Source organism: Tachyglossus aculeatus, chromosome Y3 (assembly GCF_015852505.1).
Source record: "Tachyglossus aculeatus isolate mTacAcu1 chromosome Y3, mTacAcu1.pri, whole genome shotgun sequence".
Taxonomy (NCBI): domain Eukaryota; kingdom Metazoa; phylum Chordata; class Mammalia; order Monotremata; family Tachyglossidae; genus Tachyglossus; species Tachyglossus aculeatus.
In genome coordinates, this window is record NC_052095.1 from 458969 (window position 1) to 709095 (window position 250127).

General features: G+C 44.9%; 5 protein-coding genes across 10 annotated transcripts; 3 read left to right on the top strand and 2 right to left on the bottom strand.

The window, feature by feature from the left end:
* The first annotated feature begins 25058 nt into the window (after positions 1–25058).
* Positions 25059–27217, top strand: LOC119946731 (transcription factor jun-D-like). Its single transcript, XM_038768150.1, is given in 2 exon segments — positions 25059–25544; positions 25547–27217. Coding segments are annotated over 2 exon segments (1044 nt in total). The 5' UTR covers positions 25059–25474; the 3' UTR covers positions 26521–27217.
* A 9099-nt stretch (positions 27218–36316) lies between these two features.
* Positions 36317–135830, bottom strand: LOC119946736 (transcriptional repressor CTCF-like). Of its 6 annotated transcripts, XM_038768166.1 has the most exons (14): positions 135668–135830; positions 135143–135268; positions 133805–133857; positions 128872–128935; positions 116359–117148; positions 115907–116077; positions 114457–114590; positions 114072–114192; positions 103508–103657; positions 102749–102909; positions 100888–101070; positions 83490–83625; positions 42046–42210; positions 36317–37867 (listed from the first exon to the last, which is right to left on the bottom strand). In XM_038768166.1, the coding sequence occupies exons 5-14, from the start codon at positions 117137–117139 to the stop codon at positions 37686–37688; spliced, it is 2184 nt and encodes a 727-aa protein (XP_038624094.1). In that variant the 5' UTR covers positions 117140–117148; positions 128872–128935; positions 133805–133857; positions 135143–135268; positions 135668–135830; the 3' UTR covers positions 36317–37685. The 6 variants fall into 6 exon arrangements, with proteins under 6 accessions (XP_038624094.1, XP_038624093.1, XP_038624096.1 ...); XM_038768165.1 differs by lacking the exon at positions 128872–128935; XM_038768168.1 differs by lacking the exons at positions 128872–128935; positions 135143–135268.
* A 1444-nt stretch (positions 135831–137274) lies between these two features.
* On the top strand, positions 137275–169779 carry LOC119946738 (MAU2 chromatid cohesion factor homolog). The gene is made up of 10 exons (XM_038768170.1): positions 137275–137298; positions 141138–141215; positions 142072–142137; positions 151462–151545; positions 153099–153148; positions 153520–153597; positions 154098–154209; positions 166860–166950; positions 168893–169020; positions 169168–169779. Exons 3-10 carry the CDS (start codon positions 142099–142101, stop codon positions 169240–169242), a joined length of 657 nt encoding a protein of 218 aa, XP_038624098.1. The 5' UTR covers positions 137275–137298; positions 141138–141215; positions 142072–142098; the 3' UTR covers positions 169243–169779.
* Positions 169780–219453: 49674 nt separating this feature from the next.
* On the bottom strand, positions 219454–231168 carry LOC119946749 (MAU2 chromatid cohesion factor homolog). Its single transcript, XM_038768187.1, has 4 exons — positions 231103–231168; positions 222284–222374; positions 220213–220340; positions 219454–220065 (listed from the first exon to the last, which is right to left on the bottom strand). The coding sequence occupies exons 2-4, from the start codon at positions 222360–222362 to the stop codon at positions 219991–219993; spliced, it is 282 nt and encodes a 93-aa protein (XP_038624115.1). The 5' UTR covers positions 222363–222374; positions 231103–231168; the 3' UTR covers positions 219454–219990.
* A 134-nt stretch (positions 231169–231302) lies between these two features.
* LOC119946742 (THAP domain-containing protein 11-like) lies at positions 231303–232991 on the top strand. Its single transcript, XM_038768178.1, has 2 exons — positions 231303–232273; positions 232720–232991. The coding sequence occupies exon 1, from the start codon at positions 231430–231432 to the stop codon at positions 232267–232269; it is 840 nt and encodes a 279-aa protein (XP_038624106.1). The 5' UTR covers positions 231303–231429; the 3' UTR covers positions 232270–232273; positions 232720–232991.
* Positions 232992–250127: the final 17136 nt, after the last annotated feature.

Here is a 250127-nt window from a genome sequence, read left to right on the forward strand (position 1 = left end):
TCCGTAATTAAAATTAAGACTGTGAACCCCGTGTGGGACAACCTCATCACCTTGTATCCTCCCCAGTGCATAGAACAGTGCTTTGCACATAGTAAGTGCTTAACAAATGCTATCATTATTATTATTATCTGTCTATCCCAGACCACCACTCTCTCCACCTTCAAAGCATGATTAAGGTCAAATCTTCTCCAAGAGGCCATCCTGGATTAAGCCCTCTTTTTCCTGGCTCACTCTCTCTTCAGTGTTGTTTATGTACTTGCATCTATAATCTCTGGACATTGGATATCCACCCCAACTCCACAGCACTTACATGTATATCTTCAAATAATATATTATAAATTACTTATCTATTCATATGGCAGTCTACTTCCCCCTCTAGACTGTAAGCACGGAAACTATCTGATAATTCTGTTGTATTGTAACAATAAATCAATCAGTGCTAGTTATTGAGTGCTTACTCTGTGCAGGGAACTTTCCTAAGTGCTTGGGGAAGTACAATACAACAGAATTATTGTACTCTCCCAGGCAATTAACACAGTAATAACACTAAAAGTTAGTGCTCAGTAAATTCAATTGACTGAATTACTACTATTACTACTACCTTCTACTACTACTACCTTCTACTACTACAATAAAGTAATAATAATAATTGTGATGTTTGTTAAGCACTTACAATGTGCCAGGCATTGTACTAAGCTCTGGGGTGGATACAAGCAAATTGTGTGGGACAAATTGTGTGGTACACAGTCTCTGTCCCACACGAGGCTCACAATATTAATTCCCAAATTACAGAAGAGGTAACTGAGGCACCACAAATTTAAGTGACTTGCCCAAGGTCACACAGGAGACAAGTGTGTCCCTTTCTAACTCCCATCATCATCATCATCATCAATCGTATTTATTGAGCGCTTACTATGTGCAGAGCACTGTACTAAGCGCTTAGGAAGTACAAATTGGCAACATATAGAGACAGTCCCTACCCAACAGTGGGCTCACAGTCTAGAAGGGGGAGACAGAGAACAAAACCAAACATATTAACAAAATAAAATAAATAGAATAGATATGTACAAGTAAAATAAATAGATTATGCCTTCTGAATTTTTATAAATTTAAAATTTATGTTTAAATTAAAACTGTGAATCAAGACCATACTTTGGATTATTTATGGATGCAAATACGTGAGTAAACCTGGCTTCTAGGTAGATTCTAATATCAATCCAAAACTTCACAGTTTTTGTCAGGGCTTAATATTGGAGAAAAAAGATGACAGGATGTAATTTTCAAGAAAATCCATTTTGGGGACTAGGGAAGGGACAATCTCTCCAAAAACAGACTGTGATGCATCCAAAAATCTTCAGGCCTTCTAGATGCTGCATCATCATCATCAATCGTATTTATTGAGTGCTTACTATGTGCAGAGCACTGTACTAAGCGCTTGGGAAGTACAAATTGGCAACATTTAGAGACAGTCCCTACCCAACAGTGGGCTCACAGTCTAAAAGGGGAAGACAGAGAACAAAACCAAACAAACTAACAAAATAAAATAAATAGAATAGATATGTACAAGTAAAATAAATAAATAAATAAATAGAGTAATAAATATGTACAAACATACATACATATATACAGGTGCTGTGGGGAAGGGAAGGAGGTAAGATGGGGGGATGGAGAGGGGGACGAGGGGGAGAGGAAGGAAGGGGCTCAGTCTGGGAAGGCCTCCTGGAGGAGGTGAGGAAGAGAACTAGCTTTGCAGATGGGCAGAGGGAGGGCATTCCAGGCCCGGGGGATGACGTGGGCCAGAGGTCGATGGCGGGACAGGCGAGAACGAGGTACGGTAAGGAGATTAGTGGCGGAGGAGCGGAGGGTGCGGGCTGGGCTGTAGAAGGAGAGAAGGGAGGTGAGGTAGGAGGGGGCGAGGTGATGGAAAGCCTTGAAGCCCAGGGTGAGGAGTTTCTGCCTGATGTGCAGATAGATTGGTAGCCACTGGAGATTTTTGAGGAGGGGAGTAATATGCCTAGAACGTTTCTGGACAAAGATAATCCAGGCAGCAGCATGAAGTGTGGATTGAAGTGGAGAGAGACACGAGGATGGGAGATCAGAGAGAAGGCTGATGCAGTAGTCCAGACGGGATAGGATGAGAGCTTGAATGAGCAGGGTAGCGGTATGGATGGAGAGAAAAGGGCAGATCTTGGCAATGTAAAGGCACCCCCAGGTCCATGCTCAATCCAGGAGACCACACTGCTTCTCGACAGTACTCTTCACTTTCAATCATATTTATTGAGCACTTACTTTGTGCAAAACACTGTACTAAGTGCTTGAAAGAGTACAATATAATGACAGACATATTCCTGCCCGTAATTCCTGCCCCCTTTTAGGCTGTGAGCCCATTGTTGGGTAGGGTTCATCTCTATCTGTTGCAGAATTGTATTTTCCAAGCACTTAGTATGATGCTCTGCACATAGTAAGTGTTCATTGAATTTGATTGAATGAATGAATAAATGAATGAATGAACGAGCTCACAGTCGAGGAGACAGACATCAGTATAAATAATAGATATTTAACTTCTCTGTGCCTCAGTTGTCTCATCTGTATAATGGAGATTAAGACTGTGAGCCCCACGTAGGACAACATGATTACCATGTATCTACCCCAGTGCTTAGTACAGTGCTTGGCACATAGTAATTATTATATATATATAGATATACACATATATGCTGTGCGAATGAATGACCAAGTAAAAGCAGCATAAAAGGGAGTGGGGCAAGAGAAGAGAAGGGCTTAGTCAGGGAAGGTTTCTAGGAGGAGATGAGCCCTCAATATGGTTTGGAAGTTGGGGAGAGCAATTATCTGTCTGATATGGGGGAAGGGGGAGTTCCAGACCTGAGGTAGAATGTGGACTACAGGTCAGTGGCAAGATAGATAAGATCGAGGTACAGTGAGAAGGTTATCATTAGATGAATGAAGTGTGCAGGCTGGGTTGTAGTGGGAGAGTAGAAGGCTGAGGTAGGAGGGGTCAAGGTGATTAAGTGCTTTAAAGCCAATGGTGAGGAGTTCTTGTTTGATGCAGAGGTGGTTGGGCAACTCTGGAGTTTCTTGAGGAATGAGGAAACATGGTCTGAACATTTTTGAAGGAAAATGATTCAGGCAGCAGAATGGAGTATGGACTGGAGTGCAAAGAGATAGGAGGCACGGAGGTCAGCAGGGATGCTGATACAATAAGATAGGATAGGATAAATGCTTGAATGAATGTGGTAGCAGTTTGGATAGAGAGGAAGGAGTGGATTTGGGCAATGTTGTGAAGGTAGAACTGGTAGGATTTAGTAATGGCTTGACTATGTAGATGGAATGAAAGGAAGTAGTCAAGGATAATGCCAAGGTTATAGGCTTATGAGACAGGAAGGATGGTGGTGTCATCAACAGTAATGGCAAAGTGAGCCAGAAGGTAGGATTTGGGTGGGAAGATAAGAAGTTCAGTTTTACCCATATCAGTTTGAGGTGACTGGGGGACATCCAAGTAGAGATGTACTGAAGAAATGTGAGACTGCACAGAGAGAGATCAGGGCTGGAGATGTGGATTTGACACATAGATTTACAGATAGTAAGTGCTCAGGAAATATCACTGACTGAATGACTATCTACCTTAGGACTTAGTAAACTTCTTGGCAAACAGTAAAAATTTAATAAAAAATTCATGACCACTTGTATATATGGAAGGAGCCATGTAAGAGTAAGTCTTTGTAGATGGTGGGCAGGGATGAGAAAAGAGAGGGGGCAATAAGTTTCTATAAGTAACCTGGGGGAGGAATCTGAAGCACAGATTGAGGAAGGATTATATGAAGGGCAGGGGGTACCCTCTCCTTGAGATAAGGATGGGAAGTATAAGAGAATTGTTGACAGTTGTTCCAAGAGAAGGGTGGAAGCAGAAAAGTCAGGGCAGGTTTTAGAGAGTTCACGCCAGAATGGTTTTGATTTTGTCAATGAAATAGATGGCCAAGTTACCAGAGGCAAATAATTAGGGGACCTAGTGGTGTAGAGACTTTAAAGAAGGGTTGTGGTGGGAATGGGTTTGAGATAGACAAGGTTGGTTCGATATTTGGTGAACTCATTTGCTCCCATGGCTTCTACTATCATCTCTACATGGATGATACCCAAATCTATGTCTCCTACTCTGTTCTCTCTCCCTCCCTCCAGGCTCGTGTCTCCTCCTGCCTTGAGGACATCTCCACCTGGATGTCCTCCAGCCACCTAAAACTCAAAATGTCCAAGACTGAACTCCTTATCTTCCCTCCCAAACCCTGTCCTCTCCCTGACTTTCCTGTCACTGTGGATGGCACTACCATCCTTCCCATCTCACAAGCCTGCAACCAGGGTGTTATCCTAGACTCCACTCTCTCCACACCACAATTCCAAACCGTCACAAAAACCTGCTGGTTTCACCTTCACAACATTGCCCAGATCCACCCTTTCTCTCCATACAAAATGCTACCTTCTTGGTACAATCTCTCATCATGTCCCAACTGGCTTACCGCAATCAGTCTTCTTTCTTACCTCCCAACCTCCTGTCTCTCCCCACATCAGTCTATACTTCACTCTGCTGCCCAGATTTTCTTTCTACAGAAATGCTCTGGGCATGTCACCCTCCTCCTCAAAAATCTCCAGTGGTTGCCTATCAACCTTCGCAAGAAGCAAAAACATCTCACTATTGGCTTTAAAGCTCTCCATCCTCTTGCCCCCTCCTATCTCACCTCCCTTCTCTCCTTCTACAGCTCATCCCACAAACTCCACTCCTCTGCCATTAACCTCCTCATTGGGCTTCATTTTCGCCTGTCCCGCCGTCGACTCCTGGCTTATGTCCTAACGCTGGCCTGGAATTCTCTCCCTCCTCACAGCTGCCAAATTAGCTCACTTCCCCACTTCAAAGCCCTACAGAAAGCTCTCCTCCTCCAGGAGGCCTTCCCAGACTAAGCCCCCTTTTCCACTGCTCCTCCTCCCATCCCCATCACCCCTACTCCCTCTTTCTGCTCTACCCCTCTCCCCACCACAAAGCATTAGTGTATATGTACATATTCATTACTTTATTATTCTATTTATTTTATTAATGATATGTATATATCTATAATTCTACTTATTTATATTGATGCTTCTGATGCCTGTCTACTTGTTTTGTTTTGTTTTGTTTTGTTGTCTGTCTTCCCCTCTAGACTGTGAGCCTGTTGTTGGGTAGGGATTGTCTCTGTTTGTTGCTGAATTGTTTCCAAATGTTTAGCAGTGTTCTGCACACAGTAATCGCTCAATAAATATGACTGACTGAATGAATGAATGTTTGGGAAGTAGAATATGAACTGGTATTAATTAACCATGGATGATTTCCTGGAAGAACTGGGATTTTAAGAGAGCTTTGAACTTGAAGAGTGATGAGGTTGAGGAAATTTAGTGAGAAGGGAGAGTTTCAGACTGGAACAATAACATGAGCAAGTGGTCTTTTTGAATAGGCTATTAAGTAATGTATAAAAATGAATCTGCATGAGTGATCAGGTATGTATATTACAAAACAGTTTCCTTGGCTTCAAGATTTCTTCAAGATTCGAACTCCCACAAAATAATAATGATGGCATTTTTTAAACACTTACTTTGTGCCAGACACTGTTCTAAGGTAATCAGATTGTCCCATATGGGGCTCACAGTTTTAATCCCCATTTTCCAGATGAGGGAACTGAAGCACAGAGAAGTTAAGTGACTTGTCCAATATCACACAGCTGACAAGTGGTGGAGCTGGGATTAGAAGCCACGTCCTCTGACTCCCAAGGCTTTCCTCTGAGTCACTCTGCTTCCCCAATGAGAGCAAAGATTGCAATCTTATCTGACTATGAAATGGTGTACCTCAAACACCCACCAGTGTTCAAGTGTTCTGAGGGGGCATTCAGCATGTAAGCATAGAAAGATCCACTAGGGTAACAGTCTTAGCTTTTTTTGCCAATAATATGATATTACTAGGATCACACAACTGTTAAATTTTTTTTCATTAAAATGAAATGGTAATGGACATAATGGGTAGCAAAATTATTAGCCTGTCTGCTGGAATTTAATATTTCATAAGGATGATTTAATAGTTATGTATTGGGTTCCCATAAAGTTTCATAAAATGTCCTGGTACATTGGTGCAAGGAAATAAGTGGGGGAGGCAAAATAGCCTTGAAAATGAAGAGGTATTAAAAGCTTAGCAAACTCTCCTCAGCAACTAATGAGCTAATTATCAAACTATTCTCAAAAACTCATAGAGTGAACTAAATGTGAATCTAATGAGCCCCACCAAGATAATTATAAACAGCCAGTCACTCAGGGATTTAGGAAAAGGTGTGTAAATTATAAAAAAGAGGCAAGCATTGTACTAACAGCTGGGATGGATACAAGATAACTGCGTTGTTTACTTAGCAGACCAATATGGAGCTCTCAGTACGTGAGGGAGGAAGAACAGATGAAATATTTGATAATATCAAAGTTACAGGCTTGTGAGTCAGAAAGTACTCACTTTCTTTAAGTGAGTAGTTGTCTACAGTGATGCAACTGTTTTTGGAGGGCATAATCATCGTAATGTGGTACTTTTTATTATTATTGTTATTATTATCATTATTATTAGGTGCCATTGAGTCATTTCCAATTCATAGCGACTCTATGGATCAACTTTCTCTGGAACATCCTGTCCTCTGCTATAATCTGCAACCTTTCTAATGGTTCTTCCATTGTTGTCATGGCCTCTATCTATCTAGCTGCCAGGCTGCCTTTTCCAAGTTTTCCCTCAATTTTTCCTAGTATTAGTGTCTTCTCCAGAGAATAAGTCCTTCTGATTATGTGTCCAAAATATGCTAATCTAAGTTGAGTCATTTAGCCTTCCAAAGACCACTTCATTTAGCCTTCCAAAGACCACTTTGGTTTAATGTGCTCCCAATCCATTTGTTTGTTTTTCGGGTAGTCCATGATATTCACAAAATCCTTCTCCAACACCACATTTCAAAAGAGTCAATGTTTTTTCTATCCTGTTTTTTTCACTTTCCAGCTTTTAGATCCATACATTGTCATTGGAAACACCATAGATTTGATAATTTGTATTTCTTTGGCAATTGTTACATCACCACATTTCATGACTTTTTCAATTATTATGTGCCAAGCACTGTTTTAAGCACTAGGGTATATACAAGTAATCAGTAAGGACACAGCCCCTGTCCCACAGGGTTAATCCCCATTTTACAAATGAGGTAACTGAATCCCAGGCCCGAATATAAGGAGCTATATTTTGGACATGTTAAGTTTCAGGTGTCAGCAGGACATCCAAGTAGAGATGTCTTGAAGGCAGGAGGAAACGCAACACTGCAGAGAAGATATATCAGGGCTGAAGATGTAGATTTAGGAATTATCTGTATAGAGATAGTAGTTGAAGCCATGGGAGTGAATGAGTTCTTTAGGTGATTGAATGTAGATGGAATGTAGATAGAAGCAGTCCCAGAACTGAATCTTGAGGAACTTCCAAAATTAGGAAATGTGAGATAAAAGAGGAGCCCTCAAAACACATTGAGACTGAATGGGCAGAAAGATAGAAGGAGAACCAGGAGAGGACAGTGTCAGTAAAGCTGCGGTTGGATAATGTTTCCAGGATAAGAGAGTTGACACTGTCTACGGAAGTTGAGAGGTTGGGTAGAATTAGGATGAAACAGAGGTCTAAGGTAAACCTATTTTTACATTAAAAAAAATCTTGCCTCCAAAGGTGTCTCTTTTCTATCAAAAACTGCTATTCTTGTTGTGAGGAACATCAAAGCCTTGAAGCAGAGGAAATGGGACTAGGCAGGAAGCCATCTACCTTTCCCAACTTGCTCCAGTCTTGACTTGGTCCCACTGTTTCCTTGTTCAGTGGCATTCCAGGCAAACAACAAAAGGCACACATCTCTTAAGAACAGAAAGTCTCAAAGTGAGAAGATTTTAAAAAAAGATATGCTGGGTGATTGAGAGCTATTGTGTGTGAGGTGAGAACAGGAAACTCAGGGGAGCCATATGAACTTGAAAGAATAAAACCATGGAGAATACACTACTCCACGTTGAATCCAGTGTTGAGAAAGTGAGTGGGAGGATAAGGTTTGGGTGGGAAGATAAGAAGTTCAGTTTTAGCCATATTACGTTTAAGGTGACGGACTTCTAAGTAGAGATGTCTTGAAGTCAGGAGGAAATGCAAGACCTCAGAGAGGAGAGAGTGAGATTAGGGCTGGAGATGGGTGTCATCAGCATACAGGTGATAGTTGAAACCATTTGAGTGAATGAGTTTTCTAAGGAACTGCGTGTAGATGGAGAATAGAAGGGGACCCAGAAATTAACCTGAAGGACACCCACAGTTAGGGGATGGGAGGCAAAGGAGGAGCCTGAGAAAGAGACTGAGAATAAGCAGACCAGAGAAATAGGAGGAGAACCAGGAAAGGACAGTGCCAATGAAGTCATGGTTGGAATAAAGTTTCCAAGAGAAAGGGGTGATACAGTGTCAAAGGCAGCTGAAAGGTCAAAGAGAGGCCATTGGATTTGGCAAGGAGGAGATTATTGGTGACCCTTGAAAGGGTGGTTTCTGTGGAGTGAAGAAGATGGAAGCCAGATTGGAGGCAGTCAAGGAGAGAACTGGAGGAGAGGAATTTGAGAGAGTGATCAGAGGGTTAGAGGTCAGTGGCATTAATGAAGTGAAAAACGTAGGCTGAGTTATAGTACAAAATCAAGGAGATAAGGTAGGAGGGACCAAGGAGATTGGGAGCTTTAAAGCCTATGATATTAAATTTCTATTGATGCAGAGGTGGACGGGTAATGACTGAAAGTACTTAAGGAATGGGGAAACATGGACGGAACAGTTTTGTGGAAAAATGATCTGTTTGGCAGAATGAAGTATGCATTGAAGCAGGAAGAGACATAAGGTAGGAAGGTTAGCAAGGAGGCTGATGCAGTAATCAAGGCAGGAAAGGCTGTGCCTGCATTAAGGAAGTAGCAGTTTGGATGAAAGAAAAGGGAGGATTTTAGCAATGTTGTGAAGGTCGAACCAAGAAGATTTAGTGAATACTGACTTTTTGGCTTAAATGAAATGATAATACCAAGGTTGGGCTTGTGAGACAGAGAAAGGTGGTGCTTTCTAGTGATGGGATAGACAGAGATAGAATGGGCTCTGAGTGAGAAGATAAGGAGTTCTGTTTTGGACATGTTAAGTTTGAGGTAATAATAATATAATAATAATAATGATGGCATTTATTAAGTGCTTACTATATGCAAAGCACTGTTCTAAGCGCTGTTACAAGGTGATCAGGTTGTTCCCCGGGGGGCTCACAGTCTTAATCCCCGTTTTACAGATGAGGTAACTGAGGCACAGAGAAATGAAGTGACTTGCCCAAAGTCACTCAGCTGACAATTGGCGGAGCTGGAATTTGAACCCATGACCTCTGACTCCACAGCCCGTGCTCTTTCCACTGAGCCACACTGCTTCTCTAATAGCATTTGTTATGTGCTTACTATGTGCAAAGCACTATTCTAAGCACTGGGGAGGATACAAGGTGATCAGATTGTCCCACGTGGGGTCACGGTCTTCATCCCCATTTTACAGATGGGGGAACTGAGGCTCAGAGAAGTTAGGTGACTTGCGTAAGATCACACAGCAGATATTCACTCATTCATTCATTCAATTTTATTTATTGAGCGCTTACTGTGTGCAGAGCACTCTACTAAGTGCTTGGGAAGTACAAGTTGGCAACATATAGAGACAGTCCCTACCCAACAGTGGGCCCACAGTCTAGAAGGGGGAGACAGACAACAAAACAAAACATATTAACAAAATAAGATATGTGGCAGAGTTGGCTTTAGAACCCATGACCTCTGACTCCCAAGCCCAGGAGCTATTTGGTGAGACATCCAAATAACAATGTTCTGAAGGCAGGAGGAAATTTGGGACTGCAGAAAAGGAGAGAGATCAGTACTGGAGATGAGATTTGGGTATCATCCGAATAGAGGTGATTGTTGAAGTCATGGGAGTGCATAAGATCTGCCCTTCCCTCTCCATCCAAACCGGTACCATGTTAATACAATCACTCATCATATCCCGACTGGATTACTGCATTAGCATCCTCTATGATTTACCAACCCTCTGTCTCTTCCCACTTCAGTCTATACTTCACTCTGCTGCTGGATTATCTTTTGACAGAAACGCACTTGGCATGTCACCCTGCCTGCTCAAAAATCTCCAGTGGTTGCCTATCAACCTCCTTCCATATCAAGCAAAAACTCCTCACTATTGGCTTCAAAGCTTTCCATCACCTTACCCCCTTCTACCTCATCTCCCTTCTCTCCTTCTACAGCCCAGCCCACACACTCTGCTCCTCTGGTGCTAACCTTCTCACTGTGCCTCGTTCTTGCCTGTCCCACCATCGACCCTGGTCCATGCCCCACCTCTGTCTTGGAATGTCCTCGCTCCTCAATTCTGTCAACTAGCACACTTCTTCCCCTTCAAAGCCTTACTGAGAGCTCACCTCCTCCAGGAGGCCTTCCCAGACTAAGCCCCTCTTTTCGTCTGCTCCTCCTCCCCTCCCCATAGCTCCTATGCCTTCCTTCTGCTCTACCCGCTTCCGACCCCACAGTACTTGTGTATATATGCATATTTATTATTCCATTTATTTTATTAATGATGTGTATATATCTATAATTCTATTTATTTATATTGATGTCTGTTAATTTTTTGATGTGTGTCTTCCCACTTGTAGACTGTGAGCCCATTGTTGGGTAGGGATTGTCTCTCTTTATTGCTGAATTATACTTTACAAGTTCTTAGTCAGTGCTCAGCACACAGTAAGCGCTAAATAAATACAACTGAATTAATGAATAAGTGAGTTCTCCAAGGGAGTATGTAGATGTAGAATAGAAGGGGACCTGGAATTGAGCCTCAAGGGACTCCATAGTTGGGGATGGGAGGCAGAGGAGAAAGCAGAAGGGGAAGCAGGGAGGCAGAATTGAGAAGCAGTGTATCTCAGTTGAGAGATCAAGGACCTAGGAGTCAAAAGCACCTGGGTTCTAGTTCTCGTTCTGCAACTGTGACCTTGCGCAAGTCACTTCATTTTTCTGTGCCTCAATTACCTCAAACATAAAATGGGGAAACAAACTGTGACCCCCATGTAAAACATGGATTGTGTCCAACCTTATTGCCTTGTACCTACCATAGCACTTAGAAAAGTGCCTGGCACACACATACCACTTAAAAAAAAAGAGGAGCCTGCTAAAGAGATTGAGAATGAGTGGCATATTCAGGATTAGAAGAAGCATAGCTTAGTGGATAGAGCACAGGCCTGGGAGTCAGAAGGTCATAGGTTCTAATCCCAACTCTGATACTTGTCTGCTGTATGATCTTGGGCAAGGCACTTCACTTCTCTGGGCCTCAGTTCCCTCATCTGTAAAATGGGGTTTGAAACTTGTGAGGCCCATTTGGGACAGGAATTGTATCCAACCCAATTTACTTGTATCCACCCCAGTGCTTAGTATAGTGCCTGTCACATAGTAAGCATTTAACAAATACCATAATAATAATAATTATTCTTATTATTAAAGCCCAGGTTTTCTGACTCCAGACCTGGCTATTTCCACTATGCTCTCCTGCTTCCTCAATTCACAATTCTGTACACATTGACATTTATATCTTACTTTTATGTTACTACCTAAGATCTTATATTGATGTCCAGGTTTCCTTTTTGTTCCCATCTGTAAGTTATATTACCTTCTTATTAATAATAATAATTGTTAAAATTTGTTAAGCACATACAATGTGCCAGGCTGGGTGTCCAACTACCTGGTTGGGCAAGCCACTTACCTTCTTTGTGCTTCAGTTCCCTCACCTGTAAAATGGGGATTAAGACTCTGAGCCCCAAGAGGGACAACCTGATTACCTTGTATCTACCCCAGGGCTTGGCACATAGTAAGCGCTAACAAATACCGTCATTATTATTATTATTTAATGGCGGTCAGTAGGGGCAAGGTGCTTATTGGAGTATCGTGAAAGCAGCAGAAACTGCACCCTGAGGAAATAACTGGGTTGATTGGTCAAGCATGGCAAGACCAAAAGTGTGATACGGAACAGCTGCGATTCAAATGTACCTGTTTTGAAAGCACAGAGCTATTGGGTGCACCAGAGTGGGAAGTATTATGGGTAATAATAATAATAACAGTGGTATTTGTTGAGCAGTTACTACGTGCCAAGCACTGTGCTACATGCTGGGATAGATACAAGGGAATTGGGATGGACACAGTCCCTGTCCCAGATGGGACAGCCTTAATTCCCATTTTACAGATACAGTGAGGCCCAGAGAAAATAAAGTGACTTGCCCGGGATCACACAGCAGACTGGGATTAGAACCTCTGACTTCCAGGCCTGTGCTCTAACCTCTAAGCAACACAGCTTCCTCTAAAGAATTAAAAAAGAAGAAGTCAACAAACTGGCAGTCAGGAGACCTGGGTTCTAATCCGTCTCTAGATGTGGCCAACTTGTACTTCCCAAGCGCTTAGTACAGTGCTCTGCACACAGTAAGTGCTCAATAAAAACGATTGAATGAATGAATGAATTCATTCCACTCATTCATTCATTAATTCCACTTCACCCCTTGCCTGCTGTTGTGACCTTGGGAAAGTCAGTTGGTTGGACCACCTGTCTACTTGCTTTGTTTTGTTGTCTGTCACCCCCTTCTAGACTGTGAGCCCATTGTTGGGAAAGGACCATCTCTATATGTTGCCAATTTGTACTTCCCAAGCGCTTACTACACAGCTCTGCACACAGTAATCACTCAATAAATATGATTGAATGAATGAATTAATTAATTAATACAAGCAAATTGGGTTAGACGCAGTCCCTGTTCCACATGGAGTTCACAGTCTTAGTCTCCATTTTACAGACTAGGTAACTGGAAGCCCAGAGAAGTTAAATGACTTGCCCAAGGCCACAGAGCAGACAAGAGGCAGAGCTGGGATTAGAACCTATGCCCTTCTAACTTCCAGGCCCATGCGCTATCCATTAAACCATGCTGCTTCCTTTCTCTCTTTTTTTCCATTCTTGAGAAGCAGAGAGCTTTCAGTTAGCTTGCCCCATACTAAATCATCTCACTAATCTCCTGTTGTAGCCCAACCAGCATTCAGCTCCTCTAATGCCAGCTTAACCACTGGGCTCTCATCTTGTCTGTTTCACTGCTGACCTCTTTCCCACATCCTCCCCCTAACCTAGAACTCCCTCCACCTTCATATACGCCACACCATCACTTTCTCCATGCTCAAAACATTATTAATAAATTAATTCAATCATTCAATTGTATTTATTGAGTGCTGAAAGCAATAAATACAATTAAATGAGAGTACAATACAGCAGTCAAAAAAATCCCTGCCCACAGCAAGCTCAAAGTCTGGAGGACGGGCCGGGGGAGACAGATATCAATACAACTAAACAGTCATCAATATAAATAATTAGAATTACAGATATATACATATATACAAAAGTGCTATTGGGTAGAGACGGAGGGAAGAGCAAAGGCAGCTAGTTGAGGTGTCACGGAAAGGAGGGGGAGCTGAGGAAAGGGGGGGCTTAGTCTGGGAAGGCCACTTGGAGGAGGTGTGCCTTCAGTAGGGCTTTGAAGCTGGGGAAGAGTGATTGTTTTGCAGATTTGGGTGGGAAGTGAGGAGTTCCAGGCCAGAGGTAAAACGTGGGACAGCGGTCAGCGAGACAAGTGAGATCAAGGCACAATAATAATAATAATGGCATTTATTAAGCGCTTACTATGTGCAAAGCACCGTTTCAAGCACTGGAGAGGTTACAAGATGATCAGGTTGTCCCATGGGAGGCTCATAGTCAATCCCCATTTTACAGATGAGGTAACTGAGGCACTGAGAAGTGAAGTGACTTGCCCAAAGTCACACAGCTGACAATTGGCGGAGCTGGGATGAGAAGGTTAGCACCAGAGGAGCAGAGTATGCTGGCTGGGTTATAGAAGGAGAGAAGGAAGGTGAGGTAGGAAGGGACAAGGTGAAGGAGAGCTTTAATGCCAATAGTGAGGGGTGCTTGTTTGATATGGAGGTTCATTAATTCATTCATTCAGTTGTATTTATTGAGCGCTTACTGTGTGCAGAGCACTGTACTAAGCACTTGGGAAGTACAAGACAGCAACAAGGCTGACAGGCAACCCCTGGCGATTTTTGAGGAGGGGATTGACATGCCTGAGAAGCAGCAGAGAGAAGCAGTGTGGCTCAGTGGAAAGAGCACGGGCTTGTAAACCAGAGGTCATGGGTTCTAATCCCAGCTCTGCCACTTGTCAGCTGTGTGACTTTGGGCAAGTCACTTACAGTTACCTCATCTGTAAAATGGGAATTAAGACTTTAAGCCCCACATGGGACAATCTGATTACCTCATTCTCAGCTTCAAGGCTCTCCATTACCTCACCCTCTCCTATCTTACCTCCCTTCTCTCCGTTTACAGCCCATCCCACACCCTCTGCTCCTCTGATGCTAGCCTCCTCACTGGGCCTCGTTCTTACCTGACCCATTGTCGACCCCTGGCGTATATTCTACCTTGGCCTAGAATTCCCTCCCTCCAAACAGCTGCCAAACTAGCTCTCTTCCCTACTGAGCCCTACTGAGAGCTCACCTCGTCCCGGAGGCCTTCCCAGACCGAGCCCCCTTTTTCCTTTCCTCCTCCCCATCCCACCCACCCTACCTTCTCCCCCTCCCCACAGCACATACATATTTACTATTCTATTTATTTTGTTAATGATGTACATAAGCTACAATTCTATTTATTCTGTAGGTTTTGACACTTGTCTACATGTTTTGTTTTGTTCTCTGTCTCCCCTTTCTAGACTGTGAGCCCGTTGTTGGGTAGGGACCATTTCTATATGTTGCCGACTTGTACTTCCCAAGCACTTAGTACAGTGCTATGGACACTGTGAACCCGTTGTTGGGTAGGGACCGTCTCTATATGTTGCCAACTGTACTACCCAAGCACTTAGTACAGTGCTCTGCACACAGTAAGCACTCAATAAATAGAACTGAATGGATGAATGAATGACACAGTAAGCGCTCAATAAATGACTGATTGAATGAATGAATTACCTTGTATCCCCCCAGTGCTTAGAACAGTTCTTGGCACATAGTAATCACCTAACAAATACCATTTTTATTATTAATAATAATAATTATTATTATTATAATAAGTATGACTGAGGTGGGGAGAGGCAGGAGGTTGGGAGGTCCGAAAGGAGGCTGATGCAGTAATCCAGACTGGATAGAATGAATGACTTTACTATGTAGTGGTTTGGATGTAGAGGAAAGGGCTGATCTTCACGATTTTTTGAAGAACAGCAGGATTTAGGACGGACCGGATATTGGTGATGGACTGGATATGTGCGGTAAATGAGAGAGCGGAGTCAAGGATGACACCAAGGTTCATTCTTCATTCATTCAATTGTATTTATTGAGCACACACTGTGTGCAGAGCACTGTACTAAGCACTTGGGAAGTACAAGTCGACAACATATATATACAGACGGTCCCTACCCAACACCGGGCATGACCTCTGGCTCTAGAATGTTACAGGCTTGTGACACAAAGGATGGTTATGCTGTCCATAGTGACGTGAAAGTTCAGGAGAGGACAGGGTTTGGGAGGAATGACAAGGAGCTCTGTCTTGGACATGTTGAGTTTGAGGTGATGGGAGTACATCCAAGCCCTGAAGGCAGGAGGTGATGTGAGCCTGGAGGGAGGGAGAGGAAACAGGGGAGGATGTGTAGACTTGGGTTTCATCCACATAGGGATGAGAGTTGAAGCCATGGAAGAGAATGAGTTCTACTAGGGGGTGAGTGCAGATGGAGAATAGAAGGGGACCAAGAACTGAACCTTGAGGGACTCCTACAGTTAGGGGATGAGAGTGGGAGGAGGAGCCCACAAAGGAGACTCAGAATGAATGGCCAGAAAGATAAGAGGAGAACAAGCAGAGGACAGTCAGTGAAGTCTTCCTTCTCTCCTTCTATAACCCAGCCCTCACACTCTGCTCCTCTGGTACTAACCTCCTCACTGTGCCTCATTCTCACCTCTCCTGCTGCCGACCCCTGGCCCACGTCCTACCTCTAGCTTGGAATGTCCTCCCTCCTCACATCTACCAAACTAGTTGTCTTCCCCCTTCAAAGCCCTATTGAGAGCTCACCTCCTCCAGGAGGTCTTCCCAGACTGAGCCCTTTTCCTCTGCTCTTCCTTTCCTCCCATCACCCCTACTCCCTCCCTCTGCTCTACCCACTTTCCCACCACACAACACTTATGTATATTTGTACATATTTATTATTCTATTTATTTTATTAATGATGTGTATGCATCTAAAAGTCTATTGATCTATTTTGATGCTATTGATGCCTGTCTACTTGTTTTGTTTTGCTGTCTGTCTTACACCTTCTAGACAGTGAGCCCATTGTTGGGTAGGGATTGTCCTAATTTGCTACTTAATTATACTTTCCAAGCACTTAGTACAGTGCTCTGCACACAGCAAGCATTCAATAAATATGATTGAATGAATAAATGAATTAAAGAAGTCAAGGCTGGATAATGTATTGAGGAAAAGTGGATGATCCACAGCGTCAAAGGCAGCTGAGAGGTCGAGGAGGATTAGGATGGAGTAGGATTAGGACGCCTGTCCCGCCGTCGACCCCCAGCCCACGTCATCCCCCTGGCCTAGAATGTCCTCCCTCCCCACATCTGCCAAGGTAGCTCTCTTCCTCCCTTCAAGGCCCTACTGAGAGCTCACCTCCTCCAGGAGGCCTTCCCCCCTCCTCCCCCCTTTATCCCCCCGCCTTAACCTCCTTCCCTTCCCCACAGCACCTGTATATATGTATATATGTTTGTACGTATTTATTATTCAATTTATTTATTAATTTTACTTGTACATATTTATTCTATTTATTTTATTCTGTTAATATGTTTTGTTTTGTTCTCTGTCTCCCCCTTCTAGACTGTGAGCCCACTGTTGGGTAGGGACCATCTCTATATGTTTCCAACTTGTACTTCCCAAGCGCTTAGTACAGTGCTTTGCACACAGTAAGTGCTCAATAAATATGATTGAGTGAATGAATGAATGGAGTAGAAGACATTGGATTTGGAAAGGAGATCATTGGTTACCTTTGAAAGGGCAGTTGCAGTGGAGTGAAGGGGGTGGAAGCCAGATTGAGGTGAGGAATTCAAGGCGGGAGTGTAGATGGAGTTTGGAGAGAAAAGGTAGGAGGGAAATGGGGCTATAACTGGAGGGGGCTGTAGGGTCAAAGGAGGATTTTTTTAGGATGGGGAGACATGGGCATGTTTGAAGGCAGTGGAAAAGAAAGAAGGAGGGAGGGCCAAGAGTTTTTATAAGGTGAGAAAGAATGGGGTATGATGCACATGTGGAGAAGGTGGCACTTAGAAGGCAGGAGATCTCTGGAGATAATGTTGGGAAGGATGGGAAAGTTGAAAAGGAGGCTGAGAGGAGGGGGAATTAAGTAGGCAGAAGGGTGATTTTGTGGAGCTCACATCTGATGATGTTAATTTTCTTGATGAAGTAGATGGTCAGACAGTTGGGAGTGAGGGATGGGGGAGGGAAGGGGCAGGGGGCCTGAGGAGGGAGTTAAATGTCTGAAATAACTGGTAAGGGTAATGGGCATATGTGTCAATTAAGGGAAAAGAAATAGTTTTGCCAGGCGGAGAAGACAGAGTTAAGGCAAGAAAGGACAAACTTGAAGTGGACAAGGTCAGCCTGATGTTCAGATTTCCACCAGCAGAGTTCTACAGCTCAAGCATAAGAGAATCAATCAATCAATCAATCGATCGTATTTATTGAGCGCTTACTATGTGCAGAGCACTGTACTAAGCGCTTGGGAAGTACAAATTGGCAACACATAGAGACAAGACTGAATGATCACCAGTTTCTCCATGACCCTGTGCTCGGCTATTCTCTTCCCTGCGTGGCCCCACAGCACTTACGTACATATCTGTGAATATGGCCCGCACGCCCGCCATCACACCGCGAGGCCTTGCTGCTCCCGGAAGGATCCTCTCCTCAGAGCGCCGCCATAGACGCCCGGGACTCCGTTCCCGAGAGGCCCGCCCGCCCGCCCGCCATCACCCCGCGAGGACTTGCCGCTCCCGGAAGGCTCCTCTCCTCAGAGCGCCGCCATTGACGCCCGTGACTCCGTTCCCGAGAGGCCTGGCCGCCCACCCTCCCGCCATCTCAGCGCCCCCACGGACGCCCCGCCTGCTTCCACCCCCCCCACTTAGGAGGCCTTCCGTAAAGTGCCCCTCATCCCCCCCCCTTCCCGGTCCGGTCCTGACTGACTCTACCCCCGCCCGCCCCCAGGTAAAAAGCCCTTGTTAGCACCTTGTTAGCACCATGTTACATGTTACATTAACGACAACCTCATTCACACCTCCTCAGCCCTCCCATGCTAGTTGACTGTTCGCTCCCCTCCCCAGGTATCTCTGCTCCCTGACCCCCCTTAACTGGCCCACCCTACTCCAGCTCTTAATAGTTTGTATCTGCTCTCTGTGGCATCATTGTTTGCCAATTCTATTATTGCCATAGCATATTGATTGCTCAACTACACCCTGTGATGCCATCGCCTACTTTTATCATTGCTACTGTTTTATTGCTTCTGCATCTCAATTGTTAACCCCCCACTGTACTGTCACTCGCCCTGCTGACCTCACCATGAACTTTCAGTTCCCTTGCTCCCAACTGCCATTCCCATTCCTCACCTTCCCCTTCCCCTCTCCCACCCAGCTGTTTCCCTCCCTCTCACCCACCAAGACCGCTCCCCCTCAACCCCTACCAAGGATTCCTCTGTACCAGCGCAGGTCCTCTGCTTCTCCCTCCCGACCCCCCTCCTCCCCTTCTCCCCGCCCCCCACCCCATCCCAGTTCTCCTTTCCCATCGCCACCCCCCTTCCCACTCTCCCCGCCCAGGCCCCCGCCAACTCATCCCAATCCAAACCCTCCCCACCCCTCGCACCCTTCCCCCTCCCTCCCCACCCTCGACAGCTGATGCCAAGTGTGGCCTCTGGAACCCCCCGCTCCGTTTTAAGTAAGATTCCTTTCATCCTGGACCTTTTCCTTTCCAGTTCTCTACTCCTCCTCGCCCTAACTGAAACATGGCTGTCGTCGGACGACACGGTCTCTTCTGCTGCTCTCTGCAGTGCAGGCCTCTTCTTCTCCCACTCCCCCAGACTCACTGGAAAAGGAGGAGGTGTCGGTTTCCTTCTCGCCCCCCAATGTCGCTTTCGCACTATCCCTCCTCCCCCTTCCCTTTCCCTCCCCTCCTTTGAAGCCCACATTATTCGCCTCTACCACCCCCTCCAGATTCTTGTAGCCGTCATCTACCGCCCTCCGGGCCCCACTTCCAACTTCTTTAACGACTTTGACCCCTTCCTCACATTCCTTCTCTCCTTCTCCATGCCCACTCTGATCCTTGGAGACTTCAATATCCACATGGATATCCCTAACGACTCCTCTGCCGCCCGCCTTCTATCTCTCCTTGACGCTGCCAACCTCTTCCTCCACCCCACCTCACCCACTCACCAACTTGGTCATACCCTCGACCTCATCATCTCCTACCGCTGCACTGTGTCCACCCTCACCAACTCTGTGATCCCTCTCTCTGATCATAATCTTCTCACCTGCCTCCTCACTCACACTCCTTTCCCCTGTAAATCCGTATTACTCCCTCACAGAGATCTCCGCTCTCTGGACCCCACCCATCTTTCGGAACGCCTCACACCCCACCTCGCCGCCCTCTCCTCTCTACCCAGTCTTGATGATCAGATTACTGCTCTCAACTCTACCCTTTCTACTCAGCTAGACTCGCTCGCTCCCCTTTCCCTTCGCCGCTCTCGCACCACTAACCCACAGCCCTGGATCACTGCCACTGTCCGCCTCCTTCGCTCTTATGCTCGAGCTGCCGAACGCTGCTGGCGAAAGTCTAAACACCATGCCAACCTCGTTCACTTCAAGTTTATCCTTTCCTGCCTTAACTCAGCCCTCTCTTCTGCCAGACAAAACTATTTCTCCTCCCTTATTGACACCCATGCCCATCACCCCCGCCAGCTCTTCCGTACATTCAACTCCCTTCTCAGGCCCCCGGTTCCTCCCCCTCCTCCTTCCCTCACCCCCAACGATCTGGCCTCCTACTTCATTAACAAAATTAAATCCATCAGGTCCGACCTCCCCAAAGTCTCTTCCCCCCTTTCTCCAACCCCCCGGCTCTCAACATTCTCTGCTACTCTCCCATCCTTCCCAGTGGTATCCTCAGAGGAACTCTCCTCCCTCCTCTCAAGTGCTACTCCGGCCACCTGTGCTTCTGACCCCATTCCCTCTCATCTTATGAAATCTCTCGCTCCATCCCTTCTCCCCTCCTTAACTTCCATCTTCAACCGCTCACTCTCCACTGGTTCCTTCCCCTCTGCCTTCAAACATGCCCATGTCTCTCCCATCCTAAAAAAACCCTCTCTTGACCCCACCTCACCTTCTAGTTATCGTCCCATATCCCTCCTACCATTCCTTTCCAAACTCCTTGAACGAGTTGTCTACACGCGCTGCCTAGAATTCCTCAACAACAACTCTCTCCTCGACCCCCTCCAGTCTGGCTTCCGTCCCCTTCATTCCACGGAAACTGCGCTCTCAAAGGTCACCAATGACCTCCTGCTTGCCAAATCCAACGGCTCATACTCTGTCCTAATCCTCCTCGACCTCTCAGCTGCCTTTGACACTGTGGACCACCCCCCTTCTCCTCCACACGTTATCTGACCTTGGCTTCACAGACTCCGTCCTCTCCTGGTTCTCCTCTTATCTCTCCGGTCGTTCTTTCTCAGTCTCTTTTGCAGGCTCCTCCTCCCCCTCCCATCCTCTTACTGTGGGAGTTCCCCAAGGTTCAGTGCTTGGTCCCCTTCTGTTCTCAATCTACACTCACTCCCTTGGTGACCTCATTCGCTCCCACGGCTTCAACTATCACCTCTACGCTGATGACACCCAGATCTACATCTCTGCCCCTGCTCTCTCCCCCTCCCTCCAGGCTCGCATCTCCTCCTGCCTTCAGGACATCTCCATCTGGATGTCCGCCCGCCACCTAAAGCTCAACATGTCGAAGACTGAGCTCCTTGTCTTCCCTCCCAAACCTTGTCCTCTCCCTGACTTTCCCATCTCTGTTGACGGCACTACCATCCTTCCCGTCTCACAAGCCCGCAACCTTGGTGTCATCCTCGACTCCGCTCTCTCATTCACCCCTCACATCCAAGCCGTCACCAAAACCTGCCGGTCTCAGCTCCGCAACATTGCCAAGATCCGCCCTTTCCTCTCCATCCAAACCGCTACCCTGCTAATTCAAGCTCTCATCCTATCCCGTCTGGACTACTGCACTAGCCTTCTCTCTGATCTCCCATCCTCGTGTCTCTCTCCACTTCAATCCATACTTCATGCTGCTGCCCGGATTATCTTTGTCCAGAAACGCTCTGGACATATCACTCCCCTCCTCAAAAACCTCCAATGGCTACCGATCAATCTGCGCATCAGGCAGAAACTCCTCACCCTGGGCTTCAAGGCTGTCCATCACCTCGCCCCCTCCTACCTCACCTCCCTTCTCTCCTTCTACTGCCCAGCCCGCACCCTCCGCTCCTCCACCACTAATCTCCTCACTGTACCTCGCTCTCGCCTGTCCCGCCATCGACCCCCCGGCCCACGTCATCCCCCGGGCCTGGAATGCCCTCCCTCTGCCCATCCGCCAAGCTAGCTCTCTTCCTCCCTTCAAGGCCCTCCTGAGAGCTCACCTCCTCCAGGAGGCCTTCCCAGATTGAGCCCCTTCTTTCCTCTCCCCCCTCGTCCCCCTCTCCCTCCCCCCGCCTTACCGCCTTCCCCTCCCCACAGCACCTGTATATATGTATATATGGTTGTACATATTTATTACTCTGTTTATTTATTTATTTATTTATTTTACTTGTACATTTCTATCCTACTTATTTTATTTTGTTGGTATGTTTGGTTCTGTTCTCTGTCTCCCCCTTTTAGACTGTGAGCCCACTATCGGGTAGGGACTGTCTCTATGTGATGCCAATTTGTACTTCCCAAGCGCTTAGTACAGTGCTCTGCACATAGTAAGCGCTCAATAAATACGATTGATTGATTGATTGATTGATTGACAGTCCCTACCCAACAGTGGGCTCACAGTCTAAAAGGGGGAGACAGAGAACAGAACCAAACATACCAACAAAATAAAATAAATAGGATAGAAATGTACAAGTAAAATAAATAAATAAATAAATAAATAAATAAATAAATAGAGTAATAAATATGTACAACCATATATACATATATACAAGGGAAGGAGGTAAGATGGGGGGATGGAGAGGGGGACGAGGGGGAGAGGAAGGAAGGGGCTCAGTCTGGGAAGGCCTCCTGGAGGAGGTGAGCTCTCAGCAGGGCCTTGAAGGGAGGAAGAGAGCTAGCTTGGCGGAGGGGCAGAGGGAGGGCATTCCAGGCCCGGGGGATGACGTGGGCCGGGGGTCGACGGCGGGACAGGCGAGAACGAGGTACAGTGAGGAGATTAGCGGTGGAGGAGCGGAGGTTGTGGGCTGGGCAGTAGAAGGAGAGAAGGGAGGTGAGGTAGGAGGGGGCGAGGTGATGGAGAGCCTTGATCAGGGCTGTGAGATAGTGGTTCAAGAGTGATGAAGGGGTGGGGGGCGAGCAAGTTGAGATGACTAGAGAGGGTGATGCTGAGAGCATCTATTTGGTTATCAAGATTGGTTATATTGGGTATGGAGAGGTTTCAGATATAGTGAGGGTAGAGATAGTGCAGCGGTTAGAGATGATGAGATAGTGTGTATACTTAAGTCGGTGGCGGGGAGAGGTGGGGTGCAGCAGGAGATCAGCAGAGTTGAGGAGAGATAGAAGGTGGCAGCAGAGGTGTCACCGAGTTCATCTATGTGGGTAAGTTCTGACAACTTCAATCAATTGTATTTACTGAGCGCTTACTGTGTGCAGAGCACTGCAGACAACTTGATCTGTCCACATGTTTTGTTTTGGTGTCTGTCTCCCCCTTCTATACTGTGAGCCCGTTACTGAGTAGGGACTGTCTCTATATGTTGCCAATTTGTACTTCCCAAATGCTTAGTACAGTGCTCTGCACACAGTAAGCGCTCAATAAATATGACTGAATGAATGGGTATTGAAGTCTCCAAGGATCACAGTGGGCATGCAGAGAGAGAGAGAAGGAACGGGGTTAAAATGGTTAAAGAAGTTGGAGGTGGGACCTGGGAGGGGGGCGATATATGATAGCTACAAGAATCTGGAGGGTGTGGCAGAGACAGATGATATGGGTTTCAAAGGAAGGGAAAGAAAAGTGGGAGGAGGGATGGCACATAAGCAGCATTGGGGCCCAAGAAGGAAGCTGATACCTCCTTCTTTCCCAGTGAGTCTGGGGGAGTGGGAGAAGAAGCCTCTGCTGGAGAGAGCAGCAGGGAAGACCATGTTGTCAGGTTTCAGTGATGGAGAGGAAGAAGAGCGGACAAGAATGGGTCAAGAATGAAGGAGAGCTTCCCCATGATGGAGCAGGGGTTCCACAGGACACATTTGGCAGCAGTTTTGGAGGGAGGAGAGTTTTGGGGGAGGGCACAAGGGATGGGGAAGGTTTGGATGGGAATGAGTTGGCAGGGGCAGGCACAGGAGGAGAGGGATGAGGGGTGGCGCTGGGACTCGAGGATGGGGTTAATGCTCTGCCGACCTCCTGCTCCATCCCACCTCTCCCATACACTCGATCTTATCTTCTCTAACTGCTGCAATATCTCAGGGATATCACACGGATGGAGCAGAGGCAGGAAGAAGGGGCAGGAAGTGGTTGGATGGGAGCTGATTGCGATGGGCTTGTGCAGGGGCAGTGGGTCAAGGGGTGGCGCTGGGAAAGGGGGGTTCCAGGGAATTGGCAGGGAGGAAGATCACATCTTCTCCAAGAGAACGTCTCTGACTAAGACTTCTTTTCCTTGGCTCACTTTCCATTTTGCATCATCTATCATCTAGAGAAGCAGCATGGTTTAGTGGATAGAGCGCGGGCTTGGGAGTCAGAGGTTGTGGGTTCTAATTTGACTCTGCCACTTGTATGCTGTGACCTTGGGCAAGTCACTTAACTTCTCTGAGCCTCAGTTCCCTCATCTGTAAAATGGAGATAAAGATTGTGAGCCCCATGTGGGACAATTTGATGACTTTGTATCTATTCCAGTGCTTAGAACAGGGTTTGGCACATAGTAAGCACTTAACAAATACCACCATTATTATTATTATCTATGCTTTTGGATCTGTGACATTTGGGCACTGGATATTTGCCCCAGTCCCAAGGCCATAACACTTATTTATATGTCTTTAAATTATACATTATAAATTATTCATATTAACGTCTGCCTCCCCCTCTAGACTATAAACTCGTTATAGGCAGGGAACGGGTCTATCTAATTATGTTGTACTGCACTCTCCCAAGTGCTTAGCAATAATAATAACTGTGGTATTTGTTGAGCACTTACTAGGTGTCAGGCACTGTACTAAGCGCTGGGGCAGTTACAAGGTAATCTGGTTGGACACAGTCCCTGTCCCACATTGTGGCTCATAATCTTAATATCCGTTTTTACCGATGGGGAAACCGAGACACAGAGAAGTAAAATGACTTGCCCAAGATCACACTGCAGATAACATTGGAACTCAGGTCCTCTGACCGGAGTGTTCGCACACAGTAAATGTTCAGTAAGTACGATTGATGGATGAGGCTGGAATGAGGCAGCGAGATGCCTCGCGTGAACATAAATAGGTCTGACCAAATTTGGTCAGAGCTCTGTCGTTTACAGAAAATAGCTTGTGACTTCAAGGCACTGTCCCACCCCTATGACATCAGCCCACAAATCTCCGCGCTGTTGTGCAATATACGATGCGTCGCCTGGGAGACCGGAAGCGGGGAAGTGGGCGGGTCAGACCTATGTAAACAAAGTCTCTGAAGAATACATCACCTTCGTCCAATAAGGTGCAGGTAAAATGAGCTCATCAATCCTGAGAGATTAAGATGCGGAAAAAGGGAGGCTGCAGTCGCATAAAAATGTGTTTACAGGGTCTCATTTTATGTAGTAGTTTAGCAGTGTTTCCCGTCATGCAATTCGCCCTGCCAGGACTCAATCTACTTAGTTTTGGTTAGTAGATTTTAGGGGACAGCACTTGGAAGGGCACAGTCGTAGGGAAATTTTCAAGTCATGCTAGAGAAAAGCACAAGGGAACAAAGCATTCCCTGTTCTTCCTTTCCTGACTCCTCCCTCGGAAGATTGTTTTTCTCTTCCTCTTCCTCCTTTCCTCGCTCGGTCTTTTCAAACTTCCTCTTTCCCCTCCCACCTCCTTCCTGGGGCCATTGCGGGGGAGGAGAATGGAAACACCCGTAATCCCTGACGATCTATTAGGCAGCCTTAACAGTAGTAACAACAGCAGCTCGCTTTACTGGGGCGTCGGTTTCCCTCTGCCGCGTTTTCGCTGAAAGGCAGCCTCAGCAGCATGATGAAAAAAGACGGTCTCACCATAAGCCTTAATGACCGGATAGTGGCCACCCTAAAACCTACGCCCCCTCCACTTCATGGGGATCAAAGTTTGCGAGGTAACGCCATCTGCTCTACCGCCGAAGGGCTGCTCACCTCTCCGGACCTGGGATTGCTCAAACTGGCCTCGCCGGAGCTGGAGCGGCTCATCATCCAGTCCAACGGGCTGGTCACCACCACCCCGACCAGTACCCAGTTCCTCTACCCCAAGGTGACGGCCACGGAGGAGCAGGAGTTCGCCGAAGGCTTCGTCAAGGCCCTGGAGGACTTACACAAACAGAACCAGCTAAGCGGAGGGGCCGGGCCGGCCGGAGCCGCGGGGGGCTGCGCCCAGCCGCCGGGCGGGGCCGGCGTCGACCTCACCCCGGGGCCCCCCGCCGCCGCTTCTCTCGCGCAGCAAGAGCCGCCGGTCTACGCCAACCTCAGCAGCTACACGGGCAACGCGGCCGGCGCGCTGGGCAGCACCACGGTGAACTACTCGACCGACACGGTGCCCTACCCGCCCCCGCCCAGCCTGGGCCAGCCCCAGCCTCACCCCCGGCTCCAGGCGCTCAAGGACGAGCCCCAGATCGTGCCCGACGTGCCCAGCTTCGGCGAGAGCCCCCCGCTGTCCCCCATCGACATGGACACGCAGGAGCGCATCAAGGCCGAGCGCAAGAGGCTGCGGAACCGTATCGCCGCCTCCAAATGCCGCAAAAGGAAGCTGGAGCGGATCTCGCGGCTGGAGGAAAAGGTCAAGAGCCTCAAGAGCCAGAACACGGAGCTGGCGTCCACCGCCAACCTCCTCCGGGAGCAGGTAGCCCAGCTCAAGCAGAAGGTGCTCAGCCATGTCAGCAGCGGCTGCCAGCTGCTGCCTCAGCACCAGGTACCTGTGTACTGAGGGGCCCGGACCGCTTACAGACTGAGGTCCCGCTGTTCCGCCATCTTCCGCCAGCACCTCTCATTTTTTTTAACCCCCTTTCCCTTGGAGTTTTAGAAAGACAGTTGAAGACGGCAGATTTTTTCGTGGAATAATGCATTTTTTTTCGGACAGCAGGCTCGAACCAAGAATAGAGCAGAAATCCCTCCTACCTTCACTCATCTAGGCCTCGAGTTTGGGAACTGTACCGCAAGGATGGTTTAGGAGGACGCAAGCTATGAAGTAAGATATGGGACGAAGAATAAGGCGAGGGCTAAGGGTTAGACAAGGAAGGAAGAAGAAGGATTGAAGGAAATAAGAAAAAGAGAATTGAGAGAATGAGCAAAGGGCCCGCAGTCAAGAAGGGGCGATTGGCGAAATTGATAATACACCTTTTTGTTCACCCCCCACCCACACCATTTTTGAACTGTTCACAGTAGATGATCCGAATGTTTTCGTTTCTACCCTCTCAAAGATAAGTGTTTTGTTTCCTTGTTCAGCCCAACTGAGAACTTTTGCAAAAGGTGAAATGTGACAGTTTTAAGGGTTTTTTTTTGTCTTAAGCGTTCTATTTATGTTAAAATTGGGAACATCGGTTAAAAAAATGCTTTACATTCCTGTATGTAATACTGTACTTAAATACCTTTCTATCAATAAAATATTATTGCATGAGCTCCGATTTCTGTCTGCAGCTTATTCGGTTGGGGAAAGAATTGTGTATAAACCAATATTAATTCAGATGCCCCTCTTCACAAGGCCCTGGGGATGCTGTTTTCTGCATGGTTTGAGAAAAGAGGAGAAAGTGAAAAAGGCACAGGCAGTTATTAAAGACAAATCACGTGCTTGGACTGCTGAACCAAAGCACTCCCTAGGGCACAGCTGCAAACACCTCGTGACTGAAAAACTGCTGAAAACGAGCAATAGAAGGCCTTACTATTGGGTTTAGATGAATGAAGCCATACCAATCACGTTGCTGGCTAAAGTGATATTATTCAATTAGTCAACTTAAAAAATTGATTGACTACTGGGAATTGAACTCCTGTGCCCTCAGTGTTGGATTTCTTCAGATTTGTAGCAGATTAAGGATGATGGTCTGGAGATGTGAGTAAACAAATCAAAACTCACATTGTTTTCCCATTGAAGGTGGTCTCTTCCATTCCAACTTTTCCAAAACTACACCAAAATTCAACCCGTTTTCTCTCTCCAGCCTTCCTATACTTCTTTCATGCTGTTTTCATGCTGTCCTTTGGTTCAGAATAGCCTCATGGTAACAAGAAAGAAGATTTACCTGGGGTAAGTAGCATGGTGTAGTAAAGTGAGAATGGCCCTAGGAGTCAGAAGGACCTGTGCTTTAATCCCGAATCTGCCAAATATTATTTTATAATAAAAGAAAAAAAATTTTAAACTAAATACTTGTCCAAAAAGAAATGACATTTGACCACCACCCAGATGTAGTTAATTTCAAGTGGTTTATCGAATGTAAACACCCTTTTTATTAATGACAAGATAGTACACTAATATCAATCAATTGTATGTAGTGAGTGCTTACTATGCCCTGAGTCCAAGCGCTTAGGAGAGTACAATACAACAAAATTATGAGATAGGTTCCCTGCCCATAATGAGCTTAATATGAGTAACTCAGGAGGAAGAATTCAGTACACAAAGAATTTTGCTAAATTTTCCCAGATATTTTCCAAATGTTTAAAGTAATTCTGCTCAAAGGGATTTCTTTACATCCTAATATTATTATTGAAATAATCACAAATATGAACCAGCATGCATTTACTACATAGAAATGACTAATACTTGTACTTCCATTTAAATTGTCATTCATTTGGTTTAATTTTGAAACTAAGCAACCAACACTAGAAATAACAAATTGCATTTTTGCCCATTTTTCTATATGAAGAAGAAAGTGTGAATATTAAAGGGCAATTATTTGAAGGGAAACTAAAGCACTGAGAGTGAGTAGGGTTTCTGAATCCTCCAATGAACAGTAAACAGGGCAGTGTATTGTAATTGCAGCTGATTGATTCCTCAGGACAAAACAAGGGATGGAGAAATCAAGGAATAAGAGAAAGTGATCAAATGGTTTAGAAAATTGGAGGGTAGGGCTTGCTGCGGTGGGGGGGCGGGGGGCGGCTGTAGATGACTGTGCCTAGTATCTAGAATGGGTGGAGAAGCAGATGATGTGGGCTTCAAAGGAAGTGAGTGTTGGAAGGGTGTGAAAACAGAATTGGAAAGTGAGAAGGAACACAACTCCTCCACAATTCCCAAAGTCTTGGGGGCATGGGAGATGAAGTCCCTTTGGAAGAGAGCATCGGGTGTGACAGTGTCATCTGGGGAGAACCAGGTTTTATTGATGGGCAGGAGAAGCTGTGACTGGGATCAGGCACAAGTCAAGGATGAAGGAAAGCTTGAGAAGCAGCAAGGTCTAGTGGACAGAGCAAGAGGCTGAGAGTCAGAGAAACTGATCCCAGATCTACGACTTGTCTGCTGTGGGCTAGTCACTTAACTTCTCTGTGCATCAGTTACTTCATCTGTAAAATGGATATTGACTGTAAATCCTATATGGGACAATGACTGTGTACAATCCAATTATATCTACCCCACACTTTGGAACAGTGCCTGGCAAAACAGTAAGTGCTTATTAACAAATACCTTAAAAAAAAACACTTTACCTTGTTGGAGTGACACTTGGCAGAGGGAATTGAACTCCTGTGTCCTCAGTTTTGGATTTCTTTAGATTTGTAGCAGTTTCATAGGGGACTGGAGATGGGAAGGCATAATCCCAAACGCTTAGTACAGTGCCCTGCACACAGTAAGCACTCAATAAATACTATTGAATGAATGAATAATGGGGTGAGTGGGGCTGGATGGTATTGAGCAGATAGAAATGGCACGGAAAAGAGAGTTTAGGAGTGGTGCTGAGAGGGAAGGGGGAAGACTGCATGAGGGATGGGAAGGGGTTGGATGGAGCAGAATGAAGGGGCTGCTGGGAAAGACAGGGTTGGGTTGATTAGACTGAGTAGATCCAAGTGACAGAGAAGTTAAGGGATACAGGAGAAGTTGTTAGCAGTAATAACTGTTTACTATGATTGTTTGTAATTAACTGTTGAAATAAATGCAGGCCCTTGGGTCCTTAAGAGCAAAAAGGTGAATCCTCAAGACCAAACACTTGATTTTATAAGTGCTACTAACTATACAATCTCTACCCTCACCAGTTCTGAAATTTCTCTATTGGACCACAACCTCCTCAACTACTCTGTTTCCCATTCACCCATCCACAGCAAATGTCTTTTTCCCCCAAAGACACCTCTGTGATTTTGACTCCTTCTAGTATTCTACAGCCATCCTACTCTATTTCACCTCTATACCCCAAACTACCTTCTCCTGATACACAAATAGACCCACTCAACACCACCCTTTCCATTGAACTGAGCTCCCTTGTTCCCTATTCATTCATTCATTCATTCAATTGTATTTATTGAGCACTTACTGTGTTCACAGCACCGTACTAAGTGTTTGGAAAGTACAATACAGCAATAAAGAGACAATCCTTGCCCACAATGGGCTTACAATCTAAAGTGGGGGAGACAGACATCAACATAAGTAAACAGGCATCAATATAAATAAACAGAATTATAGATATATACTATATACATCTTGTACCACTAACCCAAAAATCTGGATCACTCCACAGTTTGCCTTCTTTGCTCTTGTACCCGAGTTGCAGAACACTTGGAGGAAATCCAAACAACTCTCTGACCTTGCCCATCTTTAAAGTACAGTACTTTGCACACAGAAAGTGCACATTAAGTATGATTGAATGAGTTCATTCCTATCTCCTTCAATTCAGCCTCTCCCCTGCCCAATGATACTTCCTCCTTCCTAGTTCATTCCCATTTCAGCCTCCTGTCCCTTGAGCCCGGGCTTTGGAGTCAGAGGTCAGGGGTTTGTATTTTGACTCTGCCACTTGACAGCTGTGTGACTTTGGGCAAGTCACTACTTCTCTGTGCCTCAGTTACCTCATCTATAAAATGGGGACTAAGACTGAGCCCCAAGTGGGACAACCTGATTATCTTGTATCTACCCCAGTGCTTAGACCAGTGCTTTGCACATAGTAAGCATTTAACAAATAACATCATTATTAGTATTATTACCATCTCTTTCCCCTAATGACCTGGTCACTTCATCAAGAAAATTGAAACAATCAGGTGTAATCCCTAAAATCTCCCTGCGCCCTTCCAACCCCCTACTCCACCCTCTCCGACTGTTTTCTACAGTAACTCGATGAAAGCTCTCAGCTCCTCTTTAAATTTACCCTTCTACCTGTGTTTCTGACCCCATCCCTTCTCACGTTTTTAAAATACTCCCCTTCTCCCTTCCCTCAAATGTTCACTTTCCAATGGCCTCTTCCCAACTGCTTTCAACCATAGATATTCCCAACCTAAAAAAACCCTCCTTGACCTCATGCTCCCTCCAGTTATCATCCCATTTCTAGAGAAGCAGCATGGCCAAGTGGCTAGAGTACAGGACTGGTAGTCAGAAGGACCTTGGGCTAGTCACTTAACTTCTCTGGGCCCTCATCAGTAAAATTGGGATTCAGTCTGGGAGCCCCAAGCTGGACAGGGACCGTGTCCAACCCAATTTCCTGTATCCACACCATCACTTAGTACAGTATGTGGCACACAGTTAAGTGCTTAACTATTTCTCCTCCCTTATTGACACCCATGCCCATCATCCCCACCAGCTCTTCCGTACATTCAACTCCCTTCTCAGGCCCCCGGTTCCTCCCCCTCCTCCTTCCCTCACCCCCAACGATCTGGCCTCCTACTTCATTAACAAAATTAAATCCATCAGGTCCGACCTCCCCAAAGTCACTCCCCCATCTTCTCAAACCCCCCGGCTCTCAACACTCTCTGCTACTCTCCCATCCTTCCCAGCAGTGTCCTCAGAGGAGCTCTCCTCCCTCCTCTCAAGTGCTACTCCGGCCACCTGTGCCTCAGACCCCATTCCCTCTCATCTCATGAAATCTCTCGCTCCATCCCTTCTCCCCTCCTTAACGTCCATCTTTAACTGCTCACTCTCCACTGGTTCCTTCCCCTCGGCCTTCAAACATGCCCATGTCTCTCCCATCCTAAAAAAACCCTCTCGACCCCACCTCACCTTCTAGTTATCGCCCCATATCCCTCCTACCATTCCTTTCCAAACTCCTTGAATGAGTTGTCTACACGCGCTGCCTCGAATTCCTCAACACCAACTCTCTCCTCGACCCCCTCCAGTCTGGCTTCCGTCCCCTACATTCCTCGGAAACTGCCCTCTCAAAGGTCACCAATGACCTCCTGCTTGCCAAATCCAACGGCTCCTACTCTATCCTAATCCTCCTCGACCTCTCAGCTGCCTTCGACACTGTGGACCACCCCCTTCTCCTCAACATGCTATCTGACCTTGGCTTCACAGACTCCGTCCTCTCCTGGTTCTCCTCTTATCTCTCCGGTCATTCATTCCCAGTCTCTTTTGCAGGCTCCTCCTCCCCCTCCCATCCTCTTACTGTGGGGGTTCCCCAAGGTTCAGTGCTTGGTCCCCTTCTGTTCTGCACTCACTCCCTTGGTGACTTCATTTGCTCCCACGGCTTCAACTATCATCTCTACGCTGATGACACCCAGATCTACATCTCTGCCCCTGCTCTCTCCCCCTCCCTCCAGGCTCGCATCTCCTCCTGCCTTCAGGATATCTCCATCTGGATGTCTGCCCACCACCTAAAACTCAACATGTCCAAGACTGAACTCCTTGTCTTCCCTCCCAAACCCTGCCCTCTCCCTGACTTTCCCATCTCTGTTGACGGCACTGCCATCCTTCCCGTCTCACAAGCCCGCAACCTTGGTGTCATCCTCGACTCCACTCTCTCATTCACCCCTCACATCCAGTCTGTCACCAAAACCTGCGGGTCTCAGCTCCGCAACATTGCCAAGATCCGCCCTTTCCTCTCCATCCAAACCGCTACCCTGCTCGTTCAAGCTCTCATCCTATCCTGTCTGGACTACTGCATCAGCCTTCTCTCTGATCTCCCATCCTCGTGTCTCTCCCCACTTCAGTCGATACTTCATGCTGCTGCCCGGATTGTCTGTATCCAGAAACGCTCTGGACATGCATGTTACTCCCCTCCTCAGAAACCTCCAGTGGCTACCAATCAATCTGCGCATTAGGCAGAAACTCTTCACCCTCAGCTTCAAGGCTCTCCATCACCTTGCCCCCTCCTACCTCACCTCCCTTCTCTCCTTCTACAGCCCAGCCTGCACCCTCCGCTCCTCTGCCGCTGATGTCCTCACCGTGCCTCGTTCTCGCCTGTCCCGCCATCGACCCCCGGCCCACGTCATCCCCCGGGCCTGGAATGCCCTCCCTCTGCCCATCTGCCAAGCTAGCTCTCTTCCTCCCTTCAAGGCCCTACTGAGAGCTCACCTCCTCCAAGAGGCCTTTCCAGACTGAGCCCCTTCCTTCCTCTCCCCCTCGTCTCTCTCTCCATCTCCCCCATCTTTCCTCCTTCCCTTCCCCACAGCACCTGTATATATGTATATATGTTTGTACATATTTATTACTCTATTTATCTTGTACATATCTATTCATTTTATTTTGTTAGTATGTTTGGTTTTGTTCTCTGTCTCCCCCTTCTAGACCGTGAGCCCGCTGTTGGGTAGGGACTGTCTCTATGTGTTGCCGACTTGTACTTCCCAAGCGCTTAGTACAGTACTCTGCACACAGTAAGTGCTCAATAAATATGATTGATTGATTGATTGAAATACAAATTTTATTATTGTTTCCACCCTTCTTAAGAGTTGTTTATTTCTGCCACCTCCACTCCCTCTCCTCCAATTAACTCCTAGATCCCCTGCAATCCGGCTTCCTTCCCCTTCAGTCCAGAGAAACTGCCCTCTCAAAGGTCGCAAATGATCTTATGGTACATGATCTTGTTCTTGGCCTCCACTCCACCTTAATCTTCCTTGACCGCTCAGCTGCCTTCAATAGCCAACTACCCTCCTCTCTAGAAAACAGTATCCAACTTTGGCTTCATTGGCTCTGTCCTCTGCTGGTTCTCCTCTTACCTCTGACCATTCATTTTCAGTCTTCTTCAAGGGCTTATTCATTCATTCAATCATATTTATTAAGTGCTGTTTGCAGAGAACTGTACTAAGTGCTTGGGAAGGTACAATACCACAATAAACAGGTGCCTCCCTGCCCACAATGAGCTCATAGTCTAGAGGGGGAGAGACAGACACCAATAGTAAAAAAAAGACATTGATACAAATAAATTTAATTTCAGATAAATACATAAATGCTGTAGGGCTGGAAGTGGGAGGAAGAGCAAAACGAGCAAGTTGGGAGATGCAGAAGGGAGTGGGAGATGATGAAAATTGGGGCTTAGGGAAGGCCTCTTGGAGATGTTTTCAATAAAGCTTTGAATGGGGGGAAGAGTAATGGATTTGAGGAGGGAGGGTATTCCAGGCCAAAGGCAGGACATAGGCAAGGGGTTGGCAATGAGACAGATGAAAAATATGTACATTCATACATAATATATATTTATTAAATATATAAATATGATTAATAAAAACAGGCAGTGGCTGCTGTTCATATGAAAAATTTAATTCAATAATACTTATTGAGCACTTTTTGGAAAAAACATTGTACTAAGCAGAGATGCCTTTGGGGTCACGCAGCCACTACTGTACTCCCCAGTGTACCTAGGCCTGGCTGAAGGCACTCAGGAGCAGGAGAGGTAAAATACAGAAACAGCAGCTTCTTCACAGTTCAGGGGCAAGTTCTGTGCCTTGGCAGTGGTTCTGGCATTAGTGATTATCATTGTGATATTTGGTATGCATGTCTATGTGCAAAGCACTGTGCCTCAGCACTGGGATTGATAAAATTATAAAATTAGGCACAGTTCCTGTCCCACATGGGGCTCATCATCTAAAGGAGGGACAACAGGTATTTTATCCTCATTTTATAGATGAGGAGCCAGAGACGCTGGTACTTGCCCAGAGCCAAAGAACAAGAAGATGGCAGAGCTGGAATTAGAATTCAGGTCCTCTGACTACCAGGCCCATGCTCTTTTCACTAGACTTACCTGTTTTTACTTGAAACTTGGTATGTTGGCTCTACTGGTGCTGCTGCTGGGTGTTTTTAGGTGTGGGTTTATGTTCTTGGGGTCTCTGAATGTCCATGAATAAAATAACATAGTACTTATCAGGAGAGCTGAGGAGGAGCAATTGTTGGGATCCAAGAAGTGTCTAGGAAGTTCCACAGGAAGGAGGTGGGTCGTTTGAAGACTGCTCTCACAGCTTTTCTGGGTCAGTCTTGGTTTCCTCCTCGGAGCACGGCTCTTAAACCAGCTCCACTTAAGAATTTGGTTTCTTCTTACCTGGCCCATTCAAATTTACATTCAAATACAGTTTGGCTAAGATGCCTTTACCCATTTTGAGACTATAGACGCCACAGGATTCTCTTCTGGGTTTGGAAGGAGAAGTATGGCATAGTGGATACAGCATGGTCCTGGGAGTCAGGAGGTCATTCATTCATTCCTTCAATCGTATTTATTGAGTGCTTACTGTGTGCAGAGTAACATATAGTGACGGTCCCTACCCAACAGTGGGCTCACAGTCTAGAAGGGGGAGACAGACAACAAAACAAAACATATTAACAAAATAAAATAAATAGAATAATGAACATGTACAGGTAAAATAAATAGAGTAATAATTATGTACAAACATATATACAGATGCTGTGGGGAGGGGAAGGAGGTAAGGTGGGGGTATGGGGAGGGGGAGGAGGGGGGAGCAAGGGGGGCTCACTCTGGGAAGACCTCCTGGAGGAGGTGAGCTCTCAATAGGACTTTGAAGGGAGGAAGAGAGCTACCTTGGTGGATATGCGCAGGGAGGGCATTCCACTGCCAGGGGGAGGACGTGGGCAGGGGGTCGACGGCGGGACAGGCGAGAGCGAGGCACAGTGAGGAGGTTAGTGGAAGAGGAGTGGAGGGTGCCGCCTGGGCTGGAGAAGGAAAGAAGGGAGGTGAGGTAGGAGGAGGCGAGGTGATGGAGAACCTTGAAGCCGAGAGTGCGTTTTTGCCTAATGCGTAGGTTGATTGGTAGCCACTGGAGATTTTTGAGGTGGGGAGTAACATGCCCAGAGCGTTTCTGCACAAAGATGATCTGGGCAGCAGTGTGAAGTGTAGATTGAAGTGGGGAGAGACAAGGATGGGAGATCAGGGAAGAGGCTGATGCAGTAATCCAGTCAGGATAGGATGAGAGACTGAACCAGCAGGGTAGCGGTTTGGATGGAGAGGAAAGGGCGGGTCTTGGTGATGTTGCAGAGGTGAGACCGGCAGGTTTTGGTGACAGACTGGATGTGAGGGGTGAACGAGAGAGCAGAGTCGAGGATGACACCAAGGTTGCGGGCTTGTGAGATGGAAGGATGGTAGTGTCATCAACAGAGATGGGAAAGTCAGGGAGAGGGCAGGGTTTGGGAGGGAAGATAAGGAGTTCAGTCTTGGACATTGGTTCTCATCCTGGCTCCACCACTTGTCTGCTGTGTGACCTTGGGCAAGTCACTTCATTTCTCTGGGGCACCCGCAAGCAAGTAATTGATCCTCCGTAAACCATCAAACATCCTAAATTACATTTTTAGCAAGTTTCTCAGCATCAAAATCATATGATGGAATTTTTTTGCTCTCTGCCTTCAGAAGAAATAGAGCACCTCAATCACAGAAAAACAGAAAAACAAAACCCGAAAAACACTTGTCCTGGGAGATAGAGAACAATTTTAAAGTAGACTGGAGATGTCAAACAAATTAAGAGAAGCATCAAGGATTTAATCATTTCAAATACAGCAGCCAATAGGAGAACATGTAAATCCAATATTTATTAGCTGTACAGAACTATATTTACCTTTACAATATTTAAATCCTTATTACATATTTTATTACTACTTTTTATAATTGTTTCCTAAAACAAAGTAAAATATCACACAATACTACTGAGATTCCAGGGCTAAACTAATAATTCTCTTAGGCATGATGAAAAACTGGTTTGAAAACAGTAATAATGAATTTCTGCTAGAAAGCTTATATATAGTTAATGTGAGTTTGCTCATTCACAAGCATCATTTGTTTTCTTTTATTTTACACTGATATCCTTTTCAAAATCTAAATAAAAATTACTGACTAGAAAAATTTCATGGCCTAGATTCAGGTCTGCAATGATTGGTATCAGCAATTATCAAATAACCCACTTCCAACCACTTTTTCTGTTTTAACAGAGGATTCATCAAACACAAAATACAGATATAAACTAGAGCAAAGGATGTAGATATGAAATCATAGCTGAAAAGTAATCAGGAAAGTTATAAATGCAGTTTCATGTGCTTATGGATTGAAGATTTCCCACAAGGTTACTGCTATTTAGCAAGTTTGAACCTGGGCACTGTTACTCATCTGTGTGACTGTTACTGATTTATTGGTAAAAATGAAAAAAATTAAAATGCAGAGATTTTTAAACTGAATTGTTCCCAACCTTTTAGTGGATAAAATTAAAATGTGGAAAAAACAAAAGAAAAAACCCAAATAAAAGAAGTTATTTACAAGTTTGATCAATACAGATGCTTTGTCATGAAGCACAGCACTAAGGACAGAAATCAAATTGTAAACTTATGGGAATTGGCTCATCCTAAAGCAGAGAGAATCAAAGTAAAACAAAAATAAGAAATTATAAAGCCTGCATTTGAATATTATAATGAAAATAAAACTTAGGGAATCATGGAGTGACTGATTTTTCCAAACGAAGTGATTCAAAGTTTTTATTTCTGTACTTCCACAACAGAGTTCATGTAAATTCTTTTCTACGGGCTACCTCTCTAACTCCTATCTGAAAAAGACACATGATTGTATGGTTTGTAATGTTTTAACATAAAACAGCAAAATTTGATTAAAATACACTTTCTGACATTATCTTTGAAGTTTTATTTCCCAGTATACTTGGTTAAAGTAATTTAAAATGATGCATATCTCAAAGCCAAGAACAATTACAAAGTAAAGGAACAACTGAACTGTGGAAACACTGCCAAGACCACTCTACTTAGTAAGCAGAGCTGTTTCATCATCATCGGTCCATCATACTGAGAATCATTTCAGGTGTAAGATCTCCATTTGGAGTTCCTACATCAGCTGACTGAGGTTCCTCTTCCACTTCTACAGTTTCGGCATCAGGTTCTTTCTTCACTTCAACTATAATGTTTTCAATTGCCCCAGTGCTCTGGTCTTCGACTTGAATGATTGCTGTGGCTTACCGAGAAAGAGGAAATAAGGAAAAAAAAAAGAAATCTAAATCTTGGATGAATTTAAATTAAGATTCCTTTTCTTCCACTTCTGTCCCAAACCCTTTACCCCCTCAACCATCGGGGATCTGCCACATGTCTGCTGTATGTCCTTCGGTTAGTCACTTTGCATCACTTAACCTCCATTAATAAAATGGAGACACAGACTGTGCAAAAATTGATTAACTTGTACCTACCCCTGTGATTAGAACCAGTGTCTGGAACAGAATAAGCACTTAATAAATTCCATTAAAAACAAAAAACAAAACCAAAATCAATCAAATGTATTTAGCACCTAGTGTGCAGAGGGAGAGAGTGATCATTCAAAAGGACTAGTAGTATGCACAAAGAAGTCTACTACCCAAAAAAGGAAGACAAATTCTTAAATAACTTGCAGGTAGCAGGACATAAAGATAAGTCCAGTATAAAGATAAAAGCATAAATGTAACCAGGGAGTGTGAATACCCAAGTGCTTAGGTAGAGATGAAGTGCTGAAAAAAAGGTAGGTTTGATTTTAGGAGGCTCTGGGATTGGGGAAAGTTGTGGATTGTGAGAGGTCAGGAGTTTCAAGCTGGAGAGAGGGTGACAGAAAGAGACAGCGTACCCTAGTAGATGGAGCACCAGTTTAAGAATCAGAAAGACCTGGATTCTAATTCTGGCTCTGCCACTTGTCAGCTGGGTGACTTTGGACAAGTTACTTAACTTCTCTGCATTGCAGTTACCTCATTTGTAAAATGGGGATTAAGACTGTAAGCCTCATGTGGGACATGGATTGTGTCCAACCTAATTAGCTAGTACTTACCTCAGTTCTTGGTTAAGTGCCTGGCATACAGTAAGGGCTTAACAACTACCATAAAAAAGAGGTGGTAAGAGATAAGAATGATAATGAAGAATGAGAGAAATAAAGAATATGAGTTGAGGTGTAATGGGAGAATAGGAAGAATAAATACAGGGAAGAGAGGGACGACTGAGTATCTTGAAGAGGAGTGTCACGAGTTCTGCTTGGTGTAGAAAGGGATTAGTAAACCCTGGAGGCTTCTGCATTGTGGAGAGATGAGTACAGAAGGTACTTCAGAAAAATGATCAGGGTGGTGGATTGAAAGATGGATTGGAGATTAAAGGACAGGAGGCAGGAAAGTCATATTAGGCACCTGAAGCGGTACGCAAATTGAGATATGACCAGAGATTAGCTGGTTATATGGAGAAGAAATCACTCAACAGAATTTACTGAGTGCTTACCTTGTAGAGATAACTGTACTAAGCTCTTGGGAGACTGTAATACAGCACTGTTTGTAGACATGTTCCTTGCCTTAAATGACATTTGAGTCAGGCAGGGACACATACATTAAATTTAATAATTGATAAGAACATAAATGCTGTGGAAATGAGGAAGGTGTAAATATCTAATCAGTCAATCAATGTTTTTTATTGGGCACTTACTTTTCCCTGTCCACAACAGCAACAGGGAGAGGCAGTAGAGGAAATTAGAGTTTAGTTAGGCAAAGCCTCTTGGAGTAAATGTGATTTTAATGAGGCTTGGAAGGTGGCTTGATGTATACCGCTTCAACTATCATCTCTATGCGTATGATACTCAAATCAGCATCTTCTTCCCTGTTCTCTCTCCCTCCCTCCAGGCTTGCATCTCCTCCTGCCTTCAGGACATCTCCACCTGGATGTTCTCCCACCACCTCAAACTCAAGCTACCCAAAACAGAGTTTCTCATTTTCCTTCCCAAACCCTGTCCTCTCCCTGACTTTCCTGTCAATGTGGATGGCACACTACCACCCTTCTTGTCTCACACGCCCGCAACCAGCTTGTCATCCTTGACTCTGCTCTCTCCACTCCACATATCCAATCTGTCACCAAAACTTGCCAGTCTCACCTTCTTAACATTGCCAAGATCCGCCCTTCCCTCCCCATCTAAAATGCTACCTTGGTAGTACAGTCACTCACCATACCTCACCATACCCCAACTATATTACTGCACCAGCAATCTTTCTGATCTCCCAACCTCCTGTCTCTCCCCACTTCAGTCTGCACGTACCTCACTCTGCTGCCCGGATTACGTTTCTACAGAAGTGCTCTGCACATGTTACCCCACTCCTCAAAAATCTTCAGCGGTTGCCAATCGACCTTCATATCAAGCAAAAACTCCTCACTACTGGCTTCAAAGCTCTCCATCATCTTGCCCCTTCATACCTCACTTCCCTTCTCTCCATCTACAGACCAGCCTGCACACTCCACTCCTCTGGTGCTGCTAACCTCCTCACTGGGCCTCATTCTTGCCTGTCCCACTGCTGACCCCTGGATCATGTCCTATCTCTGGCCTGGAATGCCCTCCCTCCTCATATCCTCCAAACTAGCCCTCTTCCTCCCTTCAAAGCCCTACTGAAAGCTTATCTCCTCCAGGAGGCCTTCCTAGACTGAACCCATTTCCTCTGCTCCTCCTCCCCTCCCCATCACCCCGACTCCCTCCCTCAGCTCTACCCCTCCCCACTCCACAGCACTTGTGTATATATGTACATACTTATTATTCTATTTATTTTACTCATGATGTGAATATATCTATAGTTCTATTTATTTATATTGATGTTATTGATGCCTCTTTACTTGTTTTCTTTGTTTTGTTATCTGTCTCCCACCTTCTAGACTATGTGCCCGTTCTTGGGTAGGAATTGTCTCCATTTGTAGCTGAATTGTACCTTCCAAGTGTTTAGTATGTGCTCTGCACTGTAAGCACTCAATAAATATGACTGAATGAATGAAGTGACTGAATTTCTGTAGAAAGATGATACGGGCAGCAGAGGCAAAGGAGGCGGCTGTGTGGGAATTTGCCGAATTTTACTTTCCAAATATTCAGTCATATTTATTCAGCACTTACTGTGTGCAGAGCACTGTACTAGAATGAATAAATATGACTGGTGGAAGGAGGGATGGGTGGGGGAATTCCAGGGCAGAGGCAGCATAAGGGTAAGGAATCAGTGGGAAGGTAGAAGAGATTGACATGCAGCGAGTAGCTTGGCATTAGAAGACTCAAGTGTGTAGGCTGGGTTGTAGTAGTATAACAGTAAGGTAAAGTAGGAGGGGACAAAGTGATCTAGTACCTAAAGCTAATGGTAGTTATTGAGCATTTACTGGGTTCAGAACACTGTAAAAATGCTTGGGTAGAGTGGGTAGACACATTTCCTGCTAAAAAGACATGGTCTAGTGGATGCAACATGGCCCTGGGAGTAGAATAATCTAGGTTCTAATCTCAGCTCTGCTACTCTTTCTCTTTCCCTCCCTCCCTCCCTCCCTCCCTCCCTTCCTTCCTTCCTTCCTTTTCTAGATTTTACAGATCAGGTAAATGAGCCTCAGAGAAGTTAAACGCCTTGCCCAAGGGCACACAGGAGATATGTGGTAGAGCCGTGATTAGAACGCAGGTTCTTCTCCTAGGCCCATGCTCTATCTACTATGCCAGACAGATGCATCTATCTATGCCATGCTCTATCTATTTCAAGCCTGCTGTGTGACACTGAGTTAGGGTTAGAAGTGTTAGCAATGTTATAATAATAATTATTATGATATCTGTTAAGCACTTACTATGTGCCAGGCACTGTACTAAGCCTTGGAGTGGATAAAAGCAAATCAGGTTGGACAGAGTCCACTGTCACGCACGGGGCTCACAGTCTTAATCCCCATTTTACAGATGCTTTAAAGAAGCAGTGTGGCTCAGTGGAAACAGAACGGGCTTCGGAGTCAGAGGGCATGGGTTCAAATCCCAGCTCCACCAACTGTCAGCTGTGTGACTTTGGGCAAGTCACTTAACTTCTCTGTGCCTCAGTTACCTCATCTGTAAAATGGGGATAAAACCGTGAGCCCCCCCATAGGACAACCAAATCACCTTGTAACCTCCCCAGTGCTTAGAACAGTGCTTTGCACATAGTAAGCACTTAATAAATACCATTATTATTATTATTATTATTATTATGAGGAACGTGAGACACAGGGAAGTGAAGTGGCTTGCCCATGGCCACAGAGTAGATAAATGGCAGCGCTGGGATTAGAACCCTTGACCTTCTGACTCCCAGGCTTGTGCTCTATCCACTACACCAGAAGTCCCAACTGCCTTTATGTAAGGATTCCACACTAGGCACAGCAACTTACGCTGAGGCTGTTTGGATTGGTTGGTCTTGCCAGGTGGTCTTCCTCTCCGCTTCTTTGGAGGGGGCACTGTAGGAGCCACTGGTTCCACTTGTGATTCAACTTCAGGTTCTGCAGTATGCTCCTCCTCTTCTTCATTATCATCCAGATCTGGTTCAGCATTTTCTTCTAAAATGATTGAGTATTTAAAAAGAGAAAACACAAAATAACAATTCACTTAAATGAAATACTGGGAATCTAACTTTAGGGCACAATATATGCAGATACTGAATTAAGCTTTTGGGAGAGTATAATTCAAAAGAGCTGATAGCCCACAAGGAGTTCAAAAGCTAGGTGATCCTTATTGCTCTCTATGACCTCAATAAAATAATCATTACTGATTCTGGTTTGACAGGATGCCCTCTGGAATTGGGTAGATCTATAGCTAATACTATTAAAATTATTCTGACTCTCTGTTCTATGAAATAATGGTTTTCACTTTATTCCAAAATTATTATTTTTTGTGTGGCTAAATTACATTCCGGAGGAACTATAATATAGTTACAGACTAATGAGGAACAAGGGTTTTTATATCACTTGTTTCTAACCTGCCTCTAGATTGTAAGCTTCTCTTGGGCAGGCAACTGTTATATGGCTGTCTCCCAAGCACTTAGTACAGTGTTCTCCATGTAAATGCTCAATAAGTATGAATTACTGACTGTGTGATTCTAACCTGTTTAAGAGGAGCTACTGCCTGCCTGGTGAGGGACACTTTAAGTTTAAATGGGTATACAGGTCCACCCTACTCCAGCACATAATGGTTTGTATCTGCTCTCTGTGACATCATTATCTGCCAATTTTATTATTGCCATAGCATGTTAATCATTTAACTACCTCCTGTGATGCCATCGCCTACTTATATCATTGCTATTGTTTTATCACTTCTGCATCTCAATTGTTAACCTCCCACTGTACTGTCACTCGCCCTGCTGACCTCACCATGAACTTTCAATTCCCTTGCTCCCAACTGCCATTCCCATTCCTCACCTTCCCCTTCCCCTCTCCCACCCAGCTTTTTCCCTCCCTCTCTCCCACCAAGACCACTCCCTCTCACCCCCTACCAAGGATCCCTCTGTACCAGCACCAGTCCAGCCCGCACCATCCGCTCCTCTGCCGCTAATCTCCTCACCGTGCCTCGTTCTCGCCTGTCCCGCCTTCGACCCCCGGCCCACGTCATTCCCGGGCCTGGAATGCCCTCCCTTTGCCCATCCTCCAAGCTAGCTCTCTTCCTCCCTTCAAGGCCCTACTGAGAGCTCACCTCCTCCAGGAGGCCTTCCCAGACTGAGCCCCTTCCTTCCTCTCCCCCTCGCCCCCCTCTCCATCCCCCCATCTTACCTCCTTCCCTTCCCCACAGCACCTGTATATATGTTTGTAACTATTTATTACTCTATTTATCTATTTATTTATCTATTTATTTACTTTTATTTATTTATTTATTTATTTATTTATTTATTTATTTATTTATTTAACTTGTACATATCTATTCTATTTATTTTATTTTGTTGATATGTTTGGTTTTGTTCTCTGTCTCCCCCTTCTAGACTGTGAGCCCACTGTTGGGCAGGGACTGTCTCTATGTGTTGTCAACTTGTACTTCCCAAGCGCTTAGTACAGTGCTCTGCACACAGTAAGCGCCTCAGTAAGTACGATTGATTGATTGATTATACATTTATAATTATACATTTTAACAAGAATACATATTCTTGGACTCCCAAATACTTTTCAGAACCAGAAAGGCAATATCAAAGCATTTGATACAGATACTAAGCAAACATGACTTCCCTGAAGAGTTTATCAAAATCATAAGACTACTTCATTACAGCAAAACTAGTTGGGTCAGAACTGGGGGTACCCTCTCTGATCATTACCTATTATCAGTGGAGTAAAGCAGATATATGTAGTCAGCCTAACTCAACTTCATGCTGGAGGACACAAAAAGAGACCTGGATACAGGTGCTAGCATGCTTATGCACCTCTGGGAAACACCCACCTCAACAGACTTATAGCATGATCTAAAATCTAGAAACTTTTTTTTAATGGAATTTGTTGAGCACTATATGCCAGGCACTGTTCTAAGCACTGGGGTAGATGAAGGTAATTGTGTTGGACACAGTCCCACTCACAATCTGATTCCCATTTTACCTATGAGGTAACAAGTACAGAAGTTCAGTAACTTGCCCAAGATCACACAGGAGGCAAGGAGTAGAATCGGGACTAGAACCCAGATCCTTCTGACTCCCAGATCCATACTCTATCCACTAGGGCATGCTGCCTCTCAGCTGCTTCATTCTACAATCAGGAATGATTCTATATAGATGACTGTGCCATAGAAGAACCACACCCAAGAAGACATGAAAAGAATTGAAGAACTCTAAATAATCAACTAGGTTCTACTGACTGGAGATAAATCCCAAGAAAACTAATGCAGTACTCTTGCATCAGGGAAGCCGTACTCACAACCAAAAAATCATATTGATAACACAGGGCTAAATGCCATAATTGAATTCTGGGCAGCACAACTAAACATGATGCAAGGATAAACAAGGAGAAAAAATGAATCAAGAAAGAAAGACAGCACATGCTGTGGGAGACTGTCAAACAGTGTGGTGGCAGTGTGGTATCAGGTTCCAGATCAAAAAGCAATAGACAGAGTCCAATCTTCTCTACAGCTGTGATACCTAGACCACACAGAGGTACTATGTCTTGCACCCTGGCCAGTTCTGTCAGCATCATTTATGGGTCACAGTCAATATGAAATACCAAAAGAAGACCATGAACAATTAAGTTCTGAAAGTGTTGCGCCGAGAATCAGCGAGTGAGACCCAGGTAGAAATTTAGAAGTGGATTTTATTAGCGCGCGGCTGCAAGGGGCCAGGGACCCAGATCAAGCAGCCCCGATCCCATTCTCTCTGTGTCTTTTATTGAGTTACAGCAACATGGGAGGGAGCATTTAGGAATTTCAGGAATCCAATTAGGACCAACAGGATGCTGTAAATTCTCTGTTTTTACTGCCTTGTAAAGGTTGTTGTTATCTGCCATATGGCCTTGCATAGATAGGTGTGTAAATTCTGTTATCTTCTGTTGTCACTGTCTTGTCAGGATGTCATCTGACCTAGGACCTTACATAGATAAGTGTTACTTGTTTAATGGCCTTGAAGGCATCTGTTGCAGACAATACAAAAAGGAGTTGTTCTCTCAACCTGCACAAAATGGAGTCAGTCATGTCAAGTCCGCTAGTGGACAACAGGGATGGCTTTTGTCAGGCAGGTCAGGGTGGGGGAGGCCTTGGTTAGGCAGGTTTTGTGGCAGGAAGTTTTTGAGGGCATTCTTCTTCCGTGAAGAAGGGTGTACAAAGGGATGGGAGGAAGGGATGGGAAAACAAAATGGATATCAGACAAACCCGATCACAACAAAAGCCCAGAACTGAAGTCACGCTCATCTTAGTAAAGGTGCCATATGGAGAGGTGAAATTGGGAAACCAAAAGCAAGGAGTGGAGATGAAGTGTTTTCAAGAAAGGAAAACAAAACCTTAGACAATCCTGCATCCCATTTCAAAGCTGAGTCAATTACTGAGTATAGATCAGCATCATGTTTTGCTAACAAAGAAAGCAGTATCTCTCTTAAAGTAAATATTTCATGAAGGAAACAGGGTGGGGGGCTAAAGAAGAAAACAGCACCAGGCATTGAAAACATTAAGCAGAACAACACCATAAAATGGCTTTTTTGTATTCAAAATGTGACTGCAGCTACTGGCCCAGCATTGGTCTTTGCTATAACCCACCCACACAAAGGTAAAATTCACTGACGATGATGCTTTCTTCAAATACTACGGCAGTTGTAAATAAACACTTGAGTAACCTCTACCAATAATACTTATATATTTTACGTACTCTATTTCTCAAGTACTAACTAATGTTCATTCCCCAAAATACCACACATTTTCATTCTCCTTCCTTGGCTGGAACTCTCCCACAACACAAAATCCACCAAACTTAAGCCCTTCAAAGTCTTTCAAAACCAAACCTACCAATTAACTCCCCAAACCCCAGGCAATATCAGTCCAACGGCCATGTGCAGTAGTTCTGAATTTCAATCCATACTTTAAACTGAAGTATGAATATATCAATCATATTTATTGAGCATTTACTATATGCAGAGGACTGTACTAAGTATTTGGAAAAGTACAACAGAAGTAGCAGCTGCATTCCCTGCCCATAATGAGCTTACAGTCTATAGACGAGCTTATACTCATCTGTAAATTCAATTATTTGTTCTGATTAATTCTAATACTTTAGCCATCAATCTTCTCAATCGATGGTATTTATTGAGCTCTTACAGTGTACAGAGCACTATACCTACCCATTGCTTATTCTTCTATCTCTACTTATTTGTAACCCCCATTACATTGGGAGACAGACAGAAAACTGTTTGTTTTTTTTTTAAGCCAGGCACTGTACTAAGCACTGCAGTAGAATTAAGCTAATCAGCTAAGACACAGTTAAACATACATTTTTTAATGGCATCTGTTAAGTGCTTCATATGTTCCACGCACTGTACTAAGTTCCGAGGTAGACACAGGGTTGGACACAAGCCATATCCCATATCCCACATTCTTAATCCCCATTTTACAGATATCTGAATCACAGAGAAGTGAAGTGGCTTGCCCAAGGTCACACAGCTGACAAATGACAGAGTTAGAACCCAGGTCCTTCTGACATCCAAGCCCATGTTCTATTCACTAGGCCACGTTGTTTCCCTTAACTTTGGCACTATCCTTTCACTATTCACTCTTTTCCTCTTTCAACTTCCAGTTCTTTCTCATCTAGACTCTTCCCATCTTCATTCTATCCATTAACTAACGATGCTCCAAGCACTTGCCATATCATAACTCAACTACTGCTTCAACCTTCAAGTAGGCCTCCCTTATTTCTAGTCTCTCTCTCTCTAGCCTGCACTTCACAATGCTACCCGGATCATTTTTTTAAAACATAATTTTGTGTATTATCTCCCCACTCCTCAAAACGTTCCAATGGTTTCCAATTACCCTCTCCATCATGCAGAAACTCCTACCTGCTTTAAGACACTCAATCACCTACCCTAACCTACCTACTCTTGATCCAACTAGACCCTAATTCACAAATTTTTCTCCTTTCAAGTCAACCTACACTGTGCCTCAATCTTGTCTCTTAGTACTAGTATCTTCCTTACAATCTTCTGAAATGCCAGTGCCTTGAGGATGACATTACTGATTAATCTTTCACCTAACGATACTATATTCCTCCAAGGCTTACTTTAGAACTTCCATACTAATCAATCAATCAACTGTATTAAATGAATGCTTACTGTGTGCAGAACTATATTAACTGCTTGGGAGAATTCAATAGCAAGAGTTGGTACACATGTTCACTGGCCAAAAGGAGCTTATTGTCTAGAAGGGTAGACTGACATTAAAATAAATTACAGATATGCAAATAAGTGCTGTGGCACTGAGTTTGGGTTGAACAAAGGGCACACATTCAAGTACAATGGTGATAAAGATGGGTGAGGGAGTAGGGTAAATAAGGGTTGTGTAGTGGAAGACCTTAGGCCTGGGGCTCAGCAGGATGTGGTTTGTAATCCTGGCTCTGCCACCTGGATATTCATTCATTCAATTCTATTTATTGAGCGCTTTCTGTGTGCAGAGCACTGTACTAAGCAGTTGGGAAGTACAAGTCGGCAACATATAGAGACGGTCCTTACCCAACAATGGGCTCAGGATATAAAGGAAGGATATAAAGTAAAAGTTCTAGGCCAGAAGTAGGACATGGGTTGACAAGATTGAGGATAGTGAGTAGAGGAAGACTGAACTGTTGGATTGGTAAAGAAAGTCAGTGAGGTAAGAAAGAAAGAAAGAGGGAAACTCATTGAGAGCTTCAAAACCAATTTTAAAGAGTTCTTGTTTGATGTGGAGGTGGATGGGTAACCACTAGGAGGTGGATGGGTAACCTCAGGAGTGGGGAGACAGAATTTTTTTTTGAAAAATGATCTTTGCAGTAGATAGATGGATGGCCTGGAGTGGGGAGCGGCAAGAGGTGAAAAGGACAGTGAGGCGGCTGATATAATAGGAAATGCAGGAAAAGATAAGTGTTTGGATTAATAATAACAATAATGATTACGGTATTTGGAAAGCATTTACTATGTGCCAAGCACTTTTCTAAGCACTGAGGTAGCTACAAGGTAGGCAGGTTGTCCCACGTGGGGCTCATGGTCTTAATTCCCATTTTACAGATGAGGGAACTGAGGCACAGAGAAGTCAAGTGATTTGCCTGATGTCACACAGCAGACAAGTGGCAGAATCGGCATTAGAACCCATGACCACTGACTCCCAAGCCCAGACTCCTTCCACTAAGCCACGCTGCTTCCTACATAGGAGCAGCTTTGATGGCAAGAAATGGGCAGATTTGAGTAATATTGTGAGGGCAGAACTGAAGGGATTTGGTAACAGGGATACTTTAGTTGATAGAGATTCACTGAGGATACTGCCAAAGTTATGAGCTTGTGAATCAAGGTCAATGAGGTGCTCTCTACATTAGTGGTATGAGAAGCACTGTACCTCAGTGTAGCCTGAGGAGTCAGAGGACCTGGTAACCTGGACCTGCCATTTGTATGCTGTGTGATCCTGGGCAAGTTACAATTTACAACTTCTTTGTGCCTCAGTTATCTACTAAGATGGGGAGTAAGACTATGAGTCCCATAAGGACACAAACATATGCACTGACACAGTCCTTCATTGACACTGTCCTCTCGTGGTTCTCCTCTTATCTTACTGGCCATTCACTCTCAGCCTCCTTCTGTACCTCCCATCCCCTAATCATAAAGGTCCCTCAAGGTTCAGTTTTATTCTGGTCCCCTTTTATTCTCCATCTACATCCAATCCCTCAGAGGGTTCACTGATCATTTGCTTCAACTACCACCTCTATGAGGTGATATCCAACTCTAAACTCCAGCCCTAACCTCTCTCCCCCTGCCCAAGCTTGCATCTCCTTCTGCCTTCAAGACACCTCTACTTGGATGTTCTGCCACCACCTCAAACTTAACATGTCCGAAACAGAGATTGTAACCTTCCCTCTACTTGGATTTTCTGAGGACACTAGCAGGGCTCAGCGGCAAGAGCACGGGCTTGGGAGTCAGAGGTCATGGGTTCTAATCCTGCTCTGCCATACGTCTGCTGTGTGACCTTGGGTAAGTCACTTAACTTCTCTGAGCCTCAGTTAACCTCATCTGTAAAATGTGGATTAAGACTGTGAGCCCCAAGTGGGACTACCTGATCACCTTGTATCCCCTGCCAGCATTTAGAACAGTGCTTCACACATAGTAAGCGCTTAACAAATGCCATCATTATTACTATTACTCCCAACCAAACCCAGTCCTCCCCATTGATGGGGGCCCCATGCACCATGGAAAAGTTGCAGATATTGTTTGAAGTACGTGGTCCTGTCCACTGGTTCCTTCCCCTCTGCCTTCAAACATGCCCACGTCTCTCCGTCCTAAAAAAACCCTCTCTTGACCCCTTTCAGTTATCACCCTATCTCCCTCCTACCATTCCTTTCCAAACTTCTTGAACGAGTTATCTACACCCGCTGCCTCGAATTCCTCAATGCCAACTCTTTCCTCGACCCCCTCCAATCTGGCTTCCGTCCCCTACATTCCACAGAAACTGCCCTCTCAAAGGTCACCAATGACCTCCTGCTTGTCAAATCCAACGGCTCCTACTCTATCTTAATCCTCCTCGACCTCTCTGCTGCCTTGGACACTGTGGACCACCCCCTTCTCCTCAACATGCTATCCAACTTTAGCTTCACAGACTGTCCTCTCCTGGTTCTCCTCTTATCTCTCTGGCCGTTCATTCTCAGTCTCTTTTGCAGGCTCTTCTTCCCCCTCCCAACCCCTTACCTTGAGGGGTTCCTCAAGGTTCAGTTCTTGGTCCCCTTCTGTTCTTGATCTACACTCACTCCCTTAGTGACCTCATTCGCTCCCATGGCTTCAACTATCATCTCTACGCTGATGACACCCGAGTCTACATCTGTGCCCCTGCTCTCTCTCCCTCCCTCCAGGCTGGCAACTCCTCCTGCCTTCAGGACATCTCCATCTGGATGTCGGCCCACCACCTACAACTCAAAATGTCCAAGACTGAATTCCTTGTCTTCCCTCCCAAACCCTGCTCTCTCCCTGACTTTCCCATCACTGTTGATGGCACTGCCATCCTTCCCATCTCACAAGCCCGCAACCTGGGTGTCATCCTCGACTCCACTCTCTCATTCACCCCTCACATTCAATCCGTCGCCAAAACCTGCCGGTCTCACCTCTGCAACATTGCCAAGATCCGCCCTGTCCTCTCCATCCAAACTGCTACCCTGCTCGTTCAAGCTCTCATCCGCTCTCATCTCAATCCGCTGCCCGGATTGTCTTTGTCCAGAAACTCTATGGGCATGTTATTCCCTTCCTCAAAAATCTCCAGTGGCTACCAATCAACCTACGCATCAGGCAGAAACTCCTCACCCTCGGCTTCAAGGCTCTCCATCACCTCGCCCCCTCCTACCTCACCTCCTTTCTCTCCTTCTACAGCCCAGCCCACACCTTCCACTCCTCTGCCACTAATCAATCAATCAATCAATCAATCAATCGTATTTATTGAGTGCTTACTGTGTGCAGAGCACTGTACTAAGCGCTTGGGAAGTACAAGTCGGCAACATATAGAGACAGTCCCTCACCAACAGTGGGCTCACATTCTAAAGCCTCACTCTCACCTGTCCTGCCGTCTACCCCCGGCCCATGTCATCCCCCAGCCCATGTCATCTCCCTGGCCTGGAATGCCCTCCCTCTGCACATCTGCCAAGCTAGCTCTCTTCCTCCCTTCAAGGCCGTACTGAGAGCTCACCTCCTCCAGGAGGCCTTCCCAGACTGAGCCCCCTTCTTCTTCTCATCCTCCTTCCCCTCCCCCTCACCTTTTCTCCTTCCCCTCCCCACAGCACCTGTATATATGTATGTAAGTATTTATTACTCTATTTATTTATTTATTTTATTTGTACATATTTATTCTGTTTATTTTATTTTGTTACTATGCTTTGTTTTGTTCTCTGTCTCCCCCTTCTAGACTGTGAGCCCACTGTTGGGTAGGGACCGTCTCTATATGTTGCCAACTTGTACTTCCCAAGTGCTTAGTACAGTGCTCTGCACCCAGTAAGCGCTCAATAAATACGATTGATTGATTGATCATCCTATCCCGTCTGGATTACTGTATCAGCCTCCTCTCTGATCTCCCACCCTCCTGTCTCTCCCTACTTCAATCCATATTTCACGCCGCTGCCCGATTGTCTTTGTCCAGAAACGCTCTGGGCATGTTACTCCCCTCCTCAAAAATCTCCAGTGGCTACCAATCAATCTGTGCATCAGGCATAAACTCCTCACCCTCGGCTTCAAGGCTCTCCATCACCTCGCCCCCTCCTACCTCACCTTCCTTCTCTCCTTCTACAGCCCAGCCTGCACCCTCCACTCCTCTGCCGCTAATCTCCTCACTGTGCCTCGTTCTCGCCTGTCCCGCTGTCGACCCCCAACCCACATCATCCCCCTGGCCTGGAATGCCCTCCCTCTGTACATCTGCCAAGCTAGCTCTCTTTCTCCCTTCAAGGCCCTACTGAGAGCTCACCTCCTCCAGGAGGCCTTCCCAGACTGAGCCCCCTCCTTCCCCTCCCCATTCCCCCCCACCTTTCCTCCTTCCCCTCCCCACAGCACCTGTATATATGTATATATGTACGTATGTATTACTCTATTTATTTATTTATTTATTTTATTTGTACATATTTATTCTACTTCTTTTATTTTGTTAATATGTTTTGTTTTGTTCTCTGTCTCCCCCTTGTAGACTGTGAGCCCACTGTTGGGTAGGGACTGTCTCTATATGTTGCCAACTTGTACTTCCCAAGCGCTCAGTACAGTGCTCTGCACACAGTAAGCGCACAGTAAATACGATTGAATGAATGAATGAATATTTGGTATGGGCTTTAGACCCTGCAGCTCACTGGCTGGGTCCAGGAACCAAACCAAACATGGAGAAAGACTCCGCCCAGCTCTGCACCAATCCAGTCTCCACTGTTTTCATATCTGTACCAATCACTGTCATCAGCAACAGCAGTATAAGCTCAGTGCATCGGGCACTTGGGCACCTTTACCCTTAAGGAAAAGAGCCCTCTGGGTGCATTACCCCCTATTTGGTCTTTGGCCTGACCAATAAAATTTCATTAAAACTTTCAATAGTCACATGCTGTCCAACTAATTCTTTAGTTGCCCGGCAACCTTGGTGGCGATCCAGAACCACCGCCACCATCACCATGGCTTTTCCACCATTGTAGACAGCACCACTATCTTTCCTATTTCACAAGCATCACTTTTGACTCCCCTCTTTCATTCAACTAGCATATTCAATCCATTAAATCCTGTCAGTTCCACCTTCTTTACATCACTAAAATCCGATCTTCCCTCTCCATCCAAACTGCTACCATGTTAATACAATCACTCATCCTATCCCGCTTGGATTACTTCATCAGCCTCCCTGCTGACCTTCCAGCATCTTGTCCCTTCCCTTCCCATTCCAGTCCATATTTCACTCTGCTGCCCAGATCATTTTTCTACAAAAACGTTCAGGAGATAACCCACTCTTCCTCAAAAAACTCCAGTGGTTTCCCATCTACCTCTGCATCGAATTAAAACTCCTCACCATGCACTCCACTACCTTGCCCCCTTCCACCTCAACTCACTTCTCTCCTTCCACAACCCAGCCCACACACTTGGCTCCCCCACTGCTAACCTTCTCACTGTATTTTGATCTACCCTGCCTCTTTGCCTCCTAGCCCACATCGTGCCTCTGGACTGGAACACCCTCCCCCCTCAAATCTGAAAGACGATGACTCTCCACCTCTTCAAAGCCTTACTAATGGCACATTTCCTCCAAGAGGCCTTCTGTGACTAAGCTCCCCTTTCCTCTTCTCCCATTCCCTTCTACACCAAACGGTGCCTCCATTTGTTCATCCCCACTCCCAGCTCCACAGCACTTATGTACATATCTGCAATATATTTATTTATATTAATACCTGTATCCCCCCACTGTGGGCAGTGAACGAGTCTATTTATTGTCATAATGTACTCTCCCAAGTGCTTAGGACAGTGAACTGCATGTAGGAAGTGCTCAATAAATATGACTGAATGAATGAGTGAATTAATGAATTAATGAAACTATGCCCACACTTAGTATAGTGCCTTAAGTACAGTGCCTAAGTGCTTAACAAATACTATTTGACACAAAAGTTGTGGGAGGATAGAATTTTGGTGGGAAGAAGAGGAGTTCTACTATCATTCAATCAATCAATCAATCAATCATATTTATTGAGTGCTTACTGTGTGCAGAGCACTGTACTAAGCGCTTGGGAAGTACAAGTTGGCAACATACAGAGACAGTCCCTACCCAACAGTGGGCTCAGAGTCTAGAAGGGGGAGACAGAGAACAAAACCAAACATACTAACAAAATAAAATAAATAGAATAGATATGTACAAGTAAAATAAATAAATAAATTAATAAATATGTACAAACATATATACAGGTGCTGTGGGGAAGGGAAGGAGGTAAGATGAGGGGATGACGAGGGGAAGAGGAAGGAAGGGCTCAGTCTGAGAAGGCCTCCCGGAGGAGGTGAGCTCTCAGTAGGGCCTTGAAGGGAGGAAGAGAGCTAGCTTGGCGGATGGGCAGAGGGAGGGCATTCCAGGCCCGGGGGATGACGTGGGCCGGGGGTTGATGGCGGGACAGGCGAGAACAAGGCACAGTGAGGACATTAGCGGCAGAGGAGCGGAGGGTGTGGGCTGGGCTGTAGAAGGAGAGAAGGGAGGTGAGGTAGGAGGGGGCGAGGTGATGGAGAGCCTTGAAGCCAAGGGTGAGGAGTTTCTGCCTGATGCGCAGATTGACTGGTAGCCACTGGAGATTTTTGAGGAGGGGAATAACATGCCCAGAGTGCTTCTGGACAAAGACAATCCGGGCAGCTGCATGAAGTATGGATTGAAGTGGGGAGAGACATGAGGATGGGAGATCAGAGAGAAAGCTGATGCAGTAGTCCAGACAGGATAGGATGAGAGCTTGAACAAGTAGGGTAGCAGTTTGGATGGAGAGGAAAGGGCGGATCTTGGCAATGTTGCGGAGTTGAGACCGGCAGGTTTTGGTGACGGCTTGGATGTGAGGGGTGAATGAGAGAGTGGAGTCGAGGATGACACCAAGGTTGCAGGGGAGAGAGCAGGCGCAGAGATGTAGATCTGGGTGTCATCAGCGTAGAGCTGATAGTTGAAGCTGTGGGAGCGAATGAGGTCACCAAGGGAGTGAGTGTAGATCGAGAACAGAAGGGTACCAAGCACTGAACCTTGGGGAACCCCCACAGCAAGGGGATGGGAGGGGGAGGAGGAGCCTGCAAAAGAGACTGAGAATGAACGACCGGAGAGATAAGAGGAGAACCAGGAGAGGACGGAGTCTGTGAAGCCAAGGTCGGATAGTGTGTTAAGGAGAAGGGGGTGGTCCACAGTGTCGAAGGCAGCTGAGAGGTCGAGGAGGATTAGGATAAAGTAGGAGCCGTTGGATTTGGCAAGCAGGAGTTTATTGGTGACCTCTGAGAGGGCAGTTTTCGAGGAATGTAGGGGACGGAAGCCAGACTGGAGGGGGTTGAGGAGAGAGTTGGTGCTGAGTAATTCGAGGCAGCACATGTAGACGACTCGTTCAAGGAGTTTGGAAAGGAATGGTAGGAGGGAGATGGGGTGATCACTAGAAGGAGAGGTGGGGTCAAGTGAGGGTTTTTTTAGGATGGGAGAGACATGGGCATGTTTGAAGGCAGAGGGGAAGGAACCAGTGGAGAGTGAGCAGTTGAAGATGGAAGTTAAGGAGGGGAGAAGGGATGGATATATTATATATACTATGGATATATTAATAACAATAATAATAATGATGGCATTTGTTGAGAGTTTATTATGTGCCAAGCACTGTTCTAAGCACTGGGGTACATACAAGCTAATCAGGTTGTCCCCTGTGGGTCTTACAGTCTTAATCCCCATTTTACAGATGAGGTAACTGAGATACAGATAAACTGACTTGCCTAAAGTCACAGTTGAAAAGTGGCAGAGCCAGGATTGGCACCCACTACCTCTGACTCCCAAGTCCGTGCTTTCCACTAAGCCACGCTGCTGTCCTCAGAAAATCTAAATTGAGATGTATTGAAGAACATTTTTTGGAGAAAATAGATTTCAGAGAGGAAGAGAGATCAGGTCTGGGAATTGTTCTCATTGGTAGTTGAAGCCATGTTTGGGACCTTCCTCCTACCCAAACTATCAATCAGAGTATTTACTAAATGCTTAGTCTTTGCAAAGAGCTGAACCCCAAGTTTTAGAGACTCCAAAACAGAGGTGTGTGGGAAACAGACATTAAATACATTACAAGTACTAGCAAACGATGCTTAAAATATATGTGTTACTGTAAGTGTTATCAGGATTTCAGAGTGGCACTCAAAAATTCTGAGGTGGCTGGAAATAGGGTGGGCAGATAAGAGATGAATAAGGAAATATTTCTAGCAAACTCTGTTATATAACACTTTCCTCAAGCATTTAGTAGAGTGTTCCACACAAAGTATACATTCAGTAAGACTGATGGTATGATCAGAAGAGATTCATTCATTCATATTTATTTAGCGCTTACTGTGTGCAGACTACATTAAGCATTTGAAAACTACCATACAGCAATAAAAAGAGGCAAGAAATATGATTTCAGAGGGTCTTTGGAGATAGGGAGAGGTAGGAAGTGCCAGAAACAGGGTTTAGCTTGAGCCATGGGTTGACCTTAATAATAATAATGGCATTTATTAAGCGCTTACTATGTGCCAAGCACTGTTCTAAGCGCTGGACCTTGAAAGGGACAAGAATAGGGCAGAAAGTTAACTGGCTTAAAAGAAAAGGTGAGAGGATAAGAAGGTGGAAACTTCGGCTTCTTTCAGAGGAGCTGGTGATGAGTAGGGAAGAATAGCTTGGTTAATGGGTATTACAACCCTCTACTTCTCTGCTGCTAATTTCCTCACAGTGCCTTGTTCTCACCTGTCCCGCCATCAACCCGCCATCGACCCCCGGCCCACATCACCCCCCTGGCCTGGAATGCCCTCCCTCCGCACATCTCTTCCTCCCTTCAAAGCCCTACTGAGAGCTCACCTCCTCGAGAAGGCCTTCCCAGACTGAGCCCCCTCCACCCTTTCCCCCGCCCCATTCCCCCCGCCTTACCTCCTTCCCCTCCCTACAGCACCTGTATATACGTATATATGTTTGTATGTATTTATTACTCTATTTATTTTATTTGTACATTTTTATTCTATTTATTTTATTTTGTTAATGTTTTGTTTTGTTCTGTCTCCCCCTTCTAGACTGTGAGCCCACTGTTGGGTAGGGACCGTATCTATATGTTGCCAACTTGTACTTCCCAAGTGCTTAGTATAGTGCTCTCCACACAGTAAGCCTCAATAAATATGGCTGAATGAATGAATTACAAATTGACAGATGCCAGCTTTGTGATTTATACCTTCAAAAGTAGCTGAATGGGGAGAGGGGAGTTAGAAAATAAACAAAATTATTGGCTAATCCATATTCCTGATAGCACAACTCCAGCCACCTAAACAGAGTGAGAACCAGTCAACTGATCAATCAATTATATTTATGCAATTTACTATGAACATAGCACTGTACTAAGTGCTTGAGGAAGCAAAATAATCAAGCAATCAATGGTATTTAATGAGCGCTTATTATGTGGTGAACACTTCATTGTTAGTACAATCACTCATCATACCCCAACTGGATTACTGCATCAGCATCCATCCTCAGCTTCCAACCTCCAATTTCTTCTCAACTCAGTCTATGTGTCACTCAGCTGCGCGGATTATCTCTCTATAGAAACATTTTGGGCATATAACCCTTTCCTCAAAAATCTCCAGTGGTTGCCCGTCAACACTATATCATGCAAAAATCACCATTGGTTTCAAAGCTCTCCCTCAAGTTGCCACTTCTTACCTCACCTTCCTTCTCTCCTTCTGCATCCCAGTCCGCACACTTCGCTCCTCTGGTACTAACCTTCTCACTGCGTCTCATTCTCGACTGTCCTGCCCTCGACCCGTGGCCCAAGTTACTGTATTGGCCTCCTCTCTGACCTCTCATCCTCCTGTCTCTCCTCACTTCAGTCTATACTTTACTCTGCTGCCCGGATTATCTTTGTACAGAAACGCTCTGGGCATGTCATTCCCCTCCTCAAAAATCTCCAATGGTTGCCTGTCAACCACGAGTCAAGCAAACACTCCTCACTCTCGCCTTCAGGGCTCTCCATCACCTCGCTCCCTCTTACCTCACCTTCCTTCTCTCCTTCTCCAGCCCAGCCCGAACCTTCCGATCCTCTGCCAGTAACCTCCTCATTGTGCCTCATTCTCACCTGTCTCACCGTCAACATCTGGCCCACGTCCTTCCCCTGGCCTGGAATGCCCTCCCTCCAAACATCTGCCAAACTAGCTCTCTTTCACCTTTCAAAGCCCTACTGAAAGCTCACCTCCTCCAGGAGTCCTTCGCAAACTGAGGCCCCTTTTTTCTTCTTCTCCTCCCCATCCCGCCTCTGCCCTACCTCCTTCCCCTCCCCACAGCACTTGTATATATTTGTACAGATTTATTACTCTATTTATTTTACTTGTACATATTTACTATTCTATTTGTTTTGTTAATGATGTGCATATAGCTTTAATTCTATTTATTCTGACGGTTTTGACACCTGTCTACATGTTTTGTTTTGTTGTCTGTCTCCCCTTCTAGAATGTGAGCCCGTTGCTGGATAGGGACCATCTCTATATGTTGCCGATCAGTACTTCCCAAGCGCTTGGTTTAGTACAGTGCTCTGCACACAGTAAGCACTCAATAAATACAACTGAATGAATGCAATCCTACTTCTGGCCTGGAATATCCTCAAATCTGCCAAACTAGCACACTTCACCCCTTCAAAGACCTACTGAAAGCTCACCTCCTCCAAGAGGCCTTCCCAGACTAAGCCCCCCTTTCCTCTGCTCCCCCCAACTACCCTGACCTGTTCTCTTTGCTCTACCCTCCCTCCCCGCCCAACAGCACTTGTGTATATATGCTAAGCGCTTGGGAGAGTACAACAGAATTAGCAGACATTTAATTAGCTCTCTGTCTAAAGGGGGAGGCAGACATTAAAATGAATAAATGAGTAATTTATAATAAATAATTTAAAAATTTATACACAAATGCTGTGGGGTTGGGGATGGGGGGAATATCAAATGTCCAAAGGTTACAGATTCAAGTACATAGATGATGCAGATGGGAGAGAGAGCTGGGAAAAGGAGGGCTTTAACAGGGATGGTCTCTGGAGAAGATGTCACCTTAATTGTGCCTTGAAATTATGCTTTGTGCTTCCTCTTTTTTGGAAGAGGAGGGAGTCCTGAGTAGAAGGAGAATGTGGGAAATGGGTCAGCATGGAGAGAGTCATGATTGGGACAGTCAACAGAGAACCAGCGTGGCTCAGTGGAAAAAGCACAGGCTTGGAAGTTAGAGGTTATGGGTTCTAATCCTGGCTCTGCCACTGTTCTGCTGTGTAACTTTGGGCAAATCACTTAACGTCTCTGTACCTCAGTTACCTCATCTGTAAAATGGGGATTAAAACTGTGAACCCTACGCAGGACAACTTGATTACCTTGTATACCTCCCAGTGCTTAGAACAGTGCTTGACACATCATAAATGCTTAATAAATACTATTATTCCACATATCTACCAAACTAGCTCTCTTCCTCCCTTCAAAGCATTACTGAGGGCTCACCTCCTTCAGGAGGCCTTCCCAGACTGAACCCCCTGCCCTTATCCTCTGCTCCTCCTACCCACCCCATCACCCCACTCCCTCTCTCTGCCCTGCCCCCTTCCCCTCCCCACAACACTTGCGTATATTTGTACATATTTATTACTCTATATTTTATTAATGATGTGTATATCTATAATTCTATTTATTTTGATGGTATTGCCACCGGTATACTTGTTCTGTTTTGCTGTCTGTCTCCCCCTTCTAGACTGTGAGGCCATTGTTGGGTAGGGACTATCTCTATATGCTGCTGAATTGTACTTCCGAAGCGCTTAGTACAGTGCTTTGCATACAGTAAGCGCTCAATAAATATGACTGAATGAATGAATGAATAAGCTGGCACTCAAGGAGTGGGCTAAGGTAGGACTTTAGTGAGGTGAGGTACGATGGGGTGAACTGAGAAAGTCACTTAGCCTACCTTCCATTATTTTTTAAAAATTGCATTTGTTAAGTGCTATGTGCCACACATTTTACCTAAGTGCTGAGGCAGATACAAGTTAATTAAGTTGAACACAGTTGCTATCCCACATGATGATGATGATGATGGTGGTATTTGTTAAGTGTTTACTATGTGCGAAGCAGTGTTCTAAGCGCTGGGGTAGATACAAGATTACAAGATTGTCCCACGTGGGGCTCACAATTTTAATCCCCATTTTACAGATAACTGAGGCACAGAGAAGTTAAGGGGCGGGTGCGAGGCCCAGGCCTGGGGAGGTTGAGGCGACGACGGTTGGGGCTGAGGCGGGAGGAGGAGGAGGAAGAGGAGGAAGAAGAGGCGTCTCCCCCACAGCCCCGTAGTCCGATGGAGTGAGGGGAGCCGACCTGAGTGCATGGCGAATGCACTTCCAGACCGGTCACTATGGTGCGGGAACAAAAATGCATATTGTGCCACATCGCCTACGGCTCCAAAAAGCCTGTGAGCCCGCTGTTGGGTATGGACCGTCTCTGGATGTTGCCGACTTGGACTTCCCAAGCGCTTGGTCCAGTGCTCTGCACACAGTCAGCACTCAATCCATGCGACTGAATGAGTGGATCGGTGGTCTCCAGTCAGCAGTGGCCCCCAGTCTCAACCCCCGTGGGAGAAAGGGACCCCAACTTCTCGGTCAAACCTGTTACCAAGGGAGATGGATGAACACATGAGGAGCATGCTGCACCACAGAGAGCTCGAGAACCTGAATGGGAGGGACAGTAACCATGAGTGCCGGGTGTGCCGGGTCACAGTGGTCGGCCTGTCGGCCTACGCCAAGCACATTTCCGGCCAACTGCACAAGGACGGCGTGGACGCCCTGGAACGGGAAGAAGAGGAGCGCAAAGAGGAAGATGAGGATGACGGGGAGGAGGAGGAAGAGTACTTTGACAAGGAGCTCGTTCAGCTAATAAAGCAGTGGAAGGCGCAGAGCCGCCCAGTCCGCACCCTCCGCTCCTCCACCGCTGATCTCCTCACCGTACCTCGCTCTCACCTGTCCCGCCATCAACCCCCGGCCCACGTCATCCCCCGGGCCTGGAATGCCCTCCCTCTGCCCATCCGCCAAGCTAGCTCTCTTCCTCCCTTCAAGGCCCTGCTGAGAGCTCACCTCCTCCAGGAGGCCTTCCCAGACTGAGCCCCTTCCTTCCTCTCCCCCTCGTCCCCCTCTCCATCCCCCCCATCTTACCTCCTTCCCTTCCCCACAGCACCTGTATATATGTATATATGTTTGTACATATTTATTACTCTATTTATTTATCTTGTACATATCTATTCATTTTATTTTATTTTGTTAGTATGTTTGGTTTTGTTCTCTGTCTCCCCCTTTTAGACTGTGAGCCCACTGTTGGGTAGGGACTGTCTCTATATGTTGCCAATTTGTACTTCCCAAGCGCTTAGTACAGTGCTCTGCACATAGTAAGCGCTCAATAAATGCGATTGATGATGATGATGATGATGATGACTTGCCCAAGGTCATACCGCTGACAAGTGGAGGAGCCGGGACTAGAACCCATGGCCTCTGACTTGCAAGCCCGTGCTCTTTCTACTGAGCCACGCTGCAGAGCACTGTACTAAGCGCTTGGGAAGTACAAATCGGCAACATAAAGAAAGGGACAATCCCTGCCCAACAATGGGCTCACAGTCTAGATGGGGGAGACAGACAACAAAACATGTAGACAGGTGGCAAATACTAAGCACTTAAATACCACTATTATTATTATTACTACTTTAAGGGTGGGAGACCAGCGAAGAAAGAGGCAGGAATTGGGTACAATGATGATGATGATGGCATTTATTAAGCGCTTACTATGTGCAAAGCACTGTTCCAAGCACTGGGGAGAGTACAAGGTGATCAGGCTGTCCCACGGAGGGGCCCACAGTCTTAATCCCCATTTTACAGATGAGGAAACTGAGGCCCAGAGAAGTGACGTGCCCAAAATCACACAGCTGCCAACTGGTGGAGCCGGGATTTGAACCCATGACCTCAGACTCCAAAGCCCACACTCTTTCCACTGAGCCATGCTGCTTCTCAAGGAGGACAGCCTGAATGAATGACTTGAAGTGAGAGCACACTTCACCCAGGAGAGAACAACGGGGTCCATTTCTCAGGCCGGTCCTCGTGGGGCCGTTCGACTGAGGAGGGGGCCAGGCCACATCTTGGCCCAACCATGCCCTCGGCCCCCCGAATCCTCCACATATGGCTCACAATCTTAATTCCCACTTTACAGAGGAAGTGCCTGTGTTTCCTTCTTTTCCAAGCATCAAGGACCACTTCCTTGTCCCTGTCAGATTTTTATAGGGGTCGGGGGTAGGAAAGGGAGGTAGAGGGATCCAAAACCATACTACTTTGTTGACTCTGGGAAATGTGATTCTTCTCTAGAACTGCCTGTCTCCTGTCAGTGTAGTGGCAGGGAGCCAAGAGAGCCAAGTGTGGTCCCACACAGCATTTTGGGAATGTTACCTTCACACTCCTCTCCAGATCACCATAACTTGGCAAAGGTGAGAAATGCAAAATGGTTGCTCTCAAACATAATTATAATGCTATTTATTTAGGGCTTATTATGTACAGAGCACTGGGCTAGGTGCTTGAGACAGGTTCTCCCACAAGAAGACTACACTTAGAAAAGGAAGCAAATATTACAGTATATTATGCAACTGCTCATAAGTGTTGTGGGGTTGAGGTTGGTGTAAATATCAAGTGCTCAAAGGGTACAAATTCAAGTGTATAGGCAACTCAAAAGGGAATGGGAGAGAGAAAAATGAGGGCTTTGATGGTGGAGAGAGTGCTGTTCTGTTGAACAGAAAAGAGGAGAAGAGTCCTAGTAGGCCAGAGGGAAATCATGGGCACAGTGTTGGCGGTGAGAAAGATGAGTCTGAAGAACAGCGAGGAGATTGGATTTGAGGCACAGGTGGAGAAGGTAGATTTTGAGAAGAGGCAGGCAAATCTCCTCTTGAGGTTTTGCTGGTAATTAATCAATCAATCAGTAGTATTTATGGAGCACTTAATATGTGCAGAGCACTGCACTATATGCTTCAGAGAGCACATACAACAGAATTAGCAGACATATTCCCTACCCATAACTAGCTTGCAGTCTAGAGGGGCAGACAGACATTAATATGAGTAAATACACAATTTATAATTTAATTTAAAGATTTGTACGCAAGTGCTGTGGAGTTGGGTGTGGGGCAAATATCCAATGTGAAAGACAGGAGAGTTGAAGAGGGTCGAGAAGAGGGAGCTGGGCCTGGAGAGGAGCAGAGAAATTTGGGGTTGAATTGCACCTGACATTTCAAATTTATCAATAAAAAACACAGCCAGGTCATTAGGGGACAAAGATGACGGGGTGTGAGGGTGAGAGAAATGGATGTGAGGAAGGAATAAAAGGTCTAGAAGATCTGGCACAGGTAATGGGTATGGGAGTCAGTAATGTCATAGAAAAATTTGTGCTTGGAGAATTAGGCAGAGTTAAAGAAGGTGAGGAAGAAACCAACATGGTCAGGGTCAACCTGTTGTCTGGACTTCTCCCTGCAGCACTTCACAGTTTGTGAACATGAGTGGAGGAAGTTTACTATGGAGGTGACCCAAGGTCACAGGTAGGTGGCACAAAATTAGGGGAGGGTCAGGAGAACAAGTCAACTGAGGAAAGAGGAGAGGGTGTGGATTTGTGTCAAAAAAGCAGCACAGTCCCACACAATATCCCAATCCCCCAAAGAGACCTCTAACTCTTTGTCCCCCACCTTCCAATTTTCTAAAGTTAAGGGGTTCCATATAGTCTCCATACCTAACCTACCTTCCCTTTTTTTTGTGTGTGTGTGGGAGGGATTTGTTAGAGTTTACTAAATGCCAAGTTCTATATTAAGTGCTTTTTTTAAATGAAATTTGTTAAGAGCTTACAATATGCGAAGTACTGTACTAGGTGCTGGAGTATGTAAAAGGTTCTCACGTTAATGAGGCGCAGCATAGATTAGTGGGAAGAGCACAGGCCTGGTGATCAAAGGATCTGGGTTCTAATCTTGGCTCCACCACTCCTCTGCTATACTCATTCATTCATTCAATCGTATTTATTGAGCACTCACTGTGTGCAGAGCACTGTACAAGCGCTTGGGAAGTACAAGTTGGCAACATATAGAGACAGTTATTTTAACCAATTTTGGCCTTAGTTTCCATCTCGTAAAATGGGGATTAAAATGTGGGACACGGGTTATGCACAGTCTTTTTTTATGGTACTTGTTAAACACTTACGTACTAGGCACTGTACTGTGTTCTGGGGTAGATACAAGATAAACAGGTTGGAAACAGTCCCTGTCCCCCATAGCGTTTACAGTCTTAATCTGTATTTACAGATGAAATTGAGACCAAGAGAAATTAGGGGACTTGCCCAAGGTCACACAACAGAAAACCAACTACTGTACCCAGAACCCAGGTCCTCTGATTACCAAGCCTTTGGCTGTTTCCACTAGGCCATGCTGTTTCTCGGTAGCCAGAGTAACTTGTGTCTACTGGGTTGTGTGAGGTGCGGTAGGAGGGAGCAAGGTGATTGGTATTCATTGGAGTTTTTTGAGGTATGAGGTGACATGTCCTAAATGTTTTTGTAGATATATGATCCGGGCAGCAGAATGAAGGATGGATTGGAGTGGCAAGAGACAGAGCAAGGAGGCTGATGCAGTAATCCAGGTGGGATAGGATGAGTGTTTGTATTAACAAGGTAGCAGTTTGGATGGAGAGGAAAGGGGAGACTTTAGCAATGTTATAAAGGTTGAACTGACAGGATTTAGTGATGGATTGAATACGTGGGTTGGATGAGAGGGAGGAGTCAAGGATAAAAACAAGGTTATAGGCTTGTGGCACAGGAATGTTGGTGGTGACATCTACAGTGATGGGAAAAGTTGGTGGAAGGACAGGGTTTGGGTGTGAAGATAAGGAGTTCTGTTTTGGACATATTAATCTTGAGATAATGGGAGGACATCCAAGTAGAAGTATCTTGAAGGCAAGAGGAAATATGAGACTGCAGAGAAGGAGAGAGCTCAGGGCTAGAGATGAGATGTGGGTTTTATCCACACAGAGGTGGTAGTTGAAGTCATGGGAGTGAATGAGTTCTCCAAAGAAGTGGAGAACGGAAGTGGACTCAGAACTGGGCCTTGAAGGACCCTCACAGTTAGGAGATGGGAGACAGAGGGAGGAGCCCATGAAGGAGATTGAGAATAATGACCAGAGAGACAAGAGGAGAACCAGGAGAGGACAGTGTCAGTGAAGCCAAGGTGGATAGTGTTTCCAGGAGAAGGGGATGGTTAACAGTGTCAAAGGCAGATGAGAGGTCATAATCGTGTAGTGGATAGAGCATGGGCCTAGGAGTCAGAAGGCTGTGGTTTCTAATCTTGTATATATGTATGTACGCATTTATTACTCTATTTATTTATTTATTTTATTTGTACAAATTTATTCTATTTCAATCAATCAATCAATCATATTTATTGAGTGCTTACTATGTGCAGAGCACTGTACTAAGCGCTTAGGAAGTACAAGTTGGCAACATATAGAGACAGTCCCTACCCAACAGTGGGCTCACAGTCTAGAAGGGGGAGACAGAGAACAAACTCAAACATACTAACAAAATAAAATAAATAGAATAGATATGTACAAATAAAATAAATAGAGTAATAAATATGTACAAACATATATACATATACGTACACACACACACACACACACTCAATCATGAAGCAGGAAATCACAGCAAATGAGTTATGCCCTGCTGTTTTCTTTATGATTTTAAAAATCTAGTTACAATACAGTTTGTCTTTAGGGAGGAACCCTTTAGTAGTCAATTATAATTGAAAGTTTTCTTGGAAGAAGTGAGATGAAGGATTGTTGACTGAGCAGAACAGTGGGAAAGATTTTGTTTCAGGATGTAGAAGGCAAAATGGAGAAGAATGCATGGATCCTTAAATAGATCTAACTTAAGCAGGTCTTTAGGACAAGGGAAGAAGAACTGATTTGAAAGAATCAAAAGCCATTTCAGAGGCAACAAGAAAATGAATAATAGCCTAGAAGATCAGAAGTTTGAGCAAGGAGAAGCTGCTTTCATCTGTCCTACTTTCTAGGCCCTGCTCACACTCTTCTCCCTTACTTGAACTCCCTCCCCTTTAAAATCCAATCCACAAGCCCTACTCATCTTCAAAGCCCTTCTTAAAAGGCCAATTTAATGCCATTCCTAGCAAAGTAGTCAACTAGCCAGTAGCCTCTCCCCCTCCACCCCCTCTCTATCCCCCCCCGCCTTACCTCCTTCCCTTCCCCACAGCACATGTATGTATGTATGTTTGTACGTATTTATTACCCTATTTATTTATTTTACTTGTACCTATTCTATTTATTTATTTTATTTTGTTAATATGTTTTGTTTTGTTCTCTGTCTTCCCCTTCTAGCCTGTGAGCCCACTGTTGGGTAGGGACCGTCTCTATATGTTGCCAACTTGTAATTCCCAAGCGCTTAGTACAGTGCTCTGCACACAGTAAGTGCTCAATAAATATGATTGAATGAATGAATGCATATATACATATGTGCTCTCTCAACCACATCCACCTTTCTGAGCGTCTCACACCCCACCTTGCCTCCCTTTCCTCTCTACCCAATCTTGATGATCAGATTACTGTTCTCAACTCTACCCTCTCTACTCGGCTCGACTCACTTGCTCCCCTTTCCTTTCGCCGCTCTCGTACCATTAACTCACAGCCCTGGATCACTGCCACTGTACGCCTCCTTCACTCTTATGCTCGAGCTGCTGAATGCTGCTGGCGAAAGTCTAAACCTCATTCACTTCAGGTTTAATCTTTCCTGCCTTAACTCTGCCCTCTCCTCTGCTAGACAAAACTATTTATCCTCCCTTATTGACACTCATACCCATCATCCTCGTCAGCTCTTCCGTGCATTTAATTCCCTTCTCAGACTCCGTTCCTCCCCTTCCTTCTTCCCTCACCCCCAACGATCTGGCCTCCTACTTCATTAGTAAAACTAACTCCATCAGCTCTGAGCTCCCCAAAGTCACTCCTCCCCCTTCTCCAACCCCCCAGCTCTCAACCCTCTCTGCTACTCTCCCACGCTTCCCAGCAGTATCCTCAGATGAGATCTCCTCCCTCCTCTCAAGTGCTACTCCAGCCACCTGTACTTCTGACTCCATTCCCTCTTATTTTATGAAATCTCTCACCCTGTCCCTCCTCCCCTCAACTTCCATCTTCAACCACTCACTCGCCACTGATTCCTTCCCCTCTGCCTTCAAACATGCCCACATCTTCCCGATCCTAAAAAAAACCCTCTCTTGACCCCACTTCCCCTTCTAGTTATCGCCCTGTCACCCTCCTACCATTCCTTTCCAAACTCCTTGAACGAGTCGTCTGCACCTGCTGCCTCCAATTCCTCAACCCCAACACTCTCCTTGACCCCCTCCAATCTGGCTTCCGTCCCCTACATTCCACTGAAACTGCCCTCTCAAAGGTCACCAGTGACCTCCTGCTTGCCAAATCCAACGGCTCATACTCTATCCTAACTCTCCTCGACCTCTCAGCTGCTTTCGACACTGTGGACCACCCCCTTCTCCTCAACACGATATCCAACCTTGGCTTCACAGACTCTGTCCTCTCCTGGTTCTCCTCTTATCTCTCTGGCCGTTCATTCTCAGTCTCTTTTGTGGGCTCCTCCTCCCCCTCCCTTCCCTTACTCAGATAAGCAGCGTGGCTCAGTGGAAAGAGCACGAGCTTTGGAGTCAGAGGTCATGGGTTCAAATCCCGGCTCCGCCAATTGCCAGCTGTGTGACTTTGGGCAAGTCACTTCACTTCTCTAGGTCTCAGTTACCTCAGCTGTAAAACGGAGATTAAGACTTCGAGCCCCCCGTAGGATAACCTGATCACCTTGTAACTTCCCCAGCACCTAGAACAGTGCTTTGCACAGAGTAAGCGCTTAATAAATGCTATCACTATTATTATTATTATTATTTTTACTGTAGGGGTTCCTCAAGGGTCAGGGGTCAGTTCTTGGTCCCCTTCTCTTCTCTATCTACACTCACTCCCTTGGTGAACTCATTCGCTCCCACGGCTTCAGCTATCATCTCTATGCTAATGACACCCAAATCTACATCTCTGCCCCTGCTCTCTCTCTCCTTCCCTTCAGGCTCATGTCTCCTCCTGCCTTCAAGACATCTCCATCTGGATGTCTGCCCACCATGTGAAACTCAATACGTCCAAGACCGTACTCCTTATCTTCCCTCCCAAACCCCGCCCTCTCCCTGACTTTCCCATCACTGTTGATGGCACTACCATCCTTCCCGTCTCACAAGCCCGCGACCTCGGTGTCATCCTCGACTCTGCTCTGTCGTTCACCCCTCACATCCAATCTATCACCAAAACCTGCCGGTCTCACCTCCGCAACATCGCCAAGATCCGCCCTTTCCTCTCCATCCAAACCGCTACCCTGCTGGTTCAATCTCTCATCCTATCCCGACTGGATTACTGCATCAGCCTCCTCTCTGATCTCCCATCCTCCTGTCCCTTCTCACTTCAATCTATACTTCGCGCTGCTGCCTGGATCATCTTTCTGCAGAAATGCTCTGGCCATGTTACTGCCCTCCTCAAAAATTTCTCCAGTGGCTACCACTCAACCTACGCATCAGGCAAAAACCCCTCACACTTGGATCCAAGGCTCTACATCACTTTGCCCCCTTCTACCTCACCTCCCTTCCTTCCTTATACAGCCCAGCCCGTACCCTCTGCTCCTCTGCTGCTAACCTCCTCACTGTGCCTTGTTCTCGCCTGTCCCGCCGTCGACCCCCAGCCCACGTCCTCCCCCTGGCCTGGAATGCCCTCCCTCCGCACATCCACCAAGCTAGCTCTCCTCCTCCCTTCAAAGCCCTACTGAGAGCTCACCTTCCCCAGGAGGCCTTCCCAGACTGAGCCCCCTCCTTCCTCTCCCCCTCCCTGTCTCCCCGCTCTACCTCCTTCCCCTTCCCACTGCACCTGTATATATGCTTGTACAGATTTATTACTGTTTATTTTACTTGTACATATTTACTGTTCTATTTATTTTATTTTGTTAATATATTTTGTTTTGTTTTCTGTCTCCTCCTTCTAGACTGTGAGCCCGTTGTCAGGTAGGGACCGTCTCTATATGTTGCCAACTTATACTTTCCAAGCGCTTAGTACAGTGCTCTGCACACAGTAAGCACTCAATAAATACGACTGAATGAATGAATGAATGAATTACTTGGCCTGAGAGTGGTAGGGCCAGCACAATCCTACCAGGTCTGTGGTACTGCTATAGTGCTTCTAGGATGAGTATCTGGGTGGATATGTATAAGGTAGGACTCAGCAGCAATAAAGCACCGGTATCCTGTAGGAACGAGTAATGTAGATGTGGCACACTCATCATTGCCAGCTTTCAGGGAGCCAAAGATGGACACCCACAATCTTAGATCCTCACTGGTCCCTTTTGAGTTCTAGGTTGTTGAACAGTTTAGGAAGGTTGCACATCTGACCTCTAGGCATGAGGCTAATGCCTTTGGCCCCATTAAGTGGATGCCTACAAACATGAGAACGACAAGAAAGTTTCTACCCGAATAATACCAAGTACAATTAAATTCACATTATGCTCCTCAAAAGGAATCATGAATCATGGATCGCTATAGCTAGGGCTATGGGATATATTTTTCCACAAACTTTCCTGTTAAAAAGTGGGAATGCCTAAAACGCCCGGGAAAGCAATATGAAATTCTTTTACTCAGAATATTCTATAATGTTGACTATCACTAACATATTGTTTATTTGCTATTAGTACAGTTTAAAGGATAACATCACCAGACAAACTAAATATGACTGAATGAATGAAATAAGGAGTTTCAACTTGATTTTTGAGGGTGCAGGAGGCTGCATAAATTACTATAGTTACAATGCTGACTGAGTATATGTTGTTTTATTCAACCTTCCAAAAGACTGGATCTAGTTTAGGTTGAACAAAAGCTTTCTTCTTTTTTTCACAGAGTACCTTGGAGCATGCCAAGTTCCTCTGCCCACACAACAATTCCTCATTAGGGTGGACTTCTTCAATCACTTTTAAAATTACTTTTTCTTAAAATGCTTGAAACGCTTTTTAATCCTAAAATCTTTGCTGACGGAAGAGCTAAAATTCTAGGCTTAGTGGAATCAATCAACCAATCAGAGAAGCAGCATCACCTAGTAGATAGAGCATGGGCCTGAGCAACAGAAGAATCTGGGTTCTAATCCCAGCTCTGCCACCTGTTTGTTGTGGGATCCTGGGCAAGTCACTTCACTTCTCTGGGACTCAGTAACCTCATCTGTAAAATGGAAATTAAGACTGCTTAACCCATGTGGGACAGGAACTATGATCGATCTGATTAGTTTGTATCTACCCAAGTGCTTAGTACAGTGCCTGGCCCCATAAAGAGGAAAAAAAATCAATCAATGGTACTGATGAGCTTACCTTGAGCAGAGCACTGTGCTAAGTGCTTGGGAAAATACAATAAAATTCAATACAATTAGCAGACAAGATCCTTCCCCAAGGGAGCTTATACTTTAGATGGAGAGTAGATTACACTTATGGAAAATAGTAGAGCATAAGGATGTGAACATAAGTGCTGTGCAGCTAGGATCAGTACCTAAGGGCTTACAGGATACACAGCAAAGCTGACAGCTGAAGCACAGGGGAGGATGGAGAGGGGACTAAAGGGCTTAGTCTGAGAAGGCCTCGTGGAGGAGATGTGATTTTGGGAAGGCTCTGAAGGTGGTGAGAGAACCTCTTTCCCTGCAACATGTTAAGGCTAGAAGTACCAAACTGCAGTGCTTAGTACGGTGCTCTACACACCATAAGCACTCAATACAGATGAATGACTGACAGACAACTGATAGTGTAGTTCAAGAAACTACGGATGTTCCGATCTTTGTGCATGCTACCTCGCCGAGGGTGCAGTCTGCTACTGAAAGATCTGAGGTGGATTTTGCCTATTTCTTCTGATTGGCTGAAATTCCACACTTCTTTCATATGACAAGGAGAAACTGGCCTTCACTTTTGTGTTCAGCAGGATTATGGTAGTTTAAGGAGGGAAGAGGCTGAATACAAGTTTCTTCATTTTCAACAAAAATTAGCAGAACTTACCCTTTTAATATAATAATAATGATGATGATGGAACTTATTGAGCATTTACAGTCTCTGCCACAATCTTAAGCCCCACTTTACAGATGAGGTGACTGAAGCACAGAGAAGTGAAGCGACTTGCCTAAGTTCACACAGCAGACATGTGGAGGAGCTGGGATTGGAACCCAGATCCTTCTGACTCCCTGGCCCATTCTCCATCCATTAAGTCACACTGCTTGCTGTGCTATCTGCTTCCTGACTCTACACCAGAAGCTGGGTTTTTAGCCTGTTGTTGGGGAAGGTGATGGAAGGGGCTGGGAGGGACGAAAGTGTAGGATGGGAATTTAAGTCCCTAGGGAATTATGTAATGTTAGGTGGATTTTCTGATCCTGGACTGCATCAGCAATGTTTTGTTTTTGTTGTCTGTCTCCCCCTTCTCAATTGTGAGCCACCTGTTGGGTAGGGACCGTCTCTATATGTTGCCAACTTGTACTACCCAAGCGCTTAGTACAGTGCTCTGCACACAGTAAGCGCTCAATAAATACGACTGACTGAATGAATGAATAATCCTGGCTCCACCACTTGTCTACCGGGAGACCATGGGCTGGTCACTTCCCTTCTCTGTGCCTCGATTTCCTCATTTGTAAAATGGGGATTAAGACTGTGAAGCCCAGGTGAGACAATCTGATTACCTTATATCGACCCCAGCACTTAAAACAGTGCTTGGCACACAGTAACATTTAACAAATACCATCATTACTATTATCTCTTGCTCAGACCATATATTCCAACTGTCACCACATCCTGATGGCTCAACCTTCACAACATCGCTTAAAATCCACTCCTTCCAAACTACTACTAGGTTGAACCAAGGACTTATCTTATTCTGTCTTATTCTATCTCCAGCCCTGATCTCTCTGCTTCTCTCTGTTCTCGCATCTCCTAATACTTTCAAGGTATCTCTATCTGGAGGTCCTCCCATCACCTCAAGCTTAGCATGTCCATAATAGAACTTACTTAAAACAAACTTATCTTCTCACCTAAACACTATACTCCCTGACTTCCTTCCTTCCACCTTCCCAGACTGAGCCCCCTTTTCCTCTCCTCCTTCCCATCCCCCCGCCCTACCTCCTTCCCCACCCCACAGCACTTGTATATATTTGTACAGACTTATTACTCTACGTATTTTACTTGTACATATTTACTATTCTATTTATTTTGTTAATAATGTGCATATTCTAGACTGTGAGCCCACTGTTGGGTAGGGACTGTCTCTATATGTTGCCAACTTGTACTTCCCAAGCGCTTAGTACAGTGCTCTGCATCATCATCATCATCATCAATCGTATTTATTGAGCACTTGCTATGTGCAGAGCACTGTACTAAGCGCTTGGGAAGTACAAATTGGCAACATATAGAGACAGTCCCTACCCAACAGTGGGCTCACAGTCTAAAAGGGGGAGACAGAGAACAAAACCAAACATACTAACAAAATAAAATAAATAGAATAGATATGCACAAATAAAATAAATAAATAAATAAATAAATAGAGTAATAAATATGTACAAACATATATACATATATACAGGTGCTGTGGGGAAGGGAAGGAGGTAAGATGGGGGGATGGAGAGGGGGCCGAGGGGGAGAGGAAAGAAGGGGCTCAGTCTGGGAAGGCCTCCTGGAGGAGGTGAGCTCTCAGCAGGGCCTTGAAGGAAGGAAGAGAGCTAGCTTGGCGGATGGGCAGAGGGAGGGCATTCCAGGCCCGGGGGATGACATGGGCCGGGGGTCGATGGAGGGACAGGCGAGAGCGAGGTACGGTGAGGAGATTAGCGGTGGAGGAGTGGAGGGTGCGGGCTGGGCAGTAGAAGGAGAGAAGGGAGGTGAGGTAGGAGGGGGCGAGGTGATGAACAGCCTTGAAGCCCAGGGTGAGGAGTTTCTGCCTGATGCGCAGATTGATTGGTAGCCACTGGAGATTTTTGAGGAGGGGAGTGATATGCCCAGAGCGTTTCTGGACAAAGATAATCCGGGTAGCAGCATGAAGTATGGATTGAAGTGGAGAGAGACACGAGGGTGGGAGATCAGAGAGAAGGCTGATGCAATAGTCCAGACGGGATAGGATGAGAGCTTGAATGAGCAGGGTAGCGGTTGGGATGGAGAGGAAAGGGCGGATTGGAAAGGGCTTACTGCACACAGTAAGCGCTCAATAAATACGATTGATTCATTGATATAGCTTTAATTCTATTTGTTCTGACAATTTTGACACCTGTCTATGTTTTGTTTTGTTGTCTGTCTCCCCGTTATAGACTGTGAGCCCACCGTTGGGTATGAATCGTCTCTATATGTTGCCGACTTGTACTTCCCAAGCACTTAGTTCAGTGCTCTGCACACACTAAGAGCTCAATAAATACAACTGAATGAATGAATGAATGAATGCTATTGACTCCTCTCTGTCATTCAATCCACATATTCAATCCATCACTAAATCCTGTCAGTTCCACCTTCACAACATAGCTAAAATCTGCCCTTTCCTCTCCATTCAAAGGGCAATCATGTAAATACAATCACTGTTCCTATCCCACCTTGATTACTGCATCAGCCTCTTTTCTGAAGTCCTGCCTTCTATCCATACATATTAACACTATCAGATCTGAGCTCCCCATAGTCACCCCTCACCCTTCTTCATCCCCAACCCAGCTCTCAACCCACTCCTCTACTTTCCCATACTTCCCAGCAGTATCTTCTGCTCCTCCCTTCTCTCAAATGCCACCCCATCCACCTGTGCTTCGGACTCCATTTCCTCGAACCTTATAAAAACTCTCACACCTCCCATCCTCCCCTCCTTAACTTCCATCGTCAACCACTCACTCTCCACTGGTTCCTTCCCCTCTGCCTTCAGGCATGCCCATGTCTCCCCCATCCTGAAAAAACTCTCTCCTGACCACACTGCCAGTTCTAGTGATCGCCTTATCTCCCTTCTACCCTTCCTTTCCAAACTCCTAGAAAGAGCCATCTACACTTGCTACTTCGAATTCCTCAACATCAACTCTCTCCTAAACCCCCTCCAATCAGGCTTCCATCCCCTAAACTCCAATGAAACTTCCCTCTCAAAGGTCACCAATGACCTCCTTCTTGCCAGATCCAATGGCTCCTACTCTATCCTAATCCTCCTCGACCTCTCAGCTGCCTTTGACACTCCCTTCTCCTCAACACATTATCAAACCTTGGCTTCATGGACTCCGTCCTCTCCTGGTTCTCCTCTTATCTCTCTGGCTGTACATTCTCAGTCTCCTTCGTGGGCTCCTCTTTCCCCTCCCATCCCCTTATTGCAGGCGTTCCTCAAGGGTCAGTTCTTGGTCCATTTCTGTTCTCCATCTATACTCCCTTGGTAAACTCATTCACTCCCATGGCTTCAACTAACATCTCTATGCAGATGACACCCAAATCTACATCTCTTCCCCTGTTTCTCCCTCCCTCCAGGCTCTTATCTCCTCCTGCTTTCAGGACATTTCCACCTGGATGTCTGCCTGCCACCTAAAGCTCAACATGCCCAAAACTGAGCTCCTCTTCTTCACTCCCAAACCCTGACCTCACCCTGACTTTCCCATCACTGTGGACAGCATCTCATCTCACAAGTCTGCAACACTAACCTCCTCACTTTGCCTCGTTCTCACCTGTTCCACCATCAACCCCTGGCCTACGTCCTACCTCTGGCCTGGAATGCCCTTCCTCCACACAAGGCCTTCCAAGACTGAGCTCCCTCTTTCCTCTTCCCTCCCTCCCCCTCCCCACCGCATCTGTATATATGTTTATACATATTTATTACTCTATTTATTTATTTTACTTGTACGTATTTATTCTATTTATTTTATTTTGTTAATATGTTTTGTTTTGTTGTCTGTCTCCCCCTTCTAGACTGTGAGTCTGCTGTTGGGTAGGGACTGTCTTTATATGTTGCCAACTTATACTTCCCAAGTGCTTAGTACAGTGCTCTGCACACAGTAAGCTCTCAATAAATACGATTGAATGAATGAATGAAACTTGGTGTCATCCTTGACTCTGCTCTCTCATTCAATCCTCACGTCCAATCCGTTACCAAAATCTCCCGGTCTCACCTTCACAACGTTGCCAAGATCCACCCTTTCCTCTCCTTCCAAACTGCTATCCTGTTGATTCAATCTCTCACCTCATCTCAATTGGATTACTGCACTGGCCTCCTTTTTGACCTCCTGTCCTCCTGTCTCTCCCTACTTCCATCTATTCACTCTGCTGCCCGGATTATTTTTGAACAGAAATGCTCTGAACATGTCACTCCTCTCCTCAAAAATCTCCAGTGGTTGCCTATCAACCTTTGCTTGAAGTAAAAACTCCTCACTTTTGGCTTCAAAGATTTCCATCACCTCATCCCCTCCCATTTCACCTTCCTCCTTTCCTTCTACAGCCCAGCCTGCACACTACCCTCCTCTGCTGCTATCCTCCTCATTGGGCCTTGTTCTCACTTTACCTATCGTCAACCCCTGGTCCACGTCCTGCTCATGGCCTGGAATGCCCTCCCTCCATACATCTGCCAAACTAGCTCTCTTCCTCCCTTCAAAGCCCTATTGAGAGGTTCACATCCTCCAGAAGGCCTTCCCAGACTGGGCCCCCCGCCTTTTCCTCGGCTCCTCCTCCCCCCACATTGCCCCCACTCCCTCCCTCTGCCCTACCCCCTTCCTGTCCCCATAGCACTTGTATATATTTGTACATATTTATTACTCTTTTTATTAATGATGTGACTATAGCTATAATTCTACTTATTCTGATGGTACTGACACCTATCTACTTGTTTTGTTTTGTTGTCTGTCTCCCCTTTCTAGACTGTGAGCCCTTTGTTGGGTAGGGACCGTCCCTATATGTTGCCAATTTGTACTTCCCAAGCGCTTAGTACAGTGCTCTGCACATGGTAAGCGCTCAATAAACACAATTGAATGAATGAATGAATACTTCACTCTGCTGCCTCTGTCATTTTCTGAAAACATGTTAAGCCCATGTTTCCCAACATATCAAGAAGCCCCAGTGGTTGCTCAACAACCTATGTACTAAACTGAAACTCCTTATCACTGGCTTTAAAGTACTGTAAACTTTATGTACTTCCAAGTATTTTACTTCACTGATTTCCTACTACAATCCAACACACTCACTTAGCCTCCTCCAATGCCAACTTACTACTGTATCTCATCTCATCTATCTTACCTGTTTACCTAACCTAAAAAATGAGGATTAAGACTGTGAACCCCATGTGGGACATAATAATTATGGAATTTGTTAAGCGCTTACTATGTGCCAGGCACTGTACTAAGTGCTTAGGTGGATACAAGCAAGTTGTGTTCGACACAGTCCCTGTCATTCATTCATTCATTCAATCATACTATTTGAGCACTTACTGTGTGCAGAGCACTGTACTAAGCACTTGGGAAGTACAAGTTGGCAACATATAGAGACAGTCCCTAACCAACAACGGGTTCACAGTCTAGACGGGGGAGACAGACAACAAAACAAAACATGTAGACAGGTGTCAAGTCATCAGAATTAACAGAAGTAAAGGTAGATGCACGTCATTAACAAAGTAAATAGAATAGTAAATATGTACAAGTAAAATAAATAGAATAATAAATCTGTACAAATATATATACAGGTGCTGTGGGGAGGGGAAGGAGGTAGGGTGGGGGGATGCAGAGGGGGAGAGGAAAGAGGGGGCTCAGTCTGGGAAGGCCTCCTGGAGGAGGTGAGCTCGCAGTAGGCTTTGAAGGGGGGAAGAGAGCTAGCTTGGCGGATGTGCAGAGGGAGGGCATTCCAGGTCGGGGGAGGACGTGGGCATGGGGTCGACAATGGGACAGGCGACAATGAAGCACAGTGATGAGTTTAGCGGCAGAAGAGCAGAGGGTGCGGGCTGGGCTGTAGAAGGAAAGAAGGGAGGTGGGGTAGGAGGGGGCAAGGTGATGGACAGCCTTGAAGCCGACTGTGAGTTTTTGCCAGATGCGTAGGTTGACTGATAGCCAGTGGAGATTTTTGAGGAGGGAAATAACATACCCAGAGCGTTTCTGCACAAAGATGATCCAGGCAGCAGCATGAAGTATAGACTGAAGTGGGGAGAGACAGGAGGATGGGAGATCAGAGAGGAGGCTGCGGGCTTGTGAGATGGGAAGGATGGTAGTGCCATCTACAGTGATGGGATAGTCAGGGAGAGGGCAGGGTTTGGGAGGGAAGATAAAAAGTTCAGACTTGGACATATTGAGTTTTAGATGGTGGGCAGATATCCAGATATGTCCTGAAGGCAGGAGGAGACATGAGTCTGAAGGAAGGGAGAGAGAGCAGGGGCAGAGATGTACATTTGGGTGTCATCAGTGTAGAGATGATAACTGAAGCCGTGGAAGTGAATTAGTTCACCGAGTGAGTGAGTGTACATAGAGAACATAAAGGGACCAAGAGCTGACCCTTGAGGAACCCCTACAGTAAGGGGATGGGAGGGGGAAGAGGAAACTGCAAAGGAGACTGAGAATGAATGGCCGGAGAGATAAAAGGAGAACCAGGAGAGGACAAAGTTTGTGAAGCCAAGGTTGGATAGCGTGTTGAGCAGAAGGGGGTGTTCCACAGTGTAGAAGGCAGCTGAGAGGTTGAAGAGGATTAGAAAAGAGTAGGAGCCATTGGATTTGGCAAGCAGGAGGTAACTGGTGACCTTTAATAGGGCAGTTTCCATGGAATGCAGGGGACGGAAGCCAGATTGGAGGGGGTCGAGGAGAGAGTAGGCATTGAGGAATTCCAGGAAGTGGGTGTAGACGACTCGTTCAAGTAGTTTGGAAAGGAATGGTAGGAGGGAGCTAGGGCAATAACAAGAATGGGAGGTGGGATCAAGGGAGGGTTTTTTTAGGATGGGGGAGACGTGGGCATGTTTGAAGGTACAGGGGAAGGAACCAGTGGAGAGTGAGTGGCTGAAGATGGAAGTTAAGGAGGAGAGAAGGGAAGGGGTGAGAGATTTCGTAAGATGAGAGGGAATGGGGTCAGAAGCATAGATGGCCAGAGTAGCACTTGAGAGGAGGGAGGAGATCTCATCTGAGGATACTGCTTGGAAGGATGGGAGAATAGCCCAGAGGGTTGAAAGTAGGGGGGTTGGAGAAGGGGGAAGAGTGGCTTTCGGGAGCTCAGACCTGATAGAGTTAATTTTACTAATGAAGTAGGAGGCCAGATCATTAGGGAAGAAGGAGGGGGAGGAACAGGGGGCCTGAGAAGGGAGTTAAATGTACGGAAGAGCTGACGGGGATGATGGGCATGGGTGTCAATACGGGAGCACAGGGCTCACAGTCTCAATCCCCATTTTACAAATGAGATAACTGAGGCACAGAAGTTAAATAATAATAATAATAATGGTGACATTTGTTAAGCAGTTACTATGTGCCAAACACAGTTCTAAGCACTGGGGTAGAGACAAGGTAATCAGTTTGTCCCACGTGGGGCTCATAGTCTTAATCCCCATTTTACAGATGAGGGAACTGTGGCACAGAGAAGTTAAGTGACTTGCCCAAAGTCACAAAGGTGACAAGTGGTGGAGTCAGGATTAGAACCCAACGACCTCTGACTCCCAAGCCCATGGTCTTTCCACTAAGGCACACTGCTTCTCTATCCAATGACCTTCTAACTCCCAGGTCTGTGCTCTTTCCACTATGCTATGTTGCTTTTCCAATGGACTGTATCTAAGGTTTTATATATCGTAGTGCTCACATTCATTGCCTGGCACATAGTAAGCACTTAAGAAATGCCATTAAATAAAAAAAGAGAAAGAAAAAGGATAAAAATCCAAGTGCAAGGATGTTGCAGAAAGGAGACAGAGTAGGAAAATGAGGGCTCATTTGGGGAAGGCCTTTCGGAAGATATACATAATTTTAATAAGGCTTGGAAGATGGGGAGAATGATCAGCCACCAGATATGATAGGGGAGGGGGTTCCAGGCTAAAGCAGGACATGGGCAAAGGGTTGGTGGCAAAATCAACAAAAGATCAAGGTACTGTTAGTAGACTGAAGTTAGGGGACTGAAGCTGTACTAGGAAATCCGCACTGGAACTCCTTGTTGGAAGGGAATGTTTTCCACTTCTGTTATACTGAACTCTCCGGAAGTGCTTAGTACATAGCTCTTTGCACATCGTAAACACTCAATAAATACAACTGACTGACTGAGGGCCTTAAGCTAGCACTTTAAAGTGACCATTGGACCTTTGATATTCACTCTACAGCAACCCTAAAGCATTTTTGTACCTATTTTTAAAGTACACATAGTACATTACCTATTTATTCATATTTGCATCCCTACCTAGACTAGAAACTCATGTGGGCAAGGAAAAAATCTGCTAATCCTGTTGCACTGTGCTCCCCCAAGGGCTTGGTACAGTGCTCTGGACACAATAAGCACTCAATAAGCAATAAACACTACTCACTGATGGTTAGGAGTTTCTGTTTGATGCAGAGGAGGATGGACAACCACTGGAAATTCTTGAGGTGGGGTGAAAAATTTTTATAGAAAAATGATCCTGACAACAAAATGAAGTATGAACTGGACTGGGAGGCACGGAAGCTGATGCAGTAACCTAAGCATGATAAGTCCTTGGATCAATGTAACAGTTCAAATGGAGAAAAAAGGGCAAATTTTACCGATTTTGCAAAGTTAGAACCAAGAGAATTGGTGACTGACTGATTGATGAGAGATGAATGTTGTACAATAACAAGGTTATGGGTTTGAGAGAGAGGTAGGAAGACAGATCTCTCTACAGTGATGGGAAGGTCAGCTGAGGACCATGCTTAAGTGGGAAGATGAGGAGTTCTCTTTTAGAGATGTTAAGTTTGAGGTGTCAGTAGGGCATTCATTCATTCGTATTTATTGAGAGCTTACTGCATGCAGAACACTGTATTAAGCACTTGGGAAGTACAAGTTGACAACATATAGAGACGGTCCCTACTCAACAGCGGGCTCAGTCTAGAAGGGAGAGACAGACAACAAAACAAAACATATTAACAAAATAAAATAACAATAGTAAATATGTACAAGTAAAATAAATAGAGTAATAAATCTGTACAAACTTATATACAGGTGCTGTGGGGAGGGGAAGGGGGTAGGGTTATGGGGATTGGAAGGGGGAGAAGAATGGGGGTCTCCATCTGGGAAGGCCTCCTGGAGGAGGTGAGCTCCTGGAGTAGGGTTTTGAAGGGAGGAAGAGAGCTAGCTTGGCGGATGTGCAGAGGGAGGGCATTCCAGGTCGGGGGAGGACGGGGGCAGGGGGTCAATGGTGGGACAGGCGAGAACAAGGCACAGTAAAGAGGTTAGCAGTAGAAGAGCAGAGGGTGTGGGCTGGGCTGTAGAAGGAAAGAAGGGAGGGGAGGTAGGAGGAGGTGAGGTGACGGAGAACCTTGAAGTCGAGAGTGAGAAGTTTGTGCCTGATGCGTAGGTTGATTGGTAGCCACTGGAGATTTTTGAGGAGGGGAGTAACATGCCCAGAGCATTTCTGAACAAAGATGATCCGGGCAGCAGCATGAAGTATAGATTGAAGTGGGGAGAGACACAAGGATGGGAGATCAGAGAGGAGGCTGATGCAGTAATCCAGTCGGGACAGGATGAGAGATTGAACCAGTAGGCTAGCGGTTTGGATGGAGAGGAAAGGGTGGATCTTGGCGATGTTGGCATCTAAATAGAAAGGTACTTAGGCAAGAGGAAATATGAGACTACAGAGGAGAGATCATGGCTGAAGATGTAGATTTCAGAATCATTTGCAGAGATGGTAGTTGAAGCCAAGGGACAAAATGACTTCTCCAAATGAATGGTGTTAATGGAGAATAGAAAGGGAACCAGAACTGAGTCTTGAGTGCCTAACACAGGGGAAGAGGAAAGAAGGAGCTTGAGGAAAAGACTGAGAATGAGTGGCCAGGAAGACAGGAAGAGAACCAGGAACAGACAGTGTCAGTCATGTCAAGGCTGTATGTCTCCAGGAGAGAAGAAGGTGGTTCACAGTGTGGAAGGAAGTTTGAAAGGTCGAGGAAGATTAGGATGAAAGAGAGGTCACAGGATTTGTCGAGGTCAAAGGTCACAGGATAGTTTCCCATGAAGTGTGATTTTCATGCATTTTCAAAAAAAAATTTGTGAATAAAAGCTCACATGCTATCAAAATTTACTGAATCAAAAGCTTTTTGTGAAGTCTAAGTTCATGTACAGGACTCAGTCCTTCTCTCTGTACACCCAGACAATGGGTATATCTTTGACCTCCATAGGAGTATATACAAAGTACATTCTCTTTGTACATCCAGACAATGGATATATCTTTGAACTCCTGTGGCTGTACTTCCCTTTCAATAATTCATTCATTTATTCGTATTTATTGAGCACTTACTGTGTGAAAAACACTGCACTAAGCACTTGGGAGAGTACAATATAACAATAAACAGACACATTCCCTGGCCACAACTAACTGGTGGATCTTTTCAATTTGCAGCTTGTTCTTATGAGAATTCTGATGGAAATGACTGAAGGAACCTGCTCTATATTCAAGACTGCCTGTCACTGGATAACTGAGAAATCTACTGATATGCTCAGTGTCCTTGACCAATAAATACTACAGTATGATCAGTCAGTAGTTGTGCCCCTTCGAGAAGCAGCATGGTATAGTGGACAGAGCAAGGGCCTGGGAGTCAGGAGGTCATGGATTCTAATCCCAGCTCCACCATTGGTCTGCTATGACCATAGCAAGTCACTTTACTTCTCTGTGTCTCAGTTACCTCATCCATAAAATGGGGATTGAGAGCCCCATGTGGGACAGGTACCGGGTCCAACTCCATTTGCTTGTATCCACCCCAGTGCTTAGTACAGTGCCTGGCACATAGTAAGAGCTTACTAAATATCATTATTATTATCATCAGTAATAATAATCATTTAGGATTAGATAAATATAACTGATCTTCAGTCCATACATTGCAAGGCCTTTGGAAAATGTCTTACTGTTCTCACAGTTGGTTACCTCTTGTAGCTTCTAAATTTCTACCATGCATCGTTCCTCCTTCATCTGGAGCTGCTCTAGAGTTGCTCCAGTTGGGTTTATGCTAGTGCCTGGATTTAAAAAGTTCAGTTATTGACCCAAGTTTGATATAGAGTAACAGGGTCTGTCTCCAGGAGTGGCTTTATTTAACATTATCACCAAACATATATTCATGTTTTCTTTTGGAAGAGTTAAAAATACCTGCACATGTTGACTATGGCACCCTGAATACTACCTATGCAGTTTCAAGGAAAAAACAACTGTTTTGATTTTCATTAACTCACCACGATTAGGAAACTTATGTAACAAAAAAATATTTTATTTTGTAAAAGTCCTTAGGGCTTCTTCTGTTTTTTTCCCCAGGTTCTAACTGCTGTGAAAACCAGTGTAGTGAGTTACTTAAAATGCCAAATAGTTATAAATTCACAGCAAATAAAAAAAATACAATCACAGTTAACTATTTTGATTCTAAAATATCAGTTTAAGAAATTTTACATAGGATGCTGGCTTATAGTATGCTGAATTTCTATGTGAACACAAAAGACTAAATAAAATTATTACTTTTTAGACTACAATTGAAAATTTTCTGTAAAGAATCAGGATCAAACGAGTTTAACTGCAGGATGAGCACCATGTATTAATCAATCAATCAATCAATCGTATTTATTGAGCGCTTACTGTGTGCAGAGCACTGTACTAAGCGCTTGGGAAGTACAAGTTGGCAACATATAGAAACAGTCCCTACCCAACAGTGGGCTCACAGTCTAGAAGGGGGAGACAGAGAACAAAACCAAACATATAACAAAATAAAATAAATAGAATAGATATGTACAAGTAAAATAAATAAATAAATACAGTAATAAATATGTACAAACATATATACATATATACAGGTGCTGTGGGGAAGGGAAGGAGGTAAGATGGGGGGATGGAGAGGGGGACTATGGGGAGGGGAAGGAAGGGGCTCAGTCTGGGAAGGCCTCCTGGAGGAGGTGAGCTCTCAGTAGGGCCTTGAAGGGAGGAAGAGAGCTAGCTTGGCGGATGGGCAAAGGGAGGGCATTCCAGGCCCGGGGGATGACACGGGCCGGGGGTCGATGGCGGGACAGGCAAGAACGAAGCACGATGAGGAGATTGGCGGCAGAGGAGTGGATGGTGCACGGTGGGCTGTAGAAGGAGAGAAGGGAGGTGAGGTAGGAGGGGGCGAGGTGATGGAGAGCCTTGAAGCCCAGGGTGAGGAGTTTCTGCCTGATGCACAGATTGATTGGTAGCCACTGGAGATTTTTGAGGAGGGGAGTAACATGCCCAGAGCGTTTCTGGACAAAGACAATCCAGGCAGCAGCATGAAGTATGGATTGAAGTGGGGAGAGACACGAGGATGGGAGATCAGAGAGAAGGTTGATGCAGTAGTCCAGACGGGACAGGATGACAGCTTGAACGAGCAGGGTAGCGGTTTGGATGGAGAGGAAAGGCAGATCTTGGCAATGTTGCGGAGCTGAGACCGGCAGGTTTTGGTGACGGCTTGGATGTGAGGCGTGAATGAGAAAGCGGAGTCGAGGATGACACCAAGGTTGCAGGCTTGTGAGACGGGAAGGATGGTAGTGCCGTCAACAGAGATGGGAAAGTCAGGGAGAGGGCAGGGCTTGGGAGGGAAGACAAGGAGTTCAGGAGTTCAGGAGTTGAGTTTTAGGTGGTGGGCAGACATCCAGAGCAATTAAGCAATTAAAGACAGCTAATTATTTGCTACTACTTGTTTACTAAGATTAACAAAATACAATATCTACATAGCACTGAAAAACTAATTATGGGAGATTTTTACCACTGTCAGAAGAATCCTCTTTCTTAGACCGCATCTTTCTCTTCCTTCCACGTTTACCCTTCTTGGTTTCTCCTCCATTTGCTCCTTCTACATCATCTGGACCAGTACAATTATCTGCATGTCTAGCCATGGTGTTCTAACCAGAGGAAGAGAAACATATTTTAGCTGCAATAAATTGAGTCTTTGGAAGTTACATACATATGTCAAAGGATCACTTTGATGGTGGATGATCCATAATTGCTGCATTTGCCTTAAAGCTGAGAAGGATTTCCCCCTTGGATAGTGAGCCGCTTGAAATCCTCTTTCCACACTGCAGGGAGGTGAGTTCTTATCCCTTTCAGAATTAGTTACGACTTACTGAAAGAGGTGAAAGATCGGACTGCAGTTATTAAAGTAATGGAGAAAAATGGTTGCATGATTGGCAAAATCCTAGCCAGAGTCTTTCTAACAACCAAACACTTCTGGAGTCACAGTGTAAGTTTCCGATCAGATAATGGGACAGGGAAATTATTTTTATTGCTTAACAGACTTAGAAGAGATGAAGAGACCATTATCAGGACCTCTTCACAGTTTTCACAGACTTTACTGGAGCATAATAATAACAATAATAACTGCGGTATTTGGTAAACATTTCCTATATGCCAGGCATTGCACTAAGCGCTGGAGCCCGTTGGGTAGAGACCGTCTCTATATGTTGCCGACCTGTACTTCCCAAGTACGTAGTACAGTGCTCTGCACACAGTAAGTGCTCAATAAATATGATTGAATGAATGAATGAATGAATGAAGTAGATACAAGCAAATTGGGTTGAAATGGAAGACTAGAGAAGTGAATAGATGGAGGTCACACATCCATAGATGGAGCAGGCAGGTGGTGGAGAAAGGATTATAATTCAGGTCCTCTGACTCCCGGGCCCAGGCTCTTTCAACTAGGCCACACTGCTTCTCATCATCATCATCATCATCAATCATATTTATTGAGCGCTTACTATGTGCAGAGCACTGTACTAAGCGCTTGGGAAGTACAAATTGGCAACATAGAGACAGTCCCTACCCAACAGTGGGCTCACAGTCTAAAAGGGGGAGACAGAGAACAAAACCAAACATACTAACAAAATAAAATAAATAGAATAGATATGTACAAATAAAATAAATAAATAAATAGAGTAAAAAAAAAATATGTACAATGTGAGACCAATAGTAGATCTGGAATGTGGAAATTACTAGGCAAACCTGTTTGATTTATAGTAAAACAGGGATGAAGATTGGGCTTGGTTCTATTCAATCTAGGTTCTGCTATCTGCTATATATCTGCTGCGTGTCCTTGTGCAAGTCACTTAGTTCTTTTGTGCCTCAGGTTTCTTATCTATAAAATGGAGGATACAATATTTGTTCTCCCTTTTCCTTATACTGGGAATATTGTGAAGGACAGGGACTGTACCCAATCTGATTATTCTTTATCTACTTCAGTGTTTACTATGGTGTTTTGTACATAGTAAATGCTAACAAATACTATATGACATCATAATTATAATTACTATTCTAAATAAATAGTTTAGAAGTTACAACCAGATGCCCAGAGGAAGGTGATTGCAGAAGAAGAGATCAAAGGAGCTAAACTTCTACAAAGTACTTTATACAGAAATCTGTTGCTGGCCTACACTGGACAAAATCTTCACTGAAGTGGAAAAACCACCACCATATCTGGCACTAAAATTTTGTTCTATTGCAGAAGCCTCCTTACAAAGACTCAGGAACACATTCAACTTCTCATTTTTTCAATAGTTTGTACACTTTACATTTAACCAAGCTAAGCTAGCTCTCTTCCTCCCTTCAAAGTCCTACTGAGAGCTCACCTCCTCCAAGAGGCCTTCCCAGACTGAGCCTCCTTTTTCTCCTCCTCCCCATCCCCCCTGCCCTACCTCCTTCCCCTTCCCACAGCACCTGTATGCATGTTTGTACATTTATTACTCTACTTATGCTACTTGTACATATTTACTATTCTATTTATTTTGTTAATGATGTGCATCTAGCTTTACTTCTATTTATTCTGACGACTTGACACCTGTCCACATGTTTTGTTTTGTTGTCTGTCTCCCCCTTCTGACTGTTGTTGGGTAGGGACCATCTCTAAATGTTGCCAACTTGTACTCCCTAAGCACTAAGTACAGTGCTCTACACACAGTAAGCACTCAATAAATACGACAATGAATGAGTGAACCATAACTATGCAATGATGATGATGATGGATGGTGGAGCTTCCTGTCAAGAATAACCACAGTATTTGTTAAGCATTTACCATGTTCATTAATTCCTTCATTCAATCATATTTACTGAGTGCTTACTGTGCAGAGCACTGTACTAAGTGCTTGCAAAGTACAATTCAGCAACAATGGGCTCATAGTCTGGAAGGGGGGAATCAATCAATCAATCAATCAATTGTATTTATTGAGCGCTTACTGTGTGCAGAGCACTGTACTAAGCGCTTGGGAAGTACAAGTTGGCAACATATAGAGACAGTCCCTACCCAACAGTGGGCTCACAGTCTAAAAGGGGGAGACAGAGAACAAAACCAAACATACTAACAAAATAAAAGAAATAGAATAGATGTGTACAAGCAAAATAAATAAATAAATAAATAGAGTAATAAATATGTACAAACATATATACATATGTACAGGTGCTGTGGGGAAGGGAAGGAGGTAAGATGGGGGGATGGAGAGGGGGACGAGGGCGAATCGAAGCACTGTAAAAATAATAATAATAGTAATAATAATGTCATTTGTTAAGCGCTTACTATGTGCCAAGCACTGTTCTAAGTGCTGGGGGGATACAAGCTAATCAGGTTGTCCCACATGGGGCTCACAGTCTGATCCCCATTTTACATATGAGACAACACAGGCACAGAGAAGTTGAGTGACTTGCTCAAAGTCACACAGCTGACATGTGGTGGAGTTGGGATTAGAACCCATGACCTCTGACTCCCAAGCCTGTGCTCTTTCCACTGAGCCACCCTGCTTCTCCCATCAGCATACTAAGCACTTAGTACATACTAACTTCCTGTCCCACATGCCACTCTAAGTATGAGGGAACTGAGACACAGACAAGTGACTTGTCTAAGTTCACAGAAGTGGCAAGTGGCAGAGCTGGAATTAGAATTTAGGTACCTTTATTCCCAGGCCTGTGTTCGTTTCACTTGGCCATACTGACTCTACAGTGAAGGACAATTTTCCATTCAAACTGCTACCACTTTAATACAAACATGTATCCTAGCCTGCCTTGACTACTGCATCAGCTTCCTTACTTGCCCTTGGCTATGAAGCTCTCAAGCACCTTGCTCGCTTCTTCCTACCTCTTATATTTTCTATTGCAACTCAGCCCACCCACTTAACTCCTCTAACGCCAACCTACTCACTGTACTTTGTATCTCACGACCAACCTCTCACCCATGTTCTGCCTCTGGCCTGGAATTCTCTCCCCTTTCATATCTGACATTTTCCCCACTTTCAAAGCTTTAAGAATACATCTCCCCTAAAAGGCCTTCCTTGACTAAGCCCTTATTTACGTTCTTCCACTCCCTTCTGCACTGCCCCTGTAACACCACTACTACCAAACAGCCAATCAACCATGAGATTTTTCGAGCTTTTAGTGTGTGCTGAGTACTGCACTAAGCATTTGAGAAGCAGCGTGGCTCAGTGGAAAGAGCACAGACTTTGGAGTTGGGAGGTTCAAATCCTGGCTCCGACACTTGTCAGCTGTGTGACTTCGGGCAAGTCACTTAACTTCTCTGGGCCAAAGTTGCCTCATCTGTAAAATGGGGATGAAGACTGTGAGGCCCCCATGGGACAACCTGATTACCCTGTATCCCCCCAGTGCATAGAACAGTGCTTTGCACATAGTAAGCACTTAATAAATGCCATTATTATTATTATTATTGACAGTACAAGCTTACACTCTAGTGGGGGAGGTAGATATTTCTATCAATGTCTGTCTCTATAAATGAAATGGCTCTCTAAGTGAGATCTCCTGCCTCCTCTCAAAATCCACCCTCTCCTTCGCCCTTGATCCCATTTCTTCACACCTAATAAAAATTTCTGCCCTCTCCCTTCTGCCTTCCCTAACAGCCATCTTCAACTGTTCGCTCTCCCATGGTTTTGTCCCCACTGCTTTAAGCATGTCCATTACAATGATGGAATTTGTTAAGTGCTTACTATGTGCAAAGCACTGTTCTAAGCACTGAGGAGGTTACAAAGTGATCAGGTTTTCCCACGGGGGCCTCACAGTATTCATCCCCATTTTTACAGATGAGGTAACTGAGGCACAGAGAAGATAAGTGACTTGCCCAAAGTCACACAGCTGACAGTTGGTGGGGATTTGAACTCATGACCCGTGACTCCAAAGCCCGTGCTATTTCCATGTCTCCCCCATCCTAAAAAAAACCCTCCCTTGATCTAATGGCTCCATCCAGTTACCACCCCATCTCTCTCCAAACTCCTTGAGCAAGCTTTCTAGCCTGCTGTCTCAAATTCCTCTCCTCCAATTCTCACCTTTACTCCCTCCAATCTAGCTTCTGTCCCCTTCACTGCAGAAAAACTGCCCTTTCAAAGGACACTAATGATCTGCTTCTTGTCAAATCCATTGGCTTCTTCTCCATCCTAATCCTTCTCACCTCTCAGCTGCCTTTAACAGTGTTGACTGTCCCATTCTTCTTGAAACATTAACCAATATTGGCTTGACTGACACTGACCTCTCCTAGTTCTCCTCTAATCTCTCTGGCCATTCATTCTCAGTCTCCTTTGTGGGCTCTCCATCCACCATACCTCCTTCCCCTCCCCAAACACCTGTATATATGTTTGTACAGATTTATTACTCTATTTCACTTGTACACATTTACTATTCTATTTATTTTGTTAATAATTAATCAATCAATCATATTTATTGAGTGCTTACTGTGTGCAGAGCACTGTACTAAGCGCTTGGTAAGTACAATTGGCAACATATAAAGATGGTCCCTAACCAACAGTGAGCTCACAGTCTTTACTTCTATTTATTCTGATGACTTGACATCCATCCACATGTTTTGTTTTGTTGTCTGTTTCCCCCTTCTAGACTGTGAGCCCGTTGTTGGGTAGGGACTGTCTCTATGTGTTGCCAATTTGTACTTTCCATGTGCTTAGTACAGTGCTCTGCACACAGTAAGCACTCAATAAATACGACTGACTGACTGACTGACTGAATGAATGAATGCCACTGTGGCAGTGCCTTGAGGTTCAGTTCTGGGACCGCTTCTATTCTCCATTTGACTCATCTGGATAACTTATTCAACTCTTCGAGGATGATACCCAGATCTACATCTGACCTCTCTTCCTCTCTCCAGTGTTGCATCTCCTCCTGCCTTCAAGACATCTCTTCTTGGATGTCCTTCTATCACCTCAAACTTAACATGGCTAAAACAGAACTCCTTATCTGTGCATCCAAACCCTGTCTTCTCAATAATTTTCCTATCACTGTAGACTGCATCACTATCCTTCACATTATCCTCGACTCCTCTCACTCATTCAATCCACATATTCAATACATCACTAAGTCCTGTTGGTCCCACCTTCACTACATCACTAACATCCGCTCTTTCCTTTCCATCCACAACGCTACCATATTAATATGATCACTCATCTTATCCTGACTGGATTACTGCATCAACCTCCTTGCTGAAAACACTTTGTCTCTCTCCACTTCAATCCATAGGTCACTCTTCTGCCTGTATCATTTTCAACAAAAACATTCAGGACATGACACCCCATTACTCAAAATACTCCAGTGGTTGCTAATCCATCTCCACATCAAAAAAAAAACTCTTTCTCATTGGCTTTAAGGCAGTCAATCACCTTGCTCCCCTTCTACTTCACCTCACTACTTTCCTACTACAACCCAGCCCATACAATTTGCTCCTCTGACTTCTCAATGGGCCTCGATCTCACCTATCTCACCACAGATTATTCACCCACCTCCTGCTCTGGCCTGCAGCACACGCCCCCCTCAAATTCGACAGACAATGACTCTCTCCACCTTCAAAGTCTTTTTCAGGTCACATCTCCTCCAAGAAACCTTCCCTAACTAAGCTTGCCTTTCCTCTTCTCCAACTCCCTCCTGCATCACCCCAACTTTTTCCCTTTGTTCATTCCCACTCCCAGCCCCACAGCACTTATGTACATACCTGTAATTTTTTTTATTTAGTTTAATATCTCTCTCCCTTCCATAAGATTGTAAACTCATTGTGGGCCGGTAATCTGTCTATTGTTGTTTTGTACTCTCCCAAGCACTTAGTACAGTGCTCTACAAACAGTAAGCACTTAACAAATGTTTGAATGAACGAATGAATGAATAACTTAAAGCTATTACAAGTGCTTTGGTGTTGAGAGAGGGTTAATCCCAAATCCAAATGCATAGGTGGCAGTGTGGGGGGGAGGGTATTGGGGGGAGAATCAGGAAAAAACAGGAAAGGCTTTTTGGAACAGATTTAACCTTGGTACCCTTCTGTTCTCTTTCTACACCCACTCCCTTGGTGATCTTTCGCTCCCAAAGCTTCAACTACCATCTCTACACTGATGACACCCACATCTAAATCTCCACTTCAGCTCTCTCTCCCTCTCTCCAGGCTCGTGTCTCCTCCTGCCTTTAGGACATCTCCATCTGGATGTCTGCCCACCATCTAAAACTTAATATGTCCAAGACTGAGCTCCTCATCTTCCCTTCCAAACCCTGGCCTCTACCTGACTTTCCCATCACTGTAGATGGCACTACCATCCTTCCTGTCTCACAAGCCCACAACCTTGGTGTCATCTTAGACTCCACTCTCTTTCACCCACCACAACCAATCCATCACGAAAATCTGCCAGACTCACTTCTACACATCGCCAAGATCTGCCCTTTCCTCTCCATCCAAACCACTACCTTGCTGGTTCAGTCTCTCATCCTATCTGACTGGATTACTGCATCAACCTCCTCTTTGATCTCCCTTCCTTCTGTCTATCCCCGCTTCAGTCTATACTTCACTCTGTTGCCTGGATTATCTTTGTACGGAAATGTCCTGGGCATGTCACTTCCCTCCTCAAAAATTGCTTGCCTGTCAGCCTACGAATCAAGCAAAAACTCCTCACTCTCAGCTTCAAGGCTCTCCACCACCTCACCCCCTTCTACCCACCTCCCTTCTCTCCTTCTACAGCCCAGCCCGCACCTTCCGCTCCTCTGCCACTAACCTCCTCACTGTACCTCGTTCTCGCCTGTCCAGCCATTGACCCCTGGCCCACGTCCTTGGAATATGTCGGTTGCATGAGAGAGATGAGTCAAGGATAATACCTCGATAATAGCCTTTTTTAAACAATTGTATTTGTTAGGCACTTACTATGTGCCGGGCATGTACTAAGCACTGGGGTACATACATGCTAATCAGGTTAGAAAAAGTCCATGTCCAACAGTTTTAATCTTCATTTCACAGATGAGGTATTTGAGGCACAGAGAAGCTAAGTGACTTGCCCGAGGTCACAAAGCAGACAGGTGGCGGAGCCAGGATAAGAACCTTCTGATTAGGTCCTTCTGATTTCCAGGCCCATGCTCTATACTGTAGGCCAAACTGGTACCCAAAGACAAGGAGGATGATGGTGCTGTCTACAGTGATAGGAATGATGTTAGGGATGACATGGTTTGGGAGGGAAAATAAGGAGTTCTGTTTTGGACTTGTTTAATTTGAGACGTTAGGAGGACCTTCAGGAAAAAAATGTTCTAAAGGCAGGAGGAAAAGCGAGACTGCAGAAGGATCAGGACTGGAGAAGTAAATTTGGGAATTACCACATAAAGATGGTATTTGAAGCCATGGGACAGAATGAGTTCTCCAGGGGAGTGGGTAAAAACAGAGAAAAGAAGAGGGCCCAGAACTAAGCCTTGATAAATCCCTACTGTTGGAGGGTGGGAGGCAGAGGAGGAGCCTATGAAAGAGACTGAGAAGGAGTACCCAGAGAGACAGAATGGGAACCAGGATATGACAGTGTCACTGAAGCTAAGGTCAGATGATTCTTCAAAAAGGGAAATACCTCAATCTAGAAGGCAGGATTAGGATGGAGTAAAGGCTAATAGATTTGGCAAGAGGAAGGTCACTGGTGACTTTAGAGAGAGCATTTCCTTGGAGTGAAGGTGGAAACCAGACTGAAGGGGGTCAAGGGGAAAATTGGAGGAGATAAAATAGGGACAGTGGGTAGACAACTCTCTCAAGGCATTTGGAGAAAAATGACTGGAGGGAGATGAGGTGAAACTGTAGGGCGAAGTGGGGCACAGGAAGAGCTTTTTAGGACATCCATTCACTCATTTCATTGTATTTATTGAATGCTTTCTGTGTGCAAAGCACTGTACTAAGCACTTGGAAAGTACAATACAGCAATAAAGAGACAATCCCTGCCCACAATGGGCTTATAATCTAGAGTGGGGGAGACAGGCACCAAAGCAAGTACAAAGGCATCAATATAAACAAATAGAATTATTGATACAAACTTATGTACATAAGTGCTGTGGGGCAGGGAGAGGGGTGAAGAGCAAAGGGAGCGAGTCGAGGTGATGCGGAAGGGAAGGGGAGCTGAGGAGATAAGGCTGGAGATGTAGATTTGGGTATCATGGAGGTTGTAGTTGAAGCCGTGGGCGCAATTGAGTTCTCCAAGGGAGTAAGCATAGATGTTTGAAGGTAGTAGAGAGGAAAAAGATGGCCATCAAGGAGGGAAAAGGAGAGGGGGAGAGTGCTTTAAAAAGGTTTGATGGCATGGTGTCGGAAGCACAGGTAGAGGGAGTAGGTCTTGAGAGGAGCTGAGGGATTCCCTCTTGAAGCACTGCTGGGATAAGCAAAAAGGTCAAAGAAACAAGGGGGTCGAGTTCAGTGGAGAAGACAGTGTTGTGGACATTTGATACCCGATAGCGGATACTGATTTTACAGGAATAACTAACAATAATAATAATGATGGCATCTCTTAAGCGCTTACTATGTGCAAAGCACCATTCTAAGTGCTGGGGAGAATTCAAGGTGATCAGGTTGTCCCACGTGGGGCTTACAGTCTTAATCCCCATTTTACAGATGAGGTAACAGACATGGAGAAGTTAAATGACTTGTACAAAATCACACAGCTGACAAGCGGTATAGCCAGGATATGAATACATGACCTCAGACACCCAAGCCCGTGCTTCTTCCACGGAGCCATGCTGCTTCCCCAAGTAGTGTCCGGAATTACTACAGATATTCTACCATTAAGTTGGTAGCTCTGTCAGAAGAGCAGCATGAAATGAGGTTACTCATTAAAGTAAGCTCTAACTAGAATGACAGGAGTCCAGTCCCAGTTATTCGGCTGGATATTCACAGGACTTCTGAAAACTGCCTTGCCGAAATAATAATACTGTTTCCCTAGAAACCTATGGAAAAGTATAATCATATGATGCCTGGTGAGAGTCATTCATTCATTCATTCTTTCATTCAATCGTATTTATTGAGCGCTTACTGTGTGTAGAGCACTGTACTAAGCGCTTGGGAAGTACAATTTTGCAACATATAGAGACAGTCCCTAGCCAACAGCGGGCTCACAGTCTAGAAGGGGGAGACAGAGACAACAAAACAAAACATATAAACCAAATAAAATAAACAGAATAAACATGTACAAGTAAAATAAATAAATAAATAGAGTAATAAATACGTTCAAACATATATACATATATACAGGTGCTGTGGGGAGGGTAAGGAGGTAAGGCGGGGGATGGGGAGGGGGAGTAGGGTGAAAGGAAGGAGGGGGCTCAGTCTGGGAAGGCCTCCTGGAGGAGGTGACCTCTCAGTAGGGCTTTGAAGGGAGAAAGAGAGCTAGCTTGGCGTATGAGCAAAGGGAGGGCATTCCAGGCCAGGGGGAGGACACAGGCCCGGGGGTCGACGGCGGGACAGGTGAGAACGAGGCACAGTGAAGAGACTGGCGGCAGAAGAGTGGAAGGTGTGGGCTGGGCAGTAGAAGGAGAGAAGGGAGGTGTGGTAGGAGGGGGCGAGGTGATGGAGAGCCTTGAAGCCAAGGGTGAGGAGTTTTTGCCAGATGTGTAGGTTGATTGGTAGCCACTGGAGATTTTTGAGGAGGGGAGTAACATGCTCAGAGCATTTCTGCACGAAGACGAACTGGGCAGTGGCGTGAAGTATGGATTGAAGTGGGGAGAGACAGGAGGATGGGAGATCAGAGAGGAGGATGATGCAGTAATCCAGTTGGGATAGGATGAGAGATTGAACCAGTAGGGTAGTGGTTGGGATGGAGAGAAAAGAGCAGATCTTGGTGACGTTGCGAAGATGAGACTGGCAGGATTTGGTGACGGATTGGATGTGAGGGGTGAACGAGAGAATGGAGTCGAGGATGACACCAAGGTTGCTGGCTTGTGAGACAGGAAGGATGGCAGTGCCATCAACAGTGATGGGAAATTCAGGGAGAGGGCAGGGTTTGGGATGGAAGATAAGGAGTTCAGTCTTGGACATGTTGAGTTTTAGATGACGGGCAGACATCCAGATGGAGATGTCCTGAAGGCAGGAGGAGATACGAGCCTGGAGGAAGGGAGAGAGAGCAGGGGCAGAGATGTAGATCTGGGTGTAATCAGTGTAGAGATAATAGTTGAAGCTGTGGGAGCGAATGAGTTCACCAAGTGTAGATAGAGAACAGAAGGGGACCTAGAACTGACCCATGAGGAACCCCCACAGTAAGGGGATGGGAGGGCAAGGAGGAGCCCACAAAAGAGACTGAGAATGAACGGCTGGAGAGATAAGAGGAGAACCAGGAGAGGACAGAGTCTGTGAAGCCAAGGTTGGATGGCGTGTTGAGGAGATGGGGGTGGTCCACAGTGTCAAAGGCATTTGAGAGGTTGAGAAGGATTAGGATAGCATAGGAGCTGTAGGATTTGGCAAGCAGTAGGTCATTGGTGACCTGTGAGAGGGCAGTTTCCGTGGAATGTACGGGATGGAAGGCAGATTGGAGGGGGTCGAGGAGAGAGTTGGCGTTGAGAAACTCGAGGCGGTGTGTGTAGATGACTCGTTCATGGAGTTTGGAAAGGAATGGTAGGATTGAGATAAGGCGATAACTAGAAGGTGAGGTGGGGTCAAGAGAGGGTTTTTTTAGGATGGGAGAGACGTGGGCATGTTTGAAGGCAGAGGGGAAGGAGCCAGTGGAGAGTGAACGGTTGAAGATTGAAGTTAAGGAGGGGAGAAGGGAAGGAGCGAGAGATTTCATGAGATGAGAGGGAATGGGGTCAGAAGCACAGGTGGCCGGAGTAGCACTTGAGAGGAGGGAGGAGATCTCATCTGAGGATACTGCTGGGAAGGATGGGAGAGTAATGGAGAGGGTTGAGAGCCGGGGGGGCAGGGGGTTGGAGAAGGCGGGGAAGTGACTTTGGGGAGCTCAGACCTGATGGATTTTATTTTATTAATGAAGTAGGAGGCCAGATCGTTGGGGTGAGGTAAGGAGGAGGGGGAGGAACAGGGGTCCTGCGAAGAGAGTTAAATGTACGGAGTCAAGTGAAAGGGAAGAGATGGAAGCATGGAAGCAGTGTGGTTTAGTGGAAAGAGCACAGGATTGGGAGTCAGGTCATGGGTTCTAACCTTGATCCTGCCACTATTCAGCTGTGTGACCTTGGGCAAGTCACTTAACTTCTCTGTGCCTTAGTTACCTCATCTATAAAATAGGGATTAAGACTGTGAAGCCTCACTGGGGACAACCTGATTACCCTGTATCTACCCCAGTGCTTAGAATAGTGCTTGGCACAGAGTAATCGCTTATCAAATAACCATCATTATTATCATTTTATTATTACTGCCTGAAATTCCCAAGGTTTAAAAACCTTTGCCTACTTCAATATCAGTAATCGAAAAAGCTGGTAGTGTCTTTCTTGAGCAGCTGCTACTGCTACTTTCATCCTAATCCTAATCTCTCATCTTAACCCAACTGGATTACAGCATCAGCATCCTTTCTGACCTCCCAATCTCCTGCCTTTCCCCACTTCAGTCCATACTTCACTCCGCTGCCCGGATTACCTTTCCACGAAATGTTCAAGGAATGTCACTCCATCTCCTCGAAAACCTCCAGTAGTTGCCTATCAGTCTCCATATTCATTCACACATTCATTCATTCAATCGTATTTATTGAGTGCTTACTGTGTGCTGAGCACTGTTCTAAGCACTTGGAAAGTACAAGTTGGCAACATATAGAGACGGTCCCTACACAACAACGGGCTCAAAGTCTAGAAGGGGGAGACAGACAATAAAACAAAACGTGGTCAGCTGTCAAGTCATCAGAATAAATAGAAGTAAAGCTAGATGCACATCATTAACAAAATAAATAGAATAGTAAATATGTACAAGTAAAATAAATAGAGTAATACATCTGTACAAACACATATACAGGTGCTGTGGGGAGGGGAAGGAGGTAGGGAGGGGGGAATGGGGAGGTGGGGAGGAAAGAGGGGGCTCAGTCTGGGAAGGCCTCCTGGAAGAGGTGAGCTCTCAGTAGGGCTTTGAAGGGAGAAAGAGAGCTAGCTTGGCAGATGTGGGGAGGCAGGGCATTCCAGGCCGGGGGGGACATGGGCTGGGGGTCGACGGCGGGACAGGCGAGAACGAGGTACAGTGAAGAGGTTAGCGGCAGAAGAGTGGAGGGTGTGGGCAGGGCTGTAGACGGAGAAAAGGGAGGTGAGGTAGGAGGGGGCGAGGTGATGGAGAGTCTTGAAGCCAATGAGGAGTTTTTGCTTGATGCATAGGTTGACTGGTAGCCACTAGAGATTTTTGAGGGCAGTAACATGCCCAGAGTGTTTCTACACAAACATGATCTGCGCAGCAGCATGAAGTATACAGATTGAAGTGGTGAGAGACAGGAGGATGGGAGCTCAGAGAGGAGGCTGATGCAGTAATCCAGTCAGGATAGGATGAGAGATTGGACCAGCAAGGTAGCAGACTGGATGGAGAGGAAAGTGTGAATCTTGGTGATGTTGCAGAGGTGAGACCCTCAGGTTTTAGTGACAGATTGGATGTGAGAGGTGAATGAGACAGCAGAGTCGAGGATGACACCAAGGTTGCAGGCTTGTGAGATGGGAAGGATAATAGTGCTGTCTACAGTGATGGGAAAGTCAGGGAGAGGGCAAGGGCTGGGAAGGAAGATAAGGAGTTCAGTCTTGGATATCTGGAGTTTTAGATAATAATAATAATAATAATGATGGCACTTATTAAGCGCTTACTATGTGCAAAGCACTTTTCTAAGTGCTGGGGAGGTTACAAGGTGATCAGGCTGTTCCACGCAGGGCTCACAGTCTTAATCCCCATTTTACAGATGAGGGAACTGAGGCAGAGAGAATCAATCAATCAATCAATCAATCAATCAATCAATCAATCATATTTATTGAGCGCTTACTGTGTGCAGAGCACTGTACTAAGCGCTTGGGAAGGACAAGCTGGCAACATATAGAGACAGTCCCTACCGAACAGTGGGCTCACAGTCTAGAAGTTAAGTGACTTGTCCAAAGTCACACAGCTGGCAATTGGTGGAGCTGGGGTTTGAACTAATGACCTCTGACTCCAAAGCCCGTGCTCTTTCCACTGAGCCACACTAGCAGGCAGTCATCCAGATGGAAATGTTCTGAAGACAGAAGAAGAACTGAGCCTGAAGGGAGGGAGAGAGAGCAGGGGCAGAGATGTAGATTTGAGTGTCATCCGCATAGAAAGGATGACTCACTCCTACACCAAGGGAGTGAGTGTAGATAGAGAACAGAAGAGGACCAAGAACTAACCCTTGAGGAACCCCTACAGTAAGGGGGTGGGAGGGGGAGGAGGAGCCCACAAAAGAGACTGAGAATGAACGGCCGGAGAGATAAAAGGAGAACGAGAAGAGGACGGAGTCTGTGAAGCCAAGGCTGGATAGTGTGTTGAGGAGAAGGGGGTAGACCACAGTGTTGAAGGCAGCTGAGAGGTCGAGGAGGAGTAGGATAGAGTAGGAGCTGTTAGATTTGTCAAGAAGGAGGTCATTGGTGACCTTTGAGAGGGCAGTTTCGGTAGAGTGCAGGGGACAGAAGCCAGACTGGAGGGAGTCGAGGAGAGAGTTGGCGTTGAGGAATTCGAGGCAGCGGGTATAGCGGGTTCAAGGAGTTTGGAAAGGAATGGTAGGAGGGAGATAGGGCGATAGCTAGAAGGGGAGGTGGGGTCAAGAGAGGGTTTTTTTTAGGATGGGGGAGAAAAGCTCCTCACTATTGGCTTTAAAACTCTCCATCACCTTGCCACCTCCTAGCTTACCTCCCTTCTCTCCTGCATCCCAGCCTGCAAACTCCTCTCCTCTGGTGCTAACCTCATTTGTCTCGTTCTCACCTGTCGCACCGCCAACCTCTGGCCAATGTTTTACTTCTGGCCTAGAACACCCTCCTTCCTCAAATCTGCCAAACTAGCAAGTGTCCCCCCTTCAAAGCCCTCCTCCAAGAGGACTTCCCTAAGTCCCCTTTTCCTCAATCCCCCCCAATTCCACGTCAACTCGATTCACTCCCTCTGCTCTCCCACCCCCTCCACTCCACAGTACTTATGTACATATGCATATGTCTATAATTCTATTTTTTATACTGGTACTTGTTTATTTGTTTTGATGGCTGTCTCCCTCCAGACTGTAAGCCCTTTGCAGTCATAAACTGCCTCTCCTTATCTCTGAATTGTACTTTCCAAGTGCTTAGTACAGTGCTCTGCACACAGTAAGCATTCACTAAATTCAACTGAATGAATGAATGCTTTTGCCACTGCCAGTACTTCAGTATCCTGTCAATTCATTAAGTTCTTTTTCTTTACTTTCCCAAAAATGTACTTTAATAACTGTGATATTTCTTAAATTATGCATAATGCCTAATAAGTATAATGATTCTTTATAATAATTCTTCTATCTACCAAGAACTAAGAAAAAAGATGATCATATAAATCTCTTGGGAAAGGACAAGGACCCAAATGATTCTTCCAGAAAGATTTTAGGAGGAAAAAGCCTAATAGGTGACTTCATATGTAAGAGACAAAATGATAATTACTTATTCGCTTATGAAAGACTGCTGCCTCTTAGAGTACTATTTTTTGTTTTTTTTTTTTTTAGCTTCTGGTGAGGTCTAACAGTAAGAGAAAATAACACAGTCCTAAAGCATGCAAAATTTGTCTCCAGAGAATCTGATTTCAGTAGGTTTTCTTTTTTGAAATAGGAGCACAAGGAGCATACATAGCTTGGAGGATTCGGATGGAAAGGAAATGATATGGGTAAGAGGACACTTTATCAGATATTCACTTGCCCCACAAAGCATACTACTCAGAGAATAAAAACTAATAAGTGGTAGTTGTTAAGTGCTTGCTATGTGCTAGGCACTGTGCTAAGTACTGGAGTAGATATGAGACAATCAGGTTCCCAATGGGATTCACAGCCTAAGTAGGAGGCACAGAGAATTTAAGTTATTTGTCTAATGTCACACGGCAGTTAACTGGCGATCTGACAAAACACCAGGACTTCAGGAAGAGGGAAATACATTTCTGTATGGGGAGGATGAGGGAAAGAGACAGATTCCCAGAGTAAAGGAATGTCTAAACATATTGAGGCCTTATGAGACCTAGAAGGTGGGGCTACACACTTATAACAACTAAAATTTTTCCTGAGCAAAAGGAGAAATAGAACATTCATATCCAATCTTGCAAAGGAGACAGACTAAGAACCTGTTCCTTAATCACCAATGAATTATGGTGGAGAGTAGTAGTAATGTATTTATTACTTTATTTATTATTTTTTTACCATCCTTCCCATCTCACAAGCCCGCAACCTTGGTGTCATCCTCAACTCCGCTCTCTCGTTCACCCCTCACATCCAAGCCGTCACCAAAACCTGCCAGTCTCAGCTCCGCAACATTGCCAATATCCGCCCTTTCCTCTCCATCCAAACCGCTACCCTGCTTGTTCAAGATCTCATCCTATCCCATCTGGATTACTGTATCAGCCTCCTCTCCGATCTCCCATCCTCCTGTCTCTCCTCACTTCAATCCATACTTCATGCTGCTGCCCAAATTGTTTTTGTCCAGAAACCCTCTGGGCATGTTACTCCCCTCCTCAAAAATCTCCAGTGGCTACCAATCAATCAATCAATCGTATTTATTGAGCGCTGTGTGCAGAGCACTGTACTAAGCACTTGGGAAATACAAGTTGGCAACATATAGAGACAGTCCCTACCCAACAACCCACGCATCAGGGAGAAACTCCTCACCCTGGGCTTCAAGGCTCTCCATCACCTCGCCCCCTCCTACCTCACCTCCCTTCTCTCCTTCTACAGCCCAGCCCGCACCCTCCGCTCCTCTGCCGCTAATCTCCTCACTGTCCCTCGTTCTTGCCTGTTCCGCCGTTGAGTCCCGGCCCACGTCATCCCCCGGGCCTGGAATGCCCTTCCTCCCCACATCCGCCAAGCTAGCTCTCTTCCTCCCTTCTAGGCCCTACTGAGAGCTCACCTCCTCCAGGACGCCTTCCCAGACTGAGCCCCCTGCTTCCTCTCCCCTTCCTCCCCCTCTCCATGCCCCCGCCTTACCTCCTTCCTTTCCCAACAGCACCTGTATATACGTATCTATGTTTGTACATATTTATTACTCTATTTATTTTATTCTGTTAATATGTTTTGTTTTGTTCTCTGTCTCCCCCTTCTAGACTGTAAGCCCACTGTTGGGTAGGGACTGTCTCTATATGTTGCCAACTTGTATTTCCCAAGCGCTTAGTACAGTGCTCTGCACACAGTAAGCGCTCAATAAATACAATTGAATGAATGTATGAATTTATTGATTGTGCGCACACACACACGCATGCACGCACAAAATAATATATGTTAGAAAAAGGAAAACAGAACTATGGGGGAGCACAGGGGTATGTTTCTGAGGTCTTTGTGGACAAGCGACTGGAAAGGAATGGGAGGGCTGTTTCCCAGTGCTCTGAATGAATGCTGGGAAACATTCAGTGCTCATACGACTGACTGAATGAATGGGAGGGACATGACCTCATATCTTCATTTGGTTTGGCAGGTTAGGTTTGGAAGACCTTCAAGTTTTTCAAGTCCCAAAATTACCTGGAGGGATTATCATGGTAATCAGTTACAGTATTCCTTATCAATACTTGGTATACCTGACTACTTTTTTAAATTTAAAACTTTAAAAGTCTTATGCATATTTAATGATGAGAGGAATTCTACTATTAACCAACACAACTGAAAAAACCCTATAAAAACTAAATTAACTCATGTAATGAGTTCTTTTTTAAACATACCATTAAAGCAAATAAAAAAATGCTACAATAGGTGAGATGTATTTCGAGGTGAGACCTTGGCACTTACTCTGCGAGTGAATGTTTTACCACACTTAGAACAGACAAAAGCAGCAGGGACAAAGTTGGGATCATGGTATCGCTTGAAGTGCATATCAAGTAGTTGTTTCTGGCGGAAGGTTTTATCACAATGACTACAAGCATATGGCTTCTCTCCAGTATGGGTCCGTTTATGCATGATCATGTGCCGTTCCTAAAAGCAGGTATAAAATAGTTTCAGTAATTTATCTGGGCAACCAAAACAATACTTTATATTGAAGTAGGACTTTCATTTTCCAAAATCTCCACTTTCACAAAATATACATTTTTTATTTTGCTTAGATATCTGCCTCTGAGAACACTGTTTACCCTTAAATAAAATGTAAAAACTTTGCAATTGATGTAACCATTAAGTCTTTCCCACTTCTTCCATCCCAAATATAATTTCCCTGACCAGCTCTTTATTCAAAATTCTGCAGGAGAGCCTTTCAAATTATACTCCTAGCACAGATTTAAGTTTGGGTTTATGTAAAAAAGGCCAGTAGGTACTGTGCTGAATGAACATAAATTACCAACCATCCTAAACAGGATTCTTTGGGCAAATAGAAGGGACTTGTATGTAGTGCATTTTAAGACCACCCGGTCTTGTCCTTCCTTCATGTTTCCTTGTTTCCCTGCTACTGCCTCATCCCTGCCTGCTCTTTTATTTTTCATCAATTTTTCAAATGTGTTCTATGTGCCAGGCAGTATATACTTATCAGGAAATAGACCATGTCCCACAGTTTTATCCCCTTTTACAAATGAGGTAATTGAGGCTCATAGAAGTTAAGTCAATTGCCTAAAGTCACAAGCAGACAAATGGAAGAGCTGGAATTAGGACCCAAGTCCTTCTGTTCTTAGGCCTGTGCTCTATCCACTACCCTCCTCTAGCTTCGTTCTGATCTGACGGGAACATGGCAGGTGGGCACCATAAAAGAAAACACTGCCCTTGTTCTCTTTACTGTACCAGGATTAGAATTTCAGAGGGATAATATTTAGAACTGATGCCAACCCTATACACATAGACCACTCACTCAGACCTAAAACAAATGCACACCCACAGGAAAAAAAAACCTTCTTAGCTGCAGACACATATTTTTCAGAAGACTATGAATGAAGCAAAGGTTCTGCGGGTTTCATATAGGTATAAATTCTAAATACTATACTGCTCCCTATCAGCTCACAGTTGATAATCAATTTATGTAACAGTCTCCTTTCTACTGCAGGGTCCCCTGCTCATATCTTAGTTCTTGGAGTCAGACTGGCTGCAGATACAAAATAAACCTGAGTTGGCGATCGGATGGAGGAAAACGGGCAGTGCTGTGAATATAAAATATAAATAAGCCATAGTATCCCATCTACATCTGACTTGTATCTTGGACAATGGCAACAAAGAATGCTAAGGAAAAATGTAAAGGATAATTTCCCTATATCCATTCACATCTTCAGAGATCAGAGTGAGAATTACCATAAGACAGTTATCAATGACATGCTAAAATTAAACTGGCTTAAGCCATCAACCATTCTGTTTTGACCTGATTAACCATGGTGACTTCAGAAGATACTTAATAGACATAGATAATAGCTGCTGTCCCAAACATTCATTTATCATATGTCCTCCTACTGCAAAACTATTACACCCAGATGCTTTCTTCTCTCTCAAATATGAACTTTTCTCGAGTTAGGGTCAAATGTATTTGGCTGTCAAATTTAGATGTTTTTTGTAATGTCAAGTGACTATTCCTTTATACTATGGAATATTTCAGATAAAGTACAATTTTGGTTACTCACTCCCAAACAGACTTAATTGCTTTTCGATTTCTAGAACTTCTGGATATTATCTGCAAGCATACCTGTCTGCAAGCATAGTCGCATTGGTCACATTTGAAACGTTTCTCATTCTTGTGGGACTTCTGATGCTGGATGAGGGCATATCTCTCATGGAATACAGCATCACAGTAACGACACTTCTTGCCTTGTTCAATGTAAGAATGTTGCTTTCGCAAATGGACCCCTGGCAGTTGCAGAATATCAAAAAAAACTTTTGAAGCTCATACAAGTAAAATATGAATGAAGTATTTCTTCTTTTAATGTCCATCCTCTGCATTAGAGGCTATTTTGATTTAGGGAGCCTCAGTTTTTAAAGCTAGAGTTAAAACATTCAGGGATAGTTTTCAATTGCTGTTATTAACTTCCCATTTGTCCTAAAATAATCTTTTCTATATTATTTGACACTGTTTCACATAAGAACATCACTTTTTTTTTGGAAGAATACTAAAGTCAGAAAAAAGGAAAAGAGGAATTTTTAAAATATTAGTTAAATACTTAGTAGGCCCCAGGTACTATACTAGGAGCTGGGGTAGTTCCAAGATAATCAGTTGGACAGAATCCACATTCCTCAGTTGCAGCTCAGCTTCAACCCTCATTTTATAGATGAAGTAATTGAGGCACTGAAAAGTTAGGAACATGACCAAGGTCACAGAGCAGACAAGTGGCATAGCTGGAATTTGAATCCAGGTCCTCTGACCCCAAGACCTGTGCTTTTTCCAGCAGACCCTGCTGCTTCTCAGCATGAAATCTTAACTTGAAATCTTAATTCCTATTTTACTTACCTAAATCACTTTTTCTTGCTATAACAGTATCACAGTGGGGACAGTGAAATTTAGCCACATTCTCCGTGTGTTTCTGTAAAATATGCATCTTCATGGTACCACTCTGGGTAAACCGAGCATGACAAATGTAACATTCATAAGGCTTTTCACCTTAGAAAGAAGAATGAGATAATAGATTAGAAGGTACGTTTGACTAAACAGAATAATGTAGCTCCCAAAATTGGTTATTAATTTGTATATGATGGGCATTCAGATGGTTTCATTATTTATCTGGATAGTTGCCTCCATTACATATTTTCCCAACCCTCACCCCAATTTTTTAGGAATGGAATAGCAGATTATTTTTATAAGCAGCAATAGTGGTATGTGCCTGGGTAGGAAGAGATGGTACAGAAAGAAATAAGACTAGCATTACAAGCTTCTGCTCAATGTTAAATATGATAATAATAATAATAATAATAATGATAACCATAATAAGTAATATTTGTTAAACTCTTGAATGTACTAATGGCTAGGAATAAATAAAATAAAACCACATCAGTCATAATCTCTGTCTCACTGAGACTCCCTCCTTAAACTTCCTGCCCTACCTTCTATAACATCACTTGTCTCTAAAGACCTGAGACTCCCTCCTTAACCTTCCTGCCCTACCTTCTACAACATCACTTGTCTCTAAAGACCTTGCCACATACTCTGAGAAAGTTGAAACCACCAGCTGTGATACTCCTAAAGTCTCCCCCTCTTCTCCAGTCCCTCCCTTCAACTCTCCCATCTTTCCTAGCAATAGCTCTAGAGAACTCCTGTCTTCTCTCGAAATCCACCCCCTCCACCTGTGTATCAGGCCCCATCCCTTAATCATATCAAAACACTTGCCCCCTTCCTAACATCATCAATTTCTTTCCCCAATGCTTTCATATGGTCTCATGTTTACCCTTCTCCTAAAAAACCCTCCCTTGAACTTATGACTTCCTCCAGTGATTGCCCCATCTCCCTCCTACCATTCCTCAAATTCCTTAAGAAAGGTGGATTCACATGCTGCTTCAATTTCCTTTTCTCCAATTCATTCCTTGACCCTCACCAATCTGGCTTCCGCTCCCTTCACTCGACCAAAACGTCCCCCTTAAAGGTCACCCACAGTCAATCAATAAATCAATTGTATGTACTGAGTGCTTACTATGTGCTGAACACTATATTATATGCTTGGGAGAAAACAATACAACAAAATTAGCAGACATGTTCCCTGGCCATGATGAGCTTACAATCTGGAAGGGGAGAGTTATTAATATGAATAAATATGTGATTTATTATGTATAATTTAAAGATATACACAAGTGTTGTGGGTGGGGAAAATATCAGATGTCCAAAGGTCACAGATCCATTCTGATGGTTCTGATACCTGTCTACATGTTTTGTTTTGTTGTCTGTCTCCCTCTTCTAGACTGTGAGCCTGCTGTTGGGTAGGGACCGTCTCTATATGTTGCTGATTTGTACTTCTCAAGTGCTTAGTACAGTGCTCTGCTCACAGAAAGCGCTCAATAAATACGACTGAATGAATGAATCCCAGTGTATAGATGACACATACAGGAGAACAAGCTGGAAAACAAGGGCTAAATTGGAGCCACTTCTTGGAGGAGATGTGTTGCGAGGAGATACAGGAATGCTTTCAAGATGGACAGAGGTGATCTGGTGTACATGCAGAGGGAAAGAGTTCCAGGATAGGTGACAAATATGGGAAAGGGGTTGTGGTGTAATAGATGAGACAGGCACAGAAAGAGTGGTGTGTGGTAGAAGAGTGGTGTGTATAGGTTGAGTTAAACTAGATCCAACTCCTTCTTGCCAAATCCAATGATCTCTACTTTACCCTAGTCCTTCTCAAGCTTTTAGCTGCCTTCCAGACTGTGGACCAAACTTCTGGAAACATTACCCAACCTTGGCTTCACTGACACTCTTCTATCTTGGTTCTCTTCCTATTCTCTGGCTGTCCATTCTCAGTTTCTTTCAGAGCTTTCTCCTCTGACTCCAACCCCTAACTCAGGGTTAGTTCTGGTTCCCCTTCTATTTTCCAACTAAATTCTCTCCCTCAGGGAACTCATTCACTCCCTTGGCTTCAACTACTACTTCTATACAGATGATTCTGAAATCTACATCTCCAGGCCTGTCTTCTAAGCAGTCTTGTATTTCCTCCCACCTTCAGGACATCTCTACTTGGAGTTACTGCTGACACTTCAAATTTAACAAGTCCAAAACCAAATTCCTAATATTCCCACAAACTCTGTCCTCCTTTTGACTTTCCTGTCACTGTAGAGAGCTCCACCATCCTCCCTGTCATAGACCCAAAACCTTGGCTTTAGACTCAACTCACCTCATCCATTCAACTCACATATACACTGACACCAAATCCTGTCATTTCAATCTACACAACAATGCTAAACTCCACCCTTTCTTCTTAATCCAAACTGGTAACATGTTAATCTTCTAGACTGTGAGCCCATTGTTGGGTAGGGACCGTCTCTATATGTTGCCAACTTGTACTTCCCAAGCGCTTAGTACAGTGCTCTGCACACAGCAAGTGCTCAATAAATATGATTGATTGAATGAATGAACAAATAATCCAAGCACTTATCCTGCCCCACCTTAGTAACTGCATCAGCCTTCTTGCTGACATCTCTAGTTCCTGTTCGTACTCCCAGTTCAGTTCATACTTTCCCTTTGTTGCCTTGCAGCATGGTACAGTGGCTAGAGCCAAGGTCTGGGAGTCAGAAGGCCACAGGTTCTAAACAAGACGCTGCCACTTGTCTATATTCATTCAATTCAATCATATTTATTGAGTGCTTACTGTGTGCAGAGCACTGTACTAAGTGCTTGGGAAGTACAAGTTGGCAACATATAGAGATGGTCTATATGGCCTTGGGCAAATCACTTCACTTCTCTGTGCCTCAGTTATCTCATCTGTACAATGGGGACTAAGACTGTGAGCCCCATGTGGGACAGGGACTGTGTCCAACCCAATTTCCTTGTATCCACCCCAGTGCTTAGTACAGTGCCTGGCACATGGTAAGTGCTTCACAAATACCACAATTATTATTATTATTATTATTATTATATTATTTTCTACAAAACCGTGCAGTACATGTATCCCCACTTCTCAAAACTTCCAGTGGTTGTCCATCCATCTACACAATGAACATAAAGTTATTCATTCATTCATTCATTCTTATTGAGTGCCTACTGTGTGTAGAGCACTGTACTAAGCACTTGGGAGAATACAACAATATCCAAGCACATTCCCTGCCCACAGTGAGCTTACAGTCTAGAGAGGGGGAAACATAGACAAGTATAAATAAATAAAATTATAGATATTACATAAGTGCTGTGGGGAGGGGGAAGAACAAAGGGAACAAGTCAGGGCAATGCAGCAGAGAGTGGGAGATGAGGAAAGGGGGTGTTAATTTGGGAAGGCCTCTTCGGTGAGCTGTGCTTTCAATAAGGCTTTGAAGTTGGGGAGAGCATTTGTCTGTAAGATTTGAGGAGGGAGGGCGTTCCAGGACAGAGGCAGGATGTAGGTGAGGGATTAGTGGTGAGGATAGGGGAGATCGGGGCACAGTGAAAAGGTTAGCAATAGAGGAGTTAAGTGTGTGGGCCGGCTTGTAGAAGGAGAGAAGGGAGGTGAGGTAGCAGGGGGCAAGGTAGGGAAGTGCTTTAAAGCCAATGAGGAGGGGGGTTTGTTTGATGTGGAAATAGATGGGCAAACACTGGAGCTTTTTGAGGAGCAGGGTGACATGTCCTGAATGTTCTTGTAGAAAAATGATCTGGGCAGCAGAGCCAACTGTGGAGAAGTGGGTAGAGACAGGAGACTGGGAGGTCAGTAAGAGGCTGATACAGTAATCCAGATGGGACAGGATGAGTGATTGTATTAACATGATAGCAATTTGGAAGGAGAGAAAGCAATGATTTTAGAAATGCTATGATGGTGGAACCAAAAGTATTTAGTGATGGATTGAATAGGTGGCTGGAATGAGAGAGGATAGTCAAGGATAATGCCAAAGTTTCGGGCTTGTGAAACAAGAAGGATAGTGGTGCTGTTTACAGTGATGGGAAAGTCGGAGGGAGGACTGGGTTTGGGTGGGAAATTAAGGAGTTCTGTTTTGGACATGTTAAGTTTGAGGTGACTGGAGGAAATCCAAGTAAAGATGTCTTGAAGGCAGGAGGACACGTGAGACTGGAGAGAGGGAGAGAGATCAGGGCCATATGTAGATTCACAAATGTAGATTTGTGTATCATCTGCATAGAAGTGGTAGTTGAAGCCATGAGAGCAAATGAGTTCTCCGAGGGAGTAGGAGTAGCTGGAGAATAAAGGGAGCCCGAAACTGAACCTTGAGGGATTCCTACAGATAGGGGGTGGGAGGCAGAAGAGGAGCCCATGAGGGAGTCTGAGAATGAACAGTCAGAGAGTAAGAGGAGGACCAGGAGAAGAGAGAGTCAGTGAAGCCAAGGTTGGATAACGTTTCAGGAGAAGGGGCTGGTCCACAGTGTTGAAGACAGCTGAGAGGTAGAGAAGGATTAGGATTAGAGGTAGAGAAGGATTAGGATGGAGTAGAGGCTGCTGGATTTGGCCAGAAGGAGATCACAGGTGACCCTAGCCATTGGCTTTAAAATACTCAATCACCTTGCCCCCACCTACCTAATCCTCTCCTGATTTCCTACTACAACCCAACCTGCACACTTAGCTCCTCTAATGCCAACATTCACACTAAACCTTGGTCTCACCTCCCTTGCTGCCAACCTCTCGCCCATGTCCTGCCTCTGGCCTGGATTACTCTCCCTCCTTATATTTGATGGCCTATTACTCAGCCCCATTTCAAAGCCTTATTAAAGGTGCAACTCCTCCAAGATGCTTTCCCCAACTAGTCCCTCATTTCCTCTTCTCCCACTGGCTTCTGCAATGCTTTTGCACTTGGATTTACACCCATTATTCAACCCTTCCCCTAAGTCCCACAGAAGATATGAACATTGTCATAATTTTTTATATTAACATCTTTCTGCCCCCCAGAAGGTTAAGTTCCTAGTGGGAAAGAAACATTTCTACCAAATCTGTTATACTGTACTCTCCCAGGTGCTCAGCACACATTAAAGATACAATAAACATGACTGACTGATAGAAGGAGTTGAGTCTAAATGGCATGTTTTCTTTAAATCATGCAAGACTCAGAAACATGTGCTCATATTTTTGGGTAGGAAAAAGAGAATCAGATTATGAAACTATCATAAAATACAGGCTTGCTGGGAAGCATGGGGAATTACTTCCTCAGAAAATGGTCAGGGTGAGAAAAGGAACTGAATTATTATGATAATTATTATGATTATGTCTACTGTGTGTTGCAATAATTAATTCAGTGCCTACTTGGGAGAGTACAGCTTGGGGGCATGCAGTAGAAGACAGAAGACTCAAGGGCAAGCTTCCCTTTCTCTTCTTCCTTCTCTCACTTTTTTCTTCTGTTTTTATTTTAACAACTCCCGTTATTGCTGACAACTCTCTTTCCCGAGTTTTGGGTTGCACAAATTATGCACAAAAAGTGGGACATATATTCAAATAAATTCTGTAATCTGAAATTACAAAATTTGGGTGGATTAGGTTTATGCCAATAGATGGCCTTATTTTAGGGAAACTGCAGTCAGGTTTATTGGCAGTCTTCCAGAACACCAACAGCCTTCCCAGTTCCAATCAGTTCAATCAGAAATAATTTCTGTAGGCCTCTTTTTTCTTTCTTTCTTGCATTTTAATAGCATTGGAACCATGGCTACCCCTTTTATTATGCAGGACTCAAGGACCAGATTGGAATGCAGGTTGTCAAGGACACATCTATATATAGTTGCATCTTAAGATGCCTTTTTTCCTAGAGGAAAATCTGTGAGGGGTCAATATGGGCCCCACGTGGCTGCTCTATCATCTCAGGTTGTGTGGGTCTGCCTCTTATGAAGGGAAAAGCAAAAACCTCTGAAGCATGGTCCAATGATTTGCATTACATTTGATTATCCCAAATTTGGACCTTATCTTTTTTCATGGTATTTGCCAGGCACAGGAATAACTGCAGGGACACTGTACTAAGTGCAGTAATTATCTTCAGATGAGATCTCCTCCTTTTTCACAAGTGCCACCCCATCCACCTGTGCTTCAGACCCCATTCCCTCTCATTTCATAAAAACTCTTACCCCTTCTCTTCTCCCCTCCTTACTTCCATCTTCAACCACTCACTCTCCAATGGTTTCTTTCCCGCCTTCAAACATGCCCACGTCTCCCACATCCTAAAAAAACCCTCTCTTGACCCCACTGCCCCTTCCAGTTATTGCCCTATCTCCCTCCTACCCTTCCTTTCCAAACTCCTAGAAAGAGCCCTCTACACTTGGTGCCTCAAATTCCTCAACTCCAACTCTCTCCTAGACTGCCTCCAATCTGTCTTTTGTCCCCTACACTCCACTGAAACTGTCCTCTCAAACGTCACCAATGACCTCCTTCTTGTCAAATCCAATGGCTCCTACTCTATCCTAATGCTCCTCGACTTCCCAGCTGCCTTTGACACTGTGGACCATCCCCTTCTCCTTAACACATTATCCAACCTTGGCTTCGTGAACTCTGTCCTCTCCTGGTTCACCTTATCTCCCTGGCCTTACATTCTCAGTCTCCTTTGTGGGCTCCTCCTCCCTCTCCCATCCCCTAATTGTAGGGGTTCCTCAAGGGTCAGTTCTTGGTCTGTTTCTGTTCTCCATCTATACTCACTCCCTTCACGAACTCATTCATTCCCACGGCTTCAACTATCATCTCTAGGCAGACAAAACCAATCTACATCTCCTTCCCTGTTCTCTCTTCCTCCTTCCAAGCTTGTATCTCCTCCTGCCTTCAAGACGTTTCCACCTGGATGTCCACCTGCCACCTAAAGCTTAACATGTTCAAGACTGGGCTCCTCATCCTTCCTCCTAAACCCTGTCTTCAGACTCACTTTCCCGTTACTGTGGATGGCACTACTATCCTTTCCATCTCACAACCCCGTGACCTGGGTGCCATCCTTGACTCCGCTCTCATTCACTCCACATATCCAATCCATCATCAAAACCTGCCAGTCTCACCTTCACAGCATCACCAAGATCTGCCCTTTCCTCTCCATCCAAACCACTACCTTGTTGGTACAATCTCTCGTCATAACCCGAATGGATTACTGCATCGGCGTCCTTTCTGATCTCACATCCTCCAGTCTCTTCCCGCTTCAGTCTATACTTCACTCTGTTATCCTACTTCATTATGATCTCCTACTTCATTAATAAAACTAAATCCATCAGGTCTGACATCCCCAAAGTCACTCCCCTCCCTTCTCCAACCCCTGGCTCTCAACACTCTCTGCTACTCTCCCATCCTTCCCAGCAGTATCCTCAGAGGAGCCCTCCTCCCTCAAGTGCTACTCCGGCCACCTGTGCTTCTGACCCCAACCCTTCTCATCTCATTAAATCTCTCGCTCCATCCCTTCTCCCCTCCTTAACTTCCATCTTCAACCGCTCACTCTCCACTGGTTCCTTCCCCTCTGCCTTCAAACATGCCCATGTCTCTCCCATCCTAAAAAAACCCTCTCTTGACCTCACCTCACCTTCTAGTTATTGCCCCATCTCCCTCCTACCATTCCTTTCCAAACTCCTTGAACGAGTCATCTACACGTGCTGCCTAGAATTTCTCAACACGAACTCTCCCCTCAACCCCCTCCAGTCTGGCTTCCGTCCCCTACATTCCTCGGAAACTGCCTTCTCAAAGGTCACCAATGACCTCCTGCTTTCCAAATCCAACGGCTCATACTCTATCCTAAACCTCCTCGACCTCTCAGCTGCCTTCAACACTGTGGACCACCCCATTCTCCTCAACACCCTATCCAACCTTGGCTTCACAGACTCCGTCCTCTCCTGGTTCTCCTCTTATCTCTCCGGTCGTTCATTCTCAGTTTCTTCTGCAGGCTCCTTCTCCCCCTCTCACCCCCTTACTGTAGGGGTTCCTCAAGGTTCAGTGCTTGGTCCCCTTCTGTTCTCGATCTACACTCACTCCCTTGGTGACCTCATTTGCTCCCACAGCTTCAACTATCATCTCTACGCTGATGACACCCAGATCTAAATCTCTGCCTCTGCTCTCTCCCCCTCTCTCCAGGCTCGCATCTCCTCCTGCCTTCAGGACATCTCCATCTGGATGCCTGCCCGCCACCTAAAACTCAACTTGTCCAAGTCTGAACTCCTTGTCTTCCCTCCCAAACCCTGCCCTCTCCCTGACTTTCCCATCACTGTTGATGGCACTACCATCATTCCCGTCTCACAGGCCCGCAACCTTGGTGTCATCCTCGCCTCCGCTCTCTCGTTCACCCCTCACATCCAAGCCATCACCAAAACCTGCCGGTCTCAGCTCCGCAACATTGCCAAGATCTGCCCATTCTTCTCCATCCAAACCGCTACCCTGCTTGTTCAAGCTCTCATCCTATCCCGTCGGGACTACTGTATCAGCCTCCTCTCCAATCTCCCATCCTCGTGTCTCTCCCCACTTCAGTCTATACTTCACTCTGTTATCCTACTTCACTATGATCTCCTACTTCATTAATAAAATTAAATCCATCAGGTCTGACCTCCCCAAAGTCCCTCCCCTCCCTTCTCCAACCCCCGGCTCTCAACACTCTCTGCTACTCTCCCATCCTTCCCAGCAGTATCCTCAGAGAAGCCCTCCTCCCTCAAGTGCTACTCCGGCCATAATTCAATCCATACTTCACGCTACTGCCCGGATTGTCTTTGTCCAGAAACGCTCTGGGCATGTTACTCCCCTCCTCAAAAATCTCCAGTGGCTACCACTCAACCTACGCATCAGGCAGAAACTCCTCACCCTCGGCTTCAAGGCTCTCCATCACCTCGCCCCCTCCTACCTCACCTCCTTTCTCTCCTTCTACAGCCCAACCCACACCCTCTGTTCCTCTGCTGCTACTCTCCTCATCGTGCCTCGCCAAGCTAGCTCTCTTCCTCCCTTCAAGGCCCTACTGAGAGCTCACCTCCTCCAGAAGGCCTTCCCAGACTGAGTCCCCTCCTTCCTCTCCCCCTCCTTCCCCTCTCCATCCCCGCCGCCTTACCTCCTTCCGTTCCCCACAGCACCTGTATATATGTATGTACGTATTTATTACTCTATTTATTTATTTATTTTACCTGTACATATCTATTCTATTTATTTTGTTAATATGTTTTGTTCTCTGTCTCCCCCTTCTAAACTGTGAGCCCATTGTTGGGTAGGGACCATCTCTATATGTTGCCAACTTGTACTTCCCAAGCGCTTAGTACAGTGCTCTGCACACAGTAAGCACTCAATAAATACGATTGATTGTTTGGTTGATTGATTATCCTGGACTATCTTTCTACAGAAAGGCTCTGTGCATGTCACTCCCCTCCTCATAAATCTTCAGAGGTTGCCTACCAAACTCTGCATGAAGTAAAAACTCCTATTGGCTTCAAAGCTCTCCATCACCTTGACCTCTCCTACCTCACCTCCCTTCTCTCTATTCACTTCAAAGCTCTCCATCACCTTGACCTCTCCTACCTCACCTCCCTTCTCTCCTTCTGTAGCCCAGCCTGCATACTCTGCTCCTCTGCCACTGCCTCACTGTGCCTCGTTTTGCCTGTCCCGCTGTTGACTCTTGGCCCACATCCTACCCATGGCCTGGAATGTCCTCCCTCCACACAACCAGCAAACTAGCTCTCTTCCTCCCTTCAAAGCCCTGAGAGCCCACCTCCTCCAGGAGGCCTTCCCAGACTGAGCCCCCCTTTTCCTCTTCTCCTCCTCCCCTCCCCATTGCTTCCATTCCCTCCCTCTGCCCTCCTCTCTTCCCCTCCCCATAGCACTTGTTTTTATTTGTACATATTTATTACTCTATTTTATTAATTATCTGTATACAGCTGTAATTCTATTCATCTATTCTTATGGTATTGAAACCTGTCTACTTGTTTTGTTTTGTTGTTTGTCTACCCATTCTAGACTGTGAGCCCATTGTTGGGTACGGATCGTCTCTATATGTTGCCCATTTGCACATCCCAAGTGCTTAGTAAGGTGCTCTGCACACAGTAAGCGCTTAATAAATACGATTGAATGAATGAATGAATGAATGAATAATCACTGCTGGAATTTAAGGTGCAACATCCTGCAAATCCTTCATAATCTAAAGACTGAGGCCTGTAAAATCTATAATAAGGGACTTCCTGATTTTGCCTATCCTTACCTCTTTCAACATAAGCAATTATTTGGGTGCTTAATTCAATAATAAAATTTACTTTTTATTTTCCAAGGAGAGGTTGTGGAATAAAAGAAATATATTCGTCAACATAAATTCCACCCGGTGTATTAAGATATTTGACTGAGATTACATATTTTCCAATTTCATATTTTATTGCTTTACATTATCACCTAGGTTTCTATTTTACTTAGGTCTTTATCTAGAGGCCCTGTAAAGTCTTAGAAAAATCCAATACCTAACGTAATTTAGAATAATCACAAGAAAGTAACAAATACCAGAATGAGTTCTCATGTGTCTTTTCAGCTTATAAGTATCCCTGCTGGCATAACTGCACAAGCTGCACTGGAATGGACGCTCTCCAGTATGAGAGCGAATGTGTCGCTTCAATTTGCTGACCTGAAACACAAATATCAAATCCCCTTGAGTGAACCTTAGTTTTGATGGGCCAAAGTTAAATACACCAAAAAGGTCTTCAAAACACCCTTTTACTCTCAAATTATGGTACTTTGGTTCAAACTTGTCTAACAGAGTAGAAAATGCCATAGACTAAAAACTTTTTACATTTCGTTAAATCACATATAATTTCTCCCAGACCAATCTGGAGGTTCATATCTTACTATATTGAAATAAAGGATGAACTAGAAGTCATGGTACACTCACTTCCACACTGGCATAGTCACACATTGAGCACTTGAATGGTTTTTCATGGGTATGTTTATAACGGCGATGTCGAACCAACTCTCCACTGGTAACGAAAGCCATGTCACAATCTGGGCACTTGTGAGGGCGAGTGCCTAAAATAGAAAATGGAACACAATTCATTCATTCAATCATATTTATTAAGCGCTTACTGTTTACAGAACATCGTACTAAGTAAGAGCTTGGGAAGTATAAATCGGCAACATATATAGATGGTCCCTACCCAACAACGGGCTCACAGTCTAGAAAGGGGAGACAGACAACAAAACAAGTAAACAGGTGTCAATACCATCAGAATAAATAGAAGGGGGTAAGACAGAGGGGGGTATGGGGAGTGATGGGGAGGGGAAGAGGAGTGAAGGAAATGGGGACCTCAGTCTGGGAAGGCCTCCTAGAATAGGTGAGCTCTCAGTAGGGCTTTGAAGGAGGAAGAGAGCTAGTTTGGCAGATGTGTGGAGGGCAAGCATTCCAGGCTTGGGTAGGATGCGGGCCAGGGGTCGATGGTGGGACATGCAAGAACAAGGCCTAGTGAAGAGGTTAGCTGCAGAGGAGCAGAGTGTATGGGCTGGGCTGGAGAAGGAGAGAAGGGAAGTGAGGTAAGAGGGGTCGAGGTGATGGAGAGCTTTGAAGCCAACAGTGAGTTTTTGGCTTCAGGCGAAGGTTGAAAGGCAACCACAAGAGATTTTTGAGGAGTGGAGTGACATGCACAGGAGGCCTTCCCAGACTGAGCCCCTTCCCTCCTCTCCCCCTCGTCCCCCTCTCCATCCCCCCATCTTACCTCCTTCCCTTCCCCACAGCACCTGTAAATATGTATATATGGTTGTACATATTTATTACTCTATTTATTTATTTATTTATTTATTTTACTTGTACATTTCTATCCTATTTATTTTATTTTGTTGGTATGTTTGGTTCTGTTCTCTGTCTCCCTCTTTTAGACTGTGAGCCCACTGTTGGGTAGGGACTGTCTCTATGTGTTGCCAATTTGTACTTCCCAAGCGCTTAGTACAGTGCTCTGCACATAGTAAGCGCTCAATAAATACGATTGATTGATTGATTGATTGATACACAGGGAGCTTCTGTACAAAGATAATCCAGGCAGCAGAAAGAAGAATAGACTGAAGCGGGGAGAGACAGGAAGACAGGAGATCATAAAGGAGGCCAATGCAGTAATCCAGTTAGGACAGGATGAGATTATATATATATGAAGCTTACGGTAGACGTGGTGAAGAGTAAGGACATTCTAATTTATGAATCAATGAAGGAGTTTATACAAAAGGTTACAGTGTATAATTATAAATAGTTTCTTCAGGATGCATAGTGTGAAAGCCTATGTTTTATGAATCACAATAAATACAGAATTTTAAGATACAGTGAGATCCCCATTTGACATTCCTTTTCTATACAAAACCTGTGTGAGTATTAAGGTGGTTCCTTAGTAGAGTGACTGTCCGGAAAGCTCTGCCACAGAGATGACACTTGTGTGGTCTTTCATCAGTGTGACTTTTCATATGACGATCCAAATTAGAACGGCGGGGACATGTATAACTACATAGCTCACACTGGAATGTCTTCTTCACACCTAACACAAAAGTGAAGAATATGACCTTAGCAACATTCTGAATTCCAATTAAAAACATTCTTAGCAATCATGTCTAATCAAACTTCCAAAAGTAAATTGCAAAGCAGTAAAATAAGAAATCTTAGAAAATCCTTTTCCAAGCACTAATTAAACTAAAAAATTACTGTTTTTCCAAGATCGAGCCCACACAAAAGATTCAAGAAAAAGAATCTTGTATTGATGTTTGTTCCTGTTCATCCAGGATTATGAGGCAAGAATAAGAAAGAGATATTCACATTTACCTTTCTTTTTAATTTTTGTTGGCTTAGGGGGCTTCATATTACCAACCACCTTTTCTGCATTAACTTCTGACAGTAAACCCTCTTGCTGCTCTTCTTCAAAGTCATATACAGAAACATCAACATCTTTCCCCTCCTCTGTGTAACGAAGTTTGCTCTTTTTAGATTTTTTTGTTTTTTTGGTTGGAGGCTGATAGTCCGGATCTTTCTGCCAACTGGTATCTTCTTGGGACCGCAGTTCTCCTTGCTCTAGAGTCTCCACCTCACCATTAGCACCTACTTTCACCACCTGGAACCCTTCAGGCAAAGGTAACGTGTGACATATCAAAGGCTCTCCTTCCTGAATGCCTTCTTTTGACACATCGTTTTCATAAGTCCTCTGAAGTCCTTCTACTGCTGTGGCAGCAACAGGTACAGTCACTGGAATAGGTACCTGAACAAGCTGAAGTTCCCCAAGATTTAAAGGTTGTTCTTCCATATTAACAACTTGGAGTGTAATTATCTGTGTGTCATCTACAGAAGCCTCTGCTTCTTGGGGTACTGTTCCTTCCATCACTTCAGTCTTCATTTGAAGAAGAGTAGGGTCCAGCTGTTCCATCATTACCATCTGCACACTACTGTTGACATCTTGTACCTCATCATTTCCATCTGGCCTGTTTTGGGGCAAATGGCAAGCATCCTCCTCCTGGCCCCCTTCCCGACGTCTTTGGTAAGTTTTTCTCTCTTTTCCTTTAATGAAGGTTTCAGAGTCTTCCACAATGGCTTCAATAGTTTCACCTTCCATTTCCTCTGCCTTTAAAAACATAAACAGTAAATTATAAAATACCTGCTTAACCCAGTCTTTCCCAGGGCTCAGTAAATGTTAAATGCTATTACTACTAAGACTAATCTGCACCCTACAATTCAAATACGTTGGCAAAATTAAAAGAAGTAATGTATGAGAAAGTCACTTAGGGCTAGGGCTTCTCAAGTTTTGAGATTTCCTAAAAATTGAGGAGCAATATTTGAGCTTTATAATTTTGGTATAATTGAAATGATCAGGGATCTACTTCCCAAAGTTTTAACCTAACTTTCTCCCTTGCTGGCCCACATTTATTTTTCCTCATAATTTTCCGTAAATTCTCATGAAAAAGTCTCCTGATTACTTCCTAAAGCCTCTTTCACTCTGTAAAAACACTTGACCTCCCTTTTCTTTCCTCTTTCCATTCTTTTTCAACCTCCGGTATCTCCTTTCCTTGATACTAAAACATGGCCCAAGTCTTTTCAAAAATTTTTAAAAAACCTCTTGACCTCATGACCTTCCTCTGCAATTTTCCCATCTTCCTATTTCCATTTCTAATCAAATTGCTGGAACTCACCATACACAACAGCTGCCTTCATTTCCTTTTCACTAACTCTCTCCTTGATCCACCTCATTAGGTTTTCAACCCTTTTGCTCATCACCGACGATCTTAGTCAAAACCAATAAGCTCTGCTCTATGGGCAGGGCATGTGTCTGCTAATTCTGTAGTATTCTATTCTCCCAAGTGCTTAGTACAGTACTGTGCACATAGTTGGGGTTTAAAAACTACCACTGATTAAATCCTCCTTGACCCCCTGACTACATTTGACATTGTAGACTACTTCCTCCCCTTCTTGAAACATTACCACACTACACTTTTGCTGGTAACTTACACTAACCTGGATCTCCTACCTCTTGGTTTAAGTTTCATTATCTGGTTCCTTTAATCCTTCTCATTCCCAAACTGCTCTGTCCCTCATAGTTTTGCTCTGGTTCTATTTTCCCTTCAGTACCTGCTCTTTTGCATACTGGGAGCTCCTCACGTGGCTTCTATATGGAAGACTTCCAAATCTCCCATTCCAGTCCTGACTCTCCCCTACAATTCAATTCTACATCTCTTCTTTCTTTCAGGGCATTCCAGGGAGGAATTTCAAACTCAGCAGACTAAAACAGAACTTTTCATATTCCCTCATTCATTCAATCGTATTCATTAAGAGCTTCCCTGCCCAAAATGGGCTTACAATCTAGAACGGGGAAGACAGACATCAAAACAAGTAAACAGGCATCAACAGCATAAATATGAATAAATAGAATTATATATACATATACACACTAAAACAAGTAAACAGGCATTAATATAAATAATAGATTTTAGATATACATATATACAACTAAATTTATACACACACAAAGACACACACAAAAAAAAAGTGCTGTGGGGCGGGGGGTAGAGCAAAGGGAGCAAGTCAGAGCAATGTGAATAGGAGGGGGAGCTGAGGAAAAGGGGCGCTTAGTCTGGGAAGGCCTCTTGCAGGAGGTGAACCTTCATTAGGGCTTAGAAGGGGAGGAAGTGTGATTGTTTTGTGAATTTGAGGAGGGAGGACATTCTAGGCCAGATGTAGGGCATGGGCCAGGGATCGACAGAAGGACAGGCAATAATGAGGCAGAGAGAGGAGGTTAGCAGCAGAGGTGCAGAGTGTGCGGGCTGGGGTGTAGAGGAGAGAAGGAAGGTGAGGTAGAAGAGAGCAAGGTGATAGAGAGCTTTGAAGCCAACAGTGATAGAGTTTTTGTTTGATGGACAGGTAGCCATTAGAGATTTTTGACGGGGGGGGGGTGACATGCCCAGAACGTTTCTGTAGATAGATAATCTGGCAGCAGAGTGAAGTATGGACTGGAATGGGGAGAGAAAGGAGGCTAGGAGGTCAGAAATGAGGCTGATACAGTAATCCCTGTGGGATACGAGTGCCTGTATTAACATTGTAGCAGTTTGGAAGGAGAGGAAAGGACAGATTTTTAGCAATGTTTTGACGGGACCAACAGGATTTAGTATGTGGACTGAATGAGAGAGAGTAGTCAAGGATTCACTAATTCTTTCATTCAATCATATTTATTGAGTGCTTACTGGGTACAGAGGACTATACTAAGTGCCTGGGAAGTAAAATTCAGCAAGTAATAGCAACAATCCCTGCCTGCAATGGGCTCATGGTCTAGAAGGGAGGAGACAGGCACCAGGTGCATCACTGTAAATAGAATTATAGTTATATAACATCATTAATAAAAATAAATAGTATTTTAATTTTAAATAAGTACTATATGCGGGCTGGAATGTGGGTGGGTATGCGAGCTGGGATGTAGAATGGAAGTGAGGTAAGAAGGGGCAATGTGATGGAGAGTTTTGAGCCAATAGTGAGAAGCAGCGTGGCTCAATCAATCAATGTCGTATTTACTGAGCGCTTACTGTGTGCAGAGCACTGTACTAAGCGCTTGGGAAGTACAAGTTGCCAACATATAGAGACAGTCCCTACCCAACAGTGGGTTCACAGTCTAGAAGACAAAAGTGTGCTCAGTGAAAAGAACACAGGCTTTGGAGTCAGAGGTCATGGGTTCAAATCCCTGCTCTGTCAATTGTCAGCTGTGTGACTCTGGGCAAGTCACTTCACTTCTCTGAGCCTCAGTGACCTCATCTGCAAAATGGGAATTAAGACTGTAAGCCCCCCGTGGGACAACCTGATCACTTTGTAACCTCACCAGTGCTTAGACTAGTGAGTGCTTTGCACATAGTAAGCACTTAATAAATGTCATTATTATTATTACTACTATATATACCAGTGCTGTGGGGTGGGGAGGTGGGTAGAGCAAAGGGAGCAAGTCAGGGCAAACAGGGAGGGGGTGGGGGGGGCAAAGAAAGAGGGGAGAAGGCCTCTTGAAGGAGGTGAGCTTTCAGTAGGGTTTTGAAGGGGGGAAGTGTGCTAGTTTGGCAGACTTGAGGAGAGAGGGCATTCGGGGCCAGAGGTGGGATGTGCATGGGCCATGGGTCAACAACAGTAAATGCGACAATGAGGCCCAGTAAGAAGGTCAGTACAGGAGGAGCAGAGTATGTGAGCTGGGATGTAGAAGGAAAGAAGGGAGGTGAGGTAAGAAGGGGCAATGTGATGGAGGGCTTTAAACTAATAGTGAGGAGTTTTTGCTTCAGGCCTAGGTTGATAGCCAACCACTGGAAATTTGAGGAGGGGGTGACATGCCCAGAACGTTTCTGTAGAAAGATAATCTGGGCAGCAGAGTGAAGTTTAGACTGAAGCGGGGATATACAGGAGGCTGAGAGATTAGAAAGGATGGTGAGGGGCCAATACAGTTGGGATATGATGAGTGATTGTACTAATATAACACCAAGGTTATGGGCTATTGAGACAGGAAGGATAATGGCGCCATCTATATAGTGATGGGAAAGTCAGGGGGAGGACAGGGTTTGGGTGGGAAGATGAGATTCTGTTTCAGACATGTTAAGCTTAAAGTGATGAGAAAACGACCAAGGGAAAATGCAAGACAAGAGAAAGAGAGATGGGGGAGGAGGAGGGAGAGGGAGAAAAAGAGAGAGAGAGAGAGAGAGAGAGAGAGAGAGAGAGAGAGAGAGAGAGAGAGAGAGAGAGAGAGAGAGAGAGAGAGAGAAAGGGAGAAGGAGAAAGGGAGAGAGAGGAGAGATGTAATAATAATTATGATGGCATTTGTTAAGTGCTCACTAGGTGTGAAGCACTGTTCTAAGCACTAGGGGGGATACAAAGTGAAAAGGCTGTCCCATGCGAGGCTCACAGTCTTAATCCCCATTTTACAGATGAGGTAACTGAGGCTCCGAGAAGTTAAGCGACTTGCCCAAAGTCACACAGCTGACAAGTGGCGGAGCCGGGATTAGAGCCCATTACCTCTGACTCCCAAGCCCGTGATCTTTCCATTGAGCCATGCTGCTTCTGTAGATTTGGATATCATCCGCATAGAGGTGGTAGTTGAAGCCACAGGAGCAAATGAGTTCTCCAAGGGAGTGGGTGTAGATGAAGAATAAAAGGGGATCTAAAACTGAACCCTGAGGCACCCTCACAGTTAGGGACTGGAAGGCAAAGGAAGAGCCCACAAAAGAGACTGAGAACGAGGGGTCAGAGTGATAGGAGGAAAACCCAGAGAGGACAGTGTCACTGAAGCCATGGATGGATAATGTTTCCAGGAGAAGGGGGTGATGGACAGGAGGATTAGGATGGAGTGGAGGCCACTGGATTTGGCAAGATCCCTGGTGGCCTTTTCTGCTTTAAAAGACTTATAGCCTAGTGGAGAAAGCAGGCATTAAAATAAATTACAGAAAAGGGGTGGAGATGGAGTGATCACCTAAATGCTGAGGGAGGGACTAAGTATACAGGTGAAGTATTTGGATGGGAAAACTGGTGATGGGAATCATGTACAGGGCCACATAAGGTCTTTAACGAAGTGTGGAAAATTTTGCTTTTATGATAGGCTGCACAGTCTGCTCTGGCATCTCTCCATCTGTCCTGCGTATTCCGTAATTTGGTTTCTAAGTAGTGAATCATGATTTTGAAAACCTTACTTTATCTGAGTTCTTAGGTATAATCAGTGTTTCTCAAAAATTAAAGAAGCAGCGTGGCATAATGGATAAAGCATGGATAGAGAACGTTGTGGGCTCTAATCCCGGCTCTGCCACGTCATGATATGACCATGGACAAATCAATTAACGTTTCTGGGCCTCAATTATGTCATCTGGAAAACAAGGATTAAGACTCTGAGTCTCAAGTGGAACAGGGACTGATTAATTTATGCTTGTCACAGCACTTAGAACTGTGCTTGACACATTATTACTATTAATAATAATGATAATTATTATTAAAGGCTTATTTGTCAATAATCATAATAATCATAATCATGATTATCGACAACTAAATCTTTCATTTCATAACTATTTGCAACCAACAAGTTTTGGTCCTCTTCTAGCTGTGCCCCAGCATGTTGATAGCTGCCTGGACTGCAGCACCACAGAGAAATGACCATTTACTATGTATATTTACTTCTGCGGATTGATTTTCCTTTTTCAGCAGGGTTGCTATGATGTTGTCACAGCGTTCACAGCAGATGACTTCATTTTTCACAAGCATTATGTTCAAGTGTTTTGGTGGTTTGGAGGCCAGTTTTGATGCAGTAATTCTAAGGGCAGGGTGAGCATGGGCATATGGGATAATAATCCAACCAATGTTTAGTTCCATGATTGGCTGCTGTGACTGGAATGTTTCTGAGTTCCTCTGTCAAATTTGATTTAATCAATAGGATGCAATTGCCTAGATCAGAATGAGTCCAGGTTATTTTTCTTTCATTTGGCAGGGTAGGGGTGGTGTATGTAATTGTGCTTGCTTCAGGCATTAAGCAGAAGACCACTGCAGTTGTTCATCAATTCCATGAGTTCTCTAAACAGTGTAAATAACTCAATAAATATGATTAATTGTCTCCAAAAATATCAACTTTTCAATATGAAATATTGATTAAATTCTCAATTTTAGCCAGCATAGTGTTTGGGAATTCATATGGTCATAATTACTGGGCCACTTCAGACCTATTAAGCATATCCTGGCTGGAGTTTCTGATTTCCCATCTTCCTTGGGTGCTCTAAAAACAGCATAGTTAATTTTGTTATCAAATAATTGAGCAGTCTTAATCTCAATCTTGTCAAACAGAAGTTTCCGAATCTAACAGCAGCGCGATGTAAGAGATCAGGATCCACCCCTCCCATATTTCCATATTATTTGGGAAGTCCAATCCTCCTCTTTTTTCACTCCAGAAACAATTTTTTTAATGGCATTTGTCAGCCACTTACTGTCATGCACTGCATTAAGTGTTTTAGTAGGTACAAACTAATCAGATCATCAAAGTGAGATTTAACAGTCTTAATCCTCATTTTACAGGTGAAATAACGGAGGCACAGAAGTTGTATGACTTGCCCAAGGACACACAATAGACAAATGGCAGAGCTGGGATTAGAATCTGGGTTCTCTGATTCCCAAGCCTGCACACGGTTCCACTAGGCCATGCTGCTCAAAGAAGTGGAGGGGAGGAGGAAGAGGAGGAGCAGAAGGGAGAGAAGGAACAGGGGGAGGTAAGGAGTAGTATTTGTTAAGCACTTACTGTATGCCAATCACTACATTAATTCCTAGAGCAGATATAAGGTAATCAGGTCTCACATAAAGCATGCAGTCTAAGGATGAGGGGGCATAAGTATTGAATTCCCACCTGCAAATGAAGGAACTGAGGCACAAGTAAGTTAACTTACTCTCCCAATGTCATACAGAAGATGAGTGGCTGAGCCGGGATTAGAATCCTGGTCCTCTTGCTCCTAAGCCCATGCTCTTTCCACTAGGTCATAATGTTTCTCATGGACAATGGCATGCTCAAGCCAGAATGCTTTCCATTTTTGCCACAAAGATCAGAAGATTCTTGGTTTACCTGTTCTGAACGAACAACTAGCTAACTGCACTTGAATTTACTCCCTTCATTCACACTCAGGTCCACTGGACTTATGTACCTATTTGTAATTTATTAATCTATACTAAAGTCTGCCTTCCACTCCAGCCTGTAAACTTGTTGGTGGACAGAAAACGTTTCCCAACTATGTTACTTTGTACTCAACCAAGCACTTAGTATAGTGTCCTATACACAGTAAGCACTCAGTCAATCAATCAACTGTATTTATTGAGCGTGTTTATAGAGAAGTAGCTTGGCTCATTGTAAAGAGTATGGACTTGGAAGTCAAAGGTGATGGGTTCAAATCCCAGCTCCGCCAACTGTCAGCTGTGTGACTTTGGGCAAGTCACTTAACTTCTCCTCCTCCCCCTCTCCATCCCCCCCGGCCTTACCTCCTTCCCTTCCCCACAGCACCTGTATATATGTATATATGTTTGTACGTATTTACTACTCTATTTATTTATTTATTTTACTTGTACATATTTATTCTACTTATTTTATTTTGTTAATATGTTTTTTTGTTTTGTTCTCTGTCTCCCCCTTCAAGACTGTGAGCCCACTTTTGGGTAGGGACCGTCTCTATATGTTGTCAACTTGTACTTCCTAAGCGTTTAGTACAGTGCTCTGCACACAGTAAGTGCTCAATAAATATGATTGATTGAATGAATGAATGAACTTTTCTGTGTCTCAGTTACCTCATCTGTAAAATGGGGATTAAGACTGTGAGGCCCCGTGGGCCAACCTGATCACCTTGTAGCCTCCCCAGCACTTAGAACAGTGCTTTGCACATAGTAAGTGCTTAATAAATGCCATCACTATTATTGAATGCTAATTGTGTGCAGGGTACTGTACTTAGCACTTGGGAGTGTACAGTACAAAAAGTTGGTAGACCATTCTCCAGCCCTAAACCTCTCTCCCTCTCTGCAGTTTCACATCTCCTGCCTTCAAGGAATCTCTTCCTGGATGTCCTTCTATCACCTCACACTTAATATGACTAAAAGAGAACTTTTCTCACCCAAATCCTGTCCTTCCCTTAACTTTTCTATCACTGTGGGTGGCACCACCATCCTTCCTGTTTCACAAGTCTTGATGTTATCCTTGACTCCTCTCTCTCACTCAATCCTCATATTCAATCCATCAGTAAATCCTGCCGGTCCCATCTTTACATCACTAAAATCCACCCTTTCCTCTCCATCCAAACTGCTACCACGTTAATCCAATCATTTATCCCATCCCGCCTTGACTATTGCATCAGCAGACTTGCTGACCTTCTGCCCCCTTTCATTCATTCATTCAGTCGTATTTATTAAGTGCTTACTGTGTGAAGAGCACTGTACTAAGCGCTTGGAAAGTACAATTTGGCAACAGTGAGAGACAATACCTACTCAACAACAGGCTTTAAACAAGTAGACTGGCATTAATGGTATCAAAATAGATCGATGGAATTATAGATATATACACATCATTAATAAAATAAATAGAATAATAAATATGTACAAATATACAAAAGTGCTATGGGGCGGGGAAAGGGGTAGGGCAGAGGGAGGAAGTATGGGCGATGGGGAGGGGAGAAGGAGCAGAGGAAAAGGGGGGGTTCAGTCTGGGAAGGCCTCCTGGAGGAGGCGAGCTCTCAGTAGGGCTTTGAAGGAGGGAAGAGAGCTAATTTGGTGGATGTGAAGAGCGAGGACGTTCCAGGCCAGAGGTTGGACATGGGCTTGGGATCAACAGCGGGACAGGCGAGAACGAGGCACAGTGAGGAGATTAGTGGCAGAAGAGCGGAGTGTGCAGGCTGGGCTGTAGAAGGAGAGAAGGGAGATGAGGTAGGGTGAGGTGATGGAGAGCTTTGAAGCCAATAGTGAGGAGTTTTTACTTCAAGCATAGTTGATAGGCAACCACTAGAGATTTTTGAGGAGGTGGGTGACATGCCCAGAGCATTTCTGTAGAAAGATAATCCCAGGCAGCAGAGCGAAGTATAGACTAATGCAGGGAGAGACAGGAGGTTGGGAGATCAGAAAGGACGCTGACGCAGTAATCGAGTCGGGATATAATGAGTGACTGAACTAACAAAGTAGTGGTTTGGATGGGGAAGAAAGGGCAGATCTGGGCGATGTTGTGAAGGTGAGACCAGCAGGTTTTGGTGACGGATTTGGATGTGTGGGGTGAATGACAGAGTGAAGTCAGGGATGACACCAAGGCTGTGGGTTTGTGAGATGGGAAGGATGGTAGTGCCGTCAACAGTGACAGGAAAGTCACTCCTGTCTCTCCCCACTCCAGTCCATACTCCACTGTACTGCCTGGATCATTTTTCTAAAAAGATATTCAAGCCATGTTTCCCCCCTCCTCAAGAATCTCCAGTGCTTGCCCATTCACCTCCTCATCAAACAGAAACTCCTCACCACTGGCTTTATTAAAACACTCAATCACCTTGTCCCCTCCTACCTCACTTCACCACTCTCCTCCTTCAATCGAGCCCACTCATTTTCTTCTCTAATGCTAATCTTCTCACTGAACCTCAATCTCATCTATCTTGCCACTGACATTTCGCCCTTTGTCTTGCCTCTGGCCTGGAATATCCTCCTTCATCATATCTGACATTTACTTTCCCCCTCTTCAAAGTCTTATTGAAGGCACATCTCCTCCAAGAGGCCTTCCCTGACTAAACACTCCTTCGCTATTCCTCACCCTTCTGCAACTCCCTGACTTGCTCCCTATATTCATTCATTCATTCAATCATATTTATTGAGCACTTACTGTGTGCAGAGCACTGTATTAAGCGCTTGGGAAGTACAAGCCAGCAACATATACAGACGTTCCCTACCCATCAATGGGCTTACAGTCTAGATGGGGGAGACAGAAAACAAAACCTGTAGAGAGGTGTCAAACCCACCAGAATAAATAGAATTATAGCTATATGGACATCATTTAAAAATACAGTACTAAATATGTACAAGTAAAATAAATGGAGTAATGAATAGGTACAAATATATACAAGTGCTGAGGGGAGGGGAAGGAGGTAGGGTAGAGGAGGGAGGCAATGGGGAGGAGGAGCGGAAAAAGGGGGCTCAGTCTGGGAAGGCCTCCTGGAGGACGTGAACTCTCAGTAGGGCTTGAAGGGAGGAGAGAACTAGTTTGCCTTATGTGTGAAGGGAGGGCATTCCACGCCAGGGGAAGGACGTGGGCAGAGGTCAACAGCGGAACAGGAGAGAGCGAGGCAAAGTGAGGAGGTTACCAGCAGAGGAGCGGAGGGTGAGGGCTGGGCTGTAGAAGGAGAAAAGGCAGGTGAGGTAGGAGGGGGCAAGGTGATGGAGAGCTTTGAAGCTGAGAGTAAGGAGTTTTTGCTTGATTCGTAGGTTGACAGGCAATCACTGGAGATTTCTGCGGGAGTGACGTGCCCAGAGCGTTTCTACATTCATCTCTCCTCCCAGGCACAACACTTATGTACATATTTTCATTTAGAAGCAACATGGCTTAGTGGAAAGAGCACAGGCTTGGGAGTCAGAGGTCGTGGATTCTAATCCCAACTCTGCCACTTGTATACTGCGTGACTTTGGGCAAGTCACTTAACTAGTCTGTGCCTCAGTTAACTCATCTGTAAAATGGGGATCAAAACCATGAGCCCCAAGTGGGACAACCTGATAACCTTGTATTCATTCATTCAATCATATTTATTGAGCACTTACTGTGTGCACAGCACTGTACTAAGTGCTTGGGAAGTACAAGTTGACAACAAATAGAGACGGTCCCTGCCCAACAGCAGGCTCACAGTCTAGAATGGGGAGACAGACAATAAAACAAAACATACTGACAAAATAAAGTAAATACAATAAATATGTACAAGTAAAATAAATAAATAAATAGAGTAATAAATATGTACAAGCATATATACATATATACAGGAGATGTAGGGAGAGGAAGGAGGTAAGGCAGGGGGGATGGGAGGGGGAGGAGAGGGAGAGGAAGGAGAGAACTCAGTCTGGGCCCTGGGTCTACCAGTGCTTAGAACAATGTGTGCACATTGTAAGAGCTTAACAAATATCAACATTATTATTTAAAAAATTATAAATAAATTATACGTAGATATCCACATATCTTTATATCTATACAGATATAGATATGGAGAAATAGAGATATAAAAGTCTGGCTCTCCTCCCTAGACTGTAAACTCACTGTTGGAAGTGAATGCTGGTAACAGTTTATCATTACACTGTACTCTCCCAAGAGCTTACTACTTACTGCTCTGCACACAGTAAATGCTCAATAAATATGACAGAGTGCTGATCAAAGTGCTCAAGGGTTACACTGCCAAATGCAGAGTTAATAATAATAATGATGATAATGACGGTATTTAATGCATTGTAGAGGTAGATGTGAGACATGAAGAGCTTAGACTAGGAAAGGCTCTTGGAGAACAGGTGATTTTAGGTGGGTTTTGAGGGTGAAGAGTGGGCAGGGATTGTTTACCAACACCACTGCACTGTTCTTTCCTATGTGCTTAGCACAGTGCTCTGTGTACAGAAGGTGCTTAACAAATATAACTGATTATTTTACCAGTCCTGACAGCTCTAATTTTTTGCAATCTCATATTTCCTATTGTCTCCAAAATATGTCCTCATGGATGTCCCATACAGGACTTCAAAATTAATTTATTAAAACATTTCCTCTTCACTAGGTTCTCTAACCCCAACTCTGGAGTTCTCTCTTCTAATGGGGAATAGCTATGTACAACTTATCAAGCACAGTAAAAACTCAAAATGCCTCTAAGACTGACTGAAAAAGTACTTTTCCACGACGGGCTTGTTGTATTGTACTCTCCTAAGCACTCAGAACCAACGTTCTGAACAGAACAGGAACTCAGTATATACACAACTGAATGACTATATGCACTTCTCTGTGCTGTGTGTGTATCTGGGTGAGTATCTGTCTATTTCTGTTTGTATCTGTCAGGTTACCCCTGCTTTTATAAAACTCATTAAACTGAATTTCTTGCAACTTTCCATCAAGTTTGTATATTCAGTTTATCTTAAGATTTTCTTCTATCTTCACTCATTCAATCATATTTATTGAGCGCTTACTGTGTGCAGAGCACTGTACTAAGCACTTGGGAAGTACAAGTTGGCAACATATAGAGACCGTCCCTACCCAACAACAGGCTCACAGTCTAGAAATTCATGACCTTAATTTGACCCAGGAATTTGTTAACAACATTGAGAATAGTGAATAGTACTTACTGTTTTGTTCACATCAGCCTCCTTAGTAGGATCTCATTTGAGAAACTCAAGTGGGATTTGAGACCTGGCATGAAAACAGAAGGACCAAAACACCTTCTACAGAGCTAGAATCAGATCCCAGTTATGTGAGAGCAGTCATTTATGTCTTTTGGTTAATGTATTTTTTTCATTTTTTTTCTTTGACTTCTATATCCCACATATTTTTATTTGTCAATATCCCACTGTTTTATCTTACCCAACCAGCATTCCTCAACTTCTCCGTTTTCTCCCCAATACTTTATATCGTCCATTTTGAGATGCAGGGGAAGCACAGACATTTTCTGTTCCTCACCATTGATCATCACCCTGTTCACCAAATGACTGGTTCAGTGGACTTGAGTGTCTTACCCATCATCAATGATCGTATTTATTGAGTACTTACTCTGTGCAGAGCATTGTACTGAGAGCTTGGGAAAATAGGAAACAGCAGAGTTGTCAGACATGTTACAGTCAACCACAATGTACCAACTGGATGAGAATACACAATGGCCTGATGTTTGTAAGGTAGATATACTTCTCCACAGACACAGACTGTACTCACCCTTCAACCACCCTTCTCATACGCTGCTAAATAAGGGAACCAGATGAGAAAGTGTGGACAGCTCAGCACAATCACCTCTTATGAAACACAACCTTCATACCCGCACTCCAAAGGAGTTCTATGCAAGAAGCGATTCAGGTTATTGCTGACTTGGTCGCTGAAGGAACAATAACACCATTTGACTCAAAACACCATCAAAGATCTTCCCTGATTAATCGATTTCTCACCTCTATGAACGAGAAATGGCGTGACTTAGTGGAAAGAGCACAGGCTTTGGAGCCAGAGAATGTGGGTTCTAAACCTGGCTCTGCCACTTGTCTGCTGTATGATCTTGGGCAAGCCACTTAACTTCTCTGTGCCTCACAGTTACCTGATTTGTCAAATAGGGATTAAGACTATGGGCCCCAAGTGGGACAACCTGATTGCCTTATATCTACCCCAGTGCTTAGAACAGTGTTTGGCACACAGTAAGTGCTTAACAAATACCACAATTATTGTTGTTATTATTATATCCTCTACAAATTCTGCTTTAGAACTTACACCACTCTCAGATGAACAAATATCTTTATATTCTTTATTAAAATGGCAGTGTTAAGTGTTGATTACATGTAAGTGCTGGGGTAGATTCTTTCAGTCAGTCGTATTTATTGAGCGCTGTGTGCACAGCACTATAGTAGGTGCTTGTGGGACATAGTCCATGTTCAGTGTGGGGTTCACAGTCTTAATAACCATTTTATAAATGAAGTAACTGAGGCACAGAGAAGTTAAGAGACTTGCCCAAGGTCATAAAGAAGAAAAAGGACAGAATTGGTATTAGAACACTGATCCTGATTCCCAAGCCTCTGCTCTTTCCACTGCACCATACTGCTATTCAATGTTTCTTTCTCTCTATAATTTATTTTATCTTCCCTACTGGATGGAAATGAGGACAAGGACCATGACTACTACTGTATAATGCAAAACACTTCAAATAATTGTCTGCATATAAGACCCTGTAAACTCCTGGAGGACAATGATGGTGTCTACTAATCTGTTCTACCTGTCTGAGAGTTTAGTACAATACTCAACCCACAGTTAACACTCAATACATTATACTGATTACTTCCACCTGCCAAATAAAGAAAAACACCCTAGATACATCCATAATCTAAAGAGTAGCAGCTCACAGTAAAATGCTGTACACCGAATTACATACTGGCTACTTTGGCTCCCTTTTGGCTCCTTTTCTGACTCACTGGTACAAGGAAGTCAAATTTACTTGTGCAGCTCCTGGCACAGTCATTTCCTGTGGAGGCTGGGGTTACACTGTCAACATATTGCTGGAAGTAACTGCGTTTAAGACATTCATTTGGTTTCACAAAAAGCCATATGTGAGTTGTCATGAGTTGGAGGTTCATTCATTCATTCATTCATTCAATCGTATTTATTGAGCACTAACTGTGTGCAGAGCACTGTACTAAGCTCTTGGGAAGTCAGATGGTCCCTACCCATCAACAGGCTCACTGTCTAAAAGAAACAGAGCAGTAAATATGTATAAGTAAAATACAGTAATGAATATGTACAAATATATACAACTGCTGAGGGGAGGAGAAGGAGGGGGTAGGGGAGGGGGGGCAATGGGGAGGAGGAGAGGGAACAGGGGCCTCAGGCTGGGAAGGTTTCCTGGAGGACATGAGCTCTCAGTTAGGGCTTGAAGGGAGGAAGAGAGCTAGTTTGGCAGATGTGTAGAGGGAGGGCACTCCAGGTCAGGGGAAGGACGTGCGCCAGGGGCTGACGGCGGAACAGGTGAGAACAAGGCACAGTGAGGAGGTTAGTTGCAGAGGAGCGGAGGGTGCGGGCTGGGCTGGAGAAAGAGAAAAGGGAGGTGAGGTAGGAGGGAGCGAGGTGATGGACAGCCTTGTAGTCGAGAGTAAGGAGTTTTTGCTTGATTCATAGGTTGACAGGCAACCACCAGAGAATTTTGAGGAAGGGAGTGACAAGCCCAGAGCATATCTGTACAAAGATAATCCAGGCAACAGAGTGAAGTATAGACTGAAGAGGGGAGAGACAGGAGGATTAGAGAGGAGGCTGAAGCAGTAAGCACTGCTGTAAGTGCTGGGGAAGATACAAGGTTATCAGGTTGTCCCATGTGAGGCTCACATTCTTAATCCCCATTTCACAGATGAGGTAACTGAGACACAGAGAAGTTAACCGACTTGGCTAAAGTCACATAGCTGACAAGTGGTGGAGCTGGGATTAGAACCCACTACCCCTGACTCCCAAGTCTGTGTTCTTTCCACTAAAACATGCTGCTTCTCAATGCAGATATCCAAACGTACATCTCCTCCCCTGTTCTCTCTCTCTCCTTCCAGGCTCACAGCTCCTGCCTTCAGGAAATATCTACTTGGATGTCCTCCGGCTACCTCAAACTCAACATGTCCGAGACAGAGCTCCTTATCTTCCCTCCCAAACCCCATCCTCTGAATTTTCCCATCACTGTAGATGGCACAACCACTCTTCCTGTCTCACAAGCCCGTAACCTTGCTGCCATCCTTGACTGTGCTCTCATTTAACCCACACAGCCAATCTGTCACCAAATCTTGCCAGTCTCACTTTCATAACATCGCCAAGATCTGCATTTTCCTCTCCAATCAAACCACTACATTAGTACAACCACTCATTCCATCCCGACTGAATTACTGCATCAGTCCCCTTTCTGACCTCCCAACCTCCTGCCTCTCCCCACTTCAGTCCATACTTCACTGTGCTGCCCGGATGATCTTTCTACAGAAACGTTCAGAGCATATCACCCCCTCTTCTCAAAAATATCCAGTGGTTGCCTATCCACAACTGCAACAAACAAAAACACCTATTGTCTTTAAAGCTCTTCATCATTCTGCCCCCTTACCTCACCTCATTTCTCTCCTCCTACATCCCAGCGTGCACACTCCACTCCCTTGTTGCTAACTTTCTCACTGTGCCTCAATCTCCCCTATCTTGCCACCGACGGCTGGCCCACGTCCCACCTATGGCATGGAACGCTCTCCTTCCTCAAATCCTCCAAACAATCACTCTCCCCCCATTCAAAGCCCTACTGAAGACACACCTCCTCCAGGACGCTTTCCCAGACTAAATCCCACTTTTCCTCAGATCCCACTCCCTTTCATGTCACCAGGACTCACTCCCTTTGCTCCCCCCCTGCCCCGCTCAACACCACTTAGGTATATATGTATATATCTAAAATTATATTTATTTATATTGATGACTTTTTTCTTGTGTTGATGTTTGTCTACCCTCCTCTAGACTGTGCGCCTGTTGTGGGCAGGGATTATCTCTCTTTATTGCTACATTGTACCATCTAAATGCTTAGTACAGTGCTCTGAACACAGTAAGTGCTCAATAAATATGACTGAATGAATGAACGAATCATCAATGGTATCTGTTTAGTGCTTAGTGTGTGCAGAGCATACTAAGCATACTAAGCACTTGGGAGACCACAATAGGGCAGAGTTAGTAGATATGTTCCCTGCTCAGACTGAGTTTACAGTCTACATGGGGAAACAGACATTAATGCAAATTTATAAATGCAATTTATAAATACGTAACTAAGTGTTGTGAGGTTGAGGGTGGGAAGAATAACAAATACCCAAAAGTCAGAGATCCAAGTACACAGATGACAGAGGTAGGACAGGGGGCCAGGGAAAACACAGGGCTTAATTGGGAAAAACCACTTGGAGGAGATGTAAGCTTAAAAAGGCTCTGAGGGAGGGAAGAGTGGTGGTCTGGCAAATTAGTAAAGGGAGGCAGTTCCAGGTTGGAAGGAGAATATGGAAAAAGAATTGACACGAATGAGGCACAGTGAGTAAGCTGGCACTAGAGAAGGAAATTGTGCAGGCTGGGCTGTAATAGAATATCTCTGAGGTAAGGTAAAGAGGGGGAAAGCTAATAGTGCTTTAAAGCCAGTAGTAAGGAGTTTCTGTTAGATGCGGAAGGGGATGACCTGTGTGCAGCAGAGTGAAGTGTGAACTGGAGTATGGAGAGACAGAAGGAGGCAGGAAGGTGAAACAAGGTGTCAGATGCAGCAGTCAAGGTGGAGTAGAATACCTGTTTGGATCACCATGGTACTGTGCTCTTCCAAGCACTTAGTAAGATACTTTGCTCACAGTAAGCTCTCAATAAATACCATTTACTGACTGACTGCAGAGCACAGAACTAAGCATTTAGGGGAGTACACTAAAGTCGGTTTTATCATGCCCTCAAAGAGCTTACAATTTAGCTGGGGAGACAAACAGTAAAATAAATTACAAGTATGGGAAAGGCAGAGAACAAAGACATATTTATTAGTGCTATGCAGAAAAAGCATAGGGCTAGTACCTTATATGATGGGAAGAATAGGGCTTATCCAGAGAAGGCTTTCTTGAAGACATCTGATGATCAAAAACAGGGAGAGCTCCACGCATGAGTCAAGGCATGGGCAACAGGTCAACAAGCAAGGGGTCAATGTCAAGAGTTGAAAGTAAGACACATAAATTGACTATTAATAGAAATAATAATAATGGAGCCATTTGTTAAGCACTTATTACGTGCAGAATACTATATTAAGTACTGACGTGATACAATATAAGCAGACTGAACACACTTCCTTGTCTCTGGTGGAACTCTCAGTCTAAGGAAAGGGAGAACAGGTATTTTAACTCTATTTTACGGATGAGGTAACTGAGGCACGGAGAAGTGAAGTGACTTGTCCCAAGTCAAGGCAAGTGCTGGAGCCAAGATTAGAACCCAGAAGCTCTTGATTTTCAGGTCACTCCCCGGTCCACTGTTATTAGATGGGTAAGTTGGTTAGTAATTGGAGAATTGGGCTGGGTTGCAAAAATGAGAACGGATGGATAACAGGGAGACAGCCCTCCCAGTCCCTTAACACTTATATACAGTCCTGTAATTTTATTTATTTCTATTAATATTTTCCCCCAGACTGTGAGATCGTGGTAGGTAGAGACTGTGTCTGTTATAAAGTTATACTGAGATGATAGTACAGTGCATAGTACAATGCTTGGCACATGATAAAATCTCTGTAAATACTACTGACTGACTGATGTAGCTAGCCTCATATTTCTTTCCTTCCTCTCTGTAATTTTAATGTCTCCCTCATAGTCTGAAAAATCTTTGAGGTTAGAGACCATGCCTCTTAACTCTTCTATTGTGAAGCAGTTAATACACTGCTATGCCCACAACACTTGTAGATCAAATACTGCTGACTGATTGTGACCAGGGTACAAGTCTTGGATATCTACTATACTTTCATAAGTGCTTCTAACAATGTGCTGTACCCAGTGGTTACTCAGTATTATAATTACTGTTTGCATTATTACTACTAATACTATTACTAATTCTCTAACTACCCTCACCACACCTAACCGTGATCACTTTGTCAGGAAATAAAAACTGTGTCCAGTTTCCCCTAACAATTAGCCTAGGATAGGGTGCCCAGTCCTGTCGCGTGGGATGTTTAGTTGGGATTTAGACTTTGGGACAGCCACAAAACTGATCTGATTGTATCGTGTCTACACTAGAAACTGGTACATTGTAAGAACTTAACAAATACATAATCATTACTTGCATTATTTGCCTTATGAGGAATACTGGAGAATGCACCAGAGACAACTTAGAGCAGAGTCACTTATATTACTTCGAAGACAAATTAAAACATACCGGGGTCTGGCGGCTGCAATACGAGAATTAAGTCATGAGGTTCCAGGTTTGAAACGATCTTTACGTGAAGGTTCGCATATAAGAACCAAGTTCCTTCGGGACACGGATAGTAGGATCGATGGAAAACTGCCAGAGGACACAAAAAGCCTCGAGGAAATAGGGTGAACGGTGGGAAACTGGTCTCCAACCCCTAAAGAGTTGCAGGGTGCCTGGCGGAAGAAGCGACCCATCCGAGGAATTATTTCGTTTAGAACCAACCAGATCAAAGACAAAGAAAATAAAATGGAGTCGGGCCTAGGAGACCGGGGCCCGCCTAAACTTTCATCAGCCATGGCCTGACCGTCAGCCTCGAGCCCCGCCCACTGGCGGTGGCGGTGAATCGGTGGGGAAATGGCGGTGGCTCTCGCCGCACCAGCAACGATAGAGGGAGACAAACATCCCACGGCAGCGATTGATGCCCTGTCCCCATCGTGACACCTAGAGGCGGCCTGCGAAACCTGCTGGCAAGACATCTTAAACTCTTACCTCAGCACCAGAACGCCTTCGGTAATCGTTCCTTCGGCTTTGCAAGTTACCTCAGCAGCCGCCTGGCCTGTTCCGACCGCCACACCCCAACCACTACCACTGCTGAAAAACGAGCCGGACGGCGCACGGTTTAATTGCACGGGACGCAAAATGGCGGCGGTACGACACAATGCGCCTGCGTCGCTGCCGGTGTTGCTCGTACTGATATGGAGGGGAAACTGAGCGGCAGTGTTAGGAGACGTGAGGGGAGGGAGCAAAGGTAAGAGAAACCCATGGCATCATGGGAGGCCGCTTAAGGCGCCAACTTTTAAATGTTGGCGCAATATTGTATGAGGATGATACAGAGTTTTTCGTGCCTACTCGAATCGAATAGTAGTAGTATTAATCTTCCGGTTAATACTTGGGATCACCTTTCCTCTCCTGAACACAGAAAAAGGACAGTGAGTGTGATGCTTGGTCAATGGGGAATAGGATTATTAGACATTACCGAGGGGATTGGAAACGAGACGTTTACAAACGCGATTTCCCCTTTAATAGTAACACTTCCTACTGCTCCACTATTGCGTCACACTACTCGCTAATCTCCCAGACTACAGCCTCTTCTGCCATGAATGAGTAATACGTGCTGCAGCGCTGATCTCTTTGGAACATCACTCTGCTCATATCAGTCCATCAGTGATATTTGTTGAGTGGTTTACTATGTGCAGAGTACTGTTCTGAATCCTTGGGAGAGTACAGTGCAACAGAATGAAAGAGCACTTTCCTTGCCCGAACTTTTCGATCTAGACTGCAAACTCTAGACTTTGTATTTAGGGAATGTGTCAATTTATTGTTATATTGTACTCTTCCAAGCTATTAGTACAGGGTTCTATGCATAGTAAACGCTCAATAAATACGAATGAATGAATGAATGAATGACTCTCTCCTTCCCTTAAAACTCTAAGCTGGTTCCCGTATCTTGGCACCAAACAAAAACTCCCCATAAAAGGTTTCAAAGTTTCCCAAGCTTAGCATTCCCTACCCTGAACAGCTAAAACCACAGTTCCCTCCAAAAATAAAATCCCATCTCCTCCTATAAAGTCTCCCTATTTAATTTTCCAAGAGCCTGAATCATTTAAATCCAACTTTTACTAGCACTTGAATATTTATATTCTTAATTAATCAATCAGTCGTATTTATTGAGTGCTTACTGTGTGCAAAACACTGTACTAAGCGCTTGTGAAGTACAAGTTGGCAACATATAGAGACAGGCCCTACCCAACAGCGGGCTCACAGTCTAGAAGCGGGAGACAGAGAACAAAACCAAACATACTAACAAAATAAAATAAATAGAATAGATTTGTACAAGTAAAATAAATACATAAATAGAGTAATAAATATGTACAAACATATACATATATACAGGTGCTGTGGGGAAGGGAAGGAAGTAAGATGGGGGATGGAGAGGGGAACGACGGGGAGACGAAGGAAGGGGCTCAGTCTGGGAAGGCCTCCTGGAGGAGGTGAGCTCTCAGTAGGGCCTTGGAGGGAGGAAGAGAGCTAGCTTGGCGGATGGGCAGAGGGAGGGCATTCCAGGCCCGGGGGATGACGTGGCCGGGGATCGATGGCGGGACAGGCGAGAACGAGGCACGGTGAGGACATTAGCGGCAGAGGAGTGGAGGGTGCGGGGTGGGCTGTAGAAGGAGAGTAGGGAGGTGAGGTAGGAGGGGGCGAGGTGATGGAGAGCCTTGAAGCCGAGGGTGAGGAGTTTCTGCCTGATGCGCAGATTGATTGGTAGCCACTGGAGCTTTTTGAGGAGGGGAGTAACATGCCCAGAGTGTTTCTGGACAAAGACAATCCAGGCAGCAGCATGAAGTATGTTTAACCCCCTTATAAGTGTTTATTCATTCGTACATTCATAAATTTTTTCACTGTCTATCTCAATACCCAGCTACTTTTTACATTTTTTCTATTTAACGCTGTCCCTGCTTTTGATATTTTTGTGTTCCTATTGTTCTATCCTTTCTTATATGATGAATGCAACTCATTTTCCCCCTTTGTACTTAGAATGGGAGTCCTTTGAGGACCATGGTCCAGGTCTAATTCTCCCTCTTATTCGTAGTATTTTGAGTTTTGCACACAGTTATAAAGTAATAAATACTTCTACTATTAACTACAATAGGTACCTTGCACCCAAAGGGCACTCAAATAAATAACATTTCTATTTTTAATGTATGCCTTCATGAGACTGTACGGTACTTATGGGTAGGGATCGTGTTTACTGACTGTTTTATTGCATTTGTCATTCATTCATTCAATCGTATTTATTGAGCACTTACTGTGTGCACAGCACTGTACTAAGCGCTTGGGAAGTACAAGTTGGCAACATATAGAGATGGTCCCTACCCAACTGTGGGCTCACAGTCTAGAAGGGGGAAAATTCAAATTCAAGAACCTCCAGTTGGTTGTGTATAAATTTCTGCATCAAACATAAACTTACCATTGATGACTTTAAAGTACTCAAGCATCTCTCTGCTTCCAACCTTACCTCCCTGATCTCCCTGCTCAACCTGCACAATTCACTCCTCTAGCTTACTTATTGTGCCCCTATCTCATCTGTCTCTCTGCTGACCCCTTGCCCTTGTCCTACCCCTCGCCTGGATCGATCACCCTCATGCCAGATAACCACGCACCTCATCTTAATAGTAATAAAAGCATTATTAAGGTCACTTTTCCAAGAGGTCTTCCCCAAATAAGCCCACTTTTCCACAGCTCTCTCTCCCTTCTGCGTCTTTTATGCACTTGGATCTGTGACATTTGGGCATTAAATAATTCCTGCACCCTCAACTCCACAGCGCTAATGACCATGTCATTAAATTATACAGTATAATTTACTAATTTATATTATGGTTTGTCTCCTTCTCTAGCCTGGGTGCTTGTTCTGGGCAGGGATGGGGCCTGCAAAGTGCATAGTGTAGTGCTCTGCATGTAGTAAACACTTTAACGCTTAATTGATTGATGGATTCAGAGGGCCTAGCAAATGAAAATCAGGGTACTTAGAATATGGATCTCTCCCTTTTGGTTTTGAGTTGAATGCCTGCCCCCAAAATGTCAGGAAAAGATAACTTCATGGCATAAGTAACTTTCTCACTACTTATAATAGGCCTAAGGGAAAAGGAAACTGGAATGGATAATTTGGTAATTGACTTAATACGATTCAATCAACGAACCAACTAATCAATCAATCAGTGGTATTTATTGAACACTTACTGTGTGGAGATCACTATGCTAAACACCTGGGAGAGTAAAATATAACAGAGTTGTAGATTTTTTCCTTGCGCACAAGGAGCCTGCAGTCTAGAAGGGAGGAAAGACATTAAAATAATCAATCAATTAATTAATGGAGTTTACTGAAAGCTTAACTGTGTACAGAAAGAGCACTTTACTAAGTATTTGGAAGTGTACATACAAAAGAGTTCGTAGACATGTTCGCTGTCCACATACGTTTAGAGTCTAGAAGGGAAAACTAAATAAATACATTATGGATATGCGCATAAATGCTGTGGAGCTGAGGGTGCATTGAATACCAACACCCTACAGGATTTTTAAGATAGGGAGAGTATTAGTCTCTCATATTTAAAATGGGTAGAAATTCAAAGTCAGAGGGAGACTATGGGCAAGGGGTTGGCACCAAGATAGGAAGAATCAAAGAAAATTGAGCAGGATGGTGTTAAAGGAATGAAGCATGTGGACTGGGTTGTAGTAGGAAATGAGTGTAGGTAAAGGAATGGTTTTAAAGTCAAAGGCATGGAGTTTCTCTTGATTTGCAGGTAATTAATAGGCAACCACTGGAGGTTCTTGGAAAGTGAGGAGAAGAGGACTGAAGTTTTTTAGAGAAAAATTGTCTGGGCAGCAGAGTGAAGTATGGACTGGAGTTGGGAGATATAGGAGGCAGGAAGGTCAGCAAGAGGTTGATGCAGTAGCAAAGCAGGAAATAGTAAGTTCCTGGATCAGCAAGGTAGCAGTTTGGATGGAGAAGGCTGGGGGGATTTTAGTGATGCTGTGAAGGTAGGACCAGTGGGATTTGATAGCAGATTAAATATATGGGTTTAATGAGCGAGATAAATTCATGATAATGGCAAGGTTATGGACTTGTGAAGCAGTGGATAGTGAGGGTTTTTTATTTGTCTGTTTATGGTATTTGTTATGAATTTACTATTGTCAGGTTCACAGAAAGGAGTCAAGTTGCAGCAACACAGCACAAGGGGTTTTTCTTATTGCAATAATAATACAGATCTGTATGGGTGAGGACAGACAGTCTGTTGCCCTAAATGTGAGCTCAACCTCACCACCGGAAGGTGGGAGAGGTAGTCACAGTATTTCCTCATTCCATCAACAGGGACAATCAAGTGCTGGTGCTTTTGATCATATGATCCACTGGGTACAAATGAGTGTGGCCGTGGTTTTCTTAACTGGTGATTTTGGGGGGCCGGTGGCGGGGGGAGATGAAGCAAGACTTAGAAAAGGACAAGCTAGAGAAATACAAAATAGAGTCTGAAAACAAAATGGAGCAGGGCTCGTTAAGAGTTGGTTTCCACATTGCCACAGTTTGATGACTCATTGGCGTCACTGCACAGAGCCCTGTCCTCAATTCCCTTCCAGCCATGCCTGAGACTAAGGCTTACTTTTCCTTAGCTCCTCCTCCCCGCCGGGTCGCCCTGACTTGCTCCCTTTGCTCTACTCCACCCCCATCCCCACAGCACTTGTGTATATATGTACATATCTATAATTATATTTATTTATACTGATGCCTCTTTACTTGTTTTGATGTCTGTCTCCCCCGTTGTAGACTTTAAACCCAGTATGGTCAGGGATTGTTTCTCTTTATTGCCGAATTGTACTTTCCAAGCACTTAGTATGGTGCTGTGCACACAGTAAGCACTCAATTAATAGAACTGAATGAATGAAAGTCACTTCATTTCTCTGTGCCTCAGTTACTGCATCTATACAATGGGGATTTAGACTATGAGCAGCATGTGGGACCTGGACTGTGTCCAACCTGCTATACCTGATATCAATCCCAGTGCTTAGTACAGTGCCTGGCACAAAATAAGCACTTAAACAAATACCTTTTTTTTTTTTTAAAGAGCATCCTGAGAAGTGGGTAGATTTCTAGCTTTGGAAGTTTCCAAAACTGCCCATAAATAAACTGTTTTTTTCTGAACCCTCCAAGTACCATCAGATTGCAAATTACCTTCTGCTCCTCCAAGGGAAATATGAGTTCTCTACAGTTTCTAGTAGAAAGGTATAGCAGCTAGAGGCTTAACATTATTTTCTTGGGCAGTAGCATCTGTGTTAGCCTGGGCCTCTTAGGAAATAAATGTAATATAAGTCAATTCTGATGAACAGTTTATTTTAATCCTATATTAATTCTGTTCTGATAACATTTCAAGAAGTTTAATGGATTTGAATTTCTTCTTCCTCCCAACAGATATCACAAGTCTGTCAGCTGTGCCAACAGTCTCCTAGGCTGTTTTCCAATCATGCTGCCCAGTTACACACCCTGTTAGTAAGTATAAAAGTTTGGTGACTTGGGTTTAAAGTGTAAAGTAAATTCCCCTAATATCAAGTCTCAGCGCGGGTGGGCCTTGAATAGTCTTTCCAAGCAGAGTTTCAAAGCCCAGAGTGTAACTTCTTTGACTTTCAGAGGTATGTACTGGTCTCCAAGCCAAATACCAGTACATTCAGTTGTCCTTTCAGGTCTTAATAGAGCAATTTTCAGAAGTTACTGGTTCTAGGAGTAGGCTAAAAACTACAACTCCTATAAGTGAAACTAGCTGCCTCAGCAAATACAGAAGTGGTTATGAATTACCACACAGACCAGTTGAAATAACATGAAGTGTATTCTTTGGGCCATATATTGCCCATCTTCAAAATAATGGTATTTAAGAGCCTCTAAAGTAAACTGTACTCCAGTTAAAAGGCAAGTGAGTTATGGTTAGCTGCCTCAGTGCCTTCTGTTCCAGTTCTACACTGGCTATCATGATTCAATCAAGGTAAGTCAGAAGATACGTTAGATATTTTAGGTACTTATTTAGTTTCATAAAAATCTCCAGTGTGATGGAATTAGAGGAGGTGGGTTCCAAGGCAAGCTTCCGTGTTAGGACACTTCACCAAATTCCTGTCTTACCCATCAATCTCCTCTTCATTGACATACATATTTGGGTTAAATAAGGCCATTAATTTGAAGCCCCAGGAATAAATCTTGCAAATTGGAAACTACCAGATTTCCTCAGAACACATACCCTGATCTCTATATCTAAAAATTTTGAGTTGCTTCTTGAGTCTTATCAGCTAGGCAGGATCTTGCCACTGAAGTCCAAGAAAGAGTAGCAGTTAATTGTTCCTTTTCCTTTCCTATCTAGGGCCTGTATTGTATTTCTGTTAATTGCATGGATAATGCAGAAGCCCAGTTCACTACTGCATTACGGGTAAGAGTCCATCACATCTTCCCAGCTATCATTGAAGGCATCTTGAAATTTTTAGGAGTTTTGAATGATCTGAACACTTAACTAACCTTGGAATGGGAATTATCCCAAAGAGCAGCCGAGAAACTATAGTTTGTTATTCATTGTTACTTCCATTGGTATTAACCATAGTATTTATTAATGCTTGCTCTGTGCTTTGTTTTTCCCTGTGTTCTTTGACCTCATTTTAAAATTTGTTTTTACTAGTAACTCTGAAGTGCTTATTATGTGCCAGGTACTGTGCTCTGTTCTGGGGTAGATACAAGCTAATCAGGTTGGACACAATTCACGTCCCACAGTCGATGTCCTTGTGAAACCTCCATTTTACAGTTGAGGTAACTGAGGTGCAGGGAAGTTATGTGACTTAAGGCCACACAGAAGATAAGCAGCAGAGCTGGGGTTAGATCCAGGTCTTCTCATTCCTCGTTCCCTGCTCTTTCTGCAAGGCCACACTGCTACTCTACTGCCAGTTCTTCCACAGGCTTTTTATGTGGTCTTGGGCAAGTTCTGTAATATGTCTGAGCCTTTCTTTTCTCACATATAAAATCAAGATAAGGTATCTTGTTCTTTCTCCATCTCAGTTTATCAGTCCCGTGTTGGCTGTGTATGATCTGATTATCTTTTGTCAGTCTTCCCCGGGTAGAATTGCGTTTGGCACCTAGTAAGATAGTGACTAGTCTCTTTTAAAAATGTGCCAGAGATTCTCCCTTAACATACTTACCTTTTGCAGTTCCACTGTCAATGGAGTTGTCCTTCGGCGCTATGTTCTGGGGTAACTTTATATTCTCCATCTACACCCACTTTCCTGGAGAACCTATTCGCTCCCATGGCTTCAACTATGATCTCTATGCAGGTGACTCCCAAATCTACATCCCCAGCTCTGATCTCTCTTCTTCTCTGCAGTCTCACATCTCCTCCTGCCTTCAGGACATCTCTACCTGGGCATCAAACCGATACTTCAAACTTAACATGGCCAAAACCAAACTCATCATATCCTCTAGACTGAAAACTTGTCCTCCAAGCTGTAAAGTCATTATGGTTAGGAACCTGACTGCTAATTCCGTTGTACTGTACTCTCCCAAGCACTGAATACATTGCTTTGCATGTGGTAAATGCTCAATAAATACCATTCTCCAATTCCCCCATAATCTTCTCCTATTCCCCCAGACTCACTGGGAAAGGAGGAGGTGTTGGGTTTCTTCTCGCATCCCAGTGATGCTTTTGTACCACCCCACCTCCCCATTCCTTCCCTTTCCCCTCCTTTAAAGCCCATATCATCCCCCTATACCACCTCCTCCAGATTCTAGTAGCTGTCATCTACCCCCCTTCTCGAAGTTCCCCCTCCAACTTCTTTAACAATTTTGATCTCTTTCTCACATTTCCTCTCTCCTTCTCCATGCCCACTTTGATTCTTGGGGACTTCAATATCCATGTAGATGTTCCTGATGAGCCCTCTGCCACACAGCTTCTACCACTCCTCAGCTCACACTAACTTCCTTCTCCACACCACCTCCCCCATTCACCAACATGGACCCACACTTGATCTCATCATCTCTAACCCCAATCTCTAACCCAACCAACTCAGAAGTCCCTCTCTGTGACCACAACTTTCTCACTTGCTTCCTCTCCCTTACTCCTCCTCCCTGTAAACCTGGGCTATTCCTCCCACAGAGACCTCCGATCTCTCTAGCCCATCAGAGTCTCTCAACTCACCATACCTCATTTAGCCTACATACCCAATCTGCCCCCTCTTTCACTCATTCATTCATTCAGTCATATTTACTGAGTGCTTACTGTGGGCAGAGCACTGTACTACACACTTGGAAAGTATAATTCAGCAATACAGAGAGACAGTCCCTGCCCACACCAGGTGTACAATCCAGAATGGGGGGAGACAGACCTCAAAACAAGTAAACAGACATGTATACATAAATATAATAATATAATATAACTCACATATAATATAAATATATAATATGTATATTTTATATATGCATAAGTGCCCTGGGGCGGTGGAGGAGAGAGCAAAAGGAGCGAGTCAAGATGATGAGGAAGGGAGGGAGAGCTGAGGCAAAGGGGGCTTAGTCTGGGAAGACCTCTTGGAGGAGGTGCATCTTCAGTAGGGCTTTGAAAGGGGGAAGAGTGATTGTTTGGTGGATTTGAGGAGGGAGGGCATTCCAGGCCAGAGGTTGGACGTGGGCCAGGGATTGGCGGTGAGACAGGCGAGATTGAGGCACAGTGAGAAGGTGAGCACCAGAGGAGCGGAGTGTGTGGGCTGGGCTGCAGAAGGAGAGAAGGGAGGTGAGGTGGGAGAGGGCAAGGTGATGGAGAGCTTTGAAGCCAGTTGTGAGGAGTTTTTGTTTGATATGAAGATTGAGGCAACCACTGGAGATTTTTGAGGAGTGGGGGTGACAAGCCCTGAAAGTTTCTGTAGAAGGTTAATCCAGGCAGCAGAGTGGAGTATGGGCTGAAGTGGAGCGAGGAGGAGGTGGGGAGGTCAGAAAGGAGGATGATGCAGTAATTCAGTCGGGAGAGGATGAGTGATTGCATGACCGTGGTAGCGGTTTGGATGGAGAGGAAGGGGTGGATCTGGGAGATGTGAAGGTGAGACCGGCAGGATTTGGTGGCGAATTGGATGTGTGGGTTGAATGAGAGAGTAGAGTCAAGGATGACTCCAAGGTTGTGGGCTTGTGAGACAGGAAGGATGGTTGTGTAGCCTAGAAAGAGGAAGAAAGAAAAAGCGTGAAAAAGATTCAGAAAGTTGGAGGTGGAACCGGAGAGCAGGGAATAATGGGGTCGAATAATTGGAGTGGATGGTAGGAGTGTACTGTGTAGGTTTCAAGAAAGGGAAAGAGAGGGTTGTGGGTGTAGAATTGTACAAAAGCATCACTAGGGGCTAAAAGGAGGCCAGTTCCTCCCCTCCCCTTTATCCAGTGAGTCCTGGGGAGTGGGAGAAGATGAGGCCCTTTCTAGAGAGAGCGGCAAAGGAGGGCCAGGTTTCAATAATGGCAAGAAGAAGCAGTGACCGGTTCAAGCACAGGCCAAGGGAGAAGTGAAGCTTCCCGTGATAGAGCTGGGATCCACAGGAATGGCTGAGGCTGTGAGGGGAGAGGGGACTGTGCTAGGGGTTGGACGAGGTAAAATGATCCTCAACAAATCACTGAGCTAAGTGGATTTGACGGTGGTTTACGTCTCTGAATCTGACCTCTGCCTCCAAAGTACTGGGGGAATAACTGCTACGGACGTATAGTCATACCTAAACTGTTCATGGACTGCTTCCCCAGCTGGTGAATTTTCCAGGTCTCTTGCATCTTCTCTTTTTCCTTCCCTTCCCGCCTTTTGGGCATTGACCTCAGAAAGGTACGTCCATCCAGTACCAGGCAGGCGAATGATATGTGTGTATATTGAAATGATACAGCCTAAATTACTTATATTAATGTCTGTCTCCCCCCTCCTTGGACTCTAAGCTCGTTATAGACTGGGAATGTAGCTGCTAGTTCTGTTGTTGTGTATTCTCCCAAGCGTTTTATGCAGTGCTCCGACCCTATCAGGTGCCCAATAAATATGATTTGGTTGATGGACTGATTGATTGAGAAAGGGGAAGGGAAGAGGTGACCCAGGGGAACTGTTTGGGTTTTGTCACCCAATCTTCTGCAGAGTTTGGTGTGAAGGAGCAGGTTGAAACAGATGCTTAATGACATTCTGAAGGCTAAAGCTAGCAAACAGTGCCTGGAAAACCACTGGGGAATTCCTGGGGGAGTTTCTGACCCCATGATGCTTTGTTTGGGGGTATCCCAGGACTTCCAGGCTTTAGGGTGGCCTCGGGCACACTGCTTTAAGTTGCAAGCCTATCAGAAAATCCAAATTGGGGTGATTCTTAATTTGGCAGCAAGCCCTTACTGCTTGCAAAGCACTCTACTAAGCCCCTGGGAGAGTACAATCCAACAGAAATGGTGGCAAGTTTCCTTCCCGCCAAGGAACCGGGATTACCGTGGGGTTCTGAGGGGCCGGGGAACCGGCCTCTTGGATCGGACGGTTCTCCAAGTTGGTTTCAGCAGCCCAGAACAGTTTCGCTGAGGTTGTCCAGATAGAAGGTGAGGATAAGAAGGAATGAGAAAGGAGGAAAGAGAGGTGAGGGTGAGAAGGCTGTCCATCACCTCGCCCCCCTCCTACCTCACCCCGCTTCTCTCCTTCTACAGCCCAGCCCGCACACTCTGCTCCTCTGCCGCTTACCCCCTCACTGTGCCTCGTCTGTCCCGCCGTCGACCCCTGGCCCACATCCTTCCTCTGGCCTGGAATGCTCTCCCTCCACACATCCACCAAACTAGCTCCCTTCCTCCCTTCAGAGCTGTATTGAGAGCTCACCTCCCAGACTGAGCCCCCCAGTTTTTTCCTCTCCTCCTCCTCCCCTCCCCGTCGCCCCCCTCCCTCCCTCTGCCCTACCCCCCTCCCCTCCCCACAGCACGTGTATATTTTTGTACATATTTATTACTCTATTTTATCTATACATATTTATTTTATTAATGATGTGTATATAGCTATAACTCTATTTATTCTGATGGTATTGACACCTGTTTACTTGTTTTGTTGTCTGTCTCCCCCTTGTAGACTGTGAGCCCATTGTTGGGTAGGGACTGTCTCTATATAACGATGGCATTTATTAAGTGCTTACTATGTGCAAAGCACTGTTCTAAGCGCTGGGGAGGTTACAAGGTGATCAGGTTGTCCCGGGGAGGGCGGGGGCTCACAGTCTTAATCCCCATTTTACAGATGAGATAACTGGGGCACAGAGAAGTTAAGTGACTTGCCCAGAGTCACACAGCTGACAATTGGCAGAGCCGGGATTTGAACCCACGACCTCTGACTCCAAAGCCCGGGCTCTTTCCACTGAGCCACACTGCTTCTCTAAATGTTGTTCTCTCTATGTTGCTGATTTATACTTCCCAAGTGCTTAGTACAGTACTTTGCACACAGTAAGTGCTCGATAAATACGATTGAGTGAATGAATAAATGAGAGTGAGGTAATGGAGGTCTTTGTGTGTTGGGTGGGGGGCTTTGGGACTGCAAAAGTGAAGGAGAAGGATGTCAGCTGTGTGACTTCGGGCAAGTCACTTAACTTCTCTGTGCCTCAGTTACCTCATCTGTGAAATGGGGGTTAAAACCGTGAGCCCCTCGTGGGACAACCTGATTACCTTCTATCTACCCCAGGGCTTAGAACAGTGCTTGGCACAAAGTATCTGTTTAACAAGTACCATCATCATCATCATTTATGTATTTATATTAATGTCCATCTCCCCCTCGAGACTCTAAGCTTGATGTCGGAAGGGGAATGTGTTTGCCAACTCTGTTATACCAACTCTCCTGAGTGCTTAGTACAGTGCTATGCACTCAGTAAGCACTCAGTAACTGTGATTGATTAGCTATGTGCTAAAAGCTGTGGTAAGCCCTTTGGTAAATTCAAAAGTATTGGGTCTGTTATGGACCCTTGTTCCACTTGGGGCTCATTTAGGGTTGATAGTAGTTCATGTTGAACAAGAGGGAGAAGGGTGTGAGTGACTCTAGTGGGTGAGGAGTGGCATTTTCAGGATGAATGGTTCCAAAAGGTATATGGGGCTTAAATATTTTTTTTAGAGGAAGAAAGATTCATCGACAACAATAATTGCGTAAAAAATTACAGTAAAAAGACCTTTTTTTTTTAGTTCGTTCGGAGGGAAAGCAAGGTCTCTCTCTTAGTAAAACCTTCCAAACCAGGGCTGAGGAGATACTGGACAAATTGAAACTACGCTGTTTTAACCCATGAGAAATAGCGTGGCTTAGTGGATAGGGCATGGGTCTGGGAGTCAGAAGGACCTGGGTTCTAATCCCAGCTCCTCCACTTGTTTCCTCAGAGACCATGGGTAAGTCACTTCACTTCTCTGTGACTCAGTTACCTCATCTGCAAAATTATTATTATTACTATTATTTACATGTCTGTAATTTTATTTATTTGTATCATTGTCTGCCTCCCCCTCTGTACACCGTGAGCTCATTGTGGGCAGGGAATGTTACTATTGTTGTACTGTACTTTCCCAAGCACTTAGTATGGTGCTATTCACACAGTAAGAGCTCAATAAGTATGAATGAATGAATGAACAAACGAACGGATGGACAGACGGACAAACGAACTGATTTAGTGGCCTAAAGCCAAGGGTAAGGAGTTTCTGTTTGATGTGGAAATTGATTGGTAGCTAATGGAGATTTCTTAGAAGTGGGGTGATACGGACTGAACATAATGATCCAGGCAGCAGAGAGAAGAATGGACTCACAGGGGAGAAGTAGGAGGCATGGAAGTCCACGAGGGAGGCTTACCGCGGTAGCCAAGGAGGACAGTGAAAATGATAGCATCAGCTAGGTAGCAGATTAGATGGTGAAGAAGAGGTGGCTGCTTGTGAGGATGTGAAGGTAGAACAAACAGGATTTCTTTTCAGTTTAATTATGTGGCTTGCATGAGAGAGAGATTAACTGAGGATAATAACCAAGGTTAGTGAGACAGGGCAGATGGCGGTTATATCTGCAGTTGGGGGACAGTGTTTGGGTCGGAAGATGAGGAGCTCTGTTTTAGATTTTTTTAAGTTTGAGAATATTGTCTGGGTTTGAAGATAAGAAATTCAATCATTTGATCGTATTCATTGAGCGCTTACTGTGTGCAGAACACAGTACTAAGTGCTTCTGTTTTGGATTAACTAAATTTGCTAAATGGAGGACTTTGTGTTGGGTGGGGGGATATGGCGCTGCATTAGAGAAGGAGGAGAGGGATGGGATGGAGGATGGGAAAGAGGACAGCATAGGGGTTGGGGAGGGATTGGATGGTAGTGAACTGAGACTGGGGGCAGGTTAGGTTAGGTGGATGGAGGCCTTCCCAGACTGAGCCCCCTTTTTCCTCTCCTCCTCCCCATCCCCCCTGCCCTGCCTCCTTCCCCTCTCCACAGCACCTGTATATATGTTTGTACAGGTTTATTACTCTATTTATTTTACTTGTACATATTTACTATTCTATATATTTTGTTAATGGTGTGCATTTAGCTTTAATTCTATTTATTCTGATGACTTGACACCTCTCCACATGTTTCGTTTTGTTGTCTGTCTCCCCCTTGTAGATTGTGAGCCCGTTGTTGGGTAGGGGCCGTCTCTATATGTCGCCAACTTGTACTTCCCAAGTGCTTAGTACAGTACAATTGCTGAGACACTCATTAAATCTTCCATTGTCTCTTATGCCGTATTGAATTGTGTCCAACACCCTGGGATGCTAATAATAATAATTATAGTAATAATAACTATAGTATTTGTTAAGCATTGTCATCATCATCATCAATTGTATTTATTGAGCGCTTACTGTGTGCAGAGCATTGTACTAAGCGCTTGGGAGGTGCAAGTTGGCAACATATAGAGACAGTCCCTACCCAACAGTGGGCTCACAGTCTCAAAGGGGGAGACAGAGAACGAAACCAAAGATACTAACAAAATAAAATAAATAGAATAGATATGTACAGGTAAAATAAATAAATAAATAAATAGAGTAACAAATATGTACAAACATATATACATATATACAGGTGCTGTGGGGAAGGGAAAGAGGTAAGATGCGGGGGTGGAGAGGGGGATGAGGGGGAGAGGAAGGAAGGGGCTGAGTGTGGGAAGGCCTCCTGGAGGAGGTGAGCTCTCAGTAGGGCCTTGAAGGGAGGAAGAGAGCTAGCTTGGCGGATGGGCAGAGGGAAGGCATTCCAGGCCGGGGGGATGACGTGGGCCGGGGGTCGATGGCAGGACAGGCGAGAACGAGGTACGGTGAGGAGATTAGCGGCAGAGGAGCGGAGGGTGCGGGGTGGGCTGTAGAAGGAGAGAAGGGAGGTGAGGTAGGAGGGGGCGGGGTGATGGAGAGCCTTGAAGCCCAGGGTGAGGAGTTTCTGCCTAGCATTGGCTAGGTGTCAGGCACTGTACTAAGCGCTGAGGTGGTTAGAAGCAAATAGGGTTGGACACAGTCCCTGTCCCACGTGGGGCTCACAGTCTCAATCCCCATTTTACAGATGAGGTAACTGGGGCACAGAGAAGTGAAGTGACTTGCTCAAGAGTACACAGCAGACAAGTGGCAGAGTTGGGATTAGAACCCATGAACTTCCGACTCCCAGGCCCTTGCTCTATCCATTGCGCCGCCCTGCTTCTCTGTTAACTGCAGCAATATGAAGTTGATTAAAGTTGCTGCTGAAACAAGTGCATGTGATGAAAATAAGCACAGGAAGCAGTGCGGCCTAGTGGAAAGAGCATGGGCCTGGGAGTCAGAGGACCTGGGTTCTAATCCCGACTCTGCCACTTGACACCTTTGTGACCTTGGACCAGATACTTAAGTTCTCTGTGCCTCAGTTACCTCAGCTGTAAAATGGGGGTTAAGACTGGGAGCCCCATGTGGGACAAGGCCTGTGTCCAACCTGATCAGTTTGTATCGATCCCAGTGCTTGGGACAGGGCCTGGCACATAGAAAGCACTTAACAAATACCATAACCAAAAAACAAAATAAGCAAAAAGAACTGTCTGAAAGCATATCGGAGGTAGCCAAAGATCTCCAGTTTTACTGGTGGCTCTCTTGCCCTGGAAAATTGGGCCTATAAAACTGATGTACATGAAAATTATGGTATTATTGTACTACTGCCTGAATCCTGTTGAGGGCAAATGCCCTCCTAAGAGTGTCTATCCCTGGTCCCATTATCTCAAGTGCGGGAAGATAGGCACTGAGAATGAAATTAAGAACAGTGGTAAATTATATGCTAAACAAACAAGGTAACAGTGTTACAGGAAGTAAAGTTAAAGCTCAGGTTTTGTAAGGTACCTCCTTGATTCTCATAGTCACATTTTTTTGTGAACATTTAACTTTACATCTTTGAAGAGCAATTACTGGTCTTTTGCTGTTGGGTTTCAATCCCAGCTTTATATTTACTAATAAAATGGGAGCAAGAAACGGTGCATAGCTTTTGCTTTTCCCGAAGATTAATTTCAAAATCATAATTCAGCTGTACTTTTTTTACTCTAAAGAGTTTATGCCAGAAGTAAAACCAGTGGAAGTAAAAAACCATAAGTAATTGAGAAACTGTGAACCTAGACCTTCTGAATATTTTTTCAGATACTGTTTCCTGCAGTTCTTAATTTTTGTGAGTGCCTCAGAGAGAATTACATAAAAAGAAACTGGCTGTGAACCAATTTAATGCCAGGAATTGCTCTGTCTATGTTTACATTGCCAATATTTGTTGTGTTTTCTTGTAGCTCACTACTCATCAGGAATTGTGGACGTTTATTGTGACAAATCTGGCCAGTGTATATATAAGAGAAGGAAACAGACACCAAGAGGTGGGGGATATAGTTCATTTTCCAAGCCTTCCAACTTAATGTCATACTCAGTCCATGATGACTATTTTGTTTGTGGATGCCCTGTTTAATTACAAGGAATGTTCTTTGTTATTGAAGCTACTTTGAGTCGGACTCTTTGACAGGTGGAGGAGTGTTTCAGCTAGTTCTGCACCTCTAGAAGTTCTATTTCTCCATAGTTACTCTAATCTCCGAAGTCACAGTTTCAGTTACTACCTCTCGTCAGATGACTTTACTAGACTGTACAGCACTTGAGGGCAAGGATAGTATCTATTGACTCTCTTTTCTGCCTCTTCCAAGTGCTCAAGACAGTATGCTCAACGGTTTCTGTTGATTGATTGATGATTCCCAGGTTTACCTCTGTAACCCTGAGCTCTCATCCAGTCAAGAGTTCTGCTTCTCTTCTTGCCCAAACACATCTCCAGGACCCTCCAAAACCTCAAACTCAACATGTCAAAAACGGAGCAACTCCCCTTTTCCCGTCACAGTTAGTTATGCCACCATGCTCCCTGTTGCTAAATCCTGCAACCTTTCCATCCTTAACTCTTCCCTGTCATTCTGTTTTCATATTAAAGTCTATTGCTAAATCATGCCAAGTCTTCCCACACATTCCCTGGATCCACCCCACCCTCTCCATCCATAAAGACTGCCATTCTGTTCGAGATTCATGTCATATTCTAAGTAGATTCTAAGTAGTTTCGTCACTGGCATTTCTGTATCTGGAGTCTTTCAAATCCCGTCTACCCTGTGTGTTTATCACTCATTTCTCCACTCCCCCAAAACTTCCAGTGACTTCCCATTTCCCTCAACATCAAGCTTCTAGTGACTTCCCATTTCCCTCAATATCAAGCAGAAACTCACTGTAATTGGTCTCCGCTGACTCACCCCAACCTACACATCAGATCTCTACACCTTGAATTTCCTTGCTCCAGATCTGAGAGTTTCCCTGCTCTCCCTATTTTTAAAGCCCACTTACGAACGGAAGTCTTTCTCTCACTAAACAGCGCTAGTCATGTGAACCCAATAGTCACTTTTGAGCCCTTGAAACATTTGAATTTCATTTCATTTCTTGACCTTTGGGTACAATCACACAAATATAATATATATACATACATATATTACATATATATAGGTATATATTTATCTCAGATGTGTATGATAAATATATACCTATAGATAGTTGTGTGTCTGGAAAATATACACGCACAGGTAGGTAATGATAAATATACAGCTATGTGCATAGTTATGTGTATTTTTATTTAGTATTTTATTTGTAAATTCAATAAATAAGTCTATTTCATTCAAATATACCTAACCATGTTCTGTTATAGCTTCCTAGGCCCACTATTTGTAAACAGTGGTTGTATGTCTCACTCTTCACATTTTCAGCTCCTTAAGGACATGGAACATGTGTGGGACATGGAACATGACTTTCCCATTGTACTCTCCAGAAGCATTTGGAGTGCTTTACCCTCTGTAAGGTCTCAACAAATTTAACTGACTGATTGATAACTGTTTCTGCCTTTTACCCATAGTTGTACAGTTTATTGGAAAGAATAAATCCAGATCACAGTTTCCCTGTAAGGTAATAATCTTGGATTATAATGGAATGTCATTCTGACTGTATGAAAGGTTTCTGACTATCTGTTTGCAGGGCACCTTATGAACTATATAAGTATAAATACCCTAGAATTGTTGTCAGAATATTTGGAAGAAATGAATTAGCTTTCATTTTAAAGTCGGCAGGTTTTTGCAACCTGAGAAATCCTCCTCATCATCGATTGGACCAAACCACAAATCCAAACCAATTGCCACAACATTCTGAATTTTATACTAGTTATTCAACTTCAGAAGTCCATTAGCAATTAGTTAATGTTGGTATTTCCTGTTAAATCTAGAATTTGCGATTTTCCTATTAACCTGTGTATTTTACAAAGTAAAACAATTTGTCTGTAGCTCTCACTGCCTCAGGGCAGCTGCTTTCTACATCCGAGGTCTCTTCTCTTTCTTTCAAGGAAGATATAATGAAGCAAAGTGAGTATCAAATATTAACTCATTTCCCTATGTAAAAAAAATTCCCCCCTAAGAAGTTTATTTAAATACTAAGTCCAGAAATGAGTCTTTAGAGGAATTCATAGCCCCATAGCAAACAAACGTTTTCCCAAAGTAGCTCAGCCTTGATTTCAAGAAATAATAGGAAAGAATGCCTTATTTAGATTGATGGGTGGTTTGATATTTGAATTTTCTCTTCCAGTTGCTTAAAATATATTACAGGTGTTATATTTGATTTATGTATTTTTTAATAAATAGAGCAAGTCAGTAAAATATACAGAAAAACTTCAAGAAGCAAACAATAATTCTTTTCAAATTTAAAACAAGCTGACTTATCCTTCTCGTTATTTTCATTTTTCTGTTATAAAATTAACTTTTTTCTGGGACATAGGAATACACTTGAATGTCTGAACTCAGTTTGATGACTTTCGATGATTCGTTATTATTTTCTCAATCATGAAATAAACATTTTTTACGTGTAGGAGGTTTCTGCGTGAAACGCTGAAAATGTCAAATGCAGAGGATTTGAATCGGTTAACTGCCTGCTCTCTTGTACTCCTGGGCCACATATTCTATGTTTTGGGAAACCATAGGGTGAGCTTTTGCAGCATTCTGTTGTTTCTGTGTCAATGAGAGTAATGCCTTAAATTAATTAAATGTATTATCATCCACTATAATTCATTCATTCCACTGTACTTACTGACCACTTACTGTGTGCAAAGACCTGTACTAAGCAAAAACAAAAAGACATATTCCCTGCCCATGACAAGCTCACAGTCTAGAGGGGGAAACAGACATACACACATGCACGCACATGCGCGCGTGCGCACACGCGCACACACACACACACACACACATATAAATTACAGATAAATACACATGTGCTCATTATTGGTTCCTGACATCTAGTGTCCCCAGACCATTCCTCCAACTTTCTGAACCATTTCGATCTCTTTGTCACATTCCTTCTCCTTCCCTACATTGACTCTCAAGGACTTCAGTATTCGTGAGAGTGATTCTAATGACCTCACTTACCCTTTCACTCCTCACCTTCACCAACCTCCTGCTCCACCTCACATCTCGTCCATCCATTCACCAGTATGGTCACATGCTTACTCTCTTTATCTCTAGTGTCAAACCTCACCAACTCCAGACTCCTATTTTCCAATCACAATCCCCTCATCTGCTTTCTCCCCCAAATGTGCCCTTCCCACCAACTCCCTTGTCCCCCAGCAAGAGACCTCAGATCTTTTGACATCCTTCCACCTCTCCCAGGCCATCTTGCCCCATTTGCCCTCCTTACTTCACCTCCCCTTTCTCAACATGTAAAATCCACACCTTCAATGTTTCCCTCTCTACTGAACTCAGTTCTCTTGCCCCCTGTCCATCCATTCATCTTGAACTACAAACCCCCAGTCCTGGATCAGCTGCCCAAGACTCTTCCTCTGCCCCTGTGCTCTTGGCCACTGAATGCTGCTGCTGATAATTCAGATAATCAGGCCAAACATGTCCATCGCAAGCCTGGGAGAATACAGGGTAGCAGAGTTGGTAGATACATTGCCTGCCCACAAGAAGCCCACAGTCCAATCAATCACTCACATTTATTGAGCGCTTACTCTGTGCAGAGCACTGTACTAGGACTTGCGGGGGTCCAATACAACAGAATTAGCAGCCTGGAAGGGTGACAGACAACCGCTCACTCTCCACTCAACCGCTTACTCTCCACTCAACCGCTCACTCTCCACTGGTTCCTTCCCCTCTGCCTTCAAACGTGCCCATGTCTCTCCCATCCTAAAAAAAACCCTCTCTTGACCCCACCTCACCTTCTAGTTATTGTCCCATATCCCTCCTACCATTCCTTTCCATACTCTTTGAACGAGTTGTCTACACGCGCTGCCTCGAATTCCTCAACACCAACTCTGTCCTCGACCCCCTCCAGTCTGGCTTCCGTCCCCTACATTCCACGGAAACTGCCCTCTCAAAGGCCACCAATGACCTCCTGCTTGCTCAAATCCAACGGTTCCTACTCTATCCCAATCCTCCTCGACCTCTCAGCTGCCTTCGACACTGTGGGCCACCCTCTTCTCCTCAACACGCTATCCGGCCTTGGCTTCACAGACTCCGTCCTCTCCTGGTTCTCCTCTTATCTCTCCGGTCGTTCATTCTCAGTCTCTTTTGCAGGCTCCTCCTCCCCCTCCCATCCCCTTACTGTGGGGGTTCCCCAAGGTTCAGTGCTTGGTCCCCTTCTGTTCTCGATCTGCACTCACTCCCTTGGTGACCTCATTCGCTCCCACAGCTTCAACTACATCTCTACGCTGATGACACCCAGATCTACATCTCTGCCCCTGCTCTCTCCCCCTCTCTCCAGGCTCACATCTCCTCTTGCCTTCAGGACATCTCCATCTGGATGTCTGCCCGCCACCTAAAACTCAACATGTCCAAGACTGAACTCCTTGTCTTCCCTCCCAAACCCTGCCCTCTCCCTGACTTTCCCATCTCTGTTGACGGCACGATTATTATTATTATTATTATTATTATTATTATTATTATTATTATTATTATTATTATTATGGCATTTATTAAGCGCTTACTATGTGCAAAGCACTGTTCTAAGTGCTGGGGAGGTACAAGGTGATCAGGTTGTCCCATGTGGGGCTCACAGTCTTAATCCCCATTTTACAGATGAGGTAACTGAGGCACAGAGAAGTGAAGTGAATTGCCCAAGGTCACACAGCTGACAAGTGGTGGAGCCGGGATTTGAACCCATGACCTCTGACTCCAAAGTCCGTACTCTTTCCACTAAGCTACGCTGCTTCTCTAAGGCACTACCATCCTTCCCGTCTCACGAGCCCTCAACCTTGGTGTCATCCTCGACTCCGCTCTCTCATTTACCCCTCACATCCAAGCCGTCACCAAAACCCGCCGGTCTCAGCTCCGCAACATTGCCAAGATCCGCCCTTTCCTCCCCATCCAAACCGCTACCCTGGCTCGTTCAAGCTCGCATCCTATCCCGTCTAGACTACTGCATCAGCCTTCTCTCTGATCTCCCATCCTCGTGTCTCTCCCCACTTCAATCCATACTTCATGCTGCTGCCCGGATTGTCTTTGTCCAGAAACGCTCTGGGCATGTTACTCCCCTCCTCAAAAGTCTCCAGTGGCTACCAATCAATCTGCGCATCAGGCAGAAACTCCTCACCCTGGGCTTCAAGGCTCTCCATCACCTCGCCACCCCCACCTCACCTCCCTTCTCTCCTTCTACAGCCCACTCCGCACCCTCTGCTCCTCTGCTGCTAATGTCCTCACCGTGCCTCGTTCTCGCCTGTCCCGCCATCGACCCCCCGGCCCACGTCATCCCCCGGGCCTGGAATGCCCTCCCTCTGCCCATCCGCCAAGCTAGCTCTCTTCCTCCCTTCAAGGCCCTACTGAGAGCTCACCTCCTCCAGGAGGCCTTCCCAGACTGAGCCCCTTCCTCTCCCCCTCGTCCCCTTCTCCATCCCAGCATCTTACCTCCTTCCCTTCCCCACAGCACCTGTATATATGTATATATGTTTGTACATATTTATTACTCTATTTATTTATTTATTTATTTCTCTTACTTGTACATATCTATTCTATTTATTTTATTTTGTTAGTATGTTTGGTTTTGTTCTCTGTCTCCCGCTTCTAGACTGTGAGCCCGCTGTTGGGTAGGGCCTGTCTGTATGTGTTGCCGACTTGTACTTCCCAAACGCTTAGTACAGTGCTCTGCATACAGTAAGCGCTCAATAAATACGATTGATTGATTGATTGATTAATGTAAATAAGTAAATGGTGGATATTCAGGTACTGTGGGGTTGTGGGTGGAGTTGATAAAGGGTGCAAATTCAAAGTGCAGGGGTGTTGCAAGAAGAAGTGAGGGTTGGTTGGGGAAGGCCTCTTGGAGAAGATGTGTTTTTTCAGTCATTCATTCTTATTTATTGAGCGCTTACTGTGTGCAGAGCACTGTACTAAGCACTTGGGAAGTACAAATCGGCAACATATAGAGATGGTCCCCATCCAACAATGGGCTCAGAGTCTAGAAGCGGGAGACAGACAGCAAAACAAAACAAGTAGACAGGTATCAATACCATCAGAGTAAATAGAATTATATCTATATTCACATCATTAATAAAATAAATATAGTAAATATGTACAAATAAAATAGAGTAATAAATATGTAGAAATACATACAAGTGCTGTGGGAAGGGGAAGAGGGTAGGGTGGGGGGGCGATGGGGAGGGGAGAAGGAGGAGGGGAGCAAAAAGGGGAGGCTCAGCCTGGGAAGGCCTCCTGGAGGAGGTGAGCTCTCAGTAGGGCTTTGAAGGGAGGAAGAGAGCTAGTTTGGCGGATGTGCGGAGGGAGGGCATTCCCGGCCAGAGGAAGGACGTGGGCCAGAGTTGGATGGCGGGACAGGCGAGAACGAGGCACAGTGAGGAGGTTAGCTGTAGGAGCGCTTAGTACAGTGCTCTGCACACAGTAAGCACTCAGTAAATACGATTGAATGAATGAGCAGAGGTTGCGGGCTGGGCTGTAGAAGGAGAGCAGGGAGGTGAGGTAGGAGGGGGCGAGGTGATGGAGAGCCTTGAAGTTGTGAAGACTTCATTCATTCAGTAATAAGGTTTTTAAGGTTATTCATTCATTCAGTCATATTTATTGAGCACTTACTGTGTGCAGAGCACTGCACTGAGTGCTTGGAAAGTACAATTCAATAACAATAGAGACAATCCCTACCCAGCCACGGGCTCACAGTGTAGATGGGGGGAGTGCAGTATAGATTGAAGTGGGGAGAGACAGGAGGTTGGGAGATCAGAAAGGATGCTGCTGCAGTAATCCAGTCAGGATATGATGAGTGATTGTACTAACGTAGTAGTGGTTGGATGGAGAGGAAAGGGCGGATCTTGGTGATGTTGTGAAGGTTTTGGTGATGGATTGGATATGTGGGGTGAATGAGAGAGCGGAGTCAAGGATGACACCAAGGTTGAGGGCTTGTGAGACGGGAAGGATGGTAGTGCTGTCCGCAGTGATGGGGAAGTCAGGGAGAGGACAGGGTTTGGAAGGGAAGATAAGCAGCTCGGTCTTGGACATGGTTGAGTTGTAGATGGCAGGAAGACATCCACCTGGTGCTGTTCTGAAGGCAGGAGGAGATGCAAGCTGGGAGGGAGGGAGAGAGAGCAGGGGAGGAGATGTCGAGATGTAGCTTTGGGTATTATCCACGTAGAGATGATACTTGAAGCCGTGGGAACGAATGAGTTCCCCAAGGGAGTAAGTATAGATGGAGAACAGAAGGGAACCAAGAACTGACCCTTGAGGGTCATCCCCTGGAGTTAGGGGATGGGAGGGGGAGGAGGAGCCGGCGAAGGAGACTGAGAATGAACGTCCAGAGAGATAAGAAGAGAACAAGGAGAGGACAGAGTCAGTGAAGCCAAGGTTGGACAACGTATTGAGGAGAAGGGAATGATCAACAGTGTCAGAGGTAGCTGAGAGGTGGGGAAGGATTAGGATAGAGGTTATGGAAAGGGAGGGTGTTCCAGGCCAGAAGTCAGGTGTGGGCAAGAAGTTGGTGGCAAGATAGACGAGATCGAGGTACAGTGAGTAAGTTGGCATTAGAGGAGCAAAGTGTGTGCGCTGGGTTGAAGTAAGAAATATGGGAGGTGATGTTGGAGTGGGCAGGGTGATTGAGTGCTTTAAAAGCCCAAGGTGTGGAGTGTCTTTTAGATGCAGAGCGGAGGATGGGTAACCACACAAGCCATCAATTGTATTTACTGAGTGGTTACTGTGTGCAGAGCCATACTAAGCACTTGGGAGAGTACAATATAGCAGTCACGTTCCCTGCCCACAATGAGTTTACAGTCAGAGGGAGGTTATCTTGAAGAATGGGGAAACAAGGAAACATGGGGAAACAGTTTTGTTGAAAAATCATCTGAATAGCAGAGTGGAGTGAGAAGAGATAGGAGGCAGGGAGGTCAGCAAGGAGACTGAAGCAGTACTTACGGCGGGATAGGATAAAGTTCCTGGATTAACATGGTTTCACTTTGGATGGAGAGGAAATGGTGGATTTTAGCGACGTTGTGAGAGTTGAACCAATAGGATTTGGTGCCAGATTGAATATGTGGATTGAATGAGAGATTGGTAAGTAAACTAACCATTTCAAAAAATAAAATGAAAGGGTAAGGTTGCTTCTTTTTCAGAGGGAGCACAGTTTAGGAAAGTGAAAGTTACTGAATAATTGATAAAGTAGTAGATAGATGTCAGTAGTGAAAAGCAATGCACACAGTGCACACATACCTCACTCTGTTGGTAGGTGATTTTTATAAAACGTTGTACTGAGCATAACTCCGCACTCCTCAAAAGTAAGTCTCCAATGATTGCCTGTTCCCGTCTGCATCGAGTAGAAATTCGTCACCATCAGTTTTAGTGCACTCAGTCAGTTCTGTCCGTTATATCTATTTCTGCTCCTGTGCTAATTCCCCTATCCCTAATCTGTATTAATGCCTGTCTCCCGTTAGACTGTAAGTTCTATCTATCACCTTTCCTAAGAGCTTTTGCACAGAGCACACAGTAAGCACTCACTTAATACTATTGTTAGGTTGAAGCAGCGCGGCCCAGCAGATAGAGCATGGGCCTGGGAGTCAGGTCATGGGCTCTAATCCCGGCTTCTCCACTTGTCTGCTGGGTGGCCTTAGGCGAGTCACTTAACTTCTCTGTGTCTCAGTTCCCTCATCTGTAGAATGGGGATTAAGACTGTGAGCCCTAGGTGGGACAAGGACTGTTGTCCAACCCAATTTCCTTGTATCTACCCCAGAGCTTAAAACAGTTCCTGGCACTTAGTAAGCACGTAACAAATGCCATAATTATTATTATAATTACTGTTGCCTGACATTCTCTGTAACTGTGCCATTGTGTAATTTAATTTAATGTCTGTCAAGGAGCTAGACTGGCAGTAATGAGGGCGGGGATTATGAGTACTCTTGCTGCAGTACTCTGCACACAGTAAGCCTTGACTACATCGCAGCGATTCTACACTGGTCCTCGGTACATTCTCAGTCATTTCAGTATCCATGTGGATGTTCCTGTTGTCCTTTCAGCTGCCTGCTTCCCCATAGTCCTCAGCTCCACTGCACTACTCTGGTCCACCTAACCCAGTCACCACCCAGCTAGTCACCACCAACGACGGTGGAGGTGATCCAGGGTTGTGGGTTGGTGGTACTCGATGGGTAGAGAGAGAAGGGAGCAAGGGAGAGGAGAGTGAGCAGTGGAGAGGGCAGCGGTGAGAGTGTAGGCCTGATGACTTTGAATTTTAAATGGGTGAGATCATCCATTCATTCAGCCATGTTTATTGAGCGCTTACTGTGTGCAGAGCACTTCCCTTACTAAGCGCTTGGGAAGTACAAGTCGGCAACATATAGAAACAGTCCCTACCCAACAACAGGCTCACAGGCCAGTGTCCAGATTTCCGCCATTAGCATTCCACAGGTCGTCCACCAGAGTGGAGGAAGCATTCTGTGGAAGGGAACCACGGCTGTGGGTTGGTATTTCAAGATCAACAGAGGAAAAAAGAGCAGGGAAAATGAGTCCAGTATGAAGGGTCTCTCTTGGGAAGTGCCAGATTTTCAGGGTGGGCAGCAAAATTCAGGTGGATGAGGTTGGAGAGCGGAATTTCAGAGCTGTTGAGGCTGGAGGATTGTACAGTGAGTAGAGATGTTGAGACTGAGCATGTGGCCAAATTGGTGTGTGAGTGAGGTGGGATGGAGCGGATGAAGTGCTGTGGAGAGGGGAAGGAGGTAGGTCGGGGGGCTGGGGAGGAGGAGAGGGAGGAGAGGGAAAAGACATCTCTACTTGGATGACCTCCCACCACCTCAAGCTTAACATATCCAAAAAGGACCTCCGTATCTTACCATCCAACACTTTTTCCCTGACTTTCTCATCACTGCAGATGGCACCACCATTCTTCCCCTCTCACAAGCCTGTAACCTTGCAGTTATCCTTGACTCCTCTATCTCATTCAACCCACATAGTCAGCCTGTCACTAAATCCTGTCAGTTTTACCTTCACCTGACTGTCCTTTTCGTTCCATCCAAACTTCTACCACATTAATCCAATCACTTATCCTACCCTGCCTTAATTACTATATCATTGAGAAGCAGCATGGCTCAGTGGAAAGAGCACGGGCTTTGGAGTCAGGTGGTCATGGGTTCAAATCCCGGCTCCACCAGTTGTCAGCTGTGTGACTTTGGGCAAGTCACTTAACTTCTCTGGGCCTCAGTTACCTCAGCTGTAAAATGGGGATTGACTGTGAGCCCACCGTGGGACAACCTGATCACCCTGTAGCCTCCCCAGTGCTTAGAACAGTGCTTTGCACATAGTAAGCAGCTTAAGTAAATGCCATTATTATTACTATTATTATTATTATTATGAAGCAGAAGTGGAGTTGGTGAGTGAGGAAACAGGCAGTGGAAGGATCGCTGAAAACACTTACGTGGATGTTGACGTTCTTGAGGATCAGGGTATGGACAGGAAGAAAGGAAAAGGGGAAAGGTTCAGAAAGTTGGAGTTGGGACCAGAGGGAGGTGGATAATGGGACGAATAATTGGAAAGGGTGGGTAGGTTTCAAAGGAAGGAAATAAGAGGGATGTGGGGTGGAATTTTACAGAATCATCATGGGGGGTGGCGGGGGCAAAAAGGAGGATGATTTCTCCCCTTTATCTCGTGAACCTTGGGGATGGGGAGAAGCTGAGGCCCCCTCTAGAGAGAGCGGCCAGGAAGATAGATTCATCTGCAGAGAACCAGGTTTCAGTAGTGGCAAGAAGGAGCAGTGACTGGGTCAGGAACAGTCCAGGGGCGAAGGGAAGCTTCCCATGGTGGAACTGGGATCCACAGGACATAGCTGAGGCTGTCGGGGGAAATGGGGGAAAGATAGTGCCAGGGTTTGGAAGAGGTTGGATGCGAGTGATGTGATGGTGGTCTTTGTGTGGGGCGGGGAATGAGGGGCTGTACTGGGGAAGGAGGAGAGGGGTGGGTTAGAGGGTAGGGGAGGACGACAGCATGAGGGGTGGGGAGGATTAGATGGTAGTGAACTGAGGCGAGGGGCAGGATAGGATAGGCGGGTGAGGGGGAATGCCGTGAGAGAGGTACTGGGATGGGGCTATCAGAGGGAGGAGACTTACAGGAAATGGAAAGTCCATATGCTACCTCCACGTTCTCTCATCCAATTCTCCAGTTCCAAGACTGAACTCCTTGTCTTCCCTCCCAAACCTTGCCCTCTCCCTGACTTTCCCATCTCTGTTGACGGCACTACCATCCTTCCCGTCTCACAAGCCCGCAACCTTGGTGTCATCCTCGACTCCGCTCTCTCATTCACCCCTCACATCCAAGCCGTCACCAAAACCTGCCGGTCTCAGCTCCGCAACATTGCCAAGATCCGCCCTTTCCTCTCCATCCATACCGCTACCCTGCTCGTTCAAGCTCTCATCCTATCCCGTCTGGACTACTGCATCAGCTTTCTCTCTGATCTCCCGTCCTCGTGTCTCTCTCCACTTCAATCCATACTTCATGCTGCTGCCCGGATTATCTTTGTCCAGAAACGCTCTGGGCATAGTACTCCCCTCCTCAATAATCTCCAGTGGCTACCAATCAATCTGCGCATCAGGCAGAAACTCCTCACCCTGGGCTTCAAGGCTCTCCATCACCTCGCCCCCTCTTACCTCACCTCCCTTCTCTCCCTCTACAGCCCAGCCCGCACCCTCCGCTCCTCCGCCGCTAATCTCCTCACCGTACCTCGTTCTCGCCTGTCCCGCCATCGACCCCCGGCCCACGTCATCCCCCGGGCCTGGAATGCCCTCCCTCTGCCCATCCGCCAAGCTGGCTCTCTTCCTCCCTTCAAGGCCCTGCTGAGAGCTCCCCTCCTCCAGGAGGCCTTCCCAGACTGAGCCCCTTCCTTCCTCTCCCCCTCGTCCCCCTCTCCATCCCCCCCATCTTACCTCCTTCCCTTCCCCACAGCACCTGTATATATGTATATATGTTTGTACATATTTATTACTCTATTTATTTCTTTATTTTACTTCTACATATCTATTCTATTTATTTTATTTTGTTAGTATGTTTGGTTTTTCTTCTCTGTCTCCCCCTTTTAGACTGTGAGCCCAATGTTGGGTAGGGGACTGTTTCTATATGTTGCCAATTTGTACTTCCCAAGCGCTTAGTACAGTGCTCTGCCCATAGTAAGTGCTCAATAAATATGATTGATTGATTGATTGATTGATTGATTAATTCTCTACTTGAGCCCCTGCAGTCTGGCTTCTGCCCCCTCCATTACATGGAAACGGTCCCCTTCTTCCTTCCCTCTTCCTTCTCTACCCCCCACTCTTTTTTTTATTTTAAACTTCTTTTGTTAAGTGCTCACTATGTGCCAGGCACTGTTCTGAGCGCTGGGTAGAGGTAGATACAAGGTAATCGGGTTGGATGCAGCCCGTGCCCTAGATGGGGCTCACAGTCTTACTCCCTGTTTTACAGAGAAGGGAACTGAAGCACAGAGAATTGAAGTGACTTTCCCAAGGTCACAAGGCAGACAGATGGTGGAGGCAGGATTAGAATCATTCATTCATTCAGTCAGTCAGCCAGTGAGTCGTATTTATTGAGCGCTTACTGTGCGCAGAGCACTGTACTAAGTGCTTGGAAAGTACAATTCAGGAACAGATAGAGACAGTCCCTACCCAACAACCGGCTCACAGTCTAGAAGGGGGGGAGACAGACAACGAAACAAAACAAGTAGACAGGCATCAATATAAGTAAATAGAATTATAGATATATATGCATCATAGTAAATGCATATATAGTAAATATGAAAAATTTTCATATTTAAGTATTTATAGTATATAAATATATACATATATAGTAAAATTCACTATATAGTAAATAGTGAATAGTAAGTATGTAAATACATACACAAGTGCTGGGGGGCGAGGGGGTAGAGCAGAGGGAGGGAGTCGGGGTGATGGGGAGTGGAGGGAGGAGCAGAGGAAAAGGGAGGCTCAGTCTGGGAAGGCCTCCTGGAGGAGGTGAGCTTTCAGTAGGGCTTTGAAGAGGGGAAGTGTGCTAGTTTGGCAGATGTGAGGAGGGAGGGCATCCCAGGCCAGGGGTAGGATGTGGGCCAGGGGTCGATGGTGGGACAGGCGAGAATGAGGCACAGTGAGCGGCAGCAGAGGAGCGGAGTGTGCGGGCTGGGCTGTAGAAGGAGAGAAGGGAGGTGAGGTAGGAGGGGGCAAGGTGATGGAGAGCATTGAAGCCAAGTCCTTCTGACCTCAGGCCCTTGTTCTATTCATTAGGCGACACTGCTTCTCTGTCCCCTGTCTCTGTCTCCCCCACATCCCCTATCTCTTGCCCCTATTGACCTTCTTCCCTCCCTAACCTCTGTCTTCAACTGTTTGCTTTCCAGTGGCTTTTCTCCTCACTGCTTTCAAACTTGCTCATATTTCCCCTTTCCAAAAAAACCCCTCCTTTGATCCCACGGCTCCCTCCTGTTAATAATATTAATAATAATAATAACGGTATTATTAAGTGCTTACTGTGTGTCAAGCCCTGTTCCAAGCGCGGGGGTAGATACAAGGTTGTATTAGGTTGCCCCACAGAGGGTTCACGGTCTTAATCCTCATTTTACAGATGAGTTAACTGAAGCACAGAGAAGTGAAGTGATTTGCCCAGGGTCACACAGCAGACAAGTTGTGGAGCCGGGATCAGAACCCGCCAACACCTTGATTGATTGAAAAAATCGAAACCAAAATAGATTCAGCTTTGTTTGGAGTATCCTCGACGTGTTTCCTTCCTTTTTCTCTGCCTTCGTATTTTTTAGGGGTCTCGGCGAAAAGCAGCATGGCTTAGTGGATAGAGTATGGGCCTGGGAGGCAGAAGGACCTGAGTCCTAATCCCGGCTACTGTGTGGACTCGGGCAAGTCACTTAAATTCTCTGGGCCTCAGTTACCTCATCGCTGAAGTGGGGATTAAGAATGTGAGCCCGATGTGGGACAGAGACTGAGTCCAACCTGATTAACTTGTATCTACCTCAGCGCTTAGAACAGTGCTTGGCGCGTAGTAAGCGCTTAACAAGTACCATAATAGTAATGATAAAAATGACGTCTCCCCCCCTCCAGGAAGATAGACTGTGAGCCCATTGTTGGGTAGGGACCGTCTCTATATGTTGCCAACTTGTACTTCCCAAGCGCTTAGTACAGTGCTCTGCACACACTATGCACACAATAAAATATGATTGAATGAATGAATTAGGTTCAGCTCAGTTTGGGTGGTAGAGGATCTATTAAGAATTTTTATTCTGAGCTTTCTTTGATGGAAACAATGTGAAACTCAAGAGAAGTTTTGCGATTCATTTTCATTTTTTCAGACAGCTTTATATAACCGTCTATTTACATAATTTTGCCTTAAGCATTTAGGTTCCCTTTATTGGGAAAGAATAGGTAAATTCTTCTTCCCCGGGGTATTTTTTTAAGTAAACGTCCCTCTCTTGGATAGCACATCTCAGTGAAAAATATTCATCTCCTTTCTCCCCACCCTATGTCACCACCTCCTGCTGACACTTTAACCAGCTACCTTGACTTCTCATTCCCTAGAGCAATTAGGAATTCACCTAGTTTCTCCATCATGACACTTAACGTAGATATCTTTAAACTCCATTAGTGCTCCCAGAATATTTATTTATTTTCGGTCCTGTCCCGTCTACCAGAGTGCAAACTCCTTGGGCACTAACTCTGTTGTATTCGTCCAAGCACAAAATAATGCATTCTTTCACTCGTATTTATTGAGCACTGTACTAAGCGCTTAAAAAAAAAAGAATCAGGTTGTCCCTTCGGGGGGCTCACAGTCTTAATCCCCATTTTACAGATGAGGGAACTGAGGCCCAGAGAAGTGAAGTGACTTGGCCAAAGTCACACAGCTGACAATTGGCAGAGCCGGGTTTCGAACTCATGACCCCTGACTCCAAAGCCCATGCTCTTTCCACTGAGCCACGCTGCTTCTCTACTGAGCCACGCTCAGTAGAGCATGCTCAATAATGCTCAATAAATACGAGTGACTGATTTACTGGTATAAGCAAGTGATCCAAAATTTAGCCCATTTGACAGGAACGAAACAATTGTTCTTGGTAACAGTTATAATGTATGTATACCTTTTTAATCCATTTCCAAGAAGTAATTTCTGATTTTTTTTAATGTCTTGGCCAGGAGAGTAATAACATGGTGGTGCCAGCCATGCAACTGGCAAGCAAGATTCCAGACATGTCTGTGCAGCTTTGGTCTTCAGCTCTGCTGAGAGGTGAGTTAAGCAACAGCATGGCTGAACAACCTAGTATGTGAAACTTTATCTTTAGGAATACCAGGAGTAACAGGAGAAATAAATACCTGATTGCATTCTCTGCAAGTTCCTAGGTAGAGCAATTGAAAATGGCAGCAGTACTGCTGATAAGTGATCCTTTTGAAGGACCTGGGAATAGAACTTTCCCAGCCTAACTGACCAAAGCTGAGTGAGTCTGATTTTATACTGCATTCTCAAACCCCCATTGCAGAACTCTCCCCAGAGTAAAACCTCAAAAATAGGAAGAAATGGGGAAAAAAAGACCCTCTGGGGGATTGTCTGTATTTCTCCCCTTTCCCTAAACTTTCATTTGGATATTTAAGCTCCAGAGGCATGAGATCAATTTTGAAGGTGAGAACTGTAAATAATGGGTGGAATGGAACTTTATTGGGTGAGTTGGAAATTTCTGCTCCACTGACAAATTTTTGTTTTTTACCCATTTTTATCTGGGGACTAAATGTCATGCTAAGAGAAATGGCATTCTCTTATTCCACCAGTGAAGTACAGATGCTTCTAAATTTATCACAGTAATCTCTGAACCATAGTTTATTGACATGAGTTACATGGTTGTCCGTCTGCTCAGTGTCCATTTTCTTTATCCAGCTTTCTCTCTGGAACTCATTTTTGCCATTACATATCTTGCATTCCAATTTATCTTGCATTATTTAAGAATTTGTTTAGTTATCGTCACTTTTTTTTCTTTCAGGTTTTATGTTCTTTTATCTTGATTTTTTCCAAAAACTGATTAAAAGCCATAGTAATACAGACTGCCTTAGAATCCAGGAGCTATTATAGCCTGGATTTTAAATCCCTTCCATTTGGTGACATGTATCCTGAGTCTTTTGGCAAAACCTAGAATCAAAGCTTGGCCTAGAGCATGGACCTGGGAGTCAGCAAGATCTGGGTTATAGTCCTAGCTCCACCACTTGTCTGCTTTTTGACCTTGGGCAAGTCACTTAACCTTTCTGTACCTCACATGCCTCAACCGTAAAATTGGGATTAAGACTGTGAGCCCCATCTAGGATATGGACTCTGTCCAAAACGATTAGCTTGTATCTATCCCAGTGGTTTGTACAGTGGCTGAAAAAAAAAATTAGACGGTGCATTAGGAGGTAGACCAAACTTGAAGTCATCTTCCACTCCCTTCTGCGTCACCCTGACTCTCTCCTGACTTTGCTGTCCCCCACCTCCCCGCCCCACAGCACTATATCTGCAATTTATTTTATTTATATTGATGTATGTTTACTTGTACTGATGTCTGTCTGCCCCGCGCTAGACCGTGAGCTCATTGTGGGCAGGGGATTGTCTCTCTCTATTGCTCCGTTGTACTTCTCCAGGTGTTTAGTACAAAGCTCTGCACACAGTAAGTGCTCAATAAATACGATTGATTGAATGAATGAGTGAATTAATGAATGTTTAATTTCCACTTTAATTCATTCATCCTTCTCTTTCCTCCTACTTTTTTAAAAAAGTAAATCATTATTCCAACAGTAGAGCATATTTTGCAGTTTGCTCCATTTTGACTATTATTATCATCATTGTTAGGGTACTACGCGTCAAGTCCTATTCTAGGCATTGGGGTAGACATAAGATAATCAGGTAGGTCACAGACCTTGATCTGAATGGGTCTCACAGTCTAAGCAGGAGGGAGAAGAGGTATTGAGTCCCTATTTTACAGATGAGGAAACTGAGGCACAGAGAAGTAAAGTGAAGGGATTTTCCCAAGGTCACAGAGTAGGCAAATGCCAGAGCTGGAAGTAGTACCTAGATCTAACTCTTGACTCCCAGGTCTGTGCTCTTTCCCCTAAGCCATGCTGCTCCATTGCTATAGATTGGACCTACTCCATTTTGAATTATATTAAATTCTGTGCTTTCAGCATTTCTTTGTGTCTTTGCCTTCAAGACCTAAGTAAAGCTTGTGGGAATGCAATGGATGCACATGAAGCCTCTCAGCTTCATCAGAACTTCTCTCAGCAGCTTCTCCAAGATCATATTGAAGCGTGTAGCCTTCCAGAGCACAACCTTATTACGGTATGAAGACTCAGTCTTTTTTAAGCAGTATATTTATTTATTATATTATTATTATTGAGATATGTTTCCTGTGAAGTAAAATTTTGGGTTCTAAAGTCTTTCTTTTTCCTTGACATAAATACATTTTTGTCCTATTCTGCTTTTCAGTGGACAGATGGACCTCCTCCTGTACAGTTTCAGGCTCAGAATGGAACTACTACCAGCTTGGCCAGCCTCTTGTGAAAGAGGAATTCAGCCAAAGCATTGGGGAAAGGAGAATTGAAAGAAGGGGAAGAAAAAAACCATGTAATTTCTCAGGTAGTAAAAGCACTGTAGGAAAAATACAATATTCAAAAATACAAAAGTACAAAATACTATACGGCGTGTAGTCTTGTGCTCAGGAACCAAGAGCGTTTTTTAAGCTAGTTTTTACAATAATGCTTGGTATGTGTGCATGTGTTGCTGATTGTTATAAACATACCCGTCTTTTTTCACCTTTTAAGTTCCTGTGTTATAACGTATCTCGGGATTGAGAACACTATTAGGAGGAAATAGGTGGTGAAATATCAGTTTAATAGGTTTGTTTTGATTAGAATGCTACCCTGTTCTTGATTAGTTAAGTTCTTCTTAGGTTAAAAGCAGTAGAGCAGACACCCTGTTATGTAATACCAGGGTAATGTATGTAATATGTAATAATAACTCAAGAAGCAAGAAGTTGTCATTCTCCCTTGATGTCCCTTAATTATATCATGCCAAATGGTAATAAAATTAATAATAATACTGATAGTTGTTATGTACTTACTACATGCCAAGCATTGTTCTAAGCACTAGGGTAGCTATAAGTTAATCAGGTTGGACACAGTCCTTGCCCCTCATGAAGCTCACAGTCTAAGCAGGAGGAATTAGGATTTAATTCCCATTTTCCAGCCGAGGTAACTGAGGCCCAGGGAAGTTGTGACTTTCCCAAGCTCCTACAGAAGTTAAGTGGTGAAGCCAGGATTAAAACCAGGTCCTCTAACTGCCAAGCCAGGGCTCTTTCCAGTACTTCTCTTAATGTCCAAATTCACACCTGCCTCACTTTTCCCTGCCTTTGACTGTCTCCTGGGAATGGTTGTGGGGATCGTTGGTGATCCTTCCCTTTCCCCTTACCTTCTATTTAACATTTCCTCCCAAAATATATGGCCACTGCCATGTCACTCCTCCAGAAGCCCCAAAGAAGCACAGCCATCCAGCCCCAACTCCAACACACCAGCAGTTCCAAAAACAGCCTGTTTCTGGGGTGCAAGCAAGATGGGGGAAGAGGTGGACGTGGACCAAATCCCAAGGGGAGTCATTTTAGAATTCTTCTGTGCTGCAGAGCTGGATAAATCAGATTATTCTGATGGTTTTGACACCTGTCTACTTGTTTTGTTTTGTTCAATCAATCAATCGTATTTATTGAGCGCTTACTGTGTGCAGAGCACTGTACTAAGCGCTTGGGAAGTACAAGTTGGCAACATACAGAGACGGTCCCTACCCAACAACGGGCTCACAATGTAGAAGGGGGAGACAGACAACAAAACAAAACATGTAGACAGGTGTCAAAATCGTCAGAACAAATAGAATTAAAGCTATATATACATCATTAACAAAATAAATAGAATAGTAAATATGTACAAGTAATATAGAGTAATAAATCTGTACAAATATATATAAAATAATCAGTCAATCGATCAATCGTATTTATTGAGCGCTTACTGTGTGCAGAGCACTGTACTAAGCACTTGGGAAGTACAAGTTGGCAACATATAGAGACAGTCTCTACCCAACAGTGGGCTCACAGTCTAGAAGGGGGAGACAGAGAACAAAACCAAACATATTAACAAAATAAAATGAATAGATATGTACAAGTAAAATAAATAAATAAATAAATAAATAAATAAATACATAAATACATAAATAGAGTAATAAATATGTACATACATATATACAGGTGCTGTGGGGAAGGGAAGGAGGTAAGACGGCGGGGATGGAGAGGGGGAGGAGGGGGAGAGGAAGGAGGGGGCTCACTCTGGGAAGGCCTCCTGGAGGAGGTGAGCTCTCAGTAGGACCTTGAAGGGAGGAAGAGAGCTAGCTTGGCGGATGGGCAGAGGGAGGGCATTCCAGGCCAGGGGGATGACGTGGGCCGGGGGTCGACGGCGGGACAGGCGAGAACGAGGCATGGTGAGGAGATTAGCAGCAGAGGAGCGGAGGGTGTGGGCTGGGCTGTAGGAGGTCAGCTGTGTGACTTTGGTCAGGTCACTGAGCCCCCAGACTGAGCCCCCGTCTTCCTCTCCCCGTTCCCCCCACCCCCCCCGCCTTACCTCCTTCCCCTCCCCACAGCACCTGTATATATGTATATATGTTTGTACATATTTATTACTCTATTTATTTATTTATTTTGCTTGTACATATTTATTCTATTTATTTTATTTTGTTAATATGTTTTGTTTTGTTGTCTGTCTCCCACTTCCAGACTGCATGCCCGCCGATGGGTAGGGGACCGTCTCCACATGTTGCCTGTCTCCCCCTTCTAGACTGGGAGCCCTTTGTTGGGTTGTTGTTGTGTAGGGACCGTCTCTATATGTTGCCGACTTGTACTTCCCAAGCGCTTAGTACACTGCTCTTCACACAGTAAGAGCTCAATAAATACGATTGAATGAATGAATGAATGTCATGGCCTCTAAAATCCATCAATAGTTGAGCACTACAATGATAATAATGCTGTTTTTTAGTAATAATAGTGTCTGTTAAAAGCCTACTTGTAGCAAGCACTTTACTAAGCAATGGGGTAGATGGAAAACAACCTAATAGTAATTGTGATATTTAAAGAGCTTACTATATGCCAAGAACTGTGCTAAGCGGAGAGTAGACACAGGATAGTCAGGACGGACACAGTCCTCATCCCATATGGGGCTCAATCGAAAGGGGAGAGAAAACAGGTATTTAATTCTGAGTTTACAGATGAGGAAGTTGAGGCACAGAGAAGTTAAGGGACTTGACCAAGGTCAAACAACAAGGAAATGGTGGATCCAGAATTAGAACCCAAGGCCCCTTGGCTCCCACTTCAGGCTGCTTCTCATTGTACTAAGTACCCGGAAGAGTTCATTAGTAGGAAAAGACATAATCCTTGCCTTAAAAAGAGTCCCAAAACGGTGGGTGGAACACAATTCAGAGCCTGAGGTGGCCTGGTCAGGTTGTTAAACCTGCCGGTCTCCCCTCCGCAACATCGCCAAGGTCCACCCTTTCCTCTCCATCCAAACCGCTTCCTTGCTGGATCAATCAATCAATCAATCAATCAATCGTATTTATTGAGCGCTTACTGTGTGCAGAGCACTGTACTAAGTGCTTGGGAAGTACAAGTTGGCAACATATAGAGACAGTCCCTACCCAACAGTGGGCTCACAGTCTAAAAGGATCAGTCGCTCATCCTATCCCGACTGGAGGACTGCATCAGCCTCCTCTCTGATCTCCCATCCTCCTGTCTCTCCCCACTTCAATGTATACTTTGTGCTGCTGCCCGGATCATCTCTGTGCAGAAATGCTCTGTGCATGTTACTCCCCTCCTCAAAAATCTCCACTGGCTACAAATCAACCTATATATCAGGCAAAAACTCCTCACTCTTGGCTTTAAGGGTCTCCTTCACTTCGCCCCCTCCTACCTCACCTCCATTCTGTCCTTCTACAGCCCAGCCCGCACCCTCCGCTCCTCTGCCACTAACCTCCTCACTGGGCCTCGTTCTCACCTGTCCCGCCGTCGACCCCCGGCCCACGTCCTCCCCCTGGCTTATAATGCCCTCCCTCTGCATGTCCGCCAAGCTAGCTCTCTTCCTCCCTTCAAAGCCCTACTGAGAGCTCACCTCCTCCAGGAGGCCTTCCCACACTAAGCGCTCTTTTTCCTCTCCTCCTCTCCATAGCCCCCCTCTGCCCTACCTCCTTCCCCTCCCCACAGCACTTGTATATATTTGTACATATTTACTACTCTATTTTATTAATGATGTGCATATAGCTATATTTATATTTATTCTAACGGTTTTGACACCTATCTACAAGTTTTGTTTTGTTGTCTGTCTCCCTCTTCTAGACTGTGAGCCCGTTGTTGGGACCATCCCTATATGGTGCTGACTTGTACTTCCCGAGCGCTTTATACTGTGCTCTGCACACAGTAAGCGCTCAATAAATGCAATTGAATGAATGCCTGTCCAGAGCGTTTCTGTACAAAGATAAACCAGGCAGCAGAGTGAAATATAGACTGAAGCGGGGAGGGACAGGAGGATGGGAGATCAGAAAGCAGGCTGGTGCAGGAATCCAGGCAGGATAGGATGAAAGATTGAACCATCAAGATAGTGGTCTGGATGGAGAGGAAAGGGTAGATCTTGGCGATGTTGTGGAGGTGAGACCGGCAGGTTATGGTGACGGACTGGATGTGTGCGGTGAATGAGAGAGCGGAGTCAAGGATGACACCAAGGTTGTGGTCTTGTGAGATGGGAAGGATTATTTCTCCGTATTGACCCGCATGCTCATTGCCCTCACCAGGTTTTCCAGATGTTTAATTCCTTCCTCAAGCAATTTGCCCATATCTTGCCCCTATAGTGACTTGACCATGATAGAGAACAGAAGGGGACCAAGAACTGTCCCTTGAGGAACCCCTACAGTAAGGGGATGGGAGGGGGAGGAGAAGCCCATGAAGGAGACTGCAAATGAACAGCCAGAGAAATAAGAGGAGAACCAGGATTCAGCAACAGATAGAGACAATCCCTACCCAACAATGGGCTCACAGTCTAGAAGGAGGAGACAGACAACAAAACAAAACAAAGTTATGATCTGTGTATGTCCTTCCTACCGTTCATCTCCAAACTCGAGCAAGTTGTCTACACCTGCTGTCTCATGTTCCTCCCCTCCAATTTTCTCTTTGATCCCCTTCAATCTGGCTTCCATCCCCTTCACTTCTCAAAAATAGTTCTCTCAAAGGTAACAAATGCTCTCCTTCTTGCCAAATCTATCTACTCCTACTCCATTCTAATTATCTTCAACATCTCAGCTGCCTTCAACACTGTTAAACCACTCCCTTGTCCTGGAAACCTTATCCAGCCTTGGCTTCAGTGACACTGTCCTCTCGTAGTTCTCTTTCTATCTTACTGGCCTCTCATTCTCAGTTTCTTTTTTTTTTTTTTTTGTATTTGTTAAACACGATGATGATGATGATGGCATTTGTTAAATGCTTACTATGTGCAAAGCACGGTTCTAAGCATTGTGGAAGATACAAGGTGATCAGGTTGTCCCACCTGGGGCTCGGTCTTAGTCCCCTGTTTACAGATGAGGTAACTGAGGCACAGAGAAGTTAAGTGACTTGCCCGAAGTCACACAGCTGACAAGCGGCCGAGCCGGGATTAGAATCCATGAACTCTGATTCCCAAGCCTGGGCTCTTTCCACTGAGCCATGCTGCTTCCCATGAAGCAGCACATACTTGCCATGTGCCAAGCACTATATTAAGCACTGGCTAGATAAAGCAAATTAGGTTGGACATAGTTCATGCCCTACATGGGGCTCACAGTCTCAATCTCTGTGTTAGAGATGAGGTAACTGAGGCACAGGGAAATTAAGTAACTTGCCAGAAGTCACAGAGCAGACAAGTGACAGAGTTGGAATTAAAACCTAGGTCCTTCCGACTCCCAGGCCTGTGCTTTATCTGCTAGGGCAAGCTGCTTCTCCTCCTCTGCCTCCCAGCCCCCAACTATGGGAGTCCCTCAAGGTTCAGTTCTGGGTCCCCTTTTATTCTTCACCTACACTCAGTTCTTTGGAGAACTCCCTTGCTCCCATGGCTTCATCTATGACCTCTAAACAGATGATACCCAAATCTATATACCCAGTCTGATTTGTAGCTGGGGAAACAGCATGGTTTAATGGATAGAGCACAGGCCTGGGAGTCAAAAGTTCATGGGTTCTAAGTCTGGTTCCACCACATGCCAGCTATTCATTCATTCATTCATTCAATCATATTTATTGAGTGCTTAGTGTGTGCAGAGCACTGTACTAAGCGCTTGGGAAGTACAAGTTGGCAACATATAGAGATGGTCCCTACCCAACAACTGGGGGAGACAAACAACGAAACAAAACATGTGACCTCAGTTACCTCATCTGTAAAATGGGGATTAAGAATGTGAGCCCTATGTGGCACAGGGACTATATACAACCTGACTACCTTGTATCTACCACAGTGCATAGTACAGGGCACGGCACATAGGGAACACGTAACAAGTACCATCATTATTATTATTATTATTATTATTATTATCATAATCATTAATATTATCTCCTTTTCTGCAGTCTTGTATTTCCTTCTGCCTTCAAGGCATCTCTAATTGGATGATCTCAAACTTAGTATGTACCGTCACTTAGCAGCTCTCCAACTACAACCCATCCCATACATTTCAGTCCTCTATGTACTCTCCTTCAGTACTCACTATGCTCACTGGAGGAAGATGGCCTGCAAAGGACACTGAGAATGAATGGCTAGAGAGATAGGAGGAGAACCAGGCGAGGACAGAGTCAATGAAGACAAGGTTGAGATAGGAGGAGAACCAGGCGAGGACAGCGTCAATGAAGACAAGGTTGAGATAGGAGGAGAACCAGGCGAGGACAGAGTCAATGAAGACAAGGTTGGTTAACGTTCCCAGGAGAGGAGAGTGATCCACTGTGTCAAAGGCAGCTGAGAGGTCGAGGAGGATTAGGATGGATTAGGAGCCGTTGGATTTGGCAAGAAGGAGATCATTGGTGACCTTTAGTCCCTTTCTACATTTCTTCTGTCTTTCTCCATGCCCACTTTGATCCGTGGGGACTTCAGTATCCATGTAGATGTTCCTGATGACCTTTCTGCTACCTGCCTTCTATCACTCCTCAACTCCGCTGACCTCCTGCTCCTCCCCACCTCTGCCACTCACCAGCTTGGTCACACGCTCGATCTCATCATCCCTCATCGCTGAACAATCTCTACCTTCACCAACTCTGAAATCCCTCTACCTGACCACAATCTCTTCACTTTGCCTCCTCTCTCACACACCTTCTCCCCATAAATCTGTACTATTTCCCAACAGAGACCTACGATCCCTGGACCCTATCCAATTTTCTCAACTCATCATGCCCCACTTAGCATCCACACCCAAACAACCTTTCCGTGATGACCAAACTGATGCTCTCAACACCACCCTCTCTACTGAACTCAACTCACTCAGTCCCCTATCCCTTTATCGATCTTGTACCACTAACTCACAGTGCTGAATCACCAGCATAGGCCACCCCCTTCGGTCTGGTGCTCGAGCCACAGAACGCTACTGGTAGAAATCTAGATATCAGGCCAATTTTGTCCACTTCAAGTTTACTGTTGTGGGTTTTATCCTTATCAAGTTTATGCTTATGTGCTGCCCTCTCCTTTGCCTGGCAACAGTATTTCTCTACCCTTATTGACACTCGTGTCCATCGCCCTCACCAGTTGTTCCAGACATTTTTAACTCCCTCCCAAGTCCCCCAGCCCCCCAGCTTCCTCCATCCCTTCCTCTCGGTGACCTGGCCACCTAATTTATTAAGAAAATTGACACCATCAGGTGTGAGCTCCTTAAAATTGCCCCTGCCCACTCTCAGTCCCTCCCTCATTCGGCCCCCTCTCCAAATCTTCCATACTTCCCAGCAGTATCTCTACAGATCTCCTGCCTCCTCTCAATGCCACCCCTTTCACATGCACATCAGACCCCATTCCTTTGCACCTTATCAAAACTCTCACCCACTCCATTCCTTCCGCCCTAACAGCCATCTTCAACTATTCAGCTCTTCAGTGGCTTCTTCCTCACTGCTTTCAAACATGCCCATGTCTTCCCTATCTAAACAAAAAACTCCCTTGATCCCATGGCTCCCTCCAGTTATCACCGCATCTCCCGCCAACCATTCCTCTCCCAACTTCTTGAGCGAGTTGTCTACCCCCTCTGTCTCAAATTCCTCTCCTCCAGTTCTCTCCTTGACTACCTCCAATCTGGTTTCTGTCCCCGTCACTTCACAGAAACCACCCTGTCCTAGGTCACCAATGATCTTCTTGCCAAATCCAGCAGCCTCAACTCCGTCCAAATCCTCCTTGACCTCTCAGCTGCCTTCGACACTGTGGGCCACCTCTTCTCCTAGAAATGTGATCCAACCTTGTCTTCGCTGACTCTGTCCTCTCCTCTTTCTCCTCTTGTCTCTTTAGCTGTTCATTCTCAGTCCCCTTCTTGGGCTCCTTCTCTGCCTCCCAGCCATAAATGTGGGGGTCCCTCAGAGTTTTCTTCTGAAACACCTTCTATTCTCCATCTACACCCAATTCCTTGGAGAACTCATTCATTCCCATTGCTTCAACTACCGTCTTTGATGCGGATGATACCCAGCTCTACAATTCCAGCCCTGATCTCTCTCCCTCTCTCAAGCTGGGGGGGCAGTGTAGCTGAGGGGAAAGAGCCCGGACTTTGGAGTCAGAGGCCATGGGTTCAAATCCCAGCTCTGCCAAATGTCAGCTGTGTGACTTTGGGCAAGTCACTTTATTTCCCTGGGCCTCAGTTACCTCATCAGTAAAATGGGGATTGAGACCGTGAGCCCTCCGTGAGACAACTTGATCACCTTGAAACCTCCCCAGTGCTTAGACTAGTGCTTTGCACATAGTAAGTGCTTAATAAATGCTATTATCAATCAATCAATCAATCGTATTTATTGAGTGCTTACTGTGTGCAGAGCACTGTACTAAGCGCCTGGGAAGTGCAAGTTGGCAACATATAGAGACGGTCCTTACCCAACAGTGGGCTCACAGTCTAGAAGGCGGAGACAGAGAACAAAACCAAACATGTTAACAAAATAAAATAAATAGAATAGATATGTACAAGTAAAATAAATAAATAAATAGAGTAATAAATATGTACAAACATATATACATATATACAGGTGCTGTGGGGAAGGGAAGGAGGTAAGGCAGGGGGTATGGGGAGGGGGAGAGGAAGGAGGGGGCTCAGTCTGGGAAGGCCTCCTGGAGGAGGTGAGCTCTCAGGAGGGCCTTGAATGGAGGAAGAGAGCAGCTTATTATTATTATTATTATTATTATTATTATTATTTATTTATTTATTATTCTGTCACAACTTCTCTGTGCCTCAGTTACCTCATCTGTAAAATGGGGATTAAGACTGTGGGCCCCACATGGGACAACCTGATTACCTTGTATCTATCCCAGTGCTTAGAACAGTGTTTGGCACAAAGAAAGCACTTAAAAAATGCCATAATCATTATTATTATTCAAGACATCTCTAAAATGGGGATTAAGACTGTGAGCCCCCTGTGGGGCAACCTGATCACCCTGCAACCTCCCCAGCACTTAGAACAGTGCTTTGCATGTAGTGAGCACTTAATAAATGCTATTATTATTATTATTATTATTATTATTATTATTATTATTATTATTATTATTATTGTAGGTCCTCCCATCACCCCAGAGTTAACTTATACAAAACAAAGCTCCTTATCTTCCCAGCCAAACCCTGTCCTCCCCGTTACTTTCCCATTACTGTAGTTGGCACTACCATCCTTTCGGTCTCAAAGCTCGTAACCTTGCCATTATCCTGGACTTCTCTCTCTTGTTCAACTCACAGATTCAGTCGGTTCCACCTTCACAACCTTGCTAAAATCAGCCCTTTCCTTTCCATCCAAACTGCTACTTTGTTAGCACTTATCCTATGCTTTCTGGCTTACTGCATCAGCCTCCTTTCTTACCTCCCAGCCTCCTGTCTCTCCCCCCTGCAGTACAACTTCACTCTACTGCCTAGATCATTTTTCTATAAAAACGTGTCACCCCCCCGCCCACCTCAAAACACTCCAGCTGTTGCCCATCCAACTCCATATCAAACCAAAGCTCCTCACATTGTTTTTAAAGCACTCCACTAACTCGCTCCCCTACCTCACCTCGCTGCCTTTTACAACCCATCCCACACACTTTGCTCCTCTAATGCTAACCTTCTCACTGTATCTCAATCTTGCCTGTCTCACCACTGACCCCTAGGCCATGACCTGCCTGGGGCCTGGAAGCCCTCCCTCCTCAAATCCAACAGACAATTACTTTCCCTCCCTTCGAAGCCTTATTGAAAGGCGCGTCTCCTACAAGATGCCTTCCCAGACTAAGCCACACTTTTAATCATCTCTTACTCCCTTCTGCATCACCCTGACTTCCTCTCTTTTATCTTCCCCTGTCCTGCCCCTGCAGCACTTATCTACGTATCTATAATTTTATTTATTTGTTTGGCTGGCTTTCTCCCCGCATCTAGCCAGTAAGCTTGTTGTGGGCAGGGAATATCACTGTTGTTTTTTTTTTGTTGTTGTTGAATTGTACTTTCCCAAGCATTTAGTACAGTGCTCTGCAAAGAGTAAGAGCTCAGTAAATACAATTGAATGAATGAATGAACTCCCTAACTAGGGGGAATCCCTCAAGTTTCAGTTCTGGGTCCCCTTCCATTCTCCATCTACACCCATTCCCTTGGAGAACTCATTCCCTCTCATGGCTTCAACTACCATTGGTGATCCCCAATTCTATGTCTCCAATCCTGATCTCTCTCCCTCTCTGCAGTCTTTCATTTCCTCCTACCTTCAAGACATTCATTCATTCATTCATTCAATCGTGTTTACTGAGCGCTTACTGCTTACTTAGTTTACTGCTTGTTGAGCGCTTACTGCAGAGCGCTGTACTAAGCACCTGGGAAGTACAAGTCGGCAACATATAGATACGGTCCCTACCCAACAACGGACTCACAGTGTAGAAGGGGGAGACAGACAACAAAAGAAGACATGTAGACAGGTGTCAAAATCGTCAGAACAAATAGAATTAAAGCTATTTGCACATCATTAACAAAATAAATAGAGTAGTAAATTTGTACAAGTAAAATAAATAGAGTAATAAATCTGTACAAATATATATATATATATATATATATATATATATATATATATACAAGTTCTGTGAAGAGGGGAAGGAGGTAGGGCAGGGGGCTGGGAAGGAGGAGAGGGAGGAGAGGGAAAGGACATCTCTACTTGGATGACCTCCCACCACCTCAAGCTTAACATATCCAAAAAGACCTCCGTATCTTACCATCCAACACTGTCTTTTCCCTGACTTTCTCATCACTGCAGATGGCACCACCATTCTTCCCCTCTCACAAGCCTGTAACCTTGCAGTTATCCTTGACTCCTGTATCTCATTCAACCCACATAGTCAACCTGTCACTAAATCCTGTCAGTCTTACCTTCACCTGACTGCCCTTTCCTTTCCAATCAATCAATCAACCAATCAATCAATCAATCAATCATATTTATTGAGCGCTTACTGTGTGCAGAGCACTGTACTAAGTGCTTGGGAAGTACAAGTTGGCAACACATAGAGATGCAGGAGCAGAATAAAGTATGGATGGAAGTGGAGAGAGATAGGAGGCTGGGAAGTCAGCAAGAAGGCTGATACCGTAACCAAGGCAGGATAGGATAAGTGATTGTATTAATGTAGTAGCAGTTTGGATGGAGAGGAAAGGGTGGATTTTAGTGATGCTGTGAAGGTGGAACTGACGGGATTTAGTGATAGACTGAATATGTCTTTTACTTCCCAAGAGCTTAGTACAGTGCTCTGCACACAGTAAGCACTCAATAAATACAACTGAATGAATGAATGAATGTGGAATGAGAGAGAGATGTTAACGATAATGCCAAGGTTATAGGCTTGTGAGACAGGAAGGATGGTGCAGCTGCCTACAATAATGGAAAAATACGTGGGAGGACAGGGTTTTGGTGGAAAGACAAGGAGTTCTGTTTGAACACATTAGGGTTCAGGTGAAAGGAAGTCATTCAAAGTAGAGATGTCTTGAGCCAGAAGGAAATATGAGATTGCAGAGAGGGAGAGAGAAGACTGGAAATGTAGCTTTGGGTATCAACAGTACTGATGCGGTAGTTGAAGCCATCGGAGCAAGTGAGCTCTCTGAGGGAGAGGGTGTAGATGGAGCATAGAATTGTGATGGGGATTGGAATTTTAGATGGAGAATTGTCACTGTCACTCTTCTAACTTGCCAACTCATTTACATTCCTAAGAATCTGTCCTGCACACCAAACAGACCTCATACTCTATCTATGCTTTAGACTGAAGCTCACTGTGAGCAGGGAATGGGTCTTCCAACTCTGTTTTACTGTACGTCACTCTACCAAAAACATTCAAGCTTTGTTTCCACTTTCCTCAAGAACCTCCAGTGGTTGTCCACTGACCTCCTCATCAATAGCAACATCTTAACACTGGCTTTAAAATAACTCAATTATCTTACCCCCTCCTACCTTATCTCTCTGACTTACGGTAACAACCAGCATGTTCACTTTGCTCCTTTAAAACCAACCTACTCAGTGTATCTCGATCTTGTCTACCTCACTGACGACCCTTCAACCCACGTCCTGCCTCTGGCGTGGAAACTCCTCCCTCTTCATTATCAACAGACCACCAGTCTCCCCACCTTCAAAGCTTTATTAAAAGCACATCTCCTCTAAGAGGCTTTCCCCAACTATGCCCTCCTTCCCTCTTCTTTCACTTCCTTCTGCATCACTCTTGCACTTGGATTTGTACTCTTTACTCATCCTGCACTCAGTTCCACAGCACTTGAGTGCATATTTGTAATTTGTTTATTTATATTAATGTCGGTCTCCCCGACTAGTCTGTAAGCTCATTACGAGCAGGGAACGTGTCTGCTAATTCTGCTGAATTGTATTCTCCTGATTGCTTATTACAGTGCTCTGTACTTAGTAAATGCTCAATACATCTCATTGATTGCTTGATTGATTTCTGTTATATTATACTTTCTTAAGTACTGAGAACAGTGGCTCTGCACACACTATGCTCTTAATAAACATGGTTGGTTGACGGATTGATTGTTTGCTTGATGACTGTCCCCAGGGAGCTTTACCAGATTTAAAACGGAAAAGAGGATATTTCTATCCAGATTATGGCAGTGGGGACTCTCATGCAGGTTTCTTCTTCCATGGTTTTCTCATTTTACCAAAAATCAAGGTAATTGAAAGGAACACTTGCTCTCCAGACCCTAGTACTTCAGCTAGGGAAATGGAAAAACCAGCCTGTTTACATCTGCAAAGCACTGAAGTAGACACCTGGGCACATATAACAAATAAGGGAAATGGTCCCTAGCCAACAAGAGACTACTTCTAGTACAGAAATACCTGTTTATCCATGAAGATCCCATTCTTTTTTTCTTTTTTTTTTTTTTTATTTGAGCCTCTCACTCAATAGAGCACAAACTGGTTGAAGATACAATCTTCTTCCAACTGAAGAAAAATACTTGGAGGTACTTTATTCAGAGGCCCAAACTCTACACTTGTCACCCCCAAAATAATGAATGAGCAATATGTGTTGACGACTACACGGGGGCCAAGAGAAGCAGTGTGGTCTAAGTGAATGAAGCACAGCTGCGGGAGCCAGAAGACCTGAGTTCTACTCCCAGCTCCATCACTTGCCTGCTGTCACCTTGGGCAAGTGTCTTAACCTCTCCTGCTGTCACCTTGGGCAAGTGTCTTAACCTCTCCTGCTGTCACCTTGGGCAAGTGTCTTAACTTCTCCTGCTGTCACCTTGGGCGAGTGCCCCAGTTTTCTCAATTGCAAAATGGGGGTCACTACCTATTCTCCCTTCTACTTTGAGTGTGAGCCCCATAAGGAACAGGAACTATATCCAGACTGATTAACTTATACATAGTAAGTGCACAGCAAGCACTTAAATACCGTAAAATAACAAAAGAAACAAAAAACAACCCCTCCCACAAAAAAAAGAGGTAGAGTTTAGGGAAGTGGATTTTTCCCAAGGATGAGAAACACTATGTGAATGCATACCTTAATTTATCATAAACAAAAATCCTATATAAGTAGGCTGACCAAGATATGAACTGTCTATTTATAGAACTGCTGTTCAAAGGAGCAGTACTCAACAAACGCCTGATGTCTGAGAGTTCCAAGTCCACACTCAAGAAAATAGTAATGAAATACTGGGTGTTCAGTACACAAAACAATCAATCTAGTAAATGTGTAAGCAAGAATTTTTACACCCACCTCTTGCAATGCTGTAGCTTTGTGTCCTGTGACAAGTCGACACATGATAATGTGCTCCAATAAAATAACTTGGAAAGAAGATAATATAGGACTGCAGTCTAACACTGAAAGGGAAGGAAAGGAGATCAGTGACTCTAAATATAAAATATGTAGGCCATTCCAAAATGACCACAAATGGTGATTTAGCTGTAATTCTAAAGGGCGTTACTCGTTCTAATGAATTTTCTGATATTTATACACTGATATCACAGAAAACCAAAACATTTTTCTGGTGAAACAAAGAGTATATATATATATATATATGTATATATATAAAAGTAAGTAAGATAAATCTGAATATATATATATATATATATGTATATATATATATATATTCAGATTTATCTTACTTACTTTTCCGCTTTTCTAATTGCATAAGTGCTTTGTCTGTGTATTTCTGAGCCTTCTCCAAATAGCCTGCTTGCATTGAGTGCATTACTGTAACCTGACACATAAAAAACAACAGGTTTAAAACATAAAATTTCATTAATTGCCCTGTATGTGATTTGACAACCTGCAGGTGGTGTCTTATATATTCTTCTAAGTACTGTTGTGGTGGTGGTAGTAGTAGTATTAGTGGTGGTAGAAGTAGTAGTACTAACAATAGCTGTAATAGCAGTAATAGTAATAACCTCCAATGGGTCCCCATAAAACCTCTACATCAAAGAGAAACTCCTCACCATTGGCTCAATCAGCTTGTGTCCTCCTATCTCACCACACTGACCTACTACAGCCCAGTTGGCCCACTTCACTCCTCACTTGGCCCTGATCTGATCTATATCACCACTGACTCCTTTCCCACATCCTCCCTCTAGCCTGAAACCCCCTGCTCTTCCATATACACCAGACAATCCCTCTCCACAGGTTCAAAGTATTATTAGGGTCACATCTCCTTCCAAAGACCTTCCCCAATTAAGTCCTCTTTTCCCCTGCTCCCTCTCCCTTCTATGTCATCTCTGCATTTGGATCTATGAGATTTGGGCATTTGAGATATGCCTGCCCCCAACCTCACAGCACTTATGTAAATATTTTTAAATTATGTAATACAAATTGTTTATGTATATTAAGGTACATTCATGTAATTAACATCCAGACAGTAAGTACATTGTTGGCAGGGACTGTATCTGCCAACTCTGTTGCACTGTACTCTCCCAACTTGCTTAGTACAATGCTCAGCATACAGTAAGGTCTCAGTAGAAACCACTGGTTGATAGTAACAGTTGTAGTAGGACCTTCCCTGAACCTTTTCAGACCTTCCCTCCTCTTGCCCCATCCTTGACTCTCCCATCATACCCAGCAGTATCAAAGGATTGCTGGCCTCCTCCTAAAATCTAACCCCTGCTCCTATGCCTCTGGCCTAAATTCTTCACACTTTATTAGAATACTTGCCCCTTCCTTCTTTCTTTCCTAACTACCACCTCCAACCATTCACTCCACAATGCCTCCTTCCACACTGCTTTCAAACATGTCCACCACTCTCCCATCCTAAAAAACCCTCCTTTGATTCCCGGCACCTTCCATATTATCATCCCACCTCCCTCCTATAATTCCCCTCTAAACTACTTAAGTGAGTTGTCTACACTTTTTTTCTTTTTTACCTCCACTGCCTCTATTCCACTTCTTCCCCGAATCTCCTGCAATCTGGGTTCTAACCCCTCCACTCCAAGGAAATGAATCTCTCTGAAGTCACCAGTACCCACTCTCTTGCCAAACCCAATGGCTATTACTGAATCCTAATCTTCCTCAACCTCGAAATTGCCTTCAGCACTTTGGACTACTCCATTCTCCTGAAGATGTTACCTAACGGTGGCTTCACTGAACTGTCCTCTCTTGGTTCTCCTTCTGTGTCTCTAAATGCTCAGTCTCAATCTCTATGAGAAGCAACATGGCTTAGTAGAAAGAGCAAGGGCTTGGGAGACAGAGGCCATAGGTTCTAATCCCGGCTCCAACACTTGTCAGCTGTGTGACTCTGGGCAAATCACTTCACTTCTCTGTGCCTCAGTTACCTCATCTGTAAAATGGGGATTATGTCTGTGAGTCCTTCATGGGACTACCTGATTACCTTGTATCTCTACCCCAGCGCTTAGAACAGTCAGTGCTTGACACATAGTAAGTGCTTAACAAATACCACTAGTATTATTATTATTATTATTATTATTATTGTTATTATTTCTCAGGTGCTGCCTCTGCCTCCCACCCTCATATTATCTGAGTACCTTCAAGGCTCAGACCTGGATTCCTTTCTATTCCCCAGCTACACCCACTCCTTTGGAGATTCACTCCCATGGCTTCAACTACCATTTCTATTTGGATGGTTCCTAAAACTACCTCTCCAGGTCTCACCTCCCACCATCTTTGCACACTTACGTTTCCTCCTGCCTTCAGGACACCTGTACTTGAATGTCCCACCAACACCTTATACTTAACATGTCCAAACCAGAACTCCTCATATTCCCATTCAAACCCAGGCCTCCCCTTGATTTTCTCATCACTATAGTCAGCGCCACAATTCTCCCTACTTCACACACCCATAACCATAAGGTTATTCTCAATTAATACATCCACCACATTCAGTCTGTCACCAAGTCCTGTCAGTCCTACCTCCACAGCATCTCTAGAATCCTTTCCTTCCTCTTCATCCATGATAATCCAAGCACTGATCCTTTCTTATCTAGACTACTGAATCAGCTTCCTAACTGACCTCCCTGCATCCTGTCTCTTTCCACTCCAGTCTACAGTTTACTCTGCTGTCCAAATGGTTTTCCTTAAAACACTTTAGTCTACAAATCCTCTCTCCTCAAGGACCTCGAGTGATTCTCCATCAGCCTCTACTTCAATCGATCAATCAATCGTATTTATTTAGTACTTACTATGTGAAGGGCACTGTAATAAGGACTCGGGAGAGTACACTATTACAGAGTTGGGAGACACATTCCTTGCCCCCAGTGAACTTATAGTCTAAAGGAGGAGACAGGCATTAAAATAAAAAAATAAATTACAGATATGTATGTAAGTGCTATAGGTAGGAGGGAGGGATGAATAGAGACTGCAAAACCAAGTGAGAGGGAAATGCTGAAGGGGATGGGAGATGAGGAAATGAGGACTTAGTTGGGGAAGGCCTCTTGGAGGTGATGTGCTTTAAATGAGGGTTTGCAGGTGGGGAGAGTTATCATCTGTCGAATATGAAGTGGAAGGGTGTTCCAGACCAGAGGCAGGATGTGGGAAAGAGGTCTGCAGTGAGGGAGATACACTGAGTAGACTGGCATTAAAGGAGTGGACTGGATCATAGTAGGAAACCAGGAAGGTGAAGTAGGAGGGGGCAAGGTGTTTGAGAAGCAGCGTGGCTAAGTGGCAGGAGCACAGGCTTGGGAGTCAGAGGATGTGGGCTTTAATCCCGCCTTCATCATTTGTTCATCATCATCATCATCATCAACCGTATTTATTGAGCGCTTACTATGTGCAGAGCACTGTACTAAGCGCTTGGGAAGTACAAATTGGCAACATATAAGAGACAGTCCCTACCCAACAGTGGGCTCACAGTCTAAAAGGGGGAAACAGAGAACAAAACCAAACATACTAACAAAATAAAATAAATAGAATAGATATGTACAAATAAAATAAATAAATAAATAAATAGAGTAATAAATATGTACAAACATATATACATATATACAGGTTCTGTGGGGAAGGGAAGGAGGTAAGATGGGGGGATGGAGAGAGGGACGAGGGGGAGAGGAAGGAAGGGGCTCAGTCTGGGAAGGCCTCCTGGAGGAGGTGAGCTCTCAGCAGGGCCTTGAAGGGAGGAAGAGAGCTAGCTTGGCGGATGGGCAGAAGGAGGGCATTCCAGGCCCGGGGGATGACGTGGGCCGGGGGTCGATGGCGGGACAGGCGAGAGCGAGGTACGGTGAGGAGATGAGCGGCGGAGGAGCGGAGGGTGCGGGCTGGGCTGTAGAAGGAGAGAAGGGAGGTGAGGTAGGAGGGGGCGAGGTGATGGACAGCCTTGAAGCCCAGGGTGAGGAGTTTCTGCCTGATGCGCAGATTGATTGGTAGCCACTGGAGATTTTTGAGGAGGGGAGTAATATGCCCGGAGCGTTTCTGGACAAAGATAATCCGGGCAGCAGCATGAAATATGGATTGAAGTGGAGAGAGACACGAGGATGGGAGATCAGAGAGAAGGCTGATGCAGTAGTCCAGACACGATAGGATGAGAGCTTGAATGAGCAGGGTAGTGGTTGGGATGGAGAGGAAAGGGCGGATCTTGGCAATGTTGTGGAGCTGAGACCGGCAGGTTTTGGTCACGGCTTGGATGTGAGGGGTTAATGAGAGAGCGGAGTCGAGGATGACAACAAGGTTGCGGGCTTGTGAGACGGGAAGGATGGTAGTGCCGTCAACAGAGATGGGAAAGTCAGGGAGAGGGCAAGGTTTGGGAGGGAAGACAAGGAGTTCAGTCTTCGACATGTTGAGCTTTAGGTGGCGGGCAGACATCCAGATGGAGATGTCCTGAAGGCAGGAGGAGATGCGAGCCTGGAGAGAGGGGGGAGAGAGCAGGGGCAGAGATGTAGATCTGGGTGTCATCAGCATAGAGATGATAGTTGAAGCCGTGGGAGCGAATGAGGTCACCAAGGGAGTGCGTGTAGATCGAGAACAGAAGGGGACCAAGCACTGAACCTTGGGGAACGCCCACAGTAAGAGGACGGGAGGGGGAGGAGGAGCCTGCAAAAGAGACTGAGAAAGAATGACCGGAGAGGTAAGAGGAGAACTTACTGAAGGCTCACCTCCTCCAAGGGGCCTTCCAAGCCCCCCTTTTCCTCAGCTCCCCCTCCCCCGCATCGCCCTGACTCACTCCCTTTGCTCTACACCACCCGCCTCATAGCACTTGTATATATATATATATATATATATATATATATATATATATATATATACACATCTGTAATTCTTTTTATTTATATCAATGCCTGTACTTGTTTTGATGTAAACAGGTTTACTTGTTTTGATGTGTATATTTCTCTGTATTTATACTGATGCTATGATGCCTGTTTACTTGTTTTGAAGTCTGTGTCCCTTCATCTAGATGGTAAGTCCACTGTGGGCAGTGGGCTTTATTGCAGTTCTCTTTATTCCTGAACTGCACAGTCCAGGAGCACACAGTAAGTGCTCAAGAAATAAAACTGGATGAATGAATGAGCTCAGCTTAATGGCCTGTGAGACAGGTGGTGCTGTCTACAATGATGGGAAAATCAGGTGGAGGCCAGGATTTGGGTGGGAAGACATGGATTTCTGTTTTGGACATGTTAAGTTTGAGGTGTCGGTGGGACATGTATATAAAGATGTCCAGAAAGCAGGGGTAAATGTAAGACTCCAGAGAAGAGTGAAGCTGGAGTGGGGGAATCATCTGCCAAGAAATGGTAACTGAATCCCTGGGAGTGAATACGTGGGTGTTGATGAAGAATGAAAGGGGAACCAGAACTGAGCTTTGAAGGACTCCCACAGCAGTGGAGGATTCCGCTGATAATGAGACTGATAATGAACGGCCAGAGAGATAGAATCAGACAGAAACTCCTTACTAGCAGCTGTAAGCTTAAGCTTCAAGCAGCTCTTCTCTCCTACTTCAACCCAGCTCAAACACTTGACACGTCCAATGCCAAACTACTAACTGTAATTCAATCTCTTGTCACTGACTGCTTGCCCATTTCCGCTCTCGGTCCTGGAACTCACGCCACCAGTGAAGGCTCTTTCCCAACTCACAGGCTGTGAAGTAGCCAGTATAGCAATTGGGTTCTTTCTATTCACACTCTCCTTCCCCTGATAATAATAACGATGGCATTTCTTAAGAGTTTTCTATGTGCCAAGCACTGTTCTAAGTGCTGGAAAAGACACAAGGTTATCAGGTTGTCCCACATGGGGCTAACAGTCTTAATCCCCATTTTACAGATGAGGTAACTGAAGCACAGAGAAGTTAAGTGACTTGCCCCAAGTCACACAGCTGACAGGTGGTGGAACTGGAATTAGAACCCATGACCTCTGACTCCCAAGCCCGTGGTCTTTCCACTAAGCCACGCTGCTTCTCATGCTGCCTGATGTGACCAGCAACATGTCCATTCTTATATGGGTTGCCCTCCTATTATTGGGAACCCTTCAAACAAGAACCCCTGCTCTGGGTTGGTGGAACACCAACACCTTCCTTCAGGGAGCTACAGTTTCACCCAAACCCTTACCCAGCCCAATTGCTTATGTAACATGCCCAAGAATTTTACAGCTGGACCCTTCTCGATTAAGAAGCACATCCTCATCAACATGGGCGTCATATGGGTCACCGATAATGAGGAATAATTCGGCACCATTTTTCCCCCTTAAGGTATACCACGTGCCCTGGGACAGGTAAACGAACTGGCCAATCTGAATGAGGAATCTGTTAACCTAACCAGCTAGAACCTGGAAGTACTGAATACAGAAATCCGCACCCTTCGACTCATGACCTTGCAGAACAGGATGGCTCTGGACCACCTCCTCATGGCCAATGGGGAGGCACGTGAGGCGTTACCAGCACAAAGTGCTGTATACTAGCTATTCTGGTCCACCAGCTACAGAGCCCCACAGCCTCAAAGGGCTCTAAGCAGTGGGACTGGCTCAAATTGGGCAACTGGGGCTTGGGAAACTTGGGACCCACATTACAGTTAATCCTTCATGTATTCCTGCTGTTGTTTCCCTTGTTTCGTATAATCCACTTAATTTTCTGCTGCTTGTCTCCATGTAGGAGCTACTTGAGATGGAAAAATAATCACACTCCCCCACTTACTTATACTAATTAACAGGGATCATTATGCCTGTGGGCACCAGGAGGAGTGAAGGGTGCAGTTTTTGTGCATCTCACAAAAATAACTTAAATTTAATGCCCTTTGGCATAACCCACAGTGGTCCAGGGAAGATGTCTTCGAAGAACAGAAGACAATGGAACCGTAACTTGTAGATTAGGGCCACTATGCAGAAGAAGCTCAATAGTAAGAAGAAGAATGATGGCATTTATTAAGCGCTTACTATGTGCAGAGCACTGTTCTAAGGTCTGGGGAGTTACAAGGTGATCAGGTTGTCCCATTTATTAAGCCTTTACTATGTGCAGAGCACTGTTCTAAGCTCTGGGGAGTTACAAGGTGATCAGGTTGTCCCACTGGGGGGCTCACAGTCTTAATCTCCATTTTACTGATGAGGTCACTAAGGCCCAGAGAAGTGAAGTGACTTGTCCAAAGTCACACAGCTGACAACTGGCGGAGCCGGGATTTGAACCAGTGACCTCTGACTCCAAAGCCCAGGCTCTTTCCACTGAGCCATGCTGCTTCTCAATGTAACAATCAACAAGCATAGTATAAAAGCTGGGGAGAACCCGATCAATAGAGTCCGGGTTGGAGGAGACCTTTTAACCAGGGATGTCCAAGCTAGTCTCGGCCCTCACTCAGCTGCTCACTGTTATCCTAAAGAATGACAGTGACAGCCTGAGCAAGAGACCTTTTAACTGGGGATGCTCGTGTTGGCCTTAAGCCTGTACTCAGACTGAATACCAACAGAGATTAACCATCCTTTGGTAGGAAATTCTCAATGCCCCTGGGCTGAGGGCTTAAACAGGGTTAGAGATCACATCACCACTGGGTTGAGGGCTTAACAGAAGCAAGATCTGCTGTGACTGAAGTTCTGTGCTTGCTAATGTTTTCTTACTGTGATACTGAATATTGTGGTTTGTTCCATCAGTGAAGCTGAGTCACGTATCGTCTTGTCCCTAGGAGGCCTTACTGGGACATAGCAACCCTTAATTCACCCCATCCTCAGCCCCAAAACACATATCTATATCCGTAATTATTTATATTCATTCCTGTCTTCCCTCTACACTGTAAACTTGTTTTAGCTGTGTCTACTTACTCTATTGTACTCTTCCACATGCTGTGGACGCAGTAAGTGAACTATGTAAAAACACTGCCTCTACTTTTCCTCTCACCGAATTCATCCTCTTTAACCACTAGTTCTCTAATGGCTCCTTCGCCTCCACTTTCAAAAGGCCCTCATATCGCCTATCCTAAACACAAAATGAAATGAAACAAAACAAACACCTCTTTCCACCCTTCTGCACTCTCTATTGCCCCATCTCCCTCCTATTATTCCAGTCCAGTCCAAACTCCACTAGACAACTTTTACCTGCTCTCATCACTTCCCGGACGTATCCCCTGAAATGTGGTATCCTCCCTCTCCACTGCACTGAAACTACCCACTTCAAGGTCACCAACAACCTCCTTGCCAAAATTACTACATTCTACTTTGCTGTAATTATCTTTGATTGCTCAGCGATCTTTGAATACCATAAATCACCTCCTTCTCCTGGAAACATTATCTTAGACAAGGGAGGGAAAAGGACAGGCAAAGAAAAAGGGAGAAAGAGAAAGGAGAAGGTACAAATGGCGAAGGGACTGATGCCAGGTGATAGTAGCTTCTTTTGTCCCTGCTCCACAGTTGTCCAAGTACTTGCTCCTCCTCTGCCTGGTCTCAGGCACCCTAAGGTATCCACTGGTGGTGGTTTTGGCCAAGGTTGGAGCCCCAAAAGTGTATTGCTGCAGGAATAACTCAGTTCTACTACTGAGTTTCATTACTTCCTACCGCTGCACTATCTCCACCCTCACCAACTCTGAAATCCGTCTCTCTGATCATAACCTTCTCACCTGCCTCCTCACTCACACTACTCTCCCCTGTAAATCTATACTACTACCTCACAGAGACCTCCGCTCTCAATCAATCAATCGTATTTGTTGAGCGCTTACTATGTGCACAGCACTGTACTAAGCGCTTGGGAAGTACAAGTTGGCAACATAAAGAGACAGTCCCTACCCAACAGTGGGCTCACAGTCTAGAAGGGGGAGACAGAGAACAAAACCAAACATACTAACAAAATAAAATGAATAGAATAGATATGCACAAGCAAAATAAATAAATAAATAAATAGAGTAATAAATATGTACAAACATATATACAAATACATACATATATATACATATATATGTATACATATATACACACACACATGCGTATATATATACATATATATGTATACATATATATACACATATATATAACTCCTCACCCTGGGCTTCAAGGCTGTCCATCACCTCGCCCCCTCCTACCTCATCTCCCTTCTCTCCTTCTACAGCCCAGCCCGCACCCTCCGCTCCTCCGCCGCTAATCTCCTCACCGTACCTCGTTCTCGCCTGTCCCGCCATCGACCCCCGGCCCACGTCATCCCCCGGGCCTGGAATGCCCTCCCTCTGCCCATCCGCCAAGCTAGCTCTCTTCCTCCCTTCAAGGCCCTGCTGAGAGCTCACCTCCTCCAGGAGGCCTTCCCAGACTGAGCCCCTTCCTTCCTTTCCCCCTCGTCTCCCTCTCCATCCCCCCATCTTACCTCCTTCCCTTCCCCACAGTACCTGTATATATGTATACATGTTTGTACACATTTATTACTCTATTTATTTATTTATTTTACTTGTACATATCTATTCTATTTATTATATTTTGTTAGTATGTTTGGTTTTGTTCTCAGTCTCCCCCTTTTAGACCGTGAGCCCACTGTTGGGTAGGGACTGTCTCTATATATTGCCAATTTGTACTTCCCAAGCGCTTAGTACAGTGCTCTGCACATAGTAAGCGCTCAATAAATACGATTGATGATGATGATGATGATGATGATAGACAAGATAGATAGATAGACAAGACCGAGGTATAGTAAGAAGGTTAGTATTAGAGGAATGAAGTGTGTGTGCTGAGTTGTAGTAAGAGAGTAGTGAGGTAAGGGAGAAGGAAGGTAATAAAATGCTTAAAAGTCAAAGGTGAGGATTTTTTGATTGATGAAATGGTGGAGATTATTAAGCAGAGGGCAAACGTGGCCAGAACATTTTTGTAGAAAAATGATCCTGGCAGAAGAGGGAAGTATAGACTGGAGTGGGGAGAGACAGGAGGCTGGGAGGTCAGCAAGGAGGATAATAATGATGGCATTTATTAAGCGCTTACTACGTGCAAACCACTGTTCTAGGCGCTAGGGAGGCTACAGGGTGATCAGGTTGTCCCACGGGGGGCTCACAGTCAATCCCCATTTTACAGATGAGGTAACTGAGGCACAGAGAAGTTAAGTGACTTGCCCAAAGTCACACAGCTGACAATTGGCGGAGCCAGGATTTGAACCCATGACCACTGACTCCAAAGCCCGTGCTCTTTCCACTGAGCCATGCTGCTTCTCAATGATATAGTAATTAAGGCAGGGTAGGATAAGTGATTGGATTAATGTGGTAGAAGTTTGGATGGAAAAAAAGCCCTCTCTTGACCCCACCTCATCTTCTAGTTATCGCCCCATCTCCCTCCTACCATTCCTTTCCAAACTCCTTGAACGAGTCATCTACACGCGCTGCCTCGAATTCCTCAACACCAACTCTCTACTCGACCCCCTCCAGTCTGGCTTCCGTCCCCTACGTTCCACGGAAACTGCCCTCCCAAAGGTCACCAATGATCCCCTGCTTGCAAAATCCAACAGCTCATACTCTATCCTAATCCTCCGCGACCTCTCAGCTGCCTTCGACACTGTGGACCACCCCCGTCTCCTCAACACGCTATCCAACTTTGCCTTCAAAGACTCTGTCCTCTCCTGGTTCTCCTCTTATCTCTCCGGTCGTTCATTCTCAGTCTCTTTAGCAGGCTCCTCCTCCCCCTCCCATCCCCTTACTGTCAGTCTTACCTTCACCTGACTGCCCTTTCCTTTCCAATCAATCAATCAACCAATCAATCAATCAATCAATCAATCATATTTATTGAGCACTTACTGTGTGCAGAGCACTGTACTAAGTGCTTGGGAAGTACAAGTTGGCAACATATAGAGACGACTACCCAACAGTGGGCTCACGGTCTAGAAGGGGGAGACAGAGAAAAAAACCAAACATATTCACAAAATAAAATAAATAGAATAGATATGTACAAGTAAAATAAATAAATAATTAGAGTAATAAATACGTACAAACATACATACATATATACAGGAGCTGTGGGGAAGGGGAGCAACTAAGGCGGGGGGGATGGAGAGGGGAGGAAGGGGAGAGGAAAGAGGGGGCTCAGTCTGGGAAGGCCTCCTGGAGGAGGTGAGCTCTCAGCAGGGCCTTGAAGGGAGGAAGAGAGCTGACTTGGCGGATGTGGGGAGGGAGGGCATTCCAGGCCTGGGGGGATGACATGGGCCAGGGGTCGACGGCGGGACAGGCGAGAGCGAGGCACGGTGAGGAGACTAGCGGCAGAGGAGCGGAGGGTGTGGGCTGGGCTGTAGAAGGAGAGAAGGGAGGTGAGGTAGGAGGGGGAGAGGTGATGGACAGCCTTGAAGCCCAGGGTGAGGAGTTTCTCCCTGATGCGTAGGTTGATTGGTAGCCACTGGAGATTTTTGAGGACGGGAGTAACATGCCCAGAGTGCTTCTGGACAAAGACAATCTGGGCAGCGCCGTGAAGTATGGATTGAAGTGGGGAGAGACAAGAGGATGGGAAATCGGAGAGCAGGCTGATATAGTAGTCCAGACAGGATAGGATGAGAGCTTGAGCGAGCAGGGTAGCGGTTTGGATGGAGAGGAAAGGGCGGATCTTGGCAATGTTGCGGAGCTGAGACCGGCAGATTTTGGTGACGGCTTGGATGTGAGGGGTGAACGAGAGAGCGGAGTCAAGGATGACACCAAGTTTGCGGGCCTGTGAGACGGGAAGGATGGTAGTGCCGTCAACAGAGATGGGAAAGTCAGGGAAAGGGCAGGGTTTGGGAGGGAAGACAAGGAGTTCAGTCTTGGACATGTTGAGTTTTAGGTGGCGGGCAGACATCCAGATGGAGATGTCCTGAAGGCAGGAGGAGATGCGAGCCTGGAGGGAGGGGGAGAGAGCAGGGGCAGAGATGTAGATTTGGGTGTCATCAGTGTAGAGTTAATAGTTGAAGCCTTGGGAGCGAATGAGTTCACCAAGGGAGTGAGTGTAGATCGAGAACAGAAGGGGACCAAGAACTGAACCTTAAGGAACCCCCACAGTAAGGGGATGGGAGGGGGAGGAGGAGCCTGCTAAAGAGACTGAGAATGAACGACCGGAGAGATAAGAGGAGAACCAGGAGAGGACAGAGTCTTTGAAGGCAAAGTTGGATAGCGTGTTGAGGAGACGGGGGTGGTCCACAGTGTCGAAGGCAGCTGAGAGGTCGCGGAGGATTAGGATAGAGTATGAGCTGTTGGATTTTGCAAGCAGGGGATCATTGGTGACCTTTGGGAGGGCAGTTTCCGTGGAACGTAGGGGACGGAAGCCAGACTGGAGGGGGTCGAGTAGAGAGTTGGTGTTGAGGAATTCGAGGCAGCGCGTGTAGATGACTCGTTCAAGGAGTTTGGAAAGGAATGGTAGGAGGGAGATGGGGCGATAACTAGAAGATGAGGTGGGGTCAAGAGAGGGCTTTCTTTCCATCCAAACTTCTACCACATTAATCCAATCACTTATCCTACCCTGCCTTAATTACTATATCATTGAGAAGCAGCATGGCTCAGTGGAAAGAGCACGGGCTTTGGAGTCAGTGGTCATGGGTTCAAATCCCGGCTCCACCAGTTGTCAGCTGTGTGACTTTGGGCAAGTCACTTAACTTCTCTGTGCCTCAGTTACCTCAGCTGTAAAATGGGGATTGACTGTGAGCCCACCGTGGGACAACCTGATCACCCTGTAGCCTCCCTAGCGCCTAGAACAGTGGTTTGCACGTAGTAAGCAGCTTAATAAATGCCATCATTATTATCCTCCTTGCTGACCTCCCAGCCTCCTGTCTCTCCCCACTCCAGTCTATACTTCCCTCTTCTGCCAGGATCATTTTTCTACAAAAATGTTCTGGCCACGTTTGCCCTCTGCTTAATAATCTCCACCATTTCATCAATCAAAAAATCCTCACCTTTGACTTTTAAGCATTTTATTACCTTCCTTCTCCCTTACCTCACTACTCTCTTACTACAACTCAGCACACACACTTCATTCCTCTAATACTAACCTTCTTACTATACCTCGGTCTTGTCTATCTATCTATCTTGTCTATCATCATCATCATCATCATCATCAATCGTATTTATTGAGCGCTTACTATGTGCAGAGCACTGTACTAAGCGCTTGGGAAGTACAAATTGGCAATATATAGAGACAGTCCCTACCCAACAGTGGGCTCACGGTCTAAAAGGGGGAGACTGAGAACAAAACCAAACATACTAACAAAATATAATAAATAGAATAGATATGTACAAGTAAAATAAATAAATAAATAGAGTAATAAATGTGTACAAACATGTATACATATATACAGGTACTGTGGGGAAGGGAAGGAGGTAAGATGGGGGGATGGAGAGGGAGACGAGGGGGAAAGGAAGGAAGGGGCTCAGTCTGGGAAGGCCTCCTGGAGGAGGTGAGCTCTCAGCAGGGCCTTGAAGGGAGGAAGAGAGCTAGCTTGGCGGATGGGCAGAGGGAGGGCATTCCAGGCCCGGGGGATGACGTGGGCCGGGGGTCGATGGCGGGACAGGCGAGAACGAGGTACGGTGAGGAGATTAGCGGCGGAGGAGCGGAGGGTGCGGGCTGGGCTGTAGAAGGAGAGAAGGGAGATGAGGTAGGAGGGGGGCGAGGTGATGGACAGCCTTGAAGCCCAGGGTGAGGAGTTATATATATGTGTATATATATGTATACATATATATGTATATATATACGCATGTGTGTGTGTATATATGTATACATATATATGTATATATATGTATGTATTTGTATATATGTTTGTACATATTTATTACTCTATTTATTTATTTATTTATTTTGCTTGTGCATATCTATTCTATTCATTTTATTTTGTTAGTATGTTTGGTTTTGTTCTCTGTCTCCCCCTTCTAGACTGTGAGCCCACTGTTGGGTAGGGACTGTCTCTTTATGTTGCCAACTTGTACTTCCCAAGCGCTTAGTACAGTGCTGTGCACATAGTAAGCGCTCAACAAATACGATTGATTGATTGAGAGCGGAGGTCTCTGTGAGGTAGTAGTATAGATTTACAGGGGAGAGTAGTGTGAGTGAGGAGGCAGGTGAGAAGGTTATGATCAGAGAGACGGATTTCAGAGTTGGTGAGGGTGGAGATAGTGCAGCGGTAGGAAGTAATGAAACTCAGTAGTAGAACTGAGTTATTCCTGCAGCAATACACTTTTGGGGCTCCAACCTTGGCCAAAACCACCACCAGTGGATACCTTAGGGTGCCTGAGACCAGGCAGAGGAGGAGCAAGTACTTGGACAACTGTGGAGCAGGGACAAAAGAAGCTACTATCACCTGGCATCAGTCCCTTCGCCATTTGTACCTTCTCCTTTCTCTTTCTCCCTTTTTCTTTGCCTGTCCTTTTCCCTCCCTTGTCTAAGATAATGTTTCCAGGAGAAGGAGGTGATTTATGGTATTCAAAGATCGCTGAGCAATCAAAGATAATTACAGCAAAGTAGAATGTAGTAATTTTGGCAAGGAGGTTGTTGGTGACCTTGAAGTGGGTAGTTTCAGTGCAGTGGAGAGGGAGGATACCACATTTCAGGGGATACGTCCGGGAAGTGATGAGAGCAGGTAAAAGTTGTCTAGTGGAGTTTGGACTGGACTGGAATAATAGGAGGGAGATGGGGCAATAGAGAGTGCAGAAGGGTGGAAAGAGGTGTTTGTTTTGTTTCATTTCATTTTGTGTTTAGGATAGGCGATATGAGGGCCTTTTGAAAGTGGAGGCGAAGGAGCCATTAGAGAACTAGTGGTTAAAGAGGATGAATTCGGTGAGAGGAAAAGTAGAGGCAGTGTTTTTACATAGTTCACTTACTGCGTCCACAGCATGTGGAAGAGTACAATAGAGTAAGTAGACACAGCTAAAACAAGTTTACAGTGTAGAGGGAAGACAGGAATGAATATAAATAATTACGGATATAGATATGTGTTTTGGGGCTGAGGATGGGGTGAATTAAGGGTTGCTATGTCCCAGTAAGGCCTCCTAGGGACAAGACGATACGTGACTCAGCTTCACTGATGGAACAAACCACAATATTCAGTATCACAGTAAGAAAACATTAGCAAGCACAGAACTTCAGTCACAGCAGATCTTGCTTCTGTTAAGCCCTCAACCCAGTGGTGATGTGATCTCTAACCCTGTTTAAGCCCTCAGCCCAGGGGCATTGAGAATTTCCTACCAAAGGATGGTTAATCTCTGTTGGTATTCAGTCTGAGTACAGGCTTAAGGCCAACACGAGCATCCCCAGTTAAAAGGTCTCTTGCTCAGGCTGTCACTGTCATTCTTTAGGATAACAGTGAGCAGCTGAGTGAGGGCCGAGACTAGCTTGGACATCCCTGGTTAAAAGGTCTCCTCCAACCCGGACTCTATTGATCGGGTTCTCCCCAGCTTTTATACTATGCTTGTTGATTGTTACATTGAGAAGCAGCATGGCTCAGTGGAAAGAGCCTGGGCTTTGGAGTCAGAGGTCACTGGTTCAAATCCCGGCTCCGCCAGTTGTCAGCTGTGTGACTTTGGACAAGTCACTTCACTTCTCTGGGCCTTAGTGACCTCATCAGTAAAATGGAGATTAAGACTGTGAGCCCCCCAGTGGGACAACCTGATCACCTTGTAACTCCCCAGAGCTTAGAACAGTGCTCTGCACATAGTAAAGGCTTAATAAATGGGACAACCTGATCACCTTGTAACTCCCCAGACCTTAGAACAGTGCTCTGCACATAGTAAGCGCTTAATAAATGCCATCATTCTTCTTCTTACTATTGAGCTTCTTCTGCATAGTGGCCCTAATCTACAAGTTACGGTTCCATTGTCTTCTGTTCTTCGAAGACATCTTCCCTGGACCACTGTGGGTTATGCCAAAGGGCATTAAATTTAAGTTATTTTTGTGAGATGCACAAAAACTGCACCCTTCACTCCTCCTGGTGCCCACAGGCATAATGATCCCTGTTAATTAGTATAAGTAAGTGGGGGAGTGTGATTATTTTTCCATCTCAAGTAGCTCCTACATGGAGACAAGCAGCAGAAAATTAAGTGGATTATACGAAACAAGGGAAACAACAGCAGGAATACATGAAGGATTAACTGTAATGTGGGTCCCAAGTTTCCCAAGCCCCAGTTGCCCAATTTGAGCCAGTCCCACTGCTTAGAGCCCTTTGAGGCTGTGGGGCTCTGTAGCTGGTGGACCAGAATAGCTAGTATACAGCACTTTGTGCTGGTAACGCCTCACGTGCCTCCCCATTGGCCATGAGGAGGTGGTCCAGAGCCATCCTGTTCTGCAAGGTCATGAGTCGAAGGGTGCGGATTTCTGTATTCAGTACTTCCAGGTTCTAGCTGGTTAGGTTAACAGATTCCTCATTCAGATTGGCCAGTTCGTTTACCTGTCCCAGGGCACGTGGTATACCTTAAGGGGGAAAAATGGTGCCGAATTATTCCTCATTATCGGTGACCCATATGACGCCCATGTTGATGAGGATGTGCTTCTTAATCGAGAAGGGTCCAGCTGTAAAATTCTTGGGCATGTTACATAAGCAATTGGGCTGGGTAAGGGTTTGGGTGAAACTGTAGCTCCCTGAAGGAAGGTGTTGGTGTTCCACCAACCCAGAGCAGGGGTTCTTGTTTGAAGGGTTCCCAATAATAGGAGGGCAACCCATATAAGAATGGACATGTTGCTGGTCACATCAGGCAGCATGAGAAGCAGCGTGGCTTAGTGGAAAGACCACGGGCTTGGGAGTCAGAGGTCATGGGTTCTAATTCCAGTTCCACCACCTGTCAGCTGTGTGACTTGGGGCAAGTCACTTAACTTCTCTGTGCTTCAGTTACCTCATCTGTAAAATGGGGATTAAGACTGTTAGCCCCATGTGGGACAACCTGATAACCTTGTGTCTTTTCCAGCACTTAGAACAGTGCTTGGCACATAGAAAACTCTTAAGAAATGCCATCGTTATTATTATCAGGGGAAGGAGAGTGTGAATAGAAAGAACCCAATTGCTATACTGGCTACTTCACAGCCTGTGAGTTGGGAAAGAGCCTTCACTGGTGGCGTGAGTTCCAGGACCGAGAGCGGAAATGGGCAAGCAGTCAGTGACAAGAGATTGAATTACAGTTAGTAGTTTGGCATTGGACGTGTCAAGTGTTTGAGCTGGGTTGAAGTAGGAGAGAAGAGCTGCTTGAAGCTTAAGCTTACAGCTGCTAGTAAGGAGTTTCTGTCTGATTCTATCTCTCTGGCCGTTCATTATCAGTCTCATTATCAGCGGAATCCTCCACTGCTGTGGGAGTCCTTCAAAGCTCAGTTCTGGTTCCCCTTTCATTCTTCATCAACACCCACGTATTCACTCCCAGGGATTCAGTTACCATTTCTTGGCAGATGATTCCCCCACTCCAGCTTCACTCTTCTCTGGAGTCTTACATTTACCCCTGCTTTCTGGACATCTTTATATACATGTCCCACCGACACCTCAAACTTAACATGTCCAAAACAGAAATCCATGTCTTCCCACCCAAATCCTGGCCTCCACCTGATTTTCCCATCATTGTAGACAGCACCACCTGTCTCACAGGCCATTAAGCTGAGCTCATTCATTCATCCAGTTTTATTTCTTGAGCACTTACTGTGTGCTCCTGGACTGTGCAGTTCAGGAATAAAGAGAACTGCAATAAAGCCCACTGCCCACAGTGGACTTACCATCTAGATGAAGGGACACAGACTTCAAAACAAGTAAACAGGCATCATAGCATCAGTATAAATACAGAGAAATATACACATCAAAACAAGTAAACCTGTTTACATCAAAACAAGTACAGGCATTGATATAAATAAAAAGAATTACAGATGTGTATATATATATATATATATATATATATATATATATATATATATACAAGTGCTATGAGGCGGGTGGTGTAGAGCAAAGGGAGTGAGTCAGGGCGATGCGGGGGAGGGGGAGCTGAGGAAAAGGGGGGCTTGGAAGGCCCCTTGGAGGAGGTGAGCCTTCAGTAAGTTCTCCTCTTACCTCTCCGGTCATTCTTTCTCAGTCTCTTTTGCAGGCTCCTCCTCCCCCTCCCGTCCTCTTACTGTGGGCGTTCCCCAAGGTTCAGTGCTTGGTCCCCTTCTGTTCTCGATCTACACGCACTCCCTTGGTGACCTCATTCGCTCCCACGGCTTCAACTATCATCTCTATGCTGATGACACCCAGATCTACATCTCTGCCCCTGCTCTCTCCCCCTCTCTCCAGGCTCGCATCTCCTCCTGCCTTCAGGACATCTCCATCTGGATGTCTGCCCGCCACCTAAAGCTCAACATGTCGAAGACTGAACTCCTTGTCTTCCCTCCCAAACCTTGCCCTCTCCCTGACTTTCCCATCTCTGTTGACGGCACTACCATCCTTCCCGTCTCACAAGCCCGCAACCTTGTTGTCATCCTCGACTCCGCTCTCTCATTAACCCCTCACATCCAAGCCGTGACCAAAACCTGCCGGTCTCAGCTCCACAACATTGCCAAGATCCGCCCTTTCCTCTCCATCCCAACCACTACCCTGCTCATTCAAGCTCTCATCCTATCGTGTCTGGACTACTGCATCAGCCTTCTCTCTGATCTCCCATCCTCGTGTCTCTCTCCACTTCAATCCATATTTCATGCTGCTGCCCGGATTATCTTTGTCCAGAAACGCTCCGGGCATATTACTCCCCTCCTCAAAAATCTCCAGTGGCTACCAATCAATCTGCGCATCAGGCAGAAACTCCTCACCCTGGGCTTCAAGGCTGTCCATCACCTCGCCCCCTCCTACCTCACCTCCCTTCTCTCCTTCTACAGCCCAGCCCGCACCCTCCGCTCCTCCGCCGCTCATCTCCTCACCGTACCTCGCTCTCGCCTGTCCCGCCATCGACCCCCGGCCCACGTCATCCCCCGGGCCTGGAATGCCCTCCTTCTGCCCATCCGCCAAGCTAGCTCTCTTCCTCCCTTCAAGGCCCTGCTGAGAGCTCACCTCCTCCAGGAGGCCTTCCCAGACTGAGCCCCTTCCTTCCTCTCCCCCTCGTCCCTCTCTCCATCCCCCCATCTTACCTCCTTCCCTTCCCCACAGAACCTGTATATATGTATATATGTTTGTACATATTTATTACTCTATTTATTTATTTATTTATTTTATTTGTACATATCTATTCTATTTATTTTATTTTGTTAGTATGTTTGGTTTTGTTCTCTGTTTCCCCCTTTTAGACTGTGAGCCCACTGTTGGGTAGGGACTGTCTCTTATATGTTGCCAATTTGTACTTCCCAAGCGCTTAGTACAGTGCTCTGCACATAGTAAGCGCTCAATAAATACGGTTGATGATGATGATGATGATGAACAAATGATGAAGGCGGGATTAAAGCCCACATCCTCTGACTCCCAAGCCTGTGCTCCTGCCACTTAGCCACGCTGCTTCTCAAACACCTTGCCCCCTCCTACTTCACCTTCCTGGTTTCCTACTATGATCCAGTCCACTCCTTTAATGCCAGTCTACTCAGTGTATCTCCCTCACTGCAGACCTCTTTCCCACATCCTGCCTCTGGTCTGGAACACCCTTCCACTTCATATTCGACAGATGATAACTCTCCCCACCTGCAAACCCTCATTTAAAGCACATCACCTCCAAGAGGCCTTCCCCAACTAAGTCCTCATTTCCTCATCTCCCATCCCCTTCAGCATTTCCCTCTCACTTGGTTTTGCAGTCTCTATTCATCCCTCCCTCCTACCTATAGCACTTACATACATATCTGTAATTTATTTTTTTATTTTAATGCCTGTCTCCTCCTTTAGACTATAAGTTCACTGGGGGCAAGGAATGTGTCTCCCAACTCTGTAATAGTGTACTCTCCCGAGTCCTTATTACAGTGCCCTTCACATAGTAAGTACTAAATAAATACGATTGATTGATCGATTGAAGTAGAGGCTGATGGAGAATCACTCGAGGTCCTTGAGGAGAGAGGATTTGTAGACTAAAGTGTTTTAAGGAAAACCATTTGGACAGCAGAGTAAACTGTAGACTGGAGTGGAAAGAGACAGGATGCAGGGAGGTCAGTTAGGAAGCTGATTCAGTAGTCTAGATAAGAAAGGATCAGTGCTTGGATTATCATGGATGAAGAGGAAGGAAAGGATTCTAGAGATGCTGTGGAGGTAGGACTGACAGGACTTGGTGACAGACTGAATGTGGTGGATGTATTAATTGAGAATAACCTTATGGTTATGGGTGTGTGAAGTAGGGAGAATTGTGGCGCTGACTATAGTGATGAGAAAATCAAGGGGAGGCCTGGGTTTGAATGGGAATATGAGGAGTTCTGGTTTGGACATGTTAAGTATAAGGTGTTGGTGGGACATTCAAGTACAGGTGTCCTGAAGGCAGGAGGAAACGTAAGTGTGCAAAGATGGTGGGAGGTGAGACCTGGAGAGGTAGTTTTAGGAACCATCCAAATAGAAATGGTAGTTGAAGCCATGGGAGTGAATCTCCAAAGGAGTGGGTGTAGCTGGGGAATAGAAAGGAATCCAGGTCTGAGCCTTGAAGGTACTCAGATAATATGAGGGTGGGAGGCAGAGGCAGCACCTGAGAAATAATAACAATAATAATAATAATAATAATAATAATACTAGTGGTATTTGTTAAGCACTTACTATGTGTCAAGCACTGACTGTTCTAAGCGCTGGGGTAGAGATACAAGGTAATCAGGTAGTCCCATGAAGGACTCACAGACATAATCCCCATTTTACAGATGAGGTAACTGAGGCACAGAGAAGTGAAGTGATTTGCCCAGAGTCACACAGCTGACAAGTGTTGGAGCCGGGATTAGAACCTATGGCCTCTGTCTCCCAAGCCCTTGCTCTTTCTACTAAGCCATGTTGCTTCTCATAGAGATTGAGACTGAGCATTTAGAGACACAGAAGGAGAACCAAGAGAGGACAGTTCAGTGAAGCCACCGTTAGGTAACATCTTCAGGAGAATGGAGTAGTCCAAAGTGCTGAAGGCAATTTCGAGGTTGAGGAAGATTAGGATTCAGTAATAGCCATTGGGTTTGGCAAGAGAGTGGGTACTGGTGACTTCAGAGAGATTCATTTCCTTGGAGTGGAGGGGTTAGAACCCAGATTGCAGGAGATTCGGGGGAAGAAGTGGAATAGAGGCAGTGGAGGTAAAAAAGAAAAAAAGTGTAGACAACTCACTTAAGTAGTTTAGAGGGGAATTATAGGAGGGAGGTGGGATGATAATATGGAAGGTGCCGGGAATCAAAGGAGGGTTTTTTAGGATGGGAGAGTGGTGGACATGTTTGAAAGCAGTGTGGAAGGAGGCATTGTGGAGTGAATGGTTGGAGGTGGTAGTTAGGAAAGAAAGAAGGAAGGGGCAAGTATTCTAATAAAGTGTGAAGAATTTAGGCCAGAGGCATAGGAGCAGGGGTTAGATTTTAGGAGGAGGCCAGCAATCCTTTGATACTGCTGGGTATGATGGGAGAGTCAAGGATGGGGCAAGAGGAGGGAAGGTCTGAAAAGGTTCAGGGAAGGTCCTACTACAACTGTTACTATCAACCAGTGGTTTCTACTGAGACCTTACTGTATGCTGAGCATTGTACTAAGCAAGTTGGGAGAGTACAGTGCAACAGAGTTGGCAGATACAGTCCCTGCCAACAATGTACTTACTGTCTGGATGTTAATTACATGAATGTACCTTAATATACATAAACAATTTGTATTACATAATTTAAAAATATTTACATAAGTGCTGTGAGGTTGGGGGCAGGCATATCTCAAATGCCCAAATCTCATAGATCCAAATGCAGAGATGACATAGAAGGGAGAGGGAGCAGGGGAAAAGAGGACTTAATTGGGGAAGGTCTTTGGAAGGAGATGTGACCCTAATAATACTTTGAACCTGTGGAGAGGGATTGTCTGGTGTATATGGAAGAGCAGGGGGTTTCAGGCTAGAGGGAGGATGTGGGAAAGGAGTCAGTGGTGATATAGATCAGATCAGGGCCAAGTGAGGAGTGAAGTGGGCCAACTGGGCTGTAGTAGGTCAGTGTGGTGAGATAGGAGGACACAAGCTGATTGAGCCAATGGTGAGGAGTTTCTCTTTGATGTAGAGGTTTTATGGGGACCCATTGGAGGTTATTACTATTACTGCTATTACAGCTATTGTTAGTACTACTACTTCTACCACCACTAATACTACTACTACCACCACCACAACAGTACTTAGAAGAATATATAAGACACCACCTGCAGGTTGTCAAATCACATACAGGGCAATTAATGAAATTTTATGTTTTAAACCTGTTGTTTTTTATGTGTCAGGTTACAGTAATGCACTCAATGCAAGCAGGCTATTTGGAGAAGGCTCAGAAATACACAGACAAAGCACTTATGCAATTAGAAAAGCGGAAAAGTAAGTAAGATAAATCTGAATATATATATATATATACATATATATATATATATATTCAGATTTATCTTACTTACTTTTATATATATACATATATATATATATATATATACTCTTTGTTTCACCAGAAAAATGTTTTGGTTTTCTGTGATATCAGTGTATAAATATCAGAAAATTCATTAGAACGAGTAACGCCCTTTAGAATTACAGCTAAATCACCATTTGTGGTCATTTTGGAATGGCCTACATATTTTATATTTAGAGTCACTGATCTCCTTTCCTTCCCTTTCAGTGTTAGACTGCAGTCCTATATTATCTTCTTTCCAAGTTATTTTATTGGAGCACATTATCATGTGTCGACTTGTCACAGGACACAAAGCTACAGCATTGCAAGAGGTGGGTGTAAAAATTCTTGCTTACACATTTACTAGATTGATTGTTTTGTGTACTGAACACCCAGTATTTCATTACTATTTTCTTGAGTGTGGACTTGGAACTCTCAGACATCAGGCGTTTGTTGAGTACTGCTCCTTTGAACAGCAGTTCTATAAATAGACAGTTCATATCTTGGTCAGCCTACTTATATAGGATTTTTGTTTATGATAAATTAAGGTATGCATTCACATAGTGTTTCTCATCCTTGGGAAAAATCCACTTCCCTAAACTCTACCTCTTTTTTTTGTGGGAGGGGTTGTTTTTTGTTTCTTTTGTTATTTTACGGTATTTAAGTGCTTGCTGTGCACTTACTATGTATAAGTTAATCAGTCTGGATATAGTTCCTGTTCCTTATGGGGCTCACACTCAAAGTAGAAGGGAGAATAGGTAGTGACCCCCATTTTGCAATTGAGAAAACTGGGGCACTCGCCCAAGGTGACAGCAGGAGAAGTTAAGACACTTGCCCAAGGTGACAGCAGGAGAGGTTAAGACACTTGCCCAAGGTGACAGCAGGAGAGGTTAAGACACTTGCCCAAGGTGACAGCAGGCAAGTGATGGAGCTGGGAGTAGAACTCAGGTCTTCTGGCTCCCGCAGCTGTGCTTCATTCACTTAGACCACACTGCTTCTCTTGGCCCCCGTGTAGTCGTCAACACATATTGCTCATTCATTATTTTGGGGGTGACAAGTGTAGAGTTTGGGCCTCTGAATAAAGTACCTCCAAGTATTTTTCTTCAGTTGGAAGAAGATTGTATCTTCAACCAGTTTGTGCTCTATTGAGTGAGAGGCTCAAATAAAAAAAAAAAAAAAAGAAAAAAAGAATGGGATCTTCATGGATAAACAGGTATTTCTGTACTAGAAGTAGTCTCTTGTTGGCTAGGGACCATTTCCCTTATTTGTTATATGTGCCCAGGTGTCTACTTCAGTGCTTTGCAGATGTAAACAGGCTGGTTTTTCCATTTCCCTAGCTGAAGTACTAGGGTCTGGAGAGCAAGTGTTCCTTTCAATTACCTTGATTTTTGGTAAAATGAGAAAACCATGGAAGAAGAAACCTGCATGAGAGTCCCCACTGCCATAATCTGGATAGAAATATCCTCTTTTCCGTTTTAAATCTGGTAAAGCTCCCTGGGGACAGTCATCAAGCAAACAATCAATCCGTCAACCAACCATGTTTATTAAGAGCATAGTGTGTGCAGAGCCACTGTTCTCAGTACTTAAGAAAGTATAATATAACAGAAATCAATCAAGCAATCAATGAGATGTATTGAGCATTTACTAAGTACAGAGCACTGTAATAAGCAATCAGGAGAATACAATTCAGCAGAATTAGCAGACACGTTCCCTGCTCGTAATGAGCTTACAGACTAGTCGGGGAGACCGACATTAATATAAATAAACAAATTACAAATATGCACTCAAGTGCTGTGGAACTGAGTGCAGGATGAGTAAAGAGTACAAATCCAAGTGCAAGAGTGATGCAGAAGGAAGTGAAAGAAGAGGGAAGGAGGGCATAGTTGGGGAAAGCCTCTTAGAGGAGATGTGCTTTTAATAAAGCTTTGAAGGTGGGGAGACTGGTGGTCTGTTGATAATGAAGAGGGAGGAGTTTCCACGCCAGAGGCAGGACGTGGGTTGAAGGGTCGTCAGTGAGGTAGACAAGATCGAGATACACTGAGTAGGTTGGTTTTAAAGGAGCAAAGTGAACATGCTGGTTGTTACCGTAAGTCAGAGAGATAAGGTAGGAGGGGGGTAAGATAATTGAGTTATTTTAAAGCCAGTGTTAAGATGTTGCTATTGATGAGGAGGTCAGTGGACAACCACTGGAGGTTCTTGAGGAAAGTGGAAACAAAGCTTGAATGTTTTTGGTAGAGTGACGTACAGTAAAACAGAGTTGGAAGACCCATTCCCTGCTCACAGTGAGCTTCAGTCTAAAGCATAGATAGAGTATGAGGTCTGTTTGGTGTGCAGGACAGATTCTTAGGAATGTAAATGAGTTGGCAAGTTAGAAGAGTGACAGTGACAATTCTCCATCTAAAATTCCAATCCCCATCACAATTCTATGCTCCATCTACACCCTCTCCCTCAGAGAGCTCACTTGCTCCGATGGCTTCAACTACCGCATCAGTACTGTTGATACCCAAAGCTACATTTCCAGTCTTCTCTCTCCCTCTCTGCAATCTCATATTTCCTTCTGGCTCAAGACATCTCTACTTTGAATGACTTCCTTTCACCTGAACCCTAATGTGTTCAAACAGAACTCCTTGTCTTTCCACCAAAACCCTGTCCTCCCACGTATTTTTCCATTATTGTAGGCAGCTGCACCATCCTTCCTGTCTCACAAGCCTATAACCTTGGCATTATCGTTAACATCTCTCTCTCATTCCACATTCATTCATTCATTCAGTTGTATTTATTGAGTGCTTACTGTGTGCAGAGCACTGTACTAAGCTCTTGGGAAGTAAAAGACATATTCAGTCTATCACTAAATCCCGTCAGTTCCACCTTCACAGCATCACTAAAATCCACCCTTTCCTCTCCATCCAAACTGCTACTACATTAATACAATCACTTATCCTATCCTGCCTTGGTTACGGTATCAGCCTTCTTGCTGACTTCCCAGCCTCCTATCTCTCTCCACTTCCATCCATACTTTATTCTGCTCCTGCATCTCTATGTGTTGCCAACTTGTACTTCCCAAGCACTTAGTACAGTGCTCTGCACACAGTAAGCGCTCAATAAATATGATTGATTGATTGATTGATTGGTTGATTGATTGATTGGAAAGGAAAGGGCAGTCAGGTGAAGGTAAGACTGACAGGATTTAGTGACAGGTTGACTATGTGGGTTGAATGAGATACAGGAGTCAAGGATAACTGCAAGGTTACAGGCTTGTGAGAGGGGAAGAATGGTGGTGCCATCTGCAGTGATGAGAAAGTCAGGGAAAAGACAGTGTTGGATGGTAAGATACGGAGGTCTTTTTGGACATGTTAAGCTTGAGGTGGTGGGAGGTCATCCAAGTAGAGATGTCCTTTCCCTCTCCTCCCTCTCCTCCTTCCCAGCCCCCTGCCCTACCTCCTTCCCCTCTTCACAGAACTTGTATATATATATATATATATATATATATATATATATATATATATATATATATATATATATATATATATATATATATATTTGTACAGATTTATTACTCTATTTATTTTACTTGTACAAATTTACTACTCTATTTATTTTGTTAATGATGTGCAAATAGCTTTAATTCTATTTGTTCTGACGATTTTGACACCTGTCTACATGTCTTCTTTTGTTGTCTGTCTCCCCCTTCTACACTGTGAGTCCGTTGTTGGGTAGGGACCGTATCTATATGTTGCCGACTTGTACTTCCCAGGTGCTTAGTACAGCCCTCTGCAGTAAGCGCTCAACAAGCAGTAAACTAAGTAAGCAGTAAGCGCTCAGTAAACACGATTGAATGAATGAATGAATGAATGTCTTGAAGGTAGGAGGAAATGAAAGACTGCAGAGAGGGAGAGAGATCAGGATTGGAGACATAGAATTGGGGATCACCAATGGTAGTTGAAGCCATGAGAGGGAATGAGTTCTCCAAGGGAATGGGTGTAGATGGAGAATGGAAGGGGACCCAGAACTGAAACTTGAGGGATTCCCCCTAGTTAGGGAGTTCATTCATTCATTCAATTGTATTTACTGAGCTCTTACTCTTTGCAGAGCACTGTACTAAATGCTTGGGAAAGTACAATTCAACAACAACAAAAAAAAAACAACAGTGATATTCCCTGCCCACAACAAGCTTACTGGCTAGATGCGGGGAGAAAGCCAGCCAAACAAATAAATAAAATTATAGATACGTAGATAAGTGCTGCAGGGGCAGGACAGGGGAAGATAAAAGAGAGGAAGTCAGGGTGATGCAGAAGGGAGTAAGAGATGATTAAAAGTGTGGCTTAGTCTGGGAAGGCATCTTGTAGGAGACGCGCCTTTCAATAAGGCTTCGAAGGGAGGGAAAGTAATTGTCTGTTGGATTTGAGGAGGGAGGGCTTCCAGGCCCCAGGCAGGTCATGGCCTAGGGGTCAGTGGTGAGACAGGCAAGATTGAGATACAGTGAGAAGGTTAGCATTAGAGGAGCAAAGTGTGTGGGATGGGTTGTAAAAGGCAGCGAGGTGAGGTAGGGGAGCGAGTTAGTGGAGTGCTTTAAAAACAATGTGAGGAGCTTTGGTTTGATATGGAGTTGGATGGGCAACAGCTGGAGTGTTTTGAGGTGGGCGGGGGGTGACACGTTTTTATAGAAAAATGATCTAGGCAGTAGAGTGAAGTTGTACTGCAGGGGGGAGAGACAGGAGGCTGGGAGGTAAGAAAGGAGGCTGATGCAGTAAGCCAGAAAGCATAGGATAAGTGCTAACAAAGTAGCAGTTTGGATGGAAAGGAAAGGGCTGATTTTAGCAAGGTTGTGAAGGTGGAACCGACTGAATCTGTGAGTTGAACAAGAGAGAGAAGTCCAGGATAATGGCAAGGTTACGAGCTTTGAGACCGAAAGGATGGTAGTGCCAACTACAGTAATGGGAAAGTAACGGGGAGGACAGGGTTTGGCTGGGAAGATAAGGAGCTTTGTTTTGTATAAGTTAACTCTGGGGTGATGGGAGGACCTACAATAATAATAATAATAATAATAATAATAATAATAATAATAATAATAATAATAATAATAGCATTTATTAAGTGCTCACTACATGCAAAGCACTGTTCTAAGTGCTGGGGAGGTTGCAGGGTGATCAGGTTGCCCCACAGGGGGCTCACAGTCTTAATCCCCATTTTAGAGATGTCTTGAATAATAATAATGATTATGGCATTTTTTAAGTGCTTTCTTTGTGCCAAACACTGTTCTAAGCACTGGGATAGATACAAGGTAATCAGGTTGTCCCATGTGGGGCCCACAGTCTTAATCCCCATTTTACAGATGAGGTAACTGAGGCACAGAGAAGTTGTGACAGAATAATAAATAAATAAATAATAATAATAATAATAATAATAATAATAATAAGCTGCTCTCTTCCTCCATTCAAGGCCCTCCTGAGAGCTCACCTCCTCCAGGAGGCCTTCCCAGACTGAGCCCCCTCCTTCCTCTCCCCCTCCCCATACCCCCTGCCTTACCTCCTTCCCTTCCCCACAGCACCTGTATATATGTATATATGTTTGTACATATTTATTACTCTATTTATTTATTTATTTTACTTGTACATATCTATTCTATTTATTTTATTTTGTTAACATGTTTGGTTTTGTTCTCTGTCTCCGCCTTCTAGACTGTGAGCCCACTGTTGGGTAAGGACCGTCTCTATATGTTGCCAACTTGCACTTCCCAGGCGCTTAGTACAGTGCTCTGCACACAGTAAGCACTCAATAAATACGATTGATTGATTGATTGATAATAGCATTTATTAAGCACTTACTATGTGCAAAGCACTAGTCTAAGCACTGGGGAGGTTTCAAGGTGATCAAGTTGTCTCACGGAGGGCTCACGGTCTCAATCCCCATTTTACTGATGAGGTAACTGAGGCCCAGGGAAATAAAGTGACTTGCCCAAAGTCACACAGCTGACATTTGGCAGAGCTGGGATTTGAACCCATGGCCTCTGACTCCAAAGTCCGGGCTCTTTCCCCTCAGCTACACTGCCCCCCCAGCTTGAGAGAGGGAGAGAGATCAGGGCTGGAATTGTAGAGCTGGGTATCATCCGCATCAAAGACGGTAGTTGAAGCAATGGGAATGAATGAGTTCTCCAAGGAATTGGGTGTAGATGGAGAATAGAAGGTGTTTCAGAAGAAAACTCTGAGGGACCCCCACATTTATGGCTGGGAGGCAGAGAAGGAGCCCAAGAAGGGGACTGAGAATGAACAGCTAAAGAGACAAGAGGAGAAAGAGGAGAGGACAGAGTCAGCGAAGACAAGGTTGGATCACATTTCTAGGAGAAGAGGTGGCCCACAGTGTCGAAGGCAGCTGAGAGGTCAAGGAGGATTTGGACGGAGTTGAGGCTGCTGGATTTGGCAAGAAGATCATTGGTGACCTAGGACAGGGTGGTTTCTGTGAAGTGACGGGGACAGAAACCAGATTGGAGGTAGTCAAGGAGAGAACTGGAGGAGAGGAATTTGAGACAGAGGGGGTAGACAACTCGCTCAAGAAGTTGGGAGAGGAATGGTTGGCGGGAGATGCGGTGATAACTGGAGGGAGCCATGGGATCAAGGGAGTTTTTTGTTTAGATAGGGAAGACATGGGCATGTTTGAAAGCAGTGAGGAAGAAGCCACTGAAGAGCTGAATAGTTGAAGATGGCTGTTAGGGCGGAAGGAATGGAGTGGGTGAGAGTTTTGATAAGGTGCAAAGGAATGGGGTCTGATGTGCATGTGAAAGGGGTGGCATTGAGAGGAGGCAGGAGATCTGTAGAGATACTGCTGGGAAGTATGGAAGATTTGGAGAGGGGGGCCGAATGAGGGAGGGACTGAGAGTGGGCAGGGGCAATTTTAAGGAGCTCACACCTGATGGTGTCAATTTTCTTAATAAATTAGGTGGCCAGGTCACCGAGAGGAAGGGATGGAGGAAGCTGGGGGGCTGGGGGGACTTGGGAGGGAGTTAAAAATGTCTGGAACAACTGGTGAGGGCGATGGACACGAGTGTCAATAAGGGTAGAGAAATACTGTTGCCAGGCAAAGGAGAGGGCAGCACATAAGCATAAACTTGATAAGGATAAAACCCACAACAGTAAACTTGAAGTGGACAAAATTGGCCTGATATCTAGATTTCTACCAGTAGCGTTCTGTGGCTCGAGCACCAGACCGAAGGGGGTGGCCTATGCTGGTGATTCAGCACTGTGAGTTAGTGGTACAAGATCGATAAAGGGATAGGGGACTGAGTGAGTTGAGTTCAGTAGAGAGGGTGGTGTTGAGAGCATCAGTTTGGTCATCACGGAAAGGTTGTTTGGGTGTGGATGCTAAGTGGGGCATGATGAGTTGAGAAAATTGGATAGGGTCCAGGGATCGTAGGTCTCTGTTGGGAAATAGTACAGATTTATGGGGAGAAGGTGTGTGAGAGAGGAGGCAAAGTGAAGAGATTGTGGTCAGGTAGAGGGATTTCAGAGTTGGTGAAGGTAGAGATTGTTCAGCGATGAGGGATGATGAGATCGAGCGTGTGACCAAGCTGGTGAGTGGCAGAGGTGGGGGAGGAGCAGGAGGTCAGCGGAGTTGAGGAGTGATAGAAGGCAGGTAGCAGAAAGGTCATCAGGAACATCTACATGGATACTGAAGTCCCCACGGATCAAAGTGGGCATGGAGAAAGACAGAAGAAATGTAGAAAGGGACTAAAGGTCACCAATGATCTCCTTCTTGCCAAATCCAACGGCTCCTAATCCATCCTAATCCTCCTCGACCTCTCAGCTGCCTTTGACACAGTGGATCACTCTCCTCTCCTGGGAACGTTAACCAACCTTGTCTTCATTGACTCTGTCCTCGCCTGGTTCTCCTCCTATCTCAACCTTGTCTTCATTGACGCTGTCCTCGCCTGGTTCTCCTCCTATCTCAACCTTGTCTTCATTGACTCTGTCCTCGCCTGGTTCTCCTCCTATCTCTCTAGCCATTCATTCTCAGTGTCCTTTGCAGGCCATCTTCCTCCAGTGAGCATAGTGAGTACTGAAGGAGAGTACATAGAGGACTGAAATGTATGGGATGGGTTGTAGTTGGAGAGCTGCTAAGTGACGGTACATACTAAGTTTGAGATCATCCAATTAGAGATGCCTTGAAGGCAGAAGGAAATACAAGACTGCAGAAAAGGAGATAATATTAATGATTATGATAATAATAATAATAATAATAATAATAATGATGGTACTTGTTACGTGTTCCCTATGTGCCGTGCCCTGTACTATGCACTGTGGTAGATACAAGGTAGTCAGGTTGTATATAGTCCCTGTGCCACATAGGGCTCACATTCTTAATCCCCATTTTACAGATGAGGTAACTGAGGTCACATGTTTTGTTTCGTTGTTTGTCTCCCCCAGTTGTTGGGTAGGGACCATCTCTATATGTTGCCAACTTGTACTTCCCAAGCGCTTAGTACAGTGCTCTGCACACACTAAGCACTCAATAAATATGATTGAATGAATGAATGAATGAATAGCTGGCATGTGGTGGAACCAGACTTAGAACCCATGAACTTTTGACTCCCAGGCCTGTGCTCTATCCATTAAACCATGCTGTTTCCCCAGCTACAAATCAGACTGGGTATATAGATTTGGGTATCATCTGTTTAGAGGTCATAGATGAAGCCATGGGAGCAAGGGAGTTCTCCAAAGAACTGAGTGTAGGTGAAGAATAAAAGGGGACCCAGAACTGAACCTTGAGGGACTCCCATAGTTGGGGGCTGGGAGGCAGAGGAGGAGAAGCAGCTTGCCCTAGCAGATAAAGCACAGGCCTGGGAGTCGGAAGGACCTAGGTTTTAATTCCAACTCTGTCACTTGTCTGCTCTGTGACTTCTGGCAAGTTACTTAATTTCCCTGTGCCTCAGTTACCTCATCTCTAACACAGAGATTGAGACTGTGAGCCCCATGTAGGGCATGAACTATGTCCAACCTAATTTGCTTTATCTAGCCAGTGCTTAATATAGTGCTTGGCACATGGCAAGTATGTGCTGCTTCATGGGAAGCAGCATGGCTCAGTGGAAAGAGCCCAGGCTTGGGAATCAGAGTTCATGGATTCTAATCCCGGCTCGGCCGCTTGTCAGCTGTGTGACTTCGGGCAAGTCACTTAACTTCTCTGTGCCTCAGTTACCTCATCTGTAAACAGGGGACTAAGACCGAGCCCCAGGTGGGACAACCTGATCACCTTGTATCTTCCACAATGCTTAGAACCGTGCTTTGCACATAGTAAGCATTTAACAAATGCCATCATCATCATCATCGTGTTTAACAAATACAAAAAAAAAAAAAAAAGAAACTGAGAATGAGAGGCCAGTAAGATAGAAAGAGAACTACGAGAGGACAGTGTCACTGAAGCCAAGGCTGGATAAGGTTTCCAGGACAAGGGAGTGGTTTAACAGTGTTGAAGGCAGCTGAGATGTTGAAGATAATTAGAATGGAGTAGGAGTAGATAGATTTGGCAAGAAGGAGAGCATTTGTTACCTTTGAGAGAACTATTTTTGAGAAGTGAAGGGGATGGAAGCCAGATTGAAGGGGATCAAAGAGAAAATTGGAGGGGAGGAACATGAGACAGCAGGTGTAGACAACTTGCTCGAGTTTGGAGATGAACGGTAGGAAGGACATACACAGATCATAACTTTGTTTTGTTTTGTTGTCTGTCTCCTCCTTCTAGACTGTGAGCCCATTGTTGGGTAGGGATTGTCTCTATCTGTTGCTGAATCCTGGTTCTCCTCTTATTTCTCTGGCTGTTCATTTGCAGTCTCCTTCATGGGCTTCTCCTCCCCCTCCCATCCCCTTACTGTAGGGGTTCCTCAAGGGACAGTTCTTGGTCCCCTTCTGTTCTCTATCATGGTCAAGTCACTATAGGGGCAAGATATGGGCAAATTGCTTGAGGAAGGAATTAAACATCTGGAAAACCTGGTGAGGGCAATGAGCATGCGGGTCAATACGGAGAAATAATCCTTCCCATCTCACAAGACCACAACCTTGGTGTCATCCTTGACTCCGCTCTCTCATTCACCGCACACATCCAGTCCGTCACCATAACCTGCCGGTCTCACCTCCACAACATCGCCAAGATCTACCCTTTCCTCTCCATCCAGACCACTATCTTGATGGTTCAATCTTTCATCCTATCCTGCCTGGATTCCTGCACCAGCCTGCTTTCTGATCTCCCATCCTCCTGTCCCTCCCCGCTTCAGTCTATATTTCACTCTGCTGCCTGGTTTATCTTTGTACAGAAACGCTCTGGACAGGCATTCATTCAATTGCATTTATTGAGCGCTTACTGTGTGCAGAGCACAGTATAAAGCGCTCGGGAAGTACAAGTCAGCACCATATAGGGATGGTCCCAACAACGGGCTCACAGTCTAGAAGAGGGAGACAGACAACAAAACAAAACTTGTAGATAGGTGTCAAAACCGTTAGAATAAATATAAATATAGCTATATGCACATCATTAATAAAATAGAGTAGTAAATATGTACAAATATATACAAGTGCTGTGGGGAGGGGAAGGAGGTAGGGCAGAGGGGGGCTATGGAGAGGAGGAGAGGAAAAAGAGCGCTTAGTGTGGGAAGGCCTCCTGGAGGAGGTGAGCTCTCAGTAGGGCTTTGAAGGGAGGAAGAGAGCTAGCTTGGCGGACATGCAGAGGGAGGGCATTATAAGCCAGGGGGAGGACGTGGGCCGGGGGTCGACGGCGGGACAGGCGAGAACGAGGCACAGTGAGGAGGTTAGCGGCAGAGGAGCGGAGGGTGCGGGCTGGGCTGTAGAAGGAGAGAAGGGAGGTGAGGTAGGAGGGGGCGAGGTGATGGAGAGCCTTGAAGCCAGGAGTGAGGAGTTTTTGCCTGATGCGTAGGTTGATTGGTAGCCAGTGGAGATTTTTGAGGAGGGGAGTAACATGGCCAGAGCGTTTTTGCACAGAGATGATCCGGGCAGCAGCACAAAGTATACATTGAAGTGGGGAGAGACAGGAGGATGGGACATCAGAGAGGAGGCTGATGCAGTCCTCCAGTCGGGATAGGATGAGCGACTGATCCTTTTAGACTGTGAGCCCACTGTTGGGTAGGGACTGTCTCTATATGTTGCCAACTTGTACTTCCCAAGCACTTAGTACAGTGCTCTGCACACAGTAAGCGCTCAATAAATACGATTGATTGATTGATTGATTGATTGATCCAGCAAGGAAGCGGTTTGGATGGAGAGGAAAGGGTGGACCTTGGCGATGTTGCGGAGGGGAGACCGGCAGGTTTAACAACCTGACCAGGCCACCTCAGGCTCTGAATTGTGTTCCACCCACCGTTTTGGGACTCTTTTTAAGGCAAGGATTATGTCTTTTCCTACTAATGAACTCTTCCGGGTACTTAGTACAATGAGAAGCAGCCTGAAGTGGGAGCCAAGGGGCCTTGGGTTCTAATTCTGGATCCACCATTTCCTTGTTGTTTGACCTTGGTCAAGTCCCTTAACTTCTCTGTGCCTCAACTTCCTCATCTGTAAACTCAGAATTAAATACCTGTTTTCTCTCCCCTTTCGATTGAGCCCCATATGGGATGAGGACTGTGTCCGTCCTGACTATCCTGTGTCTACTCTCCGCTTAGCACAGTTCTTGGCATATAGTAAGCTCTTTAAATATCACAATTACTATTAGGTTGTTTTCCATCTACCCCATTGCTTAGTAAAGTGCTTGCTACAAGTAGGCTTTTAACAGACACTATTATTACTAAAAAACAGCATTATTATCATTGTAGTGCTCAACTATTGATGGATTTTAGAGGCCATGACATTCATTCATTCATTCAATCGTATTTATTGAGCTCTTACTGTGTGAAGAGCAGTGTACTAAGCGCTTGGGAAGTACAAGTCGGCAACATATAGAGACGGTCCCTACACAACAACAACCCAACAAAGGGCTCCCAGTCTAGAAGGGGGAGACAGGCAACATGTGGAGACGGTCCCTACCCATCGGCGGGCATGCAGTCTGGAAGTGGGAGACAGACAACAAAACAAAACATATTAACAAAATAAAATAAATAGAATAAATATGTACAAGCAAAATAAATAAATAAATAGAGTAATAAATATGTACAAACATATATACATATATACAGGTGCTGTGGGGAGGGGAAGGAGGTAAGGCGGGGGGGGTGGGGGGAACGGGGAGAGGAAGACGGGGGCTCAGTCTGGGGGCTCAGTGACCTGACCAAAGTCACACAGCTGACCTCCTACAGCCCAGCCCACACCCTCCGCTCCTCTGCTGCTAATCTCCTCACCATGCCTCGTTCTCGCCTGTCCCGCCGTCGACCCCCGGCCCACGTCATCCCCCTGGCCTGGAATGCCCTCCCTCTGCCCATCCGCCAAGCTAGCTCTCTTCCTCCCTTCAAGGTCCTACTGAGAGCTCACCTCCTCCAGGAGGCCTTCCCAGAGTGAGCCCCCTCCTTCCTCTCCCCCTCCTCCCCCTCTCCATCCCCGCCGTCTTACCTCCTTCCCTTCCCCACAGCACCTGTATATATGTATGTACATATTTATTACTCTATTTATGTATTTATGTATTTATTTATTTATTTATTTATTTATTTATTTTACTTGTACATATCTATTCATTTTATTTTGTTAATATGTTTGGTTTTGTTCTCTGTCTCCCCCTTCTAGACTGTGAGCCCACTGTTGGGTAGAGACTGTCTCTATATGTTGCCAACTTGTACTTCCCAAGTGCTTAGTACAGTGCTCTGCACACAGTAAGCGCTCAATAAATACGATTGATCGATTGACTGATTATTTTATATATATTTGTACAGATTTATTACTCTATATTACTTGTACATATTTACTATTCTATTTATTTTGTTAATGATGTATATATAGCTTTAATTCTATTTGTTCTGACGATTTTGACACCTGTCTACATGTTTTGTTTTGTTGTCTGTCTCCCCCTTCTACATTGTGAGCCCGTTGTTGGGTAGGGACCGTCTCTGTATGTTGCCAACTTGTACTTCCCAAGCGCTTAGTACAGTGCTCTGCACACAGTAAGCGCTCAATAAATACGATTGATTGATTGAACAAAACAAAACAAGTAGACAGGTGTCAAAACCATCAGAATAATCTGATTTATCCAGCTCTGCAGCACAGAAGAATTCTAAAATGACTCCCCTTGGGATTTGGTCCACGTCCACCTCTTCCCCCATCTTGCTTGCACCCCAGAAACAGGCTGTTTTTGGAACTGCTGGTGTGTTGGAGTTGGGGCTGGATGGCTGTGCTTCTTTGGGGCTTCTGGAGGAGTGACATGGCAGTGGCCATATATTTTGGGAGGAAATGTTAAATAGAAGGTAAGGGGAAAGGGAAGGATCACCAACGATCCCCACAACCATTCCCAGGAGACAGTCAAAGGCAGGGAAAAGTGAGGCAGGTGTGAATTTGGACATTAAGAGAAGTACTGGAAAGAGCCCTGGCTTGGCAGTTAGAGGACCTGGTTTTAATCCTGGCTTCACCACTTAACTTCTGTAGGAGCTTGGGAAAGTCACAACTTCCCTGGGCCTCAGTTACCTCGGCTGGAAAATGGGAATTAAATCCTAATTCCTCCTGCTTAGACTGTGAGCTTCATGAGGGGCAAGGACTGTGTCCAACCTGATTAACTTATAGCTACCCTAGTGCTTAGAACAATGCTTGGCATGTAGTAAGTACATAACAACTATCAGTATTATTATTAATTTTATTACCATTTGGCATGATATAATTAAGGGACATCAAGGGAGAATGACAACTTCTTGCTTCTTGAGTTATTATTACATATTACATACATTACCCTGGTATTACATAACAGGGTGTCTGCTCTACTGCTTTTAACCTAAGAAGAACTTAACTAATCAAGAACAGGGTAGCATTCTAATCAAAACAAACCTATTAAACTGATATTTCACCACCTATTTCCTCCTAATAGTGTTCTCAATCCCGAGATACGTTATAACACAGGAACTTAAAAGGTGAAAAAAGACGGGTATGTTTATAACAATCAGCAACACATGCACACATACCAAGCATTATTGTAAAAACTAGCTTAAAAAACGCTCTTGGTTCCTGAGCACAAGACTACACGCCGTATAGTATTTTGTACTTTTGTATTTTTGAATATTGTATTTTTCCTACAGTGCTTTTACTACCTGAGAAATTACATGGTTTTTTTCTTCCCCTTCTTTCAATTCTCCTTTCCCCAATGCTTTGGCTGAATTCCTCTTTCACAAGAGGCTGGCCAAGCTGGTAGTAGTTCCATTCTGAGCCTGAAACTGTACAGGAGGAGGTCCATCTGTCCACTGAAAAGCAGAATAGGACAAAAATGTATTTATGTCAAGGAAAAAGAAAGACTTTAGAACCCAAAATTTTACTTCACAGGAAACATATCTCAATAATAATAATATAATAAATAAATATACTGCTTAAAAAAGACTGAGTCTTCATACCGTAATAAGGTTGTGCTCTGGAAGGCTACACGCTTCAATATGATCTTGGAGAAGCTGCTGAGAGAAGTTCTGATGAAGCTGAGAGGCTTCATGTGCATCCATTGCATTCCCACAAGCTTTACTTAGGTCTTGAAGGCAAAGACACAAAGAAATGCTGAAAGCACAGAATTTAATATAATTCAAAATGGAGTAGGTCCAATCTATAGCAATGGAGCAGCATGGCTTAGGGGAAAGAGCACAGACCTGGGAGTCAAGAGTTAGATCTAGGTACTACTTCCAGCTCTGGCATTTGCCTACTCTGTGACCTTGGGAAAATCCCTTCACTTTACTTCTCTGTGCCTCAGTTTCCTCATCTGTAAAATAGGGACTCAATACCTCTTCTCCCTCCTGCTTAGACTGTGAGACCCATTCAGATCAAGGTCTGTGACCTACCTGATTATCTTATGTCTACCCCAATGCCTAGAATAGGACTTGACGCGTAGTACCCTAACAATGATGATAATAATAGTCAAAATGGAGCAAACTGCAAAATATGCTCTACTGTTGGAATAATGATTTACTTTTTTAAAAAAGTAGGAGGAAAGAGAAGGATGAATGAATTAAAGTGGAAATTAAACATTCATTAATTCACTCATTCATTCAATCAATCGTATTTATTGAGCACTTACTGTGTGCAGAGCTTTGTACTAAACACCTGGAGAAGTACAACGGAGCAATAGAGAGAGACAATCCCCTGCCCACAATGAGCTCACGGTCTAGCGCGGGGCAGACAGACATCAGTACAAGTAAACATACATCAATATAAATAAAATAAATTGCAGATATAGTGCTGTGGGGCGGGGAGGTGGGGGACAGCAAAGTCAGGAGAGAGTCAGGGTGACGCAGAAGGGAGTGGAAGATGACTTCAAGTTTGGTCTACCTCCTAATGCACCGTCTAATTTTTTTTTTTCAGCCACTGTACAAACCACTGGGATAGATACAAGCTAATCGTTTTGGACAGAGTCCATATCCTAGATGGGGCTCACAGTCTTAATCCCAATTTTACGGTTGAGGCATGTGAGGTACAGAAAGGTTAAGTGACTTGCCCAAGGTCAAAAAGCAGACAAGTGGTGGAGCTAGGACTATAACCCAGATCTTGCTGACTCCCAGGTCCATGCTCTAGGCCAAGCTTTGATTCTAGGTTTTGCCAAAAGACTCAGGATACATGTCACCAAATGGAAGGGATTTAAAATCCAGGCTATAATAGCTCCTGGATTCTAAGGCAGTCTGTATTACTATGGCTTTTAATCAGTTTTTGGAAAAAATCAAGATAAAAGAACATAAAACCTGAAAGAAAAAAAAGTGACGATAACTAAACAAATTCTTAAATAATGCAAGATAAATTGGAATGCAAGATATGTAATGGCAAAAATGAGTTCCAGAGAGAAAGCTGGATAAAGAAAATGGACACTGAGCAGACGGACAACCATGTAACTCATGTCAATAAACTATGGTTCAGAGATTACTGTGATAAATTTAGAAGCATCTGTACTTCACTGGTGGAATAAGAGAATGCCATTTCTCTTAGCATGACATTTAGTCCCCAGATAAAAATGGGTAAAAAACAAAAATTTGTCAGTGGAGCAGAAATTTCCAACTCACCCAATAAAGTTCCATTCCACCCATTATTTACAGTTCTCACCTTCAAAATTGATCTCATGCCTCTGGAGCTTAAATATCCAAATGAAAGTTTAGGGAAAGGGGAGAAATACAGACAATCCCCCAGAGGGTCTTTTTTTCCCCATTTCTTCCTATTTTTGAGGTTTTACTCTGGGGAGAGTTCTGCAATGGGGGTTTGAGAATGCAGTATAAAATCAGACTCACTCAGCTTTGGTCAGTTAGGCTGGGAAAGTTCTATTCCCAGGTCCTTCAAAAGGATCACTTATCAGCAGTACTGCTGCCATTTTCAATTGCTCTACCTAGGAACTTGCAGAGAATGCAATCAGGTATTTATTTCTCCTGTTACTCCTGGTATTCCTAAAGATAAAGTTTCACATACTAGGTTGTTCAGCCATGCTGTTGCTTAACTCACCTCTCAGCAGAGCTGAAGACCAAAGCTGCACAGACATGTCTGGAATCTTGCTTGCCAGTTGCATGGCTGGCACCACCATGTTATTACTCTCCTGGCCAAGACATTAAAAAAAATCAGAAATTACTTCTTGGAAATGGATTAAAAAGGTATACATACATTATAACTGTTACCAAGAACAATTGTTTCGTTCCTGTCAAATGGGCTAAATTTTGGATCACTTGCTTATACCAGTAAATCAGTCACTCGTATTTATTGAGCATTATTGAGCATGCTCTACTGAGCGTGGCTCAGTAGAGAAGCAGCGTGGCTCAGTGGAAAGAGCACGGGCTTTGGAGTCAGGGGTCATGAGTTCGAAACCCGGCTCTGCCAATTGTCAGCTGTGTGACTTTGGCCAAGTCACTTCACTTCTCTGGGCCTCAGTTCCCTCATCTGTAAAATGGGGATTAAGACTGTGAGCCCCCCGAAGGGACAACCTGATTCTTTTTTTTTTAAGCGCTTAGTACAGTGCTCAATAAATACGAGTGAAAGAATGCATTATTTTGTGCTTGGACGAATACAACAGAGTTAGTGCCCAAGGAGTTTGCACTCTGGTAGACGGGACAGGACCGAAAATAAATAAATATTCTGGGAGCACTAATGGAGTTTAAAGATATCTACGTTAAGTGTCATGATGGAGAAACTAGGTGAATTCCTAATTGCTCTAGGGAATGAGAAGTCAAGGTAGCTGGTTAAAGTGTCAGCAGGAGGTGGTGACATAGGGTGGGGAGAAAGGAGATGAATATTTTTCACTGAGATGTGCTATCCAAGAGAGGGACGTTTACTTAAAAAAATACCCCGGGGAAGAAGAATTTACCTATTCTTTCCCAATAAAGGGAACCTAAATGCTTAAGGCAAAATTATGTAAATAGACGGTTATATAAAGCTGTCTGAAAAAATGAAAATGAATCGCAAAACTTCTCTTGAGTTTCACATTGTTTCCATCAAAGAAAGCTCAGAATAAAAATTCTTAATAGATCCTCTACCACCCAAACTGAGCTGAACCTAATTCATTCATTCAATCATATTTTATTGTGTGCATAGTGTGTGCAGAGCACTGTACTAAGCGCTTGGGAAGTACAAGTTGGCAACATATAGAGACGGTCCCTACCCAACAATGGGCTCACAGTCTATCTTCCTGGAGGGGGGGGAGACGTCATTTTTATCATTACTATTATGGTACTTGTTAAGCGCTTACTACGCGCCAAGCACTGTTCTAAGCGCTGAGGTAGATACAAGTTAATCAGGTTGGACTCAGTCTCTGTCCCACATCGGGCTCACATTCTTAATCCCCACTTCAGCGATGAGGTAACTGAGGCCCAGAGAATTTAAGTGACTTGCCCGAGTCCACACAGTAGCCGGGATTAGGACTCAGGTCCTTCTGCCTCCCAGGCCCATACTCTATCCACTAAGCCATGCTGCTTTTCGCCGAGACCCCTAAAAAATACGAAGGCAGAGAAAAAGGAAGGAAACACGTCGAGGATACTCCAAACAAAGCTGAATCTATTTTGGTTTCGATTTTTTCAATCAATCAAGGTGTTGGCGGGTTCTGATCCCGGCTCCACAACTTGTCTGCTGTGTGACCCTGGGCAAATCACTTCACTTCTCTGTGCTTCAGTTAACTCATCTGTAAAATGAGGATTAAGACCGTGAACCCTCTGTGGGGCAACCTAATACAACCTTGTATCTACCCCCGCGCTTGGAACAGGGCTTGACACACAGTAAGCACTTAATAATACCGTTATTATTATTATTAATATTATTAACAGGAGGGAGCCGTGGGATCAAAGGAGGGGTTTTTTTGGAAAGGGGAAATATGAGCAAGTTTGAAAGCAGTGAGGAGAAAAGCCACTGGAAAGCAAACAGTTGAAGACAGAGGTTAGGGAGGGAAGAAGGTCAATAGGGGCAAGAGATAGGGGATGTGGGGGAGACAGAGACAGGGGACAGAGAAGCAGTGTCGCCTAATGAATAGAACAAGGGCCTGAGGTCAGAAGGACTTGGCTTCAATGCTCTCCATCACCTTGCCCCCTCCTACCTCACCTCCCTTCTCTCCTTCTACAGCCCAGCCCGCACACTCCGCTCCTCTGCTGCCGCTCACTGTGCCTCATTCTCGCCTGTCCCACCATCGACCCCTGGCCCACATCCTACCCCTGGCCTGGGATGCCCTCCCTCCTCACATCTGCCAAACTAGCACACTTCCCCTCTTCAAAGCCCTACTGAAAGCTCACCTCCTCCAGGAGGCCTTCCCAGACTGAGCCTCCCTTTTCCTCTGCTCCTCCCTCCACTCCCCATCACCCCGACTCCCTCCCTCTGCTCTACCCCCTCGCCCCCCAGCACTTGTGTATGTATTTACATACTTACTATTCACTATTTACTATATAGTGAATTTTACTATATATGTATATATTTATATACTATAAATACTTAAATATGAAAATTTTTCATATTTACTATATATGCATTTACTATGATGCATATATATCTATAATTCTATTTACTTATATTGATGCCTGTCTACTTGTTTTGTTTCGTTGTCTGTCTCCCCCCCTTCTAGACTGTGAGCCGGTTGTTGGGTAGGGACTGTCTCTATCTGTTCCTGAATTGTACTTTCCAAGCACTTAGTACAGTGCTCTGCGCACAGTAAGCGCTCAATAAATACGACTCACTGGCTGACTGACTGAATGAATGAATGATTCTAATCCTGCCTCCACCATCTGTCTGCCTTGTGACCTTGGGAAAGTCACTTCAATTCTCTGTGCTTCAGTTCCCTTCTCTGTAAAACAGGGAGTAAGACTGTGAGCCCCATCTAGGGCACGGGCTGCATCCAACCCGATTACCTTGTATCTACCTCTACCCAGCGCTCAGAACAGTGCCTGGCACATAGTGAGCACTTAACAAAAGAAGTTTAAAATAAAAAAAAGAGTGGGGGGTAGAGAAGGAAGAGGGAAGGAAGAAGGGGACCGTTTCCATGTAATGGAGGGGGCAGAAGCCAGACTGCAGGGGCTCAAGTAGAGAATTAATCAATCAATCAATCAATCAATCAATCATATTTATTGAGCACTTACTATGGGCAGAGCACTGTACTAAGCGCTTGGGAAGTACAAATTGGCAACATATAGAAACAGTCCCTACCCAACATTGGGCTCACAGTCTAAAAGGGGGAGACAGAGAAGAAAAACCAAACATACTAACAAAATAAAATAAATAGAATAGATATGTAGAAGTAAAATAAAGAAATAAATAGAGTAATAAATATGTACAAACATATATACATATATACAGGTGCTGTGGGGAAGGGAAGGAGGTAAGATGGGGGGGATGGAGAGGGGGACGAGGGGGAGAGGAAGGAAGGGGCTCAGTCTGGGAAGGCCTCCTGGAGGAGGGGAGCTCTCAGCAGGGCCTTGAAGGGAGGAAGAGAGCCAGCTTGGCGGATGGGCAGAGGGAGGGCATTCCAGGCCCGGGGGATGACGTGGGCCGGGGGTCGATGGCGGGACAGGCGAGAACGAGGTACGGTGAGGAGATTAGCGGCGGAGGAGCGGAGGGTGCGGGCTGGGCTGTAGAGGGAGAGAAGGGAGGTGAGGTAAGAGGGGGCGAGGTGATGGAGAGCCTTGAAGCCCAGGGTGAGGAGTTTCTGCCTGATGCGCAGATTGATTGGTAGCCACTGGAGATTATTGAGGAGGGGAGTACTATGCCCAGAGCGTTTCTGGACAAAGATAATCCGGGCAGCAGCATGAAGTATGGATTGAAGTGGAGAGAGACACGAGGACGGGAGATCAGAGAGAAAGCTGATGCAGTAGTCCAGACGGGATAGGATGAGAGCTTGAACGAGCAGGGTAGCGGTATGGATGGAGAGGAAAGGGCGGATCTTGGCAATGTTGCGGAGCTGAGACCGGCAGGTTTTGGTGACGGCTTGGATGTGAGGGGTGAATGAGAGAGCGGAGTCGAGGATGACACCAAGGTTGCGGGCTTGTGAGACGGGAAGGATGGTAGTGCCGTCAACAGAGATGGGAAAGTCAGGGAGAGGGCAAGGTTTGGGAGGGAAGATGAGAAGTTCAGTCTTCGACATGTTGAGCTTTAGGTGGCGGGCAGACATCCAGGTGGAGATGTCCTGAAGGCAGGAGGAGATGCGAGCCCGGAGGGAGGGGGAGAGAGCAGGGGCAGAGATGTAGATCTGGGTGTCATCAGCGTAGAGATGATAATGGAAGCCGTGGGAGCGAATGAGGTCACCAAGGGAGTGCGTGTAGATTGAGAACAGAAGGGGACCAAGTACTGAACCTTGGGGAACCCCCACAGTAAGAGGATGGGAGGGGGAGGAGGAGCCTGTAAAAGAGACTGAGAAAGAGCGATCAGAGAGATAAGAGGAGAACCAGGAGAGGACGGAGTCTGTGAAGCCAAGGTCAGATAGCGTGTTGAGGAGAAGGGGGTTGTCCTCAGTGTTGAAGGCAGCTGAGAGATCGAGGAGGATTAGGACAGAGTATGAGCCGTTGGATTTGGCAGGCAGGCGGTCATTGGTGACCTTTGAGAGGGCAGTTTCCGTGGAATGTAGGGGACGGAAGCCAGACTGGAGGGGGTCGAGGACAGAGTTGTTGTTGAGGAATTCTAGGCAGTGCGTGTAGACAACTCATTCAAGGAGTTTGGAAAGAACTGGTAGGAGGGATATGGGGTGATAACTAGAAGGTGAGGTGGGGTCAAGAGAGGGTTTTTTTAGTATGGGAGAGACATGGGCATGTTTGAAGGCAGAGGGGAAGGAACCAGTGGAGAGTCAGCGGTTGAAGATGGAAGTTAAGGAGGGGAGAAGGGATCGAGCGAGAGATTTCATGAGATGAGAGGGAATGGGGTCAGAAGCACAGGTGGCCGGAGTAGCACTTGAGAGGAGGGAGGAGAGCTCCTCTGAGGATACTGCTGGGAAGGATGGGATTGTAGCGGAGAGTGTTGAGAGCCGGGGGGTTGGAGAAGTGGGGGAAGTGACTTTGGGGAGGTTGGACCTGATGGATTTAATTTTGTTAATGAAGTAGGAGGCCAGATCGTTGGGGGTGAGGGAAGGAGGAGGGGGAGGAACCGGGGGCCTAAGAAGGGAGTTGAATGTACGGAAGAGGTGGCGGGGGTGATCGGCATGGGTGTCAATAATGGAGGAGAAATAGTTTTGTCTGGCAGAAGAGAGGGCTGAGTTAAGGCAGGAAAGGATAAACTTGAAGTGAACGAGGTTGGCATGGTGTTTAGACTTTCGCCAGCAGCGTTTGGCAGCTCGAGCATAAGAGCGAAGGAGGCAGACAGTGGCAGTGATCCAGGGCTGTGGGTTAGTGGTACGAGAGCGGCGAAGGGAAAGGGGAGCGAGTGAGTCTAGCTGAGTAGAAAGGGTAGAGTTGAGAGCAGTAATCTGATCATCAAGACTGGGTAGAGAGGAGAGGGAGGCGAGGTGGGGTGTGAGGCGCCCCGAAAGATGGGTGGGGTCAAGAGAGCGGAGATCTCTGTGAGGGAGTAATACGGATTTACAGGGGGAAGGAGTGTGAGAGAGGACGCAGGTGAGAAGATTATGATCAGAGAGAGGGATTTCAGAGTTGGTGAGTGTGGACACAGTGCAGCAGTAGGGGATGATGAGGTCGAGGGTATGACCAAGTTGGTGAGTGGGTGAGGTGAGGTGGAGGAAGAGGTTGGCAGCGTCAAGGAGAGATAGAAGGCAGGTGGCAGAGGAGTCGTTAGGGATATCCATGTGGCTATTGAAGTCTCCAAGGATCAGAGTGGGCATGGAGAAGGAGAGAAGGAAGGTGAGGAAGGGGTCAAAGTCGTTAAAGAAGTTGGAAGTGGGGCCAGGAGGGCGGTAGATGATGGCTACAAGAATCTGGAGGGGGTGGTAGAGGCGAATAATGTGGGCTTCAAAGGAAGGGAAGGAAAGGGAAGGAGGAGGAGGGATAGTGCGAAAGCGACATTGGGGGGCGAGAAGGATACCGACACCTCCTCCTTTTCTGGTGAGTCTGGGGGAGTGCGAGAGCTTCCCACTGCCCTTCTGAGAGCTCATCTCCTCCAGGAGGCCTTCCCAGACTGAGCCCCTTCCTCCTCTCCCCCTCGTCCCCCTCTCCATCCCCCCCCGTCTTACCTCCTTCCATTCCCCACAGCACCTGTATATATGTATATATGTTTGTTCATATTTATTACTCTATTTATTTATTTATTCATTTAACTTGTACATATCTATTCTATTTATTTTATTTTGTTAATATGTTTGGTTTTGTTCTCTATCTCCCCCTTCTAGACTGTGAGCCCACTGTTGGGAAGGGACTGTCTCTATATGTTGCCACCTTGTACTTCCCAAGCACTTAGCACACAATAAGCGCTCAATAAATACTATTGATTGATTGATTGATTGATTTATAAGGCAGTTGTTTCCTTGACTTGTCCCTTTCTCCCTCCATCACTTCCTCCCAGATGAGCAACAGCATGAAAAGGAATCCAGTGATGGGAGAAAATCACATAGATACTACAGATTATAGCTCTGACACATCTGCCCATCATTCAGTGGTATTTATTGAGCACTTGTGTGCAGAGCACTGGGCTAAGCACTTGGGAGAATACACTCTAATAGGGTTGGTAAATGCAGTTTTGAAATTACAGTGCTACATTTGAGATCCAGTGGAGGCTGTTATTGGAAATATATTATTTTTGGGGGAACAATGTTTGTCTTGTGTGGATGTTTTGATGGGTTTGGCGAAAGCACTGTGTATTCTTCAGACTTAGTGTTTTGCTCTGAGGCTTAGTATTTTTTGACAGTAGAGTGAAGCATTTGAACCCCCGATACATGGATGTGATAGTTTGATATTGAAGTATGAGAACTTTGGCACTTTGAGTCAGAGCCAACCTTGGTCCTTATTGTGAGGCCAAAGGGTGACTCGGTATTATCAGTATTCATACAGTATGTTTACATTCACCTTTACCTAGGAGCCTTTAGGATACTCTCCCCCTCCTCCCCTACCCCATCCCCCCACCTTACCTCCTTCCCCTCCCCACAGCACCTGTATATATGTATATGTTTGTACATACTTATTACTTTATGTATTTATTTATTTTACTTGTACATATTTATTCTATTTATTTTATTTTGTTAATATGTTTTGTTTTGTTGTCTGTCTCCCCCTTCTAGACTGTAAGCCCTCTGTTGGGTAGGGACCGTCTCTATATGATGCCAACTTGTATTTCTCGAGCATTTAGTACAGTACTCTGCACACAGTAAGCACTCAATAAATATGATTGAATAAATGAATGAATGAATGAAAGACACATTAAAGTCATGCATGAAAGTAGGTGGTTTTATTTCCCATCCTCCTGTCTCTCCCTGCTTCAGTCTATACTTCACTCAGCTACCTGGATTATCTTTGTACAGAAACATTCTGGACATGTCACTCCCCTCCTCAAAAATCTCCAGTAGTTGCCTGTCAACCTTCGAATCAAGCAAAAACTCCTCACTCTCGGCTTCAAGGCTCTCCATCACCTCACCCTTCCTACCACAACTCCCTTCTCTCCTTTTACACCCTCCACTCTGCACCCTCCACTCCTCTGCCACTGCTAACCTCCTCACTAGGCCTCGTTCTCACCTGTTCTCGACCCCTGGCCCATGTCCTTCCCCTGACCTGGAATGCCCTCCCTGCACACATCCACCAAACTAGCTCTCTTCCTCCCTTCAAAGTCCTACTGAGAGCTCACCTCCTCCAGGAGACCTTCCCAGACTGAGTCCCCATTTTCCTCTCCTCCTCCCCTCTCCATCACCCTCCTGACATACAGCCTTGTATATATTTGTACATATTCATTACTCTATTAATGATGTGCATATAGCTATATATTTATTTTGACAACTTTGACACCTGTCTAGATGTTTTGTTTTGTTGTCTGTCTCTCCCTTCTAGACTGTAAGCCCATTGTTGTGTAGGGACCATCTCTATACGTTGCTGAGTTGTACTTCCCAAGTGCTTAGTACAGTGCTGTGCACACAGTAAGCGCTCAATAAATACGATTGAATGAATGAACAATGAACGGATCTGGAAAAAAAGTTCTCTCTAATTTATAATATTTAAGTAGGCCATTATAAATTGTGGCCATCATCTCCAATGCGCTGGCAGTACTCATCACAAAACTGATGTTTGACTGGTGCTTCGGAAGGAGGCCAAGGCAGGCGCTTTCCTAGCAATTAATTCTCAAAAACTGAAAGTGGTGGAAAGTCATACTTGGATTATTTGTCTATTCTTTCTCACAAACAACCCGGCCTTGAGGTTGCCCAAGGTGGGGTGAGTCAGATCTTCAAAATGATTAATAGATTATTAAAACAAAACTGCTTTTTGTGCAAATGTGCTAAAACGGCACAACTTTTTGTGCTGAAGCCAGAGCTGGTTTAAAAGGCAGATTAGAGTCATGCTTGCATCCTCCTGTCTCTCCGCGCTTCAGTCTATACTTCACTCAGCTACCCGGATTATAATTTCCCTCCCCGCCTGTCCACTCCCACCCCATTTATCCTTTCATTTTATCTCCAGAGCGAAACTCTTCCTCTATGGCCTTAGCCGGTCTCACGGATACCTACCTCCTCCCTACCGGGCTCCGGCCGCAGGCAGTACTGCTCTGACAGGCAGAGTGGAAGAGCCCCTGGCGGCCTGCATGGTATCACATGACTTTTAGGCTCCAAGTCCCGCCTCCCCCTCCCCCGACACCACCCCCAACTCGGGAGGTCCGGAGACCCGATAATATACACTTTGCGAAGGTCTAGAAAAGCGACTCCATAAACCGTTGCTTAATGCGATCACCTCAAAGAATCACGCGTCATCAACACACCGTAAACCGAAATCCAGAAAAACGAGGCGGAAGCCCAGGAAGTTCAGTCACGCCAAGTGACGCGGGGTCACTCTTTCTCACCAGAAGCTGATCCGGATGCAAATAGCAGTAAAGCGGAAACGGGGGTTGTGAGGCATTGTACGGTGCTCAGTCTTCCTCTCCCGGAGCCCGTGGCGCCGGGAACAGCAGGTGGGGCCGACGGGTTCAGATTATCGAAGCTATTCTCTGGAGGCTGGTGCCGCGGTTTTATCCTCAGGACAGAAGGAAACCTGGGTGGACAATCTATCCAGACCACTGCGATGCCGGGCTTCACCTGCTGCGTGCCGGGCTGCTACAATAATTCACATAGGGACAAGGCGCTACACTTCTATACTTTTCCCAAAGACGCCGAGTTGCGACGACTTTGGCTTAAGAACGTTTCCCGTGCAGGTGTTAATGGCTGCTTTTCTACCTTCCAGCCTACCACGGGCCATCGCCTGTGCAGTGTCCATTTCCAGGGCGGCCGTAAAACTTACACAGTGCGGATACCCACCATTTTCCCTCTGCGCGGTGTCAATGAGCGTAAGGCCACTTGCCAGCCTGCGCCTGAGGGGTCCCGGTCTTCCAGGACCTCCCCGAGCAGAAGGCAAAGGCAGAAGCAGCCGCAGCAACCTCAGCTGCAACCCTTGGTTTCTATCCCAGCAGCCAATCTACTAACTCGGCAGACAGCTGTGGAAGACAGCCATACTCCCGCAGCACCACTCCTGCTAATGGGTGGCACCAAAAAGTCCGCAGAAATAACTGGGCAGATGGGATTCATGGCATTTGACCGTGCCCCTGAAACTGGGCTGGAACTGGGTCATTCATCGATCAACACCATTGAGGCTAATTGTTCAGTGGCTGGAGTCCGACTGATGATAGAGGGAGAGGAAGGCTTCCTGCACATGACTTCTGACCATTCATACTCGCTATCTTCGTATACAACGGAGGAAGAGTTACTGCATAAGCTCAACGAGCAACGGGACATCCTGGCTTTAATGGAGGTGAAGATGAAGGAGATGAAGGCCAGCATCCACCAACTGCGGATCACAGAAGCCAAGCTCCGCGAAGAGCTCCGGGAGAAAGACAAGTTGCTTGCCGTGGCCGTCAACTGTAAATAGCACAGTATGTGTAGAAACCACTCACACCTGAGCCTGGTGACCCCACCAGATACTCTGGGGCCCTAGTTTCTGTCGTCAGTTTAATATCAGGGGCAGATGGGATGGTATTGCCCTCGTATTTATCTAGCATTGAAACCCTGGGCCTGCCTTGCACTTGATCATGCAGCTTCTCCACCCTCCAGTATTGAAAAGAACCCGGTGAAGTTAGGCATCTGTAGACCCTGAGATCAGTCCAAGGAGGCAGTAAGTGGGAGACTTTGCGCCCTCAGGCCAGGACTTGGATAGCAAGGCAACCAGAGGCCTAGAGAACTTATGTTTAGTATTCTCCCAGATTTTGAGGAATCCTCATTAGAAGCAAAGTTGGATCGAGGCCACAGCATCGGGTTCAGCTCTCCTCAGTCCTTGCCCTCATCTCTTTCTGTACCCTTTTCCTCTGTTCTTCTGTCGTAGAATTGTAAGGCGTTCAAGAGTCACTGGGATAGAGTGGAACATTTTATACTTGGACCAGCCCCTTAATTCTGGACATTCTTCCAGGAGCCACAATGAAATTTCCCTTTGAGTCCTTTTTTGCTGATAGAGGCCCCAATCTGCCAGGGAGGTGAGCTTGAAACAAACAGAAACTTTGTTAATATTTTCTATTTGTTACAAAGTTGTCTTCTTCACAATTAAAATTACACTTTTCACTTTGTTCTGTTGGCAAAATGAGTAAAACAGGAAAACACACGTTACGAATGTGACCTTCCTAGTGCTTATCTTAATACTCAAAAGGGCTTGACTGGTTTGGAGCAATAAAAGGAAATTTGTGATGATCTGAGCAAGTACATTCCCATTTTACTCAGGTGTCATGGGCTATAAGGCTAGATGGAATGACCCTTCTATATTTAGTTAGGCTTTAAGGTTTCCATTTAGTGAAGCAGTGTGTTGTACTGAACCTGAGCACAGGCCTGAAGTCAGAGGATGTTGGTTCTAATCCCGGCTCTGCCACTTATCTGCTGTGTGACATTGGGCAAGTCACATAGCTTCTCTATGCCTCAGATGTCACGTATGTAAAATGGGATTAAGTCCGTGAGCCTCATGTGGAACAAGGACTACGTCCAATCTGAGTACTCTCCCAAGCGCCTGGGACAGTACCGTGCAAATAGTAAGTGCTCAGTCAATCCATTTGAATGACCGACTGACTGACTGACTGATTTAAGTTAGAATAAGAACACAATGTGAAAGCCAAGGGTTTTTGCCATTAGAACCCATTTACACCAGAGTACAGTGCTAGTGCCATGCATACCACAAAATATTACTCCTACTACTAACTACTATTACTACTAATATTACTAGTAATAGTAATAATAGTTGTAATAATTATGACATTTATTATGTGTTTACTGTATTCCAGGCACTGTACTAAGTGCTGCGGTAGATACAAGATAATCGCTTTAGACACAGTCCCTATTCCACATAGGGCTCACAGTCATCATCATCAACCGTATTTATTGAGCGCTTACTATGTGCAGAGCACTGTACTAAGCGCTTGGGAAGTACAAATTCATCCCCGTTTTGCTGATGAGGTAATGGAGGCCCAGAGAAGTGAAGTGACTTGCCCAAGGTCATGGGGCAGGCAAGTGGCAGAGACCAGATTAGAACCCAGGTCCTTCTGACTCCCAGGTCCAGACTTTACCCACTAGGCCATGATGTTTTTCAGAGGATTGCTTTTTGGACCTACTGCAGTCTCACTGCCCTTTCTGGCCAGATGCTTTGCAGGATTCTTAATGGGTCTGCCCACCTTTGTGAAATGATGCCCCAGCAGGAATGTGAATCGACAGGGACATAAGCATACAAGTGGCACTGTGCAAACGAGCAGCTCTTTAATCAGTACTTCCATGAAGGTTGTCAATCCATCTCGATGCCTTGACTGAACTCCATCATCATTATAAATCTGAGCCTTAGATGGTCATAAAAAGATCCTTCTCCTCTGGGAAGAAAAGTTAGGATAATTCATAGATTCACTTAACTCGGGCAAGAACTCCAGGTACAAATAGGCTTTTTCCGGGGGCTTTGTAAATTTATCAGCAATCTAGGTGCAAGCGAAAAGTACCTGGGAAAGGGAATTGCCACTCCCCCTCCCACCCCACAATTGTAATTGTTAAGCACTTACTATGGGCCAGGCACTATACTAAGTGCTGGGGTAGGTACAGGTTAATCAGGTTGGACAGAGACCAAGGCCACAAAGGGCTCCTCGTCTTAATCCCATTTTGCAGATGAGGTAACTGTGGCACAGAGAATGAAGTGACTTGCCTAGGGTAACAAAGCAGACACGTGGCAGAGCTGGGATTGGAAACCAGGTCTTTCTAATTCCCAGGCCCATACTCTGTTCACTAGGCCAGACAGAATCTCAGCATCTTGAGTCCTTTATTATTCAGCTCTTAGAATTAATACCAAACCCATCCACAGGGAACCCTTGGATTTTGGGAACCCTTGGATTCTCAGTAACAATGGGTTACATTTATTGGGCATGGTGTGAAGCATGGCAGTAATGATTGGGAGAGTTCAATAGTGTAAGAAGGCACCCACTGCCCACAAGATATTTACAATTCAGACATTGAAATAAATGACAGGTAGCATAACGTGACCTCATGGAAAGAGCTTGGGCTTGGGGTCAGAGGTTGTGGGTACTAATCCCTGCTTCGTCACTTGTCAGCTGTGTAACTTTCAGCAAGTCACTTAACTTCTCTGTGCCTCAGTTACCTCATCTGTAAAATGGGAATTAAGACAACCTGATTAGATTATATTTCCCCCAGTACTTAGAACAGTGCTTGGCACATAGTAAGCGCTTAACAAATAATCATCTAATAGTATGAGAGTTCTAGAGGGGGAGACAAACATTAATACAAATAAATAATTTATATAATTTAAAGATATGTACATAAGTGTTGTTGGATTGGGGGTAGGATGAGTACCAAGTATCCAAAGGTCACAGATTGTTCTCTCCATCCAAACTGCTGCCATGTTAATGCAAGCACTTACTCTATCCAGTCTTGATTGTTGTATCAATCTCCTTGCAGACCTCCCTACTTCCTGATTTGTCTGTCTCCCCCTTCTAGACTGTGAGCCCATTGTTGGGTAGGGACCTGTTCTCTGCATGTTGCCGACTTGTACTTCCCAAGTGCTTAGTACACTGCTCTGCACACAGTAAGTGCTCAGTAAATACGATTGAATTAATGAATGAATGTCTCTCTAAACTCCAATCTATATTTCACTCTGCTGCCTGGATTATTTTTGTACAGAAACATTCAGGCCATATTTTGTCAATCCTCAAAGACTGCCTTTGGTTGCCTATCCATTTCTGCATCAGACACTCCTTACCATCAGCTTTAAAGTACTCAATCACTTTGCTCCTCCTGCCTTACCTCACTGTTCTCCTTTTACAATCCAGTCCTCACACTTTGCTGCTCTAATGCCAACCTACTCACTATACCTCTGTCTCATCTATGTCATTGCTGACCTCTCACCCTCATCCTGCTGGTGGACTTGAACCCCCTCCCTCTTCATATCCTACAGTCTATCACACTACCCACTTTCATAGGCCTATAGCAGATACTTCTCCCAGAGGCCTTCCTTGACTAAGCCCTCATTTTCTTTTCCCTCATTCTTGTTTTTTTGTCACCCTTGCACTTGGGTTTGCTCCCTTTATGGCATAGTGGATAGAGCACAGGCCTGGAAGCCAGAAGGTTATAGGTTCTAATCCTGACTCTGCCACTTGTCTGCTGTATGGCCTTGGGTAAGTCACTTTTCTGTGCCTTAGTTACATCATCTGTAAAGTGGGCAACAAGGCTGTGAGCATTCTGCAGGACAGGGACTATGTCCAACCAGATTTGCTAGTATTCACTCCAGCACCTAGTACGGTGCCCGTTACATAGTAAGTATGTAACAAATACCACAATTATTATTATTATTATTTACTTACCCCTGCCTCAGCCCCACAGTAATTATGTACCTATCCTAATTTATTTATTTATATTAATAAATCAGGTCTGTCTCCCCCTCAAAACTGTAAGCTCATTATCGTCAGGGAATCTGTCTACCAATTCTCTTATGTTGTTATATTGTACTCTCTCAAGGACTAAGTACAATACTAAGCAAACAGTAAGTGCTTATTAAATACAGTGATTGATTGATTGATTACAAGTTAGCACCACATGATCTGTGATGACTGGGAGTGGGGGCAGTCCAGGGCGATTGTACTCAAGTGTGTATGTGACATAGTGGGAAAGAAAAAGCAACAACCAAGGAAGTCTAGTTTCTTAAAAAACAAACAAACTCAGAAGCTCTTGGCTGCCTCTCTCCTCTCCCCTAAATCTAGTTATAGAGGATTCTAGAGGGCCACCAGTCTTCTTACCCACGAGAATTCCTCTCTCAGAGGTGTACAGTCCTCCAGTTATCAGCAGACCAGTCAGGAGTCTGCTGTGATTCTGGAAAGGAAAGTCATTAGGTGCCATTTACAAATGGAAAGAGACACATTTCTTCCAAGAAATCCTCCAACCAAATTCATCTTGGTGATAAAAATGGAAAGTGTCATTGAAAGGACTACCTGCCTGGAGGAAGACCTGGCTGTGTGTCCCATGACCCAGCCATGTCTACTGTGTCCCAGAGGGGAGGGTGCAAAGATTAGAAGTTAATTCTCTGTTACTGCTTCAATCTTACAGAACGCCCTGGGAGACTTTGATGATTTCTGACAGGGGTATGGATTCCTGTCAGGGCATAGTGTAAGACTATATGATCTTCTCTTGATGACTTAAACCCAAATCTCTGCATGGTTACTGGTGAACAAAAACCATATGAATACCAAGTGACCAAAAGGGGGTAAGGGCTTGAAGATCTCCCTTTTGCAGAGGGGTAAAATAAGCCTAAAGCATCAAGTAACTTTAGCATTTTGATAACCTTACATCACAAGGATGGTTTTCAACCTATAATGGACTATTTTGGGGGAGACAGCATGACCTCATGCAAGAGTACAGGCCTGGGAGGTTCTAGATCTCGGGTTCTAGGTTCTGCTCCTCTACCTTTCAGCTGTGCAACTTGGGGCACATCACTTCTCATATATGAGAAGCAGTGTGGCTCAGTGGAAAGAGCATGGGCTTTGGAGTCAGAGGTCCTGGGTTCAAACCCCAGCTCCACAAATTGTCAGCTGTGTGACTTTGGGCAAGTCACTTAACTTCTCTGTGCTTCAGTTACCTCATCTGTAGAATGGGGATTAAGACTGTGAGCCCCTGTGGGACAACCTGATTACCTTGTAACCTCCCCAGCATTTAGAACAGTGCTTTGCACATAGTAAGCACTTAATAAATGCCATTATCATTATTATGTATGTAAAAGAGATATACAACATCTGTTCTGTCTCAGGCTATCTGAGTTAGAAATAAGATAGTAAATACCATCATTATTATTAATGATGATGAGAAGAAGCCTGGCTCAGTGGAGAGATCATGGGCCTGGGAGTTATAGGTCATGGGTTCTAATCCCAGCTACACCACTTGTTTGTTGTGTGACATTGGGCAAGTCACTTAACTTCAGCGTGTCTCAGTGGAAAGAGCACGGGCTTTGGAGTCAGAGGTCATGGGTTCGAATCCCTACTCCACCACACGTCTGCTCTGAGCCTCAGTTACCTCATCTGTAAAATGGGGATTAAGACTGTGAACCCCGCGTGGGACAACTTGATCACCTTGTATCCCCCCCAGCGCTTGGAACAGTGCTGTGCACATAGTAAGCGCTTAACAAATGTCATCATTATTATTATTATTATTATTATTATTATTATTATTATTCTGTATGCCTCAGTTCCCTCATCTGTAAAATGGGGATTAAGACTGAGCCCCATATGGAACAACCTGATTATCTTGTATCCCAGCACTTAGAACAGTGCTTGGCACATAGTAAGCACTTAACAAATGCTATTATTATTATAATTATTATTATTAATAGGGCCACCTCCCTCAGAAAAACCTGTCTTGAGGTACTAACAAATGACTGCTACAAAAGCAACATGGCCTAGTAGACAGAGCAGAACCCTGGGAGTCAGAGGACAGACGTTCTAATCCCAGATTTGCCCCATGCTTGCTTTATGATCTTGGGCAAACAACTTAAGTTCTCTGTGCTTCCATTTTGTCATCTGTACAATGGGGATTTATTACTATTTCTGGCTCCCCCTTAATAATAACAATAATAATAGTGATGGCATTTGTTAAGTGCTTACTATGTGCCAAGCACTGTTCAAAGCACTGGGGAGGTTACAAGGTGATCATGTTATCCCACATGGGGCTTACAGTCTCAATCCCTGTTTTACAGATGAGGGAACTGAGGCACAGAGAAGTTAAGTTACTTGCCCAAAGTCACACAGTTGACAATTGGTGGAGCTGGGATTTGAACCCATGACTTCCTTAGACTGTGAGCCCCATGTAAAACAGAGACTGTTCCTGATTAATATATGCATACTTTGCCTTAGAAGAGTGCTGGTCATATAATAAACACTATTGAAACACTGGAAAAAAAGCTGTTAATTTAGCAAGATGTTTGCAGGTAGGTAGGGAGAAAAATTGTTTTTCTCTTTCCTCCATTTACCCTCAGTCTCCTTTGCAGGCTCTTCCTCTGCATCCCACCCCCAGTGGTTGGGATCCCTCAAGGTTTGTCTCCATCTACACTCACTCCCATGGAGAACTCATTTGCTCCCATGGATTCATCTACCGTCTCTATGTGGATGATACCCAAATCTACCTCTCCATCCCCGATGTCTCTCCCTCTCTCAAAGCTCACGTCTCCTCCTACCTTGAAGATGTCTCTGCTTGGTTGTCCTCCCATCACTTCAAACTTGACAAGTCCAAAACAGAGCTCCTTATCTTCTCATCCAAACTCTGTCTTCTCCCTGACTTTCCCATCACCACCATCATCAATGCCATCATTCCTGTCTCACAAGCCTGAAATCCTGGCATTATCTTTGACCCTTCTCTCTCATTCAACCTCCAAATTCATTCCATCACCAAATCCTGTTGGTCGCATCTTCACAACATAGCTAAAATCTTCCCTTTCCTCTCCATTTAAACTGCTACCATATTAATACAATCATGCGTCCTATCCTTCCTGGATTACTGCATCAGCCTCCTTTTGTTAACTTCCCAACCTCCTGTCTCTCCCCACACCAATCCATACTTCACTCCACTGCCCGGATCATCTTTCTGCAAAAATGTTCAGGACATGTCACCCCCCTCCTCAAAAATTGCCTATGCACCTGCACATCTAACAAAAACTCCTCACCACTGACTTTAAAACTCTCCATCTTCTTGCCCCCTCCTACCTCACCTCGCTTCTCTACTTCTACATCCCAGTCCCCGCACTTTGTTCCTCTAGTGCTTACCTCACTGTGCCTTTATCTCACCTGTTTAGCCGCTGACCCCTGGTCCATGTCTCTGTCTCTGGCCTGGAACACCCTTCCTCCTCAAATCTGACAGAAAGTTACTCTCCCCCTCATCAAAGCCCCACTTTTCCTCATGCCCTTCTGTATCTCCCTGACTAGCTTCCTTTTCTCCCATCCTCCCATCCTCTCCTTGATCACCTCCAATGTGGCTTTTGCCCCCTTCACTCCATTCATTCATTCTGTCATATTTATTGAGCACTTATTGTGTGTAGAGCACTACTAAGCACTTGGGAGAGTACAGTACAACAATGAACAGACACATTCTCTGCTCACAGTGAGCTTACAATTTGGGGGAGTGGTGAATGACAGGGGTTGACAGACAGTAATATAAATAAATAAATTACAGATATGTGTGTAAGTACTGTGGAGCAGGGAAGAGGAGAGAACAAAGGGAGCAAGTCAGGGTGATGCAGAAGAGAGTGGGAGGAAAGGAAAGTGAGGGCTTAGTCAGGAAAGACTGTTGGAGGATATGTTCCTTTAATAAGGTTTTGAAGGGGAGAGAGTAATTGTCAGGCACGAGAAGGAAGGACATTCCAGGCCAGCGAGAGGTTGTGGGTGAGAGATTGGCAGTGAGCTAGACAAGGTGGAGGCCCAGTAGAGGGACAGCACTAAAGCAGAGAAGTGTGTGGCCTGAGTTGTAGTAGGAAAGTAGCAAGGTGAGATAAGAAGGGAGCAAGGTAATTGAGTGCTTCGAAGGTAATGGTGAGGAGATTTTGTTTGGTGCGTAAGTGGAGGGACTTATATACTGTGCTTAAAACTGGGGTTTTTTGAGGACTGGGGAAACATGTCCTGAACATTTTCATAGAAAAATAATCCAGGCAGCAGAGGGAAGTGTGGACTGGAGTGGGTAGAGAAAGGAGGCCGGGAGGTCAGCAAGGAAGCTGATATGGTAATCCAGGCATGATAAAATGAGGGATTGTATTAACATGGAAGCAGTTTGGATGGAGGTCTGATTTTTGCAATGTTGTGAAGGTGGAACTCACAGAATTTAGTGATGTCTCCTCCACTCTAGACTATAATCTCGTTGTGGGGAGGTAATGTTACTGTTCATTGTTTCATTGTATTTGCCCAATCGTTTTGTACAGTACTCTGCACACACTAAATGCTCAATACAATGCTGAATGCAGTTGAATGAATGAATGTGGATTGACTGAGAGAGAAAATTCAAGGAAAATGCCAAGGATATGGGCTTATGAGATGGGAGGGATGATGGTAATAATAATAATAATGATGATGATGGTATTTGTTAAGTGCTTACTTTGTGCAAAGCACTGTTCTAAGCTCTGGGTGGGATACAAGGTGATCAGGTTGTCCCACGTGGGGCTCACAGTCTTAATCACAATTTTACAAATGAGTTAACAGAGGCATAGAGAAGTTAAGGCATCATCATCAATCGTATTTATTGAGCGCTTACTATGTGCAGAGCACTGTACTAAGCGCTTGGGAAGTACAAATTGGCAACATATAGAGACAGTCCCTACCCAACAGTGGGCTCACAGTCTAAAAGATCACATACCAAGGTCACATAGCTGACAAGTGGTGGAGCCTGGATTCGAACCCATGATCTCTGTCTCCCGAGACCATGCTCTTTCCACAGAGCCACCTTTGACAGTGGTGGGAAAGTCACAGTAAGGACAGTGTTTGGGTGGGAAGATAAGGAGGTTCTGTTTTGGACATGTTAAGCTTGAGGTGACGGAAGGACATCCAAGTAGAGATGTCTTCAAAATAGGAGGAAATGCAAGACTGGAGGGAGGGAGAGAGAACAGGGCTGAAGATGTAGATTGGGCATCATCCGCTTAGAGGTGGTAGGTGAGGACATGAACAAATGAGTTTTCCAAGGGAGTGGGGGTAGATGAAAAATAGAAGGGAACCCAGAACTGAACCTTGAGGTACAGTAGAGGGTAGGAGGCAGAGGAGGAGCCCATGAAGGAGACTGAAAGATAAGAGACATAAGAGGAGAACAAGAAGAGGATAGTGTCAGTGAAGTTGTCAGTGATAGTTGGATAATGTTTCCAGGAAAGTGGGTGGTCGACAATGTTGAAAGCAGCAGAGAGGTCAAGGAAGATTAGGGCCTTTGGATTTGGCAAGTTGGAGATCATTGGTGATCTTGGAAACGATGGTTTCTGTAGAGTGAAGGGGACGGAAGCCAGATTGAAGGGGGGTCAAGGAGAGAATTGGAGGAGAGGAATTTGAGACAGCAGGAATAGACAACTCACTCAAGGAATTTGGAAAGGAATGTTGGATGGAGATGGGACAATAAATGGAAGGAGTTGTGGGGTTAAGGGAGGGTTTTTTTAGGATAGAGGAGATGTGTACATGTTTGAGAGCAGTGGGGGAGAAGCCATCGGAAAGCAAACAGTTGATGTTGGCTGTCAAGGAAGGGAGGGGGCAATTTTTTTGATAAGGTGTGAAGGAAGGGGGTTGGATATGTGGGTAGAAGGGTTAGGTTTTGAGAGGAGGTAGGAGATCTCCTGTAGAGATACTGCTGGGAAGAATGAGAAAGTTGAAGAGGGGGCAGGAGGAGGAAGGGACTGAGGAGGGGTAGGGGAGGTTTTAGGAGCTCACTCCTGATAGTGTCAGTTTTCTTAATAATAATAATAATAATAATTTTGGTATTTGTTAAGCGCTTACTATGTGCAATGCACTGTTCTAAGTGCCGGGGAGGATGCAAGGTGATCAGGTTGTCCCCCCGGGGCTCACAGTCTTCATTCCCATTTTACAGATGAGGGAACTGAGGCACAGAGGAGTGAAGTGACTTGCCCAAAGTCACACAGCTGACATTTGGCAGAGCCGGGATTTGAACCCATGACCTCTGACTCCAAAGCCCGTGCTCTTTCCACTGAGCCATACTGCTGCTCTTAATGAATAGGTGGCCAGGTCAGTGGGGGCAAAGGAAAGGGGAGGCCAGGGGAACAGGAGGTCTGAGGAGGGAATTAAATGTCTGGAACAGCTGGCGAGGCTATAAGCATCATTGTCAATAAGGGTGGATAATAACTTTCACCAGGTAGAAGAGAGGGAAGAGTTAAAGCATGCAGGGATAAACTTGAAGTGGACAAAGTCAACCTGGCATTTAGATTTCCGCTAGCAGTGCTCTGCAGCTTGTGCGCAAGAGCAAATGAGGTGGACTGTGCAGGGTGATCCAGGGCTATGGTTTAGTGATGATCCAGACTGAGCCCCCTCCTTCCTCTCCCCCTCTCCATCCCGCTGTCTTACCTCCTTCCCTTCCCCACAGCACCTGTATATATGTATATATGTTTGTACATATTTATTACTCTATTTATTTATGTATTTTACTTGTACATATCTATTCTATTTATTTTATTTTGTTAATATGTTTAGTTTTGTTCTGTCTCCCCCTTCTAGACTGTAAGCCCACCGTTGGGTAGGGACTGTCTCTATATGTTGCCAACTTGTACTTCCCAAGCGCTTAGTACAGTGCTCTGCGCACAGTAAGCGCTCAATAAATACGATTGATTGATTGATTGATTGATCCAGGGCTTTGGCTCTGAGATGAATGATGGGATAGGGGAGCTAGTGAGTTGAGATCAAAAGAGATGGTGGTGTTGAGAGCATCAGTTTGGTTATCAGGGAAGGGTAGTTTGGATATGGAGGCTAAGTGGGACATAATGAGTTGAGAAAATTGGATGGGGTCAAAAGATTGGAGGTCTCTGGGGGGGAACAGTACAGATTTATGGGGAGGAGGTTTGTGTGAGAGTAGAGAAGTGAGGAGGTCATGGTTGTAAAGAGGGAGTTGGTTTGGGTAGAGATTATACCGTGGATAGAGATGAGATCGAGTATGTCCAAGTTGCTAAGTTGGTGAGGTGAGGTGGAGCAGACGGTCAGTGGAGTTAAGGAGTGATAGGAAGTGGTCAGCAGACGATATTGAAGTCCTCAAGGATCAGTGTAGGATAGAGAAAGAAAGAATGTGAGAAAGAGATCAATATTTTAAAAATAGTTGGAGGTTTATTCATACATTCATTCAGTCATACTTATTGAGCACTTACTGTTTGCAGAGCATTGTACTGAGCACTTGGAAAGTACAGTACAGCAATAAAGAGAGACAATCCCTGTCCACAACAAGCTTACAATCTAGAGGGGGGAGGCAGACATCAAAACAAGTAAATAGGTATTCATATAAATAAATAGAATTGGAGATATATATATAAGTTCTGTGGGACAGGGAGAGTAGGGGAAGAGCAAAGGTAGTGAGTCAAGGTGATGCAGAAGGGAGGCGGAGCTGAGGAAAAATAGGCTTTGTATGGGAAGGTCTCTTGGAAAGGTGCACCTTCAGTATGGCTTTGAAGTAGGGATAGTGATTATTTAACGGATTTGAGGATGGAGGGTATTTCAAGCTAAAGGTAGGGTGTGGGCTGGGGTCGACAGTGAGATAGGCGAGATCGAGGCAGTGCGAAGGTTAGCATCAGAGGATCGGAGTGTGCAGGCAGGAGTGTAGAAGGAGAGAATGGAGATGAGGTAGGGGGCAGGGGGACGGAGAGCTTTAAAGCCAATAGTGAGGTGTTTTTGAGAGTTTGGGTGTGAGGATAAGGAGGTCTGTCTTGGATGTGTTGAGTTTTAGTGGTGGAAGGACATCCAGGTAGAGGTGTCTTGAAGGCAGGAGGCGATGCGAGCCTGGAGGGAAGGAGAGAGGAAAGGGGAGGTGATGTAGATTTGGTTATCATCCGCAAAGAGTTGATAGTTGAAGCTGTGATAGCAAATTAGTTATCCAAGGGAGTGAATGTAGGTTTAGGTGGGACCTGGAAAGTGCCAGTATTGCCAATACTGGAATCTGGAGAGGGTGTTAGAGGCAGATGATATGTGTTTTGAAGTAAGGGAAAGAAAGGGATGGGGGAGGTGGAATGGTCTGAAAGTGGTGAGAAAGAACCCAATATCTTCTCCTTTTCCACTGGGGGAGTGGAAGAAGATGATGCCTGCTCTGAGGAGAGCAAGAGGGAGAGCATGTCATCTGGGGAAAGCCAGGTTTCAGTTATGGAGAGGAGGAGGAGGATGGAAATAGCCCTTTGAAAGGTAACCGGTGGCCTTCTTCATGCCATATCTGTCGGCGTCTAATCTCTATCCTAACCATCCTAGACCTCTCAGCTGCTTTTTACACTGTACAGCACCCAATTCATGAGACAATCCAATCTTGACTTCACTGACAGTGCCTCTTTCGGTTTTTCTCCTGTCTCTCTGACCACTCCTGCAGTGTCTTTTGCTGGCTCCTCCTCTGCCTCTCACCTTCTAACTGTGAGAGTTCCTCAAGGGTCAGTTCTAGGTCCTCTTCTATTGTCCATTTAATAGTAATAACAATGATAATAGTTATTATTATGGTATTTGTTAAGTGCTAACTACTTGCCAAGCATTGTTCTAAGTGCTGGGGTAGATACAAGATTGTCCCAGTGGGGCTCCCATTTTAAAGATGAGGTAACTGAGGCACAGAGAATTGAAATGGCTTGCGCAAAGTCACACAGCCGACAAGCGCAGAGCCTGGATTAGAACCTACATCCTCTGACCTCAAGCCCGTGCTCTTTCCCGTAAGTCATGCCACCCCCTTGGAAAACTCATTTGCTCCCATGGTTTTAACTACCATCACAAATCTATATCTCCAGCCTTGACCTCTCTCATGTTTCCTCCTGCCTTTAGGACATCTCTATCTGAATGTCCCACTGACACCATAAACTATACAAGTCCAAATCTGAACTCTTCTTCCCACCCAAATCCTCTCTTCCCCATCTCTTTCCCATAATTGCAAGTACCACTATCATCCGTATCCCTCAACCCTATAACCTTGAGTTGTCCACAATTAATTTCTCTCATTTTACCAAATCATGTCACCAAACCTGTTTGTTCTACCTTCACAGTATTAAAATCTGCCCTTTCCTCTCCATCCAAACTGCCATGATGCTGATCCAAGCACTAATTCTATCCCACCTTGACTATTGCATCTGCCTCCTTGCTGACATCCCTGTCTCCAGTCCCTACCCACTCCCGTCCATACTTCTTTCTGCTTGCATGGATCATTTCTGTAAATGAAAAAAAGTTAAATCCATATCTCCCCATGCCTCAGGTACTTCTAATAGCTATCTATTTACCACCACATCAAATAGGAACTCCTTACCACCAGCTTTAAAACACTCAAGTAGTCTCACCCCACCCTTTCTCACCTGACTGATACCCTTGCACAGCCCAGCTTGCACATGTCATTCCGCTAGTGCCAAGTTACTCACTTTGCCCTGATCTTTTCTTTCTGGCCACCAACAGGACCTCCCCACTATTCATTCATTCAATCATATTTATTGAGCGCTTACTGTGTGCAGAGCACGGTACTAAGCGCTTGGGAAGTACAAGTTGGCAACATATAGAGATGGTCCCTACCCAACAGTGGGCTCACAGTCTAGAAGGGGGATACAGAGAACAAAACAAAACATATTAACAAAATAAAATCAATAGAATAAATATGTACAAATAAAATAACTAAATAAATAGAGTAATAAATATGTACAAACATATATACATATATACAGGTGCTGTGGGGAGGGGAAGGAGGAAAGGCGCGGGGATGGAGAGGGGAAGGAGGGGGAGAGGAAGGAGGGGGCTCGGTCTGGGAAGGCCTCCTGGAGGAGTTGAGCTCTCAGTAGGGCCTGGAAGGGAGGAAGAGAACTAGCTTGGTGGATGTGCCGCACTAGCCTGGAACTCTCTTCCACTCCATCAGTCATCAGTGAGTCAATCATACTAATTGAGTGCTTACTATGCAGGGCACTAACTAAGCTCTTGGGAGAGTGTATAACAGAAATATGACACATTCTCTGCCCACAGTGAACATACAGTCTACAGTCTCCATAGTTGCCAGACCTCTTCACTCCCCACCTTCAAAACATTATTACGGTTACATCTCCTCTAAGAAGCCTACCCCAATTAAGCCCTCTTTCCCTGGCTCCCTCTCTCTTCTATGTCATCTATGTACTTGAATCAGTAATCCTTGGGCATTTGATATTTGCCCACCCTCAATGCCACAGTGCCCATTGTACATATCTTTAAATTATATACTGTTAATTATTATATTTAGATCTGCCTCTCCCTCTAGATGGTAAACTCTCTGTGGTAAACATGTCCACTAATTCTGTGGTATTGAACTCTCCCAATCACTTAATACTGTGCTCTGCACATAGTAAAAGCCCAGGAAATACCATTGATTGAATGACTGATTGATTCAGTGAATGGGATGGTGAGGAAGCAGTGGCAACAACCAAAAGCATAAATTGGAGTCTGCTACGAGGGAGAGAGATCACCTTACTGTCCACAAACACTGGGACACTCTTTGGCCACTTTTTTTCAGTCAGGAGAGTTAGTCAGAGGAAATGCAAGGCCATCTCTACTTAAAAACTGTGGCTACTATGACTGTGACTGTCTCCATAAGTTGTGGCTATTGAATACTGAGTTGCAAGGAGCCTGAAACATAATGCCCTAACCCTCTTATATTTATTCATTCATTCATTCATTTGTATTTATTGAGGGCTTACTGTTTGCAGAGCACTGTACTAAGCACTTGGGAAGTACAAATCGGCAACATATAGAGACAGTTCCTACCCAACAACGGGCTCACAGTATAGAAGGGGGAGACAGACAACAAAACAAAATTAAACAAGTAGACAGGTGTCAATACTATTAGAATAAATAGAGTTATAGCTATAAACACATCATTAATAAAATAAATATAGTAAATATGTACAAATATAGAGAGTAATAAATATGTACAAATATATACAATGCTGTGGGGAGGGGAAGTGGGTAGGGCATGGGGGGGTGATGGGGAGGGGAGGAGGAGGAGAGGGGAGGAAAAAAGGGGGAATTCAGTCTGGGAAGGCTTCCTGGAGGAGGTGAGCTCTCAGAAGGGCTTTGAAGGGAGGAAGAGAGCTAGTTTGGCAGATATGTGGAGGGAGGGCATTCGAGGCCAGAGGAAGGATGTGAGACAGGGGTCAATGATGGGACAGGAAAGAATGAGGCACAGTGAGGAGGTTAGAGGCATAGGAGTGGAGTGTGTGGGCTGGGGTGTAGAAGGAGAGAAGAGGGGTGAGGTAGGAGGGGGCAAGGTGATGGAGAGAGGAAGCCAAGAGTGAGGAGTTTTTGCTTGATTCAGAGGTTGACAGGCAACCATTGGAGATTTCTGAGGAGGGGAGTGAACTGCCCAGAGTGTTTCTGTATAAAGATAATCCAGGCAACAGAGTGAAGTATAGTCTGAAGCAGGGAGAGACAGGAGGATGGAAGATCAGAGAGGAGGCTGATGCAGTAATCCAGTCAGGATAGGATGAGAGATTGAACCAGCCAGGTAGCAATTTGGATGGAGAGGACAGGGCAGATCTTGGCAATGTTGTGGAGGTGAGACTGGCAGGTTTTGGTGACGGATTGGTTGTGTGGGATGAATGAAAGAATGGAATCAAGGATGACACCAAGGTTGCGGGCTTGTGAGAGGGGAAGGACATCCAATGTATCATTGCACTTAGGATAATAACAATAATAATAATAATATTTGTTAGGCACTTATTCTGTTCCAAGAACTGTACTGAGGTAAATTAAGGATTATCAGATTGTCTTTTGTATTGCTTTTGTTTTTATTGCTCCATCCTTCCATATGTATCTGCCGTTTACTCCCTCTCCCATCCCTTATTATTATAAATTGAGTCCCTTGAGTGCCAGAGCCATGTTCGGTTTTCATCTGCCTATTTTTCCAGAATTTAGCAAGTGTTCCACAACAAAGTTAGCAGTTAATAAAAATACCATTGCTTCTACTACAACTATTATCAAAAAAACATATGAGCTGGTGCTGGGAAGTAGCATGGTGTTGTGGATAAAGCGTGGGCCTGGGAGTCAGAAGGTCGTGGCTTGTTGAATAAGGCACATATTTTGCATTTTTGCAAAAATCTTACTCTAAATAAACAACAACTTCGTTGGAAAAGAAATCCAGAACAAGTTCAGAACTTCCCTGAGTGCTTGGCAGGATAGTTATTAATTTTTTCCACCATTTACAAGGCAGAATCCTGCTCTTGGATTTAAATAAATCTCAGACCTATTCTTGAAAGATAGATTTCAAGTATATTCCATTTTGGCACCTACCTTCATTTATGATGCTGGGTGATTTTTCTTTCTACTCTTGAAGAATCAGCAGCACCTAAAATTAGCCAAATGTGATTGTAGGTGAGAATGAGGAAGACAGAGACAGATTGTATAAGTCAAGGGGTCCTGTTCCTCTCCCGCTTAAGTCAGTTAAGCAAACCATTCTTGACCCTGTGTCTTCTACTCCCAGGGTAATTTAGATTTCTTCAATTTATAGTAAGGATTATAATTTTTACTACTCCCTTACTTCCTCATATCTGTAATTTATTTTACATTGTGTCTCCTCTAGTAAGATTGTAAGCTCTTGGACAGCAGGAGGCATGTTTACTTGTACCCTCACAATTTATTTGCTTTCCTGTTCCTTTTTTGATATTATACCACATACCCACAACCCTGGATCACCTCAACAGTTCACTTTCTTCAGTCCTGTGCAGGAGCTGCAGCATGTTGCTGGCGGAAACCGGATATCAGGTTGACCTCGTCCACTTCAAGTTTTCCTTGTGTGTTTTAACTCTGTCCTTTCCTTTGCCAGACAAAATTATTTCTTCATTCTAATTGACACCCATGCCCATTGCCCTCACCAGTTGTTCCAGAAATTCAATACCTACCCCAAGCCCTCTGCCCCCTCATCTCCCTGATCTCTTTGCCCCTAATGATTTGGCCACCTACTTTATTGAGAACATTGAAACTATTAGAAGTTATCTTTCTAATCTTCTTTGCTCCTCTCCAATCCTTTCCTATCTTCTCTCAAAATCCACTCCCTCCACCTGCACACCTGACCCAATCCCTTCACACTGTATCAAAGTACTTGCCCCCTCCCTTCTTCTCTCTTTGACTCCATCTTCAACTGTTCACTCTCCAAAGACTTATTCAACACTGCTTTCAAGTATACCCATGTCTTCTCCATCCTATAAAGTCTCTCCCTTTACCCCACAGCTCCCTCCAGTTATCACCCCATATCCCTCCATCCATTACTCTCCAAACTCCTCAAGCGAGTTGTCTATACCTGCTGTCTCAAATTCCTCTCCTCCAGTTCTCTTCTCTTCTTGGATGGTGCCCCATCCAATGTCTTCCATCCTCTCCAATCCAAAGAAATGACCCTCTCAAAGGTCACCAGTGATTTATTTCTTGCCAAATCAAACGACCCTACTCCATCCTAATCCTCCTCAAACTCTCAGCCCTCTTTGAAACTGTGGACTGCCCCATTTTGGAAACCTTTGGAAGCCAACCTTGGCTTCACTGACACTATCTTCTTCTGGATCTCATACCTTTCTTGGTGCTCATTTTCAGT

Coding starts and splice junctions, on each gene's coding strand:
- LOC119946736 (XM_038768164.1), bottom strand. CDS start 117,139: ATGGAAGGTGAAACTATTGAAGCCATTGTGGAAGACTCTGAAACCTTC. Junction 83,626..100,887: donor GTAAAACATTCACTCGCAGA/GTAAGTGCCAAG, acceptor TCCTCTGGTTAG/AACACCATGGCTAGACATGC. Junction 42,211..83,489: donor AGAGGATTCTTCTGACAGTG/GTAAAAATCTCC, acceptor CAATCATTTTAG/AAGAAAATGCTGAACCAGAT.
- LOC119946738 (XM_038768170.1), top strand. CDS start 142,099: ATGGATAATGCAGAAGCCCAGTTCACTACTGCATTACGG. Junction 151,546..153,098: donor AAGGAAACAGACACCAAGAG/GTGGGGGATATA, acceptor TTTTACCCATAG/TTGTACAGTTTATTGGAAAG. Junction 166,951..168,892: donor GTCTTCAGCTCTGCTGAGAG/GTGAGTTAAGCA, acceptor TTTGCCTTCAAG/ACCTAAGTAAAGCTTGTGGG.
- LOC119946749 (XM_038768187.1), bottom strand. CDS start 222,362: ATGGTGGTGCCAGCCATGCAACTGGCAAGCAAGATTCCAGACATGTCT. Junction 220,341..222,283: donor GTCTTCAGCTCTGCTGAGAG/GTGAGTTAAGCA, acceptor TTTGCCTTCAAG/ACCTAAGTAAAGCTTGTGGG. Junction 220,066..220,212: donor CAGAGCACAACCTTATTACG/GTATGAAGACTC, acceptor TCTGCTTTTCAG/TGGACAGATGGACCTCCTCC.
- LOC119946742 (XM_038768178.1), top strand. CDS start 231,430: ATGCCGGGCTTCACCTGCTGCGTGCCGGGCTGCTACAATAATTCACAT.